The 284,238-nt window shown below is 34.5% G+C and overlaps 16 protein-coding genes and 1 long non-coding RNA gene across 28 annotated transcripts; 9 read left to right on the top strand and 8 right to left on the bottom strand.

Moving 5' to 3' along the window:
- Window positions 1–5,319: 5,319 nt before the first annotated feature.
- Window positions 5,320–6,300, top strand: LOC104887824 (uncharacterized). Its single transcript, XM_010672576.1, has 2 exons — window positions 5,320–5,505; window positions 5,671–6,300. The coding sequence occupies exons 1-2, from the start codon at window positions 5,320–5,322 to the stop codon at window positions 6,298–6,300; spliced, it is 816 nt and encodes a 271-aa protein (XP_010670878.1).
- Window positions 6,301–45,244: 38,944 nt separating this feature from the next.
- Window positions 45,245–50,370, top strand: LOC104887720 (probable indole-3-pyruvate monooxygenase YUCCA1). Its single transcript, XM_010672434.4, has 4 exons — window positions 45,245–46,468; window positions 47,339–47,587; window positions 48,419–48,541; window positions 49,777–50,370. Exons 1-4 carry the CDS (start codon window positions 45,827–45,829, stop codon window positions 49,975–49,977), a joined length of 1,215 nt encoding a protein of 404 aa, XP_010670736.1. The 5' UTR covers window positions 45,245–45,826; the 3' UTR covers window positions 49,978–50,370.
- A 23,563-nt stretch (window positions 50,371–73,933) lies between these two features.
- Window positions 73,934–74,587, bottom strand: LOC104887825 (uncharacterized). Its single transcript, XM_010672577.1, has one exon. It carries the CDS (start codon window positions 74,585–74,587, stop codon window positions 73,934–73,936), a length of 654 nt encoding a protein of 217 aa, XP_010670879.1.
- An 8,333-nt stretch (window positions 74,588–82,920) lies between these two features.
- Window positions 82,921–94,021, top strand: LOC104887721 (transcriptional corepressor LEUNIG). Of its 2 annotated transcripts, none has more exons than XM_048638128.2 (18): window positions 82,921–83,215; window positions 83,799–83,896; window positions 83,994–84,082; window positions 85,090–85,563; window positions 85,646–85,731; window positions 86,187–86,265; window positions 86,360–86,435; window positions 86,642–86,691; window positions 86,993–87,307; window positions 87,792–88,016; window positions 88,931–89,176; window positions 89,285–89,402; window positions 90,409–90,518; window positions 90,623–90,772; window positions 91,627–91,782; window positions 92,197–92,313; window positions 92,561–92,767; window positions 93,605–94,021. In XM_048638128.2, exons 1-18 carry the CDS (start codon window positions 83,184–83,186, stop codon window positions 93,746–93,748), a joined length of 2,772 nt encoding a protein of 923 aa, XP_048494085.1. In that variant the 5' UTR covers window positions 82,921–83,183; the 3' UTR covers window positions 93,749–94,021. The 2 variants fall into 2 exon arrangements, with proteins under 2 accessions (XP_048494085.1, XP_010670737.2); XM_010672435.4 differs by having other exon boundaries at window positions 83,994–84,103.
- Window positions 94,022–98,090: 4,069 nt separating this feature from the next.
- Window positions 98,091–105,520, bottom strand: LOC104887722 (U-box domain-containing protein 4). The gene is made up of 6 exons (XM_010672437.4): window positions 105,187–105,520; window positions 104,988–105,039; window positions 102,551–102,831; window positions 100,745–100,861; window positions 98,508–100,565; window positions 98,091–98,420 (listed from the first exon to the last, which is right to left on the bottom strand). Exons 3-6 carry the CDS (start codon window positions 102,824–102,826, stop codon window positions 98,361–98,363), a joined length of 2,511 nt encoding a protein of 836 aa, XP_010670739.1. The 5' UTR covers window positions 102,827–102,831; window positions 104,988–105,039; window positions 105,187–105,520; the 3' UTR covers window positions 98,091–98,360.
- An 8,208-nt stretch (window positions 105,521–113,728) lies between these two features.
- Window positions 113,729–126,154, top strand: LOC104887723 (uncharacterized). Of its 6 annotated transcripts, none has more exons than XM_048638126.2 (11): window positions 113,729–113,988; window positions 115,089–115,248; window positions 116,501–116,614; window positions 116,933–117,112; window positions 118,731–118,810; window positions 119,270–119,309; window positions 119,415–119,522; window positions 122,755–122,835; window positions 123,243–123,365; window positions 124,322–124,426; window positions 125,628–126,154. In XM_048638126.2, the coding sequence occupies exons 1-11, from the start codon at window positions 113,804–113,806 to the stop codon at window positions 125,661–125,663; spliced, it is 1,212 nt and encodes a 403-aa protein (XP_048494083.1). In that variant the 5' UTR covers window positions 113,729–113,803; the 3' UTR covers window positions 125,664–126,154. The 6 variants fall into 6 exon arrangements, 4 of the variants coding, with proteins under 4 accessions (XP_048494083.1, XP_048494082.1, XP_048494081.1 ...); XM_048638125.2 differs by having other exon boundaries at window positions 124,322–124,452; window positions 124,567–126,154; XR_007270894.2 differs by having other exon boundaries at window positions 113,731–113,988; window positions 124,318–124,452.
- A 569-nt stretch (window positions 126,155–126,723) lies between these two features.
- On the bottom strand, window positions 126,724–129,371 carry LOC104887724 (gibberellin 3-beta-dioxygenase 1). Its single transcript, XM_010672441.3, has 2 exons — window positions 128,685–129,371; window positions 126,724–127,417 (listed from the first exon to the last, which is right to left on the bottom strand). The coding sequence occupies exons 1-2, from the start codon at window positions 129,176–129,178 to the stop codon at window positions 126,853–126,855; spliced, it is 1,059 nt and encodes a 352-aa protein (XP_010670743.2). The 5' UTR covers window positions 129,179–129,371; the 3' UTR covers window positions 126,724–126,852.
- Window positions 129,372–140,579: 11,208 nt separating this feature from the next.
- LOC104887725 (U-box domain-containing protein 4) lies at window positions 140,580–146,257 on the bottom strand. The gene is made up of 6 exons (XM_019248072.3): window positions 146,238–146,257; window positions 144,642–144,922; window positions 143,636–143,752; window positions 142,392–143,499; window positions 141,452–141,714; window positions 140,580–140,941 (listed from the first exon to the last, which is right to left on the bottom strand). Exons 2-6 carry the CDS (start codon window positions 144,915–144,917, stop codon window positions 140,888–140,890), a joined length of 1,818 nt encoding a protein of 605 aa, XP_019103617.2. The 5' UTR covers window positions 144,918–144,922; window positions 146,238–146,257; the 3' UTR covers window positions 140,580–140,887.
- Window positions 146,258–147,406: 1,149 nt separating this feature from the next.
- On the bottom strand, window positions 147,407–152,484 carry LOC104887727 (protein TIFY 8). Its single transcript, XM_010672448.3, has 6 exons — window positions 152,134–152,484; window positions 150,598–150,779; window positions 150,053–150,507; window positions 149,862–149,952; window positions 148,336–148,549; window positions 147,407–147,743 (listed from the first exon to the last, which is right to left on the bottom strand). The coding sequence occupies exons 1-6, from the start codon at window positions 152,228–152,230 to the stop codon at window positions 147,667–147,669; spliced, it is 1,116 nt and encodes a 371-aa protein (XP_010670750.2). The 5' UTR covers window positions 152,231–152,484; the 3' UTR covers window positions 147,407–147,666.
- Window positions 152,485–155,378: 2,894 nt separating this feature from the next.
- LOC104887728 (pentatricopeptide repeat-containing protein At5g11310, mitochondrial) lies at window positions 155,379–158,170 on the bottom strand. The gene is made up of 2 exons (XM_019248074.3): window positions 157,418–158,170; window positions 155,379–157,159 (listed from the first exon to the last, which is right to left on the bottom strand). The coding sequence occupies exons 1-2, from the start codon at window positions 157,789–157,791 to the stop codon at window positions 156,073–156,075; spliced, it is 1,461 nt and encodes a 486-aa protein (XP_019103619.2). The 5' UTR covers window positions 157,792–158,170; the 3' UTR covers window positions 155,379–156,072.
- Window positions 158,171–159,366: 1,196 nt separating this feature from the next.
- Window positions 159,367–171,154, bottom strand: LOC104887729 (ABC transporter G family member 32). Of its 2 annotated transcripts, none has more exons than XM_010672451.4 (24): window positions 170,585–171,154; window positions 169,617–169,737; window positions 169,421–169,509; window positions 169,242–169,326; window positions 168,781–168,940; window positions 168,626–168,702; window positions 168,479–168,532; window positions 167,622–167,712; window positions 167,237–167,538; window positions 166,861–167,139; window positions 165,684–166,000; window positions 165,368–165,528; window positions 165,186–165,289; window positions 164,726–164,882; window positions 164,306–164,428; window positions 164,129–164,220; window positions 163,703–164,035; window positions 163,081–163,371; window positions 162,597–162,680; window positions 162,366–162,499; window positions 162,059–162,286; window positions 161,236–161,407; window positions 160,871–161,125; window positions 159,367–159,926 (listed from the first exon to the last, which is right to left on the bottom strand). In XM_010672451.4, the coding sequence occupies exons 1-24, from the start codon at window positions 170,872–170,874 to the stop codon at window positions 159,654–159,656; spliced, it is 4,272 nt and encodes a 1,423-aa protein (XP_010670753.2). In that variant the 5' UTR covers window positions 170,875–171,154; the 3' UTR covers window positions 159,367–159,653. The 2 variants fall into 2 exon arrangements, with proteins under 2 accessions (XP_010670753.2, XP_010670754.2); XM_010672452.4 differs by having other exon boundaries at window positions 169,617–169,732; window positions 170,585–170,776.
- A 4,291-nt stretch (window positions 171,155–175,445) lies between these two features.
- LOC104887826 (RNA polymerase II C-terminal domain phosphatase-like 4) lies at window positions 175,446–176,729 on the bottom strand. Its single transcript, XM_010672578.4, has one exon. It carries the CDS (start codon window positions 176,679–176,681, stop codon window positions 175,725–175,727), a length of 957 nt encoding a protein of 318 aa, XP_010670880.2. The 5' UTR covers window positions 176,682–176,729; the 3' UTR covers window positions 175,446–175,724.
- A 4,613-nt stretch (window positions 176,730–181,342) lies between these two features.
- On the top strand, window positions 181,343–191,764 carry LOC104887730 (hypothetical protein). Of its 2 annotated transcripts, XR_007270893.2 has the most exons (7): window positions 181,343–181,614; window positions 181,727–181,840; window positions 182,297–182,350; window positions 184,538–184,600; window positions 189,341–189,429; window positions 189,753–189,815; window positions 191,546–191,764. XR_007270893.2 is itself a non-coding variant. In XM_010672453.4 (6 exons), the coding sequence occupies exons 1-6, from the start codon at window positions 181,417–181,419 to the stop codon at window positions 191,579–191,581; spliced, it is 528 nt and encodes a 175-aa protein (XP_010670755.2). In that variant the 5' UTR covers window positions 181,344–181,416; the 3' UTR covers window positions 191,582–191,764. The 2 variants fall into 2 exon arrangements, 1 of the variants encoding a protein (XP_010670755.2); XM_010672453.4 differs by lacking the exon at window positions 189,341–189,429 and having other exon boundaries at window positions 181,344–181,614.
- An 8,652-nt stretch (window positions 191,765–200,416) lies between these two features.
- LOC104887731 (DExH-box ATP-dependent RNA helicase DExH12) lies at window positions 200,417–210,248 on the top strand. 3 transcript variants are annotated; one of them, XR_789381.4, is made up of 5 exons: window positions 200,417–200,679; window positions 200,999–203,957; window positions 205,429–205,818; window positions 205,915–209,197; window positions 209,316–210,248. XR_789381.4 is itself a non-coding variant. In XM_010672454.4 (4 exons), exons 2-4 carry the CDS (start codon window positions 201,012–201,014, stop codon window positions 209,104–209,106), a joined length of 6,528 nt encoding a protein of 2,175 aa, XP_010670756.2. In that variant the 5' UTR covers window positions 200,417–200,679; window positions 200,999–201,011; the 3' UTR covers window positions 209,107–210,248. The 3 variants fall into 3 exon arrangements, 2 of the variants coding, with proteins under 2 accessions (XP_010670756.2, XP_057248404.1); XM_010672454.4 differs by having other exon boundaries at window positions 205,915–210,248; XM_057392421.1 differs by having other exon boundaries at window positions 200,417–200,709; window positions 205,915–210,248.
- A 3,606-nt stretch (window positions 210,249–213,854) lies between these two features.
- Window positions 213,855–219,710, top strand: LOC104887732 (uncharacterized). Its single transcript, XR_789383.3, has 3 exons — window positions 213,855–213,999; window positions 217,455–217,655; window positions 219,472–219,710. It is a non-coding gene; the product is annotated as an uncharacterized LOC104887732 (long non-coding RNA).
- A 5,524-nt stretch (window positions 219,711–225,234) lies between these two features.
- On the top strand, window positions 225,235–226,955 carry LOC130590310 (uncharacterized). The gene is made up of 3 exons (XM_057392392.1): window positions 225,235–225,348; window positions 225,398–225,760; window positions 225,855–226,955. The coding sequence occupies exons 1-3, from the start codon at window positions 225,235–225,237 to the stop codon at window positions 226,953–226,955; spliced, it is 1,578 nt and encodes a 525-aa protein (XP_057248375.1).
- Window positions 226,956–270,076: 43,121 nt separating this feature from the next.
- LOC104887733 (cyclin-A2-2) lies at window positions 270,077–277,552 on the top strand. Of its 2 annotated transcripts, none has more exons than XM_010672455.4 (12): window positions 270,077–270,748; window positions 272,298–272,627; window positions 272,844–273,141; window positions 273,926–274,056; window positions 274,644–274,742; window positions 275,167–275,300; window positions 275,486–275,561; window positions 275,755–275,831; window positions 275,927–275,960; window positions 276,057–276,206; window positions 276,297–276,431; window positions 277,055–277,552. In XM_010672455.4, the coding sequence occupies exons 2-12, from the start codon at window positions 272,340–272,342 to the stop codon at window positions 277,106–277,108; spliced, it is 1,476 nt and encodes a 491-aa protein (XP_010670757.1). In that variant the 5' UTR covers window positions 270,077–270,748; window positions 272,298–272,339; the 3' UTR covers window positions 277,109–277,552. The 2 variants fall into 2 exon arrangements, with proteins under 2 accessions (XP_010670757.1, XP_010670758.1); XM_010672456.4 differs by having other exon boundaries at window positions 270,082–270,748; window positions 274,644–274,736.
- Window positions 277,553–284,238: the final 6,686 nt, after the last annotated feature.

The raw sequence follows: 284,238 nt of genomic DNA, 5'->3' as shown, positions 1-284,238 counted from the left end.
GCGGTTCTTTGGGTTAATGTTGAAATTATATTATGCTTGGCAGTTGGGCTAGGAAGTGGCATGACCAAGTCAAGCAGCGTTTTACATTGGCATTGTGGCAGTTGAGAGATACAAGGGTTTACGTTGGATCCGGTTGACGTGGCCCATATAATGAGCAACAACTCAAATTGCAGCTGGGAATATTCTTAGATATAAATATGTAAATATATGTAAACCTAGTTCTTCTTCTGATTTTTCTTTAAGCTCACAAACACATTCTATACTCTCTCTCTCTACTATTCTATCTCTCATTGTTACGAAGGAAAAGTTTCTCATTGTACTTGATAATTGTATTAACGCCGTCAGCATAATAGTGGATTGGTCATCAAGAGTGTCACCCGCGGCTTTTCCCAATCATTGGGTTTTCCGCGTCAACAATTTGCTTGTCGTTTTATCGTTTTATTTCTTTCTTTCAATTCGTCTATTTATTAATATGGATTGCCTAAGTATTAGAGGTGATCATGGGCCGGGCCGAGGCCAAAAATTTTTGCCCATTGGTCGGGCCGGGCCTAAATTCGGGCCGAAATTTTGTGTCCAAAGCCCGCTATTTCGGGCCTAAATTAGCGGGCTTTTGCGGGCCAAAACGGGCCGGGCCAAAAAATAGACTAAAAAGTCGTTTTTGCCTTGCCCAAAGCCCGCCCAAAGCCGAAAAAAATCTGACCGGGCCGGGACCGCTGGCCCAAATATTCTGCCCAAAACCCGGCCAAAAAACGGGCCGGGCCAAAATGATCACCTCTACTAAGTATATTGATCTCGTTGTTGGTTCCCTTTACCTTTTAAGTACTTGGTACAAAATCGGCATAAACAGATACCATCATCAATCATTGTCAATACGCTCATGTCCAGTCCCCACTTGTTGAAGTTGCAAAGAGACTACTGCTCCTCTAGCTAACCGTGTCTCTCTGCTGCCTAGCTATCTAAAAGAGGGAATGAGTAGCCTTCTAAATCCCTTTAAAGCAATCATAAGGGGCATTACAGCTGCTTTCCTTGTCTATGTATCCTCTCTGGTCTCTGTCTTCTTCCTCTGTTGTTCTCCTCTCTTCCTATGTTGTCTCGTGCTCTCTGTTGTTCTCTTGCGAATGTTCTGTTGTGCGTCTCTCCTTTTCTAGGTTTTTCTTTTTTTCTCTTTTTATTTTCTTTCCTCCCTTCTTTGATGCCTCCTAGGCTAACTATATATATATATATATATATATATATATATATATATATATATATATATATATATATATATATATATATATATATATATATATATATATTTTGATCCATATGAGCCACGAAGGCGGTATAAAGTACAAAGAAGGGGAGGGGGGATTCGAACCTGTGACCTATTGTTCACAGCACCTCAATCTTAACCACTAGGCCAAGGTAAAAGGTTCCCCTTTGTTTTTTTAGTTGGGTTCAATTTGATGACTCCCTTTACTTTCTTACTTTTCTTTCTTTTTTCCTTCTTCTAAGTTTCCTACAAAACAAACCGATAGGGTAATGAAAAGATGGACTCTAAAAATTAAGTATTTGTATAGTAAACACATTTTTCATATATTATCTATATATATATATATAAAGCAAAGTTAAAATTGCTTATGTGTCAGGCTATTACTCATTTCGCCACATGTCATCACTATACTTATTCTCATTTTTTTAGTGCCACGTGTAAAATGAATCAATTACAATCTTATAAATTTGGTAAGTTTAACTCAGCAAATGGAATTGCTTTATAATCATATTAGTTCGTTATAATTCCGGCAAGGTTGCTAACTAATAATAAAAAATGTTAATATTGATATACTCTTTCAAAAAAAAAAATGTTAATATTGATATAACTTACCATTTTACATTACCATTTATGTAATTTACCCGTAGTCGTAGGTTTTGATTTATAATGTAGACAATTTATTTCGGAGTTGCGGGATTGATAATTTTCACAAATTTTTATATTGCTTAATTATTACTCCAGTAGAGTACATTATTATTAGATATTATTGTAGTATACAATAATTATCTTTACGTGCATTTGTCTACATTAATAATGTAGGGGTAGTAATAAGTTCGAGTTGGATTAATTTCAAGTTCACCTGATTTCTATTTCGGGTCACTTACCCCTAATCCAAACTTGACTTGATTCTGATTTCAGGTCGAAAATTAGAATTTGACGACCTTTTCTGTTTCAGGTTGACCCGAAACCAACCCAAAATGACCTGACTTTAAATTTAATCATTGCAATAATAATTCAACATATCGAGTGAGCCTTGAATTCATATGCCAACTTAATCAAATTTAGAATATTCAAGAAACGAGTTTGGTCTAATACAAGTTAGATAAACATAATTTGGCCTGCCTTGAATTTGACCCCACTTCGAAGTCAGATTATTCGGGTTGTTTTGAGGTTCAAAAATTCAACCTGAACCTAACCCATTATTTTTTCTGGTCAGGTTGGGCTGACCCATCTTTTTTTTCAGGTCGAAAATTTTAACCCAAATTCAAAATTTTCAGGTTAGATTCAAGTCAGGTTATCATATTGGATCAGCTTTAATTTTGACAATCCTAATGAAAAGATTATAGCATGAAATATAAATTTACAATTTATAATCTTTCAATTTTAAATGTAGTCATTCCAATAATTTTGGAATAAAAAAAACTATTTGAGAACTAAAAAAAATTCATGTGCATTATGCACGGGTCCAGATAATCTTAATATAAATTATTTCTCAAATAGTCAAGATGTAAATTATTTCACAAGTCAATAGTAACAAATTTTAAAAGCCATCTAATCTTTTATTTCTCATTTATATCTTTCTTAAATTATTTCAATATTTAGTTGTGTATGATCACTTCATGATTCTGATGTAAATATCACAAAATTCCATTTCTAAATTGAAACATTTTGGGTTTTCATATTTTTTCTTAGATATATGTTATGATATTAATTATCACACATATTTTGCTGACCCGCAAATGAAAACCATGCTATCTAGGGGAATAGATATTTTTTTTAATATGTAACAATATTGATATAAACAATTAGATTCATTGTAAGAAAATTTATGTGAGCTTAAAGAGTTTGAACAAGTTTGACCACTAAATATCACTTTAAGTTAATTAAATTAACCTAAGCAATGTATGTGCTTTTAACTTAGTACCATTTAATCATTTATATGGATAATATATAGTAACAATAATACTGATTATTATAGATAATTTATATTTCAGTGTAGTGCATCGCACGGGTTGTAAGCCAATTTTAGACTATTCTCAATACAATATCATATCATTTTAGATAACAAGCCCATTTAATTCTTTGTTTAAGGTTAAACCCATTTTAATTATTTATACATATTCTCATTACAAGATCATAATATCGTGTAGGATATTTCTATATTCATTTCTTACGTATATATTAGAAGAAAATTTATACATTACAATATATATTTCATTTATATATTACAATATACATGAAACTTTTTGTATAATAATAATTATGATTAAATGGGTTAAACGGGTAATTCGTTTATCAAATAGGTCGGGTCAGGGTTGAGTATTTCAACCTGTTTATTAAATGTTTAGTAAACCCAAACGCAAATCCAACCAAACCTGAACTGATTGCCATCCCAACTTGGTTGCCTGCTCTACTTTTATTTTTATACTATTTCATTACATATTTATATAAATATATACACCATGATTTCAAGGGACGTATTATATAACTTTAAATATATATTGTCATATCAAGTGTTATTAGCAAAAAGGGTTTGAAGAACATTAATAACTGATATTTCTATATTCATTTCTTAGGTATATATTAGAAGAAAAATTTATACATTACAATATATATTTCATTTATATATTACAATATAAATGAAATTTATTGTCTATTTGATAAGATGAGTTACAGGTTATTTTTTTAATAAATTAAATTGAAAAATGTATTTTCTCTTTAATTTTTTGTTAATTTACATTTACTATACAGGGTAAATTATAATGTCACTACTTTATGTAGGGTTTGCAAAAGCTAACTCAATACGAAATACGACCCGAACCTAACCCAAAATAAGCAGGTTAGGGTTGGAACTTTGACCGATTTTCTAACCCATTAATTAAACAAGTAGGTTAAGGTTGACATTTTCGACTCGAAATTGACATGTTTTGACTTTATTAACTTTCATATATTTCGAAAAATTTATTGATAAATCTAAAATTTGGTTTAAATAATAAATATTGCTAAAATTGGTCACAATTATTATAAGAAATGTTAAACATGTATACTTTCAACAATGAACTCTCTCATATATACTTTTAAGAAAATAATTAATTTTTTGTATAATAATAATTATGATTAAATGGGTTAAACGGGTAATTCGTTCATCAAATAGGTCGGGTCAGGGTTGAGTATTTCAACCTGTTTATTAAATGTTGGTTGCCTGCTCTACTTTTATGTTTATACTATTTCATTACATATTTATATAAATATAGATACACCATGATTTCAAGGGACGTATTATATAATTTTAAATATATATTGTCATATCAAGAGTTATTAGCAAAAAGGGTTTGAAAAACATTAGTAGCTGATAAAGAACGTGAAAACTCAAATGTTACCACAAACGTATAGTACAAAGAAGTGGTTCAAAATGTTTTTAAAATACTCTTATTATTATTGTCATTTAATAATTCATTTGTGATGTTCATTCACTTCGTTGAGATACAGGGTTTTTTCGTGTTTCCTCTTCAATAAATGCTACATGCAGACTTGCAGTGTTTTACCATGTATAACATAATATATACACATTCTTATTTGATATACAAAATTAAATCAAAAACATAAACTTCCCGTGCATTTTTGCACGGGTGGAAAACTAGTAATATTAAATAAATCAAATTAGCATGTATAAGTAGTACTAGCATCAAACAAGTAATTTATTGAACGTATTTTTCATATTTGAAATCAAATTTATTACTTAAGTAACTTAACTCTTAACAATGAGGCTAAAAGCTTGAAATATTATAATTGAGCAAGCATATTTGTAATACAAAGTATTCTAACGTAACTAAAAGATATCCTAAACAATAATACAAATTATCCTAATATAACTCGAACTAGAAATTAAAAAGATATTTACTAATTAATCCAAATCCTATTACTATTCTCTACGTAATCTGAATTAAGCAGGGACTCCTTGATCGAGACCTTGATATAAATAAAACCCCTTGATAGCAGCAAACGCACTTCAGCTTGATCACCACAAAAAAAAAACGCAGCTCAGCTTCGTCCAAAAACCAGCAATGGCAGGAGTTTGGAGTGCGGGTGATATTGTAGAAGTATTGGATAAAGATGGTTGCTGGAGAGAGTCTATGATTAACGAGGTTATGGAAGATGGTTACTATTTTATCTGGGTGTTTGATTCTGCGCATCCCGTTATAGTGGAGAAGTCGAGTGTTCGAGCTCGGCAAGAATGGAAAGATAACAAGGTATTATATCCTGCTCTTTCTATACATTATTCGATCGAGTAACTGTACGTTTGGTTTTGGTTTCTTGAGAAATCTTGCATATGATATACCTATTATATATAATCTGCTTCATCTGTAATATGATTCTAAATGTTTTTACTCCTTGCTTGTTTTAATTTGGTGCAGAAAGTAGCAGATCAATCTGTTCATGTGCTGTCTAAATCATTGAAGAGGTCATCTCCTGATTATGTAGCTTATCCAAAGAGTGTCCAGAAACGAAGATTAGTAGATAAGGAGGTGGATCTTGATGCATATTCATTCACTGGAAAGGTAGAAAATGTGCAAATTACTACTGATGGGAAAACAAAAACAATCGGTGATAGTAATGGTAAAGCAAGTAACAGCAGAAAACATGAGCTAGATGATTGTAGTAGTACTGTATCATCTGTTGCAAGTTGTAGCATCAGCAGTGCGGCGATTCCGGCTGATAGGTTGCTCAGCCATTCTTCAGCAGGGTGTAGTAGCCATGATCATAGTGTTTCTCTTTCGAGTGACGGCGAGTCTTATAGTCATGATTTGGGAGAGGAGGAAGAAGTATCCAGTGCTCAGTTTCAAAGGGGTGATGCTTTAAAAGCACATGAGTTAAAGTTACATGGTTATCGTGGTGTTTTGGAGTTATTATACTCGTCTGGTCCTTTAAGCTGGGAACAAGAAATTGAATTGACAAAGCTCCGTTTGAAGTTATCAGTTTCAAATGATGAACATCTCACAGAGTTAAGGAGGTTAAAGTCAAGTAGAAATCTAGGTTTGAGTTGATCAGTTACTGTAACTCATTAGTTCTCTTTCTCTCTCTATATTAGTATTCTAAAAAAGCTCCATTACTACTCTTGTACGAGCACCTTGTATTAACGGCGACATTGTTATAGTGGATTGGTGGTCACAAGAATCACCCGCGGTTTTTTCCCGTTCTTTGGGTTTTCCACGTCACCATTTGTTTGTGTTCTTAGTTTCTTTATTATTTGCATTTTTTATTATTTTTTGCTCCTCCTATAAATTGCAGGTATATTATTGTTGTTGTTGGCTCCCCAAAATCTTAAGTAGTGTATTCATCAATCATCATGTTTCTTTACTTACGAATTTCATCGCGGCACTCTATAACCGTTGTATGCTTTTGGTCCATTGAGTTGGGAACAAAGTATTCTGTTTCGAACGATGAACATTTGGTTTGAAGTTTCAGTTGTTGCTAGCTGATGATGAAGTCTAGTCTAACTCAATTGTAGGCCTTGCTTTGGGTTGTTTCTACTCTCAGCCTTCTTTCTTCCTTGTCTCAGCATACCTTTGTTAAAAGTTAGTTAAAGTGTTCGAATTGTAAATGATAAGAATTGTTAATACAAAGTTTGAATGTTTAGAAATTTGCCTTAGTTAGGATGCCAAGTTGTACAAACTTGATTTGCACAAAATGAAATGGGTTTTAATTGACCTTCCTATTTACCCGATTTGTTTGATACCAATCATATTTATTCAACTTATGCAAATCATATATGTGCCAAAAAAATTTTTTTTGGAAAGCTCGTGTTACTCTCAACTTGAAGTTCCAAATCTTTTTTATAGAATTAGCCTTTTTAGTACATTTTGCAATAGTACATAAAAGAGCTTTATAATTTACATAATTATAAAGAATAAGGGACTGTTCTCCCCAGCTTATTTTCAGTTCAGTTAAGTTCAAATCAGTTCAGTTCAGTTCAATTCAGTTCAGTACAATTCAATTCAGTTCAGTTCAGTTCAGCTCTGGACAATACTTTTACTCTCTCATATCATTATTCATTTCAGTTCAATTCAATTCAATTCACTTCAGTTCAGTTCAGTCAATTCAATTCAGTTGTTTTATGCCGAAGATAACAGGCCCTAAGGTTGGCATAGTTGGTTGGAGATTTTCCTTCTACCTTAGTAATAAGGATTCGATTCTTGCATCTTATAAAGTGGGATCCCTGATTTCTCTTATCTTATCTTACAAAACAAATCCTATGTTCCTAGTTCATTTGAAATTCGAGCTGGAATCCTCTAAGAGCTAGACATCAAATGCTCTACCAAAAAAAAAAAAAACTCATAAACATGAACTGCTCTTAGATATGATATTATCCCCCAAAACAAATAATAGAATCTTTTCTGCAATGAACTATGAGCAGATGAGCTCCTATAAACTCCTTATATAGTTATTTGCATTTTATCGACAACAAAGTACTTGCTTCGATTTTTTTAGATGATCTGTTTTGATTTTTGACACTATTCACATGTGTAACTTTGAGTATCTTTTGTGATTTGTACTTAAAGAAAAAAAATATAGTCATGTGGGATCTTATTAGATTCGTCTCAATGTATATTTTTATAATATTAACTTTTTGAAATTTTGCTTATTGATAATTAGAGATATCAAGGTCTAAAATCGTGCATTGTCAATTTGGCATGTGTGCCCAAGAAAAACGAATTAACTAAAAAAACAGAGGTGGTATATATGAGGCTTAATAGTTTAGATTTGTATGATCAAACAACCATAGTAGAAGAAGCCAAATAAAGTTCGAGTATACTCCACCACCTGCGTATGTCGAAGGGGGGCCTCCACTGCCGGCATATTACATTGAAGATGAGCATGGGGTTCTTCCTTTTTTGCGCATATCTAATGGTTGCCCTTTATTTAAGGTCATCAATTTTTTTATTATTTTCTTCTCTTCCATCTTATTTGTGCTTTGCTCATTCAAAAACCAATATTTTCTTACTACCAATGGTTGCCCATCAATTTATGGTCATCACATCCTTACTATTATTATTATTATTTCTCATACCCTACCATTTTTGCTCACCACATGTCCACCGACATAAGGAAAACTAGGTCGTCACTATTCTCCTGAAGTCAAACAAAACCTAACTAGACCACTAAACTAAGTAAAGTGACAAGCAATGGTCATTTTTCAACAAGGATTAAGGATTAAGGTGCATCAATATATATGTGTTAATTTAACGGTTTTTTCACCATATACCCCTGACAAATTTTTTTTTGCACCGTATACCCTCGCAAGTTTCCAAATTCACCATATACCCCTCACCTTTCAAAAAATACATCAGCATGCCCTTATGACTAACGGCGTTAGTCTTCCGTTACTCATTAGGCCCCAATCCTCCCTTAATCCTAATTAACTAACCTAAATCAAACCCTAATTCTAACCCTAACCCTAATCTAATACAGTAACTTGGGCCCTATCCCTAACCACTAACTTGGGCCCTAACCCTAACCACGTATTTGGGCCCTAACCTTAACCACCACTTACCCCACTGCACCACCACCCCATCACCACCACCACCCGTCACCACCACCACCTGTCACCACCACCACCCGCCCTTTTCCCCCGCTGACCCCCTCCCCTTCCCCCGTCACGACCACCACCCTTCCCCTTAACCCGCTGACCCCCCTCCCCTTCCCCCGTCACGACCACCACCCATCCCCTTAACCCGCTGACCCCCCTCCCTCTCCCCTTCCCTCACCACCACCACCCTTCCCCTTCCCCCGCTGACCGCCCTCCCCTGCGCCTGCTGCGCGAACCCCCTCCCCTTCCCCTGCTGCGCGAACCCCCCCTCCCCGCCCCTTCCACTGCTGCATGAACCCCTCCCCTGCTGCTAATCGAACCCCCCTCCCCTCCCCTTCCCCTGTTGCGCGAACCCCCCCTCCCCTCCCCTTCCCCTATCGCGAACCCCCTTCCCGCTACAGTAACCCAGATGCGCAAAAATCGAACCCCCTTCATGCGTTTTTTTGTTCTTCTCCGGCAAGTTTACAGGGGAGGGGAATTTGAGTCGGGAGATGCGGGGGTGGGGAGAGGCTGCGGGGAGTGGGGAGGGAGGCTTCGGGGTGGTGGGGTGGGGGAGGGCCGCGCGAGAGGGGTGGGTGGGCTTCGGAGGTGGTGGGGATAGGGGGCTTCGGGGTGGTGGGTAATGGGGAGGGTGGGCTGCTGGGGAGTGGGTGGTAAGGGGTGGAGGGGTGGTTAGGTTAGGTATTAGATTAGGGATTAGGGTTAGGGTTTGGCATAGGTTTAGGGTAGTTAATTAGGGTTAGAGGGGGATTAGAGGTTAATGACTAACGGCGTTAGCCTTCCGTTAGTCAAAAGGGTAAGTTGATGTATTTTTCGAAAGGTGAGGGGTATATGGTGAATTTGAAAAGTTGAAAGGGTATACGGTGCAAAAAAAAATTTGTCAGGGGTATATGGTGAAAAAACCATTAATTTAATAATAAGCTAGGCCGAAGAAATCGTCAAATTTTGGTTAAACCAGGGGTATAAACTATTGAGATCAAATTAGGAAAAACACTAAGAATGAGAAAACAACACAATCATAGTTCACATCCAACAACCGAGTAGAGATATAAGGATTGACACGTATTGGGGATATGCAAAGGGAATAAATAAACCTAAAGACCTCTAAAATCGTTGTTAGGGAGTTTAGAGTTCTAATTATGACAACAAAACATATTATTGCGAGATGTTATCACCTAACTAGGCCAAGTTAGGAATTAAAATTAAACCCAAGTTAATACCAATCAACAAGTGATGTGTAGCAACTGATTAATCAATCATGAAGGTTAACCACATAAAAGTAAACCATTAAATAGGCAACAAAAGGATCGAAAGGTAATGGAATTCACATCAACTAAGTCACCAATCAACATCAAAGATTGAAATTGCACAAATCACAAGCATAACCAACCCAATAAACTCTACTTATAAAGATAAGATGCAAACAATGATTGGACTACTCCCAATCCTAGTTAATGAACTACTCACTACCCATTATACTACCAAACATCCTAAATATGGAAAAACTAGCAATAAATCACCAATTCAAAAATAGCAAAAACCAAAAAGCAATATTTTAAATAAGCAAAAACAAAACAAAATTTAGTGAACAAACAAGAAGAAACTAGGAAAAAATGAAAATTTTAATCTAGATTAACTATTAAACATGAAGATTAAATAATGAAAATAATTAAAATAAAGCAATAAAATAATAGAGAGAGAGAGAGAGAGTAAGAAATGCTCATAGATAAATTGTTGAATCTTCAAATACAAATTGTCACCCTGGAACCTCCAAATCTTCAATTTCTCTTTGAGTTTTCTCATTTTTCCCCTAAACTAAGCTATGGAGGCTAATCCTCCCTAAAGCGCAAAAAATATTCTAAACCTAAGAGTGGTGAATAAAATAAAACTCGGTTCCTTAAAATGGGCTAAGGGGGGGTATTTATACTCTCCCTTAATTACATTGTCGTAAACAAAATGGGCCAAAGAAAAACGTGCGAATAACAGCAGTTCGGGAGGGCTAACCAAAACAACTCGGACAGGCTGGGTCAAGGCCTGGATGGTGCAGGGTCATCGATTTAGAAGCTCCACTCCTCAGAAGCCCGGGCGGGCAGGGTAATAGCTTGGGCGGGCTGAAGAGCCCGGGCGGGTTGGTCACAACTCGGGCGAGCCAGCAGACGCACCTGATTTCAAAGAGCCATATCTCTTTCATTTTTCATTGGAATCGAGATTGTGACTACTTGTTGGAAAGCTATCCAGCTAAACTTTCATCTTTAACTTGAATAACTTAAAATATTGTTTATGATGAAATTTATGACCGTTTTACTATGACCCTTGTGCACAAATCCTTCCAAAAGCTCTTATTTTGGCAAAATTGCTCCACCCTATGCTTGGTGTGTGGTATGGAGACCTCTAAGGTTGATCCTACACGATCAAACACAGATAAACATTACCAAACCCTATATAAATAGCCAAAATAAATAATATTCACAAATAAGATACAAATAACTCAGTTATTATAAGTTACGCCAAATAAGCTAGAAAATGATAAATGAAGAGGAAAAATTACTCTAAACATGAGGAAAATTAGGTATTTGAGTAATACAAATATCACTCATCATCCACATCTAGTGCTTCGTCCTCCCTTCTATTTGGTTCTTCCAACGAACTGGGCATAAGGACTTTTGCTTGTTTTTTCCCTCTCTCTTAATAAACTACATTATTTATATATTATCTCTCCTTATGCTCACAACAAAGGACAACGACTGGTAATTATCCAGTCTCAACACGGGAGAAAAAGGTGATTAACGTTATTACTCCTAAAAAATCATATAAGTTATCATATGTTAGTTGTGTAGGGATACGACTTCACTCGCTAAATCATTGCTATTTGCTAGGATATAATAGGCTTATATGCCTCTATTTCCCCGCGCTTATGGTTTGATCAAACCTCATATGTATTAATCTCGCCTATTCACCAGTTTTAAACCTGACTTTGCTTGCCATGCTTATATAATTCCACGGACTTTCTTAATAAGGGTATGTTCCCCCCCCAACTTATTTTCAGTTTAGTTCAGTCTAGTTGCAATCAGTTCAGTTCTAATCAGTTCAGTCAGTTCAGTTTCTAATTTATCATCATTAGTGTTACTTACAATTTAGTTCAGTTGCAATCAATTCAATTCAGTGGTTTTATGCCGAATTCAACAAGCCCTATGTCCCATTTTTAAAAAAGAATAGTTATTGGCAGGGCTACCTAATTCGCCCCCATCCCCTGCAAATCATGTTTCAATTCGCTCATTCCTAAACGTGATTCGTTTATGCACCTAGTTGATGTGGAACGCGACCTAAATCGACGAAATTGGCATTTCGGAGCAAGAGGAAGGAAGCAGAACAATTGTTAGGGTTTCTGGAACCCTAGATCTGAAAATTAGCACCAGGTTAAGAAAAGGAGAATAAAACTTTGGGGCTTTTGGTTGCCGACGCCAATCGACATATCGATGGAGTATGTTGTTGGCTTGTTGCAGAGAAAGGGAGCGAGAGAGAAGCCTCACATTCTTTTTTGGTTGAGAGAAAAAGAGAATCGCGTGAGAAACATAAAACCACCGGGGAAAAGGTAATTTTTGAAAAGATATAACATCTTTAATTAGTACTACATTTACAGCGAACACATTCTGTTGACAATTTCTTTTAGGGGTGAAAGTTCGGTATGCGGTTTGGATTTGAAAATTCTATTGTGCTCCCGGGAGCACGGTGCACACCATGCACCTAGTAAATTTGTTCCATTTCCGATAAGCAAATGTTCTATTTCAACAAATATTCATTTTAAGCATATTTTTCAGCAAAAAAATATGTTCTAGTTTTTGTAAAAAATGTTCTATTTTCAATAAACAAATGTTCTATTTCAACAAATGTTCATTTTAAGCTTATTTTTCAGCAAAAAATTATGTTCTAGTTTTCATAAAAGATGTTCTATTTTCAATGAACAAATGTTCTATTTCAACAAATGTTCGTTTTAAGCTTATTTTTCAGCAAAAAATTATGTTCAAGTTTTCGTAAAAGATGTTATATTTTCAATAAACAAATGTTCTATTTCAATAAATGTTCGTTTTAAGCTTATTTTTCAGCAAAAAATTATGTTCTATATTTTGTGAAAGATGTTCTATTTTCAATAAACAAATGTTCTATTTCAACAAATGTTCGTTTTAAGCTTATTTTTCAGCAAAAAATTATGTTATATATTTTGTGAATCTGTTTTAATTTCGATAAGCACATGTTCAATTTTAAAAAATGTTCTTCTAAAACTTATTTTCCACCAAAAATTATGTTCTATTTTCACTAAAAATAAGTTCTATATTTGATAATCATATGTTCTATTTAAGTAATTGAATTCTAGTAATGTTCCACTTCAACCAAAAATGTTCATTTTCGTATTTGGATTATGGTAATGTTCCACTTCAACAGTAAAATGTTCTTTTTCATAAATGAATTCTTGTAATGTTCCATTTCATCAATAAAATGTTCGTTTTCGTAAATGATTTTGTAATGTTCCACTTCCACAGTAAAATGTTCGTTTTCGTATTCATAAATGTTCGTTTTCGTATTCGTAAATGTTCTATTTTGTATTGTGGGAGCACAGTTCTCATTGTGCTCCCGGGAGCACAATGCACGCATTAGTTTGGATTAGTGTCTAATCCAATCCGATCCGAATAAAATTTGGATTTCAATTTTTCAATCCGAATCCAAACCAATTAGGGTTTGAATCCGATCCAATCCAATCCAAATTTTCATACTCTAGATTGGATCCGATCTGAAAATCCGATTTTTTAAAACTCTAGTTTTTCGATGAAATGAATTAAGTACAACAACAGCCTAGTAAAATTAGGAAATGAGGAATTAAGTGCAGGTGGTGTTTTAGGGGAAGGGTTGAAGTGCTATGTGAATTGAGCTATGGAGTAGTTTTTTTTATAAAAAAAATCAATTAAACACTTGAGCCCAATCGAGATACATAATACAAGGCATATTGCAATTTGGTTATATTGGATTTTTGGATCCAATTACCCTCAATCCAATCCGATCCGAAAATCCATTTTTTTTCAAAAAATCTCAATCCGAATCCAATCCGAACACAGCTCGAATCCGATCCCAATTACTAATTCAGATTGGATTGGATTGGATTTTATCCGAATAACTTTCACCCCTAATTTCTTTTATCTTTTTTATCTTTCCATTTTTTGGCGGTTTTTTTTCTAGTTCCTTATGTATTCCTAGTTTCAAAAAATAGATTTAACCAAAAAAAATTAAAATTCGAATAGCAGAAGGTAATCAATATATTACGTTATTTGAAATTTTTTTATATTTTAAAAAATATTTATAATAATGATCTCGCTTAATTTTTATGATGACATATCATACTCCCTCGGCTTCATAATATAAGAATAACTTAAATGAAAAAAATAACCAATAGGATAACAAAAAAAAAATAATTAAAGTAGAAAGATTTGAAGTAGGAAGAACTTTCAAACACATAAAACGAGGAACAATATTATGGAACGGCGAGAGTGTATGTGTGAGGTTGGTTTATAGTAGGCAAATAACTAATGTTCTCTTGAAAATTTTGCATGTCCTTGGACATTAATTGTTACTCAAAGGACTTCTCTAGATCCTCTAATGTTCCAAACAAACTAGTTGTGCCTTTGATGAGACCCTTCGTAACCTCAACAATTTTCGTGACAACTTCAGCTCTGCACTAGCGTCAAGATTATAAAACTTGAATTTGAATTCCTCAAATATGAGACTTTGTGAGAATATATTCAATCAATTTGAGCTCCGCACTTGATCCTATAATGCCTTTGATTTCCACCTCAAGGAGATGGCCTAAGGTATAGTTCTCATCATACTCGAATTTATGCTCAACATCGCTTCTATCCGGAGTAACTTGTGAATAATCATACACAAGCTAATTGCATAAACACAGTAATTATACATTAAAAATAACACTTAATAAAGAAATTTTGATTATATCCTAATCTACTCCATCTTGAGATAAATTCTTGTTTTATATGTTCAATGTTTGCTGAGTATACAACTAGTTACCTAATTTCGTGATGACAGCCATAATCAGCCAAATAGTTAGGGCATTGTTCTCTTCGGCATAAAACAGCTGAACTGAACTGAACTTATCGGAGCTGAACTGAACTGAACTTATCGGAGCTGAACTGAACTGAACTTATCGGAGCTGAACTGAATTGAACTGAACTGAACTGAACTGAATTGAATTGAATTGAATTATATTACATTGAAATAAATTGAATGTAATAAATATATAAATAATATTTTAAACAATAATAATATGAATATTAAATAATAATTATAATGATAAGTAATAATAATGAATAATAATAGTAGTAGTATTTTGAATATTTTTAAACGATAGTTATAAATAAATAATATTAATAATTATAATTAATAATAATAATAATTAATGATAATAATGATAATTAATAATAATTATTTTATATTATTTGTATTAATATATTAATACTTGACGATGATATATAATAACAATAATATCTAAGAAGAAAATTAATATTACTATTTTAATAATTAGATTTAATAATTTAAAAATATGTAGTAATAAAAATAATGATTGGGTTGGACCGCGAAAATTACATCATAAACCGTCTTGGCGCGATTTGATTGGTTTATGGGCTAAAAAAAGTGGGTTTATTTATGTTTTAACCTAAACCATGTTCCTCCTAATAATAATAGTAATAATAATTAGTAAAGCTATAATAAAAAAAATATATAGAAACAACAACAACAACAATAATAATAATAATAATAATAATAATAATAATAATACTTAATAGTAATGATATATATTTAAATAATAATAATAATAATAATAATAATAGTAATTAGTAAAATAGATTATACCAACATAATAATAATAATATTCAACAAAATGGTTATAAAAGAATAGAGCTGAACTGAACTGAACTGATCTGAACTGAATTGAACTTATTGGAGCTGAACTGAACTGAACTGAACTGAACTGAACTTATTGGAGTTGAACTGAACTGAACTTATTGGAGCTGAACTGAACTGAACTGAACTGAAAATAAGCTGGGGAGAACAGACCCCTAGTTCAAACCATGCATAAAATATTAATGGTCAAAGTTGTGCGTTGGCAAACGTGAAAGTCAAATAGTTGCACTTATTTAGAAACAGAGGTTTATATATACATGAATTGCACTTGTATACTTACAGACATACGAAGATACTTGATGAAGGGATAACTTTGAAGCAAGCGAAAAAGGAAACAGAATACTTCAATATCACCCAAGTCAATAATTTCTGTCAATATAATTGTCGGTTTATAAAAGGCAGAATAGGCCATGTTGTGGTATGACCTGCACCCAAGAGCTTGCATATCATTATCTAAAGCAAAATCCTAAATCCTACGTGTCAAGCTCACAATCACCGAGCAATTCTGTAGAAATATCAAGTATTCACTAAGTATTTTCTAAGTATTTTATTTCTCATTATGTATTTCCAGCAGATTGTACTGCAGCTAGCTGTGATTTCTAGCTGTTATTTTTGTCTGCTAGTGTTTTTGGACTGTTGTCTTTGATGAGCTGTACCCTGGGGATTGTAAACTGTCCTAGTATAAAAGCTGAATGAAGATCCTCCTAGGTTTATGAGCCCAAAATTATTGTGCGCCGTTTTCATCTGAAAAATGTTATCTTGGTCTTTTCTTCAAATTCTAGAGCATTTGGGGAGTAAAACACTCATCTAGGCTATCCATGTAGGATTGCCTATGTGACATCCGAAATTTTAAAAATTTTCGGTAATTTTAAAATCTTAATTAGGGGTGATTTGAGGTAATTATTGATGATCGGCGTAAATTGTGGAATAAAAAAGGCAAGGTCGGATTTTAAAATCTCCAATTATGTTAAATTTGGCCGGAAATTTTGGAGATTCACTCCATATGGAAACAAGCAATTACAATCTTCAATCATGTGCAAATTGATCACCTAAATCAAAATCATTCCTAATTTGAATGACGTGATTTTAGGGATTGATTCAATCAAGCTTTAATATGGAAATTCGTAATTTAATGATATTTTATTAATTCTTTTTAAAAAAATCGAGTAAAAAACAATCTTTATTTTGCACTATAAATACCCTAATCATATTTGCATTGCACTACAACATCAAAATTCATAAACCCTAAACAAGTTTTCATATATACATCATTTGAGAAAAAAAATATGTCAAGCATCATTCACGGTTTGCAACAACATCCAATTTTCTGTAGAAGGTGAATTCGTCGCAACATCAAATGGGAATATCAATTCGTTATTCATGACTTGCGTGAATTAAATAGTGTATCATATCTCACGTGGTTGCTTAACATTTTTGCATGGGATTGCATTAGAGTTTTTTGTAACAATATTTACCATTATTTGTGAAAATTATCTATCCTGCAACTCCAAAATAAATTGTTTACATTATAAATTAAAACCTACGTAAAAGGGTGTGTTCTCTTCCGTATAAAACAACTAAATTGAACTATAATGAATTGAACTAAAATGAATTGATTGCAACTAAACAAAACTGAATTAAACTGAACTGACTATAACTAAATTGAATTGAACTGAATTAAATTAACTTGACTAATAGTAATGATAATAAATAAATTAGGAACTGAACTGAACTAAATTGAATTGATTATAACTGAACTGAACTTATTAGAATTTGACGCAGTCGGAATCAATGGAGAAAAGCAAGCACAATTCTCGAACCAAGAACACACAGATTTACAAGCGATAAATCTGTAAAACTCCGAAATCCACCAGAAAAGAGTATAAACTCTGTGATATTATTAAAAGTCAAAAACTGCCTCCAAACATTGATCTAATAATGTTTAAATACGTTAAACAAAATCCTAATACGAAATTAAGGAAATAATATAATTCGAAAATAATTAAAAAGCTGATTTCTTGCCTTAAACGGACCCGGATGGCCTAAAAAACCTATAGGTCACGGAATAGCGGTGAGTTTGACTCGTTGGGCCGTTACGCTTCCGAAAAGGTATCACAATAGGCATTCGAACTCCGTCGGCCCATTTTCCGCAAAATAGTTCAGGCTTTTTGTCGCAAATCCTCTTCGAACTTTTCCTACAATCTGCCTACGTCAGAATTGAATTGAACTAAACTGAAAATAAGTTGGGAAGAACAGACCTAAGTCTCATTAATATCGATGTTAAAAACCTTCAGTTTTAATATTGATGCAACTGTTTTTTTTCCTGAGGAATAATATTTGATGCAACTAAAAGTACTCTAAAAGTTGAAAATAAAGACAATGAAGAGCTGCCAAAAGAAAACGGGGAAATTAAAAAATAGTATGAAGATTGAAGACCATATGTCAAGGACTATCAATTTTCTATCTCCTAGTCGCCCTCTGTCTTCTGCCTTCTTCCTCCTTTCCTCTGCCTCCATGGCTCATGGGTATGATTGTTGTTGCAAAATTCCAGATCGTCAATCTCTCGCTTTAAACTTATTCTTCCCTCTCGGTTCAAAATCGCCAGTTTCTCTCTTCTCTTCTTTTGTTCTAATTTCTCTTATGAACCAAATATCTCTAACCTTCTCTCTTCAGTTCTCTCGGATCAGCTCAACTTTTTACTTGATTTTAGCTCAAAAGATTTAACAACAAAACCTATTGCATTATCTCAATTTTGTGAGTACATTTTTTTCAAATTATGTGTTTGGTTTCAATCTTTTTGGGTTGCTTTCTCTTTACTCATTATGAGTATATGACATGGAGAAGAGTTTGCTTTCAATTTTTTTAACAACAAAACTTATTGCTTTCTCTCTCTCTCTCTCTCTTCAATTTTTGCGATATCTAGAGGTTTGATAGAAAGTACTAAATGTAAATCATTGGCAGATGTTTGAATTTATCTAATGGTTATGATCAGTTTTATAGGAGGTGGGTGAAATCTTTATAAATGTAAATCATGCATCGATTGATCCTATAAAATAATTATAAAATAATTAGAGTTTTATGTTTGACGACACTCTCTTTAAAAATAATTAGGATTTCATGTTTGACACCATGCTTAAAAAATTCGGATTTTATTATAGACTATGTAGTGGTGATTATATTTGCATAGATCAAATAATTTTAATGGGTAGATTAAATTATAAATTTACCGAATTTAGGGAATTTTAATTGATGCATTAAAAAATAGCATTTAAAAAATATTTAGATTAAAGCGACAATTAAAAATAGCATTAAAAATTTACCGAACTTAGCAATGATCATGGAACTGATTAGATATGATTTGGTGAGATTTGCATGTCAATTATATGGTGAGTTTAATGCCCATAGCAATCATGTGGCCACTTGTACAAGAAATAGACTGTGCTGACGTGGCAGAAAATTCATTTGCACTTGACACGTCGACGGAAGAGATGTGTATATGATCACACATAGGCAAATATTTCTAAGTTTATATATATATATATATATGCGGCAATAAAGTTGAGTTTATTTTTCTCACCTCGCTGTAATTTTAACTTTTTGTAGTTAAGACTAGGTTGGGGTTTATGTAGGACACTTAAATTACTCTCAGTAGATGGAGCCATGTTGTTTGAGTTCCATATATAGTTGATGATCTTGATTTAAAGACTTTCCTTGTACTATATGTCAAAAAAAAAAAAAAAAAAAAAAAAAACTTTCCTTGTACTACATAATGTGCTAGAGGTTCTATAAGTTGATGGTTTCTAATAAATTTTAAGTTTTATTTTTAAAACTTATATAAGGTGGTTTTTTTGGGTAATGTTATATGTAGCCCTTAGGGCTACATATAAGCATTAAATACATTTCTTTAAATGGAAATAGTTTAAGAATTCAAGACACATTTTCACATCAACTGAGGTAATAAATGCTTGATTCAATATTTTATTTCCATTTTAAGCACCTTATACATAGCCCTTTCCTTTTATGTTTTATAAGTTGATTTTTGATATAAAAAAAATCCTAATTAATACTATATTTCAGCAAAATAACTTGGACAATAATCTAACATTAGTCTGTACACTATATATAATTTTAGTCAAAGACAAGAGTCTGGTAAAATTCCAAATTGAATTCTCCTTTTTTTTATTTCTTAGAATAGAGAATTCACACGCAAGAGAATGTTTAAGAATTTTGATTTCTGAATTGGAATCGAGCAAGTACGTGAGTTAAAGGTTAAAGCGCATATTAATTACTTTCTGCGTTTCTTTTTAATTGTTACACTTACACTTTTCACGCATGTTGATGTAAAACTTTGAGAATAATTATCTCTAGTTTTGTATTTATAAAAATTATATAAAGTACATATCAATAAAATACATATATACTAAGACAAATCTAACAAGATTTCATTTGACTATATTTTTAGTCACGTATAAATCACAAACGAGGATCAAAGTGCAATTTGTGAATAGTGTAAAATATCAAGTGAAAGTATTGGATCAGACCGTCTGACCATAAGCTAACCACCCCAACCCAATACTAAAATTTCTTTCAGTTAGCTCTACTTTCCTTTTAGTTAGCTCTGTTTTTGTTTCAATTAGCTCTGTTTTGGGTTCAGTTGGCTTTTTTTCTTGCTTCATTTGGGTATTGTTTTGTTTCGGTTAGGTACAATTTTGTTTCAATTGGGTATTCTGTTATTTCAATTGGAACTCTTTATGTTTCAGTTGGAACCACTTGAGTTTTAGTTGGAACCCCTTGTATTTTAGTTGGAAGCACTACTTCAAGTTAATTGAAAAAAATATTTCAGTTAATTGAATATGACTTTCAGTTAAAAGAATTATTGTTTCAGTTAGTAGAAAAAGTATTTTACTTAATTGAATAAGTCTTTTCGTTAACAAAATTAAAGCTAACTGAAACACAAATATACCTAACTGAAATGAAACAATAGCCAACTGAAACAAAACAATATCTAACTGAAATAAAATAATACTCAAATGAAACAAAACAAAGCTAACTGAAAGGAAAATATAGCTCACTGAAAGAAAAACAGAGCTAACTGAAAAAAAATGTGTCAAGTAAAAATTATAAAAAACGGTCTGACCAAATGTTATGGTCAGACGCGTCTGACACAATACGTTCTCAAATATCAAAGTGTAACAATTAAAAAGAAAAGAAGGTAGTATCAACTATCAATTACATGGCAACGAAATTCGAATCATAATCATATTAGTAATTTAAGAAACCAAAGCCATACTCATATAAGAATCCTAATCGATCAGAATAGTATTAGAGATATTGTTAAGTCTGAAACAATTTCTCAAAGATATATTATTCCTAATACTAATAAAACACTTGTTAGAAATATTCCTAAGATGATAATATATAGATTTTATCATATCTTTATTATTCGTAATATTACTAATATCCTCCCGCAATCACATTTCATAAACGTGACTATTGGATTAATAAAAAAACATTAAATATTGATGCGAAGGGTCTATAAAATATCCTAAATTAAATATAATACTAACAAATATTATCTCTAAACAAACACTTTTAGATATATATGTTTATTTTATTAGGTAAACACATGTAAATAGATAGATCCTAAATCACCTAACAGAATTGATCCATGATAATATATTAACATCTTCTATAAATTACTCCATTACGTGACCAGATTTCATGATCATAATAAACATTGACCTAGCTAAAAAAGAATCAGATACGTTGTAACATATCGAAACAAACCAACCAACCATATGCAATCATCTTGATTTTCCTGTTATAGTTCCCGGCGATGACAAACTGCGACCTAAAGGTGTATTCCTTAATCTATTTTTTGGGGTTTATTGGCACAGTTGTAGGCGCAGCCTTATCCTTCAACAGCAGGAAATACCCTGCTATGTTTCCTATCTTAATAGGCGTAGCTTCAGACCTCTTAATCTTTAGTGTCGTGTATTGTTGTTGTGCACTTGCATCTGATCGGAAACGTACACCGGCAGTAGAGGGCCCCCTTCGACGTACGCCGGTAGTGGAGTGCACAGAGGTTGTGATTGATATAGAAGTTCCCAGCGATTTGGTTTCTAGTCCATAATCTTTATTTGCTTGGTTTCTTTTATTAGGGTTGTTTGTTTATTTTGTTTGGGGGTAACTGCAAACTTTCAGGCAGTGTGGTTTGTTTGTGGCTTGGAATGGTGGACATCGAAAAGTTCATGTGGAAGTCGATTCTGAGGTGATTGTTCGTATGCTAGCTCTCCTTTTATTCATCTTATTAGAAAGTGTGTGGCTCGCATCAAGCGCAATGAGTGGGAAGTGAAAGTTACACATTGTTATAGAGAGGCCAATAGAGCTGCTGATTGACTCGCGAACTTTGGAGTGGTGTTGCACTAGAAGTTTGTGATGTTGGAGGCGGTCCCTAAGGATCTTCATACTGTTTTATTGGAGGACCTAGGTGGAGTGGCATGGACTCTCCTAAGTGGGAGTTAGAGTTGTTTTTAGTTTTTTTTTTTTTTGTTTTTTTGTTGGGTGTTTCTTTCAATTTGTAGCTATAGTTTTCTTTTTCTTTGGCCTAGTGTTGTGTTAGGTTTGTTGCCTCTTTATTCACCGAAAAATTTATAGAAAGCTCTTATATATGTACTAAGAAAAACTTTTTCTACAGCAATATTTGGGACTACGAGTTGGGACTTGGGAATAGTAATAATATGAGTCTTTCGAAATGACTCCTTTTTATAAATTGGAAAATTTTCAAAAAAAAAAATACATTTTAAAAAATTCCTTTCAAAAAATTAACTTATGTAACAAATTCCTTTCAATATAATACCATTTTTCGTTTATATTTAAAACTAATCATTAAATGACAGTCGTCGTAGGCATTGTTGTTAAAATCCCGATTCAAATCTTACGATCCTACGATTATACGATCCTGGAGGACCTCACCGATTCCGATCCTACGTAGGAACTTTATTTTGTAGGATCTTTCGATCCTACCCAACCATAAAAAATCACATGGTAGGATCTTAAAACGATTCTACGACTCTATGATCCGATCCTATCATAGAAAAATAATAAAGTAATTTCACGTATTATATTTCTCCTATTAGATTTTGGTCGCATGTTACTTCAATCTTATAGTATTGAAAGAAAAACTATCACCATTTGCTAATTTAATAAGTCATTATTAATATGTGTAAATTTTTAATATGAAGTTCTCACCGTATTCTAGCATAATTATCTTTATTTTACTGAATTGTAGGATCTTACGATCTGATTCTACCAATTCGATTCCACCAACCCTTATGATCCAAAGTATGATACCGATCTTGATAAAATTGGTTGGAGGTGTTGTTGCAGGTGGGTAGACAGAAAAGAAAAACGGGAGGGAAAGAAAAAAAAAACGAGAGGGGAAGAAAGAAAAACAATTTACTGTGACTCAATTATTATTAGTAATTAAATCTCATTTGTAGTAAAATGGTAATATATTGAAAAAAAATTATTATACTAATATAAGGTAGTTGTTTGAAAGAAAAAATTTATCATGTAGTTTTTTGAAAAAAATTGATTATAAAAGGCAATTTTATGAAAATTTTCCTTATAAATTCTAACTCTCAAAGTAGTGTTTGATTTTGGTTTTTGGAATGTAGTTAACTAGTTGATGATTGTTATATATATATATATATATATAATATATATATATATATATATATATATATATATATATATATATATATATATATATATATATATATATATAGGGCAAGATCACATGAGAATGCTCCTTACATGAGAAATGAGAATGAATCTCAACCACACGGTTGGATTAGAGTTACAACACTTGTTCATTAGAGTTATACCCCCCTAAAAATTTTGACCCCAACAAAAATATTTTTTTTTCAAATTTTTTTTTCTTATTATATTTTTTTTGGAGTTATATCACTTTTTCATTAGAGTTACATCACTTATTCATAAGAGTTATATCGCGTAAAATTCATTCTCATTTCTCATATAAGTATGCATTCTCATATATATGCGTTTCTATCAAAGGAACAACGCCACATGAGACTCTTCTCAAACTTATAATACACATGTTTATGATCTCATCTAAAAATATTAACAATGTGTAGTTACTAGGAATCGAACACATGGTCTTTGCAATAAAATGTGAGAGTTTAACCACCAATCCACTACAATTTTAATATTTAATGTTTCAAAGTAAAACATATTTAAATCTTTAAAATTATATGTAACTATAAATACATAGACAAGCTTTTTAATCTTTAACACTTTTATTAAGGTATATCTCAATTCTATTGAAACGATTTATCATGTCATTACGCAGGGGGGAATCCAGGATTTCGAATTTAGTGGGGCACCAAATTACAAAAGAAAAATCATAATATCATATATTTAAACAATGCAACACTTTAATTTTCACAACCTTAATAAATAATATTAAACATTCAATACTATCTCCATTTTTTTTTAGTATATTTAACATATTGACTTCACATTCATCAACAGATGCAAGTTTTATTTCAATTTGTTACTAAAGTTTATAAGAAGCTGATATAAATTTATTTAATGCAAATATAAATCAAAACAAAATTTTAAATAGTAAAATTTTTTTTAAGTGTAAATAAATCTTGGTCATAATTAATATATTTAAATAATGTGAAAAGTCAAATTGTTGCATTTATTTGGAAATGAAAGAAAAACTAATCGTTATATCACAAACAAAAAAAAATGGTTAAAATTAGAGCTAGAATTCAGGAAGATGGATACTATTTAAAATATGAGATGAAGATCCGAAATGGAGAGAAAAAAATGCTAAAATAGAGAAGAGAAAGATTAAGAAGTAAAAAAGAAAAACAAAAACAAAACTAAGAAGAAAAAAAAGAAAGCAAAAATGCATGTAGGGGGGAGTCGAACCCGCGGGCCGCGGCAACAGCAATACATGTTACTAAGAGAACCACTGGAGCAAGTTGGATTATATGCAATTATTACGCGCGTTTTAGTTTTAACCTATTCTAAAAATCTGCTTGACATTAAAAGTAAAAAGAATCCGATTTTTTTTGGTGGGCACGTGCCACCCAAGACCCTTAATAGGTCCGTCCTTGTCATTAAGTCCTTTTTTCAATTTCATATTAGACAGAAAATTATGAAACGTAAATGATTTCAATTATCAAATTTGTGAATAATATATTTGATAATTTAACTAACTGGTGGCATCGTACGGGTCAAAATACTCGTTCTGATCTTCTTTTAATATATTGCTCCATTTACCCTAAAAAAAAGTCCCATCATTAATAATCAATAATGCCTTATATCATTCATGAAACACGAAAGAAAACTACATAGGCAAGGAATCGAATTACTCAAGACTATAGAGTAATAGTAGTACTTGAAAGCATCATGACTTGCTTCTCGCTATTTCTAACGAAGGATTAGGTAGCTAAGTTGAAACTTGCGCCAATAACTCGATGAAAAACTCCATCTTATAAGGCCCAAAAAAAATAACGAGTAATAGGATTGGCTATTCATGCCCGTCATGAATCACGCCCATGGCCTCTGTCCATCATTAGTCATTATGGGTACTAGAAGACTGTTCAGTGTTAACTAATTAAGTTATCCAAGTGGTTGGTTAGAAATATATTAAAGTGAATATGTTATTATCTGTATGAGGATGTTCTTAATAATGTATGTAATGCGTTATTTTCTATTTTGGGGGTTAGACCTGGACATAGGTCGGGCTGGGCCTGTTCACGGACTCGGCCCGCGGGTTTGGGGAAATGTCGAGCCAGGCCCGGAGCCTGTGAATGCCGGGACTGAAATTTTCAGATTTGTTCATGGCCCGACCCAGGCCCATGGGCCTGAAGGCCGAGCTCGTGCCTCATGCAAGCCTGACTTGTGTTTTATGTTATTTTTTTGAATTTTTTACAGTTTTAGGCTTAAAAACAAAGAAAAGGGACATTCGGCCCACGGGCCATCTAGAGGGCTCGTGCCGGTTCGGGCCTAAAATAAAATTTCTTGATTGTGAGAGGCGCAAGGCACATAGTGGACAACGAGCTAGGATGGGCCTCGAGCGAGCTCGTGCTGGGCGGGCCCAAACCGTACTGGGCCGGCCCGACCCCATGTTGACCCAGCCCATGCCCATCTCTAGGGGGGATTATACGGTAATATGGACAAGTTAGCTTTGGCCATCCCATTTCAAATTCTTCACAGGTACAAAACTCAATTATCTCTTGGAATGGATTCTCATCATTTTATTTTATTTTTGAGGTAAATGGATTCTCATCATTTAAGTAGTCTTAAACTTTGTACCCTATGTGAATATAAGTATTGTACTCGCAAAAATGGATATTTGATGAGTTTAGATTGATGTGAAAGTGTCATGCGAGGTAACAAGATGTACGTAGAAAATAGATTCAATGAGATGTTGATCATTAATTTGGGAATTCTCTATCTACTTATCCTGTCACATATTCTCCTTCTTACATTTGCTTAAGTTGAAAATTTTGCATAAATATTGATCGAGAGACTAGAATTTACTCTGGAACAAAAGCATAATTTTTTTTAGAGAAATGAACAAGTGCTAAATTCTCAATAAATCGGACATGCTTCTTACCAACATACTTAAAACTGTTTCGTAATATAATTATGTAAGCAATGAAAGTTTTAAAAATAGTTTTTTTTTAAACTAATAACGAATAGTAGAAAGGTAGGTTATGTAGTATACTCTAGTTTAAACACTAATAAATTAGGACCAAGAACAATTGTTAGAGGAAAATGTAAGATTGCAACTAATCTAAATTAAACTTCCATTAACTGTCGTTTTGGTTTGATGGGAAATATTTTTCATGAAGACACAAAATTGTGAAAATATGCCTTGAATATGTTATAGTCGAGCTATCTATAAAATGGCGACTCACGGAATTCGACACAACTCGCCTCTGAAATCGCCGAGAGCTGACCGCGACTCGCGCCCAGCGCCGCGACTCGCGCTTTTTGCGGAATTATTCGTCGTGTGTTTTGTTAAGTGTTATTAGCCGGATTAAATTCCTATTTAACCTAATATCGTTTATTTGACGAATATAGCATATATAACATTTGTAACTCTGTTTTTCCTCATATCATCAATAAAATATTCTCTCTCTGCCCGTGGACGTAGCCAAATTTGGTGAACCACGTAAATTTGTTGTCTGCTTTATTGTTTTACATTCAATTATTTTTTTTCTTCTTCACGTCTGTTATAACACAAATAAATATTAGCTTTCCTTTGTTTGATTATGGAAAATTATTAAGTTAAAAAAGAAAAATGGAGATATTGGAAATGAGAGAGTAGAGGAAATTAGTTTTCCTCCAAAATTTGGAGGAAAATATTTACAAAGGGATGAAAAAATTTCCACCTTATTTTTCCTTTATAAAATTTCAAATTTCAAAAACAAGATTGTATCATATTCTTGTAAGTAATTATATATCTATATGTACTCGATCTCCTGGAGCCGAGGGTTATAATGATGAATCACTCATATTACTGTTTACTATTATATGTACAAGATTTAAAAAGAACTAGAAGATCATTTCATAAGCACAATTCAATGCCTATAACTTTTTTCACTTCTCTCAAGTGTTTGATTTAAGATAGACTTCAAATTTAAATCGGTAAATGATTCAGAGCATCGTTCGAGCCAACAACTAGTTATATCTTACAAGTAAGGGCGAGGAAATTGTAAGCTTCAGAGAAATACTCCCTCCGGTCTTTATTAGTTTACCCCTTTCTTTTGCACAAAGTTTTAGGAGAACTAATATTGTGGGTCATAGAAAGAAAGCAAAACTATTATTTTATATTAAAGTTGAATGTATGTGTGATGAAAAGTTAGTAGTCCCATTCCAAAAATAGAAACAAAAAAAAGGGATAAACTAATAAGGAACATCCCAAAAAGGAATACGGGTAAACTAATAAAGACCAGAGGGATATATACTTAGCTTCTGTGACAACTAACGTATAATAAACAGGGTATATTTGATATTTTGATGTGTCACTTGCTTAACCTTTGTATGCTTGATAGTATTTCTGCTATTAATTATATATATCAAATAAGATTAATTAATCAAATATGTTAAATATTTGGACCATGTTGTGTTTGATTTAATGCGAAGTAATAGTCAACAATAAAATGTTAGGGAGAAAACAATAAAGAAGATGAACAAAATATACAAGGATTTACGTGGTTCGGTTAATGTGACATAGTCCAATCGTGGGAATTCGGGAACTTTTCAATAATCTTCAATGGAGAAACTTAGAAGATTACAAGGAGTTTTACAAAAGGTTTGGAGATTTTAACCACCCAATAGGGTCCTTTTATAGGACATATAATCCTAATAACCTTAAGAAAACCCTAAATTAATATGGCCGATCAATAGCCATCAATTAATTCAGGAATTATTTCAAAAACGGAAAAATTAACAAAATCACGAAAACTGAAATTAGTGTTAATGCCAGCCCGCGAACTGTTTAAGCCCGTCCATGCACTATTCAAGCCGGCCATGCAACACACCAAAAAGAAGGCAATAAGTGTGGAATATGAGCCACCTGCCCAAGCCACTAGATAGCTCGTCCAGGTGAATCTTCATTTTCGTCGATTTTAAATGCAACACTTACAAAATAATTAGCCAATCGACTTCTATATATTGAGATGAAGTTTGGATGTTTGATTATATAGCAAATGGCGGCTTACCATTATGTGGCTATATATACTTGATTCATGGACAATTGTTACATCTACGTTACTTACAAACCCCATGGGAAGGAATTATGTTGAAACTTGATGAAATTGCACTATTTGTTTGTGCAATTATTCACGAGAAAGAATATGGATGGTGAATCATCATGCTTTTAGCATGGTAGGTTCAGAGAGAAATAGTCTACATATAAGAAAGTTCACATACATAAGTAGAACAAAGGTAACAATAAAATAAAAGACAAAGAAAAACATGCATAAAGTTATTATTATTTGACATATATTCGTCTGTATTCTAGTTTATATGTAATTGAGATGTTAAATCTTATTGTTATGCAAAAAATTGTTGCAAATTACAAGCTAATTCTAAAAACTTGTGACAATTGAATATTAGCAAATCATATGGTTGAACACTACAAGTAAGAAAGATGATAATATTAGGGTTCTAAATGAATTTCTCATCATTATTAAATTATGAAATTCTCCTACTCACAAATATTAGCTACAAAATTTGTTGGAACATTTATAGGGTAATGGGTTTGAAACTCATAAGGGTATGTACTAGAAGAGGAGGAGGTCTAGTATGCAAAAGACTAGAGTGCATCAAGTGGCAAAACGCATTGAGAAACCAAGGGGGACAGAAGACTGGCCGCGAGTCGCGACAGGAGTCGCGAGTCGTGACCAGTGGCTCATCGCGAGTCGCGACGTGTCTTCTGCCTTGGAATGCGAAAAGATGCCTTGACGGTTTTATGTCCGTTGTGATGTTATGGTCTCATTTTAATGACCTTTAAGGTCCTTAAATCAGCTGATTAAAGGCCTTTGATGGGTGATTAAAATGGGGGTTATGGATTATCTACTCTAGTCAATGAAAGGTTTATTCTTCCTATATAAACCTTGGGATTCCTATGAGTGAGGGGTTGGAAGAAAATCAGATTTTCTATACTCTCAAACACTTCTTGCTTTGCTTAAGAGAAACCTTGCAATCTTCTCTTAAGTGTTCTTCACAAACACAAAAACACAAGTTCTTGTTTGATTCACTTAGAAGATCATCTAAGTGGATTGTTTTCTCTCCATTGTATCTCATTAGTTATTTCGTGTTAACCCGGTGATCCTAGAGGGGCGAAATTAAACTAATAGGAAAGCGTAGTTTCCGTGCCTTGGAGTGGGATATCCGGTTCTCTCATTGATCACATCTAACAATCTATTAGTTTAACTTTCTCTTTTCTATTCGGATATGGCTCAAACACTCAAGGACATGACTATGAACTTTCAAAAGTTGGATAAGTTTGAGGGGGTGGGCTATCGTAGGTGGCAAAAGAAGATGCACTTCTTGTTGACCACCTTGAATGTGGTGTATGTTCTATCAACACCCATGCCACCATTCCCGGTAGATGGAGAGGAGGAGTCCGCCGTGACTACAAGGAAGAGGACAAAGTGGGAGAATGATGACTACATTTGCCGTGGTCATATTCTCAACTCTCTTACCGACCCTTTGTTCGATCTCTACCAAAACGTGGAGAGTGCAAAGGAACTTTGGGATGCTCTTGAGGCCAAGTACATTTTGGAAGATGCTTCAAGTAAGAAATTCCTTGTTAGTAATTTTAATTCTTTTAAAATGACTAATGATCGGCCTATTATGGAGCAATTCCATGAGGTTCATCATATTTTGAATCAAATAAGGTCACATGGTATGGTGATGGATGAGGCAATTGCGGTTGCCTCAATCATTGACAAATTACCAAATTCTTGGAAAGATACAAAACATCTTTTAAAACATAAAAAGGAAGACATGTCCATGGAGCAATTAGGAACTCATCTTCGTATTGAAGAGGGGATCCGGGCTCAAGATGGGGTTAAGGATACTACTCCAAGTATTCCTAAATCTACCGTTAATTTGGTAGAGGTTGGTGGGTCTAGTAAGACCAAGAAATCCAACAACAACAACAACAACAACAATAACAAAGCCAATGTTGCAAACAAGAAGAGGAAGACCCTCTCTTGTTGGATATGCAATGGTCCTCATCTTAAGAGGGATTGTCCTTCTAACAACAAGAAGAAGACAAAGAACACACAACCTAGTGTTGTTCAAAACCAAGGTTGATGATTCTTGGTGGATAGATTCGAGAGCCTCTAGACATGTGTGCAATAACAAGGAGTTCTTCAAGTCTTTGAAAGATTTGGATGATGGTCCTATCTTGTATATGGGGAATGATTCTACGGTAAAGGCTAGAGGCATAGGCCAAGTAGAATTGTTGTTAACCTCGGGAAAGACTTTAACTCTCCGGGATGTTGTATATGTACCGGAAGTTAGGAAGAATCTTGTGTCAGGAGGTCTCTTGAATAAGTATGGTTTTAAAGTTGTTTTTGAGTCGGATAAATTTGTAATTTCCAAGGGTGGTATTTTTGTTGGACAAGGTTTCTTTTGTAATGGAATGTTTAAATTTAGTATTGATAATAAAATTGGTACTAGTTCTATTTACATGCTTGATGTTTCTTCTCTATGGCACAATCGTTTATGTCATGTGAATTATCGTAGATTATATGACATGTCTAAAATGGGGTTGATACCTCCTTTCGATTTAAAGTTAGAGAAGTGTCACACTTGCGTGCTAAATAAAATTACAAAAAATCCTTATCCTAGTGTGACTAGACAAACGGTATTGCTTGAATTGGTGCATAGTGACTTGTGTGACTTTCATAGTTCACCTTCTTTAGGAAATAAAAATATATTGTAACTTTTATTGATGATTTTTCAAGGTTTTGTTACATATATTTATTATTTACTAAAGATGAAGCACTAGAAAAGTTTAAGACCTTTAAAATCGAAGTGGAACTCCAACTTAATCAAAAGATTAAAAGACTTCGAACGGATAGGGTGGTGAATATTATAATCCAAGTTATTTTAGTTCCATTGGTGTAATTCATGAAACAACCGCCCCATACTCACCTCAAAGTAATGGTATAGCGGAAAGGAAAAATAGGGTCCTAAAAGAAATGGTTAACACATGCTTTCTAATTCGGGTCTTAATGACGGTTTTTGGGGTGATGCAATTTTAACTGCATGTTATATTTAAATCGAGTTCCTAATAAAAGGAATAAGACTACCCCTTATGAACTTTGGTGTAATAAAAAGCCTAATCTCAATTACCTTAAGGTATGGGGTTGTAGGGCAATTGTCAAATTGACGGAACCTAAAAGGAAAACTTTAGGTGAAAAAGGAATTGATTGCATTTTTATAGGCTATGCGGTACATAGCAAAGCCTATAGGTTTTATGTCATTGAGCCCAATGACTTTGTCTCTATTCACTCCGTGATAGAGTCAAGGGATGCAATATTTGATGAGACTAGATTCTCATCGATTCCAAGACCAAAGGACATGATACCTAGTACTAGTTCCAATGTTGTAGATGACATTTCAAATGATCATGATACTACAACACCGGAAATTAGGAAAAGTAAACGAATTAGAAAAGAGAAATCTTTTGGACCGGATTTTCAACTATATTTAGTTGAAGGGTCAAGGGAGTCAATTTCGACTCAAATTTCATATTGTTACAATATGGAGGAGGATCCTAATCCTTTGATGAGGCTATGAAGTCTCATGATTCTGCTTTCTGGAAAGAGGCAGTGAATGATGAAATGGATTCTATAATGGGTAATCACACTTGGATTTTAGCTAATTTACCTCCCGGTTGCAAACCCCTAGGTTGTAAATGGATTTTTGTAAGGAAAAAGAAAATCGATGGAACCATACTAAAACATAAGGCCCGGTTAGTGGTCCAAGGTTTTAGGCAAAGATATGGTATCGATTACTTTGATACTTATGCTCCAGTAGCTAGAATAGCTACTATTAGACTATTGATAGCATTAGCTGCGATTCATGGTCTAGTAATTCACCAAATGGATGTAAAAACTGCTTTTCTTAATGGTGAATTGGAGGAGGAAGTGTACATGAATCAACCTGAAGGGTTTGTGGTAAAGGTCAAGAAACTAAAGTTTGCAAATTAGTTAGATCTTTGTATGGTCTTAAACAAGCACCTAAGCAATGGCATCAAAAATTTGATGAAGTTGTGTTGTCTAGTGGGTTCAAAATAAATCAGTCCGATAAGTGTGTATATAGCAAATTTGATAATAACGGTAAAGGAGTTATAATTTGCTTATATGTTGATGATATGCTTATTTTTGGGACTGATTTGGAACAAGTGGAAAAGACCAAAGTCTTCCTTTCCTCTAGCTTCTCCATGAAAGATTTGGGTGAAGCGGATGTTATTCTTGGTATTAGAATAATAAGAGGGAAAGGGTCGTTTTCTTTATCACAATCTCATTATATTGAGAAAGTGGTCAAGAGGTATAATGAGTCAAATTCGACTCATTTTGCTACTCCTATGGATCCTAGTATTCACTTGGTTCCGAGTAGTGGTACTCCAATTTCACAATTGGAGTATGCAAGCTTAATTGGAAGCTTGATGTATGCTATGACTAGCACTCGGCCGGATATAGCCTTTGCTATTGGCAAGCTCAGTAGGTATACTAGTAATCCTAGTATGTTGCATTGGCAAGCATTGAGAAGAGTGTTAAGGTACTTGAATAAGACCTTGGATTATGTCATAACATATAAAAGAGAACCTTCTATCTTAGAAGGTTACTCGGATGCTAGTTGGATTTCGAATAAGGAAGATTATTCATCCACTAGTGGTTGGGTGTTTCTTCTTGGAGGAGGTGCCATTTCATGGGATCCAAGAAGCAAACATGTATAACGGATTCCACTATGGCATCGGAATTCATTGCTTTGGCTTCTTGTTGCCAAGAAGCGGAATGGCTAAGGAATGTGTTGAGTGAGGTGGACTTATGGGTGAAACCAATGTCACCTCTTGCTATCCATTGTGATAGTGCATCAACCATAGCTAAAGCATATAGTGAAGTCTACAATGGCAAGTCAAGGCACATTGGAGTTAGACATAGCTATGTGCGGGAAATGATAAGGAATAGTTGTATAACTATTAATTTTGTTCGGTCTAGTTTGAACTTGGCGGATACGTTTACAAAACCGTTGTCAAGGGAACTAGTGAACAAAATGAACAAAGGGATGGGTCTTAAGCCTATTGATCAACCTATGGTGAAGGAAAACTCTATTTGATGTCTAATACAACGTTAGATCTCAAATTCAAGGAGGATAGTACTTCTTAAGAGGTTGGGAGCACTTGTTTAATACATCCCGAGGTTAGTGCTTGTTGCTACAATGATAAAGAGGTTGAATTTTATTCTTAATAAATCTTTGATAAGGTGCTCAATTGTAGGAGCATGTCGGAAAGATTTACCTATGTAAGCTAGAAGTTTGGCCGCTTCATCAAGTCAAGGCTTGACTTGGAATGCTTATGAATGGATATGGACACCAAGGCTTCATAGGTGTCGGAGGTTTTAAGAACCTAGTTTATGTTTGTGTGTATTAGTAACTTCAATAATTTGTAATGGTTATATGATTCAAAGCTTCTGTCTATATCAAATTATGAAATTACTTTACTAAATGGAAATTCAATCGTTAGATATTTCCATGATCCGCATGAACAGTGTGTTTGCGATTTATAGCAAGTTGAAAAACTTTTCAACATTACCCTATAAATGGGAGGAGGATTGTTGGAACATTTATAGGGTAATGGGTTTGAAACTCATAAGGGTATGTACTAGAAGAGGAGGAGGTCTAGTATGCAAAAGACTAGAGTGCATCAAGTGGCAAAACGCATTGAAAACCAAGGGAGAAGAAGACTGGCCGCGAGTCGCGACAGAGTCGCGAGTCGCGACCAGTGGCCGTCGCGAGTGCGACAGGCGTCGCGGTCGCGACCAGCGCCTCGCGACTCGCGAGCTTCTTCGCGAGTCGCGACGTGTCTTCTGCCTTGGAATGCGAAAAGATGCCTTGACGGTTTTATGTCCGTTGTGATGTTATGGCTCATTTTAATGACCTTTAAGGTCCTTAAATCAGCTGATTAAAGGCCTTTGATGGGTGATTAAAATGGGGGTTATGGATTACTACTCTAGTCAATGAAAGGTTTATTCTTCCTATATAAACCTTGGGATTCCTATGAGTGAGGGTTGAAGAAAATCAGATTTTCTATACTCTCAAAACTTCTTGCTTGCTTAAGAGAAACTTGCAATCTTCTCTTGAGTGTTCTTCACAAACACAAAAACACAAGTTCTTGTTTGATTCACTTAGAAGATCATCTAAGTGGATTGTTTCTCTCCATTGTATCTCATTAGTTATTTCGTGTTAACCCGGTGATCCTAGAGGGGCGAAATTAAACTAATAGGAAAGCGTAGTTTCCGTGCCTTGGAGTGGGATATCCGGTTCTCTCATTGATCACATCTAACAAAATTTATTAAAAGAGACGATTTAATTTTAACATAAAAGTAGACCTAGTCACTAAATGTATTAAACTAGTCACCGAAAGAAATTAACTTAATCACTATTGGGCTAATCCGCTAATTCTCTTTTTAATACTGAGCTTACTATTGTCTAATTTTAATTTAAAAATAAGCGGTCTCTTATAAGATAAACTCTATTTTGCTAATGATTGACTTTTCCACTTTATTAGGAACTCATTTGGAGGAGCCAAGAGCCTTTTCAAGTCAAAATTTTAGCACTCAAACTTACCAAACCCTAGGTACATAGTACATAATCTACCATAATAAACGTGAGTTGCATGGTAAAACTTTTCAACACATAATTACTACTCTATAGCTAAATGCTATAATGGCAAAATTAGTACATACAACAAAAGTGGACTCCCTTGTACCCAAAAAACCAAAAGGTGGACTCCCACTTAAGTTACATTCCACATGCAATAATGTAGATAGATCTTCCAACTTTTTTGTTTTTGAGTAGTGTTCCTGCATGAAGTTGGTTAACTAATTAGAATCTCATCATTAACTACTACCTCAATCTCTAATAAGTAATAATCCCATCTAGTAGTACTATATTTTAAAGTTTTTTCTTTGTTTGTCCTTATCATGTGTTTGACCGTACTCTATTAGCATGAACTAAAATTTGTACTTAATAACTATAAAATATGCATAATAAACAATAAAATTTGCAAGGACCATGCCACGTAGCATATTCCCATACTGCCAAGTGGACTTGAGAAAGATGATAAGTGGTGTATGTAGTTTTTTTGTTGGAGATTCCTCATGCCAGTTTGTTGTAAGGAGGCAAGTAAAATGCATGAAATTATAACAAATTGCATTATTTATGATAACATATATATATATATAGAAGAAAATGTTGTAGCTAGTAGTAAGAATGTAGTAATTATCACATCTACATGTTGCTGTCTTTGTCTTGGTTCATCATCATGCTGCTACTTTTACTTCAACATTCTTCTCTAGAAAACAAAATACATGCATAAAAAATGGGAGGAATGTCAACTATTGGAACATAGATAAATGTCAATATGCATGTAGTTAATAGTTATCATGCTATTATGAGTTTGTTAATAATATTGAACGCAAAGAAGTCGTTTACCCGACGTACTGCAGTCTTTGTCACATTAATTTAACGTTAAGTAGACCTAAAACAAGGACTCTTAGTTTTATTTTAGATCTTAATATTATATTGACTTTGTAAAAGAGATATTATTATATTAGTTGTTAAATTGAGTCTTAACCTTCTTAAGGTTGTCATCAATTCTAAGATGTATGTATTATATTATTTTTGTAGAGTTGAAAGGATGTACGTACTTTTCTAATGTTATGGTTAATGAAAGGGAATTGCAACTGAAACCTACCTGGTTGTAACCAAAGATTGGTATTATAAAACAAAAACTAACACAAAAATGTACTACGACGTGCTTCTTGGTAAGTTAATCTAGTGACATTTGATTTAAACCCATACATGTAGACATGTTTTTTTTTTATGCATATGAGCCACGAAGGCAGTACAAAGAAGGGGAGGGGGGATTTGAATCTGTGACCTATCGTTTACAGCACCTCAATCTTAACCACTAGGCAAAGACATCATTGGTACATGTAGACATGTAGTACATCACAGTAACCATATTTGCATTTGCTCTTTACTTTTCGTAACTTTAATCTCAATTTCTTGCCATATAGCTAGTGATACTTATATTACCTGTATCAACCACCTTAGCTTAATCATCCGAGAAAGAAGCTAGGAAAGTATTGTCCCTCTCACTTTCAAGTTCAAACAATGTATTCCTAAATCCTAATGTAAATTGGTTGATTATGTCATTTTTAATTTACTGTTCTTTTGTTTGATTGGTTTTTATTCTTCTATAACTGATTGATCATTGCATAGCTTTCTACGGGTAGGGTATGATTTGACTTAAAAGAACACATAGAATATGCGTGCAGGTTGTTATTGTAGGATTATAAGTACTATAAGCGTAATTTCATGAATCATATTTATAAGCACTTAAAACAGGATCTCATGCATATACAATCAAAGATCGCATAATAGTTTTACCTTTGATGCGTGATTTTCACAAAGCTCGTCGAGATCCAGAGATAGAACCGCAACTGAGATTCCTCTACTTGGTTCACCAATTGAGATCAACACTCCACCAATGCTAGTTGGAAGGAAGAAGGGCCGCTCTTCTTTTCTTATAGTTAATATTACGTGACTTTGAAAGAGAGAAAAAAGAGGAGAGAAATGTATTGTTTTATTTTTCGGTTTCTCCACCTAATTATAGGAATAAATTAGGTTAGGAATCCCCTCCCATTATTCCTCTTTGGTCGGCCACCCTAGAGTCGTTCATGGGCTCTAAGTTTTTCTTTTGTTGATCTAGGTTGTTTTAAGTGTAATACCAACTCGGGACAACCGGACCCATATACTAGTTGGTTTTAAAGCGTGGGTTTTACAGATGATGATGCATTAGGTATGAATATGATAATAATAAGCTAAATTTTGATGATGCATTAGGTATGAATATGATAATAATAAGCTAAAGTTTGATTTAAGACTTTAGGTTTAGTATATAATAAATTGAAATTGCGTACTAAACCTGAAACCCAACTTCATTTAGTTGGGTTTCATTTTATTATTTACTAAACCTAAAGTTCTATAGCATTATCTAGCAAGAAGTATAGACGATCCAATTTAATGAACTTATTATCCCCATAATACAATCCATATTATATTTAGTAATTGCATTAGAGTCGATGACATAATTTCTTCAATCTCCCACTTGTCTGAGACGAGTGTGCAATATTTAAATTGCTTAAGTCTCTCAGTGTCTAATTTGATAGTATGACCATATTTCTATATCATCCATACTCGTCTTCAAATTAGTCCTTGAAATCCGAGTTCAAATTGACAAACAAATGATCATCATATAATCCATTTGAGCACGGCCATACATTTTTCAATTTTCACTCTCCAAGGGGCCAAGACACCCATCATATCTCATATACGAGGACTTCTCAATCTTGTGACAATCAAAACTCACACTCATTTTTTAGCACAACCCGAGTGATGCCTTTATAGTCCCATTTTATGGCATGACGCTTGATAGCTTCAAAGTTATAGCAATAATTAAGCCAAGCAGTGTTGCACTCATGTCTTAGGAATCCACTGATATAATTACGAAGTTATAGAAACTTCTAAGTGGGTCTGTTCGATCATGTATCAACTATACATATTCATATGATTTACTAAACATCTCCAAGGAAAAGCGGTTTCTCAATTCTATCCCCCTGCTTCTCCCATAGCCAATGAAATGGCGCTATCAATCAATCTTATATGCTAATCCTTAGTAAGTCATCTATATCCAATTTAATGACTTAGATTAGGAACTCTAATATTCTATGAATTCGGTTTACTTATGGTGTTTCATTCATCAAATCACATATTCGGCAAAACCATTGAATTCAAGATATATTTTGGGTATTTTATTTAATACCAACCCAAAATTAAATAAGATAGAAATTTAATTCTCATAATAACATAAAATAGCAAAACCATGTCTCTACACTGTAACAAGTTTCTCTAAACCTAGTACAATCTAAAGCCACTCTAACATTTGCTTCAAGCCTATAGTCCTAGCGTGACACTCATGCTTGGTTTGAGGTAGTGGTTTAGTGAGCGGATCAGCCACATTCTCATCCGTGTGAACTTTGCAGATTTCGACATCCTTCCTGTCAACTCTCTCCCGAATGAGGTGATATTTCCTCATTACATGTTTGGATTTGTTATGTGGTCTCGGTTCTTTTGCTTGTGCAATAGCACCATTGTTATCACAGAATAACTCGATCCCCTCCAGAGCACTAGGTATGATATCCAGCTCTATCAAGAACTTCTTTATCCAAATTGCTTCCTTGGCTGCTTCAACCATTGTTAGATATTCTGATTCTGTCGTAGAGTCTGCTACAGTGCTTTGCTTTCAACTCTTCCAGCTCTTTTCTCCTCCATTTAGACAAAGACGTACCCTGACAGAGAGCGGTAATCATCTCTGTCGATTTGGAAGCTCGCATCAGTATAACCTTTAACAACCAACTCACTTTCTCCTCCATTGACTAAGAACATGCCTTTAGTCCTCCTCAAGTACTTAAGGATGCCCTTAGCACCAGTACAGTGTGCTTCTCCTGGATTTGCTTTGAACCTGCTACACATGGTCAAGGCATATGCAACATCTAGTTGAGTACTTATCATGGCACAAACGGCGCTATTAATCAATCTTTATCTACTCAAATCATTAGTTATCAAATTAATAGCAAACCTCGTTAAATCTTGCGTGTTCTTGAGCATAGGAGTTGAGGATTGTATAGCATTCATCAAGGAGATCGTCAGAGCGCATGCCGCGGCAAAAATGTCGTTGGGCGCGGCAAGATCAGACGCAAAAGGAAAAGTGCGCCGTGCGCCACGCGCCGCGGGGAGCGGCACTAGCAGGAAGTTTGGCATGACGAGCCGTTGGGCGCAGCAAATGTCGAGTATAACACACGGGGCTTATTAAACTCCCTTTTTCCTCTTGTTTCTTTTGCCTCTTTTGCTCATGTATCGTTAACCTAATTATATATACTCTATGTATGGGTTAATTAGAGTTAGTTCATCATCAAAACACAAGAGAGAGAAACAATAGAGAAGTTCTAAGAGAAAGAGAGCTTTGAGCGATTCATTGAAGAAAGTACTCAAATGATTCTCTTGACTATTGTATTCGTGGTTCCGCTTAATCATAGTGAAAAAGTTTATCCTTACCCTAAGGACGTAGCTATTAAATTAATAGCAAACCTCGTTAAATCTTTGCGTGTTCTTTACTCGTTTTTCGCGTTTTATTATTTGTTTATTCGCTTCCGTTGCAACACCATAAAATTAGCCGCTAGTTGTAACTTGTAAGCAAATTAAACAAAGAAAAATGACCATAACTATTATAAAAAAAACAAGTTGGGAAAAAAGGTTGTTACAATCAGGACACTCTAATTCTCACACAATTTAAAGCCTAATTGACCTTTGCATTTTAAAATTACCTTAATGACTTATGTGAGTTGTGAGGTGACTGAAGCACATTGTATTTTTATATCAATATGTATAAGCTTATTTGCGATAATGTCAACCATTGGAATGTTGCTATGCCCATGAAGTTCTATATATATTCTAGCAGTCGGAAACTAGTCAACTCAAGGGGAACGTTGAAGTCATCATCAAATTATAAATTCACTTCATAGTTCATATAGAACCGATTTAATAAATTAAAAGAGCTTAGTTTTATCTTGATCTCAATTTTATATTTCGGATATAATTTTTATTAGAAAATTGAGTTCATGCTTGTTTGGTATTCACGAAGTTGCAGATAATTTTTATGTCATTGAAAAGTACATACTTTGCTTAAGTAATGGGGAATGCCTGAATGAAGCAGAGGGTCAAACACTTATTAAACTTTCTAGATAAAATAATTTGTGTTTACATTGGTTTATACAAGTACTAATAGATATCAACATTTATAGCTTGACATCATTGTTCTTTCTTTTTTAAGGGTACTAACTTATTTTAATTTTGATATTGGTCATTACTTTTACTCCTAGTAGTATAGTATAGTATTTGTTTTCTTGCCAAAACAATTTATGATGATTTGAGTAAAACATCAAATCATATATATATTTGTTTTCTTCAATTTATTTTTGAATAACTTATTTTATTTTGCTGAATTCAACTTATTTTTGTTGAACTTAACTTTATAGAACTTATTTTTGTTGAAGCTTAGAGTAGAATTTTGCTTAACTTATTCTTGCGGATTTTAAATTATTTTTAATTTGTTGGAGAACTTATTTTTACTGAACTTATCTTTAATAAACTTAACTTATTCTTGCTAAATTTAACTTATTTTTGTTGAATTACACTTATTTTTGCTAAAACTTATCTCTATTATATATGGCAACAGGGGTGGGAGACGAAAAAAGGATATAACTACCTAATTAATTAAAAAAATTAAAAGACACGACAAAAAGGAAACAATAATAATTTACAACACCGTATGCAGCTTTCCTCTCAAGTAATTTTTTTCAAAATTTAAAAATCTTTGTTTCATTGGAATAGACTGATTAAAAATTTCCTAATTTATTAAATGTAATTAATAATTAATTTAATTTTTTTTACATATTTTGGTATGCATCACGTGCATATAAAACTTTATAATATATTAGCTTTTGGTTTCAGTACACGTGTTACATTCTAAAATCGTATGAGTATGAAGAATTGGAGAAAATAAAGATATTGAAATGAGACAACAAAGCACATATTCACAAACCTCATGAAACAACTTTCTTAATGTGCAAGTTGTTCGATCAAGCGTGAGGTTTTATATATATTAAGTAAAAGCCAACCTTTAAGACATTTTATCAAATAAACATTTTTGTCTTAATAGATTATTCAAAATTTTCTAACCTTTTGCTTTTGTGAGGAGAATTTTGAAAGCCGAAAGATTTACCTAATTGAACATAAAGAAAAGGGGAAATTCTAAAGATGCAAAATCCAATTTTTTGAGTTTCCACATGAATAAAATTCTGCTTTCCTTTTCAATTTTATTTATTAAAAGAATTGAAAAGGTAAGAGAATATATAAAAGGGGGACCTTGGACTTTGTATTTTTAATACTAGGTATAGATGTCACGAATTAGCTACTAGCACCTAAACTCTTATATTTCTCATGAAAAGACATTTTTCTATTATGATAGGAATTCTTTTGGTAAATTGGAGCTTGTCAATGACGATTAAAGGCATGAACATTTTTTTTATCATCCTTATTTTGACGGCGTGGTGGCATGATTTTAAGAACTATTCCAAGTGAGTAGTGTCTATAGTATGTAACTATAAGTAGAATGTTGTGCTGTGACCCTTTCCCTCTTAGATGAGGTGCATTTACATCATAGTGTTTTGTTTATTCCTATTTCCTAGTAACAAAGTTGCATGGCATCTATTCCTAGCGAAGAAGAAAAGTTGCATGGCATGTAACGTAATACGTGGATTAATGAACAAGTCCTCGTTCTAGAATGAATGCAACATTAGATGTTTTATGTTGAAAATTCACAATGAATGTCCTCTCAACCCATCAAGTTTGTGTGTGCAATTTAGTTTTTAGACCCGAGTTATGTTTCGAGTAATCAGAAGTTTAATTTATTTATTAACATTTTACTTTGAAATTATAACTCTAAACATTATTGTGGTTAACACTTTAGTATATATGTTTGAAGTCATAGAATCAAATCTTGTACCATGCACCAAGGATATTTTGACCTAGTGATTAAGATTGAGGTGTTGTGAATGATAGGTCAGAAGTTCGAATCCCCCTCCCCTTCTTTGTACTGCCCTTATTTTTTAATATTTTTTTATGTGGTGTATATGAAGTAGACACTCTAAGGGATAGTGCCACGACACGGTTCCTTGTTCAGGAACGTTTTTTAATATGTTCGTATAGATACTCTCAACTTTGCTTGTTATAATTGTGTGCGTCTGCCAATTCACCTTCTTAACCTTAGACATATTTCATTATATATTAGCTAAAATTATCACGATTGAATATTAATAAAGTACTATTTGAGACGAATCAACATGACCATATATGACTATTTTTTTCTTATATATTGAGAAAAAATTTAGAAGGTTCCCTTTAATTGTGAATAGTGTCAAGATTACAAGTGAGCAAACTAAAAAAATACTCCCTCTGTTTTTTTTAGCGTTCTCACTTATAATCTTGATACTATTCATACTTAGAGAAAACCTTCTCAATTATTTTCAATTTATAAGAAAATATAGTCATGTGGGGTCTTGTTTGATTCGTCTCAATTAGTACATTCTTAATATTCAATCATTATAATGTTTACTAATATATAATGAAATATATTTAAGTTCAAAGATGTACATTGGGTGGTGTACACAGGAAAGTGAGAAAGAACAAAAAAAACAGAGGGAGTGCAAATAGAGTATTAAATTGTTACATTATAGAATTTTTCCCCTCAATAATGTTGAAACCAAAAATATTTCCTACTTTGTGCTACAACCAACAATATTTCCTTTGACAACGTCCATGTCATCACAGACATGAAAAAAATAATTTTGTTTCTCAAATAAAACCGCTACTCGATGTACCGGTTTATCTCATGATAAGTAGCTAACTGAGGTAGCAGAAATTGCCACCTCAAATAGCAGTTTATTGAGGAAACCCGCTTCTCCGGGTAGCGGTTTTACATACTACAAAAGAAAATCCCTAAATCAGAATTTCACAAAATCTACTAACACAAAACATACTTCTAATTCAATTCTCAAATTCAAAAAAATTCAATTAAAACGCAATAGAATACCTACATTATCGATCAATTATTTAAGTATCTGTAAAAGTTAATTTAGGTTGATAATTTTGAATAAAGAAAAATCACAAACCTAAGTTGTTTGTTACTGCGATGAAATAAAAAACTTGTGGTTGTTGTCCGACGATGAAGACAGATGCATAGGTGGTGGTGAAGTAGTTGTTGTTGAGCTTTTCAATTATGATAAAAATTCACATTCTTAACTAATTTTTGTTACTACACGCGATGGAAAGAGAGACATAGTCCGACGAAGGAAGCAATAATAGCGAGAAGGGTTGTTGCGGTGAAAAGAGAGAAGGATGGTGGTTGCCTGGTGGCGGATGTATGTAGAAAGGGGAAGCAAGTAAGTAGAACGAATATAATGGTAGTGGTGGTGACTGGGCTGACTGCTATGAGCATAATATTGTGGGTAAGGGAGAAATGTGCGAAAACAACAAAGTGAGGATGAGGAGACCGCTATTCATATTAGCGGTCAACATGATAAACCATTAGCAAATTGGTCATTGTACATCGTCATTCAAGTTAGCGGTTTATCTTACAGTACAGCCAATTCAAGTAGTGGTTTATCTTTCAAAACGGCTAATTCAAGTAGGGTTTATCGTATAGAAGCGCTAATTCAAGTAGCAATTTCGCCTACACTAAATAAAATAATGATATTCAGCGTCCCTGTCCATCGTGGACAGTACCTAAGAAAATACCTCTAGATCCAACGTAAATTAGGAATTTATTTTAATCTAACATTATTTGGGGAAACTATGCATGCATAATTGTGTCGATTCTTAATAAATAATTAAAAACAAGAACCATATTCTTTCAACTAATAATAAAAACCTTAATTTTAGGAAAATACAATGTAATAAATTTGTAAAGAGATAAAGAAAGAAAAGTGATGAAATTTTTTTAAAATGAAAAATATTAACTTTTGACAGACACTCACTAACAATTTAGGGAAAAAAATATTGACATGCATGCACCTTTATTTCTACAAGAATTAGGTTGGGTGAGTTTATCCATTAGACTCAACTTCAAATTCAAACTGTACCAAATCAGCTTTTCACTAACTTTTACCTACTTTTTCACTATCCAGACTTGCAAAAACTCTTCCTAATTTTACGCATTATCCCCATACTCATCTTAAGACTTACCTAAACTCCTAAAATAATGTAATTAAGTATGATAGAGTGTGATGATATGGCATGATTTGATCGCCTTGGATCCACCATGAATCCTGGATCTCTAGGATTGGTAGAATTGGTCCTTACTCTAACAAGAAAGAGGGAACTGATTCCTCATATTTCCAATAATCAATTTTAGTACGAATGGTTTGTAGGAGAACCCTATTTAGTCGGGGAAAAAAGTGGTTGCATGACCACATGATCTTCAACAACAATAGAATCTTGAGTGGAGTTTTGAATTTCAAAGTCCATCTCCAAACTTGCTGGAGTCTTTTAACACATTAACGCAAGAGTCTGAATAAAGATTTATGTTGAAACTCCACTAAAATTCATCAATAACCATACTCAGTCTAAACACCTTATTATCACTTGGGTCTCTATACACGTGATTCAAGTCACACCCTCACGCAAAGTTTGATCCAGATCAGCAAGACACAAAACATATAGATTGTGCATGGCAAAATAAAGGTTGATGTACAATATGTGGGCTTACCGGACATTGTATATTATCATCGTTAGGTTAAGTATAACTATAAGCGTGTCTATCATACACACGTGACACACCCAATACAACTTAGATACGTGTATAACTACCTTTATTTTATACAATCTGATGTACATACAATGGATCACAATACACAACATAGAGAAAAAATAAAGCCCATAACATACCTTATTAAGCAATCTGATTCACAACATAGCTATATACTTTTTTTTCCTTTATATTCTTGGTAAAGCCATGACCAAATGACCATACATGTCTAGGGGAAAAAAGTACTGTGGTGCAATAAGATCTCTTTGGCTTCCCAATAACAACCCTATAATGCAATAATGATGATAATAACTAAACATACCAAGTTTCCCTTAAAATAAAACAAATTTTAAATCAAACAGAGCGTGCACATCACATTCTCAAAAATAGAGTGGAAATATGCAACTACAATAAACTAATTTTTTTTTATAAAAAAACATTCAAGGGTTTCATATATATATATATATATATACACACATATTGTACTTATATTTCTCCAATATCTCACTACTCACTACTCAAGAAACCTTCACTTCCACTTCTTTCTTACAGAAACTCATCAAATCTAGAGAGAGAAACAACAAAAACACCCTACCAAAATCCTTTGCATTAATCTTCACGCTTTCAGAGCAAAAAAAAAACAGAGCAAAAAAAACAGAGCAAAAAAAAACAGAGCAAGAAAAAAAGAGAGAAATTACTCACATTTGTAGTAGAATTATAAAAAAACAAAAAGATGGGTTTTTTTTGTAAGGAAGAAAAAGCAAGAAAAATGGTGGCTTTTGAGGGACCCATAATAGTTGGGGCAGGACCCTCAGGATTAGCAACATCAGCTTGCTTAAAAAAACATGGAATTTCATCTTTAATTCTTGAAAGATCAGATTGCATTGCATCTTTATGGCAACAAAAAACATATGATCGTTTAAAACTTCATCTTCCTAAGAAATTTTGTGAGCTTCCATTAATGGAGTTTCCTGAAGATTATCCAAAATACCCATCAAAGAAACAATTCATTTCTTACATGGAATCTTATGCTACCCACTTCAATTTATCCCCTAAATTCAACCAAGAAGTTGAAAGTGCAGAATTTGATGAAGAAATTATGAGTTGGAGGTTGAAAATTAAAGGGGATGAAGTTTTTGAGTATGTTTCTAAGTGGGTAATTGTTGCAACAGGGGAAAATGCAGAACCTTTGATACCAGAAATTCAAGGAGTTGAGAAATTTCAAGGGAAATTAATTCATACAAGTTTATATAAATCTGGGAATGAATTTAGAAATCAAAGGGTTTTAGTAATTGGGTGTGGAAATTCTGGAATGGAAGTTTGTTTGGACCTTTCGAGATACAATGCTATGCCTTACATGGTGGTTAGAAACTCTGTAAGCTTACTTTCTCTCTCTAAAACACTTTCTTTCTCTCTCTTCCTAATTTTTTTTTTTTGAAAAATTTGGGTTTCTGGGTTTTGACTGGTTGACTTGTATGAGTTAGAAATGAATTTTTTTTTTTTTGGAGAAGTTTTTTTTTTTTTTTTGTTTAAATTGCATTATTTATTTATGATGAGGGAAGTCCAACTTTATGAGATTATTTTAGTTAGAAAGTAATAAGGGAATTTGGTTTTCAACTTGTACTATTAGAGTATCTATTGCAAAAGTCAGCTGCTACTTTTTCAGTTCCTGAATTGATTATTTAATTTAATTTCTCCAAAATGCTTAATTTTGCCAAGAAAGAAATTGGAAAAAAAATATAAAAAACCTTATCTTTAGTATATGGTCCATGGAATTGCATCTATTTGTCACATTTTGATGCTTCTGTTAACAAATTGAGCACATCTCTTAAGAATTTGCAGTGTTTAATCATTTTCTTTCAACAGGATATGCCTAATTTTTGTTTCTTTTTGCAAAAGTTCTATTTATTGGAATATTTGTTAATAATAATAACAATAGTATATTGAAATAACATAAAATCACATTAGTAGTATGTTATAAATTTATAATTACAACCCATTTTATATTATAATGTTTTGTGAATTGGGTATATTCTTTCTCGATTAAATATAGATGATTGTACTCATTTCGCTCTTCATTCTATTCTTATAAACGATAAGATTGGAGCTCTCCTCGTGCGGAGGGTCTCCCGACCTTCTTTTCTCCTTACCTTAAAGAAAAATATATATTCTTGCTTATGCCAAAGAATTATTCTTCATTAAGAAAATAACTTTTGTACTAATTATTGTTGGTGCAAATATATAGGTGCATGTTTTGCCAAGGGAGATGTTTGGCTTCTCCACATTTGGGGTTGCTATGACTTTGCTAAAATGGTTCCCTTTGAGATTAGTGGATCAAGTTCTTCTCTTAGTGGCTAATCTTACTTTGGGTAACACCGATAGATTGGGCCTTAGACGGCCCAAGGCCGGCCCAATTGAGCTCAAGAATGCCACCGGGAAGACCCCGGTACTTGATTGTGGAGCACTTTCATTAATCAAATCAGGGAAAATTAAGGTAACTTAAACATGTCATTATCATGCACTTTACTTAACTACTTCAATTGTATAATATTTGTTGTTCAATATATTCCTTCCAAAGCAAAATAAGATGCCACATATGATTTGTAGACTTATTTTTTGCACATAGTAAACTTCATGTACATATTATTGTAAATCATTATTCAAATTATTGAGTTTGATTCAATCAAATGTTATTGTCTTATTATGTTATTGATACAAACAATGACAAACATGTAGTAATTTTCGAGTCTGTTTAGAATATATTGGGTCCTATGCTAATAGACTCTTAGATCGAATATTATTGTCTTATTATTTTTGGAATGCAAATAAGTAGTAATGGTATCGATATGAATGATGACAAATGGGTTGTTTTCAGGTATGTCGTAAACATATTGGGCCATATCTTAATTAGGGTCCTATGCTTATTATAAAAAAACTAGCTAGACCCTTAGATCGAATATTATTGTCTTATTATTTTGAAATGCAAATAGGTAGTAGTAATGGTATCGATATGTATGATGACAAATAAGTTGTTTTCAGGTATGTCGGAAACATATTGGCCATATCTTAATTATAAGAACTGGCCCCTTAAAATAATTATGCATAAGATTGTGTGAAAGCATAAAATTCCAATGAAATCAAGCACCTGAAGTAATTGAGGGCTAATAAAGTTCAGATTTTTTGCCATATCCAAGAAGATAGATGATCTACTACATTTACATACTCTAAATTAATATCCCTATTAATCATGTTTTATGCAAATATTTACATGAATAGATCTCATCTCATGCTGAATAATTACATAACTTTCTTTCTAATTTTATAGGTAACAGAAGGTGTAAAGGAAATTACAAAGAATGGTGCCAAATTCATAGATGGTCAAGAGAAAGAATTTGATTCTATAATCTTGGCAACTGGATATAAGAGCAATGTACCATATTGGCTCAAGGTAATTAAAATTCTCTTCAAAACAAAATAATATTTCTTCCGTTTTCTTTTAGATGTTATACTTTTCAAATTACGGATTTTTAGGTAATTTTTGAAGAGGACAGAGATAGAGAGAATGAAAAACAAAAGGGTCCCATGTGAACATGAGATAGAGATAAGTTATTACCCAAAATAAAAGTGTAACATCTAATTTAAAACTTCCCAAAATAGAAAATGTAACATTTAAAAAAACGGAGGAAGTATTATTTTTTATTTTATTTTTTAAAATTCAAAAATTCCATCTATAATATTCTTTCTGCTGCACCATGTTACATACAATATGGAGTATTTTTTTTGTGTAATAATGTTGCAAATTTATCCTTATTCTCATTCTCTTCTATCGCTTTCTTTCTTACACAACTGGTGACAGTAGTAGTACCCTACAAAACGTTTTCTTCTCTCTTTTCCTTAGAACAAAGTGAAAATTCAGACACTGCATATTTGTGTTATACACTTAAGACAATTTTCTCCTTCTCCAACCCACAAGGAGAATTTACATAAAAGATATTAAAACAAAAGGAATTCAACTTTTTTTTGTAAAATTCTTGGAGGGATTCCCATGATGTGTACCTTTCAACTAAGGATACTCTTTCTCATCCCAAAGGGTGAATTTTTTTTTTGGAAAAAAGGGGAATTTGAGACTGTTCTTTTTGCCCTTTTGTTATTATTTGCCTATTAGTGAGTCCAAAAATGTATCTATGTACTATAATATGACTATATGAGCCGTCCGGTCGATGAAATGGGGTCAGAGTTGTATTATTGATCGTATTTGAACCTTGATAATAAAATGATCATTTGTTGAATATTAGACATTATATTTCTTTTGTTTCTTTCTAAGTAACTCAACTTCTCCCATAATACTCATACGTAAATTGGAGAAGTTAGTCACTTAAAAAGAAATGACGGAAATATGGAATTGTTTTATCATATCTTAGGACTTTCTTTTTTTTCATTTTACACCTCGACAACCATTGCCGATTGTACTGCCAACTCATAACCCTATAATTTATATAGAATTCAAGTTTCAATGGAAGATGACCGTATTACCCTTGAGTTTAGATATAATTTTGTGAAATCTCATACTAGAAGAAATTTACACCCTAAGGGTAATTTAGTAAGTTAAATTTACTTGCTCTATATGTTGACATATATATTTACTATATATTAATTAATGTTGTTTTAATGATAAAATTGCAGAATTGTGAGTTTTTTAGTGATGATGGGATGCCAAAAGTAGCATTTCCAAATGGATGGAAAGGAGGAAAAGGATTATATACGGTTGGATTCACCAAAAAAGGTTTGTTAGGCACCGCATCAGACGCTGTTAAAGTCGCCAAAGACATTGCTGATCAATGGAGGAGGCCAATCAAGGATCATAATGAGAATTTATATTCTTAGACTACTACTAATCAGTAAATAAAATTTTCAAGTAGAAAATAATAATAATAAGTCATCATAGAATTGAGGGCAATTAGAACAAGTTAAAAAGTGAGAGGGTGATTAACAAGTGCGTGTTAAATTTGAGTTTTAAGTATAGTTTGCATCTTTTTTATTTTTTTGGTTTAGTCCATTTTAATTGATCGTTTTTGTAAATTTACCAATTTTGCGAAGCCTGGGTGTACATCTTTGGTTTAGTGGTAGGGTTTGTTTTGCTCGCTTGACGATGTAATATATATTTTTTTTAACAAAGATTGCACATTTTTCTTTAGATCTAGCTCCTTATTTTTAGACATTGTCAATTGGAATTGCATAAAAGTACATGACGTCGAAACTAGCTCATAAAAGTACTTAAAGCAGCAATTCAATTATTATTTCTTACCCTGTCAAAAAAAGTACCATCTCTAGTTACTACTACCTCTTCCTTATATGGCATTAATGCCACTTTGTAGTTCCCAAGTATGACCAGTGAAAAAAGGAAGAAATAACAGTTGGGCATCATTGAGATGCTAATAAAACCATATATGCATTGCAGAGATCTTAAAAAACATGAAAATACTGTACACGTTATACACACGTAGATCTTTAATAAACACACGGTACATAATAAAACACCATTAATTTAAAGGGTTATTATATGCAGTCTTTAGAGTTGCTTATGCTTCCTTCGTTTCATGATACTTGCTATACTTTTCAATACGGGAAATTTCCCATTACTTGCTACACTTCTTTTTTAGGCAATAAACTCTCTCTATCTCTCTCTTTTTACACGAGTCCCTTTTCGTTTTGCTCTCTACCTCTTTCTTCTCCAAAACTTGCTTAGGAGTCCGTGAATTGAGCGAGAAATGTAATGAGTAATATGAAACAGAGAAAGCATAAAAAGTTAAAAAAGAAAAAAAAATAAGTATCAACTGATCATTTATTACATCGATTAATGCAAACTTTTATCATAAATTTATAACTAATCTCCACTTTATGCAACCCTAAAGGATGCATATAGCATAATCATAGTTTAAATTGGAAATAATGGACGGCCATAATATCTCTAAAACTATGTGTACGTGTATGTGAGTATTCATGTGTTTACCTAAAGTACTTTTTTTGAACTATTCATAGTCTAGTTTGGGATCTTTTGTATTGAATTTCATGGAAATATAAGTATCTAACACAGTAAACTGTTGCATATATAGCATCATGCATGCATGGTGTAGGGATGTTTGCGTCAAAGTCAAGCTTTAATTAAGGTCATTGAATGAACTGGCAGTAGCTAAACACTGCATGCTCTACCTCTACCTATCTTTAGTTTAGAGGATGCGCCTACTTATGAGTTATGAGGTCCTCTTTAATTTAGAGACTTAAGTGTACGTTGGACTACAGTTTATATATGAAGGGGCCATCAAAGTTAAAGATTACATATATGTCGTGGATTAAATGCTACCTTCTGAATATCATTTGTGGCTACAAATCTACCATTGTAGGTTAGGTTTTTTTCTTTCTAATGGGTGATCTTCCTAGGAAATCAGTCATATTTTTTGGAACTTTTAATTTTCTTCTGGAGAATTACTAGTGCACTTGGACTTTGGAGCTCCACAAGAAGACAATATGTATTATGTAAGTTGGGTAAAACTTTGATTGGAAGACTTGTCTGATGGCCTATTGTAGTTGGAGCATATAGGATGGTGGACTAATTGAGCTATTAATGGCTTTAAATCAGGATGCATAATAGAAATAATGTTTATGTTTTAATTTATGAATATGATCTATTATGTAATATCATGTGTGTTGGAATTAAGGTTTGAAAAACCTTAGCTTCTTTTATTATAATGTCTCACATTGGTTGTGGGAGAGAATACTTCCTTGTTTTTATATTTCCATTCCTCTCTCCTTCCTATTATTGAGTTGGTACTTGAGATCCTTTTGTGGTTGGATGTATGTTTGGTTTGGGCTTGCTATCACACGCGCGCTGCCCGGACTGGGCAATGGTTTTGGGCTTTGGGAATAAACTTAACTTAACTAACTTTTTGGACCCGGCCGGGCTGAGCGCGTGTGTGACTGATGAAGATTTGTAACGGTTTGACCGTTAAAGGATTAATGACAATCCCATAATATCCTCCCTGTTTACTGCTTTCCGTTTTTGGCCTGATTTTCTCCTATAAATTCAGTGCTTCCTTATCAGTTCAAGACACACAAATCATTCTCTTCTCCTCCTTCTCTTCTCTCTCTTTCCTGGGTTCGTGCTATTCTCCAAGTCTATATTGCTAGTAGTGTGTTAACCTTTGGGAGCTTTCCGGCCAGATCGATTACCACTGTTGTCGGATCGTAATTGCTTTCAAGTCAGTGGTCTCCTACCAAGGCACAACCATGAAATCAGTGTTCATTTGTCATTGCGATTGTCAGTCTATAACAATAATAATGTGGTTTTACTTTATCATCATATCCGTATGTGAAGCAAGGATGAGAGGAGATCCTATTTCATACCTTGTGGAATGTAGGTGAGACATAACTCGTGGTCTGACATAATTACTTCATGTTGTGCCTCTAAGTTAAAAGAATTAACCCCCGTATTAATTGTGTTGTTACACCATTTAAACTGATATTGCATGACAAAGTATGCATAGTATCGTATTGGTTATTGTTGAGCCACTATGGGTTTTGATGATGACAAACTAAAGTAATAACTAACAAGGTTTATAAGTTTATGTGTACGTGCAAGGTTCAGTGATTAATAATGGTGCTTTCTAAAGATAATAAGTGAAGTTCCTGAGTTGGAACTCCAAGAGAAGAACGAAGTTCCTAAGTGATGATTCATGATTATAGTTATTGTTCAAATAGTTCCTCAAGGAACTGTTTGCTGTTCCTCAAGGAACTATCGGTTGTTCCTCAAGGAACTGTCTACTGTTCCTCAAGGAACTGTCGGTTGTTCCTCAAGGAACTGTCTAGTGTTCCTCAAGGAACTCTCTACAAGTCTACTATACTGTTCCTCAAGGAACTATCCACGGTTCCTCAAAGAACTATCTGCAGTTCCTTCCCGGATGCATTTGCATTTCGCAGTTCCTCTGGAACTACCTGCTGTTCCTTGACGGATGCATTCGTGTTTTACAGTTCCTTCAAGAAACTTTATGTTGTTCCCGAGATGGGACATATGGATCTTCAGAGTTGAAGATTTAAAGGGATGACATGAACTCTAAGTTCAAGAGTATGTACTTAGGATTTATGTAAGTAATTTATGTTGCTTAATACTAAGGACCTACATGGAATTTATTTAATGCAACAGTGGTTTTAAAAAGTATTTAACTGAGAGTTTTTAGGAAATATTGTTAATAAATAAAATAGTTTTTTATTTCAAATAAAGATCCTTTCGTTGTTACTGAATAAATACAAATGGATTTCCTAAACAAATTCCTTATTTCTCTCAACTGTTTAAAATCACGTATTGTTAGTGTATTGTCCACTACTTTGCTTGTTCCTCAAGAAGTGTGAATGTGGGAAAATAATTCTACGTGGGTTACTGCTTCACACTTAGTGGAGGAACAAGTACTGGAACTGGCATGAGAAGACTCCACTAAAAGAGAAGTCTTCCTCATTGCAATCTACCAACTGAAAACATATTTCTATTGTTAAATCTTAAGTGTCATCTGAAAAGGTCTGTTGCATTATTAAGTGAGTTCCTAAGTTCCTTAAGTACTTAAGTTCAATATAATTACTAGTGTTTCACAAAATTTGAGCTGTAATTTGGGATTCAAGGGTTGAGTGACTCTTGTAAGACTTAGAGTTAAGTCAGTGAGTGTAGGCTTCGGAGTAGAAGCAAGAGAGAGAAGAGTTCCAGTAATCAAAGGGGATTACTGTGGGGAACTTGAGTTCGAGAAGAACTCAAGTTAGAGAGAGTAAAGTTTCAGTAGTCGAAGGGGATTACTGTGAGGAACTTGAGTTCGAGGGGAACTTGAGTTATAGAGAGTGATTGTAATAGAGTTATTGCAATAATATAGTTTTTGAGGTTTTCCTTTCTTGATGAGGTTCAAGAAGTTTTTCCTCAATTTTATATTTATGTCTCTCTGATTACTGTTCCTTTATTGTTTTAAAATTCCGCAAAAAACTTTGCTAAAAGTTCCAAATACAATTCACCCCCTTACGTGTTCCATTGAAGTATCAGTTATGTTGGCATGTGTCGTTGTTTCAGCTTTGCCATCAATTATAACATTGGTCGGCTCGATCAAGTACCAACCTTGAAGTCAAGTGTTAAAATTGAATTTGAATTGCAAATACCATTCTAGACATATCATGTTACATTCTCACACCATATAATGATAAATGTGATTTTCCAAAGTTTGAAAAGAATGAAAGACATATTTCTCATTAATCAAAGCTACTATGGTAACACTGCATCACGAGGGTCATTGTAAGAAAAAGACTATTAGCAAATTCTTAGGAAGCAAATAGGAGAGATGGAGTTTATTTATGCGATTGTACTTGACAAATGGGTCCCACTATTCTAATTTTTTTTGTTTGTTTGCTAACAATTTTAATTTCTATTTAACCTTAATTTTATATAACTATATAATTTTTCTACCCAAGTCATAGGTCTAACTTAGAGAAGCCAATTTTGCTGCTGATTGGATGGCTCATTATGGTCATTCGACTACGAATCTTTGCTACTATTTCACCCCCTTGGATACCTCTTTTTCTCAGATCATCCGTAAGGATGCTTTAGGGTGGCCCGTTAACTGGGTTCCTCCCTAGTCTTTTCTTTCTGGCTAAAAAAAAAAAAAAAAGGTCTAACTTAGAGGGTAACGTATTGTGAGATGATACATAAAACCAGTAATCGGATATCGTCTATATCTAGGGATGGCAATGGGGCGGGTCCAGCTGGACCCAGACCCGTTTATTTTTCACGGATCCAGACCCGCCCCACATCCGTTGGGTCTAGATTTTTCAAACCCAGACCCAGATCCGCTGGGTCTAGCGGGTCCGTGGGTCTTTATTGGGTCCTAAATGGGTCCTTCTTAGTTTTAAGTTTTCATCACATTTTTTAATATATGTAATTAAAAAATTTCGCCTAATATATATATATATATATATATATATATATATATATATATATATATATATGTTTTTGTATCCATGGTTAAAGCATTCTCTAAATAAAATTTTAAGAATTAACTCATAAAATATTACTCCCTCCGTCCCATAATATAAGTCTTGATTCTGTTTTTACACGGGAATCAAGGTAAATTAGAATCTTGTTTTATTTAAATAAAAAGATTCATTTTTATTGGGAAACACTTACATTGTTTTTTTTCTTTTTGACAAAAAATAAAGCCTTAACATTAATATTGCATAGTTTAATGTGTAGAGGAGTTTAATGGGTTATGAGATTCTATTTTATCATTAATAATGGTGCATTGGAAGCTGAAATTATGAGGACTTTTTGGGAGTTAAATTATTTTCATGAGGGTATTTTGGGTATAATTATTGATTGAAAATAGAAACAAGACTTATATTTTGGAACACTTTAAAAGGAAAGAGGACTTATATTATGAGACGGAGTGAGTAAAATGTTACAACTTATAAAGTTACATGTCTTAGTGGAGTTACAACACTAACGAGTTCACAAAATCAAAACTCATAAAATTATAGAGTTTAGGTAAAAAAAATATTTCTAATATGTAAATGGGTCCGTGGGGCAGGTCTAGGTCTAGCATATGTGGGCCCGGACCCGGACTCGACACATGCTCTTTGGGACCCAGACCCGACCCGGACCCATTGGGTCTAAAATTTCTGGACCCAGACCCTTATAAATGGGTAGGGTCCTAGCGGGTCTGGGTCGGGTCGAGGACCCATTGCCATCCGACTATATCACTACGCTTAGTTGCTCATTCATATCAAAATAAGAATAAAAAATTTTACAATATCATATTACACTCTCATATATTTTTCTTTACGAGGGTGTTACACTCTCACACCTCATAAAGGAAAAAAGAAGTCTTTCATTGCTCCAAATATTAAGATAACACCATATCATTCCAAGGGTCATTGCAATAGTAGAAATTATAGTTCTTCTAACTAATTTAGAAGTTCACTAAAGTGTGCCTAATCTCGACCCTAATCTTGTAAAGAGTTGATTCTATAATCTATATATACTTTCTCTGTTTCGTTTTAAATACAACAGATGTATTATTTGTGCAATATAAAATATCACTTTATTGCATTTCAAACGAAACGGAAAAATATATTACATTTGACTCTATATAATAGATCGACACTCTTCTCTAGACCTCAACATCCAAAAAATGGGTTTAGAAGAAGGTGATTGCTTTTTTTGCCTTTTTAATATGGAGAGTTCAAAAAGATGATGATTGATGAGGTATTGCCTTTTTTTAAAGTTTGCCTCAGAGCCTATTTCTTTTTTTACCCCCTTTATCTATTTTATAAAGAAATTTGTATAAAGAACATTTTCATTGCTATTCTTGGTGTTTTCTCCCATTACTAAAAGCTGCAAAATCAGATCAAATATCCCCAATTTGGTACTCCCACGAGCAGCTTACGTTTGCAATCTGCTAGTTTTAATTGGCGGTTAATTCGGTTAACCTTGTCGTTCTACTCAATTAACCATATAGTTGGACTTATGCTAAACACCATACGTAAAGCTCCATTTAGATACACAGAGAAAATTTTGATAGGTACGTTATTGCTCGATTTATATGGTGAATATTACTTGTGCACATTTTTTTTAAGGTACGGAAAAGACGTCTTAATCGAATTGGAACCTCGCACAAGTCAAATCGTTCCGGATTTGCAGGCAAGACCCCTTGGGAGTAGGGGGAATGATAACGGGAAATTCCCACCCCCAAAGTGCCTCTAGTGGGGTTTGATCCCCTCTAGTGGGGTTTGATCCTACAACCTCGAGGTTGTGAGATACAAATCAAACCATTAGACCAAGTACCACTTGATATATTACTTGTGTACATAATATGTTAGAGGAAACACATTAAGGATTATATTCTAAGTGATTTTCGGTTTTTTAGGGTGGTTTGAAAATTTTAAATTTTTATTTAAGGGTGCTTCAAATTTGGCCAATATTGGTCTTTTTTTTTTGTAAATAAATTTACAATTTATTTTATCTGTCATACTCCCTCCGTTTCCTAAAGATCTTCCCTCTTTCTCTTTAAGGGTGTTTTCAAAAGATCTTCCCTCTTTTGCTTTATTCCTTATTTGGCAAAACAAATTTCCCTATCTACCCTCTCATGTCACTACTAGTTGCATATGCACGCGATGCGTGCGTGATAATCTTAGGTAGGTATATACAAATTGACATGTTTTTTATGTAAAATTATTTTGGTAGTGAGGTAAATTATTGAGGTTCTTTTGTAGATGTTATTATCTTTTTAAATTAAAGGTGAATGATTTTTAATTGTTCAATACCGGCACTTAAAAATTTGGTAGATGATATAATAATTTCTTTTCGCGACTGTAGTATAGTTCTTTAACAATTACAAATATTAATAAACTATATTGTTTGAACTTTGTAGATATGAAATATTATGTTATCACGATATATTGCAAACTTTTTTTGGTTGAAGATTCTAGTTGATTTCATATTCTATTTTTGACATACCCATATGTCAAGTTTCATTGATTTTTCATTTTTCAATTTTTTTATAAAAAGAAAAACATTGTTTTAAATTATTAGAGGGTATTCTAGTCACTTCAAAAGAGGACACCACACCTCCTCCCTTGGCTTATATAATAGAGATCATATGGTCCACCATTATATTACTAATTCAATTTTACTCCATTTCTCTCTTCTACTTTAACCCCTTTTTATTTGTTTATTTATCTTAACCCCTTTCTCTCTCCTACTTTACTCACACCATGCCCCACACAACTTGATTTTCCTTGGTATATGTAGGAACAATAAGTGGGAAAATCTTTAGGAAACGGATAGAGTAGTTGTATAGATAATCTACACACTAAATATATAAGATTTTGCAATCTTAGATTATTGTATATCTCCGCATTAAACTTAACGTCATTTTCTGTAATTTAAAGGTTACTCTATATTTCTATACATAGCCATAAGGGACAAGGGTTATACTATATAGGATTTGAATTTATTGTGATTTTCTAAAGATTGATTGTCCTATTTAACCGGAAAAATATGAAAAAGAATCATAAGTCTATTAGCTATCATTCCCATTTGTTCTTTCTAAATGAAATAATTTGATCCATGTGCTATAAACTTAAGGTACACAAAACTACAGAAGCATGCTTTCATAACAAAACAAAATAAACAAACAATTATAGGACAAAAGCACAAGTGAATAAAAATTTAGCCATGTTATGAATTGGGAACACTACGAATACATTACATCCTTTTCCTAAAACTAATGAATGCAAGGTTGGCTATTTACCAATTTACCACTCTTGTAATAGTGACTTATTATTATTGAGATAAAAGGCAAAGTACTAATTAAAAGTCAAAAGTAAGGTAAGAATTTTTGCGTTATTAAACCAATTGTACATATCAACATATCCTTAGATTAACTGGTAAGAGAGTTGTTCTACCTTAATCAGAGGTCTCGGGTTCGAGCCCATGAAATGCAGCAAAGTGTGTTGGAAGAGCTTTCCCCCCCAATTGGGGCCTGACCCGGCTTGAATCCGAATTGGTCGGGATCCAAAAATGGATTTCGGAAACCGGGTATGGTTCACCAAAAATAAAAAATGTACATGGAAGAAATATCTGGGATTCAACGAAAATAATTCAACCACTACTATTCCCTCCGTTTTAAAATAGGCATTTACACTTTATGAAAAATTAACTATAATAACATTATTTTCCAAAAAAAAATCCATCAACATAAAGTGAGAGTAATTAACAGTTAAAGTTTGACCTCGAACATTCTGTGTGCCTTATATTTTGAAACAAAGGGAATAGTAATAAAGATCTTCAAGCACTTTCTTACCTCGATCAAAGTCGTTTGATCACGACTATACGACTATGTAATCTTCTAAGAAAAAACGCCAGATTAAAATATAAACATCTAAATTAGGCACAAAAAATATCAATCTTTTATTCTGCAACCTAAATATGTTTAATATTCCATCAGTTGGTTATCATTCCCCCTACTCCCAACTTTTTATATTACTAGTTGCTTATGTTGGTTTTAAGATCATTGAGTGTTTTGTAAATGTGTTTGGGTACGTACATCAACTATAAATATTGGCTTTAATGTAAAAGCCTTTAAAAAATGGTAAAACCAGCATATTACTTTTCATATAAAAGCTATTTTTATAAATATTAAATACGTCATTTACCATATATATTATGTTGACTAGCTCGTTGAACACATAAAAGAAAACCAACCATATAAACGCGATTAACTAAACAACCTCCAGATTTTTCTATGTGAAAACCTCTTATATGCTTGGTAAAGGTTGTAGTCTTGTTCATTTTGACTAAGATTGGGTTGATATTTGGAGCATTAATGCAAGTATGAAGGTTCGCCATTTTCTATAGTGCCTTTGCACTAATTTCCTTCTAGTTCGTGCATTATCGTAATATAGGCACTTGATTGAGGATGTTGCTTGTCCTCGGGGATGTGGTGTGACTGAGATGGAGTACCATGCTATCGTTGGATGCTCTCGGCTGACTAATCTTTGACGTGAATATGGAGATGTTGTTACGAGTAATTGGACAGTGGATGATTCGATGTGTGACCTCCTTGTTAGTAGGCGGAATCTTGATAGAAGTGTGAGATTTAAGGGTGTCTTCTTTGATTGCATATCTGGGGTAAGCGAAACCAATTACTTTCAACAATAAATCAACTCCTAACCAAGTGTAGATTAATCATGTAGCCCATTTGGTTGAGGATTATGGTAAATACTCTTCCCAAATGTATTTATCATCATCATTAGCATAATATAGTCTCGATCTCAAGAGTTTGGAAAGCTCCTCCCTTGGTATCGTAAAAAACAAATTTTGATGCTTCTCTTACGGTTGAAAGCAGGATTGGAGGTTATCACCAAGTCAAAACCTTATGGGCCCTTGAAATTGCGAAGTCTAAAGCAATTAACATGACAGTAAGATTGGGTAAGAGAACGTCTCAAGGAGGTTTAATTTGTGGACTCGGATTGCCAAGTCATCCTTCATCGTCTGCTAAAGAATGTCATTTATCTCTCAAATCTAGACCCTATTTTATGCTACATCTTATCCCCTTGTACTTCTTTTTCTTTCAGTATATAGTCTCATGTGAAACATGATGGTAATTTTATTACCCATTATTTATCTAATTAAGCAGGTTCCTTTTACGGTGCACATAAATTTCGAAAAAACACTCTCCTATGAAAAATGTTACTACTTGTTATTCATTACTGGTCCATAGATTAATATTAGCTTGTTTTTCCTCTTGAAGAAAACTAAAACATCTTCGATCCATTCCAAAGCTTTTGAGCTATATCCATCCATTATTAACATGCATAGTAACATCTTACTTGTACCTATCCAAACCCAAACAAAAAAACTCAATTGAATGTAATAGTAGGTTGTTTAATGTTCATGCATTGAATTAAAGTGTGAGTGATTCTAACATGAATAAGAAGAATCAAATTAAAAATGCAAAAAGTTAAGATTGGGCTTCTTTCACATGGACAAGAGGAAGAAATCAGAAATGGGATAGATTCATAGATAGATAGTAGTAAATGCAAAGTAAACATCACACGCCTTCCAAATTCTTCAAAGCACGCTTCACGGTAAATCTCTCTCACGTCATCTAAATTCGTCTTTTTCTTCAAATCTTCACAAATGAAAATCTGACAAACTTCTTTCTTATTGCAGTACTGAGCTCAGCCCTACCTCACAGCAGTAGACTGTAATAGTGAGTGGGGGAGATAATAATAAAATTCAATTTTAGTGTGCATGAACATGGCTTATTGTTTGAACTACTTAAATAGTTAAATTCTCTCTCTTCTGCATGCTTTTGTGATGTCACGTACATACCACTCCTGGATTTCGTTTATTTCTCCATTTTGCCTGTTGATTTGGGTGTCAAATCCACCCTCTGACCTCTAAACCCCGTAAAAGTCCTTCTTGGAGTACCTTTTTTTTTAAGAAGAAATCATCAATTTGATTTGAACGTAGTAAATTTAATATTCATGTATGTGTCAATGTCATCTTATCGAATTCGACTCAATGTGTATATATACTTTTTTTCATTTCTTTTTACTGGCTACACTTTGAATTTCATGTTTACCGATGCACTATTTTGACTATTTATATTTAATCGTACATTAGAGTAAAGTATAAAAAATTGATTTTATGAAAATATACATTGAGATGTGTATATTTTAAAAGTGCGATTTTCGTAACTTTTAATAGTATAAAATCAAATGTAATTATTAGTAACAAGCAAATGAAAATAAATATTTCATCCGTTTCAAATTACTCATTATACTTTGACTTTTACGCTTGCTGAGATGCATTTTTTTGACTATTAATATATTTAATTATGTATTACAGTAAAGTATAAAAATTTGATTTTATGAAAATATACATTGAGACGAATCCAACAACATATTACATTATAACGTTTGATTTGATCTAATAGTAAATAATGTATGGTCAAACCTCATTGATGAATAGTGGAATTTTCAAAGTGTAGCGAGTAATTCAAAACGGAGGAAATAGATATGATTTGGTCTTATCTTATGGTTTTTTTGTTTAATCTAGTTAGTTTAATCATACTCTAATAAAAATGAATAATAATTTTCTAATATAAAAAGGTTAAGAAAAAATAGGATTTGCATGTTTTTTTTATCATGGATATATGTATGATGTAGAAATAAAGATCATAGCAATAGCTACTATTAATTAATGAGTTCTTTGGTCATAAAGGGTGATACTATACATGACAACCTCCACTATCTCTTGTAAATCAATTAGGTTATGTTGGTTTTACTATACCTTGAGAAAAACAACTTATCTCTCCTATGTTAAGTTTAATTTACTCATCAAATGTAAATTGTAATAATACTTCTAACTAATAAAAATAAGTTTGTGTATATTTCATGTGAAAAGAACATAACACAATCTTTGATGAAATAACTTGCAAAACTGATTTTACATACTCCAAATAGTAATAGTTAAGTTGTTGACACGTTTCATTCATCTCTATTTCCTTTTGAATTTTGTTGGTGAATGCTTAAAGGAAGCACTCAAGCACACAAATAGCAAGGAGAACATGCATAGTTGCACAACATAATCTTCTACTTTCTCTATTTTGTTTTAAATAAAACATTGGGTGAAATGTCACTATTCATTAATTAATTTTGACTCCAATTTATTGTCATTATACAAAGAAAAACATAGTCAAGTGAAATCTTGTTAGATTCGTCTCGATACATACTATCAAATTATAACTTTTTAATATTTTTTACGTGTGCACAACTAAAATAACTTTTTAATATTTAAAACAGTATGGGAGAAGTATTAAAATTCAATGAATATACATAGTATAGAAAAGAATAGTCTTCGTTGACTAAAATTTTTCATATTAATAAACAAGAATAAATCAAATTGCTAATGTCACATTTTCCATCACATTCAAGTTTTTATTGCAAAATAATTCACAATCATAATAGATACGCGGTTGTAAATTATCATTTGTAATAAACTTAATAGTTTATTGAAAATGCGTGGGCCAATCACATTCCCATCATAAAGAAGGAATGTGCGTGTGCACTCTTTATATGCGCATAAATGTATAAATGGCAATAGGAAGTACATTTTCAATGTTTTCAAAAACACAATGAGTGCTATACAAAAGAAAAAAAAGAAGCGACTATTTAGTTAATTTACAATAATGTCAATAGCTTCATTCCAAAATTCAAGCACTAACAATTATTATTAGCTATTTTACATTCTCATAGTTTTATAATTATGTAGCCTCTGGATTTGTGGCTCTGTGTGAGGGCAATCGAGAAGAAATTGATCTTATCACGGATTTTCGGGAAAAAAAAGTATCATACTTATGCTAATACAACTTTCCTTTTGTACTTTTTTTCTCTTTTAAAAATTTTGACGTCAGCAAATACCACTTTTGATGTCAAAAGTACTACTAGTCTAACATAGGTGAAAGGAAATCTAGGATAAAGTTTTGTCTATATATGATTAATAAAACTTTTATACACGAAGCTTAAGAGAAGCGCGTGAAGCTAATTGCTGTCAGCTTGAGGGTGACAAGGAAAAAATACTCAATAGTCCAATGATATGCTAAGTACTATACTGCCATGCAAGCATAGATTGGCATGACATGGCATGCAATTGTACTTATCATAACGCTGATGCTTGCATGCCATTTTCTTACCTTAGGAATATTATCGTTTCCTTTGTAAAATCATTGTGGACAAAAATGGTTATTGTCATTTTTCTCCTACTTGTTGTAACTATGAGTCTATGAGACCCTTGTGCTAGTTGTATACTCCATCCCCCTCTCTAAAATATTAGGAATTCCTTATATGTGTAATTTTCGCAAATTTACTTTGACTAAATATATTTAATAATGTGACGTATTTTTAATGTTCTTTCATCATATTATACATCAATTTCTAATCTGGATCAAAAGAGTATAAATTTATATTATTAAATTGATCTTTAAAATACTTTTATAAGAACACTTGATTTTTTAGGTCAAACTTAAAGTGTTTGGAATTTTTTCATTTTTAATTTCGTACTTGAAGTTCGATAAAATTCACTTTGGGTAATTCAAATTTGGGTTTCTCTAGCTACTTTGAGTACCTCATGTTTGAATATTTCCACTTTAGGTACCTAAGGTCTAAAAATTAGTTTTCCTTTACATATATATATATCATCCTAACACCATTAATATATATTTTTTTATTAATAACGATATATATTTTTCAAAACTAATATTATAAATCAAAGAAATTTATAGCAAATTTAAATTATACTTTAATTGTGATTTCAAATTCTTTTTATGAGAACCTTTTGGATCTCTTTTTTGATTCTTTTTTCAAGACATTTTATATACTTCTTCTGCTTTTTAATTACAACATATTGATTTTCAAGTTTATTAATTCCCGATTTTGAAGATTAATAATTTTGATTTATTTTTTGAAAAGGTACAAATAGAAATTAGGAGCTCCTTATCTCATAAGGACATTACTATTTTTGATTTCCTATTAGTAAAAACTTTATTTTGTTTCCAAAAAGAATCATAACTACTTATCACAAATCATTTTTTGAGAGAACAATAATTGTAAGCAAATAATATTGCCTTAAACTACTTTCTTTCATTGGTTCAAAAAGCTACTACCTTATTTCGAATTCCGACTTTGATTAACTTTATCACCATTGATTAGATGGTAATAAACCATGATTAATTTATTTATTCCTCCTTCTTTTCTCTTAGAATTTTCTGTCATAAACTATCTTGTAAAAAATCACTTTTTGCAAGAATACTACTCTATCTTATGAAAATTTTTCACAAGAATATCTTGTGCTGAATTTCAGCTTTTGCATTACTCTTTTGGCACTGACCAACAATAATAGACACCCTTTTTCCTTTCTCTTTTTCCCTTCTTCTTTCTTATGGATATAGGAGGGACTTCTCTTGAACTCAAAATTTTCCAAGCGAGCTCTAGCAATTTAATAAGTGAAGATCCAAGTTCTGATCAGTTGATCGATTAAAGATCCGGGAAAAGTAAAGCACAACATTAAGCCTCAAAAATTTACCAAGAAGACTATAGCATGCAAAATCCAGGAATTTAAGACGTGTGTTATAATTGAGTTTGTGTTATAATTGAGTTTGGTCAGTATTCAGTATACTAGAGGTCAGGGCCGTTCCTGATAATTTTTGGGCCTTAGGCGGACCTAAAAACAAAGGCCCCTGACCCCCTATATGAGTCGATCCTAATATTTTATAGGCCATATAATTAAAACCTTCGTACCTAAAACTATAATCTATATTTTGTTAATGATACCAATAAAAATAAGCACATAATATTATTAAAAATTGCACAAAAATAGCACAAATTTCACTAAATATTCAAAAAGTATATCAATTTTTATTTAACTGGTCATAGTTAATTTCTTTTTTTGGGCCCCACACGATCGTGGGCCCTAGGGGGTGGCACTCCTTGCCTACCCTCAGAACCGGCCCTGCTAGAGGTCTTAATTTCAACCTCGAGTCCCAGAAAATTACTCATTAAACATGACACAAACTCATACAAGCCCAAAATGTAATCATGGACATGCTAAGAGCCTAAAAGATGTACGTAAAAAGATCGCAAATAACATGCGAAACTATTAGATCTAGCTTAATTCAAAGTGGAAGCAATTTGAGTATTACTTGGAGTTCTCACACTAATAATAAATCAAGTAAAACTCTCGTATTATTTTCAACTAGGGCTTGTAAGTTGTGAATCTTCATTTTCCCACATGAGCAAATCGGCAAAATACTTGGCTGTTTTGTTTTCTTTTACCTACCATCTTAATTACTAATAATATCATTAATACTTCGCATTAATTCAACACTAGTGGTAATAAGGCAATACTCTTACTCGAAGTTCTTTTGAGGTGGAGATTTTTTTTTCTTGTCTTTACTTTTTCTATGAAATAAGATGCTGATCGATCTAGTAGAGTTTTATAATATTCAAGTCATTTAATTTGTCTTACACACACATATATATATTGCTAACAAGTTTTTTTAAAATCTATTATTATTACTTTATCTTTTTCTTTTTCAGTTTTTTGACTTCAAGTATTCCACTCTATGCTAAAGCCTACGATAGAGATGACCAACAGTGCGGGCCAATGCAGGACAACCCGCATCTTGGGCCGTGTGGGCTGAATTCGCAAAAAGCTCGGTCCAGCCCAACTCAAACCAGGCCACGAGATTTGTGGGTGGTCCATGGGCTCAATTTTTAAACCCAATCCACGAAAGCCCACTACTAAAACTACCCATCTTGATCCACAAAACTGTCCAGCCCGGCCCATGAACCGGACCGGCCGAGACCAAGTAATTTATACAACCAAATTGTGTATATTTTAATCAAAGTGTATATATTTTAATCAAATTGCATATATTATAATTCAATCTAATTCAAAAATAATGAAATTATTCATTAATATTAATACTTGTATATATTTTAATTAATTTTAAAGATTTTATGTAATTATAATAAATGATTCCAATGATTAAATAATTTTGAAAAAAAATTCACATGTCGGTCCACCAGCTCGGTCTAGCTCGCTAGGCCCATTAAGCATCAAAATCGCTTCCAGAACCGTAAAAAATAACAGACCAGTGTAGGCCAAGATTTTTCAACCCGTAGACCAGCCCGCCTAAACCATGAATTTCACGGTCCGGTCTTGAGCCATCAAATCTCATCCTGGTCCGCTAGGGCCACGAACTAGCCCGTCCAGCCCGCCCCAGCTGCCATGCATCCCTAGCCTACAATATGCATGCACTAACAATATTTCATAGAGGGGGTCCATGATCTCATGAAGTATGAACAGCAATAATTTTGTGGACTGCAGTGTAATGCATCTATCTTATGCTCTAAATTGGTAATTTAAGGAGAGAGATGTATTAATGGCGGAGCTCATGGGTATCATGGAAGGGCTCTACATGGCAAAAACAAGCCGTGTGGATTACGTTTTACTTCACTCGGACAGCTCACAAGCTATAAAATTGCTCTCACAGGATATTATCCATAATGATCTATATTGTAATGTCTTGAAAAAATGTAGGGAATGTACTCGGGAGTTCAAGGATATCCAGTTCGTATTCGTGAGGCGTGAACTCAACAAAGTGGCGGACTATCTTGCGCGAGGGAGTAGGAAGCAGATGATGCCCCAGAACGTAGTTAGGATTTTTCCCCAAATCCCTAATGATTGTACGGAACTTATATTATCAGATCGATGTAGGCTTTCTAGCCAAAACTATGTTTAAGTTTTTATATTATGCCTGATTCACCTAAAAAAAAAAAAAAGGAGAGAGACTTTACAATGACCATCTTCCCATGTTGCATATATTCCAACCTTTGTATACAGTTGTTAGTATATCATTTATCAATATATCATCTACCTGCCGGGACCATATAATTCGTCTGCATATTTCTAATTTTAGGGTCGTTTTCTTGAGAGATCATATAATTTGAACTATATCATATGCTTTGACAAGACTCAGAGTATAATATACGTTGGGTCACAATTTTGGATCCCATTTCTGGCTGAAGCAATAGGAATATTATGTATGGTTGTAAAGAGAGAGACTTCACGTTGCTTAGGCTAGCCCACTTGATCATCCGTACTTCCATGCAATGCATCTTTTATTATATGATAACAGTATCGTAAAAATATATCACTCTTGTAAGTTATTGTTAACAATGATAAGAGGATTTTAGCTAGATGAACAATGTGTTACGTGCGTGCCTATCTAAGACATTGTTGGGAATAAGTCTCAAAGTTTAGATGTTATAAGGAAATATTTTGGGAAGAAAAGTGTCTTTGTCCTATAAGAAAATATCTTCAAGGAAATTTCTCCTACATATGTATAGTTACTCTCACTTTCACACCTTATTTGATATATGATCTACACGTGTGACATGCTCACTGGATATTGTGGTGACCAAGCAAAAGCCTTCTATAAATATTACCTGGAAAAATGAAAGAGAAATTTGAGGATAATAAGAAAGTTACCTGGGCTGAGTTTAAGGAATTGGCCGGGGATATTGATTTTCCTTGACTAGTCGTAGGTGATTTTAATGAGGTTTGTAATTAAAATAAAAAATTAGGGGGAAACCCGGTAAAATTAAATAGAAGTTAAGCGTTCAATGCATGCATCTGAGATTGTGGTTTGATGTATGTGAAAAGTTCTGGAGTGAGGTTCACTTGGACAAATAAATCAAAGAAGAAGTCCATCCAAGAGAAACTTGATCGTGCTCTGATAAATGGGAAGTGGCTTGAAGCCTGGCCTAAGACGACCCATGCTGCAAAACTGACTAGACTGGACTCTGACCACTCCCCTATTCTGCTCAGATATAGCACGCCTACCCAAAGCCTTAACCCTATTAAAAAAATGTCTCCTTTTGGCATGATGTGTGGACACCCTTTGGAACCCTGAGAAGTTTTGTTGTTGGGCCCATAACATGCTAGGAGGAGGAGCGCAAAGTGAGTAGTGTGTTAAAACAGGGTGGTTGAGATCTTGAGGAGCTAACTCTGGAACTCCCAACCTATATAGCCCATTGGATCATGAAATACAATATATCCCTGGGAAGTCATGATCAAGATGATGCCTTGGTTTGTTGGATTGCTAAGGGAAACTATTTTGATTCGAAGAAAATCTATAGAGAAGGATGGGAGAAGTGCTCCCTATCATGTAGTATGGACTTTGACTGGGAGTGTATTTGGTCAGCCCCTTGTCACCGGAATATATAAAACTTCCTTTGGACCTGCTTGTGGAATGGTATAGCTACAAAGTCATCCCTTTATAGTAGGCGAATCATTGAGAATCCAAATTTTTCGTTATGCCAGATTATTGCTGCAACGAGAGAGCATGTCCTTAGGGATTGTCCTAGAGCTACTGAGGTGGGGAAGAAATGTAAATTACCTAGTTTTTTTTTTTTTTTTAAAAACATGAACTTTCAAAACTAATTACCTAAAAATATTAACTCTCATATAATAATGGGACTATTATAACACTCCTTGGGCCACCCTCTTCTCTTTCATATTTTAGAAGATATGACTTATAAGAAACCAATGAGTCGTTTAGTAATAAGGATTTAAAACCTGAATATTTTTGGCACCAAACCGTATTACTAGCTACTAAGTTGCTTGCTCAAGATCTAATCCAGCTTATAACTCCTATACCATTTTTACCTCTTCAAATGTCCCAAAACCATGACTTTACTATCATTGTCGATGTTCTTTTTGTGCTACTGACCTCCATGCAGGAATGAGAGCCAATTGTAGGAAAAGGTTATGCCAATGGGTGAAAGGAATATGTGGAAATATTGTAAGCAATGATGTCAATCTCTCTGAGATTATTGCAATTACGGAGACTTTAGTTTGGGTTAGGAACAATCAATGGTCTAAATGCCCCATTCTGTCGGACTCCTTGGTGGTTGTAAATAATATAAATGGGAATACAAGGATGAAGGATCACATATAGATATAATCGTTCTACTACTATGTGTTGGGAGTTATTGCAGGAAGGGTAAACCAATTAAGTTCGAACATTTATGTATTTGCTGTAATAAAGGGAGGACCCCTCATTAAGCTACTTAATTCTAAATTAGTAATTCATTATATACTGTCAAAAAAAATATAGTATTTCATTATATTGCAGTATTGGTCCCTTTAACAAAAAAAAAGACAAGCAATAGCCTTTTTTTATTTTTATATTCATTGATTCTTTCAGTCAAGTAACCCTTACTAGCTAGCCAATTCACCCGGTTATGTATCTTTACAATTACTAGTTTACTACACTCGATCAATCTCTATTCTATATGGGAAGAGGGGTAGGACACCAAAATATTAGAAACCCCATTTTACCCTCATAACATCTCTACTATAACTACTTCCTTTAATGAAAAAATAAAAAAGAAAACTACCTAATTAATTTTAAAAATAAAAAAATATTACAAAAAGAAAACCATCAAGAATTCAAATATACCTAATTTATTAGAAATAATTAATAATTAATTTAATTTTTTTCATCTCCTAAAAAAATAATTTTGTACGTATGTTCGCACGCATCGCGTGCATATAAAAACTAGTTACTATTTACACCAAGCCTCCATTCACTTTGATGATCACCCAAAAAATTTACATAAACACCATTTCTCAGATCCTGTTTTTACATTCTCTATTTTGGGTATATACGTACACTCATTCATTCGATCTCTTTTGAGTGCACATATAAAATATCAATATTGTGCTAATCCTTGACGTATTCACATGCGAGGTCGATCTTGTTGCAACATGATCACTGTTTATGGTAGTGATTTTTAGGGTATTGGTTTTCCATATCATAACGATTATCAATTCCATTATTTTCTCCATTGACTCATATCAGCTCTATTTGTTCTTATACATTGTGTATTGCTTGTCTTCAACTTTATCAAAGACAATGACATTGGAGTTTCATTTTCAATGCTAAATGTCTTTTTTTAGTAAATTACAGTTTATGTCTAACAACTTGATATTTTTACAATTATTATTGTCAAGAAGTTGAACCTAACCTACAATGAAATAGTACAAAGGCCTTGTCACGTTGATCACTTTCTACACACTAGTCTTATATGCATGTGATGCGTGCGAAAACAAATAGAAAACTTGATTATGTAATAACATCTATGAATTTTTTTTCACAAAGTTCATTGTATTTTCTTCGTTTTTTAGATCAATGAATTAGAGATGTTATAAATGTTTTTGTTAAGTGAGGTATTATGACAAGAGAGGAGTGCATTTGTGCTTTATTAGTTGATGGATGGTATAATGGGGTTTATAATTTTTGGTGTCCCCTCTCTTCCCTTTATATAATAGAGATTGCATCATAACTCTCTTTTTTTTACACATATGAGTAGTCATGCCTATATTTGAAGATCGCTAAAAGCAGAGGGGTAGATGAGGGTGTGCAAGGAGTGGTAGGCGTGTCGCGCACCTAACAAAAATAAATAACCTAACTAATCCTCCTAACTATGTAGTAGGGTAAGTCAGAGTCGATCCCACAGAGAGAAAGTTGTTCTATGATTAGCCTTCAAATAATGGTAAGACTAAAGGAGATTAATATCAAGAATAATCGTCGAAATAGCTATACTAATCAATATAAAAATAAAAGACTCTACAGTTAAGTATCCCCACTAGCACGAAATAATACAAAATAATTTCTACCCCAAACTAATAAATTAAATGTTCACAAGGAAAAGTACACCCTATAAAGTACCATAAACCTCTCCCGAGTATCTATGGCTTCTCTAATATGCATTCAAGCCTACTCCCGTGGAATCATGCAAATTAAAGACATTAAACACGCACTTTAACTTCCTAACAATCCATTCTACCTACTCCCGTGGAGAACTTCATGTCCTTAATTGAAATACTCAAATCCGTCAAAATCCAACTCCCGTTGTGATCAAGACAATGGAATCATAACAATACTAGTTATCCCTAATCTAGTATTGGGATATGCACAATCAATTAAGCAAGAACAATTAAAATTAATATGAGAATTTAAAGAAACAATCATGAATTAAATCATACTAGGGTTCAACTTAACCATAGATAAAAGAAACTACTCTATCATGAAATAAATAATGAAATCTAAAACTATAAAAGAAAACATAATTAAAGAAATCAATGAAAGAAACTAATGAAACTCATAAATTAATGAAAAAGAATAAAAACTAGGGTTTACACTAAAAACTAGAGAGAAAGAGAGAGAAAACTAAACCTAAAATCTAAAGAAATAACGTGAGAGGGGGGAGGAGAGAGAAAGAATGAAAACCTATCTAAATAAATATTCAATAACCTAATATGACTTGGAAAGTAATTTACAAGATAAGAAAAATCTTAAATAAATCATTAATAGCGGATTAGTGATCCGCGCGTACGCGTGGCATATTCCAGCAGAAACAGTGCAATCTTCCGAAAGGCATAACTCCTTGACTAAAGTCTCCTCGGGGCGTGCCACCTATCGTTGGAAAGTCTTCAAGTCTAGTTTCCAAATATGCTGGAATTACTCGATTTAAGAATCACATCAAAAGTTATGATCAGAAGAGTAGACATGACTCTTTTTCACATTTCTTCTAATGATTTTCCGCTTCGTTTTCGCTCAAATTCGTACTTATAAAATATCTATGACGATCCTTATGCATTGTAGTCTTCCTTCCCAAGTGCTCCTAATCCTCAAGCTTAATTAATCATACTTCAAATATGTCCTCAATGCCTGAAATTCATCAAAAACAAGAAAACATACCGAATAGGAGTAGAAAAATATAACTTAAGAATATAATGCATCAATGAACCTAAATATGAAACTAAATGCTCTAAAATGCAACCTAAATGCAACTAAAAACTATATATAAATATGACTTATCAAGGAGCCCAACAGCACAGGACCCCCAAAATTATAAAGGCCCCAAATATATTATTTTGAAGATTTTACTTCATATTTGAAGAAATCACCCTTGTTTTCCACCCTTAATAAATTTGTCAATGATTTATTTTTAAATTTTCAATTTTCTATCTTTAGAACTCTAACCTTCCATCATTAATTTTTATATATTTAGGGGCCCAATTTTCATGTTAGAACCGGGACCCCAAAATCTTCAAGACGGCCCTAGCTAAAAGAAAAACATGGTTTTCCATTAAAAGTAGTAGTACAAATAGCGGAAAGTTTCTGGTACAACTATTAGGCCATGTGGCAATACAACCCCCTCACAAACCCATAAAAGTAGGGGCAATTGGGGATTAAGTAATCTATGGATTAGCCAATATTATATTGTTGGTGAACCAATTAAATCTTTGTGTTGATTATTTCTTTTTTCTGTACTTTTATTGCTTTCACTGTAATAACCCCTCTGTACTTTTGTACTTTTCTCACTTATTCATAGATAATCTTCTAAATTCTTCTTCATATATAAGAAAAAAATATAGTCATGGTCTTATATGATTCGCCTCATTGAGTATTTTATTAATTTTCAAACGTTATGATTTTCACATTTATATAATTAAAGATAGGAAAAATTCATAAAACAACATTTTATAATCAATATTTTTCAAAAAAAAAAACTACCTTATATGGAGTAACAATTTTCTTTCAGCATACTACCATTTCACCGTAATCGGAGTTTAATCACTAATAATTGAGTCACTGTAATTTGCTTTTCTTTCTTCTCCTCTCGTTTCGATCTCTCCTCTTTTCTCGCTACCCCACCGGCAGCAACACCTACAACGATCGTCATTTATTTATTAGTATTAAACATAAACGTAAAATGATAGTATATTGAGGAATTTATTATATAAGGTAGTTTAATTTTTTGAAGAATTTTTTTTTGAAAGGTAGTCTTTTTGATAAAAATTGGTTATAAAAAATAGTTTCTTGAAATTTTGTCTTAAAAATATTTAAGACCAAAGAACTGCATTTGCAAACGTGCATAGTTCAAGTAGAAAAGATAAAAAAAAAATACAAAGGGAGTACACTTTAAAGAATTGAAATTTCAAATTATTTACTTTATAAAGAAAGCTATTGCAAATTAATAGGGAAAGACACCTTAGATTTGAGATTTATCGTGACAATTTTTTTATTAATTTGAGATAAAAGATAATAACCAATGGTTAAAAGATTACAATGGCTACAAAATTATTTTAGACATATTGTAAAAAATTATCCTGCTGCAAAATTACAGAAACTAAATAATCTTGATATCGTTACATATATCTCAACTTTTTCCCATAAAGAAAATATCATTTTCGAAACATATTAACTTCTAGCTTATAAATATAGTGGGTCTAAGGGAGGAAACATAGTGAACTAATGTTGTTATTTAATCAATTTTCTATTCTATGTTGTATAAGCTTTTTGCCGACGAACTAACACATTTTGTCGGATCCGTTACGACTTACGAGTAATAGGTGGGAACTAGCATAGCGGTTCAAACGCATGAGACACGTCTTGGTCATTTTCGTGACGCTAGATGAACTTCAATTTATGACATTTTGGTACCAAATTTTTTTTTTTTTTTTTTGATAAATTAGTTATATTTCATTTCATAAGATTCCAGAGAAGGAAGCTCAACTCAAATCCCAGGTATCCCTTCCAAAGAAGGAAACTTTTATAGTGAGAACACACCCAAGATAGAGGAGTTTTACCATCTCCTTCAGATACATACTAATTCATCAATCTAGATTACAAAATCTGTCTTCCAACAACTCCAACCAAGCCAAAAAATCATCTTGTCTAGATAACCCGAGTTTAGCCAATCCATCAGAAACCGAGTTCGAGGATCTTCCGCGGTGACAAATTTCGAACTGAAGTTCTGGAGATGAAATATTTCGAATATAATTCAGAATGAACTGAATATTCCAAGGCCCACCAAATTTCTCCTTACACCATGCCACCGCATTTTTAGAGTCTGATTCCACAATAAATTTTTTACCATGAAGATGGTTGAAGTCCTTACAGATTTTCATGGCTTTGTGAATTGCAAAAATTTCTGCAGTGTTGATTTCCATGAAGGGGATAGGGGATGAAAAAAGGCAGATGAATTTGCCATTGTGATCTCGAAGCACTCCTCCAATAGAAGTGCGCATGAGGTGAGGGTGGAGAGAAGCATCCACATTCCACTTGAGCCAATTTTCCGGGGGAGGAGACCATATCGAGGCTGACGGATCAAGAGGGAGTAGGGTCCTTTTCGCTTTTGATTCCACCCAGCGAAGACATTGAGGATTTCTCGAGATCTCATCCGGACTATACGGAAATTGAACATTCCAGCCCTTTATCCACCAACCAACACGAAGCAGAATCATATTTTTCACTTGCTCACCTGACATTGTTGCGTTTTGAAATATGCGACCATTTCTTTCCTTCCAAATCGACCACGGAATTATGAAAAAGATAGCTGCCCAAACCTTTTGAAAGAAGGGGTTGGGGATAGGAGAGCGCCATTGAATGAAAGCATCTCGCAAATCCAAAGGAAGTACCCAGCCAACTTGCCACAAAGATAACCACCAGGACCATAATTCGCTTGCGAACCTGCAGTGGATGAATAAGTGATTTGAATTTTCCGGAGCTTCCCCACATAGAACACAATTAATGTCTTGCGCCGGAATTATACCCAATCTAACCAACTTCTCTCGGGTGTTTAATTTCCCCAGAATTGCGAACCATGTGAATATTTCAACCGTGAGGAACTAGATTTTTCCATAATTGCTTCAAGGGAGTAGCGAGAGGTTTTTGCATTTTCAATATCAATTCTTGCTTGAAAGACTTGACTGAGAATATACCATTTTTCACTGGTATCCATATGAAGGAGTCTGGAGTAAGAGGATCAAAGTATACTCTTTCAAGGATAGATGATAGTGTTTGCCATTCAATGATATCTCGGGAGCGAAGATTCCTTGACCATGAAAAGGACCATTCCCATTTGTGTCCATCCCAAAACCCGAAGGAGGCAACCGATCCATTGGGCATGAGACTTAGTCGAAATAGCCGAGGGCATAGGCTTTTGAGAATAACCTCTCCCACCCATAGATCTTGCCAGAAGAGAGTATTGCTCCCGTCACCTACCCAATTCAATACATGTTTGTACAAGCTTAATTCAGATATTTATAATTGAAGCCATGTTTATATCGTTTTAAGTCGTATATTTAGCCGTTTATGACACAAATATTATACTTCCTCCGTTCCATAATAAGTGAAACACTTCTCTCTTTTATGTGAGAGTTTTTTTAGAGAAGTGTTTCACTTATTATGGAACGGAAGAAGTATCAGTTAAAACTTATCAGATTACGATACCAACTATCAAGTTATTAGCTTGGGGAACAAACTTATCAGATTATGGGTGTGAACTTATAAGTTATGGGTGTAAACTTTTCAATTTACTACGACAAATTATCAGTTTTTTTTATATATATACATCAGTTTAACACATAGCTCACATAATTATTTTGTTTTTTGACTTTGAATTTGTGGACAATTCTGTGTCGCTGCTTTGATTTTGCATCAAGATCACAATTCCAACCAAGTCAGGGACTGTTTGGTTGGAGGTTTTTTGGGCTTGAAAACGTATTGAGATAATAATGCGCTCTCTTTTAATATGTTTGGTTGGGTTGTCAACTTATTTTGCTCCCTTACTAGCCCAATTCTAATTCCACTAATTTGAAACCCTCATCTTACTAGAGTAAACAAAATTTGTTATCTTCCTCAAACACTTCACCATACTCTCTACCCCTCTCTCTCCTTTGTTCGTCTTTCTCCTCAGTTCACGCCTCTCTCTCATTCATTCGTCTCTTTCTCTCTTCTTCATTCGCACATCTCTCCTCCATGTCTAAAAAACAAATCCAAAAAAAATCGGGTTTCCCAATTTGTGAAAATCCATCGAATTTCTCTGTTAAAATTTTAACTGCATCACTCAAAAATCAACAAAGGAGAAAGTTCAAGTTTGTTGTTAAATGCTTCAAAAAGAAAGTAAAAACCAAGCTTGAAAACAAGGAAGAACAAGAATCAGCAAAAATCTCTTACCATAATTTTAGAAAAAGAAGTATATATATTTCAAATTCGAAATGATTGTGGTATAATTGAACCTGGAGAATTGTCTAGTGATTTACTCTGTTTGTCTTGATTTTGGTTTTAATTTTGTGATTTCAGAGAAATTGATTCGTGAATCTTGCTGCTGATTTGTGTTTTCTTGGATGATTGATTGATTTTGGTTGATTCTTTTTATTAATATCTTGTAAGTCTTCATTCTATAATTCTTTTTTTTGTCGACGTAAGTAGTATAATTGAATTTAGGTATATGGATTTTGCTTGATTCATGCAATGAGATTGAATTATTCTGAAGTGGGTAGGTAATTTTCGCATTTTGGAAAGTGATAACTTTTTGGGTATTATTATAATATTAAGAAATGTGAATCCATTCAAAATATGAATCAAAATATGAGAAAGGAAGTCATAGAAAACTGATTCCGTTCAGACAAACAAAATGTTAAAAGTGGATGTAACAGCCCGCCACATCCGAGCTGCAAGCTAATCACACTTTACATTTCACAAATTACTAATTAACCTCAATTAATTAGAAACATACATGCAGCGGAACATAACTCAAAACATGATCCTCGACCTCTTATGGTCCACAATACAACAACCCAAAATAGCTTCATGATCTGAATTGATAAAATCTCCAAATGAATACCATTATACATCATAAGATTATTTCTAAACAACAACACAATCTCCATCTTGAGATAAACGAGACACTTCTCTGATCACAAACTTATGATTCCAATCTACTCGGAAGCGCACTATACTTGCAAAATAACTAAGAATGAATTTTACCCCCACCAGAAAAGGTTCAAAGAACAAAATAAAGCACTGAAACTAAATAGACACTGTCCAACCAGAAAATCTTTTCGGTAGCTTGAAACATTTTTACGAGGTTAAGCTCTCCTACAAGATATTTGAAATCAAGATAGAAGCTTTGAATGAAGCGGTTTATAATGAGAAAACTCCAAGTGAAGTTGAGAGTAATAGTTGTTAAGGAATCGTTGTTCTGGAACTTGAGTTAGGAACTCAAGGTGTGGCCCCAGAGTAAAGTTAGGTTGTAACAAAGTGTTTGGCCTAATTAATGAAAGAGTTGAGTTTAAAATTTCTAGTGGTCAAGGTTGTTTCTTTTTGTTGGGCCCAAGAAGTTCTTCCTCATAAAATCCCTTGTGTTTCTTTAGCTTCTTTGTTTAAGTTTTATAGTTCCGCAAAAAATACGTTTATTTCTACACATACAATTCACCACCCCTCTTATGGTGTTCCTATTGAAATAACAACATCATTCAATGTGGCTAAAAGAAAATGCATCTTCTTTTGTCAATTGCAACATCCTATCCTTTCAAACTTTTTCAATTTCTGAAATTAATAGTCATCTTTTTCAAGGAAGCCCTCACTCGAAGTCTAAACTTTTTTGTAGATTGTTATAAGTGTTTTTCCAAACACGTAGTAATACGCTTTACTACAAGAATTTTACCGACCCACTAGGATCAACAAGGTTCACGATGAACTCTTGTGAGATACGAATAAGAAACTATGAAGTTTGGTTGATGACAAACTACATATATATACTACAATGTATTTGAAGGTTGTGCTTTACAATGAACAAGGAGAGAAATCTAGAAATAAATTTCCTTAAGCAAGTATGAATATTTTCTAACCCCATTCATATGTGACATCTTCCTATATATACTAGGAATGATTTTCAGAAGAAAAGACTGAAATCATGCATCATTACACACGACGAGTCATGCATCATTTCACGAAACAAAGTAGCTCGTCGGTATGGTGTGAGCACACCAAACTTCTTAACAATCAAATGAACTCTAGAGGCAATGGTGCGGGGAACCAGTGCGCGACACACAACTATTGACGTGCTCGACACACAGCTGATGACGTGCTCGGCACGTAGCTTTCCTGCGTGGCATGCACCAAGCTACGTGGCACGCACCATCCCTAATCATCACTTCTTTGATTTTATTTCTTTCTCATCACGTTTCACCAAAACGCCACAACACCGAAACGCGATATCATCGCATATCATCAACGGACACATTTAACTATAAACGTTCCAACAGGGACTGGACTGATTGAATTGGATTCAAAAAAGTTCAGATTATATTTGGACTCAATTTCTCGAGTCTAAAAAAACTTTGGAATGGATATAAATTCGGCAAAATCCAATCTAGTGCATCTAATTTACACACCTAATAAAATGAAGACCAGATTGATTAAGTCCCTCTCCCGAGAATTTTGAAACTTTCTCTGATTAAAAGCCTATTCCATTGGTCGCTTGACTTATAAATCAAAGATTAACCCAAAAAAATGCAACTTAAGTATGCATGACCATTAACATACAATCATACCAGCATTATATATTTTTTTTCTTACTATACGACTAACAATTATTTTGTACGCGATTATAAATTATATTAGTTATATGATTACATATAACTTTGCCGCTGGATAATTCTAGTCGTCCTCCTTTCTTCTCTTTCTTCCTTTCGTTATAAGATCTCTCTTTTTTTCTAAACTTTTTGAGGACAAAATTTAGCCTAATTTTTCTCCAGGCATTTCCATTATCTCATTTACATTAAAAAAAGTATAACCGTAATGAGTGTAGCTCATCGTTGTTTGTTTGTCTCCCTATAGTTGAGCATTTTTTAATTTGTCGATGCTCTTTAGTCTCCGTATGATGGAGTCGTTGTTTGTTTGTCTAGTTTTTTGATATCCCTTGGTCGTTGACTACAATGAAATTGATTTGTTCATGAAGAATTATGTAGGATCGCTATAAACGTATTTTTTTATTGCACTCAAAAGAGTTGGATGAAAATTGTCCTCGCCACTATAATGAATTGTTAGCATGTCTTCTTAAGAAGGTTGCTGCTCCAGCAATGTATATGAGAGACATTCCACATTGCAAGATCTTCTCAATTGTTGTAGTTTTGATGAAAGAAACATTTATTGGATACAATGTTATGAATTTGCTAGTTCTACGCTTTATTTTTTTGATGTCGTGACTTCTTATCTAATGAATTAATTATACTATTAAAAAATATTGTATTCATCCTAACGTCCATGACAATGAAACTTTATTCTCAAGTACGTATTTTTCTTCATAAACCTTCACCATAACTAATATATATCACCACCTATAGTGATAATTATATTTTTGTAAGTTAAAAAGGATATATTGGGAGTGTACAAACTACAAACGTTAAAAGTAGACATAAACATACAAAACCTTATAAATTACACATATAATTATCACCATCGCAAATCAATAAAAATCTTAAAAATACTTTTCTTTCTGGAGAATAAACAAATATTATGAGTTATGACTAGATTTAATATATTTGGTTGGTCTATACAGTCTGATTGCGTATTGGATGTAACATGTTACGTTATAACTTGTTTTATAGCAAAATCTTAGACGTACATAATGACACAACCTCAAACAAAAACGACATGGACCATACAAATAATGACATAGATTTGATGTCATTTTATCATTTTATTTCATATCTTTAAGTTTTTAGTACAAAAAAGTTGTGGTTTTTGATTTGTCATACCATAAATTATAATGTAATTGTTACACCTAATAGCTTTTAACTAGTTATTAGGCCCGGGATATGCCCCGGAAAGAAAAATTTTCATTTATTAATATAATACTTTATGATAACAACACTAAATACAATTTAGTCTAGTGGTTAAGACTTTAGTATATGTACTTGAGGTCTCGAGATCAAACCATATACTATGCAATTTCTAAATTTTTCTATTGTACATATTTTAGATGAACTAAAACTCCCTAGGTAGAGCGCCACGTGACACCATTTCTTGTTTATACACGCCTTTTAATATATTTGTTTTTTTATTGACTAATGTCGTCAACATGGTTTCAATATTTCGATTTTCGGTAGTGCTAGACAAACTATTTTCTCATTTGAAAAAGAAATTATTGCTAGATTTTTGTAGATGCAAATGTATGCCAATTGAGATAATTATTCCCCAATAAAAATGTTCGCGTCATTTTAGCATTTTAATTAGAAACGGGCCTCAACGCACCTGTAAGTTCACTTATAATGGGCCGACAATGGCATTGGAGTCCAGAAATCTAAATCACGCCAATTGAAACTAGAGCAAAGAACATAAAAATCCAAACATAAACCAAAATGGATTTTTTTATATTTATTTTAAATGTAAAACCCAAATGAAATTGGAGCGTATATCAACCAAAACAAAATAAATGGATAAGAAGAAATCCTTTGGGTTGCAATCGCACAAGGCCTCCACTCGGAATCCTATTACAATTTACAATCATACACTTCGAACCCCTCCTTAGATTACAATCAAATGCTTGGGGGTAGGAATTAAACCCTACACTTCATTACGAAAGATGAAAAATCTCACCACTTGAGCCAACTCTAACCACAGAGCATACATCGACATGAACTATACTATCTTTGCTTGCAACTTATATTATACGTATAGCGGTATAGGTAAGGATATTCATTTCGGATACCCAATTCTTGGACCGGGAAAATTGATATTCGAGACGACCCGAGAAATTTCGTACCATATCATCGCATATTCGGAAACTAAAAACTGGAATTTTCAAAAGAAAAGTTCATAAAATAAGTTTTGGATCATACCATCGGATATCCGACCTTGAAAACAGATATTTCGAGCCAGATATCTAGAATTGTCTATGTTTCAGATATTTGAAAATTTATGAGCCGTATCCGATACGAAATTTTCGTATATCCGATCCGAAATATTCAAAACCTAAAAAAGCGGGTCGAATATCCGAAAAATCGGATTGAATTGAACGGGTCACGGATCGCATATCGGATTGACCGGTCGACTACTTATGAACACCCATACATATAGGTGTATTAGGATGTCTTCTGGGATCCAGTTCACGACAATTTAGGCTACGTTTGGTAGAGTGAAAAACATTATATAGAAAACTATTTTAATTTATTTTTAGTGTTACATTACTTGATTTGCAAAGGAGTGTAAAAGAATTTTCCCAATGAGTAAAATTACTCTCCTAATGGTGGAAAATCATTTTACCTTTAAAATGAATGGTAAATTATGCTCGTTCCTTTTTCTTATCTCTCTTGCACACTATTATCACTACCTATTTACTTTCCCTTTTATTTTCGTTTCATCATTTTTCTTATATGAAACCATAAAACAGAAAACTAATTTTGGAATCGTATTTTTCGTTGTAAGTTGTTCCATGAAAATTATTTTAAACTAAAATATTTTACACCCAATGAATCAAGTGAATCCTTTGTCGTAAATCCAAATTGACTAAGGGCATGTTCTCTTCGGCATAAAATAGTTGAACTGAAATGAATAATGATACGTGAGAGTAAAAGTATTGTCCAGAGCTGAATTGAACTAAACTGAACTGAAAATAAGTTGGAGAGAACAGACCCTAAATATCACAAAACTAACTCTGATAGAGAAAACTGGCTATACAGAAAGTTGACTATATCATACAAAAATTGACTATCTAAAAGGTGATTATAGCATATGAAAACAAACTATATCAAATAAAAATTGATTATATTATACGATACTGGTGCAAAATAAGTTATTTACATGTGTATAGATGTTCAAGCGTATATATATTTTTTTCTCATTTTCAAAAGGTAGACAGATCATGGTGGGATGGGATGGCCGACCCTGATGGGCATCTCTACCTCTTTCTTGGTCACATTCTCTTCCATAAAAATTATGATATGGGAACGTTCATTAGCTTAAACTCACACAATCAATTTATAGAATTATTGTCGATACTAGTTTGATTATGTCTCCCCGTGTATGTAAGTTAAACTGTTGATTGATTCGGGATAATACCAACTTAGAAGTATTTTTTCCAAAGAATCTTGTGACTTTTATAATCGCTTAAAAGGAAAAAAGATTTTCTAAAAAAATTACTTTTTGATTTCTTTCTCTCCCCCTTTTCACCATCATTCTCTCCTATTATTTACATAGTTAACAAGTTCTATGTTATGCATGACTACTTTAGTAAGACATCTAAAAAACTAAAAACTATTAAGAGTTGTGCAATAGGTGAAATTCTTTAAAGATGATAGGATATAGCTAGGCTATTTGATATCAAGTTTTGAATAAGGTAAGAAAAAACATTGACAAGTTGGGAAGAATAAAGGAGATCCCAACTTGCAAAGAGTTAGAATTGTGAATCTTGGGATCAGGAGAGAAGCTCTAACCATTAGGCTATCTCTCACTTTCATAAGAGCAAATGGTGATACTAATTGTAAATCTTATAAAAACAAGAACTCGGTGAACAATTTAAATTGATTTAAGTTCATTTGGAGCTATTGTTGGTCCTTTTTTTTAGATCTAGGCCAAAAGTCCCAAACCCATAAATCTAGCATATTCATCATTTCTCACTTTCCATATGGAAAAAACTTCAAACAAATTTTAAACTTGAATCATGACAAAATTTTGGAATAGAATAGAGCAGAAGCCACAAAGTGGTGAAATTACTCATTTAGGCCAATGTTTTTTCTTGGGACAATGAGAATCTATATGTTCCAACACCAAATTTATTACAAATAATTATTACAACCCTTTTTCTCATTATTTTTAGTTTAATTCTTCTCACACCTCAATTCTTCACTTGCCCAAACTAGAGGCCCTGCTTCTGTTGTGTTCAGTTCAGATAGATTTCTTCTCTTTATTTTCCCTCTCTCTCTCTCCTCTTTCTAAAGTGTTGTTTTCCTTTTTTCTGACAATAAAAGCTTTCCCTTTTTTCTTTTCTCTCTTTATTATTGTCCTTTGAGTTTTAACTGTTTAATGAAGAACTGACATTGTTATTCTTCTCCAAAACTATCTTTTGGCTCAACAAAAATGTCTCAGACCAACTGGGAAGCTGATAAAATGTGAGCTTTCTAACTAAAAATCAAATCTTTCTAGCACCCAAAAAATAAAAATCACATCTTTCTCTCTTTTTTTCTATTGCATACGTTGAGATATTTTTTTTTTATTTTTTGGGTTTTTAAATTTTCATGCTCTTCTCCCGGATTTAGCTTCTGGGTCTTATTGATTTTGTTGGGTGTTGTTTTTGTGTTATCAATTTCTTTTTGGGTGGAAGTTATCTCTCTTACCATCACATTGTTCTGTAGTTCATTATATGGTGCTTTTTAGCCTAGGTTTTAGTGTTAGGGTTGCAAAGTTTGCAATTTTGCAGTTTTGAAGCCATAAATTTCTCTTTTTTATTGTCTGCTTGTGATTGAGTTTTGAGAACTGTGTAAAATGGTGTCTCTTTAGTATGCATGTCTTCCTGCAAAACCCTCCAATTTTTTTCTGGGGTTTTTATGTTAATAAGTTAATTTCTGTTTGGCATATAGTTGGGTTGTATAATTGCATCTTTTTGTTATGTTAGTTTTTAGTTGAAAGTGAATTTGAAGTGGGAATCTTGTGAAATTCCAGAAATAACTTTTGTTGGTTTTTCATGAATACTAGGTTAGATGTGTATATTCATGATTATCTAGTTAAGAGGGATCTAAAGGCTACTGCACAGGCCTTTCAAGCTGAGGGAAAGGTCTCATCTGATCCTGTTGGTATGATTCCTTGCAGATTTACTATAATTGTGTAAAAAAGAACTGTTGGTTTTCTATTCAACACATAGTTTTTGATGAATTTATATGATATTTGCAGCTATTGATGCACCTGGTGGGTTTTTGTTCGAGTGGTGGTCCGTCTTTTGGGATATATTTATTGCCAGGACAAATGAAAAACACTCAGAGGTAGCTGCTACATATATTGAGGTTGGTTTGGGGGAGTTGCATTGTTTGTCTGATTGCATCTTGTCTTTGTTGCATGCTCTTGTAACATGCTTGATTGGCTTGGTTGATGAAGAAATCAAAGTAGTGCAGTTTCTCTATGTTGCTCAGACTAGGGTACCATGTCCGACACAGGTACGGGTCCAAGTGTCCGACTCGGCTATTTTTTGGAATTTTTTCTTTTTTTTAGCCCAAAACAAAGTGTCCAAGTGTCCCACCCATGTCCGAGTGTCGAGGATCCGACACGGGTACTTGAGGTGAAATGAAGAGTCCGAGCAACATAGCAGTTTCTTACTCGTTTCATCAAGAAAATGCTTGAAATTCTGGGAAGGTTTTGCTTTTCTTTTTGCCAGAATTTGCGTATGAACCGTGCAGTTTATTGTCGCACTGGAATATTAGTTTGTATAATTTTCCATGGTTTTCTTTGTATCTTGGTGTTAGAGTCCATCCTATCTTCCCTTGTAATATATTTTCCGTTATGCCTTTTGTGTTCGTCTATATACTTTCTAGGCTTACTTTGTACACAAGCCCTAGCCTGCATCAGGCTTGCAGCCTTGCTATCAGAAAGACAAGAGTTGCTGCGCGTCTGAGTTAGCCTAAAAAAATAATTTTTAAATTATGAAGTTCTGTTATGGGCTTTGCGGCTAAGAATTTAGTTGCATGGATCAGCATAAGATGCAATATATATATATTTCTCTTCATTTTGTGACTATGTCTGTAAAGCTACGGTTGGAACCTGCCTTTGAACTTCCTGCATCTATTAATCTCTGCAAAGTGTCAATAACTGTAATCTTGATTTGTCGCATGACTGTATGGGTTCCATGTTACGTCTACTGCAAGGATGGTAAATAAGGGGAAGCAGAACCAAAATGCATTTGTAGCATGGTTAACCACCTTTTAACTAATTAAAATGATGCTTAACTTCAGCATCTTAGAGTGCTACCATAACTATATGTGGCTATATATTGTAGACTCAATTATTAAGAACCAGGGAGCAACAACAGCAGCAACTCCAACAGCCTCAGAGCCAGCAACCCCCTAATCTACAGCAACAACAGCAGTTGCAAATGCTATTGCACAGGCATGCACAACAACAGCAGCAACATCAGCAACAGCAGCCACAACAACATCAGCAACAGCAACAGCAACAGCAACAACAGCAGCAGCAACAGCAGCAACAACAGCAGCAACAGCAACAACAGCAGCAGCAACAACATCAGCAACACCAACAGCAACACCAACAGCAACAACAGCAACAGCATGCACCACAACCTCAAAGAAGAGATGGTGCCCATCTGCTCAATGGCACTGCTAATGAGGTGGCAGGAAACGGCCCCCTTGCTCGACAAAATTCTGGCACTGCGAATGCCATGGCTACTAAAATGTATGAGGAACGTTTAAAATTACCCCTACAAAGAGACTCATTAGACGATGCAGCACTGAAAGTGAGTTATTTACTATTTTATATGTTAAACTTAATGTTGGGGGTGGCTTATGAGATTCTAACTACCAATCCGTTCCTTGCAGCAACGATTTGCTGACAATGTAAGCCAACTCATGGATCAGAATCATGCCTCTATGATAAAATCTGCTGCTGCTGGCCAACCTTCAGGGTCTGTCTTTCTCCCTCTCCCTCTCCTCTTCTTGGTGACTGATTACAAATTTTAGCTTTATGCCTTTCATGTTCGTTTTTTAAGGTAGTGTTAATATCTACTTGACACTGTTGTTTATTCTAACTAATCTACTCATCAAGATACTAAATTACTGCTAGTGATGCATCAAGTTATGTGGATTGTCGTCTCGGAAAAATCATTATCCATCTAATGAATTGGTTTGAACCTACTTTCTTGCATATGTTTGACTTTGTAGCAATTCAAAATTTTTGTATGTAATAGTAATGTAGTTCTTCATTTTCCTTCTTCTAAACTTTGCTTCTCTGGATTTAAATCTGGATAATTGCCTGTCCGCATCATCTTCTGTTCTAAAAAAATGTGCTTACAATGCTGTTCATTTCCCATTTTCTTAATATTGGAATAATAATTTGATTGTGTACTTTCTATATTCGCAGCCAAGTTTTGCATGGTACAGCTGGTAGCATGTCTCAGCAGATGCCGTCTCGGAATCAGCAGCTGCCGGGGTCTGCAGCAGTAAGTCATTTTACTTGGATTCCATCCTATTTGCTGTCACGTGCAGTGCTCTGCAAGTATACTTAGAGAGCCTAGTATGTTCCTGTTTGAGCAGGACATAAAGACAGAGATGAATCCAGCTTTAAATTCTCGAGCTGCTGGACCTGAAGCATCATTGATAGGAATTCCCGGTATTGTTTATAATGTCCTTGAATCTAATTTAATGTATTAAATGGCTCCAGCTACGCTAAGATGATATGGTTACATCCGTCTGGAAACTTCTGCTCTCTGAAGGTGGTAGCTTCCAGGTTCCGACTCTATTGGAACTTGGTTCATGTTTTGTGGCCTATTCCATAGTTATTTCTGCTGATGTGTTTCATACAACCTCTTGCATCAGGATCAAACCAAAGTGGTAACAATCTAACATTGAAAGGGTGGCCACTCACAGTAAGTCTTTAAGTTTCAAATATTTATTTTAAGTCATCCATTATTTTTCAGTGCCTCCGATCGTATAATTGTTCTTGTAGTTCTAGTTTCCAAATATATAGATTTGAAATTGGAGTTTTTTTCCCTACATGAATACCTGTCTGTCAAGGTATATATGAAGAAGGTTGTCTGAAATGAAATGGCTAGAATTTGACATTTACCATTTCTTTCAGATCTAATTTTCATTGGCGCTGAACTGTGATTGTTGTGATAAAGCTACTTGTGATCATTTCCTGACCACACTGCCTGCTTGTTTTGATAGGGACTAGAAAATCTTCGATCTGGTCTTCTCCAGCAGCAGAAATCATTCATGCAGGGTTCTCAGCCCTTTCATCAACTTCAGATGTTGTCACCTCAACATCAGCAGCAACTTATGCTTGCCCAACAGAATTTGACATCAGCTTCTGCAAATGATATGGAAAACAGAAGACTAAGGATGTTATTGAATAACAGAAGTATGGGATTTGGGAAGGAGGGCCTCCCAAACTCTGTCGCGGATATGGTCCCAAATGTTGGATCACCATTGCAAGCTGGTTGTCCTGTTTTACCTCGTGGAGATGCAGATATGCTATTAAAGGTATCAAACTTTGCCAGTCTTTTTGTTCCCTTAGTGGGATTCACCCCGTGAAAGTTTCTATAAGCTAGCAATATTCTCTAGCATCCTAGTTTGAACAATTTTAATGGACACAAATCTTTCAAAACATGACTTATTATTTTCCATTAACATTATCATCGACATGGTTTTGGGGGGGGGGGGTGTAAGGGTCATATGCTAATGGCATTACCAATATTGCAAATAATGCTGTTTCATCTAGACCCATAATTTTCAGTGTCTCACAAAATGAGAGGTCCGTAAAACTTGTCAAAGCCACAATTTGAGTCAAAAGTATTTCTTATCTGTAAATTGTAGTAGTACTTGGGTGCATTAACAGCTACTAATCTACAAAGCCGTCTGTACTCTGTAGTTTAGTCTGTAACATCCTATGGTGGAATGGAAGGTTGTAGTGGGACCAAAATTTGTCTCCGCAGAATTAATTCTTTTGCAATTGTCCAATTTTTAGATAAAAATGGCTCAACTGCAACAACAACAGCAGCAGCAGCAGCAACATCAGCAACAACAAAGCAGTCACCAGCAGCATCAGCTACACCAGCTTCAACAGAATGGGCTTTCTGGTCAACCTTCTCAGGTTTCAAACCACAATCTTCATCAGCCAGACAAAGTTGGCGGAGCTAGTAGCATCACCATGGATGGTAGTTTATCCAACTCCTTTCGGGGGAATGATCAGGTCTAATAGTTTTCCTATGCCAATGTTATATGACTCTGTTTATCTTCTCAGACTTGGTAGTTAAACTTGAAGCGTGGGTTCCAGTTGGTGTTTACTGTTCATGCAATGTTTAATATAGTGGTGCAGTGTTACTGGCTTTTAGTTCCTTTTGAAGATATAGAAAGCAGAAAGAGACTGCAACTTTTCACTGATGCAAATCTAGTCTTCAATGAAAATTTTCTGAAAATCATGAATCTCTATCTTGATACTTCCTCTGTTCGGTTTTAGATACAACATGGGAGGAGGCACCTGAATTAAGCTGAGTAGAGAGAGAGAGAGAGAGAGAATGAAAAAGGGTAAACCCGTGTGATGATGAAAAAGATAGAGAGAAAGAATATCCAAAAATGATAATGTGCAACTAAATTTAAACATCTAAGAATAGATATTGCTGCAACTAGATGAGAACGGAAGAAGTATGAATTAGATGCAACTTCTTGGATTAGTGGACTAGCCTTTTCTTTAAAATGTCATATATGTTGTAATTTCATCTCTAGCTTCAAGAAATCTAATAAATGAGTCTCTTACTCTCTTTCCAGACACTATAATAGGAAAGGGAATCATGACATTTTTTAAATGTAAAAGGCGGACTCATGGCTTTTAACTCTTTGCAGTCTCCTAACATTGGTTTTTGCATAATAAGGCTTCAAAAAACTAATATGGGAGATCTTGATTCTTGAACTATTTGACGAACCTTTTCTTAAAGATATGTCATGTGCAATTATTTCATCTTTTGAGTTGAAATCTAAAATGGTAGCTTTCCTAGACATTATAATGGAGAAAGAATTCATGGAATTTTTAGATTAAATGGTGGTCTCATGGTCTTTTAAACTCCTCGCAGTTGTATGGATATCTAACATTGGTTTTAATGCATAAAGGCTACAAAAAACCAGAATGGGAGAAAGAGAAAGCAGCCTATATCATCCTCAGGACCTGCCAATAGCTCAGGAACTGCAAATACTGCTGGACCTTCCCCAAGTTCAGCTCCTTCAACACCCTCCACTCACACAGCAGGAGATGTGATGTCTATGCCGTCCTTCCCTCATGGCAGTGGCGCTTCAAAATCAGCACTAATGTTTGGCGCTGATACGACGGGAACCCTTGCATCACCATCAAACCAGCTGGTAAGCTAACTTGTATTATGTTTGGTAGTAAGCTGCATTAAAATTATCGCACAACTTCTCATCGGCATTTTACGCCAGCTCTAAGATGGCAAACATCTGGAGTTTCAGGCTGATATGGAACGTTTTGTGGAGGATGGATCTCTGGATGACAATGTAGAGTCTTTCTTATCACATGATGATGCAGATCCCCGAGATGCAGTTGGCCGTGGTATGGACCTAAGCAAAGGTGTGTTTGAACCATTATGTCATAGAAGATTATAAACCTGTCTTCCTGAAAATAAAAGAGGCTGTTAAATGCTTGTATACAGTTTTATAATATTATGCTGTATGCAGGAGTTAGTTAAAGCAGCTGAACTCTAATAAGTAAACTAGTGAAGGGGCATTAAGTTAGATAACATCCGCATTTCCTCTTGTCCTGATTGCTTTCTTCCATCTTCCTTGATGCCGATTTACCCTAACTTAACGTCAAGCCTCATGCATTGGGATATAATATTGTGGTATGACTGCCACATCCTTTAAGAGGAGTGTCAACCTTGTGTGCATATCATTCATCTAAATATTGATAAATAAAGTTCTTAGCTTAGGGAGGATGTATTGCTTGTATGTAGACTTAAAATGAGTGGTTGTCAAGTCTTAGATTGCTTCACATTGGTAAAGTAAAAACTCTTAACATCTTATCACTCAGGAACAAGTTAAAATCTCTAGAAGCAACATGGTCTTCTTTTTCTGCTGCAACACTAACATATGAGCCTAATTCATATGGTCATTCCCAGTATCTAACAAGTATGTAATGTCAATGTGATATTAGTTCCTATATTAGAGTATGTTTGGTATGAGGTTTCTGAGTGTTGGAAAGATACAAAAAATCAATCACATTACAATATGAATACATGATTTGTGGGATATGCTTTCCATTTGTCGAGGTCAACTATATTCATCCAACTATTATCCTCCTTAACCCTATGGTAAGTTGGTAACATATCACGTTACTCTCCTCAATCCCATACTTAGAACCAAACACATAATTATTGTTACCTTCTCTTCCACTAATTGATTACATTCCCTTTCTGTTCCATGAGTTTAACCAAACATGCACTCGGTGTTTGTTTCGAGTTCTTAATATTATTCGGCTAACAATTGTCTACAGATTATGTCAGGATTTAAAAGTCTGCTTATAAGTTTGGTGACTAGTCAGAACTTGATCTAGATCTAATAATCTGCCATTGCTTTAGGATTCATGTTTACAGAAGTTAATTCTGTTCGGGCGAGCACAGCCAAAGTAGTCTGTTGTCACTTTTCATCAGATGGAAAACTTCTTGCCACTGGTGGCCATGATATGAAGGTGATCATCGTAACAAAAGTGATCCAAAGTTTTATAAGTTATTGCTGGAAGTTGATTTTGACTATAAGATATATTAACTTCAATATGTTGATATTATTATGCAGGCTGTATTATGGTATGCTGATTCGTTGAAGCCCAAAACTACACTTGAGGAACATACAAAATTAATAACTGATGTCCGCTTCAGCCCAAGCATGTCACGTCTGGCGACTTCATCCTTTGATAAATCTGTCAGAATTTGGGATGTGGACAACGTTAGTGAACATAATCCCCTTGTTTCCTCCTCATTGCAGGACTGTTTGTTTTATTGTTGTGGCCTCTCCTTTATGTATCTTTCTGTTTTACTTTGCTTGATAACGAGTAACATATTAACAACTTGCCTAAATTTTAAACATGCTGTTATTTGATCTCGAATGTCACAAATTTTTGTGTGATGGACACCTGAAGAAATATAATGAGCTCGCCGGCACGTATCGTCACAGCAGAATATCAAATTATAAAGGTTGTTATACAAAAATAAAGTTTCAAGTGATCTATGTTAATTATTAGAACTCAGTTCTTCCACAAAAATGTCAACATAAGTTTTTCATGTAGGTTCTGAACATTTGCAGGTGAATTAAACAACATATTCTGATGTTGAACACACTGAGATACTAAATTACTGTCATTTGCTGAAGAAGCCGGTGCTCTATTGGTCAAAAAGCTTTAATAAGTTTCAACTTTAAACATGCTAAGTCCTAACTGTTGTCATTGGCAATGATCTATATGGCAGATCTGAAGGAGTCTAAAGAGTTTCAATCATAGATGACTTGTCTTCAAAACATGCTAAGTCTTAACTGCTGTCAGTGGCAATGTGCTCATTATCTATCATTGTTTATATATATTATCTTTTTGATGGTCCAGCTAGGTGCTTAAAAGGTGAAATGTCACAGTTGTAATGTACACAATGTCACAATCTATCATTGTTTATCGCATGCTCTTTTTTCAACATAGTTTTTCCCTTGCCTCACCCTCTGGTTGTGTTTTAGCTGTCGAACTGACTCTCATCTCTTCTATGTATAGCTAAAAATTCTTTTATGATGTTAACCAGTAATTTATGTAATTGCAGCCAAGCTATTCTCTTCGTAATTTTATGGGACATTCTGCCACTGTAATGTCACTAGACTTTCACCCTAATAAAGATGACCTCATCGCTTCGTGTGACGGGGATGGTGAAGTCCGCTATTGGAGTATTACCAATGGAAGCTGTGCCAGGGTCTTTAAGGTGAAAATACTGCTCTAGCCTCAAATTTACTGCTCCCACTTTCTTATTTAGTTGTCATTAGTACTTCTATAAGAAATGGAAAAATGAAGAGGATCATATATGAAGATGTTTTCACCATTTCTTTTACTACCTCAACCAGTAATTTATTTTTGTGGTATTAATGCTTTGGCTTACTATTATTATAAACTTGACGACTATGTTTGCATACCGAAAATAGAAAATGTCGACAAGTACTTTAGGATAGAGGGAGTATGAGCTTTCAGTCCCACTATTGTAATTACTGTTTCTATCGAGAATACTGCTACTTACCCCTGCAAAAGGAAGAGGCAGAAAGGACAGAAAAGGAGCGAAGATCAGAAGGAAATGATATGGATTATAAGACTGACAACCATCTTCATACATGTACTTATGCAGGGTGGCAGCACTCAAATAAGATTCCAGCCTCGCCATGGAAGGTATCTTGCCGCGGCTGCAGAGAATGTCATATCTATACTTGATGTGGAGACGCAAGCTTGTCAGCACAGATTACAGGTTGGACTTTCTTTCTGTTTAAGATGGAAAAATTAACTAGAGGTAGAGACTTTGCTAACTTGATGCATTGAGATTAAGTGCACAACTTCTTAATGAAATTAAAACTGTTACTCGTCCCGGCATCTGGAGTTTCCCTTTATAGGACTTCTAAATATTCGTATATTTGTGAATTTATGCTTGTTTAGTATGTATCAGTTTTCCTCATATTTTCAGCATGTGTAGCTTTAACGGCATGTCTTGATTTTAGGGGCACACAAAACAGATTCATTCTGTATGTTGGGATACTTCTGGTGAATTCTTGGCCTCTGTTAGTGAGGATTCTGTTAGAGTCTGGAGTCTTGGCCTAGGAAATGAAGGTGAGTGTGTGCACGAGCTGAGCTGCAATGGAAACAAGTTCTACTCATGTGCTTTCCATCCTACATACTCCTCTTTACTGGTGATTGGCTGTTACCAGGCAAGTGTCTAAGACCACTCTCTTCACCTTCTTTACTTGGCTTATGCTTCTTATGCTTGCCTACTCTGATCTCTAATTCTCTATTCTTGAAACTGAAATGTTACAAATTAGATATCGAATTGTCGAAGATGAATGTTACACTTTCTCAGAACAAGTTGTGATTTATTAGGTTTCTGAATTCTGACTTTAGTTGTCGCTTTCATGTTTTTGCGTGTTATCTCAACTAATGTTACTTGGGCTCATCATTTTACAAGCACCCTTTTTCAGACCCTCGACAATTCATTTTGGGGCCAAAATCATGGAAAATATTTTCATATAATTGCTTTGTCAGACACTTGGTTACATACTTGTGTCCAACACCAGTACAAGAATATCTGATCACATATTAATCTCTTCCCATCCGTCACTCAAATGTAAATTTTTATAAGCTTGACCCAATCAAAAGATAGAATAGGTAGTGGGTGGTATTATATTTTCCCTTTTAAGTCCATGTCAAATGTCACTATGCCTTTTTCTTATGATTCTGCAATCAATATCTAGGATGCGCAGAAGATTATATCACTCTTAACTATGATTGCAAGTTAGCTGAGAGCTGGTATCTCTGAAGTAAGAATGAAACCTATGATGGGAGATACTTGTATGTGATGCTGATCTTAAGTAAAGACTAAACATGGAGAATCGATAGTATGGCAAATTGAAGAGTGATGATGATATTCATGTTATAGAAAAATTGCACTATACTTCAGAAATATATGATAATAACTGGGATTTTTTTTTTTTTTACTTTACGTTGCCATTTAATCCAATTAAACAGTTCTCTTGATGTGGATTTTGTAGTCTATGGAGCTTTGGAACATGTCAGAGAACAAGACGATGACCTTGTCAGCACATGATGGACTCATTGCTGCGTTATCTGTATCGAGCGTGACAGGGTTGGTGGCTTCTGCTAGTCATGACAAGTTTGTGAAGCTCTGGAAGTAAACCGTCATTTTAATACTCTTTTGGTTCAGTGATTGATGATCTCCGGGCTGTGTTTCTGGTGGTTTTGTAACTTAGCTAGGCTTAATCTGTTCTAAAGAAAGATTTAGAAACATCTTTGAACTTATGTTAGTGGCTGGTGCTGCCTTTCGGCTGTTATATGTGTTCTAGTTTTCGCGAGAGCTAACATGTGATCTGCTGACTACTTTAGATGTCTTTGCTCAAAATCATATCATATCGGAAGAAAGTGCAAGAATAGCTCTATTTCCTGCTGTAGCTTCTTCTGTATTTGTTTTGTCTTGGCTGGTGCTTATTGAGCTTTTGTTCTTGCTATTCTGCATTTACCCAAGTGCTAAAAGCAACTAACTAGTCCACAGCATGTTTGAATTTTGTTGTCATATTTTAAGCAAGGATAGAAGTATAAAACATAGTTTTACCCCTGCAAATGATAGAAGCATATAGTAGTTGTGTCAATTGTATCATCCGTTGGATATTCTTTGTAATTTACACGAATTTGGATTGTGTATAATCTTTTTCATTTCCCTCACGTCTCACCACACCCTGTACAACCTTTCACCCTTTTCACTCTTTCTCTCTGTAAGCTTCACATCCCCTAATCGTTATTCACTTACCACTGGCACGTCTCGGCTGCCAGCACAACCAGCTGTTGGGAACTTGGCCACCATGAGACTTCATAAGACAATTTCGCGGCAAATTTGCCGTAGAGGAGTAGGCAACAATCCCTATTACGGCTATCTAGCTGAAAAACAGCTTCACCTGAAAAGTGTAATAGTTAAAATCTTTTCATTTATACTTAAAAGACTTGCAACATTGTACAAGGACGAATATGTTGCCAAAAATATCAACTTTCCAAGTAATTGATAACTTTTTAAATGAGAAACAGTGCAAGTATCAAAAAATTGAGGAATTATATGTTAATAGTTGGCTGTAAACTTGCTGGAATATACAAAAAAGAATGCGCCATAAGATATTCAAGAAAATGTTTTTCGCCCTACCATAGTGTTGACTGTGGGTTAGACGGAACTTTTGCTAATAAAAAGTGTTCCATTTAGTTTTAGCAGCATAAAGACGTAACAATGTTAAGGCAGCTTATAGCACCAGGGATAAAAATACGAAAGCAAATCAATAACTCTAGCCTAAATCATTAGGGTTTTGGTGCAATTGACTGGGTTGATATTCTATATTGGTCACAAGGGATTTATGATAATTGTGTCTAGAACAAAAATTAAATGAGCGCGTAGTGATTAATCTGCGAAAAAGAAATTCACTTTATTCTTTTCTTCTCCATTATTCATATTGACAAGAGTACATTGAACAAACATTATTCAATTTTGAAATAAAAATAAGCAAATAAAAAACCAAATCGTTTATTTTTGTCTTCCGTCCAATAAATCGGTTTTTTATTCAAGGATTCGTTTCATTTTTTTTGCGATAAAGAATTTGGATCCGGAAAATGGATAATATTTGGTCTAGAAATGCAATTTATCTAATAATTTTTCGTATTGTCATCTTTGACCAAATTATGGATACAAATAATATCCAAATTCCAAATACGCGTTTTATATAATCCCGTGAACACTGTAGGTCCATTTTTAAAAGATTACGTGCTTCTCACAGCTAATAGAAGGGATACTCTGAGTTTATGTTTGATGCTATGTTTATAAAGAGGGAATTATTTTGTTTACCCTATGGTTGTATGCTTTGTGCTAGTTATATTCTCTATGCAGTGTGTGTTTCTTTGGTTTAATTGACTTAGCATTCTCCAATACAAAAACCACATTAGACTTTTAAAACTGGTCATTCACAAAGTTTACAGCCAACTCCCACCAGCATCAAAGATAACTTTGCAGGCAGCAGCCTCAGTTCTGCAATCCTTGATGGACAACCGGTTAAAACTTGGTTTCGCCGCACTTCCTTGCCACACCAAATACCAGTTGATGGTTTGGCAGCACAATTTATCTGCCGGAGCATCTGTTTCCGATACCAGTTGATGGATTTGCTCCCACCTTCAGCAACCACAACACTAAAACCTTCAGAAATAACAGCACAACCAGTTACACGGCTCTTCTGTGTATTGATGTCAACTATAAACTGATTTATAGTTGCTCCACTTTTTCTTCCTAAGTGTCCTCAAGAATTATCTGCCTTCAGCTTATTCTAGAGTGCGATACAGTGTCGTGTTGACAAGAACATCAATGACGATCTTAAGGTTTGTAGACAATTAGGAAGAAAAAGTGGAACAACTATAATAACAACAAAGTACTCCTACATTAAAACTGTTTTCCTTCTCTCTTGTACACTCCTTTCATTATCTCCTTACTTTCCCCTTCATTTTCCTCTCTTTTTATCATTTTTCTTACCTGGAACCAAACAATGGAAAATTAATTTTGCAATTGGGTTTTCCATTGTAAATTGTTTTCCATGAAAATCATTTTACACTGAAAATGTTTTACGCCCAACCAAACGGAGCCCAAGTATTGCCTTAATTAATTAGGAAATTATTTCACCTCCGATCCCCTCGGCCCTCACTCATTCCTCACACTCCATCCCTCTCTAATCTCTTTCCCCAAGAGTTATCAAAGTTTTAGTTGAAATTTGTCGTCGAAAAGTCGAGATACGAGATATGGTCACACACGCGCTCGCTGGTGAGTTGTTTACTTTAGTTTCTTTGAAAAGACGTCGAGACCATAGTCCAAATGCCTATACAAGTACAAACATATCAGCCTCCTCTACTCTGCTAACTTCATTGTCCTTCCTATCTTTCCACTTACCATAGACTGCCAAAGAACCAGCAAGCAAGTCTGTCTTTTCAAGATGATGATGAGGGAATATAAGGGAGAAGAACCATAACCATAAGCATATATAGTTTTGCTAAAAAGCTTCAAATACAATAACTCAAATTGGGGTGGAATATGAGTAATATTCTACTTCCTCTATTTTGCTTCATAAGGCATTTACAATATTCGAGATCATACCTGGAGTGTAGATTACGCTTTGCAAACAAATTAGCAGTGCTAGGAACATACAAAGGTTTTACTTCCATGAAACACTAATCTCATGATATTTAAGAGTACAAGAGATTAATTAACTATACTTTCTTAAAGCTAGAGATGCAAAATCTTCAATATACATTAGAAAAAAAAAAAGTAGAGATGTATAACAAGTTAACAAAAATTAGAATGTAAAATACAACAAATATACAATAGAGTTTTTGTTCCAAGCGCAAGATGTTAGACAAATTGAGGTAGCAAGGATTTTGGATGTCGCTTGACTTGGTGTGCACTCTACCATACATAAGATAGATTGTAAAAAATTAAATTATAGTGGATAAAGATATAGACTAAGAGAGTGTTTGGTATAGAAAAATTTGATATGGGAAACGGATTTAAATAAGCGTTTTCATTTCTAATTGTTTGGTATGAGTGTTAAGTAACAAATACTGTTTCCGGAGGGATCCACAATCCCCACATTTTTTTTACCCTTGTCAAAGTACTGGAAACAAATCACGTTTCATTCCTCAATCATAAACCTCTCACTTGTTTCCATTCCACTAGGATACCAAACAACTATTAAAGGTAACAATTATTATTTCCATTCGCTCCTTATCCAAATCCTTTCCATTCCGTTTCCATTAATCATACCAAACACCCCTAAGTTATTAAGCATGTACACTTCCGTACTAAAGGTGATCACGGGCCGGGCCTAAATGGAAAACTGAAGACAACTATGACAGTGAATAGAACTATAATGGAAGGGAAAGATGCAAAGATAATATCATCCATTAATAGGAGAAAGATAATAGGTAATTAACGAACATAAAAGAGGATAATGGGAGGAGAAAAAAGGAAAAGGAAGGACATGAAGGAGGTAAAGTGAATCGGATAGCTCAAGTTTGTGTTTGATCCTTATGACCTGATTAAAAAACGGGTCGTGTTAGATGAAGGGGTCGAGTTAGGGTTGAGGGTTTTAATAATGTCAGGTTAGAGTCAAGGAGATTCAATTTGTTAGCCCATGAACCCGACTCAACTCGTTTCGCAACTCGACTCTCACAAGGTATTACTTGCTATCTGGCAAACTTTCAAATGCTGCTATCAGAAACAACACTTGATCACTTAAAATATCTGCTCAATACTATGTACTCAGTACTTACAGGTCAGATAGAGTCAGCATAACGATGATAGGAACATCTAGTCATTACACATTAAGAAAGCTCACTCAATGACTCAGTTTATAGAACTTGTGGTCGACTGTTTAAACTAATTAAAAACTTAATCAAGATTACACGAGACAGAACAAAAACACCGTAATAATCACAGTTTTGTGCTAAATTTTGAGATACGTAAAAGAAAGTATGAAAAATCGTAATAAAGGGCTGGCAAATTAGCCATTCCTCTGTCATTATACTGCTCAATCATGGAATACAGAATAGGAAAGAAAAAATTTACATAGCATTAATGATCATCTCACTTACACTCAACAGCAAAAAATGCCAATACGTCGTGCTAAACTTTCATAAGCATTATTTGCATGTCAATTTACATTTGTAATAGAACTTACAAACAATTATACACCTTCAAAAGTTTTGGTTGCCGGCTTAGCCCCCCCTAGAATTTGTATGACGTTGGCTTCGAAAGTAGCTTAAAAGACTTTGAGCCTGCAAACAAAAAAAAGGTGGTTACTTTCTTTATAACAAATTAGTATATTTCAAGTCATCACAAGTTGGGATTTATTATAGTTACACCTTCTCTCTGGCCCTGGGAGTCCCGGATTGTGACAGAGACACCAATGGCGGTACAGCTCCTTCCTGAAGCACCATATTGCAAAATCTGGAGCTGAAAGTGCAGAGCTGTAGAAGCGCAGCAGCTGCATTTTCTTTCCCTCTTGCAGAACCCAACTCAACAACCTCAACGAGAACAGGAATTCCTCTTGCCGAACCAATGGCAGTCCTCCCCTCAGGAATAGTAGCAAGATTTGCCAAAACAGCCACAGCCTTATCTACCATACCTGCAGCTGGGTCCATTAACTCAACTAGATGCCTCACAGCACCGGCTTGCACAATTCTAGCCTTGTTGTCATGATATATAGATAAATTAAACAAAGCAGTGGCAGCATCTTTCTTTCCTCGAGGAGTCCCATTTCCTAACAAATCAACCAATGGACCAATAGCCCCAGACCTGCCTATTTTGGACTTATTTTCCTCTATTACTGACAAGCTAAAAAGTGTGGCAGCCGAGTTCTCCCGAGCCTCTGGAGTGCCTGTTTGAAGGACATAGATTAAGGGTTCTATTGCATCCGCATTCCCGATAGCCATTTTATTGTTGTCATTTATTGATAAGTTAAGAAGAGCAGTCACAGCATTTTCCTGCGTCTTTAGGTCTGTCGATTGAAGCAGATCGACCAACAATTTTATGGCCCCACAATTCGCAATCACGATTCGATTATCCATGTTGTGTTTTGCAAGTAGTCGCAGTTGACATGTTGCTTCTCTTTGAGTCTCTATTGAATCACTTTTCAAGTCCTCGACCAACTTCTTGACTTCGGCTTCAGTCTCTGAGAGATCAGGTCTTGTTTCTGTAGTCGGTGAAGATATCATCCGGGGCATAAGCCTATCTGATGGTCGGCGCCAGATATTTTGACTACGGGATCTTGAACCCATTTGTCTAGATGGAAGATCAGGTTCCCTATGGGAAGTGCTCTCAGGGGCAGCGACATGTTGTTCCTCAGACAGTTCGCCAGAAGCATCACGGCTATCAACACCTGAACTCTGAGAAATCTGATTAGCATCTCCAGATAATCGTTGAGCTAAATTCATCTCCGAAACCCTGTTGCCATCTGAGGACATCCCATCATCCCTTTCAGATGGTTGTTCATGAGAGCTGACAGCATTAGCATATTCCCTACGCGCAGGCGACACAAGGTGCTGGCCATTTGAATCCACACTTTTTCTCTCTGAATTGCTCAATCTGTCTTCAAGAGATGCTCTTCCAATATCCAATCCATGCTCTTTCTCCACCGTGCGAAACATAGAGCTATCTGAGGAAGAACGAGGATGTAACGGGGAGGGGGAGGCCCCTTCTCGGTGAAGGTCACTTGAATAACCGGAGTTCTTGCCATCAAAAGCTGCAGAGCGTATTGGCTCAGGTGACGCAGGCTGGTTACCTCTAGAAAGGGACCTTATGTGAGGATCTCTTAAAGAACCAGAATCACTCTGGGAAAGTAGGGCCAACTGTTGATCTTCATTGATAGACTTCATAGGGTCTGGAAGCTTCACTTTGTAAATCTCACACCAGTTCGCAATGAGAGCTTTTACAGTATAATTAGGTATCAGGTTGGTGTGAAGTAATGACTGCCTTGTCTTTGGACATACAGTAAGACCAAGATCAAGCCATTTCCTGATGAAAGCACGTTCATATGTTTGGCCTGAGGATACAATGACAGGGTCTGTCATAAGTTCAAGGGAAAGAGGACAGCAAAAATCAGCAGGTAAAGGAACAGGTGTACAGCTCTGGGACTGTTTCAACGTAACAAGGCGGTCATGCATGCGTGTGACAAGAGAAATCAACTGTTCAAAATAATCCACCTCTGCATTCTTTTCAGCCTGTTCAGCATTCTCCTTCAATTTTTCAAGAGCCACGGCCTCAATGAGAATTTCCTGATTGGATCTTAAGCCCAGACAATCAGCAATTTTTATGAGCCGCTCCGGGCTCGGCCCATGGCCGTCTGCTTGATCCTTCAGAGCATCACTGATAATTGCAGATGTAGTATCATATCCTATGTTTTTGACCTTTTGAATGCAGTGCTGTCCAACAAAGGCCAAGCAAATATATCAGAGATTGGATTAGAAAAAATTCACCAGCAGGTTATAGATAGGAAGTACAGGCATTATAGAGCACCTTGATGCTACGATGAGACTTAACAATCAAATAATAAGTACAATTGATACATATATGGTTTCTCAATCGTTAGAAATGGAGGTACCTCAAGAGAAGATGAGCTCAACTCCGCAGGGAGAGACTGACATGAATCTTTCAGCACCCAAAATAATTCCAAAACACAGTTCCGCATCCTAGCTGTCAACAATTCAGCTTGGAGTACCTAAGATTTAGCTCAATCAGTTGTAAGCAGCAGTACAAGGGAAAAATTTAGAGAAGCCCACAAGTCGTGAAGCTACTTATGAAAAACTCTCACCTGCCCAGAATGGTGAAGAATGGATTCACATCACATCTAGGTATATTATTCAGTCTGAACATAATATGTAATAATTACTTCCTGTCTCAATATATATAATACTTCCATCCAGGGATATTACATAAAAAAAGAGTGTACTTTCTTGATATAACTACTCTTTTGGTACACGTAACATATTTCTTCATGTCAACCAAACTAGCACTAAATCTATTATTTTAAATGATCAATAGCTAAATCTGCAGTTGCGATCCTTTTCCTAACTCTTCACCCCTTTCCAAACTACTTTTCATATTTTCTGTTATCTAGTGGGAACACCTATAGAGCATATTAACAGCCAATGTAATCCCAGGCATGACAAACCAAGGCATAATGTAGCTAGTCCCAACAATTGCAGTATGGAGTAGGTTGAACTCATATCAGTGAAACGAATCTATCAATTTGTAGGTCCAGCTGGTTGAATTTTTTCTTATCAGTGATGCCAATTCAGCAGGACATGAGCAAACATAATCACCAAATGAGAAAATAGATAAGCATAAAGAACGCACAAGACAAAAGCGTCGGAAGACCTCAAGAAGACATAGAATGCATATAGTTGTCACAAACACACATCACTAGCAGCATCAATAAAGAATTCATTGATTAGAGAAAACCACTCAATTGACTCCTTTATAAATGAAGACACAACTAACCCCCCCCCCTGCCAACTCTCCTAAACCCATAAAGTAAGCATAGAGGACCTCGAAAAACTTGATTGAATCATCTGGAATGAGGACAGAACTAAATCCCCCTGCTATGAGCCTATGACTCAATATATATAGTTTGTTAGAGTAGAAGCTATATAAATAGGCCAAATTAGTGAGAGAGAAGGCATGTCGAAAATTGTGGAGAGAAATTAGAGGTCTTAGCTAAGGAGAAGGCCATTCTTCTCAAAAGATTGGCAAGGCTGTATTTGGTAAGTAATCACCTTGATTAGCATTAATTGAGTCATATCTTACTTGTTGTCTTCTTAATTATTGTTCTTCCTCCCTTAATCTCTCATTTTCTGTCCATATATCTCTGTTTTGATCACTGAGCTAAGTGAATTCTTAGCACACACCTCCCCACCCCGACCATGTTTCCAAGCCGATCATAATGTTGTCGCTGAAAAGGTGCAATCCATCTGGACAATGAAGCCAGTTCAGCAAAATGGTCCCAACAGGATCAATATACAGCAGAGTCAAGAGGGAACTCTTGGTCTTGGTTTCCTTTACCAATTGGCATTATATAAGAAATGAGGTTATAAGCTTCACGAACACAAATATGAAAAGAGATAGTCACTTAGAGAGCATTTTTGAAAATAAAAACATAATTTAGGTGGGGTTTTATTATACTAATACATTGTTACTATTCAGGGTAATATTACACCATTAATATTATGATTTAAAAGTGATGGATGGAGGATATTCTTTCCTTTTGTTTTGAGCAAACATTATGAGGAATAGGGACGAGTTCAACTTCTTTAAGCAGGTTATTTGAAAGAGCAAATGGCAAGAACTGAGAAAAAACCATAAAACTCTTAAGCAATTCTATATACCCAAAAAGAATTCAAAAACATACGAGATCAACTCTGCTTGCCAATAGATGCCAGCTCTCAAAGAGATCTCGAGACTCGTCAATAGACTCCCCAAGTTCGTCCAGCGCCTTGCTGAAGACCTCATCAGAAGCTACTTCAGTGTCCATAATTGCATCAAGTATTGGCTTTAACAGCTTCAATATTTCTTCCATCTTTTGGCAACTTTTTCGAACTGGTTCAGAGTCAAAACCCTCACGTGATGATAAACATAGAAAAGATGATATATTGTGAAGAAGAGCCCTCCACAACGAGACCTCCATTACACCTGCATTGGAAGGCAAACACCAAAGATATCAGAAACAATCTCTGAAACTGGTAACAGATGATGAAGCTGCTATACCTATAGCAATTATAATGCCAGCTAAATACATATGCTACTGTAATCCAGTTAAACATGCACAACTCAAACAAGGCGGTTTGACAAACATAAATAATAGCTAGAGTGCACCATTACAACTAATGAACTAAATCAGTCATCCTAAACATAGCCATAATTTCCCAAAAGACGAAGAACGTTTAGAAGCAGCCTGAAGCTAGAAGGTCAAAAGCATATGGTACCCCTGGTTCAAAATATAATACATATAATTGTTTAATTTTAAGTTTTGTTTCACAATGTAAGTCACTTACAGCGCCAATACATTTTCTTTATGCTACAGTTGCAGATTTTTCCTCCTTTACTCTTCATAGCACAAAAGGTAATGCAAGGACATACTAGTCAACAATTTAATTGACCTTCTCTTTTCCTAAACGTAAGTGCTTCTTGATCTATGCACAACAGCTTTAGACACCCTCATTATTAAACAGAGGGTGTATATGTTTATCAGATGCTCATCTTCTTGTCTAAATAGGTTATAGCCGAATCAAGTTTCTGCATACGTGAAATCCCACCAGAGGGAAGAAAAGCTGCCATGTGCAACAGCGAACACTTCAGGAGCAATGGCAGCCAACCAACAATAAAATCTGAGGGAGTAATGGATCAACCATTTAAGCGAACTCTTATGATAAAAAGAAAGGCTTCATACAAGACAATTTGGACAAACAAGAACACTAGAGCACTTTACACTTGATTTCTCATTTATGGATGCATTAGCACCTGACATGCTTTCAAGAAGAAGCAATTAAACACGCTTTTGGCATTTTTTTCTCCATCTACTACTTTCTTTCTTGATTTACAGTGTTTTAGAAAACAATGTTGGAGGGAAGGAGCAGAAAAAGGAAGGGAAGGAATAGACTAGATTTTTCCTTCCAAATATTTCTAACATAGGAATGAATTTGGCCTCGAATTTCCATCCCATTCTATATCAAAACAAGAAAAAATAGATACCTTACGTCCCCTTCCCTCCCTTTTCCTCATCCAAACACACTATTAGTCTGTTACATTAGAGTCTTCATAGCATTCTTGCTGCATTAGCTGCATGCTTAAAGAATCTGTTCAGATGAGTTCTTCAGAAGAATACACATTTATTTGCACCAGAATACTGCAGTCAGGAGAGCAAGCACCACTTTTCTGTCAGTTACCTTCCAAACGTAGGTCTCTCAAGCAGTAAGGATATGAATTCCCAATCCAGTCATTCCAACCCCTTGGAAGCTCTAAAAGTGTGGTAGCCGACAAAATTATGGCCAGCTTCAAATTTACAACTCTTTAAAGTCCACCTATTTTCTTATGTCGAGCCAAAGGCCTGATCATTTTCCTAATAGGACATGAAGCAAATATCTATAATAGCTAATACATTTAATGAATCTATAACAATAACCCAATCCAAAGTTACTTGGTTTTGTAAGGTCCAAATGCATATAGGCTCAACACTAACTATGGAAGTAGAGATAATGTTCCAAAAGAGCCGTTTGGCATTGATTGACCTTAATATAGATTAGAGAACAAATGACTAAGTAGCATGTCAATCTCAAGTCAGAACCAGGTTTATGCAACTATCATGAGCCATAACCACCTAAATTTAAACATGACATCAAGAAAAAGCCCCTCAAGTTAACAAAGAACAGTTACGTAAAGAACACGAGTTTGTTCTAAATCCAGTGCCAACTCAAGCATATACAAATGAATTTAAAGAACAAAAATCTTTAAATTCACTCATCAAATGATTCTGCCTAGTCTCCTTCCATTATTACCTATCAGGCTATCACAGTAAGTCTAAACAATCAAACATTTCAGCTCAATCAACGAAAAACGCATCCGAAATCACAAATTGTTTTCTCTCTCCTTACTACATGACCAACTTACACACATTATAAGTGCGGCATCAACCTAAGTAACTATATAATTCGCATTTTTTCCACCACAAAAACTATCCATCACAACTAATCTACTTTCAACACAATGCCAAAACTACTTCACCAATTAAAAATACCAGACAAAATCAAAAACAAATGTGAAATCAAACTGATCAAAAACGAGTAAAGTACCTGCTTCAGAAAAAAATAGATCTTCAACCACCGATTTTGACCTTCAACGATGCTGCAAAAAGAACACACAGAATAATTAGCGAAACACATACTATAAGAGCACAAACATTTGCAGCAACAGAAAAATCAAAATTCAAACACAAAAATTAGATTCAAAAGAACTACAACAACAAGCAAAAACAAAAAAAAAATCAACTACCTTAAATTAATTAAGGAAAACTAAGCAAAAAAAGAGTAAAAATTTGAGCTCCTTTCCAAGATGAAGCTGTAATTGCAGCTCACAAAGAGGAGAGAGAATGTACGATTGGAGAAATAAATTGGGAATTAGGGTTTGTGAAATTGCCAGCGCCGTCGTATACGGTGGTTTTCAGGGGGAAAAAACGGCGGTCAAGAAAAATGTCGAGAAAACAAAAAAGGGGAAAGAAAGAGAGTTGGGAAGTTCAAAAAGAGTTGGCAAATGAAATGAAAGGAAATGAAGAGAGAGAAAATGATGGTGAGGTGAGGTGGCTCTGACTTTGTTAATTTGTTGTTGTTTATAACTTGTGTTATAGAGTACACGGATAATAGTGGGTGGTCTTTGTTTTATTTTGCTTTTTTTGACCATGGTGTAGTGGTCTTAATCTTACTATTCTTCATTTGATTCAAGTACTACTAGTATGTTTGAGATTAGATTTGATTTGAATTGAATTGAGTTAGATTCAAAACAGACTTAACAATTGGAACAATCGGATTTGATTCGGATCAGATTAATTCAGATCGGATCGTTTTTGGATCAAGTTATATTCGGACCGAATTCGCACTGGACCGGACCATTACGAATCGGATCGAATTTCGGATTATGTTTCAGATCAAACATCGGATTGGGATTTTTTCGGATCGGATGGTGAATTGTCTCATCTTTGTTATGTATGGAGTTGTTACTCTTTTGGTCTGATTGTTTCTTTGACTATGAACTTTGTGATGTATGTATGGAACTGCCACTCTTTGTGCTTTCTAAAACTATACATAACTAATTTAAATAGTCAGAATTTGTGCCAAAGGATAATTGTGATAATCGTTTTTTTAAAAAAAACAAGTCAATTTCGAGTACTTCGGATCAAATCCCGATGGAAAGCCAATAATTTCTTATTGCTTTGGGATTGGGTTACCTTTGGATCGGATTGATTTCGCATTGGTCAAGATCATATCGGATCATTCAGATTTTAAATGAGTTTCAAATCAAGATTATTCGGACTGGACCGGATTGTTTCGAATTCGGACAAAAGTTCAGACCGCGGATCGGATATTTCGGACCGGATTTTCGAATCAGTACCAACTTTGCCATGTCTAATTCACAAGAAGCATTACTATAAATTATAATAGTCTAATCTCGTTTACAATCACTTGAATTGAATCCATTTCTACTTCAAAACTACAAAAGATCGACAAACCGCCTTGCAGAAGGCTGCATCAGACAACGAGGTGAAAGACAAGAGTTTTCAAACAGTGATAGATCAACTCACTTATCGTGGTTTTGTCATATTAGAATTGTATTTATTTCATTTTGATATGTATTTGTTTAGTTTTGACTTCTAATATAGATGTCATATGACATTGAATTAATGAATTAATGTTAATTTCTTTTAAAAAAAATAGATTAATTGGAAGGTTTTTGAAATGGAGATTTTGTAATAAGGGTGTGGAGGGGGGTTACTGAAATGAAAAAATGGAGTTATTTATGGACTTATGGTAAGAGTTGATTAGGATGATTTAGGGTGCGTAGGCTAAATAAGAGATAAAAGCTTTTTATAAAACTATAACAAAATATGTGAAAAAACATCTTAGATGGCACATTGATCAAAATACACACACTTTGTCTGTCAGATTCAAGCAAAAAAAATCAAAATTTTGGTCATTGGCCTTTCCATTTTTTCATGCGCTTGACAAGAGCCATCTTTTTAGCTATTCTTCTTTTCTGATATTCAAAAACTATCGATGAGCTTGAGAAGTACTAAACCAAAGCTTTCTAAAAAGCAGCTTGATATGGATAATAAGCCATAGTTTGCTTTCGAATGACAAAGTTTCACTTTCTATACTTCCTCCGTTTCATATTACTCGCTACACTTCTCAATTCACGGACTCCTAGGTAATTTTTGGAGAAGAAATAGAAAGAGAGTAAAGGGACTCATGTGAGAGGAGAGAGATCGAGAGTTTATTGTCCAAAAATGAAGTGTAACAAGTAATGTGAAACTTCTTACAACGGAAAGTGTAGCGAGTATTATTATCAAACGGAGGAAGTAACACTATTTCTTTTGTTTCAAGCAGGACAGTCTCCATAAAGTTGGGTTATGCATCAATACAATCAATAAACAAAGTTCTCTTAACAATGGCTTTTCCTCTTTCGATCAAAGGAAGTAGTACTTAAAGTTTTTGGGCAACAGAATAGTTGACAACTTAAAAATTAGAATAAGTATCCCCATGACCCCATATGTTGAGTTCTTAAGTGAAAGATGAGTCATTGAGATGATAAACAAGGTGCGTGAATTGCATCCATAAAGGGTAAGGAAACAAAAGGAACAATCACCAATTTGATCATAATTTTGTCCGAAGCTAACTATAAGGTGTTATTTTAATAAAATATGCGTCATATATGGTGTTCATTGCAAACTAAAATTATACAAGGAGTTCTTCAAAGAAAATATAAGAAATAAGACATATTTTTCACAAAATTTACTTACTATGTAAAGAGCTAAATTTTAATCCTACGTAATGCCTAATGTACAAAGTTTTGACTTTTTTACTAGGTGGAGTTAGGCCAAAGGAAAATAATTTGAATTATGATATTTTTCTGAAATTGAAGTTGGATTTTGGAATAATACCATATTGGTACTACAAATGGAGGGAATTTAATAGATTGATATGAGAAAGTTATGTACATTATATTGGTTGAGGATTTTGGACAAATTGGTATATAATAACGGCTCTATCGTCATATATATCTAAATTTTGGTAAATGCAATTTTTTATCGAATTTAATTAAAACACAAATATACGTTTGTAAATCATGATTTTCAACCTTTTGGCCCATTTTAAATTAGTTCTTAAGACATTATCATTATTGTTTCAGTTGTTACGTCATAAAAAATGGAAAAAAGAGAAGAAAAACGTATTACAAAGAATGTTTGAAGTAGTTTGTTATTGTTTGAGTACGAACTTGGCTTAATTCTTAGGGATAAACTTACATTCAACAATCCTATATATAATGTTAGAGTTGTTCTTATACTAATTGTTCAAGAGCCCGTATTTTTTATAACAATATGTCATCGGTAATTATTTTTATACATACCTATAAGCTTATTAAGTTAAATTATATTTATTCTATTCTAGTCAGCAAGTTAGTTAGCTGATTCATTCTTGTATATAAAGCAATTATACAGCTCACATTGAGGTTGTTAGCTTGATATTCATTTTGCTGCAATAAACTCTCTGTGGAGTTATTCTTTCTCTCTCAATGATATGATCATGGAGTTTGATCTTCTTTCTTCTTAAGGTTTCTATATGGTATCAGAGCTGTAATCTCAAGTAGAGATTGATTGTTTGCGAAATTCTTGTTTCTTGAAGAGCGATTATTTTCGTTGAAGGTTGAAATTGCAGTTTGCAATTCTTGATTTGGTTGAAGATTTTTGGTAAAATTTATCCTGAAAATGGAAGAATCTGCAGCAAATTCAGTTCGAAATGAATCGAACAATGCAAATTCAGGTTGTAATGAATTGAACAATGTTGTTAATGGAGGTAATAGTTTGGATCCTCTTTTCATTGCGAATTCCGATAATCCTACTTCTTCATTAGTGTCTGTTGTATTTTCTGGAACGAATTTCATTAGATGGAGTCAGAATGTTAGGCGAGCATTAATTGCAAAGAATAAAGAGGGTTTCATTACTGGATTAACATCTAAACCGAGTGAATCTAGTCCAGATTATTTGAAGTGGACTAGAGCATATTATATGGTTATGAGTTGGATTTTAAGCTCAATGAATCCACAGTTAGCTGATGATTTTGCATATGTGAATAATTCAGTGTGGCAAGAATTGAATGAGAGGTTTGGACAATCTAATGGTCCGTTAATCTATCAATTAAAGAAGGAAATTGATAGTTTGAAACAAGAAAATCTCACCATAATTGCGTATTATGGAAAGATTAAAAGACTATGGGATGAGTTGAAGTCTTCAAGAATGACACCTTCTTGTTGTTGTGGTGATGCTATAAACAAATGTACTTGTCAATTTGTTAAAAGATTGGCAGACATTGAGGCAGAGGATATACTAATGCAGTTCTTGTTAGGATTGAATAGTGGCTTTGAAAGCACTATTACTAACATACTCTCAATGGAACCACTGCCTACTATAAATCGAGCCTTCTCTATAACACAACAGATAGAAAAACAAAAGGAGATATCTGGTGCTTTGGAGATTGGAGACAGTAGTGCTATGGCAGTTCACAAATATAATCAAGGAGGAATTTCTGCTGCAATCCAGAGATTTCAAGGAAAGAAAGATTGGAAGAAAGAAAAATTAGATAAGAAGTGTGATCATTGCAAAGGAAAAGGGCATACCATGGACCAATGTTTCAAGATAATTGGATATCCTGAGTGGTACACAACTGTGAAAGCTGCAAAAGCAGGTAATGGAGGAGTTACAGGAGGAAATAGGAAATTTGCTGCTCATGTTCATGTTGATAATCATGGACATTATGATTCACCTCTGGATTATGAAGATAACTCAGAATGTCATGATAACAAGCAGATGAATACTAAGATGATTAGTAACATTTGCCAAGAAGTAATGAAGATGATGAAAGGGAAAGATCAGACAAACACTGCTGCTGAAAACATATCTTTTGCTAGTTTTGCAGGTAATATTTATCATTCTGTAAACTTTGCAAATAATTGTTATACTTGGATTGTGGATTCAGGTGCATGTGATCACATGGTGCATGATGAACATATGTTAAGTGATAAAAGATTACTTAAAAGAGAGATTAAAGTTGGATTACCATATGGGACTTTCATAATGGTTTACAAGACTGGAACTGTTGTGCTTAATGAATTTTTAAGTATTCATGATGTGTTGTTGGTAGAAGATTTTAAGCATAACTTGCTATCTGTTTGTAAGTTGGCAGAGAAGACTAATATCTTAGTGCATTTCACTAAAGATAATTGCTATTTTCAGGACCTATGTGATCACAAGGTTCTTGGAATTGGTAAGAAACAGGGAGGTCTATACTACTATTACAACAATACATGTGAAATAAATAAGAAATCTTGTACAAGATCAGCTTGTCGTGTTGTGGGAATCACTTCTAGTACTGGTATGTTGTCTAATAAGACTGCTATAGGTAGATAAATTACATCTTCTACTGTTAATGATGTAGATTTGTTACATAGCAGATTAGGACACTTATCCTTGTCCAAGATGAAACATATTCCAGGTTTTGATTGTAGAAATTTGCATGAATACAACTGTGGTATTTGCTTGAACTCTAAACAACATAAACTTCCTTTCTCTGTTAGTCATAGTAGAGCAGATCAATGTTTTGACTTAATACACATTGATCTATGGGGGCCATACAAAGTTCATTCTTTGAGTGGAGCAAGGTACTTCCTTATAGTGGTGGATGATCATAGTAGGGTTACCTGGACTTTTCTATTACATAATAAGTCTCGGGTTGCTAAAACCCTTGAATATTTTCTGAAAATGGTGGAGACTCAGTTTAATAAGCATGTGAAGATTGTTAGATCAGATAATGGGACTGAAATAGTGAAGAAACAATGTATCAAGTTGTTTATGTCTCAGGGTATTATAATGCAGAAAAGTGTACCATATGTTCCTCAACAAAATGGTAGGGTTGAGAGAAAACATAGACACCTTTTGGAGATGTCTAGAGCCCTTAGGTTTCAAGCACACCTACCCATGAAGTTATGGGGAGAGTGTATTCTCACTGCAACATACTTGATAAATCACTTGCCTACTAAAATTCTTGCCTGGAAAACACTATTTGAAATAATGTTTGGGAAAACATCTGATTACAGTGCTATGAGAAGTTTTGGATGTCTGTGCTATGCATATAACATGAATATTCACAGAGACAAATTTGATTCTAGGGCTAGAAAATGTATCTTTATAGGATATCCATCTGGCCAGAAAGCTTATAAATTATATGATCTTCATACTCATACTACATTCATTTCTAGAGATGTGATTTTCTTTGAACATTCCTTTCCTTTTAATTCATCTGAACCAGACACACACATTTATAAACCTGACATGATTCATTTTACTTCTGAAAATGAAAATTGTAGTCACAACAACCCTTCTTCACATACAATACCTTCTTTATCTTTTAACTACTTCTTCTTCTTCTCATAATCTTACAAATAATCCCATCTCACCCAATAATTCTCCTGAACATTCTATTCTTCTACAGATGATATTTCTGCTTCTTTTTCAAACTCTCACAATTCTCCTCCTACTTCAAATGAACCTTCTCTTCATAATTCTATTCCTATTGTTAGACATAGTAGTAGAAATAATGTTATACCTTCTACTAGACTCACTGATTTTCTTACCACATATATTCCTCACAAAAATTTACCTCAACCTTCTAGCTCTGAATCTAAGTCTTTTGCTGTAAATTCATGTAATATTGTTGAACCAAAGTATTATAATCAAGCCAAGAATGATCCTGATTGGATTCTGGCTATGCAAAAAGAACTACAAGCTTTAGAGGCTAATGAGACATGGGTGTTAACTGATTTGCCTAAAGGGAAAAGAGCTATAGGCTCAAAGTGGGTATACAAGACCAAGTTGAAGGCTGATGGTACTATAGAAAGGCACAAAGCTAGATTGGTTGCAATTGGTTATCAGCGAATTGAAGGGCAAGACTTCACTCGGACATTTTCACCAGTAGCTAAATTGGCAACAGTTAGGGTGGTAATTGCTTTAGCTACTGTGAAACAGTGGGATTTATGTCAATTTGATGTAAATAATGCATTTTTACATGGATTTTTAGATGAGGAAGTTTATATGGTGCCCCCTGCTGGTTATTTCAAGGCCAAACCTGGACAGGTGTGTAAGTTACACAAGTCCATTTATGGTTTAAAGCAGGCCTCCAGACAATGGAACAAAGAACTCACTAAGTTTCTTGTTTCTCTTGGATTTTCTCAGTCCAAACAAGACTATTCTTTATTCACTAGGAATCTTCATGGTGAATTTCTGATCATCTTGGTGTATGTAGATGATATGATGGTGACAGGCACTTTTGGGTCACAAATTCAAGACATTAAAAAGAGTCTTAATTTAGCTTTTACTATTAAAGATTTGGGATCTTTAAACTACTTTCTTGATGTTGAAATTACAAGGACTTCTGCTGGTACTTTTATGTCTCAGAAGAAATATATCAAGGACATTCTTGTTGACACTGGTATGGAAGAATGTACAAGTGTTGCTGCTCCTTTATCTGCTGGGTTAAATCTTTCTATTGATACAGGAGAAGTTTTGCCAGAACCTGATGTGTATAGGAGGCTTGTGGGCAGATTATTATATCTTGGCATCACCAGGCCTGACCTATCCTATGCATTCAGCATTTAAGCCAGTTTATGCATGAACCTAGAGTTCCACATCTTCGTGCAGTTCTTCATTTAGTCAAGTATCTGAGAGGTACTCTAGAGTATGGACTATACTATAAACAAGATTCTGCTCTTAATCTTTGTGCTTACAGTGATTCAGATTGGAGTAGTTGCCAGTTTAGCAACAGGTCTTTGAGCTCTTATGCTATGTTCATGGGGAATAATCTCATTTCTTGGAAAACCAAGAAACACGCTACAGTGAGCAAGTCCTCAGCTGAAGCTGAGTACAGGAGTATGTCCAATACTGCCAGTGAATTGGTCTGGGTACATGGTCTTCTTGAAGATTTGCAAGTATCTGTTCAGTTGCCTATTGTGCTCAATTGTGATAATATCTCAGCAGAACACTTAGCACATAACCCAATGTTTCATGAGAAAACCAAACTCTTGAAGAGGGACATGCACTATGTTAGAGAGCAAGTGGCAGCAGGTTTTCTCACTACAGCACATGTGTCTAGTGCAGCTCAGATTGCAGATGTGTTAACCAAAGCACTTCCTTCTACTCAGCATCATGCTTTGTGTGGCAAGCTTGGCCTTATATCTCAAGTCCAGCTTGAAGGGGGAGTATAAGCTTATTAAGTTAAATTATATTTATTCTATCCTAGTCAGCAAGTTAGTTAGCTGATTCATTCTTGTATATAAAGCAATTGTACAGCTCACATTGAGGTTGTTAGCTTGATATTCATTTTGCTGTAATAAACTCTCTGTGGAGTTATTCTTTCTCTCAATGATATGATCATGAAGTTTGATCTTCTTTCTTCTTAAGATTTCTATACCGATCTGTCAAATTGCTCATTTTATTAAAAACTAGCTTCTATTTTCGTGCAATGCACCAACTTTTGAATTCTTAATTAGACGAAATCAAGCAAAAACAAAATTATGGTATCTTCTTATAACTAGAGTTATCTATTTACTACTATTATTAAAAAGGTTAGTGCAATGCACCAATTCTATTTACTACTCTTAAGCGTTGATCTATATAATTGAACTGATTGACGTATAATATGATCCTTCTTCTTATCAAAGAGTTTTCAGTCGGGCCAAAAAAAATGTGTGCATTGCCTACGTATAAGACTCACAAATTATTTAGCAAGTGTAAAGACAACGAACAAAACCGTTGATTGTTGAACGCAAGCAGAACAAGTGAACGACGAAAATGACTACTGAGTCCAATTCCGAGTCAGAGTCGAGTCCAACGAGTTCAATCGGACCGATTCTCGACCTTCTCGCATCGGCTGGCTATGGCGACGCGTATAACAACGATTTATCGGACTTCGATAAGCTTATTCATGGACTTGCATCGTGTATTTCTTCCGTTAATTTCTCCGCTCCTCAAAATATGTAAGTTTTTTTCTCTCTCTCTGAAATTATTGTTTGATAATCATAGATTTGATGAATTAACTGATGTTCATTGTTTTGATCGGAGAAATTGAACCTTGCTATCACTTTTTAGTGTATGATATTTATTTTGGATTCTTAATTAACATTTTGAGTAAGATATACCTAGATTAGATATGATGATAAAGTATTAATTTATCATTTACTTGATTTTTATGTCTTTTGAGTTTGTTTATTTACTTATATATTACAGTGTCTAGATTCTTTTTGTATACAAAATAAAAGAATAGTAAAATTGTATGAGTTGCTTCAAGTTAAGTTTCGTTTTTTGGTTTGGATTTAGAGTACTTTAGTTGCATATGGCATGAATTACATTTGAGTTGATTTAGGAGGCCGTGACTGCGAAACAGCGAAACGATTCTTAGTGTAGGTCTGTTACTGAAAGTTGATTGAAAAACAAATGAAGATGGAAAGAATTTTTTGATGTAGGAGTAAAATGGAGTTGTGAATTTTTATACTTCCTCCGTTTCAAAATAGATTCTACATTGTTATTAAAACGGACTCCTAGGCAAAATTTCCTAAGCATGTTTAAGTAGTATAAAGTGAGGTAGATTAATTGTAGTGGTCCCCATGTGAAAGGAGGGAAAATAAAAAGTGTTGGGGACCACATATAAAGTGAAGTAGATTAGTGTACTTAAAACAAGTTAGTAAGGGTAAAATGGTAAAAGTTTAAGGCAAAAGTTACTAAACAAGGAAAAAAAACATTGTTGCATCTATTTTGAAACACCCAAAAATAGACAATGTAGCATCTATTTTGAATTGGAGGAAGTATATGTTTTGCAGTCGTAACTCGTAAGTAGTAATGTTGTTGAGAATAGAGTGCTGGCTGTTATTTTGTGATTTCGAGTGCAAGTCTTGAAAGTTCGTGTTTTATCAAAGCAAATGACAATTTTTGAAGTGCATTAGCAAGAACATACTGTGCTGCGAACTCAGATTGTGCGAGCTTGCTGATTGCACTTTCTAAGTTGCTGGCTTGCTGCTATGATAAGATAATGTTTCTTCTGATAATTGCTTTATGTATTTGACTGATATAATTTTTTTAGTGACACATTTGAAGACATTGAAGACACTCTTAAGTTGATGGGGTGCCCCCATGCTCTCCAGGTTACCCAGATCAAAGATCGCTGCTATGCTGGTATCTATCCTGCCGTGCAATGGATTGTTAGTCTTGTCAAGACACAGCAATGTGGTAGAAGTTATGAGGTATAGCTCTCTGGTTTACTCGATTTACTCTAGTGTGCTTTCTGCTTCCACGCACCTTTCTTTTTCTACTGTCAAGGATGTGTCAAGTTTGTTAGTTTTGGTGAGTTTCTTGTGGAATCAAGATGTGCAATGTTTGGGCACACTTTTGTAGGAACTTCATTCTTTGGTACTTAGTATAACTAGAAACAGTGCCTTATTTTTTGTGTGTCTTTCGAAGTTTAACGATCTCTTTGCTAGGGATGAGGGTGAAAATGCAAACATCCTACTGTTTCTAGACCTGCATTAGGCTGAACCCTAACTCGCTAGGTGGCTATCATTGCCTTTTTCGTAGGCGTGGCTGTTTTATCTGAATATTCTTTTTGATGCATAGATGGTTCATCTGAACATCCTACCTTTGTCATCCGTACAGTTTAGTATTTGCTTATTTTTCTGCCTCGAGCTCTCATTTCGTGAATAAACCCAGTGTCTTTGAACTGGGGAACTTTTGGCAAGATTAGCTTTATTACTGAAATGGATCTTTTCCCCTCTGGATTGTGTAGAACTTCTGTGTAACTAGTTAGGAGATCAAATTCATGTAATCAATATGGTTTTCTGTAAACTTAGAATCTTGGACTCTTAGTCAATTAGTTGTGAGATGTTGGAATATTGTGATCTTGTTTTTCCAAGTTGCTTGTCTTTGATCTAACACAGTAACATGATATTTATTTATTTATTTTTAAATCTCAAATTTCAAGTAGTCTGTAGAACATATAATTTTTCTATATTGGTATATCAGAAGTCGGAACGGTATAAAGTGTAGTACACTCTTGATTTAACAACTTTAATTTAGTTACTTATCCAAAGGAATATTTATTTTATAACACTGAAGGATATGAAATTAAGGGAACAACTCGTTTCTTGTGTGACGCATCGCACATCTAGTGACGGTGCGGACTGCACCATTATGAGTACCCCCTCTAAAACCTTATCTGTAACCTTATTGATGCATTAACAATAACCCCATTACAAACCTACTAATGCTGATTATTAACCCCATTGTAAGGGACATGTGTCACATTATAAAACAATGGTGCACCACATCACTTTAAGAATTTGCATAAAGGATATACGATCAGGTTTTTGCAACTCCTCATGTGGCTCACCTTTGGCATATTCCATTTGTCACCGAAACAACTGTAATTGCTTCCAGATGTTCTACTTTGTCAAGGAATGCATAACACATTTCTTTTTGTTTTGCATTCTCTGCTTGCAGAAAGAAAGAGAGGCTTCCGTCTTGACAGAGATGCAACTTCTAGAAGAAAGAATTGAGGAGGCAGGCGTCAGTAGTATGGTTCAAAAATTGGTTTCCCTGCTGAAGAAATCTAAGGTACTTTGTTTAAGTTCACGTAACTTTGTAGCAATAAAGTTAGTGTAATCATAATTCTTATATGCTGTAGGAGTTTTGTTTTATCCTCATAGGCGATCTTTTGCATATCTCATCTAATAAGATAAAATTCCTTTGTGAATATGTTGGTATTTTTTTGTCATTGATGTTTCAGCTCTAGGCCACACACTCTCTCTCGATTTATTGTTAAAATAGTTTGCAGATCAATATAACTAGTGGTTTTGATTTATATGCATATTTTTTTGTTTTTTCTGTATGGTTGTCTTTTATAATGCGTGGTCCTTTTCCTTTTGTTATCAGGGTCTGGAGAGGCAAGGAACTGAATTTCAGTCCGATTGCAGTCTGAAACATTTTAGATTGCAATCTGAGATCACTAGGTTGGTGGAAGATCTGACAGATGGTAATGGTGATAGCGATCCACATCATTATCTTGATAGTTTAATTTTTGACTCATCGAAGAAGTTGAAATGTGCAAAAAAGGTAAGATTGAACCAGTTTGATATGGGTATGGATCGTACTTGGTAGTGTAGGGTTATATGATTGAGGTCAATGTATATGCTAGCTGTTATATTTTTTTTTTGTCGATGGTTAATGATTATTTGGTCATTTTATAGGATGTATTGGAGATTAGATGAATATGTAGACACCTGCTTTGGTCCATGTCCATGTTTTTTTGCTCAATGGCAATGTATAATGAACCTTTACTTTTAGGTTGAGCTGATCGGCTGATATAGGTCTAATGCATAATCTAAGTTGTAAAAAATGGCCTCAATCGACTAACATTAAAATTAGTACGGCATAAATGCTAATTAGGGCGGGCAGTACCTTGATAACCAACGCTTGTAGTGTTCACGTATTCCATATATTATTTTAAATACCTCCTACCTTCTGCTCTAGAATAAATATGTCAGAAACAGGAAAAAAAAGAAAAAATGACCCCTTTTTGTCTCTCTCCTCCCACTTAACCCCTATGGAAGTCAGTCAGCAACCCATCCACCTCCGAACCTTCATCCTTTTTGGGGTGACTGAGTCCAGTAAATCATAATTGTGAGATGTAATTCATAGACCTTCTGATGGGCAGCAATTGATCACTCAAAGCATTACAAGGCAGGTTTCTATCTCTTCCGTTTGGTTGCTTTTAGAGCTCTCCTGTACACTGCATCTTGTGTTTGGTAGGTATATGCCTTCTTTACGGGAAAAGGAGAACAAAGTGTAGTGATATGTGTGTGGTGGTTACCATGGGGGTTAGGTGTGAGGAGGAGAAGGAATGGGTGGACAAGTGGTCTTTTTGTTCCTTTTTCTCTACATTTAGTCTTTGGAAGGTGAGGGGTATAGAGTCATTTCATATGCCTTTATAAGCACTTAAGCGGAAAACGGGTGAAATTTTTTGATAGGCTGGTATGGTGTGAAAATTGTTCAATATTGAAAGTATACCATGAAAGTTACAGAATTTGTTTGTCTACTATGTGATTGTGGGAGCTTGAAGGTTGTGATATATAATTTTTATAATTGTCATCTATAACAAATGATGTAAAGTATGTGAAACGGGGAATGTTGGCATTGCATCCAGATCTAATCTTTGCCCATAGACTATGTTTGGGAGTCAACCATGAACTCCACCTCTATCAAGCCCTTTTAGTTGTTGAGAGAGATTGAGGTTTATGACATTTCCTAAATCTTATTGTTGGCTCTTTACTTATCATGCTTTTCCGAGTATCTTTTCTGATCTCAATTTTCAACCCAATTGGGTTGTCGTGGATTCCACCATATGACCGTATAGTTGTTTCTCTCAGCTCTTCGCGTCATGTTGCCATTTGACCTTTGTATGTACTATGTTTTGAGTTTCATGTTGAAAATTCATCTTGATCGATTAATTTATTAGTGAATCTTCCCTGTCCCCTATCTGTTTGATTTAGCTACACAGAAATTATTTTAATTGGAAGGTAGTCTGCATTTCTATGTCTTGAGTGTCATGTTGAAAATTCGTCCTGATCGATTAATTTTTTGTGAATCTTCCCTGTTCTCTATTTGTTTGATTAAGTTATTTGAAATTATTTCATCCGGAATGCAGTCTGTATTTATATGAATCTTGTTCCAGGAACTTTCAAGATTTCTGAGCAGATTGCTCTCTTTGAAGCGGCAGCTTGATGAACTACCTATTGAAGCTGAACTTGTTCAGTATGTCCTTCTCTAGGTTCCTAAGTGTTCATCAAAGATCCACGTCACTCCAAAAAGAAAAAGAGACCCCTCCCTGCAACCAGCATATGCATACAGTTCTGTGGTCTTTGCTTATATATATCATGTAAAGTTGTGAATAGAATTTTTTTATAAGCAAAAATATGGATGTTCCTTCAAAGTAAGACTTAGTTGTTGATAAAGAAAGACCTGTGTTCTTTGAGCTTCTCAATATCCAGGTGTCTTTGCTTATGTTAACATTGTTAGAGGTGACAAAGAGTTTCTTACTGATCTGAGCTTCAGCAAATGACTGCTTTAACTTGCTCCTTTAAGTCAATAAATTAACAGTCTTTGTAGAGGATGGAATTATGAGATTAAATCTTATAGAGATTACAGATGCAAATCCTCTTTTTTTTTTTTTTTATCTGTGATGGTATGCTGAATACTACGAACTGGATGCAGGTATGAACGTCGATTTTCCGAATTAAATGTTCATATACAGGTTCGTTTGTTCGATCTCATTATATATCTGCTCTTTGTGTTTTTACTTTTATTTTAGCCTTCTGAAGTCTGAAAGTATATTCTTTGCTCTCTGTTTCAAGTATAGGATAGACTTCGTCAAACTCGTGGACATTATGAAACCTATAATGCTCTTCTTGAGATAAAGGACTTGATGCTGAAGGAGATATCTTTACTGAATTCAGTAGATTTGCAAGTAAGTGTTGGATCAGATACATAGCATGCAGAATGTCTTTTCCCGACTTTAAGTATCTAGTTTGTACAACTTTATTTACTGAGTTTTTATGATGGTCATTTAGGAATAGAAAGATATACTTAGTTACTTTTGTCTGTATATATCTATCAGTTAGTCCTCACCAAGTGAGAAAGTACTTTCTCTTATTAGTCATCAATGTTACCCTCCTCCATCAACTTGGGAGAACAACTTCCTTTGAGTATGACTCTGAGTATGCTTGTTGCATTTTTTTGCCCATTGGCTCTTTAAAGATCATGTAAAGTGCTGTAAAAAGGTTCAAAGTAGGTTCTAGTTCAGGATCGATTCTGAGTCAGATTCAGGTAGCTAGGAATATGAAAAGATTTGGGTTCCATCTGATTTATTATGAGATTTCGCATCTGAGTCGAACTTCAATTTTGGGGTTACCTCTAGTATCAAATTCAGGTTGGCCTCAAGTAACTCCTGGTCCAACATTCAACATAACTGAGAATTTCGGAATGAACAAACACAAACAACAAACAAAGTCTAAATTTAATCCTTGCAAAAGCAAAGCCATAAAGGAAATGCTCGTGCAAAAATATTTACAGATGAGATCAAATAGAAGAGAAATTCAATCCGTTAATGAAATTTTTATCTAGTGGAGCTTCTTGTCGGAAGAAGTTGTACTATTTCGAAACATTTGTAGTGTTGTACAAATGCCATGTTTAAAAGTTTGAATTAAAGGAAGACAAGTGTGAAAAACTTTAGTCATATACATGTCAATTACTAACCTATAAAGTGGAGTAGAATGGCGGATTCTTGTCAGGGAAGGCTGGACATCATGGGCAGTTGGCCACCTGCAGGGGTCTCCAATTATGTCATGTCCCCCTGGGAAGCCAAAGAAAAAGAAGGGGGGAGTAGTGATGTGTGGGACCATGCTTGTGTGAAATGTGAATGGTACTGGAAAGAAGGAGAGGGAAACTATTGCAACAGGAAAAAAAGTTAAAAACATAAAATGATGCTCCGCTTTTAAAATGATAATTCATTCTTTCTTTTCTTTTCTTGTTTCCTAAAATTTATTTCTTTTACTTAACCCCTTGTATGATTAATTTACTTCTTAATCATATTGCCCATTCTTTTAGCACTAGCTTTCATACCCCGTGCAATGCACGGGCTAAAACTTTATAATCGTAATTGTAATTAATAGTATTTTAAGATTTTAAAGATCCTACCCATATCAACCTCTTTTCTAAATAGTTTGGCAAAACCTATTGCATAATAATTTTAGGGAGGTGTATGAACCAGGGAACTTAATATTATACTCCCTCCATTTCTTTTTAATCTACACCCTTTTCTTTTTAGTCCGTTTTTTTTTTTAATCTACACACGGTTGCTTTTTCTACTTTTGGTAACATATCACATCTACTTTCTCCTCCTTTTCCACCCATGTCATTCACTTTTAAATATTTTAACCCACTCTTTTATTTCTCTCTCCACCTTCTCAGTTTCTCTCTCCACCTTTTCAATTTCTCTCTTATACTTTTGTACTTCCTCCTTGGTTCTCCCCTAAAGTGAAGTGAGTAAATTAAAATGAAACAGAGGGAGTAAGATTTAAAGTATATTTTAGATAAAAATTAATTTTAAAGTAATTTTCAAGCTAAGTTCATGTTTTGTTCAATTTATTTAAGATCTTATAAGATCAGATAAGATCTAGATAAGATTAGATAAGATAAATTTAGATAAATAAGATGTTTTGTTCAACTTATCTTCAATCATTTCAGAAAAAAATAAGCTAAGATAAGATAAGATAAGATAAGTTCAGATAAGATAAGATAAGACAAAATAAGTTGAATCAAACAAACCTTAAATCTAGTGGTACGAAGATTATGAATCCTCGAAGTGTATATTGAAATGTTATAATCAATTTATTGTATATAAGTATCTCTAATAGTTTATTGTATAATGCTCTATTATTCTTTTAAGCTAAACTTTATATACTCCATTTTTTTATCTCTTCTAAAGCTCTGTTTATTTCCACCGTTTGATTATCAAATTGCAATATGATGCGATTAGATGACACTCTGTATGTTCTTGAAAACATTGTCTTTTAGATGTATACAATACCAATATAATATGAAATGCAACAACTAATATCAAGATTATTGGTTATTTATATTATTAATACAATATTTGAGGTACCTTTTATTACCGATAAAAACTTAACTAAAGTTCAACTAAATTCTTATATGTGCTTGAAGTGGTTAACATGTTATATATCTTCAAATGGAGGGAGTACTAAGGAATAATCATAATATTGACTTTGTTTTACCGGAAGGGGCATCTATAGTCCTAGCCAACCCTCATGTAGAGGAAGGGGGATGGATTTATCTCCCTGGTCAACCTTTCGGGGAGTTTTATAGGCATCCCGACTCCATTAATGTTATAAATTTCTTTTAGCAAGGGTTTGGGAAATTGGTTCTTTTGGGTTGTTTTAAAGGTAATTTTAGGAAGAAAGGGTGCTACTTTCCTTTGATTGTTATACTAATCCCGTTATTGGACATGTACTTAGCACCTATGCAGTATTATTATGGCTTATTCCAGAGGTGGTAACTAAGGATCACCAAATAGACGATAGAGGGAGATGAGGGGAGAGGGAAAGAGTTCTACATGTAAATGTCAGATTGTGTTATAGAACCACCCTTTGACTCTAATTCTAAATCTATTGGATATGTGTTCTACTCAGATTAAAATTATGTTATAGACATATTTGATTCAGATTGGATGTGTTTTCCCTTGGATTGGGTCAAATTTGGATCAAAATTGAATCGATTTGCCTTACTACTCTAACTTAGGGCAGCATAGCATGAAGAGGGGTTGGGGGTGGGGGAGTTGGGGGGGGGGGGGGGTTGACAGAACACACATGTAGAGAGGAAGTTTATGGAAAGTATCAAAATACTTCGTGTTTTTGTGATGGCTTATTGCAACTGGCTATAATTTCCAGAAATTGCTTCTGTTTCTTGTTTAAATGAAGCTTTTGAATTCCATTAAGCTTTTATATAAACAACATAGTGTCATTCTACATAATTTTATGATGGATGATAGTCTTAACTCTCAATTTGTGCTTGGGATTTGGGAAATTTAGGAAAAGGATGCTCGTTTCTGCTTCTTTATTTATGGTTTGCTCCAGCAGCTTTTCTGACTAAGCTTTTGCATGCTTACATATTTCAAACTCTAGTTTGGAGATGCAATTGGGAACCCTGCTGGTCGTACAAAACTCATTGATTCAATGGAAGCTATTGTGAAGGGAGTTCAGCAGGTAAACTGAGCTCTTTCATTAATCTTTCAGCCATGTTTACCAAAGCATTTAGGATAAGTACTGACTTATTTATGAATAATGTGCGACATACATGGACGGTGATGAAAAAAAATGTATGGGGGGACCCGTTATGGAAATATTTGACCTACTAAAAGTGCAGAAATGACTATGACTCCACAAGAATGTCAAGGGCCTGAAGTATATTACTTGTCATAGCTTAATTTCCAGCCAGTGACTATAAATTAAGATGCTCTTATTAAATTCTTTGATTTGGGACCAGCAGCAACTAAGTTAGTTCTATCTTTTCTTGATTGTGCCGAGCTTGTTTAAGCCTTTAAGGTCAAATTTATAACAAGCTGACTCTATTTTCTCATCATATGGTTAACATGTCTTGGTCCAATCTTTAGAAACTTGAGAAGGTGCAACTCGGAGTACAAGTGGACAAAAAAACTCTTGATACCCTCAGGGAGCAGTATAGCACAGCCATTCTGAATCAACGTCACTGTTCTGTCCTCTTGAAGGATTTTCAGGTGAGAATACTTGATTCTAGACCTGCTGATATTCATTAGTGGTGTACTGAGATGCATTGCTGTTGTATCTTTAGAATTTTTTATAATGATAATACCTTCTACAGTTTGCATTTGATGCTAGGTCATGTAGTCTTCCTTGAGTTATTTTTTTATGTTCATGCTACTTTTTGTGCTTGCTTACGGTATGTATAACTATAAAGTCAGATACTAATCTTCTTCACATATATAATGGCTCTTTGGAGTAGAGAATTTTAGGGCGTGCCTCGATTGAAAAATGCACACTAAGAAATTAGCAACATTTAAGATTCTGCTTAATATTGCTGATTAGGAGTTAATAATGAAAACTTTATGGGGAGATATTCATGACAAAATATCTTTGCACTGTGTGAAAAAGCATATACTGCTACAATGATTCCTACAGTATTTGCAACATTTAAGATTCTGCTTAATATTGCTGATTAGGAGTTAATAATGAAAACTTTCAAATGCTTAATTACTATCATTGATGTCTCAGAAGTCAGTCAAGTCACCCCTTATTCAGAATATATGAGAGCAACATGTTGGGGGGAAATTTTACGGGGAGATATCTATAACAACAAATCCTTGCATGTTTGGAGAAAAAAGCGTATGCTGCCACAATGCTCCCTACAGTTTTTTACTGCATTAACGTTGCTGAAAATAGGAGCTAATAATGATTCTTGGTGTTGGCTTAAAGAGTAAGAATCTAGGTGATCTACGAGTTATGGTAATTCATAAAAATTGAACTTTGTCAGGAAATGCATTACATAATATTGTGGCTGAACTCTCAGAATTGTTTTACGATACCTTGTCACTGAAACTAAAATCTCCCCTGGTTTATGTTTATAATTTTATTTATTAGTTTTTGACAAAGCTGGATGCGGCGACCATGTTTACATTCTTAATGATTGGGGTTATCTTTCTTTGTCCTCAGGAAGAATGCAGAAAAAATGAGAGGCTTAAGAAGGAATTTACACTTCATGAAAAACAAAGGGGCCAAACTTCTTCCTAATTGTGGTGTTTATCTTGTTGTCCTGAAGCTTGTAAGTTGTTATTCCTCGGAGGCAAGGTAAATTATTTACAGCTGCAAATCTCCCACGATTTTTACATTTTTTACTTATTTAATGATTTTGTGCGTGTTCGGTTGAATTATGTTAGAATTAGTTTCACTTTCTATTTACAGAAGTAGTGGATATCTCTTACTATCAGAGTTCATATAAAGTGGATAATGAGTGAAGAAATAATGAAGCTACTTCTGGATAAGCATCATTTCTCCTGGGAAATTCCATTTTGTATTATACTTGTTATTTAATTTGTCTTCATATGAGGACAAATACGAAGTTTCTGCTGTTTAGCGTTCTTAATATTTTCTAATATTTCTATATTCTACCTGATCGATTTCTTCTTTTGTTGCATCCTCTAAAGCCCACATTGCTATCTGTCTTTTGTCATTTTTACTGCATCCTTCAATTGTATTAGAACTTATGTTGCTGTATGATTAGGAATCCTTCATGTCTCCTAGAAAAGCATATAGCCACCACCGATCATTTATTTCATATTTTTTGTAGTCCAGGAAGGTCCACATGTAAACGAGCTTACCTACAATTAATCTGCAGAAATAAAACTTTTAATTTGTCATAAACTCGTGTTGCTGCCATTCATTAGTCTTGATGACTCGAGATCTGATTTGATTAGGAAATTATGCCCGCGAGCCATTTTGTAGAACTAGTCTTCCATGTGCTCAAAGATTATGATGCAGATGCAGCATTATGGGTAATCCCATATTTGCATTGTCAGTATCCCGATATAGGCATTAACGGAATCCCTATTACAACCTTACTTATTCTTATTGATAACCCCATTCTGACCTTAGTAATTCTTATTAGTTTCCTCATATATATACATTATCACTTTCATCGTTCATGCTAATCGGTTCCAGTTTGCATTATTATCAACTAATTCTGTGGCGCGCCACATATAAGAATATGTATTTCTAGACATTTTTTTGGTGTTGTTGTAATGAACAACAATAGAAGATAGATTGTCTTGATCAAAGTGATTGTCATCCTTGTTCCTGATATCGGTTATTTCCCTTATTATTACTTGTCTTTGTGAACCACGAATTCAGAATGTTGATTAAAATTTTCACAATAAACTTTGATCAGAATTTCTTAGTTCATTATTTATGCGATGTATGTTCTGTAATTTGAAGATGCAAATGCTCACTTTTCTTACGCAACACAGGCGATTAGCCGACCAGAAGACAAAAGACATGCCTGAATTTCAAACAATATGCTTGGCTGTTGGTGCTTGGAAACATTAAGAGTCGAAGCTTAACATGTCGGTAAGCCAACGTTTCATCTGCTGGAACTGGAAGACAAACCTGCTAGCTTGAGTTTGTGGTGGCCTACGAGATCACATGTGACATGTTTACTCAAGCAGCTTCACAAAAAATCAAAGGAGCTACACAAACTTTCAAATTGATACAAATGCTGAGTCAGTCTCCAGGAGATGAAAAGATATAATTTGGTACAGATGCATTTATGAAACGTAAGATTTGATAGTGGCTTAATGTTTGGCTTTTTTTTTTTTTACTTGGAATGAGTCTAATTTTCCAATATTAGACCTTCTGTTCAGATGTTATTGTTGCTTGTTGACTTTTACAGTTCTTACTATATTATTATGATCATTAATATCTATAATTATTTGAGAGGATTAATATCTATAATTACATTAATATTTTTATGATAAATTTTGATATATTCTATATACATATTAAAATAAATCAGCTAAGCACGTAGATATTAATTCCTTTATATAGAAGACAAAAGTTATAATGTAATATGCTGATTTTTCTCGATGCATATCTATAAATTATTCACTTTTTCATATAATTTGGTAAAGATGCAAGATTTGATTGTGGCTTCATGTTTGGCTTTTACTTGGAATGAGTCTAATTTTCCAATATTAAACCTTCTGTTCAGATGTTATTGTTGCTTTTTGACTTTTACAGTTCTTACTGTATTATTGTCATCATTAATATCTATAATTACGTTAATATTTTCTTAATAATTTTTTGATATATTCTATATATAGTATACACATTAAGATGAATCTATTAAGATATAGATATTAAGTCCTTTATATATAGAAGACAAAAGTTATCATGTAATACGCTGATTTTTCTCGATGCATGCATATCTTATAAATTATCACTTTTATATATTATATTAATAGATTACTAAAGATATGCATGGTCAAAATTGTATAAATAAGTGTAATAATCAAAGTGGTGCAGCTATTCTTGAATTACGACAGAAAGTATGATTGGACAATTAAATTTGAAAAGTATGAGCCCTCCAATTTTATTATCTTGATAACATGTTATATATTTTCATATGTGTTGGTAGCTAAAATAGAGACAAAGAAAGGGAAACTTAAATTGTTGTTTTTAGGGTCTTAATCAACCTTAGCAACTTTTCCTAACAAAGGACAGAGCCATATCAAGGTACTTAGACTTAATGCCAACATATTCCTTCACCTTTAAAGACTTGAAAGTAGGGCCCTCACAACCTGGATAGTCCAAAAAAGGGGCGACTTGAAAATCCAAAGGAGGGCCATAAAAGTAAGCAAAGGATAATCTTTGTGTTGCATTATTTACAACTGCTCTATGAATTGCACTTGGAAATCTTGCATTTGAGATTATGTGTAAAAGATCACCCACATTTACTACTAGGGCACCTGGATGCGGGTCGACGGAGACCCACCCGGGTCCGTCTTTGAATACTTGGAGACCACTTGCATTGGCACTTTGGTGGAGGATTGTAAAGAGGAAGGTGTCAGTGTGTTGGGCTAAGCCCATGGTTCGGGTTGGGTTCGGACATGTCGGGTACGAGTTAAGTTGCAATGCAGTGCATAAGTCATTATCCATCTCTTTCATATAGGGTCCGGGTATGTTGAGAGATTTGAGAAGCAAGCCCATGAGTTTGTCGCTAAGGTCCTTCATTCTTGTTTGGTATTCCTCCATCACATCACTAAAAAAAAAAAACACAAAAACAACAATTAGACATGTAAGCAAAAGTTTTTTGATTAAACATATCATGACCTCATTTAGAAATATGTTCCTTTTGAGTAATCTTGAACAAAAATTGTTGTTTCTATTTCGAACATTTTTTAACACTGTAGTAATTTTTAAATGGACCTGACGACCTGTACATATACTCGCACTAAAAAATTAGATTAATATACAATTTAGCAAGATTTCTTTCATAAAATCAATTAACAATAGGATGGATAATTCACTAGTCTTTTTCATTGTAAAAACTAGTAGTAACTCATATAAGCTTTTGTCGCATTGATAAGTTGGAAATATTCAAAATCTTCAAAGATGTCTTAATAAAAGGTCTTTATGTCATCAAGAATATATTTGTCACTGGCATTGAGCACTAGCCCCATAAAAGACAAAGAAATACCAAGAATATTTATAGTGCTATAATTTGTTTACCAACTATATACTTCCAAGATTATTATCTTGCTATATTTTATTCATATTCTCCTCAAAACTTATTCCCCATAAATCAAAACTTATTTGGAGTGACATCCAAATATCTAACCTTTGTTGAAGGTTATCTTTTCGTTAGATAAAGTGCAATTGAAAAGACAACCCTCTAATATTCATTCAAAACAAAAAATATATTCACTTTTTTTTTTTCTTTTCAAAATGGGATTTGACACTTTATGTTAATAGAGATTAGGGAGTTAGTTAATAATGTGAACACACATAAAACAATCTAAACGTACCATAAAAGTTATTATAGAAAAATATCAAGATGATTTTAAGATATTTACATAAAATAAAAATTTGTAAATATTATTTTTTTTTCATAATATTTCAAATAAACTTTGATTTTAGAATTAATATTTTGTTAATATCTTTTCGAATTTACATATATAGTGAATAGATCATGAAGGCTAATTTGTTCCCCTCAAAAAAAAAAATGAAGGCTAATTTGTAGTGTATTAGATCTAGAGACCATTCAACCCTAATTAATTACTAGAGGAATTGATGTCAACAATTTTTTTTCATCACTTTATCGTCTACATGGACTAACCAAGTATGCAACAAGTGTGTTGTATAAATTTCATACTTATTTATTTTCAAAAAAGCAGCCAAAATATATTATAAAAGACCTATTTATATTTACATAAATAAATAAAGTGCAATACATGCATGCATGCATGTATTATGCATGAATCAACGTTGTAGGTGCATGCATGCATGCATGCATAAGTATAACTTACCAAAACCCTTGAAAGTCATTAGGCCAAAGTATCTTAGCATGATCAATCAATGAATTTCCCATGATAGTAAAACCTTCATTCCACATTAACTTGGAGAAGAAAGGAGTGATTCTAGGATACCCATACCCGGTCGCCGCCTCGGGTGATCTTAAGGTTTTCATCTTCTCCTCAAATGGTAGATTGAATAATTTCTTTGCTTCAAATTCAACTTGTTCAAGTAATTGCTTTGAAATTCCATGGTTTGTAACTTGGAACATTCCCCAAGTCTCACATGCATTAAAAATGAGCTCCAAAACATTGGTATCTTCAAGATTAATAATAGGAACACTAATTAACCCTAATTCTTTCTTGTTAATATTAGGGTTTTCTTTCAAATCATTTGATTGTATCCATGCATGGGATTCAGGAACATCTTTGATTAAGCTAAAATCTAGAGGAGCAATAAGATTATGCTCCACAGGGTGATTTTTGTAAGCGTCTGTGAGACTAGGCATGATTTTTGATAACAAATTTAGGCTATTTTATTTTGTATGATAATCAAGATTAGCAAAATAAATGAAGGGAAATTTGAAACTATATATATAACATCATTTGAGGTTTATATATGAGAGATTAGAAGATGTGATTAAGGAACATAAGGGGTAAAAAGGTTGCGGTAGGAGGTAGTAGATGTCGTGTAGTGTTATGTGGAAGATAGTGAGAGATGATTGGAATATTTGACAAAATATGTATGAGACAATTGTCAATGGAAGCTATGAGTGACAAATAAATTGTGTCTCTAAATTTGGACAAAAGAGAACCTTTGGAAATTTACATTTATAGGGATTTTAGGCAAATGTATATATATAATATAGAAGCTTGTAATTGATTAAGTATCCACTATCAACCAAATGGAAATAGATCATAGAGTATTATTTATGGTGTGAAAGGGACTAATCATATTTTTAAGTGCAAATAGGATATCATACTTTGTTTCTATATAAGTAAATATTTCTTTGCTTTTGAAATTAAAAGAGAATCAGCATAAGTTTATAGAAATGGAAATAAATACTCACTCCAAAGTAAGAAATCAGAAAATCTGGTAGCATTATTTGGGAAATTTGGATAGCTTCATATGAATGGATAGAAGTTTATTATAGTATGTTATCAACTTATCAACACAAATTATTAAAATAGACGATCTAATTTTAATATAAAACTAGTTATTAGGCCCGGGTTATGCCCCGGGTAAGAAAAAATTTCATTTATTAATATAATACTTTATTATAATAACACTAAATACAATTTAGCGTAGTGGTTAAAACTTTAGTATATGTACTTGAGGTCTCGAGATCAAACCCTATACTATGCAATTTCTTTATTTTTTTATTGTACATGGATTACATGAACTAAAACTCCCTAGGGAGAGCGCCACGTGGCACAGTTTCTTGTTTCCGCACGCCTTTTAATATATACTAGTTATTAGGCCCGGGCTATGCCCCGGGTAAGAAAAAAATTTCATTTATTAATATAATACATGATAATAACAATAAATACACCTTAGGTTAGTGGTTAAGACTTTAGTATATGCATGTACTTGAGGTCTCGGGATCAAACCCTATACTATGCAATTTCTTTTTTTTTTATTGTACATAGATTACATGAACTAAAACTCCCTAGGGGTAGTACTGTAGTGGTCAACACTGCTCTTCAAATGGTATCATGCATACATAATTAATTTTAATGAACATGCAAATTTATTTATTTTTAAGGATGCAAGGGATATGTTTAATAACATTAACTAATCACAACACATATTTGTAATTTTGTGGAAACATGGATCACTAAAAGATGTTAGATGAGATGGTGATTCTTTGAGAACCCTTACATAAGGTTAGGGGTTCGAGCCCAGGCTTTAGCATATTTATTTTTTAAATAATGACCACTTGACTTTGTTGGTTAACAGACACGTGGCAAAATTCTGGTGGCAGGAGGAGGGTGCCACGTGGCGCATCGACGTTGTTACGCACGCCTTTTAATATATTTGTATAGATTAGACGAACATAATATTGAATTTTTCTAACAATCCCATTCTATTTCACGCTAACCCAACACTATTCTAGGTAGAGGTGGGCATGGGCCGGGACGCGCCTGTTCACGGGATCGGCCCGCGGGCTTGGGTAAGTGGTGGGCCGGGCCCGGGCCCATGAGTGGCGGGCCGTGCCGGGCTTGACATTTTCAAAATTTTTCCACGGCCCGACCCAGTCCCACGGTCCCGCGGGCCGAGCTCGTGCTTCATGCAGGCCTGACCCATGTTTTATGTTGTTTTTTTTTTGTATTTTTGACAATTTTAGGCTAAAAAACAAAGGAAAGTAGCGTTCGGCCCGCGGGCTGGCCCACGCGGGCTCGTGCCGGTGCGGGACTGAAATAAAATTCCTTGACCGTAACAGGCTCGCGACCCACGTAGCGGACAACGGGCCGGGCCGGGCCCAAATCGTGTCGGCCCGACCCATGCTCACCTCTAATTCTAGGTATCCCTTCTCTTCTCCTTTCTTTGTTTTCTTGATTCTCGAACTACAACAGATTATTTCAAAAATAATTTAGTAGTTTTACGAAACGGATTAAACTAGTCACTGAACGGGCTAAAAAATATCACTACTGAATCGATTAAATTAGTCACGAAATAGATTACACTGGTCCCTAAATAGATTAAACTAGTCACAATATTAAAAAAGTGGTATGTTCTCTTCTTAATATCGAGCTTAGGCCGTGTCTAATTTTACATTAAACGGTTATTTCACCAAATACCCCCGACAAATCGCGAAATTCACAATATACCCTCAATGTTTCAACAATTCACCATATACCCCTGACTTTTCCTTTTTTTTGCACCAAATACCCTTTTTTTAACTGCCGTTAACTCACAGTTAACTTTATTTACCATTTTGCCACAATTAACTCCTAACCCTAATCTCTAAAGCTTAATCTCTAACCCTAATCTAAATACTAACCCTAAAATCTAAACCCTAATCTTAACCCTAAGCCCAACCAACCCAACCCAACCCCTCCCCCTCCACCATCCCCCCCCCCTCCCCTCCCCGCCCTCTGCCGCAGCCTCCAACCCCTCCCCCTCCCCTCCCTCTGCCGCAACCGCCAACCCCTCCCCATCCCTTCCACTCCCTGCCGCAGCCCCACCCCCACCCCCTCCACTACCACTGCCTCAACTGTTACTCCCTCCCCGTCAATTTCCCCTCCCCTTTCCCGTCGATTTCCCCTCCCTTTCCCCATCGATTTTCCCATCCCCGTCGGTTACTCATTATTTTGCCTGCGCTTAGCTCGCCAAAGCTTTACTTCCTCGCTCTCTCTCCTGGGTCGCTGCTTTGCCGCGACTGTGTCTCATGCCGTTGTGTCGACGGGGAAGGGGAGGAGGAAATTGACGGTGAGGGAGTAGGGGAGGGGCTGCGAGGCCTGCGACGGTGGAGGGGAGGGGAAGGGTTGGGGTTTGTGGGGATGCTGTATCGACGGGGAAGGGGAGAGAGAAATTGACGGGGAGGGAGTGGGGGATGGGTAGAGGCGGTGGAAGGGAGGGGAGCGTGCTGCGGCGGTGGGGGAGGGGGAGGGGAGGGTGGGGGATGGTGTAGGGGAGGGGATTGGTTAGGGTTTAGATTTTAGGGCTAGGTTTAAATTTTAGGGATTAGGGTTTAAATTAGGGTTAGTGAATAATGATGGCAAAATTGTAAATAAAGCAAACGGCAACCTAACGTCCGTTAGAAAAAGGGTATATGGTGCACAAAAATGTAAAGTCAGGGGTATATGGTGAATTGTTGAAACATTGAGGGTATATTGTGAATTTGTTGATTTGTCGGGGGTATTTGGTGAAAAAACCGTAAATTAAAAAGTAGACAGCCTCTTAAAAGACCAATTGCCTAATCAATAAGCCACTTTTCTCTCCAACTGATTTTTATTGAATTGGAGTTATATTCTATTAATTAAATTGATTTTAGTGATTACAACATTTTTTTTGTTGTTGATATAGAGAGTCACAGAGGGCGCTGATCTGAATGAGATATGTAGTTGTAATTGGTAAGTTGGTTCATGAGATCCACACTTTACAAATAGTACATTAATTTGAAGACTAATTTGTAGATTAGGAGTAGTGCTCTTTGTAAGTTCTATTGACTATCAATCTAGAAATAATATCAAACAATAATAGAATATCAAATAATAAAGCAGGAAAGAACACACCAGAATTTTTACGTGGAAACCCAAGAACTGGGAGAAAACCACGAATCTGCACTAGGAATCGATGAATATTCAAGAAAGATTACAAAAGTACTCAAAAACTCTCTCTACAGCTTTTTCTCTCTCAAATATGTGTTTAGAGATGATGAATCAATGATAATCATAATTAGGGCTTCTATTTATACCCTCATTAAATGAAACAAAAAACCGGAAAACTTGAACCCCTCGGTTCGACATCCTGCGGGCGTAGGGTCATAGCCCGCGGGCGGACAGAACTTGCTGAAGAACTCTGCAGCTCGTCGTGCGGGCGCGAGATCCCACGCGCGGGCGAACAGCAACATTGAAGACCCTTTCTCCCACAGACGTGCGGGCCCGGGATCTCGAGTGCGGGCGCACCCCTCGAGCCAACCGAGCCCCTCCTTCAATTCCTTCACCGTTTTTCTTTCGACGCAACCTTTCTCCACACCCCATACACCCCTTGAGCCTCATATGCTACCATATACCCAACAATCTCCCACTTGGAGATAGGTGTAAGTGAAGAAAACTTCATACCTCATCATCCTCTCATTCATCTTCCACACACAACTCCCACTGCAAAAGCAATCTCGAGTCGTGTCCAAACCATGACATACCTAAAGCATCCCATGACAACATCTCCTCTACACCAAGGAAACTGACATTGAAGTTTGCACCAACTCAATACAAAAGATATCAAAGTCTACACCGATTTGATTCTTAATCACTAACCTCCAAATCATTGCACCATCACTCCATGAACCTACACACCCTCCTACCCCGGAGGTCGGATCACCTTAGAGACAAGCACAACCAAATGAAGATCCCTTCCTCTACAACTAAGGAAGATAATCACTTCCTCTCCAGCCAAAGAAGCACATTGAAATCTCATCAAACTTCAATAAAACCAATTACCACCTAAGCCAAAGAAGCTTCTCATTGTTCTAAAAGCAAACTCACATTGCTCCCACTCGAACAATACACCCTTTGTTCCACTTAGGATTTCCGGCACAACATGCTTGTGTGCCTCCCTTCACCTTGTGCATTTACCGGTCAATTTGCCACCGGGATACCGCTTCACCACGGTTCTCATCCCTTGGCCCACTATCGATAGTTTTCCGACCAAACGACACCTTACATGAAGTTCTCATCCCATACCCGGCCCCCTTCACTGTGCTCCCCATGGTGTAAAGTGTTCCACTCCTTGCCCACGAGCTATGATCATTGCTCCCTTGACAATCTTCCAAGAACCACCATCAAACACAACCTTGTAACCCGATGTAGCAAGTTGGGCTACCGATATCAAGCTTTTCTTCAACCTTGGGATAAACTTGACATTCTTCAACTCCAACGAGCCACCATGAGTGAGTTTCACACTCACATCACCTTTCCCCATGACTTCCACTGCCTTGCCATCCGCAAGGTAGACCTTTTCAAGTTTTCCGGATTTGAAATTCCGAAACAACTCCTTGCATGGTGAGGAATGATGAGAAGAACCCGAATCCAAGACCCATGATCCCGAGCACCCAACCAACTCTTCCTGATCATCCATGCTTACCATCAAAGCATCGGAATCGTACTCGAAATCAAGTTAGTTGATGCATCTTCTTCATCATCACTTTCTTGAACCTTCTTCTTCCCTTTCCCATTCACTTTCTTAGGACAATCTCTCTTTAAATGTCCTTCATTACCACACCCCAACAAGTAACACTAGCCCTGCCTTTTGACTTACTCCGGTCCCCCTTTGACTCCGATTTTCCCTGAAAGTTCCTCCCTTTTCCCCTCCCTCTACCTTCTGCACTGTATGCTCCAGATGATTCTCCACTCTCCTTCCTTCGAATGCTCTCACTCAAAATCAGATCACGGACAACATCATAAACCAATTTTCTCTTTACCAGAGGAATTACTAACAGCAGTTACAACAGTTTCCCAAGCAGTAGGAAAGAGGACAACAAAATTAGGGCTTTCACTTCATCCTCAAAGACAATATTAACCGAAGATAACTGACTTATTAATGAATTAAATTCATTAATATGTTCAGCAGCAGAACTACCATTATTCATCTCTAAATCAAACAAACGGCGCATCAGATATACCTTATTCATTGCAGAGGGCTTTTCATACATATCTGACAGTGCTTTGATCAATCCAGCCGTTTTGATATCCTTGACATTGAACGCCACAGTCGAGCCAATGTCAAACGCACCCGCTATGCTGCCTATCCAGTACTTTCCACTTAGCCTCCTCAATCTCAGCAGGCTTTTCAGACAAAGGTTGATACAGATTTTTCTGATATAAGATGTCCTCTATTTGCATCTTCCGATATCCAAAATCTATCCCATCAAACTTCTCAATTCTAATCTTTGAATCCTCCATTGTTAATTATTCTAGATCTAGACAATAATCAAACCTAGCTCTTGATACCACTTGTAAGTTTATTGACTATCAATCTAGAAATAATATCAACAATAAAGAATATCAAATAATAAAGCAGGAAAGAACACACCAGAAATTTTACGTGGAAACCCAAGAACTGGGAGAAAAACCACGAATCTGCACTAGGAATCGATAAATATTCAAGAAAGATTACAAAAGCACTCAAGAACTCTCTCTACAGCTTTTTCTCTCTCAAATATGTGTTTAGAGATGATGAATTAATGATAATCATAATTAGGGTTTCTATTTATACCCTCATTAAATGAAACAAAAAACCGGAAAACTTGAACCCCTCGGTTCGACATCCTGCGGGCGGACATAACTTGCTGAAGAACTCTGCAGCTCGTCGTGCGGGCGCGGGAGGGCGCGGGATCTCGCGCGCGGGTGAACAGCAACATTGAAGACCCTTTCTCCCGCAGACGTGCGGGCGCGGGATCTCGAGTGCGGGCGCACCCCTCGAGCCAACCGAGCCCCTCCTTCAATTCCTTCACCGTTTTTCTTTCGACGCAACCTTTCTCCACACCCCATACACCCCATTGAGCCTCATATGCTACCATATACCCAACAATCTCCCACTTGGAGATAGGTGTAAGTGAAGAAAACTTCATACCTTCATCATCCTCTCATTCATCATCCTACACACAACTCCCACTGCAAAAGCAATCTCGAGTCGTGTCCAAACCATGACATACCTAAAGCATCCCATGACAACATCTCCTCTACACCAAGGAAACTGACATTGAAGTTTGCACCAACTCCAATACAAAAGATATCAAAGTCTACACCGATTTTGATTCTTAATCACTAATCTCCAAATCATTGCACCATCACTCCATGAACCTACACACCCTCCTACCCCGGAGGTTGGATCACCTTAGAGACAAGCACAACCAAATGAAGATCCCTTCCTCTACAACTAAGGAAGATAATCACTTCCTCTCCAATCAAAGAAGCACATTGAAATCTCATCAAACTTCAATAAAACCAATTACCACCTAAGCCAAAGTAGCTTCTCATTGTTCTAAAAGCAAACTCACATTGCTCCCACTCGAACAATACACCCTTTGTTCCACTTAGGATTTCCGGCACAACATGCTTTTGTGCCGTCCTTCACCTTGTGCGCTTACCGGTCAATTTGCCACCGGGATACCACTTCACCACGGTTCTCATCCCTTGGCCCACTATTGATAGTTTTTCGACCAAACGACACCTTACATGAAGTTCTCATCCCATACCCGGGCCCCTTCACTGTGCTACCCATGGTGTAAAGTGTTCTCGAGTGCGGGCGCACCGTACCCCTCGAGCCAACCGAGGCCTTCCTTCACCGTTTTTCTTTCGACGCAACCTTTCTCCACACCCCATACACCCCATTGAGCCTCATATGCTACCATATACCCAACATTCTTTTGGGCTGAATTTGACTGAACTGAATAAAGTTGAACTGAACTGAACTAAACTTAACATTACGCACTAATATGTATAAGAAGCATATATGTCTTTAAAATGTTGTTGGACTGGGATGTAACGTCTTGTAATGAAATCATGTAGCAAAAGGAAATGAATCATACAGCAAAAAGGAAATAAATTGTGATTGATGTATGTACCAGTTTCTAGCATGAGCTTAACTCAGACATATGTTCTACTATAATATGAGAAAGATTTTGCTTGCATGTAAAACTAGTGCTCTATATGAATGAAATCACAGAGTAAAGTTTACCGATGTAGCAATGAATCGAAATATAGTATACTTGCTCTAGAGAAAATGTATTGATGGGATGGTAGTTATAGTAATTCATTCATGCAAATCAGTGGTTTTCATGTATCCAAAATATTAAGTGGTTTCCATGATTTCTTTTTAGTAGAGTTTTAGTCATTATGCATAAATAACCCTAATTTATTCTATCAATATATATGAGGCTACCAGGCCACTTTCTTTTTTAGGCGATAGCAAGTTAGTAACCCCCTTACTTTTGTTCTTTTACTAATTATGAGTTGCTAATCTCTTCTTTATAGTAAATTTTTTGTTCTCTTTCCAATCTTCATAAAAGAGTTTTTCAATCCATATATTGTGTCATATTTATATAATTAGTCTTATTTCTCTTCTCCGAAAAGGCAGTGATCTAGAAAACCATTTTTTTTAATAAGTTATCTATAGAACCTTATTATTTGTTTTTCATAATCTAGTAGAAATTGATTCACCATCGAGTATTCTTGCATTGTCGTTTTCATGTTTTCCTTTAATTGAATTAAATTAGGTTTTAATACTTAAGTACTACAACTCTACAACAAACTGATAGCCTTATATAAGACGATATAAAACAACGATGTTAAAAAGGATTAATAGAAGAGCTCCGTAGATTTGCTATACTAGAATTGTATTTGGCTCGCCTTGATACTTTATTTGTTAGTTTTGACTCTTATGTAGCTATCATGTGACTTCATTAGGGGTGAAAGTTATTCGGATAAAATTCGAAATCCAATCAAATCCGAATTAGTAATTCGGAGCGGATTCAAAATGTTATTGGATTGGATTCAGATTGAGATTTTTCGAAAAATTGGATTTGCGAATCGGATTGGATTGAGGGCAATTGGATCCAAAAATCCCATTGGAACGAATAGTCACATGCCTTGTATTATGTATCTGGATTGGGATTAAGTGTTGAACTGTTTTTTTTTTTTTTATAAAAAAACTAGACCAATAGATCAGTAGGCGTAACACTTCAACCTTTCCCCTGAAACCCTAACATCACTTAATTCCTCATATCCTAAACTTATTAGGCTGTTGTTGACCTTAATTATTTAATCGAAAAACTAGAGTTTTAAATAATTAGATTTTCTGATCAGATCCAAACTAGATTATGAAAATTTAGATTGAATTGGATCGGATTCAAACTCTATTGTGAATCTAATTCTTTACGCATTATCTCAGTGTTCACCATAAGTGGTTAACTTTTGTTTTGAGGAGAAGCTTAAAAGATTAAGAAGAGAAAATACGAGGAAAAGGATATGATGAATGATGACAAAAATTTATGGTGTAAAAGAACGTGGTACATTCCTATCATTTCATTTTGCCATATTCTTAAAGTTTTATAAGCTTAACTAGTCAAAGATGTCGAATGGTATGAAATTTTGTTAATATAAAGTTGATACTAATTGATTTTGTGGACCATAAGCTTATTGGATAATGCTAATTATTCTACAAGAATTAAGCTAAGGTGGACCAATAAAATTTTAGCACTACTTGAGTTGTCCATAGACCATAATCCATATGGCTGAAAAGTGCAACAATGCAACCACAATAGAGGAAAAAAAACATTTCTTTCTATCAATTGGCCAATAAGTAAAAACATAATCATACATCTAAGAGATTTTGGAATTGAGGTAGATGATGAAAATTTTCATATAAGCCAAAGTTGAGAGGATTTAACGGTTGAGTTTGTTTTGTAAGAGACCGCTTATCTATACTAATATATTAAAAGGCGTGCGCAAATCAGGAACGGTGCCACGTGACGCTCTCCCTAGAGAGTTTTAGTTCATGATGTAATACATGTAGAATAAAAATAGAAATTGCATGGTATAGGTTTTGATCCCGTGACCTCAAGTTCATGTACTAAAGTTTTAGCCACTAGACCAAGTTGTAATTAGTGATATCATATCAAAGTACAATATTAATAAATGAAATTTTTCTTACCCGGGGCATAGCCCGGGACTAATAACTAGTTTTAAATTAAAATTAGGTAATGGCAAGCTTAATATTAAAAAGAGAATCAGCCCAATAGTGATTAAGTTGATTTCTTTCGGTGACTAATTTAACCCATTTAGTGACTAGGTCTACTTTTATATTAAAATTAGATTGTCTTTTTTAATAATTGTTGTTTAACGGTTTTGCACCTTTCTATATTTCATTTGGATTTGAATAAAAGATTACCCAATTATATATCTATTTTGTATACTATTCTTTTACTCATTTTTCTTAATGGAATTAAGTTTGTGGATCTTTAGAAGATTAGTTGGTAATGTCTTGAGAGTAATATATACAATATAGAATGATGAAATCTCGTATATGCTATTGTATTTGTAGTTCACTACATATTAAAAAGGGAATATATAAAGACAAATATGACGTTGAGATCTTATGAAAACCTACGTGAGTTGTCCCACATTGAACAAGAGATTATTAAACTATTCCATATTATGAATAGCTACTCTTCCTCCTACTAATTGATTTTAGAAATTAACTTCGTTCCATAATTTGGACTTGGAAGGTTCAAACTCTCCGATCCTCCGTTAACGGATGTGGCCAAGACCCATTTAACAATTACAAATCTATTTGAAGCCATTGTGGGATCAGCCAAAACCAAGTTTTCCCAATTACTAATAGGATGAAACATTCATGAATATGATCAAACCATTTGCATGATAGATAAAACTCCCATGGACTAATTAGCCAACTAGGTTTTGAACTTTTTTTTTTTGAAAAGGTTAGGAGACCCTTCGCACGAGGGGAGCTCCTACCTTATCAGTTAGAAGGATATGTGTAAAGCAGAAGGAGAACAATCTACAATAGAGAATCGACTATCCGCTAGGTGACCAACATTAGCTATCCAATCCGCTGCCCTATTTGCTTCCCGATAGATATGTCGTAATTCCCAGTTGTGAAATGTTTGTAGAAGGCATTGGATGTCTCGTATGATGTGGGAAATTTGCCATGGTGGTGACCAGATGCCTTTCACTGCGTGAATTACCATAAGATTATCGCCCTCTATGAACATGTGATGACATATGTTTGCCACATTGGTATTCATTTTGTCAACCACTACAAATAGGTATTATACACATCGTATGACGTATACATCCTCAGTCTTATGCCTAGGACAAACCCTCTCGAAAGGACCTTCCCATGACACAAACACACTAGCTACAAGCTGGACAACCAATCCACATCTTCTTGCTAATTTTCTTCCTTCCTTTTATACTATCCCATATTTTACTAATAGATTCCTTTATACTAACCTCCTGATTTAAATAAGTGATACATTTTTCTTTTTTATGCGAGAGCTTTTTGGGAGAAGTGTGTTACTTATTCAGGTACGGGGGAACTATGATAAACGAGGGCTCTGCTTAAGCAGCAAAACTGACCTTCTTCATGAACTCATTCCTCTGAATTCCTTATTAATCCACTGGAAAAGCTTTATATTTCTGTCCAAGATTTATGCCAAGCCATTGCTAAAACTTCTCAAGAATTTAGTGTTATCTTATCTTGATCATCTCCACAAACAAGTTAACAAAAATTTTTTCACAAGCATTGGGAGGCCTATGATGCAATGAAGATAAGCAACAACTAACAAGTCTAATTTGTTTCCTCCCATGAGAAACATGAAACAAACAGGACTTATCATTTGAACTCGAAATAAATCGTAGAGATTCTAACATGATTTTCACAGGATCATAGGACCATATACTATTTTCTTAACATTGTGAAAAACAATTGTGCTATTAACTTTTGTGGAGACTCATCACAAGCTAAAAACTCAATGATGTTGTCTGACTTGCTGACTTCTGAAGTAACCGAGCAGACTCTGAGCCTGCAAAAAATAAAAGCATGATAATCTACATCAGTTGATAGAATATACTCCATCTACCTCACCTTAATGTCTTCTAAAACGCGACATGTACAATACTTCCTTGGTTTTTAGAGAACAACTCTTATTCTTCGGAAAACTATCTAGAAAACAGGATAATAGACATAGTAAAATCTTATAACCATAATAGTCTATGGGTTCCTAATGGCAGTGAATACAAAAATAAGTTTGGTGGAACATGTTTCCTGATAACCAACTCTCCAAAGAATGTAGAAGTGATACAACATTTTGATGACTTGATATCTTTAGTTATGTATATGTAGAAGTATGAGAATTAGATAATTTGGTTATACACATAGAAACAAATCTGATAAGGAAAATGTTTTTCTTATATATTGATGATAAAGTTACAACGATACAGGAAAATACTCTTGGCAGAAGTATGAAAAATTTAAGACAGCAAGCAATATGGTTATATGTTCATGAAGTTGAGGAAGTAGAGTAAAACTATACCTTCTTTTTGGCTCTAGGGGTTCCTGAGCGTGACAAAGCTTCTAATGGAGGTATAACTGCTTCCTGATACGCCACAATGCAATATTCGTAGCTGTATGTACAAAGGCGTAGGAGTGCAGAAGCTGCAGTTTCTTTGGCTCTTGTTGAGCCTAGCTCAAGTATGATCACAAGTACAGGAATACCTCCAGCCTGACCAATGGCAGTCCTTCCCTCGAAAATCTTAGCGAGGTTTGCCAAAACAGCAACAGCCTTGTCAACCAGACCTGCAAAACAACAATGATAACAGCCCGGTATAGCCTGCACTTGTCAAGGTCTTGGTAGCTACTAGCTATGTGTAACTAGAAACTTCTAAGAGAAATTTTAATAAGAGATTGAAGCAAGTAGTAGTGGAAGGAAAGTATGAAAATATGTTTTCATTTCTTATTTGACAGTTTCAGTTATATATCTTGAAGAATAACATAGAAAATAATAGCAATAGTATTCCAACCACCCAATAATTTAGGGCCTGTTTTTGCTGTCATACTTTGTTTTCAGCTTTTCAGGTTCTCGGAAAACAAAAAACACAACTATGGAAATCAGAACAAGTAGTGTCCAGCTTTCTGTTATCAGTCTTCAACAAACACAGTTATTTGAACAATAACTAGTTTTAAGTTCATTATACAACTTATATCTCCCATGACTTGAAATAAAACAAAAAATCTGAAACTGGCTCGCAATTATGCCAAATGATCCATTGATTTTGCAAAAGCTTTCAATTAATTGCATTTGTTATGAACTCCAATAATCTACTTCCATTTTTGTTCTTAGCAGAACTTTTAGTAGCAGCTTAATCTTATTTCAATGCTAAAATCGATGTCTCCTTGAGAAAGATTTTCCATAGTGGACTAAAATATCAGAGTAAAGATAATAGTAATAGTAAGCTAAGACTAATCAACCATACCTGCAATAGGATCATTAACTAGTTCAAGTAAAAACCTCACACCATCAGCCCGAACAATCCTTATCCTGTTTTCATTAGAAATGGACAGATTAAACAAAGCAATGACTGCATTATTCTTTCCCTGAGCTGTTCCTTTCCGTAACAATTCAACTAAAGGAACAGTAGCCCCCGACCTGCCTATTCTCAACTTGTTTTCATGAATCATCGAAAGATAAAAGAGCGTGGCAGCTGAGTTTTCCCGGGCCTCTGGTGTGCCCACCTGAAGGACATAAATAAGGGGCTCTATTGCATCTTCATCTGTAATCGCAACTTTGTTGTCATTATTGATTGCCATATAGAGAAGAGAAGTTACAGAATTCTCTTGAATCTTTGGATCAGTAGAGTAAAGCAAGTTAACCACTAATCTTATACCCCCAAAATAAGTGATCAGAATTCTGTTATCCATGTTTTGCTGCACAAACAGTCGCAGTTGATCTGTGGCTTCTCTTAGGCTTTTGTTTGACTTGCTTTTGAGATTCTCAACCAAAATCTTAACTTTAGCATCAAGGCCTACAATGTTGGATTTCACAGGGTCAGGCAGCTTCACTTTGTTCATCTCACACCAGTTAGCAATGAGGGCCTTGCAAGTATAATTAGGGATCAAATTTAGGTGCAGTAACATCTGCCTGGTTATTGGACATACTGTAAGACCACGATCAATCCATTGCCTGATGTAAGCTCGTTCATAGGTTTTACCCGAGGAAACAATCACAGGATCCCTCATGATCTCAAGAGAGAGAGGGCAGATAAAATCAGCCGGTATAGACTTAGGTATGCCAATCTTGGACTGCTCCAGAACGAGAAGGCGACCATGCATACACGTGAGAAGAGTAATTAATTGTTGAATATAACCAGTTTTGGCATCATTTCTGGTTAGTTCAGCATTTTCTTTCAACTTCTCAAGAGCCACTGCCTCAATCAGGATATCTTGGTTTGACCTTAAGTCTAGGCATTCAGGAAGTTCTGCCAGCCTCAGCTCCCCGTGGCTGCTTGATACTTCCTTCATAGCTTCTGAAATGAATGTAAATGTAGATTCACATCCCATGTTCTTAGCATTATCAATGCAATGCTGTGAAAGAGCGATACAGCATCAGACAGATCACAACAGAAAATGAACAATTAGATGAATGTATGGAGCCACGTCCTACAATTCCAGCAGAGGGGTATATTTGTTCCATCATCAAGTACCAAAAGTATTTTGGTACCTCAAGATATCTGGGGCTCAACTCCGCGGAAATAAATAAAGGCAAGTCTTTGAGCAAGCGAACAATTTCCAAAATAGAGGTCTGGAGCCTTTTCACCAATAAATCAGCTTGGATGACCTATATTAATCATGGAAATGGCAGTTATAAGCAAAATGGTGAATAATGCTTTGAGAAGTAGTCTTAAGGTATTATATTGTATCAGCTCCCAAGTCTACCACTCTACCTGTAAAAAAAGATCCACAAAGTTAAAACTAGAATTTGTGCACAGAAGCAATTTTGATCATGAAGAAAGTTCGACTATGTGCACCAAATAATCTTCAGCTTCCTGACATAGTTAGTCGTCGTCTTGTCATTCTAACACTCCACAGGATTTGAGCACTGTGATAGATATGAATTATTTTGAGGCCAATAGATTATCATTATAAGAAGGTGAAGTGATGCAGGAGCATGTGCCTGGCAATCTGGAAATGAGCTAAGAGGAACCCTCAAAACTAGCGCCTTAATATCTCATTCACACACCTTAGGCTTAGGAGGATGAGGACATTCTATGGGAGTAAGTCGAGTAATCCTCCTCTATAGTGCTTAAAAGGTGTTTTAGGAATCAAAGGATAAATTCTAGCGAGTATACAAGAGGTTAAGACATAGAAGATGTCAAGTTCTTGTACAGCAAGCTGTACGTTATCCATGAGCTATCACACGGACATTTACCTAGGCAGCATGATTCAACACAACAACCAGAAAGACAATTAGTCCCTAAACCTGTTAGATAGTGCAACAACTAGATATACTCAATTCAATTTTATATGTCATCTTTAGTTTACAAGAAATAAATACACCAAAGTAGTTGAGAAACACCCACTAATCAGATAGTGCAACAACTAGATATACTCAATTCAATTTAAATTCATCTAGATTATAGTGTTGGAAGTTTAGGAACAAATATGAAGCTTCCTCAACACATACGTGAATAAAAGCAACGATGCTCAAACAAACTTTATGAACTTACAAGATATATCCTGCTTGCCAATGGATGCCAGTTCTCAAAAAGATATGTAGACTCTTCTATTGAGCAGATAAGTTGTTCTAGCGCCTCGCTAAGTTGATCATCAGAAGCTATGCTTGTGTCAATACTTATTTCAGCTACTGGCTTTAGCGGCTTTAATATTTCTACAATCATTTGATAACATTTCTGCACTGGTTCCGAGCCAAAGTTGTCATGTGCTGATAAACTGAAGAACAAAGAGATATGTCGAAGGATATTCCGCCACAATAGTACCTCCATGGCACCTATAACAAAGAAAATAAACTTGAAAGAATAATTCTCCTAAAGACTTGAGTTCACAGCTGATTATGAGCAACTTGGACACAGTTTTGAGGCTCTTAGACGCAGAAACTAAAAAGAATAGGCACTCTAACTTCAGGTTAAAACATCACTCATCTTAGTTAAATAGACTTCCCTAATTACTATAATGACTATTTCTGATGATTTTTACAAGATCTCTTCTACAATAATCAATGGAACAGGAGCTGTAAGCCAGTATCTGCCTTATCAACTACTGCTGCTCAAGTGGTGAACTTTAAATCACTTCACAAACAACAAGTGCAGCCGCAACAACAATGACAAACAAAAACCAGTATAGATAATGCACAGTCTGACATACAAGTAGTCTTTTCATTCTCCCTGGAGTACAAAAAAGGCGATAACCAAAGTATCCAATTCCCCATTCACTGAGTTGGTGTACTTCTAATGAAGTGTTGATCCTCCTAAACCAAAAACTGGTTAAATTCCAAGGACCATTCATATTAAGCATTTTGAGTTTGAGAGAAACAAAGCTATATGTATTTAACTAAGCTTTTCTGCATAGCAATCCATATGGATTATTTACTTCCAACACAAGAAGAGGAATAATTCAAGCAATAAACTCAAGTTACTTAATCCCCCATTTGGTAATAAATTCATATGCAGTTTTGCTTAGAAAGTCTATGATAACAATATAACATAACACCTGCCCACCCCAAATTTGTGATTTTCTTATCATAGTTTCATTACCATCGATTACCATTTTAGAAGTGTGTCGAGTGAAAATGAAAATTTTATAAAGAAAATCACATATTTCGAGATGAGATATTAAAACAGCAATGAAGTATGATTTATTGACCCTTATTATCATTTTAGTAATTAGTACCACCTACCAAACAAGCTGTTAGTTCATACAACATGCAAGTTTAGGGAAATAGATACTACCTCTGTATTTTCTTAGTTGCACCATTTGCTTTTTCACATTTGTCGAGATGATTCTTTGAATGTTAATATCTCTTATTGGATGTAAGTAAAAATTATAAAATTTTGATATTTGAAATCCTCGCATTGAGACAAACCCCACTTGACTATATTTTTTCTTATATAATAATGCGATATAGCTTAATAAAGTTGGTTGATGAATAGTACCACAAAACCAAATGGTGCAACTAAAAAAGTACGGAGGTAGTATGTTGTTGTTTAATATCACAATCATCAAAATCTTACCTAGTTCATGTTGCATATACAATATCATGTAAAAAAGACTAAAAAAATGAGTACAACCCAAAATAATTACTTTACCTCTCTTGCTCTCTAGGAAAACGAAGAAAATGAATTTCTGAGATGAATTTCCTCATTCTGGAATGAAAGTCAGTGATAAATCCATCTGGGTCAACTCATTGATGATCATACTCAATAGTCAAACTTGCAACTTCCTTAGATATTTCCCGCGAAAATTCTGTTATTTTGAAGGTTGACTAGTAAAACAGCTGTCAGTTTGACAATTTGGGTAAGTTGTCGTGGACTTTAGAGGTAAAAGGAAATGGACCGATTTCCCACTCCTACATGAATTATTATTTTGCAGATAATAATGCTGCAAAGGAAAAAAAAAAATTGGATATGTTGTTTTAGAATTATTTTACCACTATACAAAGGAAAATATCGCAAAGAAGATAAGACGGTAATAATTGTCGCGGTATAAAATCAAAAAAGTCCTAAGGTCGAACTCATGAGAGCTTATCAGCTTGGGGTAGGTTCGGAACCACCTGCGTGATGTAGGCCGAGACCTACTCGTTTTTAGGTTTTATACTAAAGCGTAAAAAGACTCAAGACGGGGGAGTGGTGACCTCCTATATAAATAATAACATAGTCACTGAGTTCGAAATTAACTTCTCTTTTTCTGCTAAAACTTAAGGAAAACCGCTAATTGAAATAGCGATTTCTAAAATGAAATCGGTCTTTATGATAGTGTTTTACAAATGTTCACTAAAAAATGAAAAGAAAATATGTGTAATACATTTACTAAGCCGCACAAACAAAGTAACAAACCAACTTTGCAAAACAAATGCATGCAAAACTCATTGATAATGATATCTCTTTGTAGTTAAAGAAAATTCTCAAATTTTATAGAGAAATTTTTTCATAACATCGTCATTGTATTGTTTTTGGTCTGTACATAATATATATGTTTTTTGTTGGAACTCGGAAGTAGTTGGTTAATCCATTGAAATGATATAATAGATGGAGTTTTAACGTATTCCTAACTGTTTTTATTGCCGATACTGACTCGCGACTAGGTAGTGTTAGGGAACGAACCGCTCTTTCCTAGTCAATATCCGCCTTCTTGTACTGATAGTTGGTTTCTTCTCTATCTTCAGCTAAAAACCGGTTAGCGGCACTACTAGCATATCAAAGTACTGGGTATTCACTAACAGTTAGCCTAGAGATATGGATACATGAGCAAGATGGAATAAGCTAGAAGCTATTCTTAAGAATACATTTAAGGTATTAAATATCTGACAAAATAAGCTTTAGCTCTGATTCTCTGAACCATGTACAAAGCTCACTATCACTAATCCCTTTATCTAATTACTCGTACTAAATTGGCTTAAGCAGTTATCTACACAGCAGAAACCCTTTTGCAAAAAGTTAGTAATAACAGGGTTAGACCTATTTATCAGCTCATCTACTAGCAAGGTTCGCCGGTGTTATGCCCATGAATATCCTTTCGTCATATCTCCCGTTTTGTTTCGAAGCTATGTTCTTTTGCTTGAACTGAAGTTCCTGCATCTTTCACAATCATCCCACCTGCCATGAAATGTATGAATATGATTAGCATAATCTATTGTAATAAGCTATAAACATTCTTCAAGAGTAACAGACCAAGACTATTTTCTTAATCCAAGTCATTCAAATTTCAAAGTAATGTCACAGGATTTAAGAAAGCAATTAAAAAGCATCAATCTCAGCATTAACTAGTCATGCAGGATACGGTACTACTTGGTTCAACTCTTGTGGCTTTATTGCAGAAGAAATTCAGTTCGGATAAGTTAATAAAAGTTGAGATAAGTTCTGATTAGTTCAGACAAATTTCAACAATTTATAAAGTTAGTTCATTTGAGTTTGGATAAGTTCAGTTAAGTTGAAGTTAGTTCAGATAAGTCAACATCAACTGAATAGAACACCCTAAATACGGATTTCAGTAGTGATATACGAAGGATTGATATATGAGGCAAGAAAAATAGAACTTAAATCTAGGAACCATGAGCGTCTTGTGGCGAGCAATTTGAACACAGCCAAACATAACTAAACAAAATCATCAGAGAAGCTCCTTGTGTAAAAGCAATTAAAACTGATTATAAGAACCATCTTCATTGTGATTGAAAGCTACAATAATTACCTTGATTGATAGACCCTAATCCATGGATGGAATTAGCACTGGCAGATAATATGTGGTGATATTTCTGTGCAAACGAACGATCACCAGCTGTACTTATTTCATTTTCTCCACCGGGTAAACAATTGTCAGTTGTGGTTGCCCTGGATGAAGATTTTGGTAAGTTGGTTGACCAGGATCCTCCATTTGACCCAGCCAGTCCCATGATAACATCTGCCTGTGAAAAATAATTACAAGCAAACCATCAGCTAGGTAATATATCTGGCGCACGCGCGCACACACACAAATCACAGACAAAAAGATGCTACCAAATCAATTATTGGAGCAGGGGAAAATCCTATTTGCATTGCATAGATGTCTGGTCAATCTCCCAACTTGGTAATTCTGAAGAATTCCCCGAAAGGAAGTGAATACAATAAAATATCTATGTTTCACGATTAAATCAAGATCACTCAAATATTTTTAGCACAGAAATGACCTTAATCTTTTCCTACTAGATTTAAAGCATTCCCACGAGAACATTTCTTTCTAAAACCACTGCAGTGCAACAAGATGCAGGTAATGAACCGGTCGAAAGATCATAATTAACTACTAAGTGAAAGCAGATAAGCAAGATCATCCCACTCCAGAATTTGGAATCCTCCATTGTCAAAGTGAATTTACATCCGCTGGAAGCATATGGGCAAAGAATAGCACATCAATTTCTTATCTACCAAATCCTGTTAACACACCATGACATCTGCCAGCTAAATAGGAGTTGTGATTTCCAAGTTCTAACATCAAGAAGGAAGAATAACCGTGTTGTCGAACCATAATATGAAGTACAAGAAACTACAGTTATCACAAGTACCTATTCCACTTTCTCACCTGGGTAATACTTACCTGGAATTAGATTATCCAAACTTGTGTGAACTTTTATGAAATTTTGGGAGTGATTTTTTTATTGGGAACTTGTTTCCTAGAGAAAGCTCCAACGACTGTTAGTCTGTTATTTAAGCAATAAGAATAGCTTGCTCTACATGCATTTAGCATCTGCAAACATATCTACAACAACATTGCTTACTTAAAGATGGCTCTCAACTATGTTAATTTATATATGTATAACTCCTTTGTGGTACCCTCAGCTAAGTTACAGATGATTGATGAATTGGTATGCAAAAAAAATTGCATTCTAACTCCTCAAAGTCTTGAATTTATTTAGAAGGATCTGACATATGAGAGCTTTACTATGATTTCTATTAAACCAAGGTACAGCCTATTCTATTATACCAAAGTACTCATTAAGCTTTCTCCCCGTTTTTGAGGGCCATCAATCATCTACAAAGCCTGCACATTTCCTCTTAAGTCTACTTTGACGCTGTTAACAACAATGAATTCACTCTTTAAGTGTATCTTTTAACAATACAACTCTTTCAAAAAAAGTTAAATCCTACTATATGATGACAGATGACTGCTTTTTGTTAGTTACCGAAAATCTCATAACCAGAGTGACATAGCAAAATCCAATAAGCAACGAAAAGGCCACAAACCTTATTTGGATGGACGTCATCAAAAACATGGACTTGACCACCATAAATTATAGTCATTTGTCTGCTACCAGATGCAGTTAGTCCACGCGAACTGCGATCCAGTAATTTAACAGGCATAATAAAATAAAAATGGCAAGGAATAGTATAGGCTGATAAAAAAATTTGAGACAGTAAAGAGGCGTTAGCCCAACCTTAAAGGGTTAGATGATTCTGGCTCGGAATTATTCGTGGCAGGCTTAAGGTTGCGGCCACTCGGCACGAACCCAGATGGGTTCCTCTCAGAAACAGGATTACTGACAGCATTTATTGTACTCAAAATACCGGAGCCCTTTTTTCCAGTCCTAGATCCTTCATCAGCAGCCAGCTGAGACAAGACTGATGGACCAGATATGGTGTCCCTCAATCTGCTTGACGGCACTTGATACATGAGAGGAGAAGACTTCATGACACAAGCATTATACTGCATGCTACTCCCACCAACATTCATAGGTATCGACCGCTCAGAGTTTACAAAGTTGACATTGGTGCCCATACTTGTCTGTGAAACGAAAGAAGAAACCGGCCTAATTTGGTGAGGTACTCCATGAAGAGGCCCATCAAAAGGTGAGATTTTGAGTCTTTCTCCTCCACTTACACTGCGAAGCATCTAGATTTGAACAAAGGAATATATACTCATAAATAATAATATAAAAAAGGATTCGTTACGCTAAAACAAAGGAATGCTGCAGGCATATACCTTCATCATATGTGAGCTCTCAGGAACTTTTTGAGGAATCCCCTCTCTTGATGACTCAACAAAAGCAGAATCCGAATGACTCCTCTTACTTCCCATAAATCGATTGCTTACTTCAGACACAGAAAGATCACTTTTTGGACCATAACATGATATTCTCTCCAATTGACTACCAACCTGTTTCTCTGCCATTGATAGTGGGAATCTAATTCATATTTCATAGAAAACGCAGTAATGCCCAAGTTTTGAAAAAAGAAGAAAATAAAGAGGAACCCACTTTCTTCAAATATGCACACATTCATAAATTCCTCAGCTTGAAACTGATACTACACTCAGTTTTTTTAAAAAATCTTTGACAATATCAAGCAAGTGCATATGTCAAGGGACCAACTCAACCAAAAGCTTAAGCTAGCTATATGTGACTTTTTTGTCACGCTGGCTCTTATTATCATGTCAAGGGACCAACTCAACCAAAAGCTTAAGCTGATGGTTGAGGCCCCAGGAATAGATTTATACTAGATCAGCATAAATCATATCCTTTTTCGGGGGGAAAGACAGCTACCAAGTACTACATTACATTAGTGATCAAATCGTGAGTACTTCCTCCTCCATTAATTACTTGCATCGTCTTGACCTGGCACACTTTTAAGGGCGAAAATTAGAAAAGGTAAACGGACAAATTAATTAACAGTGTGTTTGGTTCATTTTTAGTAAAGGAAAAGAAGAGAAGAGAAATGAAGGGAAGAGAAAAGAAAAGAATGGAAGAGAATGGAAAAAAACCTTAACTTCTCATGTCTGGTATAAATTTTCTCTTTCCTTCCAAATTCCCCCACTTTTGGGAGGAAAGGAAAGTAAAATTTTATTAAAGAGTCTTTCCTTCCATTTCCTTTCACTTAAATTTTTTTTAATGAACCAAACATTTTCCTTCCTTTTCTTTCCAAATCCTTTCTACCAAACAAATTGTAAAATAACTTCGAATACTTGTTACAAAGACGGTTTGAGTTATCAAGATTAAAACTACATCAATTAATTTAGTCTGCTTACATTCTCTAACCTCTTCTTTAAAATGAACGATGCAAGAATTAGAAATAAGTATGACATAAAATATCTCAGCTTGACAATGGAAATACTAAGCAGACATAAACACCACATTTATAAGTACTAAACCTGCCTTCTTCTTCAAAAAGAACCAAATTAATCAAATGTATAGCTACACATTAACTAAATCACATTCTTTAGAGAAAATTACCCACAAAATAACATTCTTTACAGAAAATTACCCACAAAATCACATTCTATAAAGGAAACACAGAAGAAAACTTATGAAAAAGACTACTTGCAAAACAGCCAAAGATATACCACCCAATAATCTATGTGAGAACAAAAATATAACATTATGAAAATCACATTCTATAAAGAAAATACAGAAGTAGAAATTAAGCAAAATAGATCAAATAAAGAAACCTAACATAATAGAAAATACCCAGATATAAAATTCAAGACAAAAACTTAGAGAAGATGCAAAAAAAGAGAAATTACCACCAAGAAAGTCATGAAAAATAGCAGGGGAAGTTTTAGTGTTAGAAGGAGTAGGATTAGTGTTGTCACCCGTCATCATTATCGCCATTATTGCCATTTCATCTCCATTTTTAGTACAGATAAAATTAATAAAGGAGGAATTTTTATTTTTAATTTTGGGGGGTTGGGTATTTTTAGAAACAAGGAGTAGTCAATGATTTGATTTGATGGGAAAGGAAGCTCGATTATCAGTAAAGAGCAAAGTAGCTGCAGTGAGTGTGAGTGAGAGTGAGCTGAGGAGAGTGACAAAGGAGAGAGAGAGAGATGGGTGAATGTAGTATTAAATAGCAAAAGTTGATGTCTTTATTTGTCTCTCTCCTCTTCTCTCCTCTTGAACTTTGGCCAAATTAGTACATACACACGTTCGTATGATAAGAATCATACGCACGATAAACATGAATGATTAGATTATGAACACGAAGATCAATACCAATGAATATGTATCAACAAAGATGTATACTCCATCCGTTTCTTTTTGATTTACACACTTTCCTTTTTTGTCGGTTTCTTTTTAATCTACACAATATTGTTTTTTCTATATTTGGTAATATATCATATATACGTTCTCCTCTTTTTCCACCCATGTCATTCACTTTTTAATATTTTAATTCACTCTTTTGTTTCTTTCTCTTACTTTTCAGTTTCTCTCTCATACTTTTGTACTGCTTTCTTGGTTCTCCCCCAAAGTGAAGTGAGTAAATTAATATGAAACTGAGGGAGTATTATATATATATTCATTTGACTGGGTATTCATGATTTCATGTACATGTATTCATTCAGTTTGTTATCTATATACATTTAGCTTATTTTCTATGTACATTTGGCTTGTTATCAATTTACGTGTGGTGCATCATGCTATATATAGTAGCGTGTGCACCTTCTAGGCGGTTGCGAGCTTTGTCTAGTTCATAGCGGTTATAAACTTGGGCGTTTATAGTAGTGGCACATGTAATCTAACAACGGTAGGGCCAATTTTTTGTGCCTAAAACTCGTTTTTTCTAGCCAAATATAGCCGGCTTTGCGAGACATAATCTGGCCAGAGAAACTTTGTGCTGGAGAATCATTTTCATGTTGCCCAAGATTCATCCCAAACAAGATCGAGCCTAAAAACCAGGCCCAAAATTTGCCAAGGCCCGAGCATTTCTCTGACTGGGCTAACCTTGATCGACTCTAATAGTGTCATAAAGTGTATATAAAGTAGGAAAATATAATATATTAAGGTTTTGTTACGTTCTCTCCAACTTTTTATTTTTATGGTATGGAGAACATTCCTATATAAACCTCAATCTATACAATATTCTTGATCCAACGTTTATGGACAAGAGCGTTGATAACTGGTTGTGGACTAGTACTATTAATCGTAGTCGAATTATTGTGGTGATCATGATAGCCAGATTATGTGGTATTTATGTGACAAGACACTTGATAGTAAAGGGGAAAGGTAAAGAAAATCTTCACTAATACGTACCACAGCTGGAAGAATACTACCCAACCAACTAAATCAAGCAAGCTTGGTAGTATTCTCTTCACCTCATTGTTACTTATAATAATGACATAATGCGTATATAAAGTTGGAAATGATTATAGATACTACGTTGTTTTATATATAGAGTAGTATTAGTTAGTCCTTGTATATACCAGCATATACTTTTATTCTATTCGGATACTACAATATTACTTAAATTTACTTTAATCAGTTCATGTACTACTCCCTCTCATAATATAGTGCTTACTTTTTATTTTTCACAAGAATTAAGAAAAATGAAAAGAGTGGCCTTTATATGGTTGTTGGAGTATACTTTCACTCATTTGGCTCTTCTCTTAAAAGTCCTCTACTTAATCTTCATTGGGCTATTATATATAGGGCCCAAAGAAATGAATATTTCATTATCCCTTAAAAATCACCAATAAAATCTCCATTAATTAATAATACCTCCTTTCAATTTTTTAAATTATAACATTTGATTTTTTTCAATCTACTCACCAGCGGCGAAAAGGCAAATGTTAAATACAGGAAGTACATAAAGAAAAAGGAGTCAATAGTAGTTTTTAATTCTTCACACTTGTGAAGATTAAGGTTGGCCTAGTGGTTGTGACTTCTAAAATCATTTTTCCACCTATGTAACAAGGATTGTATTTTCACCCCTTGCAAGAAGGATCCGAATTTCTCTCTCTTCTTACAAGACAATTCTCCTTACCAGAAAATTTTCGTTATGGTGATACTCAGCATCTTCACATTGTAGAGGGAGAGAAGCTCTTCCCAATTATGTTTAAACTCGAACTTAAAGCCAAAAAACTAAATAGAGCCTTACAGCCTCGTACCACCGTTCACCTTTGGTTGAGAAAAATAAGGTATGTGATTTGGGTTTAGAATGACTAATATCTATACCTAGTGTTTGTTTGCAAAATATTACATTTCTAATCCCATACCTCAAATCCATAAGGTATGAGGTTTAGAAACCCAAGGAGGAGGTGGGTATGACTCATACCAAACCTTCAGGTATAAAAATAAAAGGAAAAAATTCATTCCAAGATAAATCCAAACACATCGAATCAAGTATCAAGGTCCAACCCCATCCCGCTCCAGTTTCATTCCTTATTTCAAACTTATACCATTTAGTAAACCAAACTCCCCCTAAAATGCTTTCAAAGTCCAATCTTCACAGCACGAAAAAAAAAATTCCAACTCTACAAAACAAACCGCACACATATTATATACTCCCTCCGTCCCAAAATATAGTTCCCATTTCCATTTTGGGTGTCCCAAAATATAGTTCCCATTTCCATATTTAGTTCCATATTTTTCTGTAATTTGTCTAGAAAAACCGTGTCCCATCATTTATTTGCTTCTTGAATTTTGTTTTTTCCTTTATTTATTCAACCAAAATTTTATAATTAATGCTCTTTCACCAATTATTCTCCACTCTCTCTCCTAAAATCATCTTTTCCCATACAACATTTATTTAAATAAATAAAAAATCTTTACTATCCTTCTTATATTCTACTTGCATAAATTACCGTGAAAAAAGGGAAATGAAAACTATATTTTGGGACGGAGGGAGTAGTATAGATACTTTGTTTTAAAGATAGTACAGTACCATCTGCTCATGTTAGTAGATATTAATAAATAGAAGTAATGGTAATGACTAATGAGTTACATCGTCTTTGTATTCAAAATTCTCAATTGAACTAATGTTCATGGTAAGTGACTAAGTATTGTGTTTTTTATATAAAAAATTAAATTTTTATTACAGTTCAATACCACTCTTAAAAAGTTGATGAGTGGTAATGATAATTTACAAACATATCCGGGGAAACAAGGGAATAGAACAGGTGAAAAAAAAAGTCTATTACTCCTTCCAATATTCATTGCCTCTAGTTCCGACTTAAGAGTTAGACTAGACGTTTAGTTTATCAACCCGATCAGTGAATAGAAGTGTAGATTGACATGAGACTACTCTTTTTGTTGTGAAATTACATACAAGTTCATCACCATTAGCACCAGTTTAACGCCTACCAGACAACGCATACCACATACGCCTTTGACTTGGCTCGTGAAAAACAATGTGACAATGCTGTAAATTCTTTTTCTTCTAGAGAATTAAGGTTGGCCCAGTGGTTTAATGCGCGCTTCTTCTAACCCTATGAGAAGGGGTTTTTTCCTCAAACCCCCTCTTATACCTGAGGGACTTCAATTTACCTTAAGGAAAGAACGTTGTGTATCATCTTCTCCAATTTGAACTTGAGTCCTATGCAAGTCATACTTCAGCACTCAGCACTCTTTGGCATGCTTGATCTCGAAAGCTCCAAAGGTGATACCAACTTCTAGGCCTGTCCTTGTGTGAAAAATGATCAAGTGCTTCAAATATGGTCAATTCTGCCTCAGATTTTAGCTTGACCTTACTTAACTTTTGTTCTTTGACCAACTGGAAACCTCATAGAAGATCTTCTACGATTGCCTATTTCCCCGGAACTTGAGCATGTCTTCAGTGTATTAGACATAGCCTTGGCTCTTTGGATGATAGATTTTCTCCTTTCGTGAAAGGTGTCCACAGCTCCATATTCATTTGGCAATGATGTGGAGGACCGAAGAGTAGCTACTAATTCAGTAATTTTCAGTGCCATTTCATGCAATCCCTTCTTCTTGAGCTCACAATGCAGTGTCTCGTAACTAATATACCTAGGAACACAACCTCTTTGGATCAATTCCTCAAATTCCACAACAGCATCCTCTAACTTGTGCATTCTACACAACAAATCAATCAACATAGTGTTTATATCCGAGTCTAAAACTAAATCCCTGGATCTCATATCCTTCCTAATTTGCATAGCCAATTCCAATCTCTCCTCTTCACACAACATCTTCAACATCAAATGAAATGTCAGAACATCAGGCTCATAACCAGACTCGACCATCTTTCTATAAAGATTAACTCCCTCTTCGACTTCCCCATGTTTCGAGTAATACCTAAAAAACCAGTTATATGTCATTGCAGTGGGCACAACACCTCTACTAATCATCATCCTGAGTATTTTACCTGCCCCATTGAGATCCCCTGCCTTACAAAACCCTCTGATCAATGAATTATAGGTCCGCAAAGTGGGACCCGGCTCTACCACTAGAAACCTCTCCAACATCCTTAAAGCCTCCTTTAACCTCCCCGATCCTGCTAATGCGTCCACCATATGACCATACACCATCCTGTTAGGAACAACACCATCACTCCTCATTTCACCAAGTAACTCTAGTGCAACATCAACCAAACCCATCTTACAATATCCTTCAACTAATATACCATAAGTAACAATCCCTGGAACCAATTTACCCGCCCTCATTCGCAACCAAAGCCGTTCCACCTGTTTTGTGTTCTGCACTCGAAACCACCCTTCTAATAGCATATTATAAACATCAATCGACGGGGCCCAATCGGGTTTCAAATACATTTTCCTATCTAAATAATCAGAAGCTACCATAACATGCCCATATCTACACAAAGCATTAAACAAAACCTGAAACACATCAATTTCCATATTATTAGCAAACTTAAATGTATGAATAGCATTTGAAATCATACCTAAACGAGCATAATGTCTAATCAAAATCCCTAAACTTTCAGCTAATTCTAATTCAGACCCATCACCCCTCTTAATCTTATCCAACAATACCATCAATGCCCACTTAAATTCACCTGATTTCACTACAATATTCAACATTGAATTGAAAATTAGGGCAGAAGAATCATACCCAGATTGCTTCTCAGACCATTTAAAGAGAATAAAAACCAGGTTCGGCGCCGCATCGAATTTCTTGAAGATTTCCAGCAATAATGATGTAGAAGGTTCGAATTTAACCTCATGCAGAGCATTTTCGAGGTCTGCAGAGGGTTTTTTTAATACATTGCAGAGAGTATTGAAATCACTCTCTGAAAAATTAGGGTTAGGGTTAGGGTTAGGGTTTATATTTGAGGAGAGAGAATGAACAAATTGGAACTTGGGTATAAGAAATTGAGCTTGTTTCCAAGATGAAGATGGATTAAGAGGTAATCTTTGGATAAATTTTGGGGAAGAAATTGAGAAAAAGTGACATTTCAATAGGTGAAAGATGAAAAATGGAGGCATTTCGCATTCATGAATTCCCGCCACCTCCTACAGTACCGTTGGAGTTCGTTATAAATCTATACTTCATTTGTGGAGACACCGATAAAATAAGCCCAATCCACACAACAATAAAGAAAAAAAAAAGCCCCTTAAAAATAATGCTTCTACACTAAAAAAAAATTAATAATTAGATGGTCATATTGAAATTACGATTAAGATATGGCGTCATAAATAATAGAACTTAAAAATACAAGTTTTAGCGAGCGATGTTTGGTCTAGTGGTAAAGATTTTTGTGAAAGTATTGGGTCAGACCGTCTGACCAAATACTTACTGTCAGACGGGCTGACCCAAATGAAAAATCTCTCCTCTTTTCTCTTTCACGTCGTCTTCTTTCTCCAACCTTTTAGTTCTTTCCTCTATTTCTCTCTCCTACAGTACTCTCATCTCCTTACGTCGTGATTATGATTTACCCAATCAAGCAAAAACCGCAAAAAGATAATCTGCAATATGGAGAGACGATGGTGAGCTTTCTGTTCACTAAAAATCTTTCCAATAGTGGAGGAATGTGACTTCCCCTCCAAATCTTCCTACCCAAACATATACAAGAGTTCCCAATAAATCCTTGCACATACACATACCTTCTGATGATAGATTGTAACTGTGCTTTTGTGATATTATCTTCAGATGGAAACCCGATATCATCCTAATCTTCTGGTATGTGGTTTTTGCTAGCTACAGTAAGAACTTATTTGTATTACCCACTCGATAGATCTTCATGAAATTCTTAATCTCAGTCTCCATTCTTTTCCTATTTTTCATTTTCAGTTGGTTATTTTTTTGTTTCAATTGGTTATTATTTTGTGTCAGTTAGTTATTGTTTTGTTTCAGTTGGACTTTGTTTTGTTTCAGTTGGTTATTGTTTTTGTTTCAGTTGGACTTTGTTTTATTTCAGTTGGACTTTGTTTTGTTTCAGTTGGACTTTGTTTCGTAATATGTATACCAACTGAAACAAATAATGGACCAACTGAAACAAAGAATGGACCAACTGAAACAAAACAAAGTCCAACTGAAAGAAATAATGGACCAACTGAAACAAAGAATGGACCAACTGAAACAAAATAAAGTCCAACTGAAAGAAATCATGGGCCAACTGAAAGAAATAATGGACTAACTGAAAAAAAATGAAGACTACCTGAAAAAAAAATGAAGACTACCTGAAAAAAAAATGACCTAAGTTACTTTCATTTAGACCTAAGTTACTTTCAGTTAGACCTAAGTTACTTTCATTTAGAGGTAACTTACTTTCATTTAGACTAACTGAAAAAGAATGAAGACTAACTGGAAAAAAATGAAGACTACCTGAAAATAAAATGAAGACTACCTGAAAAAAAATGAAGACTACCTGAAACTCAAGTGAAGTGGTCCGATGGGCTGATTGTGTCGGACGAGTCCGACACAATACGAACTCTTTAATTTTTACCAAGGTAAAGAAAATTTAGATCCATCATTAATTAGCAAGCTAAGACAATATATCAAGATTTCATGCAACAATATAAGACATAAGGTGCCATGACAATTTGACATTTTATCAAATATGGAATTTGAAAGCTTCTTATGCTCGTATTTAGTGACAAGCTTGTAGTAAGTAGTAACAGTATTAGAAGCTAAATTCGACAACATTGCAGCAAGTACACCAGCCACAGTATCTGTAGCAAGTATTAAGGCACAGCCACAACGACTTAGTTGGTACAACACTAATATCCCCAACATTCTAACTACAAGTACAAATGTATTTTAGTATGTATCAGACATTTAGCCACATTAATGATGTTAAAACCAAGAACAAGAAAATCTTGATCTCTCTATGGTAAGTTAACCTCCTTCATCTCCTTTGGAAGTTAAAGGATTTAATGGCGAAACCAAAAGTCAATGCGAAGATCACGCTGAAACTGGGTACAGCAATAGCAGCAATAACCAAGAAATCATGCCTGTAACCAAATTGATCTTTCAATAATTGCCTTAAAGGAACTGATCGAACTCCATCGGAGAGCTTTACTGGGTCATTTATGGTCCCGTATTGAGATGTTAGAAGACCATATAAGCTCCATGCTATTGGGTTTGCCCAGTAATACCATCTCCACCACACTGGGATCCGCTGATTTAAGAGAAAGGTTGAAAGGGTTAGTTTCGACTTCACGAGTGATATAAATATACAATGCGGAGGGAAAATAAAAGCACATAGGTCAAGCATTATATATCACAAACTCAAAAATGCTACATTGAAACCAACAAATTAATCCAAAAACTAACAAGATGTTCATCATATTATCATATGATTTCATAAGCTTATACATGCTAACATACATATAACAGATTCGAAAACATTCAAGAAGTCCATAATTATATAATGCTCTATTGAAGTAGTGCAACTGTGCAAGGCTATTGAGGGACTTGAGAGGATTTGAAGTTTAAAATTTTCTATCATTTGGCTCTTCCTCTCTGATAAACAGGTATTGGACGCTTTAGTAACAAGAGAGCAAGGGCAATAACTTATAATGAGGCAGAACAACTCGCGAGCTACTTGACATCGACTCAAACTAAACTCGGCTAAAAGTCAATTACAACTAGTAATCAGATGAGCCGAGCAACTCTAAATCAACATGAATCTGTGAGAAAAACATAATTAATCATACGTCTTCATATATTTTATATGATGATACATTGAAATGGTTGTTTGATTCTATCAATATTTATATTTTTCTTTCCCAAAAAGAAAATTCAATTGACATCATATTGTATAAAGCCTACACTAAAGTCAAGATTTAGAATTCTAGTCAAGCTTCACGTGTTCAAACTCGCAAGTTTTCAAGCCAAGTCAAGCTGAAGTTCCAACTCGCGAGTTTTCGGCCAACTTAAGCTGAAGTTCAAGATCGTGAGTTTTAGATAGAGCTCGTGAGTTTTAGATAGAGCTCGAGTCATATCGTTATCACCTCTGCCAGAGATGATGCAAATGTCTCTTTCACACCTTTACTGAGTCCTTGTGACAAATCCAAGAAAGAATGATTTAAACACAAAAATGATGAAAGTACAGCAAATTACCATTTGAGAGATCATAAATCCACTGAAAAGGTTCCACATCATGTAGAATGGAGCAGAAATGATAGCAGCAGCATTATGGTTTGGTGTAACTGCGATAGTCATCATCCCAAAGAAGGTGAAGTACAGTAATGTGAAGTACATGAAATACAAGTACCAAGCAAATTTCAGGAGGTTCCATTCGAATGATGCCATGAAGTAGAAGATGCCACTGTAGATGACCGACTGTATGAAAACATATGGGAACTCGATTGTCACCTGTTTTAGAAAAATGATGAGAATATACCTTTATTTAATGTCTACAATATTACTACAAGACTTGTGCAAGAAATAAGCAGAATATAAAAGAATAATGGAAGGTTGCACACCTGGGCAAATGCAAATGCTAGAGGAGAATACATCCTTGCCGCCTTCTCTCTGTATGAAACAAATCGTTCAACTGACACAACTGGTTGCACAGCAGTAGCGTTTGTAATTCCAATGAATAGAACTGCTGCATACATTGATCCCATAGCATTGAAGATATCTTGTTGGGTACCCCTGCATCAACAATTCAATTTTTGCCAGAAAATGAGATGATGCACAAAACGAATGCTAAATGTATCACAATTATTCACACATAGTACAAATTACAGTCAAGAGTCAAGTACCCGAACAGATATAGATATCAAATCGAATACCCAATACCTGATAACACCCATAATGAATGCCTGTTACCAGATATGATAAGGTTCGAGCAATTTGGCTACCCACTCGATACACCAAGAAAGATTAGGAGTTCAAGATTTAATTACAAAATCACCCAATATTTACCAAATTACCACATGAATACAATGAAAAAACCAACAAAAACCTACTATTTTTTTAAAAAAATTATAAAGTATTTAATAATGTGGGATTGTAGGGTCTTCTAGAAATCAATTTAGCAAGAGAAATTAAAGAAGAAGAAAAGGAATATTGAGTTGGTATTCGGGTATCCAAAATACTCAGAGTGATGATACCTTTTATCCAAATCCAATCCCAGACTTTTGGAGTGGGAACCCAAACCAAAAAAAATATTCAGTTTGAGTATCATAATTTTTCTAGATCAGATATCTGAACAGACTTTAGGGTATTCAGATAGTTTTGGCTGCACAGCCTAATTACAAACAATTAATTCAATTACATAAAAGCAAGCACAGCAGCAGAAACCTTTTTGCACCAAACTTCCAACACATTGTTCCAAACATCAACGAGATGATGACGGTGTACAAAAACCGAACAGCAGTGTACTGTGGGTTCCGCCAATAGGAGAGATTTTGTTTCCAGAGACAAGTTAAAAACTGGGAGAGGAATGACCGAGAATATTTAGTAGGGAAGCTCAGTCCAAAAGAATCCAGATCAGGTTTGCTGAGACGTTCCACCATGTGTTTGTTTCGCCTAAAAATAACAGAAATGTATGGTATTAATGAGCAAACGGTCTCAACATTGTCTATCAGGCTCTACTACTTTCACTCACAAAAACAGAGGTGATGATTGGTAAATCTCTGCAAAATCGATTCCTAGGCGACTTTCTTCTGCAGGAGATGATACGTCCAGGATCCAAGCAGCAGGATTGCAGCCAGGCTGGATTCGTGGAACCTGTTGAACTGCCTATTGAAATGAAGGCAACACGAGATATACACATGTAAGCATTGTGATTACTTGATATTTCACAGGTACTTCATGCAATAAAGAAGTATAATCTCACCTCAAAATACTTGATAAGCTCACATGATCTGTTTCCTACGGGTCCAGCATAAATCAATCTTCCTCCATGCTTCATCAACAAGAGCTGCATGGAAACCCACACAACTTTAGTACCAGAAATGCTATGACCAATGAGTTCATCATATATTATGGATAAGGGTATCTCAAATGAGTTAAAGTGGATTAACAACAAGAAGAGCCTGGTGGATTCAAATTTGAGACATGATTTGAATGAGAACATAAATATAAGTCTCCTAAACTATGTTTCTTATCTATTATATACAGTAATTTAGATTATAATCAATTTATAGTTGCAATTCTTCTATTAAAGCAACATAACCCTTTGTTTTCCTCCACATGTTCTATAACTGCTCAAATTAAATTCAGAAAATAAGGCGAGCATAGATGAGAACTTATTAGAGCATATTTTCGAAAGTAGAGTAGAAAAGAAAGATGAAAGGCAAGAGTGAGGTGGCAAAAAAGACCTCATCAAATGATTCAAAAATATCTATGCTAGGCTGATGAATGGTGCAAACAATTGTCCTCCCAGTGTCAACAATATTTCGCACAGTTCTCATGACAATAGCAGCAGCTCTGGCATCAAGTCCAGAAGTGGGCTCATCCATGAATACAATAGAAGGATTTGCTACAAGTTCAACCGCAATTGTCAGCCTTTTCCTTTGCTCTGTGGATAGGCCATCAACACCAGGTATACCAACCAAAGCTCCGCTTAATGAGGTAAGCTCCACAAGTTCCATGACCTCATCCACAAATCTCTGCACATCACACTTATGAGTCACTAAAAAAACTGGAATTGTAGTGAGGCCGGATACTGATTGGATTGAGTAAGTTCTGAGCTTATTCAAGAACAAACAGCCTTAATCAGCCCTAGCTGTATTCGTGAATAAAGATTTTTAATGAATTCTTGAAAAAATCTTCCTAAAGCTATTAAGCTATCCTAATACTTATTTCCAACAGGTGTTTAGTACATAACTAACAAACAAATGGGTGGTTAATTAAACAGCCGGAGATAAGGGGTTATTTTGTGGCATATGGCATAAATGACAGACGCTTCAGATTTTAGCAAACTTAAACTTTTAGGCTCACCCTTTGTGTTTTTTGGTCAACATGCGATGGAAGGCGAAGCCAAGCAGAGAAAAGAAGTGATTCATGCACGGTTAAGCATGGGGAATGATTGTCATCCTGTTCACAGTAACCAGAAATCCTCGCAAATGTTTCTTGCCTTTTAGGGTAACCGTCAATGTATATGCTCCCGTTAATAGTTCCACCTGTTTTTCTACCTGATAGGACATCCATGAGAGTTGTTTTTCCCGCACCACTTACTCCAACCAATGCAGTAAGGATTCCCGGTCTAAATGCCCCTGTGATATTATCCAACAGCTGCAGCTTGTCTATTGTTACACCTTGTTGTTTAAGTGCCTGGAGGGATAGATCTAATAATAAAGACAGTGTCCAAAAGAGGAATATATAAGGACTCCATTAAACATGAAGGGAGAAAAGTCATGGAAATACCGCAGGGACATCTACATAATATCTGATGTTGCTAAAAGCCATAGAAAGAGGTTGAAATGGAAGAACCATGCCTCTCATTTGGAGATTTTGTCCTGTAAAACAAGATTAGGGGTAAGATTCAGACAATGATCAAGAAATAGAGCAAAGGAGCAAGGAAAAAGACAGAGCCAAACTAACCAGTAAATGAGAATGAGTGTGCTAAAAATTCTCCTAGTTCAACAGGGGAATTTTCTTGCTCCTCTTCCTGATTCCTGCGTTGGTGCTTATCCTTGGTGATAACAGCTTGACGCATCCCAAGGGCTTCATCGAGCATCAAACAAAAGGATGTTACTATCATTAGTTCATTACTTCCATTTATCGTCCTTATAGCTTGAAAGTACTAGCAGATTTCGAAGTAGTGCATTAAAGTTGAGCCATTTTCTTGTCTGGTTATTTCCGTAATTTTGTTCTTTCCTGTCTGTTTCCACAAATTATGCTTGTTCGATTGCATTATTCAGGGGTGACAACAGAGAATTTATTTGCAACACGTTATTAAACTATGCCGATGGAAAAGACTTTAAAGGGCACTAGAGGCAGGTTAGAAGATTTTCAACTTACGATTCAGGTATGTCAAAAAAAAGGTTAGGAGGATATTGAACAGAATCATGTATCCGAGCAATGCACCACCACCAATCCAATACCAGTAACTTTCGGGAAACAAACTCCTGGTCTCCAAGAGCATTTCACCTAAAGATAGTGTGCTGTTTTCAGCCTTCTGCAGTTAATAAAAGCTTACATCAGTGAAAAAACTTGTTCCAGGATATGCCAGGCTTGTCACAGAATGGAAAACCAAGATAAGATTTGTTATCTTTGATTTGCCACAACCTTATGATACTTCAGAATATGCTTCATTAAACGGAAAATGAATTTTAAAATAAACTCCACTTATATTCTGAGTCAAATTACTTCAAGTCTCTAGGTGATATAACTTCAGTTGCCATAAACACTAGAAGTATATGACTCTATGATGATGTACAAATGAAATCAATAAGACAAAAAATTGGCAAGAAGTGGCTACCTTATGCCAAGAATTTCCCAGGAATTCGTTTACAGAAGCTGCATTCTGAGCATACATCAATGGGGAAACCCAATAACCCCAAATCCACCACTTAGGAATGCTGTCTGTCACATTAGGGGATGTAAGTGTACATAAAGTCACTTTAAAACTAAATTGCAGAAATAACAACATTCAAATTTCACCTCTAGAAAGAATAAATCCTCCGAGAGCCATAACAACCAGCATTGCAAAAGACCCAAAAGTATTAGCGACTATCAAATTTCTTCCTAAGGATGCCATCACTCGGAAGAGGCAGATAGACATCTGGTGCAAAAGAAAGAAAAGCAGGAACTGCTTCAGGCATCTGCAGGAATTCAGAAGAAGACAAGATGAAAATAGTCTGGAGTTACGTGAAAAGTCTAGCAAGTTATTTACCAGAGTTATTGAATCGGCACCATGAAACTCATTCTACTTAAGTTTGGACCATATTTTAGAAATGTAATAGATAAGATTACTTACCTTGTTATTTCAGGATCAAATCCAACCAAATAATACGTAATTCCTACCCAAATAGCACTCTCAATAAATGAGAATGGAATGCTCAAAATCCAAGACGGAAGTGTGTAAACCCAGCATGGATAGAAGCGCAAATCTCTATGCTTGTAAAGAACTGGAAGCTTTTGTATCAACATAGGAACCTCCATAAAACCATTGAATAAAGTCATAACTATTGAGAAGTAGATAGCCCCAAGATAAACACCACCATCCTCAAGCGTATTGTGATGCATAGTTTTCCGGAAAAAAACAGTTACCATGATGAGAGTAATCAGAAGAAGCTGCAACATAGAATACAATGTCCTTGAATTAGTATTTACATAATTTCATAAGTAACTTAGGCTCTGCTCTTTTGGACCGAAATTTTTGCTAAACTGCAGTGGACTTAATGGAGCTGTACTGAACAGAAGTAAAAAAACTGGAAAATAAGTTCAAAAGAATAGGGTCCTACTCCCTCTGGCGCACATTACTCTTTAAAGTTTCCATTTTCATCCATCCCACATTGCTCATTACACTTCTAGTATATGAGATGACCCACTAATTAATCTTTCTGCTTTTCAGTAGTGATACATGACTCACCAATCTCTTTCATCCTAATAAAATAACACCCTACTATGCTTCCTCCGTTTTCCAAGAGAATGCAATTGTTCGACTTGCACACTTGTTAATGTATAACTTTGACCATCAATATCTTTAATTTTCAATTAGTAAAAAGTATAAACAGTTAATATTTCAAGATATACATTGAAGCTAATCCAATGGAAATTCACATAATAACTTATTGTTATATTCTAATTTAAAAGTTTGGTCAAAGTGAAGTATGTAAGTTAGTGCAAAAGTCAAACTGTTGCAATTTTTTCGAAAACGGAGGAAGCAGTAAAATAACAACTGATAACCAAGCAACAACTTATCACCTAAAACTATGTGCCACGTAAGTGTAAGAAATAATGTGGGACGGATGGAGAATTTAATATTTATGTCCATCACGTCAGGCATGATGAAAACTTTCTGAAGCATAGAGGTGTTTATGTCAAAAGTGAAAAAGAACTGATTCACAGAGTTACCACAAAACTACATCATTTTAGTAAGCCAGCTGGAAATAGAGAACTTATGATAAATGACACATGGGAGGATACTTTACCTGTATGTATTTAAATATGTATAGAAATGAATTTCTCTTGATAAGTAAGGTTTGCCAGGAAAATCCAATCTTCAGAAGCTCAATCCTCTTAATACCATAAGAAGTAGTTGACAGAGCAGCTGGATGATGGAAACGTTTATCAAAAGGGATAGCAAGCTCTCGGGATATCATGTAGCCTAGACAATGTGACCTAAAAGCTTCTGCAAAATTTTCCACGGGGATGTATTGGTATAAACAACCAGGGTACCAATACTGTCTTTGATCTTTTGCTGATGTTACCTGTTAAATATGCAGCAAAGGGCCATTTCAGTCTAAATGAATGAAGTTTACATATTGAAGATGGTGATCGCTCTAAATTTATGTACATATTGCATACTTCTTGTAGAAAATCAGCAACATTCTTTCTTTCTGGACATCTAAACCCCATATAAGTAAAAAACTCAAGAGCACCCTCACGTGGTCCTTGATAAACAATCTGGCCTTCAGACAAAAGAATAACATCATCAAATAGCTCGTATGTTTCGGGATCTGGCTGGAGTAAGGAGATGACAGTGGTCCCTTCAAGAGCACGGGTGGAATGCCTGAGATATCTGATGATTTGATGTGTGGTTGAGCTATCTAGACCTGTTGATATTTCATCCATCAAAAGCACTCTGGATGCACCCACAAGCAGTTCTCCTGGATATTTAGCAAATGCATCAATATTGCAATCCCTTGACGCCTCATACGCCACATTACTATAACATCTCAGATAGTGTTACCCGTAGTCAGCCTCTTCTTTTGGCCTCCAGAAATTCCTTTGAGCATTTCATCTCCCACCAGTGTATCCGCACAAATGTCCAGTCCTAAAATCTTTGTACACAAGTCATCAGCATGATGAATATACACATAGCTTTTATTAGGAATAATTATATGTTATCTATATTTCGTGCAGACTTTCATTGCAAAAGTCACTATAAACCAGCGATTCATATCTAATTTACTTGGACTCTGTGTTTCACTTCAAACAGCTGTGTTACATTCTCAACACATTGACATGCATATGTTCAATTGATACTCGTTCTAGACCAAATCTAAAAACATTTTGAGAAAATTGCCAAGTTTGAGATTTGGGAACGTATCCGTATACAACATGAGTCTGACAAAATTAGATGATATGAGTGCAGAGAGTTATTAAGCTCACACATTAGCTAGATAAGCTGGCAATGTCATGGACTAATGAAAGCCATCCCTGCAAAAAATTTACCCCTAATTCCTAAAAGAGCATCACCAAACACTGTAAAACTATTAACTACTCCCATCATCCCAAATCAATTGCCACAATTTCCTTTTCGGTTGTCCCAATATATTTATCACATATCCTTTTTGCCAATTTTTTGCTCTCTACTTTTTCTCTACAATTGGGCCCTAGCCCCTACACCTACACACCCACTTCTTTCTCTCTACTTCTTCACTTCCCAAAAAACTTGTGCCAAAACGGCGTGTGGCAATTAATTTGGGACAAAGGGAGTAGTTGGTCTTAGTCTAATTAGAATATAAAGACAGGAAGTAAATTGCAAGCTTCTTATAGTATTGACAGAGGTGAGATACATAGGCCTTTAGTTTAGCAACAGCATACCTTCATAATAAATTCAGTGTACAGACTTGTTTTCTGCTCCCCTAGTGCAAGGGCCTAAAAACACCACCTCGTCATCGTTACCAATATAAGCATTTAGAGAAAGACACGAAGAGGGTATGACTCCTGAGTTCGAATAGCTGCGCAAACCTTAATTAATATATCAAGATCTTCATCAGGTTTTATCCCAGATTTCTCTTCCCTTCGCAGAAGTTCCGAAATCATATCTGTTGAATTTGTTCTTGAGAAATTCATATCAAAATACAAGTTAGAAAAACATGAAACGTGAAGATGTGGCAGCTTACCATATTTGAAACCAACTCCTTGGCAACATCTAGAAAACTCCATAGTTTCCCTGACTGTCATCTCTGCCATGTGCCAATCTCTTTGACTAACATAAGCGGAAGTCCTCTGAGGGATGAAGTCATTAAGCTCATATTCATTGTAGCTTATATTCCCTGATGTCTTTTAATAATTTACCATTGCACAAATTAGTAAACATGAAACAACCAGATTCCATAATATATATGATTTCAAGTTTCAGCCTCTCCTACATAATCATATCACCAATTCTTGAACATAGATAACAATCTAAGTGCTTTCTTCTTTTCTCGAGGTGTTTGACAGCTACTTCAACTCTTTAATTGCACAATTACTTTATGTCTCTCCATTTGCATTGTGTAAATATAAACTTTTAACTGTAATTCTCTTACAAAATAGAAAATACCGACTGCCAAGTTTCGTTCAAAAGTCATGCTAATTGTACCTCTAATCCGCGTCCAAGACGTCCAGCAAGGGCCAAAAGAAGAGTGGTCTTTCCAGAGCTTGGAGGACCCAAAAGCAGTGTCAACCTAAACAAAATGAAGCAGGAAAAAGACAAATGTATTGAACACCAGTCACTCATAGGTAACTCAATAACAATGTTAAATGAGTAGAAAAGTGTACCTTGAAGGCCTTATGATGCCACTAACATCATTCAAGATTGGCAAATTCACCCTTTTGCCACGGAAAATGCCAATCCTTCTCAAGAAAGCCTAAAGAAGTTTTTTTCCATAGTTTCAAGTTAACAATGAGATATCGAAAACATGTAAAATTAGGACTTGCAATCATTTATTGTTAAGCTTGTGGCTCGAAGGCCTACCTCACTCATATTAAAGATAAAATTGGGAAGTGTAGGCAATGCTCGGTTTCCAACATGGACAAGAGCATTAACCTTCAAGTGTTCATATCGCACTTCAACCCTTGGAAACTCCAAACCTACACTATAAAACCACAATAAGATAGCCCCCATGTATATGCACTTCTTTCACATAAGAAGAAACGTACATGATGTAATTCACATAAATGTACATATGAATTCAGCAGAAAAAGGAAAAAGTACACCTTGACAAACATAAAATCTTTACAACACTTGATCTTCCAACTGAAGAGTAGCTTACACAAAGTCTAAAAATAAGGCAAAAACAACACCATTCCTGATGGAGCTATACAAACAGAAAAGATCTAAACGACTACAATGTGTATCCCCAGCAAAATGCTCCCTTCATCCAAGAAAACATTTCACATAAACCATTTATGGATGTTCAAAAACAATTGTCCCCATCCCTAACATAGTAATTACTTATGATTGAATTTTCTAAGATGCCTAACTTAGATCAAGTAACAGAAATAATGTGTGAATGAGACAACTATTAACATGACTGTTTCAATAAAAATGATGGCATATCCTTACTTATTACAAGTAATTTGGGACAATATGACAACTAATTCCAGACTAAGAAAGCTAACATTGTAATATAGGTTACTCGGGACTTAGATACTCCTCGGACACAAGTACGTGTTCAATTGTCCAAATAGGCTATTATTAGAAAAAACTTTCATCATATTAGTCCGAAAATGAACCATCAAAGTGTTGATACACATGTCAGAGCATCGAGAATCTAACAAGGGTACTTGTCGTAAAATAAAGAGTCCGAATAACATATATTGTAACAAATAACAAAACTTGATGCATTCCAAACCCAATAACAGCATCAACAAAAAAAATGAATCAATTCTCATGGTAATTAACACAAACACTTAGAACCCACTAAAAATCTAACCACTTACGCAAGAAATCTCTCCCTGAATTTACTGAAAAACAACTCAGGATCATCATTAAAAGCAGTTACAAGACGATCCAACACAAGATTTCTTTCATCTTTCCCAAGTTTAGTGACATCAACTTGAGAAACATCCCCTGAAATTCTCTTAAAAAGTGAAGTTCTAACTTGATTATAAGTATTTGAGCGCTTTAAAGCTGCCAATTTCAAAGCTTCTTCGTCTTCTTCGGCATGATAATTCTGGGTACTTGAGCTTGATTCTGCAAATGGGTTTTGATTTTCTGGGTAATTCCACATTGTTGGTAATGATTTAAGAGAGAGAAAGAAGAAGGAGAAGTAAGAGAAATAAAAATAGGAAGATGAAGAAATTGAGAGTACTGATTGATTTAAAGGTTATTGCCATTAATGGGTACTTTGAATTACGCTTCATACGTACTGAAACAGGGGAAGAGAAGAGAGAGAAAGACAGAAAGCCGTTGAGAAAGTTGGGAAATTTGGTGGGAATTGAGGAGAGGAGGGAAAATTGTAAGAATTATTCTCCAAAAGTCAATAGTGTTTTTTTTTTTGTAGGGAATGTACTAGGGACTAGGGTGGTTGTATGTTCTATATTTGGCGAGTGATGTATGATTATCATGAACAAACATATGAAGGACGTGTTCGGCAATAGTAGTTGTGGCAGTAGCGGTATAAAATATTGATGTTTGGTAAAAGAAGTTGTCAAAGTAGTTGTTTAAGAATAACTAGTTAAAAACTCAAATAAAACTTTTAACATATCATTTATACACCACTAAACGCTACCCCAAAAGCTACAAATTGTAGCATTTGACAAACACTACTAAAACACTACTTGTACCACCAGCTAAAAGCTTCTTATACCACTACCTTGCCAAACACTATTATTTTTTCTAATTAGTACTTTGATTGAGTCAAGACACTAAAAGCTATTTAAAAAGTTTGTGTCGAACACGTCCGAAGTAAAAAAAAAAGTGTTATAGTTATTATGAAACGGATGAAATATGTGTTATTTATAATTTTATATAATATGAAGTGTATTGGTAAAAAGAAGGAATTGTATTTTTTTAATATATTTGTTATTATGATATCACAACATACATTATTATTATAACTTAAACGATTAATTGAGATATGTTTTTTTGAAAGGGAAACAATAGTAAAATTGTTAGATAAGTTTTTTTCATTCATACATAAAGTTATGGACTCGAATTTTTATGTAATATAGATAAATAAGTAGATATGTATGTGCCCATGGTCGAACCAAATGTATGAGAAGTGTATGCGGATCTTATGGAGAGAAACAAGCTCGGTAGAGGTTTAGTTGGACATAAATAATTGAATGTTGGATTAACAATTATAGTTTAGGTTATTTATAAAAAGTAATGATTTATTTTTGTTTACATTGAGAGTTATACTAGGTTATTTATAAAAAGTAATGATTTATTTTTGTTCATATTGAGAGCTATATTGCCTCCTACTGCGTATATATAGAATATAAATGTAGACAAGAATCAATCACACGTTTTGAATATGATTTTCAAAAAGACTTTATCAACTTATTAAGTTAGTTGACAGTTTGACATCTACTAAAATATAATATAATAGACTGATATACGAAAGATAGAATGCGGACAAACATGAAAAGATTAAACCAAATAAAGAAAGTCAAGTTGTTTGAAAATTCAAAGTGAAAATGTTTTAACATTTTGAAATTATTCTTTAATTGGGAATTGATCAAATTCAGAGTTTTTATGGTGTATGCTTTTTCATACCAAACATGTCAAAGGACAAACTCAATCAAAAGTTTAAACTGATGGTTGAGGTTTCAAGAATAGATCTATACTTTATCACGCCCACTCATGCAAGAGTCATTTGGGCTTGAAGTGTGGATGCAGCACATTATGCCTTCCTCATACCTTGCGCTAAATATTCCATTGAGAAAGGAGGGGTGGATGATATTCGAACTCGTGACCTTTTTGTCATGCGGGCTCTTAATACCATGTTAAAAAACCAACTCAACTAAAAGTTTAAGCTGATAGTTGAGATCTCAAGGATAGATCCATACTCTATTAAAACATGAGATAAAGGAACATATATGCCACAAATCAATGCATGCTGGACTTTTCTATTTCATGTCCTTTTCATGCAGTTATGAGCTTTCTCTCGATTAGTAACTCCTGGAGTTTTAATTTTGTGTGTAGCATGTGGTTCCTGGCATTTCTGAATGCTATACAGGACTCAGGAGTCAGGACTGTCAATGTAAGTGTGCTTTTAGTTTTGTTTGTCAAATTTTTCCTCACCTTCCCAAAATTCAAATTAATAATAAATCATATACAAAGTTTGTGTGGTACTTAATATTGAGGGATGATAGATCTATAACAGGTATAGGATACTTAATAATAAATCATACACGAAGTTTGTAAGATAGTTCATATTGAGAGATGATAAATCCATAACAGATATAGGATACCTTGGCTCATCACACAAAAATATATAATGTTCACTTATTGACATATAGTTTCTGTAGAAGCAGCAAAATAGAGAAATAGATGTTTACCAAAAGGAAAAAATTCAACACTACTTTATAGTTTAGGGGTGTTCATGGGTGGTTAACCGTCCCGAAATAATATTTCGGTTCGGTAACCGAAAGTTTCGGATCACTATTTTTGAGAACTATAACCGTTTAGACCGGTTACCGCCTAAGCGGTTAACTGTTTTTTCGGTTAACCATTCATTGTTATTTAAGTTATATTATTATGTTTTACTGAATGTACATATATATTTTCAATTTTTTTGTGCATATATTTTAATATTATATATGCTCTAATATGAAATGTATTATAAAGTGGATAATAAATCCATTGGAAAACATAACTAACACTAATAATTCACTACATTTCCTAATTATAGTGTTTATATTAGTACTAGAGTTTCCAAATAATTACTTCCTCTAATTGCCGTAACCTAACAACAAATGTTAGAATTAATATAATTATTTGAAAATGTTTCACAACAATTAAATAGAGAAAAAAAATATTTCGATGGTTCGATTAACCGTTCACTCAAAAATCATAATCGTAATTGTATCGTTCAACCGTTAATTTTACCGGTTCAGTAACCGTACCGTTAAAACTTTTTTGTCGGTATAGTAACCACCCATTTAGACTGGGTTTTCGATATTTCAGTACGGTGTTTCGATTTTTTCTGAACACCCTACTTTATACTATATTTTTTATTATTTAAATAAGGAGAAACCTTGAAATTGAGAGAAATAAAGGGGTTCCCAACTTACCACGGATGAGAATCGATCCCAAAACTTCCTATAATTAACAAAGAGGAAAGCACTAATCACTCGACTATCCCTAATTCTCTTCTAGTTTATACTATATGTCCTAGCCTAGGCGTGCCTTTACTTCTTAGATTTAAAGTGCTCAACTACCATTTACCTGCCAAGTTCTTTACTTCTTTTGCGAGTTTTCCAATCGTCCATTTATCACTGCATCTACAATGTTGGGCCAATTATAGAGCAACTTAACGTTGAAATTAAGCACAAATTTTTCCTTTCTCCCAAATGTCCATCCACCCAGTAAATTTGTTACATCATTATTCTTACTTACCAAGTGCTAATAAATTGTGCGCAATGTTTGGTAGGGTTAGTGATCAGTAAAGGAAATGCAAAGTATAAAATCATACATATGATATCAATTTTTGTTTAGCTAACAATCCTAATCTACATATAAAAAAATCAAATAAAAAGATGAACCCTACATTGATGAATTGCTAATAACGTCCAACTAGTTCTTTGAGTGATATTTTTTTTGATTTGTTTTGTTATACATAATAAGTTACATTTCCTATCTATACATATATAAAAAGGCATGCGTAACAATGTATACACGCCACGTGGCACATCTGTGCAATGTCCATTTACTGAACTCTGCTCACAACACTATCTATCTTCCTGACTTCCTCTAATGTGGTGTAAGTAAGAGCATAATGTCATCTACCAAAAACAACAACTTCCATCAATAGATTAGTTCATCACTCATCAGTACCAACTAACAACATTAAAATTCATGCAGAAAAATCAACCAGAATATTAGCTGATGGCTTCTAGTTAAGTTCGATCAAAGTTGTGTCGTGTTTTTATTCATCATCAATATCTATTTATACGAGTTAAAGGACAAAGTCCTACAGCTATGCAAACTCGATATAATAATCTCTAAATAATATCTATCATATCTAGAGTCCTAAACTCCTAACACTTCGAAATGATAGCTTTTTAGTAACACATGACCTATAGTCTATAGAAACATATGAAAAAATGTAACAATTGATTTTTAACATATCTGCTGATATAGAAAAAGCTGTTGCTGGTTGTGTAATTGATTTCACATTTTCACTATGCAAATAGTGATGAAGATACCACAATTCATGACTCACATTTCGAGTCGTTGCAGTAACAAGTTTCGTGTGCTAATGTTGCTAATGGTTGGTTCAATAAGCCGAGGATAATGGTCCTTATGTCATTCATACCCAAGCATTTCTCAAGTAGTTGAAGGAGATTTCGAAACAACAGGGGATGCATACACAGTACAGAATGTCGAGTTGAAGCAGAAAACTCGACATAAACCTCTTATGGAAGATACACTGGAAGATTAAGCTAAGAAATCGACGAAACTGGAGGTTCCGCTTTTATTATAGTTGAAACAGAAAATCGGACATCATAGACTTTAAGACTTGGAAGATCTAGAAATAAAGATCAATTTCCCTTCCATAGTTGTGCAAAACTGGATTGCTAGTTCTTACATTTGAAATTGGTTGAATAATGAATATTATTACCTAGTTAAGACTTTTTCTTTGATCTTGAAACCATACATGATTTTTTTTTTGGTGAACAAGGAAATAGAATTACAATGTACTACTATAATGTCTATTACAGTATTTTGCTGAAACAAGACAATCTGGAAATGTAAAGCTGCATATATTGTAAGTCGAAATCATTTTAATTTGGCGAATTATCAAAACTTGTTATCATCTTAATCCTTCATCTCCTCAACTACACATGAGTTTGTCAAAATTACATTGTTAACTCCAAGATTCTGGTGCAAGTTTGAACCATCTAATCAGGCTTACTTCGACAAGCACTTAGCTACATTCACCGGAAACTCGTCTTCCAAATGTCTTCGCCACAAGTAATATGCAGCTTCAATCCACCTAGGGTGCACCAAGAACTTGCCTTCTTGGACCGCCCAACGAGACTTCTCATTGTCACCATTTGTCGAAACAACATGGGTGACAGAAAAATCAAGTTCAGTCGAACATATAGCACCCAACCCTTCCGCCATCTTCCACAAAGAGTGATTAGCAGCACCATAATTTCTAGGAAAAACTTCACTAAACACTATCTTACAACCTCTTAAAACGTCCTGTTTTGCTGTTTTTAGCATCTGCCTCACATCTCTATCAGCAATACTTCGATCATTATCATAAAATTCGCGGTGTATTCTTATAAGAGCACGAAGAATGTTTGCAAGTGCTCCATCACATTCATCCTCATCTCTTCCCAATTGTGAAAGAGACTTACAATTTTTGTACCCAAAATCATGACAACTTGAAGAAAAGTAGCAATATCTATCTATCAAAATCAGATTTTCTCTGTTCTTTTCCCAAACCATTTTTGTATCATCAAGTACTATAACTAAACTCTCTGGTACCTTTAAAACATTGAGCTCTTTTTTATCTCTTTTAGGATAGTCGTCTTTAGAAATTATTCTTGATTGAAAATACTGGTTTTCAGGGTCAAGAAGCTTCGCCATCTCTAATGCATAAGCACGTTCACCCATCGTGTAAATACACAATTCAAACATTTTACTCGCTTCTTGTAAAAACTTGTGAACAAAAGGTCTCAACTTCGTAATGATCCCATATTTATCTAGTCGAAATAAAGAGGATATAGTTCGATCCTTTAAGTATTCCTCGTCCAAAGTTAAGTCTGCCAAACGAGTTGTGTTAACGAGTGTATGATCTAGATCAAGAACGAGACATAGTTTCTTTTGGCTTAACAAAGAATTGACTTCGAATTCCATATAAGGTCGGACATCATTGGGAATATAATGCAAAGTCTTACCGCACCATATACACCATTGTAGTAGTCTTTTGATCCTTCTACTGTGATTATTGTTATTGTTGTTGTTAGACATAGTAGTAGGATAGTTTAGAAATTTGAATGCTCACTGTTGATTATTGTGTGCTTCGATTTTTTGGTTTGACAAAGTTTTCTGCAGCAAGAAATCTCCAAGAAATATTTGTTGATATTGTTATGTGCTCGTTGTAGCTTATACTTGTTTTTATAAGCATTATGGGGTCCTGTATTTGGCACCAAATTCGGACTAGGAAAAGAAAGCAAAGTCCTAGTTGGACACACATATGGTTTTTTTATAAGCATTATTATTATTATTATTAATTATTATTATTATTATTATTATTATTATTATTATTATTATTATTATTATTATTATTATTATCATCATCATCATCATCATCATCATCATCATCTCCACATAACTCTATTTTTTAATATATATTGTATTATTGATTTCTTAGAGCTTTTTTTTCGGCATAAAACAGCTGAACTGAACTGAATTGATCTGAACTGAACTGAACTGAATTGAACTGAATTGATCTGAACTGAACTGAACTGAACTGAACTGAATTGAATTGAATTGAATTGAATTGAATTAAATTGAATTAAATTGAATGTAATAAATATATAAATAATATTTAAACAATAATAATATGAATATTAAATAATAATTATAATGATAAGTAATAATAATGAATAATTAATTATGAATAATAATAATAATAGTATTTTGGATATTTTTGAATCATAGTTATAAATAAATAATATTAATAATCATAAATTATTATTATTATTATTATTATTATTAATTAATCATAATAATGATAATTAATTATTATTATTTTATATTATTTGTATTAATATATTAATACTGGATGATGATTATATAATAACAATAATATCTAAGAAGTAAGTTAATATTACTATCGCCTCCTCTTTCCTTTTTTTTCTCTCTTCTCTCTCCACTCCCACAAAACCCTAATTTTCAATCTAGGGGCTACCACCACCCTTTTGGGCGATGGTAAGCCCATTTTTCTCCTTTTATTACTAGTTTTTTAAATTTATATTTATAATAAATTTCAGTCTCTCTCTAATGGAGAGTTTTCCTACCCATATATTGGGTTATATCTACCCATATATTGGATTTTATCTCTCTCCATGCGAGAGTTTGGAGACTTTGTTTTTGGATTTTTGTGTAATTCAAGATGTTGATTTGTTGATCGAAATTTGTGCGCAGTTGCAACAGATGTCAAGACTTCATCTACAATCACTTAAATTAAATCCAGATCTACTTCAAAACTACAAAAGATCGATAGACCCCCTTGCAGAAGGTTGCATCAGACAGCGATGTGAAAGACGAGAGTTTTCAGAATTGTTAGATCTACTCAACGATCGTGGTTTTGTCATATTAGAATTGTATTTATTTCACTTTGATATGTATTTGTTTAGTTTCTACTTCTATTGTAGATGTCATATGACTTTGAATCAATGAATTAATTTTAATTTCAAAAAAAAAAGTTAATATTACTATTTTAGTAATTAAATTTAATATATAATAATATTTAGTAATAAAAATAATGATTGGGTCGGACCGCACAAAATTGCATCATAAACCGTTTTGACACGATTTGATTGTTTTATAGGCTAAAAAACGTGGGTTTATTTGTTCTTTTGACCTAAACCATGTTCCTTCTAATAATAATAGCAATAATAATGAGTAAAACTATAATAAACAAAATAATATATAGAAATAATAATAATAATAATAATAATAATAATAATAATAATAATAATAATACTTAATAATAATATGTAAAAATAAATAAAAAATAATAAGAGTAATTAGTAAAATAAATTAGACCAATATAATAATAATATTTAACAAATAGTTATAAAAGAATAGAGCTGAAGTGAACTGAGCTGAACTGAACTGAACTGGACTGAAAATAAGCTGGGGAGAACAGACCCTTAGTTTACTGAAAATCAAACACTATTTTTCTGTTACCCTACTAAATAAATACTTGTTTTGATCATTCTAAAACTCATATTCCTATCATAATACAAGTATTATCAAATATATTACGCTATCATTATAAAAAAAAATAGATAGTATGTTCTTATTCATTTAAATGAACATATTATCATAAATTGTAAAAATATATTGTAGATGAATATTATTTTGAGGCATATTTCGGGTAATGTCCAATTGTATAAATATTATGATGTCATAAATTAGGTAGAAAAGTACTTTTTACTCAATTTACATAATATAAATTTTTTGGAAGTTTATTCAAATCAAACTCTATTATTTTTCCCTTATCTACAACTCTTTATAAGTATTTATATGTATTTTTAAAAAAATAAAAAAAAATAATGACAAATCACAATTAGGTGACACTCTCTATATTCTCGAAATTTTGATGAGGGGATCCCTATATGCTCTCATAAAGTTCTTCCTTAGAAGTCTTTGTTGAGACGAATTGGACAATTCAAGAGCTCATATAACTATATTTTTCTTATACATAAATTTGATAAATAATGTAAGAAAGTTAAAGTATAGTTGTATGTGAACGTACACAAATTTATTAAGACGAATCAAACAAAATTGCACATAACTATACAAAAAGTAAGACTAATTTTTTCCAATAATAAATATGAAGAAACAATATTAATGATCACTCATATGTTCAAGTACGGTTTAACTCTTTCACTAAAATCCTTAATTTTTCTTCTTGGGACTACCATGCCATGGTACCGTACGTAACCCCTCTAATGAATTTTTTATTATTATGATATTTTTAATTTTTCAAATAATGATTTTCTTTGTTTCTTTAATTATGAAAGCTTATTGGTCCAAAGACCAACCCTTGCAGGGCACACCAGCTCAAAGGCTGCATACAATCGTACAAGGCTAAACAGTCCAGAAGTAAATGCCCCCAACATATTGTTGGGATGAGGATTCGAATCCTGAACAATGCTCTGAAATTCGGGGTGGTACTCTACTGAGTTACCACATCTCGCTCTTCTCTTTGATTGTGGGAGTTTATTTTTCTATTATTAGGGATATTTGGTCTTGTCTATAGTACAATATTAGTTTTTTTAAAATAAGTTGATAGTTGCGAGGAATAAGATTGCAAATTAATTACTATGATTAATTTTCTTTTTAGGGAGGAATGAACATAATTATAAGTTTACATTATTCCAAATAAACCAAAATTACCAAATAAAATAACATCAAATATTTCTAACAGCCAATAGGATGACAACCTTAAAATTCGAAATATTTACAACAAGAAGAATGTTTTAGGACATTCGAAGTGAAAAAGTGAAGTACAAGCTATAAGACGGAAGAAGTTAGAAATATATCAGTGTTGGAGTCTCGCCCAATACTTGCAACATCGAGCTCCGTGCTTTCTGCCCACCCCACTTCGTGGGCAATACCTGCTCCATCCCCATTGGATGAAGGTAAATGTTGATACGGACTTGATGGGTTCTTTGGGTTGTGGTATTAGTGTTGTGTATTGGGACTTCATGGGTAAGGTGTTAGCTGCGAGCACATTCGAGTTTCATGAGGCGTGGGAGACCCGATTTGCGGAGGCAATTTTCTATGGGTTGAAGGTGGCTTTGGAGCTAGGCTATGCACAAGTGGAAGTTGAAAGTGATAGTCTCTTGGCTATCCAAGCTTTAAGAAGCGGAAAAGGAATTTTTAGTGATTTTCATTTAATAATTGATGATGTTTTAGACTTAGTTATTTTTCTAATGTTGTATGGTCTTTTGTTAAACGTTTTGTGAATAAGGTTGTTCATATGTTAGCTCATCTCCAACCTTAAGAGATTGACAAGCGTTTGTGGTTGGATGATACCCCGGAGGATGTGATTTCTTTTGCTTTGGAAGATATAATATGTGATCCCCTTTCTTGGATTCCCCTCACACAAATATATCAATGTTAATTAGGAAGAAAAATACAAAAAATTAGTCCCTAAGGCCGAGGCTATTCCTGAGCTTCACACTTTACAGGCCTACAAGTGATGAATTGGTCATTTCCGCCTCTTCTCTCCTATTTTTTCTCTCTTTTCTCACCTCTCCCACAAAACCCTAATTTTCAACCTAGGGGCTACCATCACCCTTTTGGGCGGTGGTAAACCCCTTTTTTTTTTTGTTATTAGTTTTTTTATGTTTATGTTTCTAATAAATTTCAATTTCTCTCTAATGTTGTGTTTTTCTACCCATATATTGGGTTTTATCTCTCTTCATGTGAGAGTTTGGAGACTTTAATTTGTTTTTGGGTTTTTGTGTAGTTCAAGATGTTGATTTGTTGATCGAAATTTGTGCGAAGTTGCAACAGATGTCAAGACTTCATTTACCATCACTTGAATTAAATTCAGTCGTACTTCAAAACTACAAAAGATCGACAACCCCCTTGCAGAAAGCTGCACAGACAACGATATGTATTTATTTCATTTTATATGTATTTGTTTAGTTTTTACTTTTATTGTAGATGTCATATGATTTTGAATTAATGAATTAATGTTAATTTAAAAAAAAAAAGTGATGAGTTGGTCTAAACAATTCAAGGTCGTTACATTGTCCACCTCATAAGTCATAACAATAAGAATAGCCAAAACATAAACATCACACAAATTAAGCAGCCCAACACACAAGAAATACTTGTAAAATAAATGGCTGCACCAATTCATATCTCACGACCATCTATTCTCCAGCCAAGGAAAACCACCCTTACCAACCGTAGCTACAATGGTCCAACAACTCTATCTCTCCACCATAGGAAGCCTCTCTCACTCTCCTTCGCCTCGCTTTCGTCGGAATCGTCCTCCACGGAGCTCGAAAAGCCCGAAATCGAGCTCGAATTCGTCGGGGTACACTTGCTAAATTTGCATTCATATAGAGAAATAAATTGTATTATGGCTAGCTCTTTATTGTTGGTTTAATGACTTTGTATATCTTCTTTTGGTTATTAAATGTGTGAAGCCTAAAGCAGGAGATGATGGATCATATCCTATGGATAGAGCAAGAGTAGTGAGTGGTGAGAAGTTGCTAAGGAACATTATGGCTGATAACAAGATTGAGCTTTATGCCACCTATGTAAGTGTGACTTACCACGTGCATATTGCAATTGTTTATTTTATAGGAAAATTTGTCATAAATCACCTCTTTTTTAAAAGCCATCTTATAAAAAAACTTGACAAAAGAATCACTTTTTTATGAGACTTTTTTTTAGTTTACAGGACTTATTGGAAATTTTATTACTTCCCCCGTTTCGAATTAAATGCAATATATTCACTTTTACACATGTCGAGGCATTACTTTGACCACAAATATCTATAATTACATAAAAGTAAAAATAACAAAAATTACATTTTATGAAAGTACGTCATGAGACGAATCTAACAAGATCCCACTTCACTATATTTTTCATTATATACAAGTCAAAAACCTTAAATTGTGAATAGTGAAAAATGAAATTGTTGCATTTAATTTGAAATGGAGGAAGTATGAATATGTTTGAAGTTAAATTATATTTGAAATTTTATACATCAGGGTAAGGTGATGAATTGTGGAGGTGGCGGAAGTTGTGGAACATGCATTGTTGAGGTAATATTTTTTTTTGGTGATGGAATGAGATATATATACTTCATCTATCTATACAAATATATTGACACTCTTCTCAAGCTTATAATACACATGTTTATATTTCAAAAATACTAAGACTCGAAAACACGATCTTTTGAAATGAAATGTGAGAGTTTAACACTAATACTTACAATTTCAATGCTTAATGTTTCAAAGTAAAACATAATAAAGTCTTATAATTGTATGTAATTATAAAAACATGTAAACAAGCTTTTTCCTCAATTGTATGTAATTATTGAAGTTGTTATTTTTATCCTCAATTCTTTAGAGTTTTTCTAAAAACAACTTCATGCCATAATGTCCATTTTCTAATTTCACACTAAACAAAATATTACGAAAAGCTAGTAAAATCAATTATGACATTTATGAATCGGATATTTGATAATTGTAACTGTCTCCGGACATCACTTGAACCAAAATACTAGTTTATTTCTTAAAAGTCGCAACATATTCCTCTCAGAGAAATTTCACAATGATGATGAGTTAATAGAGGTGATTAATGTTGTAAACAAAAACATAATTTTTGCTAATTAAATTTTAATTGAGTTCTACCTATTAAATCTCTATTATATAAGTGAAGGGGAGGCATAGTGTCCCCCAATTAAATGACTATATTATCCTTGCTTATTTAATTACATCAATTTTGTTTAAGATTTTTAAATAATAATGAATAATCAATCAATCAAAATATTTGTCCTTTTTTAAACACTACCATTAGAATAAATTAAAATTTTAGGTTGAAAAAAAGGAAAGACAAGAAGTATACAAAATAAAACATAGATAACAAATTCATTTAATTAAGAATATCAAAATCTTTCATCAAAAGGAAAAATTGCATAAATGAAAAACAACAAAATACTTCCACAACATTATATTTAGGAAAAATTGCTTAGATAATCATTTTAATGGGTTTATATAATTTCAATTAGTGTACATCAATTATATAGAGGATAATAAGGTCAGATCAAGAACTAATCTGAAATTATTTTTGCTGAAAATAACTTCTAATAAGTTGAACAAAACATAGTCCTTATTAAAAAATCTATCAACTTAAACTATTATAATGAGTTGTCGCTGCATATATTGCGTGCATGTAAAAGTAGCTAATCGACATTACAAAATATCACAATGAAAAAATCGTCGTTGCATGCATCGCGTGCTTAGAAAACTAGTAGGTTCATATTGAAAACGTCATGTAATGTGCTCTAGTTTATTTGCACTCTATGTAAGTTCCCCTTCACCCTATGTAACAAGTTGGTAATATATATATATATATATATATATATATATATATATATACTTCCTCCGTTCCATAATAAGTGAAACACTTACTATTTTAGAACGTTTCAAAATAAGTGAAACATACCTTAAATAAATAAAAGAAAGTGAAAAAATGACAAGAGTGTCCATCACAAAAATGTGTGGTTTGCTTTTCTCTCTCCTACTTTTGATAATATAAAGGGTATTTTATGACTTTTTGGCTTTTGAAAGTGATATTTATTAATTCTTGTGCCCAATTCCTATGTTTCACTTATTATGGAACGGAGGAAGTATATATATATATATATATATATATATATATATATATATATATATATATATATATATATATAATATATAATTAAAGATAATGACATGCTGCCACATGTACTCTGCCCTCTCTCACACACAATCAAATGAGACATTAAGCAATAAAAATGTTTGTTTCAAGACTCGAACCCATGACCTCCCATTTGATATGTTAATGCACTGACCAACTACATTACAATACTCATGTTGGTCTTTGTGAGGGAAAAAATCATATATATATATATATATATATATATATATATATATATATATATTTAAAGATAATGACATGCTGTCACATGTACTCTGCCCTCTCTCACACAATCAAATGAGACATTAAGCAATAAAAATGTTTGTTTCAAGCCTCGAACCCATGACCTCCCATTTGATATGTCAATGCACTGACCAACTACATTACAATACTCATGTTGGTCTTTGTGAGGGAAAAAATCATTTAAAGACAAGATAATATATCTATTTTTAGAGACTTCAAATGCACGTTGGTAAATAATAAGAGATGCATCGCCCGAAACAAGAACTAGTTAATACTTATAAAGAAGCTTAACCTATAATTTGCAGATTTTGGATGGAAAGGATCTTCTGAACGAAAGAACAAATGCTGAACTCCGATACTTGAAGAAGGCAAGTTTTCTAACTCATATTTTGTTCATAAAGCTCTCTGCTCTACCCTACCTCCTTGACTATGTGAGATTTAACATATACTCCCCCAAGTCCTTTATTAGTTTACCCAGTTTGACTTATAACACTATTCATTATTGTTACTTTGACCATCATTTGTGCTTTATATGTAAGGAAAAATATAATCATGCGGGATATCTTTGATTCGTCTCAATATGTAGTTTCGGAATATCAAATTTTTATAATTTTTTACAAATACATAATTAGAGATATTATTAATCAAAGTTTTACATCGATATATGTGAAAAGTTAAAACGGGTAAACTAATAAAGGACGGATGTAGTATATTCTTTGACCATTCCTAAATATAGTTTTTTGAAGGTGAGATGACAGGACGCACTTGAGGAGGATAATTAGAATTTTTCAAATGAATTTCATGAAATTTAATCCTCAGACCTCAATGATATAAGATGGAAAGCGATATCATACCAATACTCCACCACCTGAACATCATACCTAAATATATTTGACATGTTAGCCATCTATGGAGTACAAGTGTATAACATATATCTATGGGCTATAGTTTATAACATACTTTTTCGAATTCTTTTTAGTTGCTACACTTGCTGTTAAAAGTATAACCCATATGTGAGATAGGAAATAATTATCTCACATTAAATAATTAGAGAGAGAATGACTATCATATAGATCGATGGGTTGCTCCACCTATAACCAATTGGTTTTAGGTAGGGGTGTTCGCGATTTGGGATGTAACCCAACCCAAACTGCACCGCACTTTAGCCCAAACCAATCCAAACCGAACCGCGCAAAACGGTTTGGTGTGGTTTGGTTTGCAGTTAAATATTTTTTACTCCGCGACATTAATTTTGTAGTTTAAGAGTAAAAAAAAATCGTTAACAAATATAAAAATTCCAAATAAATATGAAGTTGACTTCATAATTCAACATATATAATAATTTATCAAAAGTGTCCAAGTTTTTTAACTCAAACTTATTTTTTTAGTTGTATACTTGTATGCCACCTTGTCAAGTGTATTTTTAAAAAATCAAAATAGATAAAAAGAATTTTTTTTAAAAGTCATATAAAATTGCGATTTACGGTGCGGTTTCGATTTTCAAAAATTAAAACCCAACCCAAGCTTGAAATTATAACCCAAACCGCAATTTTGAAACCGCAAACCAACCCAAACCACGAAAGAACGGTTTGGATTGCGGTTTGGTGCATTTTGGCGCGGTCCAGACTACACTCTGAAAAGCGCTAGTATTAGGATGGAACCCTAGTATATGGTCAAACTTTCCTCCAACATGGGCTTGTATTAGGCCCAATAAAATTTATCATGGTATCAGAACGGACAATCCTGACCCATTATAAATTGCAAGATGAAAGGTGTCAAAGATCTGTTTGGATAAGTAAGCCCAACATAATTGTGGTTGCCTTAAGAAGACTGATGTTAGAACTCCAGAGTGTGCCCACCGGGGATGTTGTGAGTTATCTAGATTGTAAGATTAAAAGGCGGCTCACATGTGGAGGGGGTGTTAAGAGTATAATACACATGTGAGTTAGGAAATAGTTGTCCCACATTGAAGAATTAGAAAGAGATTGGCTAACATATAGATTGGTGGGTTATTCCACCTATCAGTCTATCACCAAATGGTTTATGATGGAATCCTATCAATCTTGTATGTGGCCAAACTCTCCTCCGGCGTGAGCTTCTATTAGGCCGGAGGCCAAATGATTTTTTTTTTTTTGATTAGGAAATTAAGTCAACCCAAGGGATACAAGGCTACTAGCCTATAGGAAACACCAACACATTGGCTGGTAAGGCATGCATAGCATGCAAATGAGAATATCTCAACATAATGCTGGGGGTAAGGATAGATCCCTGACCTCAGGGGCCAAGGGGGAGCGCTCTACCCATCTTGAGTAACTCCTATCCTTGGAGGCCAAATGAAGTTTATCACTTACACTTTTTATGTATGAGAATGCAAAACTTTAAGTATATATTATATTATATTATATATATATTATTATATATATATATATATATCATATATATAATATATATTAAATATATATATATATATATATATATATATATATATATAATTTAGTGTAATTTGTGAATATGATAACATGTCAATGTGTAATAATTTAAAAAAACGGAGGTGGTATAAAATAACTTTTCTCTCTTTTGTTAATTTACATAGTCTTAGGTATTTAATAGGTATTTAACATGTTATATAGGTTACCTAATTTTTTAGAGAATTCTTATAGAACTTAGAAGACAGTTAATTTATAAATTTTGTGCGCGATAAGAGAGCGTTTAATTGAAGATACCAAGCATTTCACGTCATCACATGATATCAAGATCTATCATGTTTTTGAAAACCTATTTTATTGTACTAATTTAGTGTGAAAACTAGTATATGGGCCCGGGCGATGCTCCGGGTTTTCTCTATGCTATAATTTAATAGTAGTTAAATAAGTCATTTCATTTTCATTTAAAAAAGTTATCTCATTCATTATATAGATTTTAAAAGTTTTCCATTCATATATCATTATTAATTTTGATTGAAAAAACAATAATGATATGGTGGAGTAATGGTTGGATCTCTTTATTTCATACTTGAGGTTGTGGGTTCGAATCTTCATGTCAACAATTCTTTATTTTTACTATATGAGAAAGACGTGGATAAAATGTTATTGAATGAGGGATGGTGATACGTGGCACATATACGTTCTTAGGAACGCCTTTTAATATATATATTAGTATAGATAATGGGTTTATGTAAAAATATTTCAAAATAACTTTTCTCTCTTTTGTTAATTTACATAGTCTTAGGTAGTTAATACATTTTGACTTTAACACTATCTTTTGTAAGAAAAAACAAAATCATGTGGGATTTGTTAGATTCTTTATATATTTTCAAACTATTAACATTTTATAATTTTTGCTTACCGAAAATTAAATATTTTAATGATAAAACTATATATGCATTTATCTTATTATGTGAATACTCCTTCCTCTTTTTGATTTTTGTTTTCATAATTTAGAAAATATTTTTTATTAATAAAGACGAGAAATCACATGCCAAATATTTGAGAGATTTTGGCGTGTTCGACACAAGCTTTATAAGTAGCTTTTAGTGTCTTGATTAGGTCAAAATATTAACTAAAAAAGTAGTTTAGTAAGTTAGTGGTATAAGTAGCTTTTAATGTTACAAGTAGAAGTGGGCATGGGCCGGATCAGCATACGGGCCGGACCGGCCTAGCACGAGCCTACTCAAGGCCCGACCCGTTGTCCGCTACGTGGGCCTTGGGCTTGTCATGGTAAAGAAATTTTATTTCATGCCCATCCGGGTACGAGCCCGCCTATCTAGGTCGTGGGCCAAATTCCCCTTTTCTTTGTTTTCTTAGTCTAAAATTGCCAACAACAAATAAATAACATAGAAAATGGGTCAGGCCCGCGGAAGGCACGATCCCAACCCGCAGGCCCGGGCGGGCTGTGGACAAAATCTAAAAATTTCAAGCCTGGCCCGTCGATGTCCAAAGCCCGTGAACAAGCCCGGCCCGGCCCATGCCCAAATCTAGGTACAAGTAGTGTTTGTGAAAAACTACAATTTATAGCTTTGGGGGATAGCGTTTAGTGATGCATAAATTATATATAAAAGTTTTATTTTAGTTTTTAATTAATTATTTGTAAACAGCTATTTTGACAGCTTCTTTTACCGAATATGAATATCTTATACCGCTACTTGAACAGCTAACATGTAACAATTACACACCAATTATTAACAGCTACCAAAACAGCTAAAAGCTACTAAAACAACTATTGTTGTCGAACACGCCCTCCAATAAGACTATAAACCTCGGTAGCCCATGGGCACGACCCATTACATGAGACGAAACAAGGAGATAGTTATATACATCATGCCAAGTAGAAGTGGGCATAGGTCGGGCCAGCACGCAGGCCGACCTGACCCGGCACGATTTGGGCCCGGCCTGGTGTCCACTACGTGGGCCGCGGGATTGTCACGGTCAAGAAATTTTATTTCAGGCCCGCACCGCACAAGCCCGCCTAGATGGCCCATGGGTCGGCCCGCGGGCCGAACGCTCCTTTCCTTTGTTTTTTAGCCTAAAACTGTCAAATATTCAAAAAAAAACAACATAAAACATGGCCAACCCGCAGGAGGCACGAGCCCGGCCCGGGCCATGGACAAAATCTAAAAATTTCTGGCACTACCCGCCACTCATGCGCCGTCATTTTCCCGAGCCCGCGGGCCGAGCCCATGAACAAGCCGGCCCGGTCTAACGCCAGGCAATGAATTCACCACGCCTTTGGAGACCTTCCTCTTTTTGATTTGTAGTTGTTTTTGACAACTTACGATACAATCTTTGGCCATTAACCATTCTGATTATGTATTAATAATTAGAAGTTAATATTTTAAAGATATACGTTGAACTTGAACATATATACTTCCTCCGTTCTGTTTTAAATGAAACGTTTGATTTTTCATGCAACCCAACACGCTTCTTTAATCATTAATATCTTTAGTTGTGCACACATAAAAAATATAAAAAAGTTATAATTTGATAGTATGCATCGAGACGAATCTAACAAAATCTCACTTGACTATGTTTTTCTTTATATAATGGCGATAAATTGGAGTCAAAATTGATCAATGAATAGTGTCATTTCACACAATGTTTCATTTAAAACAGAACGGAGGAAGTATTTAACAATGCAACATCATACTAAGGATGTCTTTGCCTAGTGGTTAAGATGGAGGTGTTGTGAAGGATAGTCACAGGTTCGAATTCCCTTTCCCCTTATTTGTACTTTGTACTTCCTTCATGACTTATATGAATTAAAAAAAAAATGCAATATCATATAATGTTTTTCTTAATTATTGGCAAGGATTTATAGTCTTATTCGACTTAAGTCTGCATACAATTCCCTCTACATATTTCAAATACCCTCACCATGTTATATATAGATAGATCATATATAAATATTGTTTTTTTTAATAGTGTGCAATTAATATAATTAGCTAGATGAAGTATTGCCACAATTTTTTTTTCATAGAGATAATTAACATTGTCAATATATAAAGTTGTGCATGTTGATTGCCAGAAACCTGAATCATGGAGGCTCGCTTGCCAAACAATTGTTGGAAATAAAGAAAATTCTGGCAAGGTATGTCCATTTTTCTTCCAAATAAATTACTTTCTAGTCCATTTTTTTAAGGAAAAAAACAAGTAATTAGCATTTAGTATATCATTAAATGTATTTTTAAAAAGTCTTAATTAAATTTTGTATGCAACGATCTCACAAACAAATTATAGTCATGATATCCAAATGGCTTTCTTTTTTTTAGAGATCATTTCTTACTTGTTTAGATTCTAATTTTTGATATCTCATACTGAATTAGGGTGTCTCATAAGTCATAACTTACTTATTATAGTATCTTATCCAAGACAATCACTTTTTCATAATCAACTCTGATATCCGCCATTCCTACAAATAGATATTTCCTCCATTTCGAATTAAATGCGACAAATTCACTTTTACGTATGCCGAGACAGTATTTTGACCACAAATATCTATAATTACATAAAAGTAAAAATTATAAAAATTACATTTTATGAAAGTATGTCACGAGACGAATTTAACAAGATCTCACTTCACTATGTTTTTCATTATGTATAAGTCACAAACCTTAGTCAAAGTGAAATGTGTGAATAGAAAAAAAAATAGAATTGTTGCATTTAATTCGGAACGGAGGATGTACTATTGATAATGAGGAAGTATAAAAAATTTGCAACCACTAGAAAAAAATGCAACAATTACCAAATGAGGTAAAAATAAAATTTGTTAAGGTTATTGTAAAAAGTATTCCCTCTGTCGTCCCATAATATAGTTCTTGCATTCCTTTTTGGGTGTCCCAAAATGTCGTGCCTATTTCTTTTTTATCAATTTGTTTGGACTAAATTATCCTTCATTTCTACATAAACTTTCCAAAATATCCCTACTTTCTTTTAAAACTAGCCGCATAAGCACGCGATGCGTGCGTCGACAATATTATGTACGAATAGGCATATATTTTTATAATCTAAAATTATTTTGGTGGTAATTTAAATTATTGAGGTTTTTTGTAGATGTTAGTATCTTCTTGAACTAAAAGTGACCTATTTTTAACTGTTAAAAAATTTTGGTCAAGATTTAATAATTCTTTGTCAGCGGCTTTAGTATAATTCTTTAGCGATTGTAGATGTTAATAAACCATATTGTTTAAACTTTGTAAATACAAAGTATTATGTTGTCAGGATATATCACTAACTTTTTTTTAATTGAAGATTCTAATTAATTTTGTGAATTGATTGTGTCAATCTAGTCAAGTTATTAATGGTGATTGCATATTCCATTTTTGACTTATTCCATATGGCAAGTTGCATTGATTCTCATTTTTAAATTTATTATAAAAAATGTTGTTTTAGATTTTAAGAGGGTATTTTAGTCATTTCAAATGGGGACACCACACCTCCTCCCTTGGCTTATATAATAGAGATATGTGCCCCTATTTATTGTTTTACACTATTCCAAGAAATATTTATTGCTCTTTCATTTAATTTTAAAGAAAAAAGAAGAAAAAAACTAGTTCCAAGACAAAAATACCCAATAAACATTTACTTAAATATATATTTTTGTGAAATCCTAAAACTCCTTCCATTTTCCTTAATTCTTGTGAAAAATGAGAAGTGATCACTATATTATGGGACGGAGGGAGTATCTGATAAGCGTGAAACTTGTTGGGGAATAAAGGTAAAAAGGGAGAAAAGGAATTGGTAAATAAATAACAAATCTATAGATTTATTATATGAGGGAATAAATTAATTTAGCACTTATTTTTCCTGCTATACTTTCAGGTTGTTGTTCAAAGGCTGCCTCAGTGGAAGAAATGACAAGAACAGACGAACTCAACGAGTCAAAGGAATACTTCTATATGCCACACATTCAATTTATCCTCTTCATATAGATTATTCTCTAAGTTTTGACAGTTACATTGTAGAATTAATTTTTATCTCGTTAAATACTTTCTTCGATTTATTATAATTGCAACATTTTGACTTTTCTATTATTCATAATCACACTTTGACGGAATGATCGTATGCATAAGGACAATAAAAATCATATGAGATAATCTTACTCCACGTTCAGTAGTTATAAAGCTTGTGGTGTTCCAACATAAAAAGAAATTCCAATTATTTTAGGACATTGATTGATGACTCTAACGGCCCGTTTGGTAGTCGTTGATAAATTGCGGTAATGGAAATGAATTTTATGTGTAATTTTATTAGGAAAATACCCTTAAAATCTCCATGGAAATACATTTTTTCTCCATGGACAAGAATCTCACCCTTAAGCTTGTGTTTTTGTCTCCAAGGGGAGCAATTTTCATTACCACTCATTACCACCTACAAGGTGGTATTGGATAGGAATGAAAATTCAAGAAGGAAAGTGGACACTTTAGGATAAATTAGCATTACCATGGGAATGGACAATGATATTTTTCACAAATTTACACACAAATTCATTCCCATTAACACCATTTATGACCAACTACCAAACGGGCCGTTAAGGGTTGTCAACCCTCTTATTATTGAATTTTCATTGGTTAAGAATACATTAAAACATTATTTTTATATCACTTTTCCCCTAGAATTTTTTGCACGCGATGCGTGCTTGAATTTTTTTCAAAACAGAAACTCGATTTTCTTCGGCATAAGAGTCAAAATTTGAACATTAGACATACGAACATTAGACAAGAGCAATATTCCATTCCATCTTCTCATAGTCAATCAAATTACCAATTATCTTCAACTCCTTAACTTCATCACTCTCAATAAATCTCCCCCTCTCATCTCCATCCCACATATCACGCCATATGTCAATATGTTTCCCATTTCCCACCCTATACATAATTCCTTCCTTCACCAAACTCTTAACACTCCAAATACTCCTCCATGAGAAGCTATTAGAGTATCCCCAAACTTGCATGGAGACATCACTATTAGGGTAATATTTTGCTTTCATAACACAGCTAAGAAGTGTCCCTGCCTTACACACCTAGCAGGAATAATTATTGAACCACACACTATGCCATTGATGATGAAAGAGTATGATACTCTAAAGACACATTTCATTACCAAATTCACCCATCTGCCATCGAAACCCATAATGAGAATTAGTTTGTGCAGGAATCCCCATTCAACGCAATCATAGGCCTTGTTCATATCAAGCTTCATTGCCATAACACATGTTCTGCTTGTATTCCTTTGTTACATGGAGTGAAAAAATTTCAAAGCTATCAAAGAGTTGTCAGTGATCATACGTTCAGGCACAAAAGCATTTTGATTCTCCGTTACAATAGCAGGCAAAAAATCAACGACATCATCAGCAATATACTTTTCCATCATAATAATGGTACTATACATAGATTTCACCTATTTATACTGATGGATTTATGGAACATTAATCTTAGTCGGCGACTGTATATTCTTTCGCAAATTGGTGTACAAAGAATCAATTTTAATAATCATCACCAATTCGCACATATGACTTCTTATATCTTTGCATGCAAAGAGTTGGTAAAGTTGAGTATCCAAAATTGTGTACTCAAAATTCCCCCACCTGATTTTAAGGGATTTGTTAATCTTCACACTCTTGAAATGTTCAATGCCGGTTAAAGCTGATTATAGATGTGCCAAGTCTTAAAAAGTTAGCTATTCATGGTGTTATGGGCCGCCTAACTTTCAAGAATCTTCTCCGTCTTAGGAGATGTTCATTACGTTTGATTTAAATAGGCTTCAGTTTACCCAAAGATACATGTGAAGCCATCAAGTTTCTTGCAACTTCATCTTAGCTTGAATACCTTCACTTTGGCGGCAACGCGTGTAAGGTACACTCCAATAGTGCAGTGTCCCGCACCTAAAGTTAACAATCTTGTCTCTATAGTGCAGTGAAAAAAATATGTTTCATGCTGTTATAACTTTTTTTTTTTTATATTTTAGTTAAGTGCTCTAGTTTTTCTTTCTAGCTTTTGGCTTTGGGTTGTACAATAAGCCCGCTTACTGATTTCATTCAATTTTGAACCAAAAAAAAACATAATTTTCTTCAGAAATTCTTATTTTTTATTCCTAAATCAATGTTTATAAGTTGATTTTCTTCGGAAATTCTTAATTCTTCTTTCTAAATCAACATTTCCAAGTTGATTTTTCTTCTGATTTCACATTTGTTGTGGAATTTTTTCTTCCTACATTCAAAGATTTCTTGATTTCTGGTAAAATGACATTACAATCATATCCGACATTCAACATCTTTGCAGTCAAAAATTATGTTCAATATCCTGTTAGATAGAGTATTTGCCATTATATATAATTAATTTGTGCGTATCAAAATTGATGTGATGTCAGTCCATGATATGTTTGAGAGTTTATGTAACACCCCAAATTTATCTCTTTTGGAAAATACATTATAATATAAAACACTTGAGAAACTTATTACCGCCATGTGATAACGTTAAAGGCTTTAATATTAACTATGAAATGAACTTAAACTAATGCAGCGGAAATAACTTCTCTTTATTAATATAAACTTATATAACAATGGAAATATAAAATAAAAACTCAGACTAATAGAATTTTTTGCACGCGATGCGTGCTTGAATTTTTTTCGAAACAAAAATTCGACGATTTTCTTCGGCATAAGAGTCAAAATTTGAACATTAGACATACAGAGTATAATTGTTTTTAGTTGCAAAATTTGATTGGTTTAGTTTCTGTCACTTAAGTCTCTCACCATTCTTTATGTTTTTTTTTTTACTTTTCAAAGTTAAATTCTATGAACAAAATAGAAATTTTATTGAATTTATCAATGATTTCTAATATTATAATTTTTTAGTTGATTTTTGAATTAAGTACAGTACTTCATAAATTGTAAAGAAAAAGGACACTTTGATTTCAAGTCAATTTTTTCATAGGTTGTAGTTTGTAAGTGAATTTTTAAGTTTTTATAAAGTTTCCTCATTTTAGTGATTTGCATAACGTAAATTATGCAATTTTATAATTTTAGTTGACTTGTGAGTGATTGTTATAATTATATTTTTGAGGCATTTCAAAATATATATATACATACATACATATATATATATATATATATAATATATATATATATATATATATATATATATATTATCTTACTTGAATATTTAGAAAAAAATTATATATCATTGAAAATTTCAGAAAATGTCATTGCGAACATAATAATATTCTGGAAATGCGCGAATATTGTTAATCTAATTATGACCTATTAAGTTATTAGCGTTTTAAATTTATTTTAGTTTTCTCCATCTTTTATTTGGAGCTTCTCTTATGAGTTATCAAAAATTTATTAGATCGTAGTATTGTGTAGTTATAAGCCCATAATCGAATTCGCGCAACTTGTATGATATATATGGCACGAAATATTTTTTTTCTTGACTGTGGCTGTGGGAACCGGATATGGTAACATCTTTTTGAGGAAAAAAAAAGGAGGAATATAGTTTGCCAAATATAGGCAGCTCATAAATTTAGCAAAGTCAAAAATACAAACACTATTTTATAATTTAGAAAGAGAAGGGGACAAAATTGGCATTTCAAAAGATGACACCATTACTCCCCCCTTCCCTTATATAATAGAGATATATTCTAATGTGTCTAAGAGGGTTGGCAATCCTAAGGATTACTCAAACATTTTGCCATTATTTAATCCCTAGGCTCCTCTCTCTTCTCCCTTCTCTCTTCCTCCTTCAAATATGAGAGGTCGTTATGTTGGCAAACGAAATATGGATATTTTCATTTTTTGGGAAGTGTAAAATGAGCTTGTTATTTGGTAGACATCAAATAAACAAACCGGGGAAAATAAAACTTCTTATGAATCTCTACTTCCTACAAAATGGGGAAGCTAAATAGCTTACCTAGTCCCATATGGAAAGTTGTACTTCTCTAATCTCTTATAGACAACCAAACAACAATATTCAGTTCTCATAACTTTGATTATAATAATTGCTAATGCTATTGAACACGATGGATGTCAACCAAACAAATTACTTAGTTGGCTATAATCTTGAGATATGATACTTGAGATCTAGGGCTAAATTCTGTCTATATATCATTCGTCCTAGTGTATCTCTTTGTTACATCAAACAAAAAATGATATATACGGTAAAAAATTGAGAATAAATCTTCCCCATCACCAACCATCATTGTGCTGTAGGAAAGTTGTAAGGTCATGAAAATCAATAACCTAAATACTCATAATTGGCAGGGAAAACGGAACTTAAATTGTGGGTTATGGGTCTACAAACAAAATAATAGCTTTAAAATAGACGGAATAATACTTGGAAAGTAAGGCCTTATAGAAGCCTTAGAGAGCAAGTAAATGAAGCTCGAGGAAGAAGATAAATTGTGCGGATGGTGATTTTCTATTTTTAGGAAAATATTAAAACTATGTACTATATTATAATAAGTAAACTACTGTCATAATAAATATTACTTTTGGCATATTTTGGGAATTAAAACCCACTTTTGCATTATTCAAGGGAAAAATTCCAAGATATAAGGAATTTTGTTACAATTATAGACTCTTGACACATGCTTCATAAAATGTAAAATAGATGACTTGCTGTGACTTGTGAGTTTTGATGCATCTTTCAAACTTTAACATCAATTGAACCATAACAATGCAAGTATACTCGTAGGAGAAAAAGGTTGAACACTACAATTAGACTAGTAAAAATTAATTAAGTTCGGTTAATGATTTTTTTTATAACGAGAAATCGTACATTAATTAAAATAATAAGTACAACATAATGCTAACAACCAAATCTAAAACAAACAAACGAACCTAAATGAGCTTTAGGAGCTCTTACAACCCATAGAAAACAAAAACAACTAAAAACGATAAAGAGTCGTATGTGACGGAGGGTATCGCTAGTCAATGTTGGTGATGGTAGAGTCAAAACTTTGATGGCTGATGGCAGTTGGTAAGAGAAGCGAGTGTCGTTCACGATTCGGACAACGAACAACTAACGACGAACACTGCATCTCGCCGCATGAGTAATCTCAACAAACCGCTATTGCTTGGGATTCTGGGCTCATGATCTTTTGAAGAGTCACTTTCCTTTGTGACTCATTATACTCGCTCGATAGTATTTCGGGTTTCTCCATTAGAATGGAGAAATGCTTTTGAGTGGGCTTACTGAAAACCACCAGATTCAACTGGTGTGCCGCCTTCAGATTTGAATTTGGCAAGGCAAGGATAATGGCAAGCTAGAAAGAGAGCTAAATAAAGTGAGCTCTCGACCACTTCGCCAGTTTGTGAAACCGGAAAACAGAAATCCCAACCATGAAAAACATGCATCGCCTCGACCATGCACACAATTTGCTTGATTCACTTGTACCCACATCACATATCCAAAAAAAACCACAAATTGTACTGTAATCAATCCCCATGTCTTATCCAACCAAGTGAGTCCTAAACTTTTAAGAAGCACCACACATAATAAGAAGCAGATAACATACGACAAAAACAGATAAACATACTTAAACTTAACGCACTTAGGGAAAACTAATAACCAGGGGGAGGGGTAGGGGGAGGCCCAAAGACCGGGAGGAAGGCGAAAGGGAGGCCCGAAATGAACCAAGAGGGTGGGGATAGGGAGCCCGACGTAAAAAGAGGAGGGAGGGGACAGGTTGGCTCAACAATAAAACAAGGGAAAGAGGGGGCGGGGAGGCCTGATGTAAAATAGGGGGTGGGACAGGCAGGCCCGACCCTAAAACAAGGGGAAGAAGAGATGGGGAAGCCCAATACTCTGCAGGTGGGATCGGCGAGACGGACAACTAACACCGGGCGGGAAGAGGGTGGGGACCGACGCGACTACTAGGGTGGAGTAAACAAGCAACGACGGCGGACGACTAATAGAGAACACAAGCATGACGACAACCGAAAAACGAAAAGGGAAGTTAGGGGAAAGGGGGAGGGGATCGACGAGACGACGACCACCACCGTGCCTAGGCGGTTGTCGAGACCCAAGGGATTCTAGTTTCACTTAGGTTTCGCTGGGGAGAAGAGAGATTTTAGAGATTGTGGCACATTTAGAACATGTTAGTGGTAGAAAAAAAAGATTAATGAAAGTTTATTGTTGAAGACGTACACGAATATTTATTTTTTATCCTTTCAGTATTTTTAACTATTACATTGTTTAATATGTCTTTTTTGCTTAACAACAAGTTCAAGACAATACTTTAGTCAAAATAACTTATCCTTAACTGCTATTAGTTAGTTGTTTAGTACTTAATTAATTTATTAATAATGGGAGATGGAAGCTCTATTGCTATATGGGAAGACCCATGGATACCCTCCTTGCCTTGTTTCAAATTAATGGTACCAAATGATGATCCGGACCGACCGAAATGGGTGAGCGAGTTCATAAGCCACAACGAATGGAATATTAGCGAGTTAAACAAATGGGTGACGGAGGATGAATGCAAGGCAATATTGCAGATTCCAATTCCATTACAAAGATGTGCAGATAAATGGTCATGGCACTTCACAAAGAACGGTGAATTCTCGATGAGAAGTGCATATTTCAAAGAGCTTGATGATAGTAAAAATTCCAGAGCCTCTTCCTCAACTGATCAGAGGAAGAAAATATGGACACATCTTTGGTCTGCGAAGCTACCCACCAAAATTCGACACTTTGGGTGGCGAGCATTACATCAAGGAATAGCAGTGGGAGCAACACTCAAAAAGCGGGGATGCCAAGTGGAAAATGTATGTCCCATGTGTGGAGAGATGAATGAAACTGTAACTCATGCGCTTTTAACGTGCCAAGAAGTACATAATATGTGGAAGATATCCCCACTAAGGTTGGAGGTAGGAAGACAGGATGCGCAATCCTTTATGGATTGGGTGATTGGAGCTCGAATGCACGTCACACATACAGAGTGGTGGGAGTTATTTTGGAGCTTACTATGGGGGGTATGGCTGCGCCGTAACGCATGGGTTTTTGAAAAGAAACGGGTAGCGACCATGGATGTCATCCACAAAGCGGTGGCATTGGTGGACGAATACATAAGAGCTAATGAAGAACCAGATGTGATCTTTAGGGATGAGCAGGCTAGGGGAGAAGTTTGGAGGGCTCCAGATGTAGGAAGTTATAAGATAAATTCGGACGCTGCTATGTTCGAACCGGGCAAGGTGGGTCTGGGTGGAGTAATGAGAGACCATGTTGGAGAGGTGGTTGCTGCAACATGTATGGTAACCAATGGGAGTATGGAGGTTGAGGTAGCAGAGGCACTTGCGGCGCGCCATGCGGTTCATATAGCGATTGAATCAGGTCTGACAAACATCATTCTGGAGAGTGATAATATGAAGCTCATTAAACATTTGAAGGCAAGCATATGGGAAAATACAAGTTTTGGAAATGTTGTTGCTGACATTTTATGGTTGGGATCGTTATGTAATAGCATTAGATATAATCATGTTAGAAGAAAGGGAAACTATGTAGCTCATTGTCTTGCTAAGGCTAGTAAGGAGTATGGTAGAATGAGAGTATGGCTAGAAGAAGTTCCCGAGGAAATAGCCTCGGGTGTAATGAATGATATGCTTTATATGAATGAATAATATGCTATGCTTTGCCTGTCAAAAAAAAATTAATTTATTAATAAGGTCGTCTTAAGAATTTTGAGTCCCTTGTGCTAATTATAAAGTTGGGCCTTAAATATAAAAATATTATGTATAGATTGTAAAAATAACAAATGATGCATTCTATAAAATAATCATTATCAAAATAAAGCTCAGATTTGAACAATATGACTAAAATAAACATTTCATTTAAGACTTTTAGGCACTCTAAAAAGTGAGATCCCATATCGTAGGTCACTTGCACGCCCTGTCAAATGGGCCTTAATATGATGGTTATGTTGTGGAGAAGTCACATTAACAAGGTTACCTTTTCAAATAATGGCATATTATTTATAAAGCTTATCGATTTTTTATGTTAATTTTAAATTGTAGATAAAATAACCGCTTAATATTATTTTATTTGTTAGGCTATAACATGTTGATAATTGAAGTAATTTATTCAAATTATTTAATATGGCTTTTATTAAGTTGAAATATAGTAGAGAAATTATTGATTATTACCTTTTTCTTTTTTTTTTTATAAAAAGAAGAGCTCATTTTTTTTAATCTTGGTGAGATGAAAGACCCTACCGAACTGGTACCTTACACAAGTATAACTAGCCAGGTTTACACATAAGGGATTCCAATTATCTTGAAGTCATGAGGCCAAATCTTTACCACTAGATCAAACCTTATTTGATAAAAGAGCTCATTATTTAGAAACCATCTTTATGTTTTTTCTCTCATGGTCCTAAAAATATATAAGTCAAAAATCAAGAAAATACTACTTTATATCATATGACTTATATATCGATAGTACAAAAACTAAAGACTTTTTTTTTTTGTTGAACCATATCCGGTTTCCAAAATTCATTTTTGGATCCGACTAATCCCAATTTGAGCCGGGTCAGGCCCTACTTGGGGGGAAAACTCTCAACACATACTGCTATGTTCCCAATGCTCGAACACGAAAATCTGATTAAGCTAGAATAATTCCCTTACGGCCTTACCAGTTGATCTAAGCATGGTAAAAACTAACCGTAATGTCCAAGTACCCAACCGACCTTAGGAACATTTCATTGAAAACATTCATTTTATTTTTAGAGGAAAAAAAAAACAAAACAAACATAGAAACGAAGAAGTTCGTAACCCTAATTCTACCAATTCAATCCATAGAATTTGCTGCGATTACAAGAGAAATTCCATCTATTTCTACTAATTACAGACTACAGATTTCATTTCTATCTCAAAGAAGTTCGATATCCAGCCTCAATTCAAGTTACTTCTCGAGTAAAGAAATTCAAGGATTTTTTTCGACGATTTCAAAAAATTGAAGGTTTGTTGCAGAATCATTTTACTATACATTGTAATTTTTAAGATTCTAAGTTTGTAGTTTAGCATTAAATATTCAAGAAATTTTCAATTTAATTCACTAGTATGCGAGTTTGAGTAAGAAAATCAGATTTGAAGGTTTATTGGATTTACGCAATAGATGTTAGGGTTTTTCTGTTTATTTCACTTTAAATGCAGCTAAGCAATCGCTGAATTAGGGTTTTAGAAATTTTTGTTGGATGCTATGAATAATTAGCTTAAACCCTAGTTTTATATAAACCCTTAAGAAAATATACTTGGTTATTTATTTAGTTTGTTTACAGTGTTTGTAGATAAATGTCGAATCTGGGAGGTGGTGCCGAGGCACACGCCCGATTTAAGCAGTATGAGTATCGGGCGAATTCGAGTTTGGTGCTGACCACAGACTCACGGCCAAGGGATACCCATGAGCCTACTGGCGAGCCGGAGTCTCTGTATGGTAAGATTGATCCGAAATCGTTTGGGGATCGGGCTGCCAGGGGAAGACCTCCTGAGCTTGATGAAAAGCTGAGAAAATCTTCAAAGAAGAAGAAGGAAAGGGAGCTGCTCGCGGAGCAGGGGCCTTCTCGACAGAGCAAGAGACGCCGTCTTCAGGAGGAGAGTGTTCTGAATGTCGCTGAAGAAGGTGTTTACCAGCCGAAAACTAAGGAAACACGGGCTGCTTATGAGACTATGCTCAGTATCATCCAGCAGCAGCTAGGAGGGCAGCCACTTAATATTGTTAGTGCTGCAGCTGATGAGATTTTGGCTGTGTTGAAGAACGATGCTGCTAAGAATCCTGATAAGAAGAAGGAGATTGAGAAGTTGCTGAATCCCATCTCTACTTCTGTGTTTGAAAGCCTGGTTAATTCTGGTAAGATGATTACTGACTATCAAGAGCTTGGTGAGGCTGTCCCGTCCGCCAATGGGGATGGTCTTGATAATGAAGTGGGTGTTGCGGTGGAGTTTGAGGAGAATGACGACGATGATGATGAAAGTGATTATGGTTCAGTGCCAGATGATGATGAAGAGGATGAAGATCTTGCTGAATCCGGTTCAGCAGGTGCTATGCAAATGGGCGGGATTGGTGATGAAGATATGCCTGATGCGGATGAGGCTATGAACCTTAATGTTCAGGACATTGATGCGTATTGGCTTCAGAGGAAGATTTCTCATGCATATGATCAGCAGCTTGATGCACAACAGTGCCAGAATCTCGCTGAAGAAGCTCTCAAGTTACTTGCCGAAGGAGAGGATAGGGAGATTGAGAATGCACTTTTGAACCGCCTTGACTATGATAGGTTCAACCTCGTCAGATTCCTTGTACGAAACAGGCGGAAAATTGTGTGGTGTACTCGTCTGGCTCGTGCTGAAGATCAGGAAGAGCGGAAAAGAATTGAAGAAGAAATGATGGAATCTGGTGCAGATTCGGTAGCCATCCTAGAGCAGCTGCATGCCACCAGGGCTACTGCGAAGGAGAGGCAGAAGAATTTGGAGAAGAGTATAAGAGAGGAAGCTCGCCGTTTGAAGGATGAAAATGTTGTTGATGGGGACCGGGGTCGAAGAGGATTGACCGACAGAGATGCTGATAGTGGTTGGCTGAATGGTCAGCGCCAAGTGCTTGATCTGGATAGCCTTGCTTTTCAACAGGGTGGTCGTTTCATGGCGAATAAGAAAACAACACTGCCAGATGGATCCTTCCGGACTCCGGCTAAAGGATATGAGGAAGTTCATATTCCTGCATTGAAGCCCAAACCCCTTGAGAAGGGTGAAGAACTTGTGAAGATATCTGCAATACCAGATTGGGCGCAACCAGCTTTCGAGGGAATGACACAGCTAAATAGGGTGCAGAGTAAAGTTTATCAAACTGCGCTCTTTTCAGCTGAAAACATACTTCTCTGTGCTCCCACTGGTGCGGGGAAGACTAATGTTGCTGTCCTTACCATAATGCAGCAGATCGCGTTGAATAGGGCATCAGATGGATCATTTGACCACAGCAGTTATAAGATTGTATATGTGGCTCCGATGAAAGCTCTTGTGGCTGAAGTGGTTGGCAATCTGTCAAATCGGTTGCAGCATTATGGTGTGAACGTGAAAGAGCTGAGTGGAGATCAGACATTAACGCGGCAACAGATAGATGAAACTCAGATAATTGTTACAACTCCTGAGAAATGGGATATCATAACAAGGAAGTCAGGTGATAGAACATATACTCAGCTTGTCAAACTTCTCATTATTGATGAGATACATCTGCTCCATGACAACAGAGGCCCTGTGCTGGAAAGTATAGTTGCGAGGACTGTAAGGCAAATTGAAACAACAAAAGAGAACATTCGATTAGTCGGATTATCAGCCACCCTTCCTAACTATGAGGATGTGGCATTATTCTTGAGGGTTGACGTAGAAAAGGGGCTATTCTACTTTGACAACAGCTATAGACCTTGCCCACTTGCACAACAGTATATTGGAATTAATGTGAAAAAGCCGCTGCAGAGGTTCCAGTTGATGAATGAGATTTGCTATGAGAAGGTGATGGCTGTGGCTGGAAAACACCAAGTTCTCGTTTTTGTCCACTCAAGGAAAGAGACAGCAAAGACTGCTCGTGCAATAAGGGATTTAGCTTTGGCTAATGATACCCTTGGTAGATTTTTGAAAGAGGACAGTGCTAGTCGTGAAATCCTTCACGATCACACTGATCTGGTCAAGAATAATGATCTCAAAGACCTCTTACCGTACGGCTTCGCAATTCATAATGCTGGGATGGCAAGGGCTGATCGCCAGCTTGTGGAGGAGCTGTTTGGTGATGGTCATGTGCAAGTCTTAGTTTCTACAGCAACCCTTGCTTGGGGAGTAAATTTGCCTGCACACACTGTGATTATTAAAGGAACCCAGATTTATAATCCCGAAAAGGGAGCTTGGACGGAGTTGAGTCCTCTGGATGTCATGCAGATGCTTGGTCGTGCTGGTAGACCACAGTATGATACGTATGGGGAGGGGATAATCATTACTGGCCATACTGAATTGCAATTCTATCTTTCTTTGATGAATCAGCAGCTTCCTATTGAAAGTCAGTTTATCTCAAGGTTGGCTGATCAGTTAAATGCAGAAATTGTTCTTGGTACTGTGCAAAATGCCAGAGAAGCCCTCAATTGGATCGGTTACACTTATCTTTACATTCGAATGCTGCGTAATCCAACTTTGTATGGCTTAGCACCTGATGTGCTCGACAAGGATCTTACACTGGAAGAGAGGAGAGCTGACCTGGTATGTCTTTAATCTATTTCATAATTGTTCTTTTTTCGTGTTCCTGTTTGCTGCTATATGTGTTTTTTATTCTATCCTATCATTCGTATCTGAACTCGCTATTCTTTTGTTTTAGTTGTCGACAATGGTCACTAGAATTGATGTTTGATTCCATTGAAATTGTCCAGTAATGGTAGTATACACAATCATGTGCACTCTTGGATACCTCTTGCTAATATAGGAGGTGGGAGAAAACTTTTATTTTTCGAAAATCTGCAAAGATACCAGAACAGATGATTGTGCAGTTGGCAGATTGTGCGATTCCCAACATGTGCTTGTAAGGGAAAATGGGAAGTTTAGAACAGAAAGAGCTTAGATAGTTCATATAATACTCTTTGGCCTTTTATTGTCCTGTGGACCCACAGCTCCTTTAGATGTGGTAAAATTTTTAAATTTTCCGCTATTAATTTTTGTAATGAGAATTTCAAACTGATAATATGTTTGACTTGTAGGATGTTGGAACCTTTGTCTCTCTTTGATTTCCAGGGTTAATTAGGGTGCAAATGGAGTTGTTCAAGGTTGGAATTTTGAGTTCCCATGGACTTTGTAGTGTTTAAAACAAGATGTTTGGACCAAACTCTGGTGTTTGTATTCAGTTGATTGTCTTTGTTGAAATTGTTTTTTTTTTCTCACGGGACTGTTTGGAAGATAGACCTGAAAAATCTTATTTCAATTCTTTGTCGAAGTGAAAAGTTCAAGAGTTATAGTGGGCAAACTTGTCCAGAATATCCTAGTGCCTTATTTCTCTGGAGCAGGGTATTAAACTTATCCTCCTACTAGTCCTATTCCTAGTACGAAATTTCACCTATATGAGCAATTAGATGCACTTCCAAGATTTATCTATATAAATGGCCATCAGACTTTCCACACCTTTCAGTAAGGACCAAAAACAATGTCTACGTATCTGATGGGGATATCCTTCTATTTGAAACAAAGAGCACACTTTTCTGAATATGAATTAGGTTTTGAGTCTGACCTTGTGTAGACCTTGATTGAAAGTATACTAAATATCTTATTGTTGTTTCAAGACTCTTACACAAGAATTAAGGAGGATCTCATTCAGTCAATTGCTTTTGCCAAAACAAAAATCGGAAACAGATATTTGGTATGCGCCCATTGTGGCAAAATATAGCACTTAAAAGATGTCCATGGCAACATTGATTTTATATTTCGTACGGGCACATAAACTAAATGCTGATCTTTTACGTTGTCTGCGCTGTTGAGCACAAATTGGATGATATAATTTTTTATTGTACTGTTCTAAGGCTGGTGGTTTCCTACTTTCCTTCAAGCAACCCAACTACCCAAGGTCACCTTTTGTCCTGAAATTACTACTTTTTCTGAGACCACATAGTATTTACGCTTATGACTTGTTGCTAGGAATCACGATGCTCTTTTAGTTGCCTAGCTAATGTTATTCTGTTATTTTCAGATTCATTCTGCGGCAACTATTTTGGACAAAAATAACTTGGTAAAATATGATCGTAAGAGTGGTTACTTCCAGGTCACTGACTTGGGAAGGATTGCGAGTTATTATTACATTACACATGGGACAATATGCACTTACAATGAGCACTTGAAGCCAACCATGGGTGACATTGAACTCTGTCGGTTATTCTCCCTCAGTGAGGAGTTTAAATATGTTACAGTAAGGCAAGATGAGAAGGTGGAACTAGCTAAGCTTTTGGATCGGGTTCCGATTCCTATCAAAGAGAGCTTGGAAGAGCCTAGTGCTAAGATAAATGTTTTACTTCAAGCATATATTTCACAGTTGAAGCTTGAAGGCCTGTCTCTAACATCAGACATGGTTTATATAACACAGGTATGCTGCTTTGCGGATTAGGTGAACTATATCCAATTTTTGTTACTTCCAGGTGTGGTTTAAATTTACTTACAATTTATTTTTCCATTGGTTCAGAGCGCAGCACGTCTCATAAGAGCACTTTTTGAGATAGTCTTGAAAAGAGGATGGGCCCAATTGGCAGAGAAGGCATTGAACTTGTGCAAAATGGTTCAGAAGAGGATGTGGAGCGTCCAGACACCACTTCGTCAGTTCACTGGCATTTCTCATGACACCCTAATGAAATTGGAGAAGAAGGAACTGGCCTGGGAAAGGTACTATGATCTTTCCTCTCAAGAACTTGGAGAACTTATAAGACAACCGAAGATGGGAAGGACTCTTCATAAGTTCATCCATCAGTTTCCAAAGCTTAACCTTGCAGCACATGTACAACCAATTACCCGTTCTGTTTTGGGCGTGGAACTTACAATTACACCTGACTTCCAGTGGGATGACAAGATTCATGGATATGTGGAACCTTTTTGGGTTATTGTGGAGGATAATGATGGTGAATACATTCTTCATCATGAGTACTTCATGTTGAAGAAGCAGTATATTGATGAGGATCATACCCTGAATTTCACTGTGCCAATTTCCGAGCCTTTGCCGCCACAATATTTTATTCTTCTTGTTTCTGATAGATGGTTGGGATCTCAGACCGTTCTGCCCGTTTCTTTCAGGCATCTTATTTTGCCTGAGAAGTATCCTCCACCAACAGAGTTGTTGGACTTGCAACCTTTACCTGTGACTGCATTGAGAAATCCTTCTTACGAATCTCTGTATCAGGAATTCAGGCACTTCAATCCTGTTCAGACTCAGGTTTTCACAGTTCTGTACAACACAGATGATAATGTTCTAGTTGCAGCACCAACTGGTAGTGGAAAGACCATATGCGCTGAGTTTGCGATCTTGCGGAATCACCAAAAAGGTCCTGATAGTGTAATGCGTGTTGTCTATATAGCACCCATTGAAGCTCTTGCGAAGGAACGCTATCGTGATTGGGAGAGGAAATTTGCAAGAGGTCTTGATTTGAGAGTGGTGGAACTTACAGGTGAGACAGCAACAGACTTGAAGTTACTTGAGAAAGGGCAGATAATTATAAGTACTCCTGAGAAATGGGACGCTTTGTCTCGGCGCTGGAAACAAAGAAAATATGTTCAGCAAGTCAGCCTTTTCATCATTGATGAGCTCCACCTAATTGGTGGTCAAGGCGGCCCCGTGTTGGAGGTGATTGTCTCAAGGATGAGATACATAGCTAGTCAAGTGGAGAACAAGATCCGGATTGTGGCTTTATCAACTTCTCTTGCTAATGCCAAGGATCTTGGTGAATGGATAGGTGCTACATCTCATGGTCTGTTCAATTTCCCACCTGGTGTTCGTCCGGTGCCTTTGGAGATTCACATTCAGGGAGTAGATATTGCTAATTTTGAGGCAAGAATGCAGGCTATGACCAAGCCAACCTACACTGCTATTTCCCTTCATGCTAAGAATGGGAAACCTGCTATAGTATATGTTCCAACTAGGAAGCATGCCTCACTCACTGCTGTTGATCTTGTTACATATGCTAGTGCAGACAGTGGAGAGAAGCCAATATTTTTGCTGCATTCGTTGGAGGAGTTGCAGCCTTTTACTGATAAGATAAAAGATTCTACGCTAAAGACCACACTTGGCTATGGTGTGGGCTTTTTGCATGAAGGGCTGATTAGCACTGATAAAGAGATCGTATCACAGTTATTCGAAGCTGGATGGATTCAAGTTTGTGTTATGACAAGTTCAATGTGTTGGGGAGTGCCTCTGTTGGCTCACTTAGTGGTTGTCATGGGAACCCAGTACTATGATGGGAAAGAAAATGCTCATACTGACTATCCAGTGACTGATCTGTTGCAGATGATGGGTCATGCTAGTAGGCCTTTGGTTGATAAGTCTGGGAAGTGTGTTATCCTCTGCCATGCTCCACGAAAGGAATACTACAAGAAGTTCTTGTATGAAGCATTTCCTGTAGAAAGCCATTTACACCACTTTATACATGATAATCTGAATGCGGAAATTGTAGTTGGAGTAATCGAGAATAAGCAAGATGCTGTGGATTATCTTACATGGACGTTCATGTACAGGAGGCTCGCTCAGAATCCTAATTACTACAATCTCCAGGGTGTGAGCCATAGGCATTTATCAGATTATCTCTCGGAGCTTGTCGAAAACACACTGAGTGATCTTGAGGCAAGTAAATGTGTGGCCATTGAAGATGACATGGATCTCTCTCCTTTGAACCTTGGCATGATTGCATCATATTACTACATCAGTTACACTACGATCGAGCGTTTTAGTTCTTCCTTGACTTCCAAAACAAAGTTGAAGGGTCTCCTCGAGATTCTTGCTTCAGCGTCAGAGTATTCGCAACTTCCAGTACGACCCGGGGAGGACGATGTGATCCGAAAGATGATCCACCACCAAAGATTTTCTTTTGAAAATCCGAAATACACAGATCCACATGTTAAAGCAAATGTGCTACTGCAAGCCCACTTTTCAAGGCATCCGCTTGGTGGTAATTTGGCTGCTGATCAGCGTGAAGTGCTTCTTTCAGCCAGTAGATTGCTTCAGGCTATGGTTGATGTTATTTCCAGCAATGGGTGGCTAAATCTTGCTCTTCTTGCTATGGAGGTAAGCCAGATGGTGACACAGGGTATGTGGGAGCGAGATTCCATGCTATTGCAGCTGCCACATTTTTCAAAGGAGTTAGCTAAGAGATGCCAAGAAAACCCGGACAAGCCCATTGAGACTGTATTTGACCTGGTGGAGATGGAGGACAACGAGAGGCGGGAGCTTCTGCAGATGTCTGATTCACAGTTGCTGGATATAGCGCGTTTTTGTAATCGTTTCCCAAACATTGATATGACTTATGAGGTGGTCGAAAGCGATAACATAGGTGCTGGTGATGATGTTACATTGGTGGTTACTCTCGAACGAGATCTCGAAGGGAGGTCAGAAGTAGGCCCTGTTGATGCTCTTAGATACCCTAAAGCAAAAGAAGAAGGCTGGTGGTTGGTAGTGGGTGACACTAAGAGCAACCAGCTCTTAGCTATCAAGAGGGTAACGTTGCAAAGGAAATCAAAAGTCAAGCTGGATTTTGTGGCACCTGCTGAAGTTGGAAAGAAGACTTATACTTTGTATTACATGTGTGATTCATATTTGGGATGCGATCAGGAGTATACCTTTGGAATTGATGTCAAAGATGCTGGAGCACCTGACGATGACAGTGGAAAGGAGTGATGATGCATTTATTACAATGGCTGTCTGAGCAGCATGTGGCTGATCATCCTGTCAATATTAGGATAGCCTGCCTCTTTTATAGAATCACTTAGTATGTCTCTTTTCGAATATTTTGTAGCTTATTTCATGATTTTGCTCGATTAAGTTTTTTCCGAGGTATGCTGGTGCTCATCAGATTCTCTTTAAACTTGTGATTATTGTGTTTTCAGGGACATGCTGCATATTTGCTGCATTGTAAGTCTAAAATACAGACGCAGTTGCTATATTGGCTGCATTATAACTCTAAGCTCTGGCGACGGCAGTGCTCTAAAGTTAAACACCCTCATATATGTTCACAGATAATGACAAAAACACTACTGTTTCTTCATGGCTCCCAAATTTGGTAATGTTAAGTCATTTACCTTAATGTTTTGTTTGCTTTCTTCTTTTGCATTTTCTTAACACAAGTCTCCTTTATTTTGCTGTCTTATTTCTTCATTCGAGTTATGTTTTTTTCTACGGGAATCAACTTCTAAGTGTTATGGCTATGTCAAAAGGAGAACTGAATCGGTGAATTTTTTTGGCTTACTGAGTTGTAAGTATCACCATTTGTACAGCACCTCCCTTGAGAGCTTTCTCATTTGCTATTTGCATGGCTCCATGAACCTACATCTAATTTCTATAACTTATATGATAAATCGAATGTATACATTGACATAAATCTAACAAAATTAATGCATTATTGAAGTTTTTATATTAAATGATGGTAACAATTTGCTGTTAAAGTTTATAAGATTTGACTTTGGAACAACCATTAGGGAAGTCTATTGAGGGACAGAGAGATTGGTTTAACTTACCAATTATAATCTTGACCAGATTTTGCTGTGAACCTGAGATTGAAGAAGAATACGGCTAACACCAAACTCTTCTGTGGTTAAAAGAGGAACGGATTGGGGGCCCACACAAATGCAATTACTAAAATACCCTTGTATCATCATATTTGGTACAAATAATTTTGGTATTTATCCTATATTTATTGAAGCATACATGATGAATTAGTTATGTAGTGTTAGTTTGCTTTTCTAGGGTGTAATTTGAGTTTTATTTAATGTAAATTTTTTCGATGTTCAAAGAAAAAGAGTATGTGGTTGTGTATTGTTGTCCTTTTGATGCAACTCAAGCTTGATTTTTGGTTCTTGTTTGAACTACAAGTAGCTCCGAATGCTATATAGATTTATTGAAGCTTTCTTCAAGGAGCTTCACCTTTACCCGAATGTGATTCGTGTACTCTTGTTTTGCCATGGATTCTTCCTATAGGAATGATAGGAACTTCAATGTGGGGATGGTGCATCTACCTCTTTAAATTTTTAGAAATTCTGTATATATTAGCATTAATAATCATCACATAGACGTAAGTTAAATGTACTAGCAATACATAGTCCCAAATCTTGAATGATTCGAAAAATTAACTATACATACATTTAGGTGTTGTTTGGTTGGAAGCTATTTCCCTTGGAAATACAAATTCCTAGGAAATGCATTATGGGTATTGTGTTTGGTTGGAGGGAAATGGGAGAAGCATAGGAAATACAAATTCCAAGGGAAATAGAATTTCCCATGAAACATGGGAAATAACTCACCAAGCCCCCCTTGGTGAGTAATTTCCTAGGAAATGCAATTTCCTATGGTGTCAACCAAACAATTTTTTCTAATTCCTAGGAAATTAACAAGGGAAAGAATTTCCCATGAAATGTAAATTCCCATGGGAAATTACTTCCCATGTGAACCAAACGAGACCTTAGAGTTTCAAAAACTCTCTCGCCCCCGAAAACCCTAGTAGCCAAACAAAAGCCCTAACAGCTGCCACACCACCCTAGCAGGCTCGCTGGTCGACCGCTCTTTCGGTTGCCGACGAGCCTATCTTCAGTACTATAGCATAGGTAGAGACTAGAGTGTTTTGTCTTTGTTTTACGTTGGTTTTTTGTGCGTCGAAGTGAGGGCCTTCATCGGTGATTTCTGGTCTAGGCACCTGCTTCCCTGGCTGGTAGCCGGTATCCCCCCTCCCCCTCTTACTCCTCTTACTTCCCATGCCCTAGTCCTTTTTTTGGTTGGGTTCTCCTTCCCCCATCCCTTGTTAAGTGGTGTTTGGCCGCATGAGTTTGCTTTTCGGGTCGTCGCCGTCGACGGGTTGGTATCCCTCTCCCCTTGTTTGTGGTTTCGGTAGTTTAGCCTTTTAGGTCTTCCCCTTCCCTTGATCGTGGTTTTAGTAGTTTAGCGTTTTGGGATCGGTTTGTGTTCCTAAGGTGTTGTGTTGGTCAGTCTGTTCTACACCTACCCTCGTCGATGTAGGTTTGATTGCATCGAAAGTTCCCGTCCCCGCCCCCATCCTCATGTCTTGTAAGCACAGTCCCGTAGTTAGGTTTGTGGTAGTTTTGGGCTTCCCCTCCCCCTCCCCCCGGTTAGTGTTGGACTCCCCTACCCCCTTTCCCTTTGTTAGTGTCGGGATTCCCCTTCCCCTACCCCCCGGTTTTTGGAGTTTCCAAACAATTAAGTCAAGTTTTTTCATAGAATCCGTGTTCAATCTCCGAATAAAAGGAGTGCGTTGTTATCGAGTTGTTGAAGTTATTATCGGTGCTTGGTTGTGGCCTTCGAAAAGTTTTAGTCAGGGGCAAGTTTGGTGGTTCAAAATAGTAACAGTTAAGTATGTCGTGTTTGGCTTTATGTGCTAAAGGTCAAGGTGACTCACGATGTTCGTGAGCAAGGACGAGGTGATGATAGGCTTTCATGGTTGGGACGAGTATTTACCGGTTTCGAAAATCGGCGGTGTGTTTGAGGGCTCAACTTTTTTGGCTCTCCTTTTAGCTTGGCATTTATATTAATGGTTTTTGCCTTGAAAACTTCAAATCTGCAAGCAGTACTCCAATTGCATTTGGGCGGTTTACAGCACGCCCATTCATCAACGTTTCTCCTTTAACATGGAGAAACCTGATATACTCTCGCTCGAGAGTAGTGAGTCACAATGGAACGTGACTCCTCACATGGTCATGAGTTTAAAATTCCAAGTGATGACAGATCATTGGGGTTGCTCATACGGCGAGACGCGATGCTCGCCTTTGGTTGTTCGTTGTCCAAATCGTGATCATCTATCGCTTTTTCAACCTCTTCCATCAGCCACCCGAGGTTTGGATCCACCATCAACAACACTGACCAGCGACGTTCCCCTTTCTACGCGACTTTGTTTTGTTTGTATTTATTTATGTATTAGGAATATACGAGCTCTTAAGGTTTCTTTAAGTTTTTGTGTTTGTTTTAGTTTGGGTTGTATTAGCATTAGGTTGTACTACGTCTTTTAATTAATGTACGATTTCTCGTTGTTTTGAAAAAAAAAACATTTCGAGTTTCCTTAAAAGAAATTGGAACAACCAATTCGTTAACTATACATTTTTTTTTGCCAGAAGCATAGATTCATGTTCATGCTTGACTTCATCCAAGATTGTCATCATCTTCAAACTCCGCTAGCTAAATAAGAAAAAGAACTAAACAACCATGTTAAATGAAAAAAAATTCTAATGAAATAGTGTTCTTTGTATCAGACTCTTAGTTTTAAAAAGTGCGGCCTATGCACTAGGTGAGAAGAGGCGTGGACCATAACGCATTCTACGAGCTAGGTGAAGCATACAACGAAAGATAACTTGAGACGCGCGCTTTTTGCTGCCTTAGGGAGAGTACTTTGGTACCAACTCTATTTTGATACGAACTTTCAGTTTGTACCGAGGTTACATCTTGGTACGGTGACTTTATTTTGGTGCCACTTATTCTTATATTTGGTATAAAATGTTTTTGTCTTTTTTATGTGATGTCATTTTGACATTTCACTATGAGAAGCCTATACAAGTCGCCAGGCTGACAATTATACCACTGCAACAGTCCAATAATAAGAGTAACTATGCTGATTGAGTAAGGTATGCTAAGACTATGTGTGCAGGCCGACGACTATTCCACTGCAATAGTCCAATAACAATGGCAAGAGTAAGGCACTAAGAGTCTAAGACTATGTTGGTCAACTAAGGTGTGCTTGCAGTATCGATGTTTTACGCACTAATTTCAAGCAACTCACACAAAAACGTAAAACTAATATCAAACAAAACCAAGATAAAAAAAAATGGACAAGAAATTCTTTGTCTTTTGCTTCTCTTCTTATTTGCTTCTGGTAATCACTTCAATTCCTCCTTTCCTAGATAAAATTCATTTATTAATATACAAAAATTATTAAAAGAGACAGTCTAATTTTACTATAAAAGTAGACATAGTCTCTAAATGGACTAACTAGTCACCGAAAAAAATTAACTTAGTTACTAGTGGGTCAATTCTTTTTTTGATATTAGGTTTACGATTGCCTAATTTTAACTTAAAAGTAGGCGGTCTCTTATAAGACAAACTCATTAATATAATACTTTACAATAATGATACTAAGTACAACTTAGCCTAGTGGTTAGCACTTTAGTATATATACTTGAGGTCTTAGGATCAAACCCTATACTATGCAATTTCTTAATTTTTTTAGTGTACATGGATTACATGAACTAAAACTCCCTAGGCACATTTTCTTGTTTTCGCACGCCTTTTAATATATTTGTATAGATGTTTTTATAATGGCAAGACTAAGATTATGTTAGTCAATTGTGCTGAAGAAAACTCATACATACTCCACTAAGAATTGCTTGTTGAATGTAAAACATCTACTCTTGGCTCTCACCTATATATACATCTGTTGAGTGTCGATAATATACGTACTAATTTCAAGCAGCTAGCAAAAAAAAAAAATTAAAAACTACTATCAAACAACACCAGGATCAAAAATGGAGAAGAAATTCTTTGGGCTTTGTCTTTTGCTTCTCTTCTTATTTGCTTCTGGTAATCACTTCAATTCCTCCTCTCCTAATGTTTTTATAATGTGTTCCCTCCATTTCTCTACATTTTTTTCAATTATAATTTGTACAGTTTACTAGGAGAACATAGAAAATGGGAAAAGGTAGTGTAGGAAAGAAAAGGTAGAAAGGCTCTAAAAAATATTTTAAGAGGAAAAATAAAGATATATCTGATCTTTGATATTTGTGTGGAGGTAGAGGCAGACCCAGCCCATTGATCGCTACGTGGGTCGTGGACCTATCACGATCAAGAAATTTTATTTCAAACCCATCTCGGCATGAGTCCGCCTATCTGGTCCGTAGGCCGTCCCGCAGGCTGAATGTCCATTTTCTTTGTTTTTTAGTCTAAAATTACCAAAAAACAAAAAAAAATAACATAGAACATGGGTCAAGCCTGCGGGAGGCACGAGCCCGACCTGCAGGGCCATAGACAAAATTTCAAACCCGGCTCGCCATTCACAGACCTCGAGCCCGACCCGTCGGTGCCTATATCCCGTGGGCCAAGCCCGTGAACAGACCCGACCGATCCATGCCCATGTCTATGTGGGGGTATGTAAGGGTAATAAATGGAAACTATTCTTTGCCATTTCCGGAATGAAACAAAGAATGGATAAAACATTGAGAATTGGCCCAAAACAAAAATTGGGTATAACTTAGAGAACCATGAGTATATATATATACTTCCTATATTTCTTAAACAATTTTGTTTTGATTATGGAGTAGTGATAGTCTTGTGTCATTGGCTTCACCTCCGATCATAAGGTCTTGTGATCGAGTTTCAACTCTTGCGTAGCAAGAGTGATTCTCGAATTTACCCTCACTTGCAAGAAATTTAACTTACCTTTTTGAAAAACTTGATTTGTATTATATTTGTCAATGACAATGCCTAACTTTGACAATCAATAAATATATTTGATTATATATTAGAAAAAAGAATGAAAAGTTGATATCAAAAAATTATATACATCGACATAATCCAACATATTTATGTTACGTTTTTTTTTATATTTAAGTTAAAAATATAAAGTCAAATTTAGCTTACCAATAATGTAAAAATCAAAATATTGCAAATATTGAGAAACAGAGGAAGTATATATGTGGTCATTTCTTAAAATCGTTTTTTGGCTTCATAAGATAAATTGACCTATCGGATCGAAACCTTACGTAGGACAACTCGACCCGAATTAGCGGATTAGATACTTTGAGAATATGGAGGATGGTAAGGGATATCCCTACCTCAAAGTGGCCCCTAGTGGGAATTGAACCCCCAACCTTAAGGTTGTAATGCACAATCCCAACCACTAATGACTAAACCAAGCCTAGCTGGCTCGCCAACTATTCGAGCTCTGCTCGAAAATTTCTAGAGTCGAGCATAGCATAGTTCGATTCACAAAGTTCGTGAGCAGGCTCTCTAAATATGTTTTAACTATATTATTTTCCATATTATGAAAATTAAATGAAAAGTTATATTTAAATTTTGTACATTATTTGTACAAAAACTCAAACTAAGTAGTCTAAACCTCTTTATAAAATAAATGAAATATAGTTTTTTAATGCAAATTCAATTTTTAGGTAAATCGAACTAGAACATTTAAACTCGAAAAAGCTCGATATTTGGCTCGAGTTCGAGTAAAATTGTAACGAGTCGAGCCGAGTAACTCCAGGCTGGTCTCAGTTCGGCTCGTTGAAACCCCTACTACCTATATATGGTCACTTTTTTTATATACTACCTTTGTATTTTTTAGGCTTCAAAAATTGTAGATCAGTTTAGAAAATGTGAGTGTGTATACGAAAAAGTACTATAAAATAAGAGAAATAATGTAAAAAGATAGGTAGGTAACGAATAAAGTAAGAGAGTTTGAAAGATATAAAAATTTTTTTGATAAGGTGCTAAAATGGTATGAAAAAAATTTAATAAATAAAGTTGAATTAGTGAAGTAAAAAAAAAAAACAACCATATAAGAAAGAAACGTGAGTAGATAAAAAAAAAGGATAATGTTATATGTAGCCCTTAGGGCTACATATAAGCATTAAATACATTTCTTTAAATGGAAACAGTTTAAGAATTTAAGACACATTTTCACATCAACTGAGGTAATTAATGCTTGATTCAATATTTTATTTCCATTTTAAGCACCTTATACATAGCCCTAAGGGCTATGTATATCATTTTTCAAAAAAAAAAGGGAAAAGCTAAATGCAACCCTTAGGGCTGCATATAAGAACCTATAAATGGAAATTATTTTGTAAAACAAGCATTAATGACCTTGATAAATGCATGCTTTTTGTCATAAATAACCAATTTTATACTAGTTTAGGAAAGGTATTTAATGCTTATATGCAGCCCTAAGGGCTGCATTTAGCATTACCCAAAAAAAAAAGCTAGGATGAGATTTCAGGAGTCAACTTTTATGTGGAATTGTCGGAACTTCTATTTACAATCCAAGGCCATCTATACATTATTAAAGGGTGTTATAAGTCTACCTGCCACGTAATACTACCCTTTTAGTTGTTTCATTTCATGTCATCAACATACATCAAACAATTAGAAAACATGTTTCGTACAAGATCCGACCATGTGACATCAAGTTAATATAGTTAAGTTCTAACCACGAACTATGAAACATTAGATAAGTTCTTTTGACATGAAAGTAATTAATAACCCGAAGCATCGCCTATATATACCTGATAACTAGTTGCTAATTATTTGGTTACTTTGTAGACAAAAAAAATTATAAAACTTGCTAGTGTAAAATGAGAGGTTTTTTCGGTCGAATTTAACAATATGGGAAAAGTAGAATATATAATAAATTCCCGCTTCTTATAATATATACAAAAATTATTAAAAGAGACGGTCTAATTTTAATATAAAAGTAGACCTAGTTACTAAATGAATTAAACTAGTCACCGAAAGAAATTAAACTAGTAGTCACTATTAGGCTTACCATTGCCTAATGTTAATTTAGAAGTAGGCGGTCTCTTACAAGACAAAGTCTAATATATATGAAAGATATTATTTACTAATGGAAAATTTAATGAGAAGTTACTTCCTGTATTGTCAATTAAACAACTTTTGGAAATATTCATGGATTTTGTCATATTCCTATATGAACCAAAGGATTACATATTTAGGAAAGTATAGGTAAGCAACTTCTTATATTTTGTGAGAATCATTATGTACCAAAATTGAGTCGAAAAAACATTCGGTCAATCCAGTTGGTAATAAATTACCACTTAGTATATATAATTAGATTATGAGATCTTTCTCAACAATGGTGAATATATTTTGGTTGTGAGTAGATGTATTTATCTCCAACTAAACCACCTTTATTTTTCTAATTTTAGTCGACCAAACAATATCTCCATATCTAACTTCCTATTCATTTTTTATATAAAATAAATTGCTTAAGATATTTGAGTTTTCTTGTGTGTATTTGACAGAGATGAACATGATGGTTGAGGTTGATGGTGCCAATTGTGCCAAACCAAGCAAGTATTATAGAGGCCCTTGCTTTAATAGTATATCTATAAAGGCTTGTACGCAGAGGTGTAGCCAAGAGAATTGGCCTATCGGACTGTGTAATGGTCTCAGATGTGAATGTCAACGGCCTTGTTAAGCAGGATATGATCCTAATCCATAATGTATGCGTAAATTCATACAATAATAAATGCTTATTACTACTAAATAAATGTTTATTGCTACTACTCCGTCCCATAATATAGTGTTTACATTCTTTTTAGCTTGTCCCAAAATATTGTGCATGTTTTCTTTTTTACTCGTATCAATTTATTTGGACTAAATTATCCTTCATTTCTACATAAACTTTACAAAATACCCCTATATTTATTTAAAATATGGGCCCTTATTTATTATTTTACACCATTTTAATGAACATTTATTGCTTTTTTATTTTAATTTAAAGGAAAAGGACGGTAAAGAGTTAGTTCCAAGACAAAGTTACCAAGAAAGCACTTATCCTTTCATTTTTCTTAATTCTCGTGAAAAATGAGAAATAAGCATTATATTATGGGACGGAGGGAGTACTTGTTACTACTACTTTATTTATTTAATCTTTTATTTTTATTAAACTAGCACTATATTATGTGATGGAAGGAGTACTTGTTATTACTACTTTATTTATTAAATTTTATTATTATTATTGAACTCGAGCTAAATAAATTCTTTTACTACGTACTACTTGTTCTTGCTCGTAATAATGATAATAATAATTATTATTATTAATGTTATTATAATAATAATTATTATTATTAATGTTATTATAATAATAATAAGAAGAAGAAAAATATTAATAATAATATTATAATTATTATAAGAATATTAATATTATTATTATTACTGCAATAGTAGTAGCACTGTAGCAGTAGTAATAATGATAATAATAATAATAATAATAATAATAATAATAATAATTTCATTATAATAATAATAATTATTATTATTATTAGTATTGTTATTAAGTAATCATCGAAAATTAATCGTAATATAATATAATATTATATATATATATATATACACTAATTACTATACTTGTATTAAGTGGGTAACTTCTCTAAATAATTATTTGTATAATTTCTTTCACTCCGTTTCTAGAAAACCTTACTAAATTATAAATTTAACTTAAAAAGGGAACAATAATTGAAGTAAGACATATAAGTAAAAAGAAAAAAGCTAAGGGAAAATTTTGCCCAATTTTAGAATTTCGATACCACCATCAACATATACTAATCAATACATGTATCTATCTATACAAATATATTAATAGGCATTCCTATCAAAATAGAATGATGCCACGTGTCATTCTTGTCAACCTTGTTAATACACATGTTTATGATCTCATTTTTTTAAAAAAATATCTTTAAATGCGTAGCTACTAGGAATTGAATACATGACGACCTTTGAAATGAAATGTAAGAGTTTAACCATCAATCCACTACAATTTCAATGTTTAATATATAATTGTAAAGACATTGACAAGCCTTTTTATTTCTAACACTTTTATTAAGATAACAATATTCGCCTACTCCCATTCCATTGAAATTGTTATTTTTATCTATAATATATAATACCTTAGTTTTTTTTTTATATATAAAAACAACTTATCATGACATTGTACATGCATGATCTGATTCACATTTTAGTTGATTTGATTATATTTAAAACTGACAACATTCATAAAATAGGTGATTTGAATTATCTCCTACATGATCAAAGGTGTCTAAATTGCCATAAGTAAACTTTAACATGAAAATTTGTATCAAACCCAAGTGCAATATGTTGGTGTACTTTACTCTTTTTGTCTTTTTTGTCAAATTACTTTAATACCCCAGTATGGACAAATACTGGGTATGCGCCAACACTTTCTCTATAATGTTGGAGTTAAATGTTATTGAGCTCTAACTCACTTATATATGTTATACTTTTCATCTCCTTTTTCAGGTATGGTGGACAAGAAACGATAAAATGACATACTTGTGATATATGATGTCATGAATGAATAATGTAAAATATTAAAATATAAAATAAATGGTTGTCTGCCTACTTTTATATGTATTGTTGTCTTTCTTATTAGGTTTTGAAATGGCCATTATGTATTAATGTGCTCTTTTGATCCTTGTACTTTTAAACTATGTGGTTTGAAGCTTTTAGGCTCTAATATAATATAATTTTCCTTTCTATTGAGAAAAAAGTCTATTTTGAGTTGTATCTTTCCAGCTTCTTGTGAAGTTGATATCCATTGTTGAATATTTATATATATTTATTACCTGCTCAATTAACATCCAGTAACATTATTGAATGACACTCGTCTTATTCTCGTGTAAATTTTCTCTCTCTAATTTTCTCTCCCAACTTTTACAAATTATAATTGCTATAAATCTAACAAAATCCTTTCAAAACATAGTAGTTCCAATTATGAATAGTGTTTATTACCCCTGAATTATCTACAACGACCATTTTGTAATTATCGTCAAAAGATACTACTTGTTGACTGTAAGTAGTCAAATCTCAAATGCCATCATTGTTTGTTTGTTTTTTTACAACGGGGAAATTGTGCGTTAATGAAAAACAGAAGTACAACCTAACGCTAATACAACTAAACAAAAATGAAGAAACTAAAATGAGCTCTACTCGCTCTTACATAACAATTACAATAACATAAAAAACTTAAACTAAGATGATAAAAATGCTTGATCTGGAGGTCTGACTTGATAGGAAACTATAATGAATCTCTTCTGCTAGTGGATGACGAGTGCCAGAACCCTGATGAAAGGAGTGAGAGGAGAGGGTTGATTTCACAATCGAGGCAGCAAAGTAACCGTGAGATTAGAAACTCGCAACAGGACGAATCCTAGTGACCTTCTGTCATAGGGGATTTTGGGATCGGGATTCCCGGAAGAGTCACAATCCTTTGTGACTCAATACCCATATGGAAGGGTATTTCAGGCTTCTCCTTTGATGAGAAGCTCAAATGAGTTGACGCACTATAAACCCAATTGACAAATTGGGGAGTCGTCTTCATATATCTTTTTGTCAAGGCAAGGTTTGATAAAATCCTTACCAAACAAGATTGAATCTAACCATTGTTAGATCTCGAAAAACCATCCGATTTTCAAAATTGGATAACACAAACCTCAACCATGAAGTCTCTTGCCACACAAACCCTAACCAACTACATTAACCAAATCCATCATCTTAAAGACGAGCACTACCTTCGGTAATTAACAAAAGCATCAAGCAGATTGAGATTGTAATCCCCCATATTTTTAAGATATTTAATTAAATAGTTTTAATCATTTTTAATTATTAAAGCTATTTAATTTCAGTATTTAAGAGCAGAAGGGTATTTTGGTTATTTTACCAAAAGAGTATTTGAGTATTCCCACAAAAAAGTATTTTAGTATTTTCAAAAAAGTATTTTGTTAATATTAGTAGGAAGATTATTTTGGAAATTTATCATCAAATGTATTTTGGCAATTTGATGAGTAAGGGCATTTTGATCTTTTACCCAAATTGGCTACCACTATAAAAAGGAAACCCTAAAGTTTCCCATCTTTTTCACTAGCCACTTTCTTCAAAAAGGAGTAAGGAATTCCTTTCTCTCAAACTCTTTCTTCCTTAAGTAAGTTCTTCAAGTAATTTCTTCAAAGATTCAACTTCTAATCTAGTATTTGTTTTTGAAAAATTGTAGGGAGATCTTGCAAGTACCAAAGGAAAGTAGAAAGGTTATTTTTCTGAATTTTATTTTCTTCTTTTACTTTCTTCCCCTTTATTTTCGGACTCCTCCTCCCCCTTGCGTTTTCCGGCCACCTTGTGGCGGTGGGGTTTGGCTGGGCACCGGCGAGTGTGGCGTGGCCACTGCCGTGCCAGTGTAGCAGCAGTAGCTGGGCACGACGAGTGCCACCTGCCGCTGCCGCGCCGGTGGCGGTACAGGTGGTGCTCGTGGTGGCGCCGGGGAGTGTTAAGTTTTGGCTTTTGTGGTTTTCGAACCACTTGTAAAAAAAAAAAAAAAATCTGTTATTATTATTTATTAATTTACAACAATAAATTATTAGGAAAATAGTAGTTTTTATGAGGTTTTAAGTATTAGTTTGTAGTGGGTTTTGCCTACTAGTAAAGGTTTTCAAGTTATGACTTTAAAATAGTTTTTAAAGCATTTGTAAGGAAAAATCAGCTTTATTATTATATTTAAAATGCTGATTTTCATTTATTAGTAGTCTTTGAATTGTTGTTGGAAAGTACTAATTGATGGTACTTTATTGTTGGTAGGTTTCAAGCATAATTAAAGCTAGTCAAACTTTTGACTGTTGATTTTGTGTAATCAAGGTACATACACTTTGACCTTGACTTTAGTAGTTTCCAAGGATATATATATATTTTATTGAGCATGAGGAGTAAGGAGAGGCTTATGCCTTGAAATTGTTTGAGTATATGTTGAGAACTTAGAAAGGAGATTAGGAATGGAACTTTTGAGTTATTCCTATATTTGAAAAGCATGTGATTGATGATTATTGCTTTTGAGCATGATTAAAGTTATTAAAGTTACTCTTGAAGTTATGGCTTGCCTATGAATATTTTATTGAGCATGGTCTCATTTGATGTTATATATTTTATTGAGCATGGTCTCATTAGAAGTTTTATATATTATTGAGCAAGGTCTCATGAGAAGTTATATTTTGTTGAGCTAGGTCTCACAAGTTTTCAAGTTATTGAGCAATGTCTCACAATAAAGTTATTGAGCAATGTCTCACAATAAAGTTATTGAGCAAGGACTCACAAGTAGTTGAATCATTGAGCAATGACTCAATCGATTGGATCATGGATCCTTAAGAAAGTAAGAAAAAGGACTCATGGAGTCATTAAAGTAATAAGATGAGCAAGGTCTCAAAGAATTTAGAATTGAGTTAATTATGGTGTTTGTTGCATTCACTTGTTAAAGAAAGATAAGAAATTAATTTATTTGCTAGATGTATTATTGTGAATGTGTCTCACATAATGGGCTTTGGCAATAAAACTCTTGGGATGGATCCCCCATGAGTATTGAACATAAGGGGGGAGTTAGTGTGAAACTATACTCCTGCATATAGCTTAGCATGACGATGTTAATGCTTTTATTTTAGGAAAAATTGACAAAAATAAGTCAACCTTTGGCCGGTATTCCCCAAATAAGCCAACCTTTTGAAAATCCAGATATAATACAACATTTGAATCATTTTTGCCAAATTTAGGTCAGATGACCTGTAACCGGTTATTTAGGTAATGTTTTTATTTTATTTCTTTAATTTTCTTCTTAATTCTCTCTTTATTCTTCTCTTCTCTCTTCTAATCTCCTGCTTCCCTCTCCTCTGTCTTCCAACTTCTCTCATCACTCATCGATCATCCAACCACCGAGCCCCCAACCATCGGATCGCCACCCTCCGAGCATCGAACTTCCACCGCCGCAGCATCTCCTTTCTATCTCTCCCTTTTTCGAAAGTTGGTTGTGGTGGTTTTGCTAGTTTGGTGGTTTCGTGGTGGTTACAGGTTTGTTTGGGGAGATTTTGGGCATAGGTATGGTGGTTTTGGGGAGGGTGACGGTGGGTTTCGAGTTTGAATTGTAGTTTCGGGTTGTAATTTCCGAGTTTGGGGTGGGTGCAGTGTTTAAGGTTTCGAGGTGGGGTGGTGGTTTCGGGATTCGGTGGTGGTTTTGGGGTTTGGGATGGGTTCGATCGTGGTTTTGCGGTTGGGCTGGGTTCGGTGGTGGTTTTGCGGTTTGGGCTAGGTTCAGTGGTGGTTTTGCGGTTTGGGCTAGGTTCGGTGGTGGTTTAGCAGTTTGGGTTGGGTTCGTTTTTAATGATGATGGTGGAGGGGCTAGGTTTCAGTGTTTAATGGTGGTGGAGGGGCTGGGTTTCGGTGTTTGATGGTGAAGGGGGCGGGTTCAGTGTTTAATGGTGGTGGAAGGGCTGGGTTCGGTGTTTTTCGGTGGTGGGGCTGCTGGGTTCGGTGGTAGTGGGGCTACTGGATTCGGTGGCGGCTGCTGCGTTCAGTGGTGGGGCTGTTGGGTTCGGTGGCGGGCTGCTGGGTTCAGTGGTGGGGCTGTTGCGTTCGGTGGTGGTCGGGCTGCTGGGTTCGATGGTGGTGGGGCTAAGTTTGGTGGTGGTGGGGCTAAGTTTGGTGGTGGTGGTGGTTAGTGGTAAAATCAGATTTAATTTTAATTCATAATAATTATATATTATTGATCATAATTAACCTTGATTTATTATAATTTATTCTAATTAATCATCATTAACCTGTTACAACCTGTATCAGTAGGTAAACTTAAATCAGAAGCCTAAATTTGGCAAAAATGATGCAAATATTGTATTATATCTGGATTTTTAAAAGGTTGGCTTATTTGGGGAATACCGGCCAAAGGTTGGCTTATATTTGTCAATTTTTCCTTTATTTTATCAAGCAAGTTTATGGAATTCCAATTATCAAGATCTTTGAGTGGACTAGGTGTCACTCGTATTCTTTATCTCTGAGATGTTGAGTCTAGAGGCTCACTCTCACCCTCGTTCATTACTAACAAGCTTAAAATTCTCGAGTCAAGTTATTTAAAGTTCATGGAACTTTAGTAAGAGGTGTGGGATCTCTTACACAAGGAATAGTAGCCCGTATGACTCCAAGAGGAGGACGGTGCCCGTTCATTGCCAAATAATAATAATAAAAGAAAGTATTTAGTAAGTTCAGTTATATGCTTGTCGCATGTAGAGTCGTAAGAAGAGCAAGCCGAAGTGATTGAGGATTGCATGCATTATTATTCGCATTAGTTAATTAGTTGTGTTATGTACTCAGCGTTGCTGATGTATGTGTTTCTTTGTTTCTTTTGGTTGTTGTTTTTCCTCAACAACCCTGTGATGATCCATTTGGTGAGCAGAGTTTAGAGAAGAAGTTGCAGGTACAAGTTCTTGATGTGCATGGAAATCATAAGCATCCGAATGGGAGTTTTCAGTACATGAGTACTCTATTACTTAAGCTATCTTGAATTTCATGTTTTACTTTACTTGACCAATGGGGTCAAGGTTTGACTTTTGAAGATGGGACTAGAATGGGATAGTCTCGGAGTTTGTAATTCATTTACATACTTTCTTATTTCCGTTGTATTAAAGTATTTCCAGTTTATTTTAAAAGACTTCCGCTGTATTATCTGATTAGCCTACGTATTATCATGCGTGGCATAACAACTCCCAATTTCTCCTAGTTTATAAAAGGAGGAGTCGTGGGGGGTTACAAAGTGGTTACCAGAGCTCCAAGGTTTATATTACCTTATTTTACAAAAGTTTTCGAACTTAAAAGTATTTCAAAGTCGAATTGCAAAAAGGGAAGGGAATTGCATATGCATATGTACATTGCGTCGCATTAGCCACTAAGTCTTTATGTGTCTTAGATTAGTAAGTGCTCTAAGTTCTAGTAGCACTTTTGATGTGTTTTATGTGACTAAGTGTTTGATTGCAACGTGGTTAGCTTTTTCTACTTGCATGGAGTGACTGAAAGGTGTAGTATGACTACAAAGTAGTGCTAGTTTTGTCTAATCTACTACTCTAGTAAGAGAGTTAGTATAAAAGTTCCTTAGAAAGGAGACTGCGAATTAAATGTCAGCGTGGCATTTGCTTAGTATTTTTGACCTATATTGAGGGTCAATAAGCGATTTTTGAGTCAATTTTTTTTTTCTGTGGCAGATCAATGGCCGATAGAAACGCTAGAATTGATGCTCAACTGAGGAATTTAGTCCGAGTGACTACGAATTTAGCTAGAAGAGGTCCTTCGAAGAAGAAGTCTGTTGATTGGTTTAAGAGGGTTAGTGATAGTAAACCCTTCTTATGATGGGAAGGGTGATCCTGTTAAGCTTGAGAACTGGGTTAGGGATTTTGAGAAGCTATTCGATGCTATCCAATGTCCAGATAATAGGAAAGTAGCTATAGCTGCATATTACCTCAAGGAGGAAGCTGACTTTTGGTGGTCGCAGCATAAGGAGACGTTAATGGCAAGGCCTGACTTTGATTGGAAGGCTTTTGGAGTAGCTATGAAGGAGAAATTTTATCCCAATTTCTTGAGGAGGCAAAAGGCCACTGAGTTTGATGAGTTGAAGCAAGGTGACTCTGTGGAGCAGTACTATGAGAAGTTTGTAGGATTGATGAAGTTTGCTCCAGAGTTAGTACCTACTGAGGAAAGAAAGGCTATTAGGTTCGAGACTGGACTTAGTCTTGAGGTGAAGCTTGGGCTAGGAGGTTCAACTTTCAGGACCTTAGAGGAAGTGTATGATAGAGCTGCTCATTTAGGTTCCTATTTAAAAATGGAGTTAGAGCTCAAACAACAAGAGGAAGGAGAATCCTAGTCAGAATTTCCAGAGGAACGACAAGAAGTTCAAGCCTCAAAATAACTTTCACCAAGGAGGACAATCTAGTGGCCAAAGGAATGGAGGCCAGTATCAACCACAGAAGGGTGGAAATGGTTCTAATAAGGGAAAGAAAGGAGACGAACGCGTGTATTTCTGCAAGAGGTGCCCATACAATCATCCTGGAAAGGATTGTGAAGGAAAGCTGGTGGAGTGTAACTACTGCCACAAATTGGGTCACCGAGAGTATGAGTGCTTCTCCAAGAACCCTGAGTTGAAGACTGACAAGGGCAAGAGCGGAAACCAATTTGGTCAGGGTAATCGAAACCAATCAGGAGGCAACAACTATCAAGGTGGGAACAACAAGACCGTTTTGGGTGGAGCTGGCCCTAGTGTGCCTGCAGTTGCTAGATTGAATGTCATAAGTGCTAGAGAAGCTGAGACGTCCAAGGACGTAGTTACGGGTAATGTTTCTATTAATTCCACTTTTGTTAAAGCTTTATTTGATTCAGGAGCCGAACGTTCATTTGTTTCAAAGTTAGTTGTTTCAAAATATGGCTTAGAAAACCCTAAGGATGTTGAAATTCCTATTATGTTACCATCTGGGGAAGTAGTAACTTGTTCAAGAGTATATGAAAACGTCCTTGTGAGAATTGGGGATGTAGACTTTGAAACCAACCTCATAAGATTTCCATTGGAAGACTTGGAGATCATTTTAGGGATGGATTGGCTTAAGGAGTATAAAGCCGAGATTCTTTGTGGAGAACAAAAAGTGAGATTGAGGAATAAGAATGGGAAAAAGGTGACTTTCAAGACTAAACCACAAGAAGGTAGAATTAAGATCATTTCAGCCTTAAGTTTGGTGAAGCAAGTGTGGAAGGGAGCTCCATTATTCTTGTGTAGTGTGCAAAGGAGGAAGAAGATAAGCTTAAGAATAGAGCATGTGAAAGTGGTGAATGAGTTTCCAGACGTATTTCGGAAGAATACCGGGAATGCCACCTCAGAGGGAGTTAGAATTCACCATAGACTTAGTTCCTGGAACTTCCCCTATATCAAAAGCACCCTATAGAATGGCTCCAGCAGAGATGAAGGAGCTCAACAAGCAACTAGAGGAATTACTCGAGAAAGGGTACATTAGACCTAGTTATTCTAATAGGATTTACGATGCGGAAATACAAACAATTTGTACAAAACCTATTCCCAAGAACACCCTAAAATACTATAATGAATCTACAATAGGGAGTTAAGTATTATACCTTTGAAGCGTGCCTCGTTGATGTTTAAGAACGTCAATTGAAGTTCCTCTACAAAAGTCCACCACCACAAGTTGATTATACCTCGGTTTCTAGAACCCAAAACAAAACTTTATTTTGTATGAACTTTTGAATATCTTGTGAGAAACTCTTTTTCTCTACCACAAACTCACGGCAAATTTGTAATAATATGTATGTCTTGTCAAAACAATTCACATCTATTTATTTGCTTTGTATGCTCATATAAAGGAAGGATTTGATTTCCTTTCAATTAAGAGGATATCAATCCATTAATTGATTGACTTTCTCAATCAATTAATATTGATATCAATCAATTATCCTATAATTGATTTGATCCAAATATAGCAAGATATTACCCATAACTTATTATGGACAAAAGAACATATTGGTATTATTGTATATATTAATCTTAAAAAGACTAACTAATCAACAATGTAGTTTATGTGTGACCCTGTAGGTCCAATATAGTTTAGTAGTAAATATTAATCGTTTATTAATATTACAAGTCAAGATTGGCCCTAGCAAAGCATCATGACTACCCAAACTATATGGATATAATTAATAATTTATAACTTTTGAGTTATGCACTTGATCATAGGACATACTCCAACAATCTCCCACTTGTCCTAGAGCAAGTGGTGCTTTATAATCCCTTTGTCTCTTATTGTTATATCTGAACATAAGGTAAGAAAACTTGTCATCCTTATGAAGTCCAGAATATTTCTCAGTCTCCAAGTTCAACTGTCAAACGAATGATTGAATCACAATCCATTCGAGCACGGCCATGCATTTTACAGTCTAAACTCTCCGAGAGGCCCAAAACAACATTCCTATGTAATAGGAGGACAATTCTTCTTATTTACCCTCTATCCTTCACACGACTCATAGCACATGACATGCCTTTATAGTCTCCTTTTACGGCACGACGTTTGACAATGCCAAAGTGTACTAGTCATCAATGTAAGGAATCAGTGGTAAACTCAAGTCTGAGGAATCAACTCTTTATAATTTAAGAGAAACTTATGACATTCAGCTCTTAAAGATTTCTCTATGTGGGTCAAATCCAATGTGTATTCACCAATTCACATTAATATAATTGATTAGACATCCAATGCCCCTATGATCCATGAAACATGATCATCAATCAATTTATAAACTAATCATTATAGGTCATTAATGTACCTACTTAATGACCTAATTAGGGATAGACAATCATTTATTTTAGTTCACTTAATAGGGTTCCATAGTTGAGTCCTCGTACTCAACATCCTATTTAAAACAACTGATTACTTTGGACATTTGTTTTAATACTAAACCGAATTTAAACAAACATATATTTATATAAAAATAAAAATAAACATAAACCTTTTATTTCAATAATGAAATGTGTTCAATATTAAAAAACTAATAGGTCATTCTCCAATGTTCCTAATTCCCATAGCTGAAATATGAGTCTCATGTTTCTGCTGAGAAAGTGGCTTAGTAAGCGGATCTGCAACATTGCTATCCGTATGAACTTTACATATCCTAACATCTCCTCGATCAACTATTTCACGAATCAGATGAAATCTCCTGAGTACATGTTTGGATTTTTGGTGTGATCTTGGTTCTTTTGCTTGTGCTATAGCTCCAGTATTATCACAATAAACATCCAAAGCACTAGCAATACTCGGAACCACTCCTAGTTCAGAAATGAACTTCTTAATCCAGACAGCTTCTTTTGCTGCTTCTGATGCAGCAATATACTCAGCTTCAGTTGTAGAATCTGCTATGGTGCTCTGTTTGGAACTTTTCCAACTCACCGCTCCTCCATTTAAACAAAATATGAATCCCGACTGCGATCGAAAATCATCCTTATCTGTTTGGAAACTAGCATCAGTATAACCTTTTATACTAGCTTATCCTCTCCTCCATAAACTAAGAATTTTTCTTTAGTCCTGTTAAGGTACTTTAGAATATTCTTCACAGCAGTCCAATGGTCATCACCTGGATTTGCTTGGTATCTACTGGTCATGCTCAAAGCATAGGAAACATCTGGTCTAGTACATATCATGGCATACATGATGGATCCAATAGCTGACGCATATGGGATCTTGCTCATGCGGTCTTTCTCATCAGTTGTCGAAGGACACTGAGTCTTGCTCAGACTTATGCCATGAGACATGGGTAGAAAACCTCTTTTACAACCTTTCATATTGAACCTAGTCAGAACCTTATCAATATAAGTTTCTTGACTTAGTCCAATCATTCTTTTAGATCTATCTCTATAGATCTTAATGCCTAGTATGTATTGAGCCTCACCAAGATCTTTCATTGAGAAACACTTTCCAAGCCATATCTTTACAGACTCTAACATGGAAATGTCATTTCCAATAGAAGTATGTCATCTACATACAAGACCAAAAAACAATCTTACTCCCACTAACTTTCTTGTAAACACAAGATTCCTCTTCATTTCTGAGAAAACCAAAACCTTTGATTGACTCGTTAAATCGGAGGTTCCAACTCCTTGATGCTTCTTTAATCCATAAATGACTTTTGAAGCTTGCATACCTTCTTAGTGCATTAGGATCAATAAAACCCTCTGGTTGTGTCATGACACTTCTTCTTCCAAAAAACCATTTAGGAAAGCGGTTTTAACATCCATTTGCCATATTTCATAGTCATAATATGAGGCAATTGCTAGAAGTATCCGAATAGATTTCAGCATAGCTACTGGTGAAAAGGTTTCATCATAGTCTATACCATGAATTTGTTTGAAACCTTGTGCCACCAGCCTAGTTTATGGATATATACATTTCATCCATGTCAGTTTTCAACTTGAAAACCCATTTGCATCCAATAGGTTTAACCCCATCGGGCAAATCAACCAAGTTCCAAACTTGATTTTCATACATGGAATCCATTTCGGATTTCATGGCTTTTGACCATAAGTCGGAATCTGAACTAGCCATAGCTGCTTTGTAGGTAGTAGGCTCATTGTTTTCTAAAAGCAATATTTCTTTATTATCAGACATGAGAAATCCATATCTCTCAGGTGCTGAAATTTTCCTAGTAGACCTACGAGGGGCGGGTGCCACAGAGGTAGATTCCTCAACAGGTTGTGGAGTCTTATCAGTTTCCACAATAACTTGTGGATGCTCCTGATATTGTGGCTCATTTTCAGCTCGAATTTCCTCGAGGTGAATATTTCTCCCACTTGAATTTCTAGAAAGATGTTCTCTTTCGAGAAAGACACCAGTTCGAGCCACAAACACTTTGTTCTCAGTTTTATTATAGAAGTAATACCCCTTTGTTTCCTTTGGATAACCCACAAAGTAACATTTGTCAGATTTAGGTGCAAGTTTGTCAGATTGTAAACGTTTTACATAAACTTCGCATCCCCAAATTTTAAGAAAAGACATAGTTGGAGTTTTTCCAGCCCATAACTCATATGGAGTCTTTTCAACAGCTTTGGTTGGAGTTCTGTTTAAGATTAGTGCGGCAGTTTCCAAGGCATGACCCCAGAATGATATCGGAAGATCGGCCTGACTCATCATTGATCGAACCATATCTAATAGAGTTCGATTTCTCCTTTCGGACACACCATTCCATTGTGGTGTTCCTGGAGGAGTTAGTTGGGAAAGAATTCCACAACTTTTGAGATGGTCATCAAACTCTTGGCTTAAATACTCACCACCTCGATCAGATCTAAGGGCTTTTATTGTCTTGCCAAGCTGATTCTGTACTTCCATTTGAAATTCTTTAAACCTTTCAAAAGCTTCAGATTTATGCCTCATAAGGTAGATATACCCATATCTACTGAAGTCATCTGTGAATGTTATGAAGTACTGATAATTGCCTCTAGCATTTGTACTCATTGGTCCACAAACATCAGAATGTATGAGACCTAATAAGTCATTTGCTCTTTCACTTACACCAGTGAATGGAGCTTTTGTCATTTTTCCAAGTAAGCAAGATTCGCATGTATCATATGATTCGAAATCAAATGATTCCAAAAGTCCTTCCTTTTGAAGTTTTTGGATACGTCTCTCATTTATGTGGCCAAGACGACAATGCCAAAGGTAAGTTTTATTTGAATCATTTGATTTGGCCTTTTTAGTATCAATGTTATAAACTTGTTTTTCTAAATCTAGTAAATAGAGCCCATTAAATAAGTGAGCACTACCATAAAACATTCCATCCTTTTGAAAAGAAAGACATTTATTCTTAATCTCAAAAGTAAACCCTTCTGTATCCAAACAGGAAACAGAAATAATGTTTTTAGAAATGGCTGGAACAAAATAACAATTATTCAAATCCAAAACAAGCCCAGAGGGCATTATTAATCTAAAAGTGCCTACGGCTAAAGCTGCAACTTTGCTCCGTTGCCAACACGTAGGTCCACTTCCCCTCGAGCCAAGCTCCTACTTTTCTTTAGTCCCTGCACATTTGTACAAATGTGAGATCCACATCCGGTATCAAATACCCAAGAATTAGAAATAGTGAGATTTACTTCAATAACATGTATACCTGAGGTAGAAGAATCTTGCCATTCTTCTTGTCCTCTAGATACTTAGGACAATTCCTCTTCCAATGACCTGGTTTGTGCAATGAAAGCATTCTTGGTCTGGAGTAGCTCCAGCCTTAGTTTTGACAACCTGTTTGCCCTTACCCTTACTCTGTGGGTATTGCTTTTTATTGCCTTCTTCTTGAAAACCCTTTCTTTTTCTGAATCTAAGAACATTATTCTTAGGTGCAACCTTGATACTTGGTTCAGCAGTCTTGAGCATTCCTAGAAGCTCATTCATAGTCTTCTCCAACTCATTCATGTTAAAGTTTAACACGAATTGGTCATACCCCTTATGAAGGGAGTGGAGAGTGATGTCAATTGGTAGCTCATCACCTAAAGTGACACCTAATCGTTCCAGATTCTCAAAATAACCCATCATTTTGAGAACGTGTGGACCAACAGGTTCACTTTCTTTGAGACTGCTCTCAAGGATAGCCTTAACCGTTTCATAGCGCTCAATTCTTGCTTGTTTTTGAAACATAGCTCTGAGCTGATGAATGATGTCAAAAGCCTCCATATTTTCAAATTGTTTTTGCAATTCAGAATTCATGGATGCTAACATCAAACATGTGACATCAAGAGATCTAGCTACTGCGTATCATATGCTTTTCGAGTCTCAGCAGATGCTCGAAGGGTAGGTTCAGCAGGGAGAGGTTTTCAAGAACATCCAGTTTCATTTCAGACTTAAGAACTATTCTCAAGTTGCGATACCAATCCAAAAAGTTGTTGCCATTAAGTTTTTCTTTTTCGAGAATAGAGCGAATACCATTAGATGACATAGCAGAGTTTGAATTAGGAGTAACCATCTACAAATGAAAAAAAAAGTCTTAGGTTTATGATTATAAACAATAACTTCAAATTTTAACCAAGTTAAAACAAGTTAAAGGCTTTTAGTCTAAAAAACGTCCTCAATTAGGCTAAAAGATTCCAAGACCCTAACTCATTTAATCCTAAGCCGACTTTGGCCGGTCACGTAAGAGATAAAAGATTTAGGTAAATAACACTTTATTAGTTATACTCCTATAACTCTTGGTTAATGGGAAACATCGCATGAAAAAAAAAAAAACCCATTCCTATACCCCAAAGCCCAAGTCCTAATTGGATACTTTGTTGAATAAAACCTTTACATACTTGTAAATTTCTTAAATATACTCTAAAATTCTAAGATAAAAAAAATAATACCTTGCTTTGGCAAGCCTATTACCAATTATCAAAGACATGAATAGAGGTGTGTAAGGGTGGGTATCTAATTTATTCAAAAATTAAAAGGAGGACTTAAGTTACTATGTCAGTTCTAAATTTAGTGAACTAATAGTAATTAGAACAAGAGCATAGTAACAAAATAAAAGCAATAATTAAATGCATAATTTAAAATGATCCTAGTATGGCCCCTACATCTTAATCTAAACTTGAAGATGTTTCCTTGTATCCGCCTTTTGATCTCCATCAAAGCATGATTCTCGAATCATCATACAAGTTATTTGAAATTTAAATAAAATTACAAAAATACAAAACGGCTCGCAGTCCGTATTTAAATTACAAAAATACATAAACGGTACGCAGACCGTATTTTCTATCCTAATTTGGGCCATACTAGTCATCTAACATTCAAGCATAAAATTATTCATTCATTCACTTACTTAAAGTAAGTGACCCATTTATATTAGACGATTCTAATAAAAAAAATAGTTAAACTAATCAACAATTTTAATTAGTTCAAAACTAACAAAATATTTAATAGTGTTAGAAATTATACTTGGACTTTATATTATCATGATAATAAAATTGCAACTTTATCCAAAAAATTGAGAGTTAAATATTAAACATAATAAACTCCACTAAGAAATGGATCACCTAACTATTAGGTTCCAAAATTTGGATTGAAGAAACTGAGATTAAACATATTTTAAGCCCAAAAACTAAGTGAAAGTAATGCTGTCCACACAAGCAAAACAAGCCCAAAACATTTTTTTTTTTAATAAACATGCTATAACCCAGGCCCAACAGTAGGCCCACAAGAACCACTGCCAGGCCCAGAGGATAGCAAATTAGACTAGCTGTCCGGCTTCCAGACCAGACAGAAGTCCAGCCCGGACGCTGGAAGCCAAAACAGCATAATGTCGTGAGAAGTCTGACAACTACATACATGCTGCCAACAACTTCACTTTTCCTCCTTCATATTTTCTTTTCCTTTTTTTTTTTTTTTAAATATAATACTTTAAAAAAAAAACACATTGTCAACAATTTAAAAAATGTGTAATTTTAATTTGAAAAATTAAACAAATTAGACACCTTTGTCTATAAATTTGCGTAATTTAAAAAATAAAATATACACACCTAATAAAAATTGAGCAAGGGATTTGAACTATTTAAAAAAAAAAATTAATAATCAGAGGAAAAAAAAAATTGTTATATGAACTATTCATAATAAATTGAAAAGCGAATATTAAATATCATATATTAAGATGATTCGAATTCCAATAAAAAAAAAATAATACGTTGCAATTTCACAAGTCCAAATTTAATACTAACAAGATTAAATAATATGCATCTACAAAGATCAAAATAGCATAAATAGGGAGGCGACTGATACCACTAATAGGATTTACGATGCGGAAATACAAACAATTTGTACAAAACCTATTCCCAAGAACACCCTAAAATACTATAATGAATCTACAATAGGGAGTTAAGATATTATACCTTTGAAGCGTGCCTCGTTGATGTTTAAGAACGTCAATTGAAGTTCCTCTACAAAAGTCCACCACCACAAGTTGATTATACCTCGGTTTGCTAGAACCCAAAACAAAACATTTATTTTGTATGAACTTATGAATATCTTGTGAGAAACTTCTTTTTACTCTACCACACAACTCACGGCAAGTTATGTAATAATATGTATGTCTTGGTCAAAACAATTCACATCTATTTAATTTGCTTTGTATGCTCATAAAAGGAAGGATTTGATTTCCTTTCAATTAAGAGGATATCAATCCATTAATTGATTGACTTTCTCAATCAATTAATATTGATATCAATCAATTATCCTATAATTGATTTTGATCCAGATATAGCAAGATATTACCCATAACTTATTATGGACAAAAGAACATATTGGTATTATTGTATAGTATTAATCTTAAAAAGACTAACTTATCAACAATGTAGTTTATGTGTGACCCTGTAGGTCCAATATAGTTTAGTAGTAAATATTACTCGTTTATTAATATTACAAGTCAAGATTGGCTCCTAGCAAAGCATCATGACTACCCAAACTATATGGGATATAATTAATAATTTATAACTTTTGAGTTATGCACTTGATCATAGGACATACTCCAACATATTCCTCATGGGGAGCGCCTGTTTTATTCGTAAAGAAGAAGGATGGAAGCTTGAGGCTATGTATTGATTACAGAGATCTTAACAAGGTGACTATTAAGAATAAGTATCCGTTACCGAGGATTGATGACCTATTCGATCAATTAAGAGGAGCTGGAATATTTTCAAAGATAGACTTGAGGTCAGGGTATCACCAATTGCAGATTGGGGAGAAGGACATACCAAAGACTGCCTTTAGGACGAGGTATGGTCACTATGAGTTCACCGTGATGCCATTTGGTTTGACCAATGCACCAGCGATGTTTATGGACCTTATGAATAGAGTATTTCGAGAGTATTTGGACAAATTTGTAGTCGTATTCATCGATGATATCCTTATCTACTCAAAGAACAAGGAGGAGCATGAGGAGCACTTGAGGTCAGTATTGTCTACACTAAGGGAGAATCACCTTTACGCAAAGTTCTCGAAGTGTGAATTTTGGATGGAAGAAGTGGCGTTTCTTGGCCACATTGTGTCAAAGAAGGGAATTTTCGTAGACCCGTCGAAGATAACCGCAGTGAGCGAATGGCCTAAACCTAGGAATGTTACTGATATAAGGAGTTTCTTGGGTCTAGCTGACTACTATAGACGTTTTGTGAAGGATTTTTCGAGGGTAGCTAAACCAATGACTAGTCTCATGAAGAAGGATACGAAGTTCATATGGACCGAGGAGTGTGAGAAAGCCTTTAAGAAGCTTAAGGAGTTGTTGACTACAGCTCCGATTTTGACGTTGCCAGAGGAAAATGCTGAGTTGGAGGTATATAGTGACGCTTCGAAAAATGGTTTAGGGTGTGTGTTGACAAAATCGAAAGGTTGTAGCCTACGCTTCTAGGCAATTGAAACCGTACGAAGTGAATTACCCAACCCATGATCTAGAATTAGCCGCAATAGTGTTTGCTTTGAAGATTTGGCGACACTACTTATATGGAGTGAAGGTGAAATTGTATACAGATCACAAGAGTCTGAAGTATTTGTATACTCAAAAGGATTTGAATATGAGACAGAGAAGATGGTTAGAGTTGGTGAATGACTATGACATTGAGATCTTATACCATGAAGGAAAGGCAAAGGTCGTTGCCGACGCGTTAAGTCGTAAGTCTAGCCATAGTTTAAGTACTTTGGTACTTCCAGAGAAATTGTATGACGAGTTTAGGAAGCTCAACATTGAAGTTGTTGGGAGTAGTGGAGTGGAAGCATGCTTAAATGCCATTTCAATCCAGTCAGAATTGAATGAAGAAATTTTAAAGGCTCAAGAAGGGAATGAGGAAATGGAGAAGATAAAGAAGCTCATCGAGGAGAAAAAGACAAAGGAGTTTAGTATCCATGATGATGGAAGTGTCCGATTCAATGGAAGATGGTGCATACCGTCGAGTTGCACCGAGTTGAAAGAAAAAGTGATGAAAGAAGGGCACAACACGACTTATTCTATCCACCCTGGAGGGGATAAATTATATAAGGACTTGAAGCTAATGTTCTGGTGGAACAATATGAAAAGAGAAGTAGCTGAATTTGTTGCTAGGTGTTTGACTTGTCAGAAGGTGAAGAGCGAACACAAGAGACCTCAAGGGACGATTCAACCGTTACCAGTGCCTGAGTGGAAATGGGATGACATAGCAATGGATTTCGTTGTAGGTCTCCTAAGCAGCGAAAGGATTCGCCAAAGTGTGGGTGATCGTAGATAGACTAACAAAGGTAGCAAAATTTGTTCCAATGAAGGACAATTGGTCGATGGAACAGTGTGGTAAAGTATATGTGGACCAAGTGGTGAGGCATCATGGAGTTCCTTCCACTAATGTGTCTGATAGAGATTCAAGATTCTTATCTCATTTTTGGGAAGCATTACAGAAAGCTTTTGGGACCGATGTGCTTAAGAGTACAGCTTTTCATCCAGCAACTGATGGTCAATCGAAAGAACCATTCAGACTCTCGAGGATATGTTGAGGGCGTGTGCCTTAGATTACCCTAAGACTTGGGATGAGATGTTGGCTTTAATAGAATTCTCATATAACAATAGCTACCACTCTAGCATTAAGATGGCTCCTTTTGAAGCTCTATACGGCCGGAAATGTCGCAGTCCATTGTGCTGGAACGATATTAGCGAGACGGTTACTTTGGGACCGCAAATGATTGAAGATACCGAAATCAAGTGAGATATATTCGTGAGAAGATGAGGGCGCCCAGGATCGTCAAAAGGCCTATGCAGATCAGAATAGAAGAGATAGCGAATATCAAGTAGGCGAGAAAGTCTTACTGAAGGTGTCACCTATGAAAGGGGTGATGCGTTTTGGGCAAAAAGGAAAGCTTAGCCCGAAGTTTATAGGTCCGTATGACATCATTGAAAGAATTGGAAGATTGGTTATCGTTTAGATTTGCCAAATAACTTGGGAAAGGTGCATAATGTGTTCCATGTATCCCAACTAAAGAGATATGTGCCCGATAAGTCTCACGTATTAGATCCCGAGATTATAGAAGTGGATGAGACGCTTTCTTTTGAAGAGAGACCAGTAAAAATCTTGGACTCTAAGGTGAGGAGTACAAGAAAAAGATATAAAGATACTCAAGGTTTTGTGGTCTAACCAGCGTACCGAAGAGGCTACCTGGGAGGCTGAAGACGAGATGAGAAAGAAGTATCCTGAGCTCTTCGACTAGGTGAGTCGAGTTCCGGGACGTAACTCCTTTAAGGGGGGAAGAGTGCGTGCGATTTTGCTAGAAATTAGTAAGAATTTGTTGCATTTGTGCACTATTTTTAGAGTTTTCAAGGAAAACTTTTCAAGCAAAGTAAGCATTTCATAGTTTGAATATTCAAGGCAAAGGTTTTATTCAGTAGCGTATTATTTGGCTACTTGTTTTACTTAGTATCGTATTATTTGCATTTGTGCACTATTTTTAGAGTTTTCAAGGAAAACTTTTCAAGCAAAGTAAGCATTTCATAGTTTGAATATTCAAGGCAAAGGTTTTATTCAGTAGCGTATTATTTGGCTACTTGTTTTACTTAGTAGCGTATTATTTGGCTACTTCTTAAGAAAGAACTATATTATGGCGTAATGCTAATAAATTTTCAAAGTTGAAAGTTTAATAAGAGAGGAGATTTTGTTTAAGTTTCGGGACGAAACTTCTTTTAAGGGTGGTAGACTGTGATCCCCCATATTTTTAAGATATTTAATTAAATAGTTTTAATCATTTTTAATTATTAAAGCTATTTAATTTCAGTATTTAAGAGCAGAAGGGTATTTTGGTCATTTTACCAAAAGAGTATTTGAGTATTCCACAAAGAAGTATTTTAGTATTTTCAAAAAGTATTTTATTAATATTAGTAGGAAGATTATTTTGGAAATTTATCATCAAATGTATTTTGGCAATTTGATGAGTAAGGGCATTTTGGTCTTTTACCCAAATTGGCTACCACTATAAAAAGGAAACCCTAAAGTTTTCCATCTTTTTCACTAGCCACTTTCTTCAAAAAGGAGTAAGGAATTCCTTTCTCTCAAACTCTTTCTTCCTCAAGTAAGTTCTTCAAGTAATTTCTTCAAAGATTCAACTTCTAATCTAGTATTTGTTTTTGAAAAATTGTAGGGAGATCTTGCAAGTACCAAAGGAAAGTAGAAAGGTTATTTTTCTGAATTTTATTTTCTTCTTATACTTTCTTCCCCTTTATTTTCGGACTCCTCCTCCCCCTTGCGTTTTCCGGCCACCTTGTGGCGGTGGGGTTTGGCTGGGCACCGGCGAGTGTGGCGTGGCCACTGCCATGCCAGTGTAGCAGCAGTAGCTGGGCACGACGAGTGCCACCCGCTGCCGCGCGGTGGCGGTACAGGTGGTGCTCGTGTGGCGCGGCGAGTGTTTAGTTTTGGCTTTTGTGGTTTTCGAACCACTTGTAAAAAAAAAAAAAAAAATTCTGTTATTATTATTAATTAATTTACAGCAATAAATTATTAGGAAAATAGTAGTTTTTATGAGGTTTTAAGTATTAGTTTGTAGTGGGTTTTGCCTACTAGTAAAGGTTTTCAAGTTATGACTTTAAAATAGTTTTTAAAGCATTTGTAAGGATAAATCAGCTTTATTATTATATTTAAAATGCTGATTTTCATTTATTAGTAGTCTTTGAATTGTTGTTGGAAAGTACTAATTGATGGTACTTTTTTTTTTGATAGGAAACACATAGAATTGTATTACTCATGAAATTTATCAGCAGCTACAAGGCTTGCAATTTCAGAAGGGTAATCTTCCAACCACACTAGTAACCCCTCTGATTGATTGCTGAGTTTTGCTAAACAGTGAGCAACTGAATTACCTAACCTCCTAACATGGGAAAAGGAGAGATGAGAGCATTTAACTGCGAACTGCCTGATGTCTCTGATAATACTATCAAACTGAGATGGCTCAGCCGTGCCATCTTTAAGGCTATTATAGAGTCGCCAATTGTCTACTTCCAGCACCAAGTTCACGAAGCCAGCCTCCAGAGCTAGTTTTATACCATTGCGAGCACTCAGCGCTTCAGCAAGCGCAACATCAGTGATGCCATTCATTCTGTCGCACATGGCCATCAGCACATCCCCTTCGAAATCACGCACTACACTTCCCAACCCAATTTGATTCCCACCAAACATTGCAGCATCCGAGTTAAGCTTATACACTCCTTCCATCGGGGCAGTCCATCGCGCCACATAATTGAGACTTCCCACCCTTCGCTCAACTGCATCATTTATTCTCCCTAACTCCAGCATCCCTTGCACAGCCTTCTCAATGAGCACCCGAGGCTCACGCAGCACTCCCTCAAACACCCAAGCGTTTCTTCCTAGCCAAATGCTCCAACATAACAGCCAAAACAATGCCCACCACTCATCTTCTTTTTTACTCAATTCAAGTGAAGCCACCCAATCCCGGACCGTCCCTCCTTTCACCTTCGTAACATCAAGTCTGAGTGGTGAAAGATACCACACCTTACAGCTAATGTCGCAAAACATCATCATATGCTCTAGGGACTCAGCTGCCTCCCCACATCGGGGACACGTTTGGTCTAGATTCATCCCTCTTTTAACCAGATTTAACCGCACCGGAACTCCGCTGTGAATAACTTTCCATCCGAACATCTTTATTTTTGGCGGAATTTTGAGAGACCACAACCGTTTCCACATTTGCTGATTCGCACTAGATGATGACGTTGGTTTTTTCTTGCGCTCATCACTCATTTCAATGTAATACGCACTCCTAACAGTGAAGTGCCCCGAAGTTGTATGCTTCCACATCCACGAGTCAGCCATATCGTGCATAGCCAATGGTATTCTCTTGATTGCTTGAGCTTCCCACGGGTTGAAATGGCTTTCTAACATATCATCTTTCCATCTCCCTTCTGAACATAGATCACTAACGAAGTAAGGGTCATGATCATTTATTGATTCATTCTCACGAGGAAGGAGTCTAGAGTTCTCCAGGCTAGGCACCCACGGGTCCTTCCATATACAAGTGTCCTTACCATTGCCGACCACCTTACACACTCCTTTTAACAAAACATCTTTAGCTGAGCATATAGATCTCCAAGTGAAACTGGCGTTTGAGTTGATATTGGCATCAAGGAAATTTCTCGAGGGGAAATATTTACCTTTTAGGACCCGAGCCATCAGAGACTCCGGCATTGAAAGAAGCCGCCATGCCTGCTTTGCGAGAAGAGCACGATTAAATACATCAAAATTTCTAATGCCGAGTCCTCCCTCTTTTTTTGGTAAAAACATTTTCTCCCACGCAACCCACGCCATCTTCTTTTCTTCGTTTTGCTGGCCCCAAAAGAAACTTCGGCACATTTTCTCAATCCCATCAAGGATGCATTTCGGAATACGGAAACATTGCATTGCATACGTTGGAATTGCCTGAGCAACAGCTTTTATTAACACCTCTCTTCCAGCTTGCGGTAAACATTTACCTTTCCATCCTTTCAACTTCTTCCAGACACGATCCTGAATAACTTGAAAAACTCTTTTCTTTGAACTTCCTATAAAAGTAGGAAGGCCCAAATACTTGTCATGTCCCTAATTGATGGTACTTTATTGTTGGTAGGTTTCAAGCATAATTAAAGCTAGTCAAACTTTTGACTGTTGATTTTTGTGTAATCAAGGTACATACACTTTGACCTTGACTTTAGTAGTTTCAAAGGATATATATATTTTATTGAGCATGAGGAGTAAGGAGAGGCTTATGCCTTGAAATTGTTTGAGTATATGTTAAGAACTTAGAAAGGAGATTAGGAATGGAACTTTTGAGTTATTCCTATATTTGAAAAGCATGTGATTGATGATTATTGCTTTTAAGCATGATTAAAGTTATTAAAGTTACTCTTGAAGTTATGGCTTGCCTATGAATATTTTATTGAGCATGGTCTCATTTGATGTTATATTTTTATTGAGCATGGTCTCATTAGAAGTTTTATATATTATTGAGCAAGGTCTCATGAGAAGTTATATTTTGTTGAGCTAGGTCTCACAAGTTTTCAAGTTATTGAGCAATGTCTCACAAGTTAAAGTTATTGAGCAAGGACTCACATGTAGTTGAATCATTGAGCAATGACTCAATTGATTGGATCATGGATCCTTAAGAAAGTAAGACAAAGGACTCATGGAGTCATTAAAGTAATAAGATGAGCAAGGTCTCAAAGAATTTAGAATTGAGTTAATTATGGTGTTTGTTGCATTCACTTGTTAAAGAAAGATAAGAAATTAATTTATTTGCTAGATGTATTATTGTGAATGTGTCTCACATAATGGGCTTTGGCAATAAAACTCTTGGGATGGATCCCCCATGAGTATTGAACATAAGGGGGAGTTAGTGTGAAACTATACTCCTGCATATAGCTTAGCATGACGATGTTAATGCTTTTATTTTATCAAGCAAGTTTATGGAATTCCAATTATCAAGATCTTTGAGTGGACTAGGTGTCACTCGTATTCTTTATCTCTGAGATGTTGAGTCTAGAGGCTCACTCTCACCCTCGTTCATTCCTAACAAGCTTAAAATTCTCGAGTCAAGTTATTTAAAGTTCATGAACTTTAGTAAGAGGTGTGGGATCTCTTACACAAGGAATAGTAGCCCGTATGACTCCAAGAGGAGGACGGTGCCCGTTCATTGCCAAATAATAATAATAAAAGAAAGTATTTAGTAAGTTCAGTTATATGCTTGTCGCATGTAGAGTCGTAAGAAGAGCAAGCCGGAGTGATTGAGGATTGCATGCATTATTATTCGCATTAGTTAATTAGTTGTGTTATGTACTCAGCGTTGCTGATGTATGTGTTTCTTTGTTTCTTTTGGTTGTTGTTTTTCCTCAACAACCCTGTGATGATCCATTTGGTGAGCAGAGTTTAGAGAAGAAGTTGCAGGTACAAGTTCTTAATGTGCATGGAAATCATAAGCATCCGAATGGGAGTTTTCAGTACATGAGTACTCTATTACTTAAGCTATCTTGAATTTCATGTTTTACTTTACTTGACCAATGGGGTCAAGGTTTGACTTTTGAAGATGGGACTAGTATGGGATAGTCTCGGAGTTTGTAATTCATTTACATACTTTCTTATTTCCGTTGTATTAAAGTATTTCCATTATTTTAAAAGACTTCCGCTGTATTATCTGATTAGCCTTACGTATTATCATGCGTGGCATAACAACTCCCACAATTTCTCCTAGTTTATAAAAGGAGTCGTGGGGGTGTTACAGAGATAACAAACACCAAAACCATACTAACATAACCAAGCTAAGAACCAAACAAATCACGCCTGCAAATACACCGTCCAACCTTCAGAAATGACACGTAACCTTCACGGACCTACCAAATGCTTCCTTAACGACCTACAACAACTAACACAAAGGGGGATCAAACTCGACATACGCCGGCGAGGCTAGACTCGATGCGCCACCACCGGAGAAACCAGAGGACGAACCTTCAACTAAAATAACTTCAAAACACCACGAACTAGAACTAGAACTAAAACTGCTTCAACGAAAAAAAGGGGGAGGGGCTCAACGGCCACCGTGCCAAAGTGGCGCAGGCGGTCATCGAGCCCACTGCGCCACTGGGGTGAAAGGCTTGAGAAAAAAAAAAGGGGGCTAGTTCTTTTAGGGTTTTTTTGTCCCTCTCAAGTTCTTCAAAGCATGTTTTACTTGCCACACACATACACAATGACACAAATAAGATTGGAGACCAACATTCACATCAAGTGGTAATGTCATCATTGTTACTACTTACAACATTCTATTTCAAAAAATAAGGTCTAGCGAAGACGAAAGCCTACGACTTGGCTTGCATATCAGCTTTAATATATAAATTGTGAACAAATAATTTGAGTTCAATCTAGATAATAGGTAACTTTAGAGCGTCAACAACATTTTCTTATTGTATTCTTAATTCTAATTTTTTTTGATAAGTGAATTATAAGAAACCAAACCCACAATGTTAATCTTCATATAATGACGTAGGCTTAAAAGAAACGTTAATAAGTCGCTAAGGTCTGGTTCACTTCATAATAAGGAAATTTCATGAATTAACTGTATATATTTATGTACTGATTATATAAGTGTTAAATTATGATATTTTTAAAAGGGATGACATGGATAAAATTTTATCAATCATCGAGAAAATGTATCATACTACTATGTTGTAGAAGTACATGTGATTCAATCTTAAAAAAGTTAAAACATGTCTTAAGGTAAAGCATAAGAAGTTACTCCATCCATAATCCTTTGGTCTTACGATGAATTTTTTGACTTTATAAGTGTTTTGAGCTCAACTTACCAAGCTTGGTTTGTTTACTTGATGTGAATTTCACATCCTGACCTCAAGAATATAGGTTCGAATCTCATTATGTGAAGGGCACTTGAAGGATTCCACTTACCATTCAACCCTCTTTTCAAGTGCTTGGGCCAGTAGGTCAGGTCCTATGCAAGAGAAGCCTAAAGATTATTCATCATCTTACCAATCTAAAAAAAAAATATTCAATTGACGTGGGCTTGTAACCCCCGCTGTTATGCGGCACGGATCCATTTTCACATAATCAAATTTCTCAATATGTAATGTCAAGGGATTCTACCAGGTGACAATGATCTAGGACTAGCAATAGGTTAACATGGAGGTTGACCCGTTTACTTAAATGAGTCGATGTGCTCAATCCAAACCCAACATGTTTAGTTGAACGGGTTGTGATTATCAACTCAACCCAATCTAAATAAATGGATCGGCCTGGAATCGACCCACTAACCCTTTTGATAGCATTTTTCGATTTATATTAATATCGACCTTATTAGTAATTAGTTAAGTACCTCACCTTCTAAGAACTTTGGAATATGAAGAGTTTATACATAACAAGAAGATAAATCCAGATACAATACAATTCCTTTATTGTTCATTTAACTTAAAATTTTAATTTTTTGGATGGAAAAACAAATAGGTTAATGGGTCAACAGTCAACCAACTCGAACCTGACTCATCAAAGTAAATGAGTTAAATAAGTTGAATTCATATTGGAAATTTCACTCTGACTCGACCCATTTAATTAAAAAGGTTAAGTTGGGTCGACCCATTTAATTTAATGGGTTGAAATTTTAACTCAATCCGTTATTATTGAGTTGATGGATTAGGTCGATTTTAACCAGCTCTACAATGAGTGCATTTTGAGGGGAAGGTCAGCAAACCCATGAATATATGTGGGATTGGGCTGGTATTATTTATTGAAGCAACATTGGTTGTACCATATTGGCCCAGTAACTCGGCATCAAATTGAAGTTTTGGGCTTTGGAAAAACTTGTCCATCACGGGTTCATTTATAAATAATCGGGTAAGGCCATCTCAGATATCATACATTCATACTAATATACTATTACTTCTATAGTTATATCACCCTAAAGGCCTAAACAACTTTATCTGATTTGGGGTGATATTCCTGATATTCGGGCTAGTTTGGTAAGAGAATATAAATGGTGATGATAGGAAAGAATTCTAGTGTACTTTTTGTTAAAAAAATAACTCATGTTAATATCTAAGGAAACGAAAAATTCATTTTTAGATATGTGTTTTTTCTTCATAAATTTACATTATCATTCATTAACATTTTAGATGCGATAATGAGTGTAAATGATACTAAAAAAACTCACATATTTAGAGATAAGGTTCCATTACTACGGTAATTAGTAGGGAATTTCGTTACAGCTTGTAGGTTATATAGTCAAGATCCAATGAAAAGGATACGAAGGATTTATGTGCATATATGCTTTTTAAATTAAATGTGCATATTTTTATACTAAATGTGCATACGTATATTATAGTTTTCCAAATGTAGCTATATGCTCTTGAAAAATAAGATGCACATTCAACTCAAAACAAATGCACATGAAAAAAAAGTTGCATGTTTAGTACAAAAAATATGCACATTTAGCTCAAAAAAAATGCAAAAAAGTCCTTGTTATTCTTCTTATTTTAAGAATCTTTTTATTCGATCCATATATATATAATTCAATTTCACGTAACGCGTGCTTCAAGTTATGAAAACATGTGCAATAGTCATAGTATATTAACATTAAGTTTTAAAATAGTAAAAAAGTAATGAGCATTTAAGGTATTTTAGATAGACATCAAACTTCTCAAGAATTGGCTTATATGATAGTGATTTTGTGTAATAAAAAGTCATAAGAGTTTTGATAATTATCTTAGATCCAGGATTAGGGCCTGATTAGGATAAGAATATTCAGTTCTCCTAGATTTAGGTCACTCTTTTTATCTGTCGAATTAAAAAGAGGTATAAGTGGCTAATAAATTTAGAATGGTAAAAGAAATTTTAATTACACACATTTTAAAAGGGCTACTAGGGGGTGCCTTCAAAAAACATTAAACATGAAGTGATCCATCGATATCCAATCATAAACTAAATAGTGTTGTTGAAGAGTAAACTCGACATTTTATGAGTAACTCAGTAAAACTAATTAGCACAATATTCTAAATTAAGTGTATATTAGTTTTATATGCACACGATGTGTGCGAAAATACATAGAAAATTATTTTTTTAGGAAATGTAGAAAATTAAATTAATTGTTAATTATATATAATAAATTAGGTTTTTTTTTAATTGTTGACGGTTTTCTTTTTGTGAGCTTTTTTTTATTATCTTTTTTACTTTTTTTAATTAATAGACAGTTCCTTTTTTATTTTTACTTTTTAATTAAAGTAAGTAGTTACTTACTTTTTTTTCTATTTTTTGGAGTCCTACCCCTCTTGACATATATAAAAAATACTAGTTTTATATGCACGCGATGCGTGCGAAAATACGTAGAATTTTTTTTTAGGGGATGTAGAAAATTAAATTAATTGTTAATTATATCTAATAAATTAGAGATATTTGAATTGTTGATGGTTTTCTTTTTTGCAATGCCTATTCTTATTTTTTTAATTAATTAGGTATTTTTTTTTTACATTTTCTATTTTTTAATTAAAGTAAGTAGTTAGAATAGAGATGTAGTGAGGGTAAAATGGGGTTTCTAATATTTTAGTGCCCTACCCCTCTTTCCATATAGAATAGAGATATAGCATTCATTTTACACCCGATCAAATTTAAATTACACCTTCTTATACTTTTTTGTTTATGCACTTATACGCAAATCCGATAGAGAAATAAATCACGTGATAATGTAAAATTACACCCATCCAACTAACACAAATGGATCGGACATCTCGATGCTAGCAAAAAAAAAAAAAATTCTAATGTTATCACAATTTTTTCTTTTAGTGAATGAGAAGCATTGATGAATTATGAAAGAATTTAGCAATTAGCAAGCAACAAGAAAGTGAGAAACCCGTGACTTATGAGTTATGTCACTCATGAGTCATGACACTAAAAATTTATGATGCCTCATATCATAAGGTCATACCAATTACCACAGACAAGATTTTTCCTAGTGACCCTATATTTTCTTTTGCCTCATACCGCAAAGACAATAAGATTTTACCACTAAGTACGATAAAAAGAAGAGTTTGGCCATGAAGATGGACCATAGATATGGACCATTATAACTTATATGGGTCATAGAGGTCAGTCCTCATGGCTACAGTGCCAAAAAAGTTCAGAGAGAAAAACAATTTTTATTTATTTAGGTGTACTAGAAAAACAAATTCTTTATAGGTGAGCAAGAAAAACAATTTTGTAAAAGTTGTGTGATGCTTTTTTACAAAATTAGTAACATGATATCATGTCAATGGTGTAGAGGTCTAAATTGCATGTCAACTACTTGTCTTTATTTGTTGTGATTTTCTATTCTCAAATTTAGTACTTTCTCCGTTTCAAATTAAATGTAACGCTTTGACATTTTACACTATTTGCATATTGAGTTAGTCTTGTAAGAGACGGCCTACTTTTAAACTAAAATTAGGTAATGACAATTCCCATATTAAAAACAGATTTATTCCAATAGCGAGTGGTTTGATTTCATTCAGTGACTAGTTTAATCCATTTGGTGATCTGATTAAGTCTACTTTTATATTAAAATTAGACCGTCTCTTTTAATAATTTGTGATTAAGAGTTCGTTTAATAATTTGTGATTAATAAATCAAATAGAATCTCTAAATCAACCAATCAATTACAATAATACCTGAAAGACTCATTAACACATCAAACTAGAAAAAAGGGTGTGACGGAGAAAGATATCAATCTACCACAAAAATTAATTAATAAAAATAATTTTAAGGAAATATTGGTGGATTTTGTTAAAAAATATTTAAAAGGAGAGAAACACTAGGTCTGACCTTGAAAATAATATAAGACTAGCCCACAGCATCCTTACGGATGATGGAATAAAACAAAACGTTAGAAGAGGAGAATCAAGATAGAAGATAGGTCGCATCATGACCTCTATGAGCCATAAAATCCGCAACTTGATTCTCCTTAAATAGTGGACGATGCAGACCTCTTGCAGACAATTCAGAGTATCCATAATCAGTGAGTTAATCTCCTACGAACTTTCCAACTGTAATGAATAGAGTTGATCACCACCAAATCGTCACCTTCAATAATAATAAGAGAATTGATGTCGAGAAACAACGACGTGTTGATACCTTCCTGCAAACCTCAAGTTTCAGGTTTGAGAATTGAGTAATCGACCGAGAAAGAGCATTGGCCCAGCAAAACAAAGGTGACAAAAAGATGATTTCGGATTGTAAAGCCATAAAAAGCTTTATCATTCTCAAATTTTATCCCATGAAAGTTAATTTAAACCAGTTTTAGGATGGGGGATAGGAGATCAAATGAGCCTTGGGAGAGGAAAGACTAATGACCATCATCTGTTGGTATTTAATCCAGTTCTTGAAAATATTACTAATAGAATTTATCTTGCTAATAGGCGAGGATTGGTCTTTTTGAAAAGTAACTTTAATTTATTTCCGGTAAACCAGACAATCCACCATTTTATACAAAAATGAACTGTATCTAGTCAATCACATCTTCTGTTAAGGAAATAGTAGGAAGCATACTCCAATTAAGACGAGAATGCATCCATTGGAAAACGTATAGAGTAAAGGGACAATGGAACATAAGATGTTTAGAATTCCCAGAGTGGTGATTGCAAAGAATACTTCCCTAAGGGAGGGAGACATGGCTTTTTTGGAGTCTACCTTTAGTAGGAAGGTCATCCTCACAAACTTTTAAAATACGTTTTTTTCACCAAATATCCCTTGACAAAAAAAATTTATTCACCACCCCTCAAAAAAAAAAAAAAAAATTTATTCACCAAATGTCCCAACTTTTTTTCAAAATTCACCAGATACCCATAACTTTTAAAAAAATTTAACAGATACCACAATTTTTTTAAAAAATGACAAATAATACCCTTAATGACTAACGGATGTTAACTCTGTTAGTCATTAACCCTAATTAACCCTAAAAAACTCTAACTAACCTAAAAAACCTAAAAACCTAACTAACCCTAACCCACCACCCCCAACCACCCTATCCCCACCATCCCCCCTCCCCTCCACCTCCCACGCAGCTCCCTCTCCCCCTCCTCCCCCGCAACCCCTTCTCCCTCAGCCCGCAGCCGCGTGCTCCTCCTCCCCCTGCCCGAATCCTCCCCAACCCCGCGGAGATCTTTGTTACGTCGATTTGAAGAGCTCGATTCGCCAGAGATCCCACCACACCAAGCGAAGAGAGAGGGAGTTGGGGGAAAGGGAGTCGTGGGAGGGGGTTGCGGGAGAGGGGGTTGCGGGAGGGTGGGTTTGGGGTTGCGTGTAGGGGGTTACAAGAGAGGGAGTCGGTGGAGATCCCACCACCACCGCAAGCGAAGAGAGATAAGGAGTCGCGGAAGGGGGTTCTGGGATAGGGTGTTGCGGGAGGGTGGGTCTAGGGTTGCGTGCAGGGGGTTGCGGGAGAGGGAGTTGTCGGAGGGTGTCTGGTGTTGGTGGCTGCGGGTGAGGGGGCGGGGGTGGGTCTGGTGTTGCTGGTTGTGGGTGGGGGGGCTGGTGTTGGTGGCTGCGGGGGAGGGGGTTGGTGGGGCCAAGGTTGGTGGTGGGGTGGTGGGATGGGGGCTGGGGTTGTTAGGGGGTGGGGGCTGGTGGGTTAGGGGAGAGAGGGTTAGGGTTAGGATTAGGATTAGTTAAGGTTAATTAGGTTGACTTAGGGTTAATTAGGTTGACTTAGGGCTAATTAGGTTGACTTAGGACAAACTTGTAAATAAACACTAACGGAGACTAACGGCCGTCAATATTTGGGATATCTGGTGAATAAATTTTTTTGTTAGGTGCATTTGGTGAAAAAACTCGTTTAAAATATTAGGGGGTAGCTTTCAAATCCATAAATAAGAAATAGCATAAGGGGGGTTAAAGCTATTACTTGCGCTTAAAGGACACCTAACTTAGGTTGTGTTTAGTTCACCTGAAATTTTCTGATCTAAACTTATCTCATCTGATCTGATCTGATCTGATTTGATTAACAAGATCTTATCTTTTATAAAATATATTATTACTATTATATTATTAATTTGTATCAATATAATGCAATACATTATAAGATCTTATTTATAGTACTACTATTATTATCATTTTATTTCTATCACAACTTTTACACAACTTTTATTAATAATTATTATTATTATCATTATTATAATAACAACAACAATAATTATAATCATAATAATAATTATTACTAAAAATAATTATATAACCTAAGTCATTAATTTATAAGAGCATTTATAAAATATTTCACACTTTCCCTTAATAAAAATGTTTCACACTTGAGAAGTCGGCAGACTCAACTCTTTTTGTTTCATATAAAATAAAATAAGATATACAAACAACTATGACTTGCGCAAGAAAGAAATGGATAGTGTGCAACTTCAAATAGCTAGAGAGATTTGAAATTCAGTAGGAAGAGGTATACCAGATCTAAATTTATAATTTGTATCTCGCACTTAGCTTATTTTAAAATGTAATCCGAACTTAGTAGTTTCGTTGTCATGAATTTGAGCTATCATATTTTATATATTTCTTATTTTTGCGCCAATCTTATGTTCTTAACACGTGGCTTTTAATTTTCTATTATTTAATAACAACAAAATAACTTAAAACAATGATAACAATGACATTTATAATGATAACAACGAGATTAATAATAATTACCAATATTAATATATAATTAATAAGTACAACAACAACAATAATAATCCTTTTGAACAAATGTACTGGTAAATAATAGTATTAATAGTATTAATGAGTTTTAAATATAAGCATGATCTGAACTTATCTGATCTGAAATAAGCAAAAATGAGGTGAACTGAACATAGCCTAAGTCTCAAGGTACATAAAGATGGTGATAGATATATCTACTAATCAAAGTTGTGATCCGCAAGTGCAAAAGATGTTTCACTTATTTAGAAACATAAGAGGATATGTATAACCCACTTTAATAATTTATATAAAAAAAGAGTGTTTTTTCAATGTTCAGATATAGTAATCTGAGGTGGATCATCTAGTATCAGGACAACCACCCCAATCAGCATCAGTATAAGTAACCAACTGATTCGGACCAATGGGATATAGATGAAGATCATGATCAAGAGTGCATTGGATATACTGAACGATACACTTACGATAAAGTGAGGCTCCAGGGGAGCATGCATGAAAAGGCTTACCTGCTGAACGGCATAAGCTATGTTAGGATTCAGGACGAGTGGATGTACATTTGGAATATTGAAGCAAGGCTTCTGTAGAGAGTGGGGTCAGAAACAAGAGAACCATCTGATGCATTGAGTTTGGAGTTGGTGTCAACAGCCCGGAGTGGCCACAAATTTGCAGTTGGACATGTTAGCACACTGAATAATGTCCTTAGCATATTTTTTCTAACAAAGAAACATATTGGTGGAGGTGCGTTGCACAGAAATCCTCAGTAACTCAGTTTGTTCACATCAGTCATGGTAAATTCTGCTTTCAGAAGAGAGATGATACGATCATGGAGAGCATCCGAGGAAGTTGTCAAAACAATATCATCCACATATAATAACAAGTAAGCAATGTGAGTACTAGAGTGGAGGATAAAGATAGAAGAATCACTAGTGCTGCAAGTGAAGCCAATCTGCAAAGATAGTGAGCAAAGCACTGGTACCAAGCACGATTGTTTCAATCCTTAAGGAGATTTACGTAGTTTGCGGACGTATGTCGGAGTCCTGGGATTTACAAAACCAGGAGGTTGATGCATATAAACCGTTTCTTTGAGAGAACCATGAAGAAACGCGTTCTTAACATCAAGCTGGTGAATAATAGGCCACTACTTACCCATAGCAATGCTTAAGACAGTCTAATTGTGGCCGGTTTAACCACCGGACTGAAAGTCTCATCACGGTCAACCCCAACCTGTTGAGAGTTACCATTAGCAACCAAACGCGCCTTATAGCGTTCAAATTCACCTATATCCTTGTACTTATGACGAAATATGATCTATACAAAAGATATTTGCTAAAAAATAAAATCTACCATAATATAACAAGTATATCTACATAGAATAATGTGAGTATATTTGCATATTCTCTATTAAATTCAAAATTGATTTATATTTGATGGGATTTTTTGTCCCAAATTACCTTTAACTTTCAAGTTTTTGCGAGAAACTACCTTATGAAAAATTGTTGTCCTAAACTACCTTACTTTACAATTTTGTTGTTGACAACTACCTTTTGCCAGTTTTCGGCGTTGACTTTTGTTTTTTCTGTTCAAAATTGTGGGAAAAACAAAATTACCCTTGTGGGAATTGAGGAGGGTGATTGTTTCAATTTTAATTTAAGTAGAAGAGGAATTTAATGGTGGATTGGTGGTACAAAGTATCACGTAAATATGAGGGAGAGAGCGTGCGCACAGCGAAAAATGAGGAAATTAGGGTGGGAAAAATTTTAAAAAGGGTTTGAAGAGGTCAAGTGATGTAACATGACATTAAAAAAGCGGAAAAAACAAAAGTCAGCGTCGGAAACCGGCCTAAGGTAGTTGTCAACAACAAAATGGTAAAAGTAAGGTAGTTTGGGACAACGATTTTTTTATAAGGTAGTTTCTCGCAACAACATGAAATTTAAAGGTAGTTTGGGACAAAAAATCTTTTTTTTTTACAAGTATTGCATGGCCAAATAATTGAAGGACGAGTGCAATGCAAGGGAAGTCCTTCTAAGTAAATGACTTATCAAAGTAACTACCTTTATAAACGAATAATGAAATAATAGATTGCTTCAAAACATAATGTCATTTTGTCTCTATGTGTAATGTGTGATGCATTTAAGCGTGTTATAGAGAATAACTTGATTATCATAAGTAGTATTTAAATTTGGGATTAAATATTATCTATATTATTATCCATCATAACTTTCGAGAAATAAAAGCACTTGAATTTGGTTGGTTGATGCTTTAAATATGTCTAGTCCCTTTCTTAGAGTACGTTTTAGATCCAATACTAAACTATACTTTGACCACATATTTGAAAAGTATGCAATTGATGCACTCACCAAGTGAGGAACAAGAGGGACTAGAGTATGCATTTTTGGTTATAAACTTTGTTTTATTTCATGTGTTAACTTATATGTTGCTTGTACATGATCCTTTATAAGCTATTTAGCTTTGGTAATACTCTATAATACTACTTAAAAAAAGAAAAAAATCGACAAGACTTTACTATTTTGATTTTTTGTGTTTGTCAATACACAATTCTGATCCTTCATATTTTAAATCCTCAATCAGTAAAAATAGTATAAAATTGACATTAGGTAAAACATATACTAGTTGCATATGCACGCGATGCGTGCGTCGACAATCTTATGTAGGTATATATAAATGGACATATTTTTTTAATCTAAAATTATTTTGGTATTGATTTAAATTATTGAGGCTCTTTTGTAGATGTTATTATTTTTTTAAATTAAAGGTGAATGATTTTTAACTGTTCGATACCGTCACTGAAAAATTTGGTCGATGATTTAGTAATTTATTTTCAGCAACTTTAATATAATTCTTTAACAATTATAAATATTAGTAAATCATATTGTTTGACCTTTGTAAATATGAAATATTATGTTATCACGATATATTTCTAACTTTTTTTGGTTGAAGATTCTAATTGATAATTGATTTCATGAATTGATTGTGTCAATCTAGTTTGTCAACTTATTAATGGTATTGCATATTCTATTTTGACCTATATGGCAAGTTTCATTGATTCTCATTTTTAAATTTTTTATAAAAAGAAAAATATTATTTTAAATTATTAAAAGGTATTCTAGTCACTTCAAAAAAGGACGCCGCACCTCCTCCCTTGGCTTATAAAATAGAGATTAAAACAAATCTTGTAATACTTTATATAAAAACGTTTATCTTTATAAATCAGTAACATTAATAGTTATAGTGTAATATTCATCGATTGTCTAGGTTTTCTAAATTTTTCAAACTGTCCAACAATGATTCCTTTTTTTCAATTTATTTGTTTCTTTGTCATTACATTCACTTCAAAAATGGATCATCTTTAAAAAAAAAAAAAAAAAAGAAACAATTACAAATGACTTCCTTCCATCATAAGAAAAGGCAACCCAAGTATTATAATTTGAAACTCCAATCAATATGAGAATGCTCCTTACATGAGAAATGAGAATGAATCTCAACCACGCGATTGGATTAGAGTTACAATACTTGTTCATTAGAGTTATACCCTCCTAAAAAATTTTGAGCCCAAAAAATTTTTTTTTTTGAGTTTTATTTTTCTCTAATATTCTTTTTTTGGAGTTACATCACTTTTTCATAAGAGTTATAGCGCGTAAAATTCATTTTCATTTCTCATGTAAGTATATGCATTCTCATATGAACTCACTTCTATAAAAAGTGAAGTAACTAAAAAAAAAAAAAAGTGAAGTAACTCTAATGAAAAAGTGAAGTAACTCAAAAAAAAAAAAGAATATTAGAAAAAATTCAAAAAAAAAAAAATTTTTGGGCCCAAAAATTTTTAGGGGTATAACTCTAATAAACAAGTATTGTAACTCTAGTCAAATCGTGTGGTTGAGATTCATTCTCATTTCTCATGTAAGGAGCATTCTCATGTGATCTTGCCCTTATACATATATATGTATATATATATGTATATATATATGTGTGTATATATATATATGTATATGTATATATATATGTATATATATATATATGTATGTGTATATATATGTATCTATATATATATGTGTGTATATATATGTGTATATATATGTATATATATATATAACTTGGGTGAATTTGATGAACAAAATTAGAGGATCATCTATCTTTTTTTTCTGGAAATGTCAACTAAGTAATGTAACTAAATAGTATTACAAGTCTCGACCAAATTCATTACAGTAATAAAGGAACAATCACATCCAAATTTTATAAATTTTTAGTCCAATTATATGAAATTTTGCATTATTTGGGTGGAGAGGTTATATATTTACATATTCTTTTTTAAAATTTTGTTAATCAATTTATTGCATTAAAAGGTTAAATCATGTGGCTTTCTATCTTTTGTAAACTAGCAATAGTCAACCTTGAGTTTATGTGTGGTTAAGTTAAACTACCCAAAAATATGACCTGAGGTCATAAAAGAAAAAAAAAATTGAGATTAGAAACTTTTGAACGATGAGTTACCAAAAGCATGCTTAACTCCTAATATAGGGTATACAAAAGTTTTTTGAGAGCATAGAGCGTGTTAATTTACTACTCATCTTTTATGGCCTTGTGGAGTTATGGTTCATTTGATTTGTTAAAAATGATAAGGTCATTTTCAATAATTCTACCTTTTGAGCGTGGTATATAATGAGCTTATTCGTAACTACTTTCAAAATTGGTCTTATATTTCATATACAGAAAATTTCATCAACTCACCAAATAAAGATTTTTTTCAATCTTATGCCCAATAGAAGTCGAATGGCCTTGATTCGGTATTCTCCCAAGTTAAACCATTTCAAAGTGAAATTTGATGGCTCTAAACTTAAGAATGGTAAAGCAGCTTTTGGGTTTGTAATTCCGAACCATTTAGGTGATATGTTGTTGGCTGAAGCTAATTCTATTGGCCCTTCTTGTTCCACCGTACAAGCTAAAGCTTGGGATCTTAAGGAAGACCTCAAAGCTGCTTGTTTCTTAATTATTGACAACATTATTGTAGAGGGTGATAACTCTTGGTTATCAACGTCATTTTTCAGAGAATCATGTGGAAGCCTAATGGTTGGAGCTCCCACCTCCCAACCTCATGGTCGGGAGTTCGACTCTCATCGACCCCATATTCGGGGTGTTTGTATGCAATTTGAGGAGCGTCACTCAAATACTTAGCCAAGTTCAAGCTAAGTACCTCATTGGCACCCACTCGGTCAACATGGGGATCATTAGCCCTTGGCCGAACGACGTCCTACCCACTCGGCCAACATGAGACTTCTTAGTCCTTATCCAAATCGCTTCTCATACTTAGCCAAATTCAAGCTAAGTACCTCGTTGGCACCCACTCGATCAACATTGGGCTCATCGACCATTGGTCGAACGACGTCCTACCCACTCGACTAGCATGAGGCTTCTTCCCTCTTTGTCGAGTCGCTTTTATATTTAGCCAAATTTGGGCTAGGTATCCCAAGGAACCCATTATCGGCGTCATCAGCCCTTGGCCGAACGACGTCCTACCTACTCGACCAGCATGAGGCTCCATCCCCTTTTGCGGAGACCCGTTTATACTTAGCCAAATTTAGGCTAAGTGTCCCAAGGCACCCGTTGGGATGGCGTCATCAGTCTTCGACTGAACGACGTCCTACTCGCTCGGCCAGCATGAGGCTTCTTCCCTCTTTGTCATTTCGCTTTTATATTTAGCCAAATTTAAGCTAAGTATCCCAAGGCACCCGTTCGGACGACGTCATCAGACCTTGGCCGAATGATATCCTACCCGCTCGGCCAACATGGGGTTCCTTCCCCTTTTGCCGAGTAGCTTTCATACTTAGCCAAATTTAAGCTATGTATCACAAGGCACCCGTTTGGACGATATCATCAACTCTTGGCCGAACGACGTCCTACCCACTCGGCCAACATGGGTTTCCTTCCCCTTTTGTCGAGTCGTTTTTATACTTAGCCAAATTTAGGCTAAGTATCCCAAAGCACTCGTCCGAACAGCGTCATCAATCCAATGCCGAACGGCGTCCGGCCCACTCGGCCAATACACAAGGGTATCCCCCCTTGGCCTAGGACTCTAGGAGATTTTCTCCATTACAATTTAGCATCTAACGCCCCCATGCGAATTTGTGAGTCTCATTCAACCTCGACAAAATGTAATTATTTTATTCCGCCAATCAATCACACTGAAAATTGCAATTTTCACTTCGGTCACTTGGCGTGGGGATACTTGTTTGGGCCCATTTCTTGGACCGATCCACATGTAGTGAAATTACTAAAATATCCCTACCTCTTGGGAACATAATCCTCCACCATCTGGAGCTGACTAAAATACACTCATTTATTGGAGGTTCCATCCTCTATAAATAATAACAGTTGTCTCATCAATCAAAAGGTAAGAAATTCTCACCTAAAGAACACATAACATCTCTCTCTACATTGATCACTTTCTCTCTCTACCTCAACCATCAACTGACTTGAGTGTCGGAGGGGCGATCCCGGAACCACCCGGGTAGTCTACCCTTGTTTTGCATGATTTCGACGTACCGATAATGGAGCTTAGACATACCTTCTTGGGGCTCACATCAAGTCTCTAAACCTAATACAACCTCTTAATTTCTTTTTCTTTTTTTGAGGGTAAAGAGCAATGCATATAATCAAGAGATAAAGCGTCCATGAGTACATACAGAGCTATAGTGATTCTCCCAATACTGTTCAACACCAAAAAGCACTACTCTAGCAAGACAATCTCTTAATTTCTTGACATAAACAAATAAACATTAGAACTAATATGATACGAAGTAATATATAAACTTAATTATTTTTTTTTAGTAGCATTACATTGTTATTTCAAACTTAAAATACGATCACAATTAGTTACTTCTATAATATGCATTATGATGCATAGGATTTGAAAGCTATCGAGTTACTTACTAACAAATCCTTATTAAATTCTCATTCTTAACTTTTCGACTTGCTTATTCCTACGAGTGATCTATCGATCTACATCTAGTAAATATAGGTCAAAAGTTTTTTGTGTACTAGTAAAAAATTACTCCTAGAAAAGTAAAAGAGTAAAAAGAAGAATTATAAAAAAAGACACAGAAAAAAGTCCCCAAAGAAATGTGAAGCAAAATGCCAGTATGTCAGGTCGTTATATTTACTAAAAAAATTTGTGGTTTTTGAACTTTTGTCAGATAAATGTTATCATGTCATAGATCTAAACCATAGGAGTGACATGAATTTATTTATGGAACTCGAAATAAACATTTATTACTAAAATTACTATAACACCCTCCATATATTCTAGCTTCATTGGTCATAATAGTATATTAATCTATATAATTATAGGGATAATTATGTCTAATTAGAAGTCCAAGGAGCTGTCTTGGTCAACATTCACATCAAAATACTCTAACCACCTTCTCGTAAATTCTGGTCATGTTGTTGGATAAACAATTTGATTAGTTAATTATAGTATAATAGTGTGTGTTACACTGTTAAGTTATGGATTAAAATATTACTTACCAATATAATAGTCAATGTATACATTTGATTTTGAAGGATTCTATATTTATAATATAAAGTACTATGATTTAGGAGTGTAGTACAGTGGGAATGTGAGTGTGTTACTAGTGTTGATCTAATTAGAATATGACATGTCATTGCAACAACAATTTTTAATAATAAAGGGTGTATTATAGTATACCTAAGACCTAGGTGAAACTTCTTGGATGACTAGATCGAGTCTTGTATTTATATAAATTATTGTACATTTTGAAAGTCTTTGAAAATTGAAGTTAAAATAGAGTTTGAGATTTGTTATCTTATCATATATTCCTATCATGTTCAATATTTATGAGTATGATTCTAAAAATCTTAATTATAGTTTGCTTCTACTTAAATATTTAATAGCTAACAAAACAATTAATTCTTGGATAACATCTTTTATATGCACAAGATGTGTAAGTAACATGTCTAATATAAATTATTATCTATATAAGACACCCACAAATATATTTATTATAGTAAGCTATTTAATAAATTGTTTGAAACATTTAGAGTATTATACAACATTGTACCTTTTCATATTTTAAATTTTAACAAAGCGTCTTGGCTGAGACGAATTTCAGTTTATGACATTTTTGTATCAGTTTAAGACATGTTTGTAATAGTTTACGTCATGTATTAATCAGTTTATTAGGATAAACTTATTTATGGCACAAACTTATCAATTTATGTCGTAAATTAGTAAAGTTATGGATATTTTTATCTCACTTCATGCATAAACATATACCTTATTAGAATTCGTATTCCATCTTAGCTCTCGATCTCCCTCCTCCCATCTTTCTCTCTTATCCGTCGGTCCATTTTGCTTCCTTCCACCTTCAATACCACTACAATTATTTCTCTATCCTCCCCTTCCTCTTCACTTCAGATTTGCAAAAACTGAACACTATAAGAAGATAACAACAAACATTAATACGCTGGAACTCTGAATATGTTTAATTCCTCCCTCTTCACGATGATCACTTTGCTACTTCTCCATACCGCAACCCTAGAGGAGCTCATTTTGAAAAGAGGTCTAAGTCTCGATCTAATTCAAGTCAGTTCGAGAATTAAACAGTAAAAGGGAAAATTTTATGGTGAAAGCGGAGATGTTGTCATCACTAATCGATGGAATGATGGTATTGTTGACTGTGTTGGATTGTCTCAACAACTCGATCTATTGAGAAGATCCCAACCACGACTTTACATTTGTTCATTTACGCCATCTTCAGTATACAAATTTAACCATGATATCTTTATTTTAAAAATTATGAGAGGTTACTATTTTAAAAATAAATATCAAAACTAATCATCAATTGACGATCATATATGTAGTCACAGTTATTAAAAAAAAAAAAATAACTTTGCTTTTACCACAAAAGTAAAAAAGGGGAGAATAAAATATCTAATTGGAGGGAGTACAAGTTAACCTAAATCAAGGATTCCAAAAAAAAAATATACAAAGACAATGAAAATGTTATACTTTGAAGTTGAAAGTTTTGTAAGTTTTAAAGTATGGCAACAATCCTTGAGTTAGAAATGTTAGATTTTGGAGATATTAGCCAGCAAAACGTATTCACAAATCTATTTTCTTTTCTAGGTTAATTTTACTTTTTTGTAAAAAATAGAAGGTACCCTTTTATTTTATGCAACTGAAATAAACCACGAGAGTAAAAATATGCATGGTGTATGATACAAAATATATACATACTCTTTTGTCCAATGTATAGAATGAAGATATATGTTCATAATCCAAGGTCAAATAATTATGTTATTATTAAGTAATTATGTTGTAATTATGTGTTTAATTTTCTGAATTCGAGGGTCGTTAACTGAAGCAAAGTAAGTGTGAAGATGCTCCCAAAGGTGATAAGCATCACGATATTTTGTGAGATTAACATAGTGTTAATCCTGTTCAAATTTGCGGAGGTATAAGGAGAGACGACATAGATGATAGTAGCATCGAGAAAACAAAATTTGCGACTAGCCTCAAGCGCCAGTTGAACATATGTGGACCAGTTGTCGTGCGACAAGCGAGTCAGGGTGATAAAGTCACTTGGACTGTCGTTTGGAGCAAGATAAAAAGGGGAGTTGATATTAATGGTTGATGTAGAAGCATGTATGCATTGGTGAAGGATGTTCATCGCCAGCCATGGCTACTGCCGGAAATTAGCCGTGAGAGAAAAAATTTATTGGAGGCTCTGATACCATGTAGAAACCACAATTAGGGTAAAATATCAAGCCTTCTCATTAAAGCAATCACACAATATATATGACACAAAGTAGGATAGCTAACTAACTTATAGGAAACTATATATTGAACTTCCTTAAATCTCTCTACAACTTTGCAATAATCTCAACATATTATGCAAGATACAAGATTATAAGAGGGTTATATAGCCTGGTGAAACATGATAACATATTAATTAAAGATAGATGTTTAACAACAAGCTTAACATCTGCATTATTTTTACTTTATTTGACATTTTGTTTTATAAGTCCACTTTTATTTTTCCGCTCTTGTTTTTTTTATATATCTTGTGCTATACAAAATGTTTAATTATTATGAAATCCATTTATTAACAGCAAGTCTTCTATGCGACTAGCTACACATTAATAACTATGTGGTTGCTTATATAAATAAAAAGACAAAAGTAATTATATCAATACATTAATTTGCCTTTCAACTTATATAAGTAACCCTATTAATGGTAAATGACCCAAAAAAATTATAATTAACCCCTATTATATTAATCAGTAAGTTTTAAGATTAGTAAAACAGAGGAATATAAGTATCCAACAATTTTTAGTAACTCCTACTATAGTATTGAGTCGTCCCGAAATTTATAAGTAACCCTAGTATAGTAGTATTTATTAGTACCTTTAAACTACCAGCCACATATAATACTTTGTGAAATATTCATTGACATTGATATTATCTACTTTACTCGATTGGAGTATAAGAATATGAATATGCTTGTTTTATATATTTTTTTATTTTAATCATCCTGACTAGTTGTACAACTCATCAATTTTCACAGTTTTTTTATCCAATATTTGTAAGTCAAGGCGCGAAGCTTGGGAATAGGGGGAGAGGTAAGGGGATCTCTATCACAAACACCCTCATTTGGCAAGAATTAAACTCAAAACCTCTAGGATATAAGATAAAATTATTGACAACTAAGCCAAGTCTTGCTTGAATATAAGAGTGAATTTATGCTAGTGTATATCAACGTTTAGAGTAAGAATAGGATTGACCTAGTTGGTTGAAGGCCCTTGTAACCTCAAATTCACAACATCGAATCCTTCCAAGGGTGGTATTGGGGGTTGGGATTCCCCTTACCTTCCCATCTACCCTCAAGTGTTTGGCTCGTAAATGCTAGTCCAAGAATACTGTGTGAGTTGAGGTCTAGATAATGTCATTCTCTTTACCTTAAAAAGAATATAGACGCTTAGTGTAATGTGAACCAAAAGATTATATAAAAAATAATGCTAACCTAATACTGGCGATCATGAGCTAATCACCTCCAAGAATAGAATCCCCTCACTCTTGGTGAAATCCCTACGTATATTTTTGTTCTTCCTACTTTAGCCGTGCATGTTTGTTAACACATTTATTTGACGTTAAATATCTTTTATTGTATATTAGTAAAAATTATAAAGATTGAATATTATTTATAAATTACTCATTTCGACGAATCATATATAGCCCCGTACGACTATTTTTTTTTGTTTATTAAGAAAATTGTAAGAGATTTTCTTTAATTATGAATAATGTCAAGATTATACAGAGCGAGTAATACTCAAATTAATTATGAATAATGTCAAGATTATACAGAGGGAGTAATACTCAAATTATAACAAAACAAGTTCTAATTCTGAGCAATGCACGTGATATTAAATGAACGTGATATTAAATGAACGTGATGGGGCTAATAACAATTACTTTTTTATTATAAATTATAGGTATTAATTTTTATATGTTACTTAAAATAATAGTATAAGTTGGAAACTTTTTGTTCATAAAACTAGGGTATAACAAAAAAAAAGTTATGAAAGCATTAATTATGGAATGCACAATTACAATTAGATAAAACATTAGAAGGATATTAACCAACTTTGTTCCACCATGAGAAAGAGGGGAAGAGCCTAGGGGTGAAGAGGCCTTAAGAGAATGGGAACTTTATATAGGTTTTACTGTTTCCTTTTTTTTATTTTGAACCCTAGCTAATGCATTGCTAGTGAACAACTTAAATCTATGTATTTTATTCTCGTTTTTCTTGGTGTATCAATTAATTTTGTCATAACATCATTCATGTGATATATCGATACCACACCCAAAATATTAAACCTACATTAACTTCCATGTGTTGATGGTAAAAGAATGGGAATAATGAAGACTAGAAGAAATGCGTTTCATAGGAAAATAGGTTGAACATCATAAATATAGTGACAAATCATTTGAGTTCAAGTTTCAGTTGTTCATCTTATTTTCAATCCTTATAAGAAGAAGAAAAAAAGTTCAGATAAATTCAGATAATATTTTATAAGTTAAGATAAATTTATATAAAGTATATAAATTAAGATAAGTTTTGATAATTTCAAATAAATTTAGATAAGCAAAAGTAAGTTGAAAGAACAAATTCTTCATATTTCTATAAGAGATGTTTTGACAACCACCAATTCACTATGATATTGAAAGTCCATGGTTTGGTCATGCTTCTTGATGAAGTCATAGAATAGAACTAAAAAGGGTGTGTGGTGCGTGTAAATGGTGTCATTGAATTTAGAAGAAAAAGTAATGGACTTTGTTTAATTTTAGGTAAGGTTATTTTAGAATATTTTAATATTATTGTTGGAAATTACTCAATGGCTATAACTTTAGCTTAGTGGTAGAATTGATACTTCGGATTTATGATGGATGGGTTTTATCGATTGAGTATGTTGAAAGTGTTTCTATTTTAAAAAAATAATGTCAAAGAAGTTTTTTTTTTCTAAGTGGCATGATGTCATGTCACATGCCCAATTATATGCAAATATGCAATGATAATGTACACAAATTCAGATTGGTAGGATAGTGACACACTGACTTGTAGCATAGAATAATTATGAAAAAAAAAATCCATTAAATAGAAGTATAAATAAATTGTATATCAACGAGGAAAAAACTTGGTTAACCCATCAGGTAGACTACCCACCCCATAATATAAGGTTGTGGTAATTATGATATTGGAATTCAACTAAACTTAAATACTAATATTTTAATTATCTATTAGTAGGGTAGTCTACCCGGTGGGTAGATGTAGCAATGTCCTATCAAAGATAGTGAGGAGAAAAGCATAATGATTCCTATAAGGATAAAAAAAGAAAATCTAAACTATTAATAATATAGGTTACCTTTTTTTTTTTGAGAGGAATAATATAGGTTACCTAAAAATCAAAATGAAATGAGTAATATAAAATCAACATTTTTCTTCCTCAAAATATAGGGGAAACTAAGAAACTAATTAAATCTACCTTAATATTTTTCATTCTGTAGTTAATCTATCTATATAAATATATTAAAAGGCATTCATATCAAAGGAACGGCGCTAGCTACATGACACTCTCCAACATATGTGTCACATGTTTATGATCTTATTAAAAATATTAATAGTGTGTAGTGTAGCTACTAGTAATAATCGAACCCATGACTTTTGAAATTATGAGAGTTTAACCACCAATCCACTACAATTTCAAAGTTTAATGTTCAAAGTAAAACATAACAAAGTCTTATAATTCCATTGAAATTGTTATTTTAATTCTTAATTTCTTAGAAGTTTTTTTTTCAAAAAATAAATTATCATGCCATAACATCCATTATCAAATTTTACACTTGATAAAATATTTCGAAATACTAATCCTTAAATTATCATGCCATAACATCCATTATCAAATAACATCCATTAGAAGGATAATAAACATGTTAATTTTAAAACTGACTATTAAATACTAGAAACAACATTTTCTGATTTTCATATTTTTGTTTTTAGTTTTCAAAAAAGTTGAAAATTGGAAATAAGAAACTATAACGAACTGGGATTCTAGTATCAATGTGAGTTTTATGTGTTTGTTTCTAAGATTTTTAGATCATATTATTCATTATTTTTTTTCAAGGAAGAAAAATTTTCATTCATGAAAAGTCATACGATATTTACAATAATGAAAATTAACTCTAAAATAATATAGGTTTAAAAATCTACAAGAAAAATATATTTATACATACTCGAGCAAGACTCCAAAAATGTTGATTTCCATGAATAAATTTCAACGACTTGTCATCTCTCATAAAGGCAAAGACCTTTACAATCGCGCTATGATCATCTTGGTACAAAAACTTATAATATACCTTTTAACTTTTAAAATCATGTCGTTTACCTATTTTAGGGCCTGCTCTCTCCGGCATAAAACAACTGAATTGAACTGAACTGATTGCAATTGAATTGAATTGAACTAAACTTAACTGAATTAATTACAACTGAATTGAATTGAATTAAATTATAACTAATAGTATGATAATAAATAAATTAGAAGTCGAACTGAATTGAATTGATTGAAACTAAAGGAACTGATTAAAACTAAATTGAACTGAATTGAAATGAAAATAAGTTGGGAGAACAAATCCTTATTTCACAACAATCATCAACTTGGAAGTAAAAGGCAAATTAAGAAAACTCGTACTTTAATAAATACTACTTCTATTCAAAAGACAGAAAAGAAACTCCCACAATTGGAAGGAAACTCATTATTAGAAAAAACTAACTAAACCACTATAAAACACTAAGAAATTGAGAGAAAAGAGGAAAAAAGAGAGAAATGAGGCTAGGGTTGTTAATTACTTTTCGTGTTAATAAGGTGGCAGTTTTATGATTATGGATAACAAACATATATAAACTATTTTTTCTTATTTCCTAATCTTTCTTTTTATAGTTTTTTTTCTTCAGAAAATAGAAAACTGAAAATCAAAAAATGGTTTCGAACATTAAGGGTACAAAATTTAGATCAGTCTTGTGACTAATACTATTTATCTTACCAAATCCGTTAAACACTACTTGTTAGTATAATAACTAGTATTTCAACCCCGGCGATGTCGCGGGTCAATTACAATTATCAAATATATTATTATCATTAACTCATATTTGATTTTATTAGATTTTCTTAATATTCCGTCTAGTGTAAAATTGAAAAATGAACGAATGACATGATAAGTGTTAGAGATCAAAACATATAGTTATAAAACTTTATTATGTTTTTCTTTGAAATATCTATACAAATATATTAAAAGGCATGCGAAAACAAGAAACGGTGCCACATGGCGCTCTCCATATGGAGTTTTAGTTCACGTAATCCATGTACAATAAAAAAATTAAGAAATTTCATAGTATAGGGTTTGATCCCAAGACCTCAAGTACATATATTAAAGTTTTAACCACTAGGCTAAGTTGTATTTAGTGTTATTATCATAAAGTATTATATTTATAAATGAATTTTTTTCTTACCCGGAGCATAGCCCGGGCATAATAACTAGTTAAGCATTAAAATTGTATTGGATTAGTGGTTAAACACTCACATTTTATTTCAATGTCATGTGTTCGAATCCTAGTAACTACATATATTATTAATATTTTAAATTAAGATTATAAACACGTGTATTAGAAGCTTGAAACAGAGTGCCGCGTCACATGGTATCGTTCATTTGATATAAACGTCTTTTAATATACTCCGTATTTGTATAGATAGAATATTGATTTTTTTAATAGGCTATCTGCTCCAAACCTTCAATACCTATCATTAAACATACCTAAATAGAAATAGAAATAGAAATAGGGCCTAGGGGTACTAGAAACTCAAGTTGAGTTGGCTTATTTTTGTCATTTTGGGATTATTTAGTCGAAAAAGTCAAACAATTGAAATTCTCATTTTTGGGTATAATCAATTACTTTGGTTGATTCAAATTAATGAGGCCATCATGACGTCAATAAACACATTGTATAAATTAAATTCTTCTATTATGACACGGTTATGAATTGTTAACAGAGTATAACGCAAACATTGTTCTTCACTCAATCAATGTTCTTTTCTTTGTTTGTTGGAAGCTTTTTAATGTACAATTTTGAAATAAAAAGAGACAGAATATGATTCAGCAAAAGCGGTAAGAAATCACCGTAAGGAAAAAATGTACTTCCCTTTTAGGAAAGTGTTGTAATTAAAAAAAAAATGGAGGAAGTATGTATTTTTTCCCGTAGTATACCTATATGATATACCTAGAAGATGATACATATATATAGCTTAATATCATCTAATTCTTTATTTTTACTTTGTGTTTTATATGAGACTGAAACCTGGTCATCAAACTAATATCAATTGAAAGAAGAAATACACAAATATTTGAGTAGTGTAACTATTACACTTAGGGATGTTGTATCGAGTATGAGTATAGCTAGAGTCGCTCTACACGTGCTCGCTAAGTTTCGAGTCAAGTTGTTCACGAGCAGCTCGTTTAAAGTTTCGGTTCACCTTGAATTGAAGGCATTTAATTATTATGTCTTCTTTTCTTTACAATATTTTTCCTTTTATACTATATCAATTTATTTTTATTGAGTGTCCATGTATTTCTTTATTAAAAACAATTTAGTTGCTTGCAAGGTTATCGAGTTTAAAGCTCAATCGAGTGAGCTTAAGCTAACTCGAGTCGAGCTTTGATCGAGTTGAGTTTGAGCTGTTCGCGACCTGCTCAACTTGATTAGCACCCCTAGTTACACCATAACTTATGGTGTTACAACCCAAAATCCGTCGCTTCTTTTATAAAATGAGAAAATAACGTCGGGTTCATGTTATTATTTGTATAGTTCATTTCATTTTTGTTGGAATATGTCATGTACGTGTAACTTATGTTGTAACATATTATACCCAATACGCATTTGAAGAAATAACAATAGAAATAGTGTCATTCGAAAGAAGTACTAGCAACAATACCTTTATGAGTATTTTTTAATATCATATGATAAATCCCATCATCTCAAAGAATTATCTATCATCTTTAATATTCCCTTTATTATTTTATCTTTCTCACTTTGAATCTTGACACTATATACAAATAATCTTTTCAATTTTTCTCAATTTTTTATAAAAAAATATAGTAATGTAAGATCTTGTTTGATTAGTCTCAATTAGTATTTTATTAATATTCAATCGTTATAATTTTTAATTTACTAATATATAATGAAATTTTTTAAAGTTCAGAGACGTGCAATATGAGATGCGCACATGAAATTAAGTGAGTAGATAAAAAACAGAGAGATTACCACATTAATTGCTTAGTTAAATTGTGGATACCAACTAATTTTGGTAGTTTCCAACTATTTATGAACATATACTACATGATTCTTTTTACAAATTTTATCACTTAAATTATGGGGATAAGATTTAGGATTTGTATAAAAAATTACGAATTTGATGAATGCAGCCAAAGGAGCTAATAATAAGTGTTTGATATATCTCTATTATATAAGGGAAGGGGAGCAATGGTGTTCTCTTTTGAAATGCCTATTTTCCCCCCTTCCCTTTCTAAATTACAAAAGGATTGTCAAAATCAAAATCGACACTCAAATAAAACTACCGAAAATTAATTTACAACTCACTCACAAATCATTTAAAGAAGAAACTTTACAAATCACTCATACAATTGAGAAAAAATCACATTATAAAAAATTACGCAAATCACTCAAATAATCAGGAAACTTATTAAAACTTAAAATTAACATAAAAACTAAAACTAATAACCTAGAACATCAATATTCTCAAGAACATTTACAAAAATTTACTTACAAATCACTATTCTCAAGAACCATTCACAATTAATGATGGGCCATGATAAAAAAAATAGAGGTGTATTTGTAGTGAAATCAGAATTTAGAAGTTGGACAAGGAAAAAAATTATTTACTTTTTTATAGTGTTTCTTATATATAATAAAAATTTTACATATATTTGGACCTATCTTTTTCTATTATATAATAGTGATTAATTATCAAGGTAAAAATGTATATGTAAAATATCATTCAAGAATTAAAATACAACACATCTCTATTATATAAGAGAAGGCGGGGAGTTATGGCGTCCCCAAATGAAGAGACTATGTTACCCCCTTCCCATTCTAAATTACAAATTCACTTACAAATCAAATGGGCTTCAAACAAAAATACCAAAAATATAATTATAACAATCACTCACAAACTACTACCTATGAAAAAATTGACTTGAAATCAAAGTGTCCACTTTCTTTACAATTTATGAAGTATTGTACTTAATTCAAAAATCAAATAAAAAATTATAATATTAGAAATCATAAATAAATTCAATAATTTTTTTATTTTGTTCATAGAATTTAACTTTGAAAACTAAAAAAAACAAAATGAATGGTGAGAGACTTAAGTGACAGAAACTAAACCAATCAAAATTTGCAACTAAAAACAATTATACTTCGTATGTCTAATGTTCAAATTTTGACTCATATGCCGAAAAAAATCGAGTTTCTGTTTCGAAAAAAAATAATAATTCAAGCACGCATCGCGTGCAAAAAATTCTAGTTTTATATAATGATTGTTCAACAATTTATACAAAATCACGGACTGGTCGGTGTTATAAATACTAGTTATTTGAAAATGTTTTTCAAAATTCTTATAGTTAGTCCTTTAAAGTGTCAGTTTAGTGGTAAGATCATGACAACTCAAAGTAAAGAGGTTAATAATTTGAGGCCTCTTATGCAATATCCCTTATCATTTTCTAAAGCAATGTCATGTATGGGGCGCGGTGATATGTGGCAGCGTACAATGCTCACACATGCATTTCAATATATATATAGATGATTCCGTTTCCACCTCCAAAGCACTATTTTGTAATTTGATTTTCAATTAAGAGATTATAAGTTCAAACTTCAGACAAGTGAAAATTAAGTTGATGAAGCAAAACCTTGCCATTAATAATGATGATGATGTCTTGCATAAAAGGCCTATAATGTCTTATTCTATCAAACAATAAGTACTCCTAGTGATAAACATGATTTGTCAACTTGGGGGTAATAATGAGTTTAACATGCTCGCAAACTACTCGATCACGGCTCAAGTATTTTGTGAGCCAAGCATTTAAGTTCTATATGAGACATTCGCGAGACTCGTAAACAAATTTCAAACATATTTAACTATATTATTTTTACATATCTCATAATTGATTTATATTTAATAATAAATTTCCAAAGCAAGTTTATAAAGGTTTTTAAAAACTAGCAAAAACTCGACAATGAAAATGTTATAACATTAAAATATTACCTATTTTATTACAATATCTGAACTCAAATTACCTTAAATTGAATTTGAGCATTTGAACTCGAAAAAGTTTAAAACTTATTCCAATTCAAATGAAATGTACAACCAAACCAGTAATCACCATTCACCCCTATAATTCACCAATGATCAAAACATTTTCCCAACTCCATCTCCATTCCAACCTTAATATTCTTCACCTTTTTCTTTATAGATTTTCCTAAGAAACCCACCAATTACATCACATAAAATATTTTCTTTAAACAAAATTAGGTAAAAATGTCCAATTAATAAAACATTCTTATCAAATCTTCACTAAAAGTATCTTGTAAATTATGATCACCCCTAATCCACCAATTATTTTCCCAATTCCATCTCCATTCCAGCCTAAAATATTCCTCACCTTTCTATAGATTTTCCTTAGGAACCCACCAATTACATCACATAAAATATTTTCTTTAAACAAAATTAAGTGAAAAAGTCCAATACTTGATTTTTTTTTTTCACCAAAAGTACTCCCCCTTCTCTAGACCCCTAGTAACTCCTACTACTAGGGACAAATAACAAAACAAAAATAACAAAAAAGTCTCATAACAAAATAACAATTTGCTTTTTACACACTCAAAAACCTTATAGTATTAAAATAAAAATAAAAATCTCATCTTTATTATTTCTCTTGCTCTATAGTCTAGTGAAATAGTGTATAGTCTTATTATCCCACCCCTCCCCCACCTCCACTGTCTGAATTTTGGAAGTTTAAACTGTGGCTCCTCCCGCTCCTCCCGCTCCTCTTTTTCTCTCTCCTCTTTTCTTCAAACTTCAACTTCACCTTCAACTTCAACCCTTTTTTATTTATCATACCCACCCACTTTTTTCTCCCTTTCTTTCTCTCTCTCTTTCTTTCTTTCTCCGCTCTTATACTTCAAATCTTTTTGAATGATCCATTTCTACAAAACCCTAATCGTAAATTGAACAATAATCATCGCCTCTAAATTATTGATTATTAATTTTTTATTTTTAAGAAAAAATTGTTCTGGGGTTTTTTTCGGTTTTTTTTTAATCTTGGAGCTTCTGGTTCTGTGTGTCTCATTCTCTTCTCATTAAGTAAGAAAACTTAATCCCTCTTTTTGTTTTTGTTTAAGTTTTTTTGGGTTTGATTTTGATTTTATGTTTGGATTTTGAGGAGTACCCACATTGTTGATTTTTTCTAATTTGATGGGAAAATCTGGGTTTATTGAAACGAAATTTCTGGGATTTTTTTGTAATGTGAAATTTCTGGAAATTTTGAGATAGATCTATGTGTTTTCTGGGGTTGTTTTTTTCTAATTTGACATACCCTTTACTTAATTTTAGTGGTTTGTGTGTTTTACATACTCCATTTGTGATGTTAATTCTTCTAGGTTTTCTGAATTTTTTTGGAAAAATTGTTGTTTTTTCTTTGTTTGAATTTGAATTTTGAACTTGAATTTGAGCTGGGTTTTTCTTTAAGATTGAATTTTTAGTGAGTAAAAAGAATAGGGTTTTGAGGGTTTTAAGGTTTATCAAGAACTTATAACATTATTTGTCCTTCTAAATTGTTTTTAGTGCATCCCAAGATTTTGTTGGTTTTTGACTTATGTAGTCAATCTCTACTTGATTTTGATGATGGCACCTTGGTGTGTTCTTACTTGATTTTGATTTGAATTTGAAAAAAATTAACTCTGATGGTCTCTGAAATCAATAGATCATCAAGTTAAAATTGTGGGTACATCTGATTTCATCCTATTTTCAAATATCTAGCATTTGTTTGCTCTCCTCTGTTTGTCAATGTATTCATTTTGTAATACATTTGTATATCCATATTGTTCATATATATATACATATATACTCCATTGGCTAACTAAGATATGCTTGTCTGAGACTCGAATACCTAGGATTTGTTAGTGTCGCTCGAAATTCATTACTCTTGAGTCTTTGAGAGTGATGGTTGAAGAGTGATTGATATTCAACTCACATCTTATCCATAGATTTTACTAATAATGAAGGAAATGTAGAGACATGGGAAATGAAATAGAGAATGAGTTCTGATCAAGGACCACCCACCTTATTCCATGGATGTCGCCTTGGGTTAAGAATAATCGGAATGTAACTATTCACATGATATGGTGTATTGTTCTCTTGGATTAAGGAAAAAAAATGAAATGTACCTTGTTAGGAGGGAGGGGGTGGGAGGTTTGAATTGAGATTCACTTGTTAGGGTTTCTATGACATGGTGTTCAGGAATTGATCCAAAAATCGATGTGAGAACATTCTCATGGATGGTTTTTTCTCCTGATAAAGAGTGATCAATTATTCAATTGTACTGAGAATGGTTGATAATTCTTTTCTATTACATTTGTAAACCAGTGATTTTAAGTCCATTGATGATGGGAGGGGGCGGCGAAACTGAGTGATAACTTAGATTAAGGCACTATGTTGATCTTGACTTGAGCACACATTTTAAATGTCATTGTGAAATGATGAGTTGTGATCATTTCTTCATATGATAATTGATATGTTGACATCTCCTATTGTTGTTTCATACTTGAGAGTTCACAATATTTTGCCGGAGCACTCTACCTTTCAAGCATTTGTGGCCTGGAGTTGCTGATTAAATTGAGGGTTTAATGTGCAGAATTTGAGATTGAGGCATACAGTGCTCTTCTACAAGGTCGACATGAACAAGGAAAACCTAGTTGCGACCAAAGTAGAAGGGCCTACTCCTCGCATAACAAGAGCACGGGCTAAAGCTCTTGGTACATCAGGAAGGTTGATCCAGAAGCCTCCTCGGCCTGACCAGAGTAGAGTTCTTAAAGCAAACTGTAAGCGATTAGCATCAGATGAGAGTAAATCGGCAGCTCCAGGTTGCAGTATTCAGAAGAAAAGAAGAGCTACGCTTACTGATGTTACTAATGTATTATGTGATAAATCCTACGCGCGCTGCTTCACTAGTGGGAAATTCCAGGCAAGCATACATTGATCTCTTGCAAACTAGTCAAGCTACAATATGCTCTAGAATTTCCTACATACCTTTCAAGTTTCAAGATGCTAGTCATCATGCCTTCACTTGAGCATAGATTTGTCTTGATTTTAGTGAATGATATTTTACATTTATATGCTGTAAGATTTGTTCTCTACATTGTATATTGTTCTGAAGTTCTTCCTCTTCCTTAATTTTCAGAAATTCAAGTCGGAGAAAAAAGGTCTCATCAGAAAGAGTGTTAAGGTGACCCCATCTGTCCCGGAATCCATGCAACATGATCATAATGATACAAAAGACAGAATTGCTGAAGATATATCGAAATTAACAGTAGCACCCCTAGAGGTTGCTCCTCTAGCAAATGATATAGTAGCTAGTGATATTTCAAACTTGAATTGGGAACACCATAAGCGCACGAAATTGGAAGATAGCTCACGAATTAATCTTATTTCTTGTGAAACAAGTGAGAGACCTGTGATTGCTCAAACATTTCATACAGGTGATAATTCTGTTGCCTTTTATCTAGGATTCATTGAGATGTTATGATGCTTTCCGTGTCTAGATTTTTCTTCTTCAGGGTTATTTCCTTAGTAGAAGCAACAGAAAACAGATATATTTGTTTATTAGGCTTCAATTCTCCTGTTCAAATTAAAATCTGACAATGCAAGTAAACATGACAAACGATGGACCATTAATAAGCAAGAGGGAGTTTAAATTGGATGGTGAATTCTTTGCTATACTTATGATGATTTGTTCTCCTGCTGGAAAAGTCTATTAACTCTAGGAAGTGCTTTACCATTGCGTATTATTTGATGATATTGATGTGCCCTGTAGATAAGCTGTCTGTCTTAAGAACATATGTTGGTTGTTGGTCAGGCAATTATTTATCACCGTAGGCTTTGTGATGATTGTATTGTCATTTTTTGAATACTTTTTCCCATCTGTATTGTATTTGAAAATTGTTCCATCAGTCCTTTGGACATAGCATTTTGGTCGATCAGGAATGATCATCATTTCATGTCATAGTGGATTTTGGAACATTATGCATGTTATAAGGCATTTAAGTAGTAAGAAGGCTTAGCTTCATTGAAATTTTATGAGTGTAGCATCAAAGATATATTAGACAGCGTCTTAAATTGCCTTACCTTCCAACCTAGGAAAAACAATGAGGTTGCGGGGTCCCAAGTTGAATCATACTATTGCATATGCTCTGTAATTTACTTTCATAATTTCATTTTCAGAATATTTGTAAAAACCCTGACAGTTTCTGGTTCTTGACACAGTGGACAAACTTCAAGACGAAACCGGAACTTCCAAGCATCCAAATGTTATAGATATTGATCAGAACCAAAAGGATCCTCTTATGTGCAGCCTTTACGTTTCAGATATATATGAGAACAAACGTGTTACAGAGGTATGTTTGCTGACACTTAAGATTCATTCCTGTAGCAAACAGTTATATGGTATCTACGTGCCTGTTGATGCTCTGCATCTGTGCTAACTCTGTAAGCCTTTTGGTTTTCATGCGTTTATCTAAAATCTATAGACGATAGAAGAAAAAAGTTCTTTAGATATCAGATCTCTTATAGGTTCTGAGACTGCTATGACTAGCTATATTACTTGGACTCGGTTACTCTTGTCATCCACGGGTTCATGTCCAAGTGTCCAACATGGTTTTTTGATAAAATTTCATGAGTTTGGCTCAAATGAGGCGTTGAAGTGCCCACACCCATGTGAGAGTATAAAGAATCCAACATGGGTTTATGAGGTTAAACGAAGAGTCTGATTAAGATAGGCTGGCCATGTATGATTCCTTTTCTGGAAAATCAACTATTCAAATTCTTGTCTTGTGTACTCTTACAGGTCAATTGATTCATTATTTTGGTCCTATATTCTGGCCTTAAGATTCCCTTGTGGATACGTGGCTTGTAGTGGTATTGTGCTCCAGCTATTTGCCTACTATAGTTCATTGATACATATTATGTTTTGGCAATTCTGCAGCTTAATCAAAGGCTTTTTGTCGACTACATGGAAACAGTGCAGCAAGATATTACTCCAAGCATGAGAGGAATTCTCATTGATTGGCTTGTGGAGGTTAGTGTATGTGTCTACAAACTTGAAAAGCTTTGTGTGGAAGTCAAAAGATGAACTTCAATGGATGATATTTTCATTTTGCCTACAGTACATTTCTTTCGATTGCAGTATATTATATGATATCTATTCATTTTAATCAAGAATCATATGTTATTTTTGCTTAATGAATTTCTAGTTCATCTTTTTTTTTTTTGTCTTTCTAAATTATTGTGTTTAATCAGAAAGATATTTGTGTGAGATAAAGGGAGAGTCATATTACTCATAGTTGTTGACTGAATTAGCATCAGGCTATGACACGCGTGCTTAATAATTGAAGACTTCAGAATAATTGTTTATTTTTTGATGTGAAAAGTAGCTTAAAATCTTTGAAGTATAGGTTTTCCCATGCACTCCTTAATTGTTGTAGTCTTTGGTTTGTGATTCATCTCAGGTCTCTGAAGAGTACAAACTGGTCCCTGACACTCTTTACCTGACTGTAAATCTCATTGATCGTTTTCTGTCTGGAAATTACCTGGAAAAGCAAAAACTGCAGCTCCTGGGAGTAACCTGCATGTTGATTGCCTCGTAAGTGGTGTTCTATACCTGCTAAAGGATTATACCTTCTAGGTCTAAGATTAACATTACAATAATCACCAGCTCTCCAGATTCAGATTATGTTGAAGTACACTATCATTCTAACAACTATTAGCAAATAGTATAAAAGCCAATTGACTAACTAATATTATTGTGCTCCTTCTTATGTTCTGTAGAAAGTACGAAGAAATGAGTGCCCCCCAAGTTGAAGACTTTTGCTACATCACAGCTAACACTTATGCCAGAGAAGAGGTCAGTGTCGATCTTATGACATTATGGCTTTATTCTTTTCACCCGAAAGTAATACAAATGAGGGTCTATAATTTGAGATAAGAGCTACCTGAATTCTGATATTCGTAGCCTGAAGTCTAATGATAACTTTAAATTATTTTTTTTATATTTTCATTTAGAATTATCAAGGTTCTTACTTATGCTTGATGAATAGGTATTGAATATGGAGAGGAAAGTTCTCAACTTTCTCTGCTTTCAACTATCTGTACCCACCATAAAAACATTTTTGAGGTTTGTACAATGTCTTCCTTCTGTCCTTGCATTATGGTCATGTTATCTTGACTCCATTAATTTTTGTTATTAATCATCGATTCTTTTACCCTCAGGAGATATGTCCATGCAGCTCAAGCTACTTACGAGGTATATATCATCAGTAGTAATGTACAATTGTTCAGATTAAATAGGGAGATAATCAGCTCTGAATCTCAAACGTGCAACATATTCTGGAATTTGCAGGATAGTTTGGTTGACTTAGAGTTCTTGGCGAATTACCTAGCAGAGTTGACTCTTGTAGAGTACAACTTTTTGAGATTCCTTCCTTCACTTATTGCTGCATCTGCAGTGTTCCTCGCCAGATGGACGCTTGATCAATCTGATCATCCATGGGTCAGTAACATAGTTAAAATTTTCATTTCTGTTCGGGTGCTAATATCTACCCTGCTAACTGGCTGTGGAATTGTGCATTATTTTCTATAGAATCCAACTCTGGAGCACTATACTTGCTATAAAGCTACAGAACTCAAAGTTACAGTGATTGCCATGCAAGATCTGCAATTAAACACCATCAATTGCACGCTTAATGCAATTCGGGAGAAGTACAGGCATGAAAAGGTAACTCACATTTCAAACTATTGATTGAATCTTCATGCTTGATAAACCAACGTATAGTTGTGAACGATGCTGGAATTTTGTTAGTATATATTACTTTCTCTGTTTTCCCTATTGCAACCTACATTACACTCTCACTTGGCTACTTCATGAAATTGTTCCATGATTTTGGCCTAAAGTTAAAAGTGTCAAAGTCCCCATACCCATGTCAGAGTGTCGAGAATCTGATATGAGTATTTGAGGTAAAATGTAGAGTCCAAGTAACATACTTGTAACAGTTCTCCATCATGGATGTTTAAAATAAGTTGCAACTTGCAATACACCTTTTCTGTTTGGTACATGGGTTCTCTCTTTCTTTCTGTTCATCACATCGACACCTTTCTTATATCTCTCCTACTACACGAGTATTCTTATCATACCTTGCATTCCCCTGTATTTTGCAAAACTAAAAGAAATATAGAGGAAGGGTATGTTCTATTCGATTGAATTTGACTTGCTATAAAAGAAAAGTCAAATATAAGTTGAACATAACACTATCGAAGTATATCTGTCATAATTATGCTAGAAATCTAGGACATGAGCATCAAAAGATATCTTCTAACAGCAAAAATATTGATGGTTTGCAGTTCAATAGTGTGGCAAATCTCTCATCTCCTGAATCAGTTCAGTCTCTTTTCTGAAGTCTAAAAATGTAGCTGATCCAATCCTGTACAAGATGAGTTAAAGATAATTATTCGTTGACATCGAGAACGGCTGATTCCCTCTAACCACAGCCACCTTCACAGTAGTTTTCTTCTTCTTCCTCCTCCTCTCATGTTAAAATTCTTTCATCTGTTTAATTTTTGTTGTAACGTCCATTATCGTTAAGTTCTGGCTCTCTCAGAACTCCTGTTTTGTTAGCCTGTTAGGTACCTGTGCAGCTGTGCTGTGGCATTAACTTACATATATTTGGAAATGCCCTTACAGGAGGAGCTGTCCTTTTTTCTTTTTTTTTCTTCTTTTAATCTTCTTAGGCTTCAGGAGCACCCAAGATTTACCCAGGGTTGCTATAATGTGAACATCTTGTAACTAAACCTGCAATTAGTATATTCTAAAATAAAGTCTTCACTTAAATTATCTGCTAATGGTGCCTTTCGCCAAGCGAAAATATGACATTGTGGAGCTACGTTCGTTTATTCCATATATGTTCATCTAGAGGTGGCAAACTGATCATTCGGATAGATTATCTCCCACTTGTACCTGAAAAGAAAGAGATACTTGGCTCCTCTTATGCTTCCAGTTAGAGCTATTATTAGATTGAATAGATATGAATCTGAATCTAATAGTAATTCAATAATGAGATGTGAAAACTTCCATAATCCATTTGTATTGGATGGGTGGTAAAAAAAATATGAATAGAGAGATTTGAATACAATGATTGGTATTTTGTTAAACATGACAATGTGACAACTTAAGTCTTGTATGATGTGGTTCTGTGTCATTGTTAGCATAAAAGGTTTACATGGAGTTTTATTAAGAGCATATTTTAGAAAGAAAAAAAAGATGTAATACTTGATCCGTTTCATTTTACTCGCTATACTTCTTAATTCACGGACTCTTAGACAATTTTTGGAGAAGAGAGAGGTAGAGAGTAAAAAGAAACGGGACCCATGAGAGAAGAGAAAGATGGAGAGAGTTTATTGCTCAAAAAAGAAGTGTAGCAAGTAATGTGAAACTACCCACAATGGAAAGTGTAGCGAGTATTATGAAACAGAGGAAGTATATTGGTGCTCAGATTGTAATTTGCGTAATTTGCATGAACTTTGAACAGATAATACTGATTCAGGAAAATGTTGGATTGATCCACCAGATAATCCACCCATAAAAAATTCATTAATTTTATTTGTTGGTTCCATTATGTATTTATGTTTATCCTGAGTTGTAGACTATTTACAAGTTAGACAAAGTTTCTCCCCTTGATCAGAGCTATGTAAACTTGATTCTATGGTTGTTTTCATTTGGAGGATCCAAAAATCTCAAGAAGTACTTCGATACGTTCCATCTTATTTGTTTGTGACGAGATGACATACCAATATGTTAATTTGGGAGGTAGAGTTTGAACAAATCAAAAGCGATCTAGCCCGTAAAATTGTTTGGTATTAGGGTATGGCCGAAACCGAATGTATAGTATTAGACCTTGTTTTATGTTTTAAATTAAGAAATACCGTGAGAAAATAATTAATGAAATTGATTTTTTTCAAGAAACTATCTAATATAATAAGTATTAGCAACTATTTTATATAACAAATTTCTACCTTTTGTTCGATTATGAAGTTCAACTAAATTTTCCGGAGCTTATCAAGTACATGGCTTTTTATAATCCATGTGGGAATAGGGGAGGGGTAAAGTACCCATATATATTGAATAGTTTGTCATCCAAATGAATACTTTCTTCATAACAAAATAGATTTTACACTTTTTAAATATGATTGTAACTAAATAGATGTTACACTTCTTTTTTAGGCAACAATCTCTCTCTATCTCTCTTGTCACATAAGTCTCTTTTTTTTCTTTCTCTCTATCTCTCTCGTCTTCAAAAAATTGTCTAAAAAAGTCTGTTTTGAAAAATATAACATCTATTTCGTTACGGAGTAAATATTACACTTATTTTAAAATATCTATAAAAAAAATGATCCCAATTAATTTGAAACAAAATGAGTAAAAACTTGACCACCTTGGCTAATGGCTACAACTAGTTTAGCACCCATTTAGAAAGTCTTGTTTTGACTCAGTTAGCCTTATATAAGTTTTTGGAGAAGTAATTATTACTTGTAAGATTCTAACATAGAATGATGCTAGACATCAGCTAAAGAAACAGGATAATATTTTTATCTACCCGCATGATATAGATTTGGATACTTTCTTGATTACAACTCGATAAAAACAATACTTTTTTTCTAGAGGAACAAAAAACATTGTTTAACGATTATATACTTCCTCTGTTTTATAATATAGTGCTTGTTTTTCTTTTTACACGGTTTTTGAGACGTAACTTTGACCTTTAATATCTTCAATTCCGTATTGATAAAAAATACACGTTGACACAAATCTAACAAGAACGCACATGAATATGTTTTTTTTTTTTATATATACAAATGAGAATATTCGGTCGAAGATTTTAAAGTTTAACCCATCAAAAATGAAGTTTGCACTATATTATAGGATGGAAGGAGTATCAACTAATTTTGAGAGTAACATTTTTGCCTAGTAATACACAAGACTTCCTTTCAAAAACTAATTATAAGCCATCCATTTATTATGGCACATAATTTTAGGAAATTAGTTGTACAAATATTATGGCTTTCAAACATGATGGGAGGTATCAAGGTAGCAAGGCTAATCTTTAGATGAATGAGAGATGGCCTACCTTTTTAGAGTTGGACAAAGAAAAGAATTTTTAAATAGAGTAGGTATTATTGAATTGAAACGAATGAAGTAGAAAATTGGGCACATTATTATAGGACGAAGAGAGTATAATCTTTACCGATTTTTTATAGAGGTAAACTTGGCATTAAATGATTGATGTGTAATATTGCAAGTTACATGTATGTTAATGGTTAGATTATGTTCTTTTCAATTTATTTTTGTTGATCTGAACTTATATAAATTTATTGGACTTTATTAGTTTTTATTAGACCTTATTTAAACTAATATCAACTTATTAGACCTTATTTTGTAAGTTTGTCAAATCTTATTTTCTTTGAACTGAGCTTATCAATACCAATCAGACATTATTAGACTTTATCTTAACTTATTTTTCCTCATAAGGTTGAAAATAAGTTGAATAGAACGACTAAAGTACCATGTGTTTTTGTTTTTCACAAATTTCAATTACCAATTATATTTATTTGAAAGGTTATATTAAGTGGTAATAAAAGTTTATAAAGAAAATACACGTGTCTCTTTATCTCTAATTGCTCTAACTTAATTTGTTTTACAGGTTCATGAATTTCTAGAGTCTTATTTCTTCTCACGGCTATCAAGTCTATGATATTAGAGGTGATTAAATGATGGGTCGAACCGTAGCAAAAAAATATTAGCCCACTTGTCGGACCGTGCCAAATTAAATGCCTATTTCTTGTATTCAAAACCCGCTTTTTCGTGCCAAAATTAGGTCATATCATATTTTGAACTAAAAAAACATTTTAAATTGCTCAAATTCGTCTCAAACAAAAAGAACGAGTCGAGTCCAATGACCAGACCCAATAAACTAGTCCAAGTCTAACCTTGATCAACTCTAGCTAAATTATGAACCTTACTCCCTTTCCCGACTTTCCAATATATATATATTATATATATATATAAGCAATAAAAATGTGTGAACCCATGATCCCTCACTTAATATGCTAATGCACTAACAACTACGCTATAATACTCATATTAGTCTTTTTTATGAGGGGAAAAACCATTCAAAAACAAGATACTTATTTCTATTTTTGAAGACTTCAAATGTATGTTGATAAATAATCCGAGACGTATCGTATGAGATAAAAACATAGTTCAAATCCAAAATTTCAAAGATGTTAGGTAAGTTGCCCACCAAATGAACCACTCTTGTTACTCTATTTGTTCCAATTTTCTTTTAAGGTAAGCCTTAAAACACATTGACAAAAATCTATTTACAAATTTCAGCCCACTATATAAATATTTATTCAGCTAGCCCACTTACCGTTTTGTCTTTTTTCTTTTTTTGAGGGGGGAAACTAGCCCACTTACTTCAAATCTCTGATCACATGAATTATTGCACTATAATATGCTTTTTCTTCTGGTTTGGGAAACTTACACCATCTTTTTTAGTTTTTACATTTTCATTGTACATCACTACTGTTGAACATAGAGGAAAACACATTTATTTCTTTTTTTTGCCAAGTATGCCAACTTGTGAATCAATAATATTTGTCGAATTTGATCAATTTTGGGATATACTTCCTCCGTTTCTAAATAAGTGTAACATCTGCATAGTGTTTACTATTCACAGTTTAAACTTTAATTAGCTTTGGTGATTTACATTTTAGGAAAAACATAGTCATGTGGGATCTTGTTAGATTTGTCTGAATGTGAATTTTTTTAATATCAACTTTTTATAATTTTTACTTATTGATAATTCAAGATATTAATGGTTAAAATAATGCATTGGCAAAAGTGAAAACAAGAAGTGTTGCACTTATTTAAAAACGGAGGAAGTAATTTTTGTGTTCAAAAAGAAGATACGGTTTTTTATATTGATTCCTTTTATGTACTTATATTTATTTGATGTGTTTACAAGTACTTGTGAGTTGTGAGAAGGGGGCTCTCGCTAATCATAATACTAAAAAATGAAATTTTTTACAAGAATTTTTGTTGATTTTCAATATGATACTCCCTCCGTTTCCTAAAGATCTTCCTTGTTACTATTACTATAGATACCAATGAGAATTAAGTTGTGTGGGGTGTGGTGGTGGGTAAAGTATGAGAGAGAAAGGGGTTAAAATAAATAAACAATAAAAAGGGGTTAAAGTAGGAGAGAGAAAGGGAGTAAACTGAATTATTAATGTAATGGTGGACCATATGATAGGGACATGAGATGATAAAAAGGGGGGGAAAATCCAAATAAGGAATAAAGTAAAAGAGGGAAGTTTTTTGGAAACGCACTTAAACGGAAAGAGGGAAGATTTTTAGGAAACGGAGGGAGTAGAATGTAACTCTGATATGAAAAATGTCTAATTTTAAGTCTTACTTTATAGTAGTTAGTCATTTAAACAAAAATTAAATAGGATAAAATAAGTTTATTATATGGATGTAATACTTATACAACATGCACAATTGAAAGTGGTGTTACTTGACGTAAATTCACAACAAATACAATAAACAAAAACCTATTTTACTACTAAAAACAACAGGAATTTCCATATAGCCCATCAATATATGGGACTTGAAAGTAAAGAACTCTCTCTTTTTCTGGGGGGAGGGCTCTTATGTACAAAGCCACAATTTATTAGTGATAAATTTATTGGGCCTAACACAAGTCCACACCTGAGAGAGTTTGATCTCATAAAAGGTTAATAGGTTTCATCCTAAAATCAATTGGTGATAGTGGAGTAACCCGCTAATTTATGTGTTAGTCATTCTCTCTTTTAATTGTTCAATGTGGGACAACTATGTCCTGAATCACATGTAGGGCTGTTCAATGTCGGATATCGGATCGGATCCGTAAAATTTCGGGTCGGGAGAATTGCGATCCGAATCGGATCGGCGTCGACATTTTTGAAAACTTCCGATCCGTATCCTATATGAAAATCCGAATTTTTCCCGGATATTCGATCTGAAATCTTAAAATCGAACCGGATATCCGAAATTTCCGATCGAATCGGCGGATTTTCGGATCAGATATTTTTTAACTGTCCTACTCACAAGTGTATTATACCTTTTTTGACACTCCCACTTACATGTGAGCCATCTTTTAATCTTGCAATCTGGATATGTCACAACATTCTCGTTGGGTCCTTACTGGACTTCCAACATAGGTCAACTAGCATCATAATTCTGTTGGACTTTCTTGTCTCGATCTTTAATACTTTCCATCTTTCATTTCGTAATGAGTCGGGACTCGGGATCATCTACTTAATACCAAGATAAATTTCATTGGGCCTAACAATTAGTTATATTATTAGACTTGATATCATGAAATTATCACTAAAACAAATCCAACATCTCTCATTTAACAACATTTGTTCTTATATTAATACTACAAATAAGGTCAAAATAAATTATATAAATAGTGAAAAGGCAAAATGGACTAATAAAACAAAGAAAAAAGCCACGACAATCAGAGTGGTAAAAAAAAGTTTTACTTTAGTGCTGTCAAAGAAACAGTCAAAGAGTCTGGCTTTTGCTTAAGGTAGGAGACACAATGTTGGAATAAAACACCACCAAATACAAAGGGATAGGTCGATGCTAGTTATTGTCAAAAAGAAGAAAAGAAAAAAAAGGACAGATTTTTTTCAATTTTAAAAGATTCTTTTGCTTATGTAGTTGAAGTTAAGTCACTAAGGGCCTGTTTTCCCCAGCTTATTTTCAGTTCAGTTCAATTCAGTTCAGTTCAGTTCAATTCAGTTCAGTTCAGCTCTTGACAATACTTTTACTCTCACATATCACTTATTCATTTCAGTTCAGTTCAGTTCAATTCAGTTCAGATCAGTTCAGGTCAGTTCAGTTCAATTCAATTCAGTTCAGTTCAGCTCTTTTATGCCGAAGAGAATAGGCCCTAAGTGAGAGGTTATTTGATAATTACAGATATGATTATTTGTGAAGGTGCATTGTTTAGGAATAACTTTAGTCATTTTTCACAAGAGGTGACATAATTTCGTTCAATTTGGATATATAGATAAGTAATTATAGTAATTATTTCGATTATTATTTAGTCAATTATTAATGCTTCTATTAATGATGTAGGTGACGATCTAAAGAAGTTTGTAAATGGTTATATTGGGCATGGTTTTAGCAAAGCGAATTTAGCTACTGATTGGATGGCTAATCCTGATATTGCGTTTTTCATGATCATCCAAAAAGATGTTTTAGGGACTGTTCTCTTCGGCATAAAACAACTGAACTGAACTGAATTGAATTAAACTGAACTGAACTGAACTGAAATGAATAGTGATAAAAGTATTGTCCAGAGCTGAACTGAACTGAATTGAACTGAACTGAAAATAAGCTGGAGAGAACATGCCCTTAGGGTAGCCCGTCAGTTGGGATCCTCCCTAGTTTTCTCTTTCCCGTTAAAAAAACAACT

Source organism: Beta vulgaris, chromosome 2 (genome assembly GCF_026745355.1).
Source record: "Beta vulgaris subsp. vulgaris cultivar EL10 chromosome 2, EL10.2, whole genome shotgun sequence".
Taxonomy (NCBI): domain Eukaryota; kingdom Viridiplantae; phylum Streptophyta; class Magnoliopsida; order Caryophyllales; family Amaranthaceae; genus Beta; species Beta vulgaris.
The sequence above is the reverse complement of the archived record's forward strand: the minus strand, read 5'-3'. Positions and strand labels throughout refer to the sequence as shown.

Bases quoted from the DNA above. Each gene is read 5' to 3' on its own strand.
- LOC104887730 (XM_010672453.4), top strand. From the start codon at position 181,417: ATGGCTGCACCAATTCATATCTCACGACCATCTATTCTCCAGCCAAGG. The intron at 181,615-181,726 runs GTACACTTGCTA...AAATGTGTGAAG, and splicing joins TCGAGCTCGAATTCGTCGGG to CCTAAAGCAGGAGATGATGG. The intron at 189,816-191,545 runs GTATGTCCATTT...CTATACTTTCAG, and splicing joins ATAAAGAAAATTCTGGCAAG to GTTGTTGTTCAAAGGCTGCC.
- LOC104887727 (XM_010672448.3), bottom strand. From the start codon at position 152,230: ATGGCAATAATGGCGATAATGATGACGGGTGACAACACTAATCCTACT. The intron at 149,953-150,052 runs GTTGGGCTAACG...ACTGGATCGCAG, and splicing joins GAATCATCTAACCCTTTAAG to TTCGCGTGGACTAACTGCAT. The intron at 148,550-149,861 runs GTTTGTGGCCTT...TATTTTTCACAG, and splicing joins ATGACGTCCATCCAAATAAG to GCAGATGTTATCATGGGACT.
- LOC104887721 (XM_010672435.4), top strand. From the start codon at position 83,184: ATGTCTCAGACCAACTGGGAAGCTGATAAAAT. The intron at 88,017-88,930 runs GTCTAATAGTTT...TAATGCATAAAG, and splicing joins CCTTTCGGGGGAATGATCAG to GCTACAAAAAACCAGAATGG. The intron at 90,773-91,626 runs GTTAGTGAACAT...ATGTAATTGCAG, and splicing joins GAATTTGGGATGTGGACAAC to CCAAGCTATTCTCTTCGTAA.
- LOC104887824 (XM_010672576.1), top strand. From the start codon at position 5,320: ATGGCAGGAGTTTGGAGTGCGGGTGATATTGTAGAAGTATTGGATAAA. The intron at 5,506-5,670 runs GTATTATATCCT...AATTTGGTGCAG, and splicing joins AAGAATGGAAAGATAACAAG to AAAGTAGCAGATCAATCTGT.
- LOC104887722 (XM_010672437.4), bottom strand. From the start codon at position 102,826: ATGGAGGTCTCGTTGTGGAGGGCTCTTCTTCACAATATATCATCTTTT. The intron at 100,862-102,550 runs GTATGTTTTTGA...GCTAAATCTTAG, and splicing joins TGGCAAGCAGAGTTGATCTC to GTACTCCAAGCTGAATTGTT. The intron at 100,566-100,744 runs GTACCTCCATTT...TTTGTTGGACAG, and splicing joins TGAGCTCATCTTCTCTTGAG to CACTGCATTCAAAAGGTCAA.
- LOC104887724 (XM_010672441.3), bottom strand. From the start codon at position 129,178: ATGCCTAGTCTCACAGACGCTTACAAAAATCACCCTGTGGAGCATAAT. The intron at 127,418-128,684 runs GTAAGTTATACT...TTTTTTTTTTAG, and splicing joins AATGACTTTCAAGGGTTTTG to TGATGTGATGGAGGAATACC.
- LOC130590310 (XM_057392392.1), top strand. From the start codon at position 225,235: ATGGCCGATAGAAACGCTAGAATTGATGCTCAACTGAGGAATTTAGTC. The intron at 225,349-225,397 runs GTTAGTGATAGT...GATCCTGTTAAG, and splicing joins CTGTTGATTGGTTTAAGAGG to CTTGAGAACTGGGTTAGGGA. The intron at 225,761-225,854 runs GTGAAGCTTGGG...AAATGGAGTTAG, and splicing joins AGACTGGACTTAGTCTTGAG to AGCTCAAACAACAAGAGGAA.
- LOC104887825 (XM_010672577.1), bottom strand. From the start codon at position 74,587: ATGTCAGGTGAGCAAGTGAAAAATATGATTCTGCTTCGTGTTGGTTGG.
- LOC104887725 (XM_019248072.3), bottom strand. From the start codon at position 144,917: ATGGAGGTACTATTGTGGCGGAATATCCTTCGACATATCTCTTTGTTC. The intron at 143,753-144,641 runs GTAAGTTCATAA...TGATTAATATAG, and splicing joins TGGCAAGCAGGATATATCTT to GTCATCCAAGCTGATTTATT. The intron at 141,715-142,391 runs GTATGGTTGATT...GTTGTTTTGCAG, and splicing joins AGTTAATGATCCTATTGCAG to GTCTGGTTGACAAGGCTGTT.
- LOC104887723 (XM_048638124.2), top strand. From the start codon at position 113,804: ATGACTACTGAGTCCAATTCCGAGTCAGAGTCGAGTCCAACGAGTTCA. The intron at 115,249-116,500 runs GTATAGCTCTCT...CTCTGCTTGCAG, and splicing joins AATGTGGTAGAAGTTATGAG to AAAGAAAGAGAGGCTTCCGT. The intron at 119,523-122,754 runs GTAAGTGTTGGA...TTCAAACTCTAG, and splicing joins TGAATTCAGTAGATTTGCAA to TTTGGAGATGCAATTGGGAA.
- LOC104887826 (XM_010672578.4), bottom strand. From the start codon at position 176,681: ATGGAATTCGAAGTCAATTCTTTGTTAAGCCAAAAGAAACTATGTCTC.
- LOC104887733 (XM_010672455.4), top strand. From the start codon at position 272,340: ATGAACAAGGAAAACCTAGTTGCGACCAAAGTAGAAGGGCCTACTCCT. The intron at 274,743-275,166 runs GTATGTGTCTAC...GATTCATCTCAG, and splicing joins ATTGGCTTGTGGAGGTTAGT to GTCTCTGAAGAGTACAAACT. The intron at 276,432-277,054 runs GTAACTCACATT...GATGGTTTGCAG, and splicing joins AGAAGTACAGGCATGAAAAG to TTCAATAGTGTGGCAAATCT.
- LOC104887720 (XM_010672434.4), top strand. From the start codon at position 45,827: ATGGGTTTTTTTTGTAAGGAAGAAAAAGCAAGAAAAATGGTGGCTTTT. The intron at 46,469-47,338 runs GTAAGCTTACTT...GCAAATATATAG, and splicing joins ACATGGTGGTTAGAAACTCT to GTGCATGTTTTGCCAAGGGA. The intron at 47,588-48,418 runs GTAACTTAAACA...CTAATTTTATAG, and splicing joins TCAAATCAGGGAAAATTAAG to GTAACAGAAGGTGTAAAGGA.
- LOC104887731 (XM_010672454.4), top strand. From the start codon at position 201,012: ATGTCGAATCTGGGAGGTGGTGCCGAGGCACACGCCCGATTTAAGCAG. The intron at 203,958-205,428 runs GTATGTCTTTAA...TGTTATTTTCAG, and splicing joins AAGAGAGGAGAGCTGACCTG to ATTCATTCTGCGGCAACTAT. The intron at 205,819-205,914 runs GTATGCTGCTTT...CCATTGGTTCAG, and splicing joins ACATGGTTTATATAACACAG to AGCGCAGCACGTCTCATAAG.
- LOC104887729 (XM_010672451.4), bottom strand. From the start codon at position 170,874: ATGTGGAATTACCCAGAAAATCAAAACCCATTTGCAGAATCAAGCTCA. The intron at 167,713-168,478 runs GTATGCTGTTGC...TTGTGTACAAAG, and splicing joins ACACTGAATTTATTATGAAG to ATTTTAGGACTGGACATTTG. The intron at 164,036-164,128 runs GTATTTCCATGA...CTATCCCTCCAG, and splicing joins ATTATGTAGATGTCCCTGCG to GCACTTAAACAACAAGGTGT.
- LOC104887728 (XM_019248074.3), bottom strand. From the start codon at position 157,791: ATGCCTCCATTTTTCATCTTTCACCTATTGAAATGTCACTTTTTCTCA. The intron at 157,160-157,417 runs GTATGATTCTTC...TGCTTTGTGTAG, and splicing joins TGGTCTGAGAAGCAATCTGG to ATATGGGCATGTTATGGTAG.